Genomic DNA, 249,600 nt, shown 5'->3' on the forward strand with positions numbered 1-249,600 from the left:
TAGCAATCTCTTGAATTTGACCAATGTACCTGCCTCCACCACCGCCCCAGGCAGCGCATTCCACGCCCCAACCACTGTCTGGGTAAAATACCTTCCTCTGATATCTCCCTTGAACTTCCCACCCATTACTTTAAAGCCATGCCCTCTTGTATTGAGCATTGGTGCCCTGGGAAAGAGGCGCTGGCTGTCCAATCTATCTATTCCTCTCAATATTTTGTACACCTCTATCATGTCTCCTCTCATCCTCCTTCTCTCCAAAGAGTAAAGCCCTAGCTCCCTTAGTCTCTCCTCATAATGTATACTCTCTAAACCAGGCAGCATCCTGGTAAATCTGCTCTGCACCCTTTCCAACGCTTCCACATCCTTCCTATAATGAGATGGCCAGAACTGGACACTGTACTCTAAGTGTGGTCTAACCAGAGTTTTGTAGAGCTGCATCATTACCTCTCAGCTCTTAAACTCGATCCCACGGCTTATGAAAGCTAACATCCCATAAGCTTTCTTAACTACCCTATCCACCTATGAGGCAACTTTCAGGGATCTGTGGATATGAATCCCCAGATCCCTCTGTTCCTCCACATTACCCAGAATCCTGCTTTGTACTCTGCCTTGGAGTTTGTCCTTCCAAAGTGTACCACCTCACACTTCTCCGGACTGAACTCCATCTGCCACTTCTCAGCCCAGCTCTGCATCCTATCAATGTCCCTCTGCAATCTTCGGCAGTCCTCCACACTATCCACAACACCACCGACCTTTGTGTCGTCTGGAAACTTGCCAACCCACCCTTCTACCCCCTCATCCAAGTCATTAATAAAAATCATGAAAATCAGAGGTCCCAAAACCAATCCTTTTGGCACACCACTAGTCACAGCCCTCCAATCTGAATGCACTCCCTCCACCACAACCCTCTGCTTTCTACAGGCAAGCCAATTCTGAATCCACACGGCCAAGCTTCCCTGGATCCCTGGATAGATCTTATTTATCATTTCATCTGTTAGTTGTGTACTCTCGGACGACTGACCATCCATGTATCAGTCACACAGCTCTACTTTTAACTCATTGACACAGAGGTAGAGTTGAAAACCAACTCCCAAAAAATTTCCAGATTCCCAGGATCCATGGCATTTTGTTTATGCCCCTGAACCTCTCCCAGGATCAAACATCTCTTGGAGTTGTCTGGTCACCTTTGGGCACCCTTCCTTGGAGCACATGCATGTAGCAACTTCCAACTTCATCATCAAGCTTCAAGACCTGGGTCTCTGTACCTTCACATTGGCAGACCTCAATCAGTGAGGATCGGTAACAATGTCTCCTCCTCGCTGATCATCAACACATGTGCACCTCAAGGCTGTGTGCTTAGCCCCTGCTCTGATCTCTGTACACACATGATTGTATGACTAAGCATAGCTCTAATGAACGGTTCCCTTACATGATGAGATGGACTCTGACCTCACAATCTACCTTGTTGTGACCTTGCACCTTATCATCTACCTGCACTGCACTTTCTCTGTAGCTGTGACACTTTATTCTGTACTGTTATTGTTTTAACCTGTACTACCTCAATGCACTCTGTACTAACTCAATGTAACTGCACTGTGTAATGAATTGACCTGTGTGAACGGTATGCAAGACAAGTTTTTCACTGTACCTCGGTACAAGTGGCAACAATAAACCAATACCAATACCAAATTTGCCAATGACACCACTGTTGTTTGATGAACCACAGGTGATGATGAGTCAGCGTTCTGGAGTGAGATAGGTCACCGGGTTGAGAGGAGCCACAACAACCACCTCTCGCTTAACATCAGTGAAAACAAAGAGCTGATTGTTGACTTCATGACAGGGGAGGAGGGCATAGATTGGTGCCTGACTTTGACCTTGTGATAAACTCTAAGGTAGTCTTCTTTCAATAATTATACAGGACAATTGGCGCAGTTATGACCCAACTCCTTTACTGCATAAGAGTGGTGGAATGCTGCCTTGTACTACTGTTGTGAGCTGTGTCCCCATGAAGAACACTTGCTTCTGAGGTTGTGGGTTCAAGTCTACTCCAGAGACTTGTGGACAAAAATCAGTGCTGACATGTGCCTGAACAGACAAGGCCTCAGTGTCTAAAAATTAAAATCCGACAGTGTTGTGAAGAAGGGTTCGTATCATCTCCTGATCAGCATTTATTGCTCAACTGAATGAAAGTCAACAAGAACTGCAGACGCTGGAAATCTAGAGTACAATCAGAAAATGCTGAACTACTCAGCAGGTCAGGCAGCAACTATGGGAAGAGAAACAGGGCTAATGTTTTGGGTTGGAGACTCTTCTTCAGAACTGGGAAGGAGAGAAAAGAAGCTCATTAAGCTGCAGGGAGGGTGAGGGAGAGGGGACGTCTCTGACAGGGGAAAACCAGGGTTACCAGGGGATAAGCTGTAAACAAGGTTATCCAAGTCAATGAGTGAATGGGAGGAGTCTTTCTGCACTGGATTACACAACCAAAGAACCTGCTTCTCTTCCCCCAGATGTGATCTGACCTGCTGAGTATTTCCAGCATTTCCTGTTATTTATCCCAATGATAATTATTTGGTTTGTTCCCAGCTTGTGTTTCCTATAACCCAACAGGGTGGTTATGTCACGGGACAAGCAACCAGAGTTCTGAACTGTTGATCCAGGGACAGTTTCCAATCCAACCATGACAGCTGGCGAATTGGTTTAATTAAATAAGTTTGGAACTTAAAAGCAAAACAATCTTAGTAAAGATAAACATAAAACTAATAGACTGTCATCACAAGGTCATCCGTCTACAATTCCTGCTACCTCGGGAAAGCAGCCAACATAAACAAGGACCCTTCCCACCCCGGGCATTCTCCCTTCTCCCCCTTCCCATCAGGTAGAAGATACAGTATAAAAGCCTGAAAGCACATTCCACCAGGCTCAAGGACAGCTTCTATCACACTATTATCAGACTCGTGAATAGACCTCTCATACGCTGAAAGACGAACTCTTGATCTCTCGATCTGCCTTGTTGTGGCGCTTGCACCTTATTTTCTACCTGTGCTGCACTTTCCCTGTAGCTACAACACAACATTCTGCATTCTGTTTTTCTTTTTACTCTCTCGATGGACTTATGTTTGGAATGATCTGTCTGGAACACAATCAAAAGCTTTTCACTGTATCTTGGTACACATGACAATAATAAACCAATACCAATACTATCTGGTTCACTGCTGTCCTTCAGGGAAGGAAGTCTGCCATCTATACCCATCTCACCTGGAGGTGACTCCACACCCACCAAGGTGGTTGATGCTTAGTTGCTTCTGGGCAATGGGTGATAAATGCTGACATTGCCAACATTGTCCTGAAAGTCGATTTATGAAAGCTCTTGCCTCTTAGTTGCTTGTGTCAGTTCCCTTTTCTGCTCTGTGGGAAAGCGGAGGGAAGATCCAAGTCTCTGGGGCAACATTGCAGGGCGATAGTTCTTTCCTTGGCTCACATTCTGATAGGTTATTGGCTGGCACTCAAAACCTTAACCAATAATCCCACATCATGATATCACACAAGATCTCCTGCCTGAAGAGATGAGACATTAAGCAGATACTCTACCTCCTCTGTAGAGCAGTTGCAATAGCTCCCATGGCAGTATTTCAATGTGGAGTAGGAGAGTTCTGCCTGGACAATTTAATTTCTTGACTAACTGGTCTACAATGTGCCTTGAGCTGTGTCCTTGCACAATACCATTATGCAGGGTGTGTTTATCTGTTGGAGATCTCGTAAGTGATAGATCCAAAGAGATGAATGTAATTCACTCACTGAATCAGAGTCAGGTTTATTATCACTGACATACGTCGTGAAATGTGTTGTCTTGCGGCAGCAGTACAGTGCAAGACATAAAATTACTATGAGTTACAAAAATAAATAAATAGTGCAAAAGAGGAATATCGAAGTCGTGTTCATGGGTTCATGGACCGTTCAGAAGTCTGATGGCGGAGGGGAAAAAGCTGTTCCTGAAATGTAGTGTGGGTCTTCAGGCTCCTGTACCTCCTCCCCGATGGTAATAACGAGAAGAGGGCATGTCCCAGGTGGTGAGGGTCCTTGGTGATGGATGCCGCCTTCTTGAGGCACCACCTCTTGAAGATGTCCTCGATGGTGGGAAGGGTTGTGCCCGTGATGGAGCTGGCTGAGCTTACAACCCTTTTCAGCCTCTTTTGATCCTGCGCATTGGAGCTTCTATACCAGGTGGTGATGCAACCAGTCAGAATGCTCTCTACAGTATATCTGTAGAAATTTGTAAGAGTCTTTGGTGACGTACTAAATCTCCTCAAACCCCTCATGAAGTAGAGCTGCTGGCGTGCCTTCTTCATGATTGCATCAATGTGTTGGGCCCAAAATAGATCCTCTGAGATTTTGACGCCCAGGAATGTGAAGCTGCTCACCCTTTCCACCGCTGACCCCTCAATGAAGACTGGTGTGTATTTTCCAGACTTCCCCTTCCTGAAGCTCACGATCAATTCCTTGGTCTTGCTGACATTGAGTGCAAGGTTGTTGTTGTGACATCACACAACCAGCTAATCTATCTCACTCCTGTATGCCTCCTCGTCACCATCTGAGATTCTGCCAACAACAGTGGTATCATCGGCAAATTCATAGATGGTGTTTGAGCTGTGCCTAGCCACACAGTCATGAGTGTAGAGAGAGTAGGGCAGTGGGCTAAGCACACATCCTCGAAGTGTGCCTGTGTTGATGGTCAGCGAGGGGAGATGATAAGCACTTTAGGATGTGTTGAAGTTGTGAACCAGTTGTAGAAATGCACGTCTCCCTTTTGTTAATCGTGTACCAATGACAAGCTGTCAGGCAGAGTTACAGCATTAGCAGTTTTGTTTCTGGGCAGAGATCCGGAGAAACGAGTTGCAATCTCATCATAGCAGCTGAGGGATCTCAATCCATTTAATTAGATAAAACCAGGAGTTCATCACACTCCCAGTGAAGAGATTTCTTTTCATTTCTGACCTTATTTTGACACTGTGAGTCCTGTTTCCAGCAAACACAGTCAGGGAGAAAAATCATCCCTGCATCTACCCTTTCAAGCTTCAGAAAAATCTTCATCATCCAGTTAGATCACCTACACTCTCGAGAGGGTTTTTCTGCTTAACCTCTCCTCATAAAGACAACACCTCCACCATCCCTGCTTCCTCCTGGTGAAGCCGGATTGCATTCCCTCTATCACAGGTAAATCCTCCTTAGGTGCAGAGGCCAGACCATCATTCTCAGTGGGGTGTCACCAGGGTCCCATCATGGTGAGGTCATGGAGACATTTCGGTAAGATGTCTTCACTCTTGTCCACAAATTCTCTTGCAGTAAAGACCAACATACCACTGGCCTTCCTCATTGCTCTGTATCCTTGGAATTGGTTTATTATTGTCACATGTACAGAGATATAGTGAAAAGATCCATACAGATCATTTCAAAACATATCGCCCGGTGGCTCTGATGTACTGATGTGATGAAATGTTCTGTATGGATGCATGCAAAACAAAGTGTTTCACTGTACCTCGGTACATGTGACAATAATGAAACAATTACCAATTACAAATTACATGTACCTGGAGGCATTGCAATGGAAAACAATAACAGAATGCAGAATAAAGTGTTCCAGTTACAGAGAAAGTGCAGTGCAGGCAGACAATAAAGTGCAAGGGCCATGATGAGGTAGGTCGTGAGGTCAAGAGTTAATGATTAACATACAAGAGATCCGTTCAAGCGTCTTATAACAGCAGGATAGAAGCTGTCCTTGAGCCTGGTGGTGTGTGTTTTCAAGCTTTTGTATATTCTGCCCAATGGGAGAGGGGAGAAGAGAGAATGATTGGGTTGTGAGAGGTCTTTGATTATGTTGGCTGCTTTCTGAGGTAGAAGGGGAGGGGAGGCTGGTTTCCGTGATGTGCTGAGCTGTGTCCACAACTCTCTGCAGTTTCTTGCGGTTACAGACAGAGTAGTTCCCATACCAAGTCGTGAGGCATCCGGGTAGGATGCTTTCTATGGTGCACCTCTGGTGGTGGTCAACGGGGACATGCCAAATTTCGTTAGCCTCCTGAGGAAGTAGAGGAGCTGGTGAGCTTTCTTGGATATAGCGTCTACATGGTTGGACCAGGATAGGCTATTGGTGATAGTTACCTGGGAACTTGAAGCTCTCAACCATCTCCACCTCAGCACCATTGATACAGACAGGGGCGTGTACTCCACTCCGCTTCCTGAAGTCAATGACCAGCTCTTTGGTTTTGTTGACATTGAGGGAGAGGTTGTTGTCTTAACACCAATCCACTTGGTTTTCAAAGTTACACATACAATGAGACCATTCAGCCCACTTTGTACATGCTGGTCAATAACAGAGCTATTTCAGTTTCTCTCACTTCCCGGCCCTCAATCTGTAACCTTGTCGTTAACAGCACTTTAAATGCTCATCTGGGTACCCTTGTATTTAGGAGTGGGTGTCTGCCATCACTATCCAGTCAGGCCGTGAGATCCAAACCCCCACTAATCTTTGAGCAAATGTTTTCTCCTCACCTGCTGGATAAACGTTGCTGCTCAAATAGTGTCCTGGAATCGTTTGCTTCTGTTTTGAGTGTAGTCTGTTTAATGACTCACATTTAAGGCAGCAGAAGAAATTATCAGCTGATGACGTTGTATCCTTCATTCAGATTTTGAGTGTGAGTCCAGAACCTTTCAGAAAGTGAGACCACAAAGTCAAAGTCAAAAACATCAGTTGAGTTTATTGTCAAGTGCACAAGTCCATGTGTGCACAGGTGCAATGAAAAACTTACCTGCAGCAGCATCACAGGCACAGAGCATCAGATAAGCAGCGTTCACAAGAGAAACATAAACTAAACGTAAATTATACCCAACTTTACAAGAAATAACACAACTGGAACAAAACAAATTTCATTGTAGTGCAGAGTGGTCCCAGTGTTGCTCTATTGAGGCAGTGATTAGGGTTGTGCCGGTTGGTTCAGGAACTGAATGGTTGAAGGGAAGTAGCTGTTCCTGAACCTGGTGGTGTGGGAATTCAGGCTTCTGTACCTCCTGCCCGATGGGAGCTGCGAGAAGATGGCACAGCCCGGATGGTGGGGATCTTTGATGATGGATGTTGCCTTCTTGAGGCAGCACCTCCTGTAGATACTACCGATTGAGGGGAGGGATGTGCCCATGATGTCCTGGGCAAAGTCCACTGCTCTCTACAGCTTCTTACGTTCCTGTGCATTCAAATTACCATACCAGACCATGATGCAACCAGTCAGGATACCTTTAACAGTGCATCTGTAAAGGTGTGGTAGAGTGTTCAGTGACAAGCCTTAATCTCCTAAGAAATCAAAGAAGCTGGCACGCCTTCCTTGTGATTGCATCTGTGTACTGGGCCCAGGACAGGACATCCGATGTGTTAACGCCCAGGAATTTAAAGCTGCTGACCCACCCCACGGCTGATCCACCAACGTAGACTGGCACATGTTCACCCTCCTTCCCCCTCCTGAAGTCACCAATCAGCTCTTTAGTTTTGCTGATGCTGAGCGAGGGGTTGTTGTTGTGACACCACTCAACCAGGTGTCCTACCTCGCTCCTGTACGCTGACTCATCACCACCAGAGATTCATTCAACCACAGTGGTGTCGTCGGCAAATTTGAAAATGACATTGGAGCTGTGCTTAGCCACACAGTCATGTGTGTATGGAGAAGGGAGCAGGGGGCTTAGCACACAGCCTTGAGGTGCACCTGTGTTGATGGTCAGCGAGGAGGAGATGTTGTTACTAATCCTCACTGACTGAGGTCTGCCGATGAGGAAGCTGAGTATCCAGTTGCAGAGGGAGGCAGAGGCCCAGGTCCTGAAGCTTGATGATGAATTTGGATAGGATGATTGTGTTGAAAGCTGAGCTGTAGTCGATGAACAGCAGCCTGATGTACAAGTTCCTGTTGTCCAGATGATCCAGAGCGGAGTGAAATCGCATCTGCTGTTGACCTGTTGTGGCAGTGGGCAAACTAGAGCAGATCCAGGTCATCTCTGTGGCAGGAGTTGATGCGCGCCACAACCGACCTCTCAAAGCACTTCGTTATGTGGCCTCTACTGCCAAGTTGAGGCTAAAGGCAGATTAGAGGAACAACACCTCATATTCTGTCTTGGTAGTCTCCAACCTAATGACATCAACATTGAATTCTCTAACTTCTGGTACCCCTCCCCCCCTTTGTTTTCCCTTATCCCTCTGGCCCCCTTTGCCCCTTCTCTTTCCCTTCCCCCACCCTCTCGACCTGCCCCTCACCCACACCTTCCTCCCTCTGGTTCCCCACCTCCGTCCCTTTATCCCATGGTCCACTGTCCTCTCCTACCAGATTCCACCTTCATCAGCCCTTTGCCTCTTCCACCCATCACCTCCCAGCTTCTCACCTCATTCCCACTTCCCTCCTCCCTCACCTACCTACCTTCCCCCCCCTCACCTTGACTCCCCTATCACCCACCAGCTCGTGCTCCTCCCCCTCCCCCCACCCTTTTATTCTGGCTTCTGCCTTCTTTCTTTCCAATCCAGATGAAGGGTCTCGACCTGAAACATTGACTGTCCATTTCCCTCCATAGATGCTGCCTGACCCTCTGAGTTCCTCCAGTATTTCGTGTGTGTTGCTCCAGATTCATTACGGGTGATGTAAATGCTACCGGACGGTAGTCATTGAGGCAGGTCACCACGCTCTTCCTGGGCACCGGTAGAACAGATGCTTTCTGAAGCAGGTGAGAACCTCAGACCACAGAAGTGAGTGGTTGAATATATCTGTAAATGCTCCAGCCAGTTGGTCTGCACAGATCTTCAGTACTAGGCCAGGTACGCTGTCCAGACCACCTGCCTTTTTTGGATTCAAGGATGCCTGGTCGTCGGCTTCAGAGACTGAGATTACAGGGTCATCCAGAGATGAGGGGGCTCATGTGGGTGTGTCATAGTTCTCCCTACCACAGTGTGGATAAAAGGCATTGATCTCACCTGGGAGTGATGGGTCGTTGCCACATATGCTACCCGATATCTCACTTGTAGGAAGTTATGTTGTGCAAGCCCTGCCACAGCTGTCGAGCGTCTATCTGTGATTCCAGTTTAGTCTGAAATTGCCTCTTTGCGCTCACAATGGCCGACCGGAGGTTGTACCTGGACTTTCTGTATGACTCTGGTCACCCCCTAAACCCACAGATCTGGCCCTCAGCAGATTACCAACCTTCTGGTTCAGCCAGGGCTTCTGGTTGGGGAAGACCCAGAATGTTTTGGTCGGTACACACTCGTCCACACATGAAGTCGGTGACCACCGTGGCATATTCATGTAGGTCCGCTGACAAATCCCTGAACGTGGTCCAGTCCGCTGGCTCGAAGCAATCCCGAATCCGCTGCTCTGCCTCTGCCGCCCAGCTCTTCATCGTCCTCTTCACTGGTGCCGCGCTCCGCAGTCTCTGTCTGTACGCAGGCAGAAGCAGCACAGCTTAGGTGGTCGGATTTACCAAAGCGCGGGCGAGGGGTGGAGTGGTCAGTGTTCTTGATGGTGGTTTAGCAGTGGTCAGGTGTGTTGCATCCTCTAGTGTTGCAGGTGATGTGTTGACAGTAGTTACGCAGGGACTTAATGACTATCAATCAGACAAGGGAAGTGGCTCAAGCAAGTCAGAGGCAGGGGCCTTGAAGTACCTGACTTGGGAGTTTCAGTACTCCTGGTGAAGGAATACTTGATTGGTAAGCCACGATGGAAGTGCTGTCTGCTTCCATTTCAATGAGCTAAAAGTGACCTGTAGCACTGTACCGTGAGCAAAACTAACTTTTTCTTTTGTTATAGATGGTAGTGTTGTGTAGGGATGTCTAATGATACACTGTGTTATCGCAGAAGACATTTGGAGTCATGGTCTCCATCTCTGAAGGTGGTAGGGCAAGACAGAACATAGAACACAGAACAGTACAGCACAGAAGCAGGCCCTTCGGCCCACAGCGTCTGTGCTGAACATGATGCTGAATTAAACTAAATCCCTTCTGCCTGCACATGACCCACATCCCTCCATTCCCTACACATTCATGTGTCTGTCTAACAGCCTCTTAAACACCACTATCGTATCTGCCTCCACCACTGCCCCTGGTAGCCCATTCCAGGCACCCACCACTCTCTGTGTAAAAAACTGCCTCGCACATCTCCTTTAAACTTTCCCCTTCTCACCGTAAATACGTGTTTTCTAGGATTTGACATTTCTACCCTGGGAAAAAGACCCTGACTGTCTACCCGATCTGTGCTTCTGATAATTTTATAAACTGCTATCGGGTCTCCCCTCAGCCTCTGACACTCCAGAGTAAACAACCCAAATCTGTCCAACCTCTCCTTATAGCTCATGCCCTCCAACCTAGGCAGCATGATAGTAAACTTCTTCTGCACCCTCTCCAAAGCCTCCACATCCTTCCTGTAATGGAGCGACCAGAATTGCACGCAATACTCCCAAGTGCGACCTAACCAAAGTTTTATACAGCTGCAACATGACTTCCTGACTCTGATACTCAGTGCCCCAACCAATGAAAGCAAGCATGCCGGATGCCTTGTTTACCACCCTATTTACTTGTGCAGCCACTTTCAGTTAGCTGTGGATTGGACCCCAAGGTCCCATCGTATATCAATGCTGTTAAGGGTCCTGCTATTAAAGATCAAAGAGTAGTTAGCATAGCATATGAGATCCTGAGAATCTCAAATAGAAGGATTGTGTATGAAAGCCAGGAAGTTGTGTTGAACCTGTATTAATCACGGGCTCAACCACAGATGGAGTATTGCATCTAATTCTGATCACCTGACTTTTGGAAAGATGGGAGTGTCCCAGAGAGGGCATGGGAAACACTGGAAAATCAAAAAAACTGCAGATGCTGGAAATCTGAAATAAAAGCAGAAAATGCTGGATTTATGTTGGAAATTGCTGGAAACTGTTCCGACAAAGGGTCCCAGACCTGAAAGGTTAACTCTGTTTCTCTCTCCACTGATGCTGCCTGACCTGCTGAGTGTTTCCAGCATTTTCTGTTTTATCGTGGGAAACATTTAACCAGAATGATTGCAGTTATGTGAGATTTCAGCTGCGAGGTTAGAGTGGGCAACCTGGACTCATGACCATGGAGCAAAGAAAGCTGAAGGGAGATTTGAGTCATGCAGTCATACAGCACACAAACAGGTCCTTCACCCACAATGTCCGTGATGACCATCAACCACCCATCCGTACTAATCCCATTTTCCAACACTTGGTCTGTGGTCTTCTATTCCCTGGCAATTCAAGTGCTTGGATACTTCTGAAATGTGAGAATCTCTGCTTTCACCACCTCCCCAGGCAGTGAGCTGCAGGTTCCAATCACCACCTGAATGAAATAAGTCTTCCTTAGATCCACCATAATCCTTTACCTTAAATTTATGCCCTCAGGTTTTAGATATGCCTGTCATAGGGGAAAGATTTTTACTATCTGCTCTATCTATACCTCTGAGGAGGGACCTCATCTTATCAGGCACTGGGAATTCATCTACCTTTTACCTTGCTAAAACATCTAATAGCTCTCCTTTCAAATTTCACTGTCCCCCTCTCTGAGTTCGCCAACAAATTTATCCTTCTCCTTAGTGAATACAAATGAGAAGTATTGATTTAAAACCTTGCCCATGTCCTCTGGCTTCTTGCACAGGTTGCCCCGTTGGTCCTGAATGGGCACCTCTATTCCCTTGGTTACACTCTTGCCCTGAGTATATTTATAAAATGCTTTGGGATTTTCTTTAACCTTGTCTGCCAGAGGTATTGTGCGCCCTCTCATTGCCTGCCAAATTCCTTTTTAAGTACCCCTTTATACTCTCCCTACTCCTGAGAGGCCACCCCTGTTCTCAGTTCTCTGCACATGCCGTATGCTTCCATCTTCTCCAGCCCTCCATATCTCCTGACATCCAGGTTTCCATTCCCTTGCTGTCCTTCCCTTTTATTCGTACAGGAATACGATGGCCTTGAACTCTCACAATTTCAGTTTTGAATACCTCCCACTTGTTGGATGTGGACTTACCTGCAAATAGCCTCTCCCAGTTGTATGATGTTGAAAATGGCCTTCCCCCAGTTGGACCTTTATGGTCTATGTTTTTTCCCCTTCCATGACTATCTTGAAGCTTAGAGTTATTGGTATTGGTATTGGTATTGGTTTATTTTTGTCACTTGTACCGAGGTACAGTGAGAAACTTGTCTTGCGTACTGTTCACCCAGGTCAGTTCATTACACAGTGCAGTTACATTGAGTTAGTACCGAGTGCATTGAGGTAGTGCAGGTAAAAACAATAACAGTACAGAGTAAAGCATCACAGCTACAGAGGAAGTGCAGTGCAGGTAGACAATAAGGTGCAAGGTCACAAGGTAGATTGTAAGGTCAGAGTCCATCTCATCATATAAGGGAACTGTTCAATAGTCTTATCACAGTGGGATAGAAGCTGTCCTTGAGCCTGGTGGGACGTGCCCTCAGGCTCCTGTATCTTCTACCTGATGGAAGAGAAGAGAAGAGAGAATGACCTGGGTGGGTGGGTCTTTGATTATGTCGGCTGCTTCACTGAGGCAGTGAGAAGTAAAGACAGAGTCCAAGGAGGGGAGGCTTGTTTCCGTGATACGCTGGGCTGTGTCCACAACTCTCTGCAGTTTCTTGCAGTCCTGGGCAGAGCAGTTGCTCTGATCATTATCTGGGAAATGCTCTCCCATTGAAAGGTGTCAGGAGGTGAGTCACTCTACACGGGATACCCACCCTCTGACCTGCTCTTGTATCCACACCACCACCTGCAGATTCCCTCCCAGTTGCACACCAGCCTGACTTGGAAATATATAACCATTCCTTCATCGTGGCTGGGTCTAAATCCTGGAGCTCCCTCCACAAGCGCCGTGGGAACCCTCTCTCCACAACGACTGTGGCAGCTCTCCACTACCTTCTCATGGGTAGCCAATAAGTGCCAGACTTGCCAACACCACTCATATCACATAAACTACCCCATTCGTTGTGCAGGAACAGGCCAGAGGACAGCTGGTGCTATGGAATTTCTGGTCAATTGTTCCTACTTGGATGTTGGTTGTGAGGGACTGCCGTTGGCAATGCCGTTGTATATGAGGGGCGGGTTGTTAGAATCTCTCTTCTCGGAAACAGTCATTGTCTGGTAACTTTGTGGTGTGAACGTTACTTGCCAATCATCTGCCCATGTTACAATGTTGCTGGGGTCGTGTTGCATCTAGGATTACCTGCTTCATTTATTGAGTTGCAAATGGATTTGAACATTGTGCAATCATCAACAAACATTTCCACTTCTGACCTTATGAAGGAAGGAAGATCACTGGTGAAGAAGCTGAAGCTGCCCTGAGGAGCTCCTGTCCTGGGCCTGGGTTGGTGGACCTCCAACAGTCACAACTATCTTCCATTACGTGAGTTATGAATCCAACCACTGGAGCATGTTCCCTTTGATTCCCATTGACTTCAGGTTTACTGGGGCTCAGTCAAATACTGTCCTGATGTTGAGGGCATTCACTCTCACTCTCACCTTACCTCTGGAGTCCAGCTCTTTGGTCCATGTTTGGACCCAAGCTGTGATGAGATCTGGAGGTGACTGGCCCTGGTGAAATGCAAACATGATATCAGTGGGTAAGTGTTGTCTGATAGCCCTGTCAGTGACTCCTTCCATCACTTCCTGATGATTCAGCATTCACTGATGAAGCATTAATCAGCTGGATTGGAAGTGTCCTGCGTTTTGTAAACAGGAAAACCTCAATAAATGTCCACACTTCCAGGTAGACATCAGTACTGCCATTGTACGGGAATGGTTTGGCTAGAGGCATGGCAAGATATGGAGGGCGAGTCTTCAGTACTACATCTGGGGTGTTGTCCAGTCCTAATGCCTTTGCTGTATCCAGTGCTCTCAGCCACTTTGAGATATCGCATGGAGTAAAATGAATTGGCTGAAGACCATCTCTGGTGACAGTGGAGATCTCAGGAGGGAGCCAGGTGGAACATCTGTTCAGCACTTCTGAAAGTAAATGGTTGCAAATGCTTCAACTTTCTTTAGCACTAATGTGCTGGGCCCTGTCATTGTGAAGAACAGGGATGTTCTTCTCCCGTTTGCTGTTCACTTGTCTTCCACCATTCATGACAAGCTGGGCAGGGCTGCAGAACCTCGATCAGTCCTGCTAGCTGTGAGAGTGCTTAGCTTTGTCCCTCAAACCCTGTTGTTGCTTCTCAGTGCCTGTGGCAGTTTCACCACATCAGGATCACATTTTTAGAAATGCCTGCTGCTGCTTCAATCACATCCTTCCTGCAGGAACCACAGGCTGGTCCCCTGAATGGGCTGTAACGGCAGAGTGAGGGAACTGCCTCATCATTGAGACAGTGGAAACTCCTGTCAGCCAATGATGTGGAAACATTCCTTAAGGGTTTGACTGCAAGCCCAGAATCCATCGGACTTTGTGACAACAAGTCAGTGGCTCTATGATTTTGCCTCATGGTTCTGGATTCCCACTCCATTTCCTATTGATGAGCCAAGGAGGGTGACTCAAGGAAGCCAAATGCAAGAGCCTTGGGTTGTCAGTTTTGGGAGTTTCATCAGAATGATGGCAATTAGTTGTAAACTGTGTGCTGTCAGAAATGAACGAGCTTCCACCCGAGTCAGACTCAGGTTTATTATCACAGACTTATCTGATGTGAATTTTGTTGTTCTGTAGCAGCAGTACAGTGCAAAGACCTATAGTTACTATAAATTACAAAAATAAATAAATAGTGCAAAAAAAGAGGAATGTCGAGGCAGTGTTCATGGGTGCATGGACCGTTCAGAAATCTGATGGCGGAGGGGAAGAAGCTGTTCCTAAATCATTGAGTGTGGGTCTTCAGGCTCCTGTACCTCCTCCCTGATGGTAGTAATGAGAAGAGGGCATGTCCTGGATGGTGAGGGTGCAACCAGTCAGAATGCACTCCACTGTACATCTATAGGGATTTGTAAGAGTCTTTGGTGATGTACCAAATCTCCTCAGACTCCTAACAAAGTGCCTTCTTCGTGAATGGACTAAGAGTGACCTGAAGCATACTATGAGTAGAATTTGTTGCCCTTTGTTGTTGTAGATGGTAAGGTTGGATAGGGGTCTGATGCTGTATTCTGATATTAAATTTGTAAAATGGTTTTAATTGTCTTTATTTTGCATGCGATCCATACAGATCATTTCATCACATCAGTGCACTGAGGTAGTACAAGGGAAAACAATAACAGAATGCAAAATACAGTGTTACAGTTACAGAGAAAGTGCAGTGCAGGCAGACAATAAGGCGCAAGGTCAAAACGGTGCAAATTGTGAGGTGAAGAGTCCATCTTATCGTACTAGGGGACTGTTCAATAGTCTCCTAACAGCAGGATAGAAGCTGTCCTTGAGCCTGGTGGTACGTGCTTTCAGGCTTTTATATCTTCTGCCTGATGGGGGGGGGGGGGAAGAGAATGTCCAGGGTGGGTGGGGTCTTTGATTATGTTGGCTGATTTACCAAGGCAGGGAGTAGACTAGAGTCCATGGAGGGGAGGGTGGTTTCCGTGATGTGCTGAGCTGTGTCCACAACTCTCTGCAGGATTCTAAGGGATAGGATCTATGAACACCTGGAGAATAATAGACTGATTAGGGACAGCCAGCATGGCTTTGTGAAGGGAAGATCTTGCCTCACAAGCCTGATAGAGTTCTTTGAGGAGGTGACGAGGAAGATTGATGAGGGTAGTGTGGTGGATGTGGTCTATATGGATTTTAGTAAGGCATTTGATAAGTTTCCTCATGGTAGGCTTCTTCAGAAGGTCAGAGGCCAAGGGATCCAGGGAAGCTTGGCTGTGTGGATTAGGAATTGGCTTGCATGTAGAAAGCAGAGGGTTGTGGTGGAGGGAGTGCCCTCGGATTGGAGGGCAGTGACTAGTGGTGTCCCGCAGGGATCGGTTCTGGGACCTCTACTTTTTGTGATATTTATAGATGACTTAGATGAGGGGGTGGAGGGCTGGGTTAGTAAGTTTGCGGACGGCACTAAGATCGGTGGTGTTGTGGATAGTGTGGAGGGCTGTCGGAGCTTACAGAGGGATATTGATAGGATGCAGAGCTGGGCTGACAAGTGGCAGATGGAGTTCAATCCAGAGAAGTGTGAGGTGGTACACTTTGGAAGGACAAACTCCAGGGCAGAGTACTGGGCAAATGACAAGGTACTTGGCAGTGTAGAGGAGCAGAGGGATCTGGGGGTTCATATTCACAGTTCACTGAAAGTTGCCTCACAGGTGGATAGAGCAGTTAAGAGGGCCTATGGGATGTTAGCTTTCATAAGTCGTGGGATTGAGTTTAAGAACTGCGAGGTGATGATGCAGCTTTACAAAACTCTAGTTAGACCACACTTAGAGTACTGTGTTCAGTTCTGGTCGCTGCATTATAGGAAGGATGTGGAGGCGTTGGAGAGGGTGCAGAGGGGATTTACCAGGATGCTGCCTGGATTAGGGCGTATGGAATATGAGGAGAGGCTTAAGGTGCTAGGGCTTTATTCACTAGAAAGGAGGAGGATGAGAGGAGACATGATAGAGGTATATAAAATATTGAGAGGAATAGATAGAGTAGACAGCCAGCGCCTCCTTCCCAGGGCACCAATGCTCAAGACAAGAGGGCATGGCTTTAAGGTTATGGGTGGGAGGTTCAGAGGAGATGTCAGGGGGAGGTTTTTCACCCGTGGAATGCACTACCTGGGGTGGCGGTGGAGGCAGATACATTGAACAGGTTCAAGAGTTTGTTGGATAGGCAAATGGAGGAATGTGAGATAGAGGGGTATGCGGGAGGAAAGGGTTAGATAGTGTAAGGGTGGTTTGATGGACGGCACAACATGGTGGGCCGAAGGGCCTGTTTTGTGCTGTATGGTTCTATGGTTCTATTGTTCTATGGTTCTTGCCATCATGGCCAGAGCAGTTGCAGTACCAAAACATGATCCATCCAGGTAGGATACTTCCTATGGTGCATCGATAAAAATTAGTGAGGGTCATTGGGGACATGCTGAATTTCTTTAGCCTTCTGAGGACGTAGAGGCACTGGTGAGCTTTCTTGGCTGAGGCTTCTACGTGGTTGGACCAGGACAGGCTATTGGTGATGTTTACTCCTTGGAACTTGAAGCTCTCAACTGTCTCGACCTCAGCGTCATTGATATGGACAGGAGCATGTGCACCGCCCCTTTCCTGTTGTCAAAGACCAGCTCTTTTATTACAGAAGACTTTTGAATTAATGGTCTTGATCTTTGAAAGGATTACCTTAACAATGTTAAAAGTTCTCATTAGCTGAGGTGGAGAACTTGTTCTCCAATGTATTACCAGCTACAACAAAACAGCACATGAGGTTACAGGTGGTTGAGCACAGAAGGGCAGTGGCGCAGTGGCACAGCGGGTAGAGCCACCGCCCCACAGCTCCAGAGACCCAGGTTCAATCCTGACCTCCGGTGCTGTCTGTGTGGAGTTTGTACGTTCTCCCTGTGACCGCGTGGGTTTCCCCTGGGAGCTCCGGTTTCCTCCCACATCCCAAAGACTTGTGGGTTGGTGGGTTAACTAGCTGCTGTAAATTTCCCCCAGTGTGTAGGTGAGTGGTAGAATCTGGGGAGAGTAGAGCGAAATGTAGAGAGAACAAAAAAGAGGGATTAATGTAGGATTAGTGTAAGTGTCCAGTATGGACACAGTGGGCGAAGGCCTATTTCTGTTCGGTATCTCTCTGTGGGCCATACATTGCATCAAGTCTTTCCACAAAGTCTTTCCAGTTGGTTATTGAGTGATCTGCTCATGGGAGTGGTTTCTCCCTACTTACCCAATCTAAACAAATCAACATCTTGTACACTTCAAAGTCAAAGTCGAATTTGTTGCTATATGCACAAGTCCATGTGTGCAGAGGTGCAATGAAAAACTTCCTTGCAGCAGCATCACAGGCACAGAGCATCAGATAAGCAGCATGCACGAGAAAAACATAAACATAAATTGAACACTATTTTTACAAGCAAGAACACAATTTGAACAAAAAAAAGTCAATTTTAGTGCAAGTGATCAAAGTGGTCACAGTGTTGCTATACTGAGGTAATGATTAGGGTTGTTCTGGTTGGTTCAAGAACCGAATGGTTGAAGGGAAGTAGCTGTTCATGAACTTGGTGGTGTGGGACTTCAGTGAAATGGTGCCAAGGTCACGGATGTTACAGAATGGGAGCTGGGTATTTTAAACTGAGGTAGTGGTTCACATTGATTCTAATGACATAAGTAAAAAGAGTCAGGACATCCTGCAACATGAATGTAGGGAGCTCAGCAGCAGTGAGGCTCTTGAAGTTTCTTTCTAGAACTGAAGGATAAATCAGATGAATGTGTGGCTAGAGGAACGCTGTGGAAGGGAGGGTGTTACATTTCTGGGTCACTGGGATGGTTTCTGCAAAGGTGGAACCTGTACAAGAGGAATGGCTGCATCTCAACCAGAACAGGTCCAACAGGTTTGTGGGGAGGTTGGCTGGTGCTGTTGTGGAGGATTTGAACTAATTTGGCACAGAGCAGGTCCATCAGCAGATGGAGGACCATCAGTGTATTCACTTTCTTAGGCGTCCAAAGAGATTTGGCTCGTCCACTAGGATTCTCTCGAACCCCTACAGATGTGCTGCAGAATGTATTCTGCCGGGTTGCATCTCAGCCTGGTATGGCAACTGCTCTGCTCTGAACCAAAAGAACCAGCCAAAAGCAGTAAAAAGAGCCATACATAAGACATAGGAGCAGAATTAGGCCATTCAGCCCATCGAGTCTGCTCTGCCATTTGATCACGGCTGATTTATTTTTCCCTTTCAACCCCATTCTCCTGCCTTCTCCCTGTAACCTTTGACACCCTTACTAATCAAGAACATATCAACCTCTGCTTTAAATATCCCCAGTGACTTGGCCTCCACAGCCACCTGTGGCAGTGAATTCCACAAATTCACCGCCCTCTAGCTAAAGAAATCTCTCCTCATCTCTGTTCTAAAGGGATGTCCTTCTATTCTGATAGAGTGATTGAAAATCTTCTCGACATCCACTCCATCCAGACCTCTCAATATTCGGTAGGTTTCAATGAGATCCCCCCTCATGCTTCTAAACTCCAGTGAGTACAGGCCCAGAGCCATCAAACATCCCTCATACATTAACCCTTTCATTCCCGGGATCATTCTCGTAAACCTCCTCTGGACTCTCTCCAATGCCAGCACATCCTTCCTTAGATATGGGGCCCAACACTGCTCACAATACTCCAAATATGGTCTGACCAATGCCTTACAAAGCCTCAGCATTACATCCTTGCTTTTATATTCTAGTCTTCTAGAAATGAATGCTAACGTTGCATTTGCCTTCCTTACTACTGACTCAACCTGCAAGTTAACCTTTAGGGAATCCTGCACTAGGGCTCCCAAGTCCCTTGCACTTCCGATTTCTGAATTCTCTCCCCATTTAGAAAATAGTCTACACCTTTATTCCTTCTACCAAAGTGCATGACCGTTCACTTCCCTACGCTGTGTTCCATCTGTCATTTCTTTGCCCATTCTCCCAACCTGTCCAAGTCCTTCTGCAGATTCCCTGCTTCCTCAACACTACCTGCCCCTCCACCTATCTTTGTACATCTGCAAACTAGGCCACAAAGCCCTCAATTCTGTCATCCAGATCATTAACATGTAACGTGAAAAGTAACGGACCCAACACTGACCCCTGCGGAACACCACCGGTCACCGGCAGCCAACCAGAAAAGGCCCCTTTTATTCCCACTCTTTGCCTTCTGCCAGTCAGCCAATCTTCTATCCATGCTCATACCTTTCCTGTAACACCATGGGCTCTGATCTTGTTTAGCAGCCTCATGTGCGGCACCTCGTCAAAGGCCTTCTGAAAATCCAAGTAAACAACATCCACTGACTCTCCTTTGTCTATCCTACCTGTTACTTCCTCAAAGAATTCCAACAGATTTGTCAGGCAAGATCTCCCCTTAAAGAAACCATGTTAACTTCAGCCTATTTTGTCATGAGCTTCCAAATACCCCGAAACCTCAACCTTAACAATGGATTCTAACATCTTACCAACCACCAAAGTCAGGCGAACCGGCCTATAATCTCCTGTCTTTTGCCTCCCTCCCTTCTTAAAAAGTGGAGTGACATTTGCAATTTTCCAGTCCTCTGGAACCATTCCTGAATCTAGTGATTCTTGAAGGATCACTACTAATGCCTCCACAGTGTCTTCAGCTACTTCTTTCAGAACCCTGGGATGTAGTCCATCCGGTCCAGGTGACATCCACCTTCAGACCTTTCCCAAGTACCTTCTCCTTAGTAATAGCGACTACTCTCACTTCTGCCCCCTGACTCTCTTGAATAAGCTCAGCCCATCACAGCCTCATCACTTCCTTCCATCCAGTCCAGCTTCACCGTGCGTTGCCTCAGGAAGGCCGACGGTACCGTCACAGATGTCTGCCACCCTGGCCATTCCCCTTTCTCTCTTCTACTTTCTGGGAGAAGGTACAGGAACTTGAAAGCCAGGACTTCCAGACTCAAGAACAGCTTCTTCCCCACTGCTGTCAGACTCCTGAACCGATCACCTCTTCACATCCCCTTCCCGGTGCTGCCACGTTCTCGGTCTCTGAACTCCTCCTCTCCCGGTTATTCCATTATTGTCACTTTAGCATTTCTGTCTACACTGCTTCAGACTGCACTACCATCTGCTGTTTTCTTGAATGGTACAATCTCAGCACCATCCTGCTGTTTTGTGATCAACACTGCTTTTTGTGTTTATTTTTACCACATACACTGTTTACTCTGTGAGTTTCATGCAAGCAAGAAATTTCACCACACCCTGGTGTATATGACAATGAACTAATCTAATCTAATGTGAATCTGAACCTGACTAACCTACTCAGGAGGGAAAACTATCGGTCTTGCAGACAGAGCAGATATGGTTGTGATAAAGCACATGGGAGGAATACAATCTATTTTAATGCCACCGGTCAGACTAATCAGACATGAAATACTGTTGCCATCACAAGGACATCGCTGAAAGAAAGGCAGGACTGGCAACTCAATATCCAGGGTATAGAATCTTCCGGTACCTCGGGGAGATGTCAAAGAGTAGGTGGCATTCAATATTAATGAAGGAGCCTATTGCTGCAGAAACGAGGGGGAATATTCTAGAAGTATCTTTAAATGTGGCCGTATGGGTTAGAAAGAAAAAGGAATCAGCTTAGACAGGAAACTATAGGCTGGTTAGCCTGACTTCGGTGGTTGGTAAAATGTTAGAGTCCATTATTAAGGATGAGGTTTCGGGGTACTTGGAAGCTCATGATAAAAAAATGGGTTAGAAAGAAATGTTACTTTTCTAGGGATGGACCACAGTCCTTTTTACAATCAGAGAGAGATAGAGGAACAAATCTGAGGGCAAGTCTCAGAGAGATGTAGTGTTAATGGTGTAATATTTGGAGACTTCAACTTCCTCAATATAACTGCAATTACCTTAGGTGAAAGACTTAGGAGTAATGGAGTTTTTAAAATGTATTCAGGGGAGCTTTTTGAACCAGTACATATATCGTCCAATTAGGGGAGGGGAGGAATTATAAATAAATAATAAATGAAATCAATTGGTTTATTATTGTCACACGTACTGAGGTACAGTGAACAACTTTGTTTTGCATGCCGTCCATACAGATCATTCCAAACATAAGTACATTGAGGTAGTACAGAAGGGAAAACAATAACAGAGTGCAGAATAAAGTGTTACAGTTACAGAGAAAGTGCAGTGCAGGCAGAAAATAAGGTGCAAGGCCATAATGAGGTAGATTGTGAGGTCAAGAGTCCATCTTATTGTACTTGGGGACCGTTCAATAGTCTTATAACAGCGGGATAGAAACTGTCCTTGAACCTGGTGGTACGTGCTCTCAGGCTTTTGTATCTTCTGCCTGATGGGAGGGGGGAGAAGAGGGAATGTCCAGGGTGGGTGGGGTCTTTGATTATGCTGGCTGCTTTACTGAGGCAGCAAGAAGTGTAGACAGAGTTCGTGGAGGGGAGGCTGATTTCTGTGATGTGCTGAGCTGTGTCCACAACTCTCTGGAGACACAAGAGAGACTACAGATGTGGATCTGGAGCAACACACAAAGTGCTGAAGGAACTCAGCGGGCCAGGCAGCATCTGTGGAGGGAAATGGACAGTCGATGTTTCAGTCCTGATGAAGGGCCTCGACCCGAAACATCAACTGTCCATTGCCCTCCATGAATGCTGCCTGACCCGCTGAGTTCCTCCAGCATTTTGTGCGTGTTGCTCCACAACTCTCCATAGTTTCTTGCGGTCTCTGGCAGAACAGTTGCCATACCAAGCTGTGCCATGTCAGACTTAACCTTAGAAAATGCAGCTGGGAAGTGGTTGGACAGTGGTACAACAGAACACTCTCCACCTGTTCAGATAAGTGCTGAGCCAACAGATCTTGGGAAGCTTGACACCATCCAGGACAAAGCAGCCCAGGTGATTGACACCATGTCAACTTCCCTAAACATTCAATCACTCCATCACTGGTTCTCACAGGTACAGCTCTCCCCACCATCGAGGACACCTACAGGAGGTGATGTCTCAGGAAGGTGACATCCATCATCAGAGACCCCCACCATCCGGGCCATGCCCTCTTCTCAATGCTGCCCCACACCTCAAGGTTCAACAGCAGCTTCTTCCCCACTGCCGTCAGGTACTTGAACCCACCTGAGAAACCCCAACTCTATCTCGGACTGTGTTTCTTTTTCTCTCTCTCAACTTGCACAGGTGTCATTGTGTTTATTCTGTTGTGTGAATTATGTTCATTAAAGTTTATGTTAATATGTTTGTCCTCGTCATGTAACGTACTGTGCTGCTGCTGCAAAAAGCTAATTTTCGTGGCACTTATACCCTGGGTAAGTATGCCTACGACAATAAACCTGAACTTGAGTGTTGTGTCTGCAGTGTGGATCATATACAAAATGCACCAGGCTACTCTGACATCACCTCCCAATCCCCTGGTCTCTAATGGACAGCAGGCACATGGGAACACCACCACCTGCAGGTTCCCCTCCCAGTTGTGCTCCAGCCTTCCTTGGAAATGCATCTTCATTCCTTTATCGTGGCTGGGTCCAAATCCTGGTGCTCTCTCCCCAGTAGCACAGTGGGAGCGCCTCACCACAAGGACTGTGGAGGCTTCCCACCATCTTCTCAAGGGTGGCCAACAAATATCTGACTTGCCAGCAACATTCACGTCCCCGAAATACCCCACTGGGCAAACAATGCCACTGGTGTATCTTCCAGAATGGAACAGTAGCCCTGTTTTCAGGAAGGGGGAGTCAGAACAACCACAGTTCATACATTATCATCAGACACAGGTACTAGTATTGGTAGATCTGTAGAGAGCAGCTTGCAACTTGTCGCCACGCTCCGGCGCCATCTGATACTGGAAATATATCCTCTGCAACAATAACTGTGATAATCTGGCACCCTCGCCGCGCTGACTGGCACAGATTTTCCAGACGACTGGATGTTATTCCTTTTAACCCACAAACACACACTATTTCACTGTTTTTTACATGTTACACAGTAACATAATAAATTTTCCAGTGGACCCGGTGAACTTAAAGGGATCAGGAAGTATACAAGGGCTTTGGACCCTGGTTCCGGCAGCAAACCCATCCCTGTTCCCGACCCCCGGTGTTCCGGACACCAGTCTCAGCTTCGTGCGCATTCCTTGCCCACAGTCCAGTCCCTGGATCCAGCCACACTCCGCTTGCACACTGGACCCCCAGCTCACATTCCAGACTAAGGAGTGAGCTGGATATCGGACCATCAGGATTCCCAAACAATTGGATGCTGGATTATCGGAGTTTTACTCTAGTCTGAAATATCTTGTGCTAATATCTGCTAAAAGAAATCATCAACATTGGTACTACCTCACTGACACCAGTTGACATTGTAGCGGATCTCCTCAGGAGGAAGGCTATGGCAAACAAGAAGGGAATGGGGAAGAGGAACTCCTTGGAAGAGACTCTAAAACTTTGATCAGCCCTCCTAATGCACGGCGTTATTTTCCCGGTCCCAGTAAGAAATGCATTTTACTCCCAGTGGAATTATTACCATAGACCTTCCAAGGTCTTTGTGCACCTGTCCCTTGTAGGTGGTGCACAGTCGGTGTAATTTTGCATCAGAACACGAAGGGCTGGAGCAACACAGTGAGGTCAGCTGTTAAATAAAGTCATAGCTGATCTGTATTTTTATTTGATCGACCTGCCTGCTTCCATAATCCTTATTATTTATTATTTTTACCTAAGGAAAATCAACCAGTATTTCATGTAATTAATTGTCCTCCAGCTTTAACATGCTTGAGTGGGAGATTTCCAGATTTCTCCAAAGTGATTCCCACCATCAGCCTGGGTGGCATGACGCTAATTAGGTGGTAAAGCATCCTTGTTCTAGTCAGTTCCCCTGTACCTCGCTCTGCCCCTTCACCCCACCGGATGTAGTTCTTTCTCTGTCAATGCCTTTGATTGTCTTAAACACAACAAATCGAACATAGAACAGGACAGCACAGGTCAGGCCCTTCAACCCACAATATTGTGCTGAGTAGATCAACATCTTATTCTCCTGGGCAAGTGGGAATACAAGCCTAGCATGCAACCCAATCTCAAAACTTATAGCCCACGAGCATCGCCGAGACATTGGAACCTACGGACCGAATGCTGGCGTGGGATTAGTGTAGATGGATACTCGATAGTTAGCATGGACATGGTGGGCCGAAGGGCCTGATTCTTTGCTGTGTGACCTTATAAGCAGTTTGTAATTGCACCATTTGTGCCAGGGCTCCAGGTTTTCCTGTGTCTCTCATGTAGAAAATAAATATGGGAATTCCCCTCAGGACACGGCAGAGCTCTTTTCTTCCTAAGAATCCAAGAGGCGTGTTGATTACAAACTGGGTATGAAGTTGGTGCTGGGGTCACTAGGGGTGGCCATCTAAAACTGAAGTGCACAGGAACAAGTTCAAAGTCAAAGTCGAGTTTATTGTCAGATGCACAAGTCCATGTGCGCACGGGTGCAATGAAAAGCTTACTTGCAGCAGCATCACAGGCACACAGCATCAGATAAGAGGCATTCACATAAATTATACCCAATTTTTACAAGAAAGAACACAATTAGAACAAAAAAACATTAACTTTTGTGAAAAGTAATCAAAGTGGTCACACAGTGTTGCTATAACTGCAGTGATTGAAGTTGTGCCGATTGGTTCAAGAAAGAATCTGTGGAATTCTCAATCCTAAGGCTTGTGGAGGGTGGATCAATTTAAAGAGGATAATTTTTAAAATATCAGGGAATTGAGGGCTCTGGGGAACTGGCACAGAAGGGGAGCTGAGGCCTGGGGCACAGCAGCCGTGACCATATAGAATGGTGGTACAGGTTTGAGGGGCCGAGTGGCCTACTCCCGCTGCTATTTTCTTATGTCCTTACATCAGTAATCCCGAGGCCTAAACTATGGTACCTGTGGAACTAAAATTCAGTCAATAATCTGGATTTTTTAAAATAACTTTTCGTTATTTATGATAACCAAAACAACTGGATTGTTGTAAAAGCAATGTCCTCCAGGCATGTTGTCGAATGTCCTGCAGGGATCGAAGCCTCCCATCCTTACCTGGTCTCCAGACCCTGCAATGTGGTTGACTTTTAACTGCCCTCTGAAATGGCCAAGGAATTTCAAGGGCAGTTAGGGATGTGCAATAAATGTTGGTCTTGCTGATAAATGTCCGGATCCTGCAACACAAGAAGCAAATTATTGCTGGAAAGTAAATAGTCCGGGGAATTCCCAGGGCTGTTTTCTGATTTGGGCGGTACTATCTACAAGTTAAGGCACCCTATTCTCCCCTCTTTGTTGATGCCTTCCAGGATGAGGAAACCACTTTCATTTCCAAAAGGATGTGTCATTCCAAGATTCAAAGAGAAATTCAGGGTTTGGTTTGGCCTGAGGAAGCCTCCCAAAACTCAGGCACTTACATGAACAAGACACTTACAGAAGCACAATTAACCTGCACTTACTTCATTAGTGGGATCAGCTTTCAAAGTTCAGATGTGTAAAGGAATTTGCCAAAGGCATAAGCACTTTGATTAAATACAGGTTTCCTCAGTATCCAAGGAATGCTTAACTCAGCCATTGGAAATAAAGAAACAGCCATTTTGTCTTGGCAGATAAAATACTCCCCTTTGGCTTGCAAAGCTTGAGCTCCAGTCTTAATGCTTCACTCTCTTCGAAAATGGAATGCCTTCCTCCCCACTATTGTTACAGAGATCAGCCTGAATCAGGTCAAACCATAGACAGAGAAGCAGGAAGTTTCAAGGGTCAGAAAAGGCCATCACATTTCCTAATCTTGCAGCAATGTGTTCTTGCCTAATGTGCTTCAGGTCAAGGCTTCTAGGCTCTATGAACACCTATCGGAAAATGTCCAAAGCTCTTCCATTCTCTCAGTGTTTACTTTTGTCTTATGTACCATCTGTATCTCCCCACTGTACTCGTCCCTGCATTCTGCTGTCCTTTTAAATGAAGCATCACAAAAGCCCCATCTTCTCTCAAGTGGACGTAAATGATCTCCTGGCACAATTTCAAAGGTGCTTGGGAGATTTAGAGTCATAGAGTCACAGAGCAATACAGCACAGATACAGGCCACAGGGAGATACAGCATAGAAGCAGTCCCCTTTGCCCACTGAGTCCGCACCGACATCAAGTAGCCATCTATACCAGTCCTGCACAGATTCTACCCCTCACCCACACACTAAGGGCAACTTACAGTGGCCAATTAACCCACCGACCGGCACGTCTTTGGGATGTGGGAGGAAACCGGAGCACCTGGAAGAAACCTACATGGTTAAAGGGAGGACTTGCAAACTGCACACAAACAGTACCCAAGCTCAGGATTGAACCCAGGTGGCTGGAACTGTGAGGCAGCTGTTTACTACCTATGCCACTGTGCCGGCCATTTCTCTCTGTTGTCCTCTCCGATGTCTATCCCTCCCTGAACATTGGAATTTAATGTGGAAACGTGTGAGCTCTCTCACCTCAGTGCACAGAAACCCAAACAACTTTGTAAATGGTGACAGAATGGGAAATGTTGATCTTCAAAGAACCTGAAAACCCTAGAAATTTACCTTACAGGTACAGCAAGCAATTAGGAAGCCGAGCTGTACGCTGCCCTTTATTGCAGATGTGTAGAGATCTCACTGACATTATGTCAGGCAGTGGTGAGACCACATCTGGAGTGTTGCGTACAGTATCAGTCTACTTACCCTAGAAGCAGTGGAGGGAAGGTTCACCAGACTGGTGAAAATCATAAAAACTGCATGCGCCGGAAAACTGAAATAAAATCAGATAATGCTGGAAATACTCAGCAGGTCAGACAGCATCTGTGGGAAGAGAAACAGAGTTAATGGTTCAGGTCCCTTTGTCAGAACTGGCAAGAGAGATGGAGGGAAATCCTGCTGGAGAGCAGAGTAGAGCTTCTTCAGGTTATGGAAAAGGGTCTTCCCAGGGCGACAATGGCTAACACGAGGGGACATAATTTTAAGGTGATTGGAGGAAGGTATAAGGGGGATGTCAGGCGTAAGTTTTTTACACAGAGAGTGGTGGGTGTGTGGAACGCACTGCCGGCAGAGGTTGTGGGGGCAGAAACATTAGGGACATTTAAGAGACTCTTAGATAGCCACATGAATGATAGAAAAATAGGGGGCTATGTGGGAGAGAAGGGTTAGATAGATCTTAGAGCAGGATAAAATGTCGGCACAACATTGTGGGCCGAAGGGCCTGTACTGTGCTGTAGTGTTCTATGTTCTATGTCTTCAACATGAAATGTTGACTGTTTCTCCTCCCACAGGTGCTGCCTGACCTGCTGAGTGTTTCTAGTGTTTTCTGTTTTTATTTCACTGGACTGGTTCCTGAGATGACAGGTTTGCCAGGGAGTTGACGAGACTCATAGAGTTTATAAGATTGAAGGGGGCTCTTAATGAAACTTATCAAATTCTTACAGGACTCGACAGGGTGGCTAAAGGGAGGGTGTTTCTCTTGGCTGAAGGGTCTTGAACCAGGGGGCACAGTTGGCTTGACCATTTCAGACTGAAATGAGGAGGTTTTGGAGGGCATGGAATCTTTGGAATTCTCTATCCCAGAGGATTGAGGAGGCTCAGACATTCAGAACAGAGATGGGTAGATTTCTGGACATTAAGGGATGTGGGGACAGTGCAGGGAAATGGTGCTGCAGTTGAAGATCAGCCAGGCATGACAGAGCAGCCACAAAGGGCTACGTGGCCTACTCCTGCTCTTTAGTCTTCTGTCTTACACCTTAGCACTGAAAGATTATCTGGCTTTCAACTGTGAGCTCAACTTTACCCTTCAAAAGTATCTTGTGGGCTGTAAAGGGATGTGAAAGATGCTATAGAAATGCAAGTTCATCTCCTTCCCATTATCTTTTTTTCCTTCCCCCTTTTATTAGTTTGAGTACCCGTACCCACATCATCATAGAATCCTGAGGTGGAACCCAGTTGGGACCCTGTTCTTGAATTAGAATCAGAATCAGAATCAGGTTTATTATCACTGACTTATATGACATGAAATTTGTTGTTTTGTGGAAGCAGTACGGTACAAAGACATAAAATTACTGTAAATTACAAAATAAATAAATAGTGAAAACAAGAGGAATAACGAGGTAGTGTTCATGGGTTTTTGGACCATTCAAAAACTTGATGGCGGAGGAGAAGAAGCTGTTCCTGAATCATTGAGTGTGCGTCTTCAGGCTCCTGTATATCCTCCCTGATGGTAGTAATGAGAAGAGGGCATGTCCCAGGTGGTAAGGGTCCTTAGTGATGGATGCCGCCTTCTTGAGGTACCATCTCTTGAAGATGTCCTCGATGGTGGGGAGGGATGTCCCTGTGATGGAACTGGCTGAGTCTACAGCCCTCTGCAGCTTCTTGGGATCCTGTGCATTGGAGCCTCCGTACCAGGCAGTGATGCTACCAGTCAGAATGCTCTCCACTGTACATCTGTAGAAACTTGTAAGAGTTTTTGGTGTATATTGAATCTCCTCAAACTCCTCATGAAGTAGAGGTGCTGTGGTGCCTTCTTCATGATTGCATTGATGTGTTGGGCCCAGGACAGATCCTCTGAGATGCTGGTGCCCAGAAACTTGAAGCTGCTCACACTTTCCACCATAGACCCCTCAATGATGATTTGTGCGGTTAATTCTCCATTCCTCAAAGGACAAACCTGGAAACAGGGGATGGGAGCTTGAACAGAAGAGCCCACGCTTCAAGGAACCCATGGCCGGAGTGTGACGTGCTTGCAAATGTCTGTTTGGCTGTTCCTTGCTATGAGATTCACAGAAGGCTCTTGGCAGAAAACAGGAATTCTATTCATCAAAGATTAACTTCAGCTGCAACATTCTTCTGATGAAACATAGATAATTACCCCCATCCAAGGAACTGTAGCAGCAATATTCCTCAGCTGGTACAACTCAGAGTGCAGGTTTTATCATATTGTTGTCTGATCTGCAAGGTATTTTCATTGAAATGGTGCTTTTGGAACTCTAGGATGCTGCAAAACATTTCATAGCAATGAAGTTAAAGAGCTCACAGCAATACTACTTTGAAGAAGAACAGAGGTTTATCCAAATGTCCTGGACAAAGTTCATCCCCAATCAAAATTATGAAATAAAAGCCAGAAACTGCAGTTCTGCATTACAGGAAGGATGTGGAGGCTTTGGAGAGGGTTCAGAAGAGGTTCACAAGAATATTGCCTGGATTAAAGACTATGAGCTATAAGGAGATTTCAGACAAACTTGGATTGATTTCTCTGGGGCTTCAGAGACTTGATCGAAGTTTATAAAATTATGAGAGGCATAGATGGGGTAGACAGAATCTTTTTCCCAGGGTAGAAATGTCAAACATTAGAGAATATGAATTTAAGGTGAGAGGTGAGAGTTTAAAGGAGATGTGCAGGGCAAATTTTTTACACAGAGTGGTGGGTGCCTGGAACAGGCTGCCAGAGGAGGTGGTGGATGATAGTGGTGTTTAAGAGGCTTTTGTGGGGAGTGGAGGGATGTGGATCCTGTGCAGGCAGAAGAGATTTAGTTTAATTTGGCATCGTGTTCGGCACAGATGTCGTGGAACGGAAGGTCTCTTCCTGTTCTGTACTGTTCTATGTTCTATGTTTTAACTCTGATCAGTGCTGGGGGCTTACTGTGTACAAATTGTCTGCCATATTTCCCACATTATATCCGTAAATACACTTCAGAGAGCTTTTCATTGGTTGTGGAATGCTCGGTGACAGATACTGAATGAAGACACAAGAGAAACTGCAGATGCTGGAAATCTGGAACATCACACAGAATGCTGGAGGAACTCAACGGATCAGGCAGCAGCTGTGGAGGGAAATGAACAGTCAGCGTTTTGGGCCTAGACCCTTCATCAGGACTGATGATATAGGACATCAGTGTAAATGAAGGTTTTTCTTTAGCGGCATGCAGAGGGTGTAGTGTCACAGTAGTTAGTGGCACGGTTGCCTCACAGCATCAGGGGTCCAGGTCTGATCCTAGACTCATGTGTGTGGAGTTTGCATGTTCCCTGGTGAACACACTGGTTTCACACGGGTGCTCCAGTTTCCTCACGCATCCCAAAGGCATGCTGGCAGGTTAATTGGGAAAAGAACTGCCGGGCACTTGATGGGCATGTGAAAGTGAATAGGTTGCAGACCATTTGGGGATAAGGGAAGGGGAATGGGACCGATGGAATTGCCAGCATAGACCTAGTGGCCTGAATGGCCTCCTGGGTCAGATCCCAAACAATGCTGAAATGGAGTACAGGAAGGAGATAGAAAGCCTAGTGGCCTCAAGACAACAACCTTCCCCTCAGTGTCAGCAAACAGAAGAGCTGGTCATTGACTTCAGGAAGGGGGGTGGAGTACATGCCCCTGTCTGTATCAATGGTGCTGAGGTGGAGATGGTTGAGAGCTTCAAGTTCCTGGGTATAAGCATCACCAACAACTTGTCCTGGTCCAGCCACATAGATGCTATGGCCAAGAAAGCTCACCAGCACCTCTCCACCCTCAGAAGGAGAAGGAAATTCAGCATGTCCCCGATGACCCTCACCAATTTTTATAGATACATCGTAGAAAGCATCCTATCCGGACACATCACGGCTTGGTACTGCAACTGCTCTACCCAGGACCACAAGAAACTGCAGAGAGTTGTGGACACAGCCCAGTCCATCATACAAACCAGCCTCCCCTCCATGGACTCTGTCTGTACTTCCTGCTACCTGAGAAAAGCAGTCAACAGAATCAAAGACCCCACCCACTCCAGACATTCTCTCTTCTCCCCCCTCCCATCAGACAGAAGATACAAAAGGTTGGGAGCACGTACCACCAGGTTCAAGGACAGCTTCTATCCCACTGTTATAAGACTCTTGAATGAACCTCTTACACAATAAAAATCTACCTCGTCATGGCCCTTGCACTTTATTTGTCTGCCTGCACTGCACTTTCTCTGTAACTGTAACACTGTATTCTGTATTCTGTTTTCCTTTTGTACTACCTCAATATATTTATGGATGGAATGATCTGTCCAGATGGCATGCAGACAAAAGCTTTTCACTGTATCTCGTTACATGTGACAATAATAAACCAGTTATCAATTTCTGTGCCACTAAATAAGCGTAAGGAATTAAATTTAATTTGACTCGTCCTTATTTTGTGCAAAAGTGTGTAACACAAAATGGTGGTTATAAGACAAAATGGTGTCCTCTTGGAATGTGGGAATGTTTTGAGAACCACTTGAGTACTGGTACCCAGCCTTGAGAGTAGGTAATGGTGAAAAACATGTTTTTCTGCAAAACCTGCTGTCTCTGTCTTTTAGTTATGTGCCTAGGTCAAAGGTCATGAGAGACTAGACGGCACAGCACCAGATACCATGGAAAAGTACTCAGGTGAGAGGTTTTGAGCAAATTTGTGCAAATTGGAATCTCGCTTTCAGGCTGGAGTCATGACCAGTGCTAAGAGACAGATTGATACAAGGCAGAGAGAGAATGAGAGAGAGAGAGAGAGAGAGAGAGAGAGAGAGAGAGAGAACTCTAGAGGAAGCTGTCGGACACTTGGGGTTCCCTCTGGCATTGTATTAGATCAATTCAGATTATTTGATGTATTCTTTCCTCTGTATTTTAGTGAAGTGTTAATAAGTAGTCTTTATGTAATCCTAATATAGTAGTTTTTTTTATAACCTTCAGTGCCTCTTTCGTTTGTGAATACCTTTTGCTGCTGAATCGGAAAAGAACAAGGAGCACTTTTTAAAATATTTCATACAATAAGTACAATAATATCAAAAGTACACTCTGAAGGATATTGTTGGTGGGTTGAATCTAGAATGAGGTAAAAGGTTGCAGGTGAAGAGGTATTTCTTCTCTCAGAAGCTGGTGACTCTTTGGGTTTCTCCATCCTGGACAGCTTTGGAGACAGAGTCAGTGGATATATCCAGAGCTGAGCCATTCCAGTCCTGGACCAAAGGAGAATTGAGAGTTGTGGGGACTGGGCAGAAAGGTGGAGCTGAGGCCCAGGTCAGATCAGCGTGACAGGGCGGGCTCCAGGAGCCCAATGGCTGAGCCTTGCTCCGGTTTTTTATTCTCTTGTGCAGTCCCTCATTTGGTGGCCGAGGTTGTACTTCAGCAGTTTCACTGCAGTTATTGGCTGCATCCCAATCCATTTATTGGCCAAGCCTTATTTATTTTGTGTCCAAACACCTGGGAATGAGCAAGTCAAACAGATCTTGGACTCCAAACCTTATGCATCACTCTTCCTTCCACACTTGTGAAAATAAAATCTGTGAACAGGGGTGTAACTTGGCTGGGGTTTGAATACTTCAGAAAATCTACCTTCCCTTGACTCTGTTCCTTTGCTTGGCACCTGGGTTATTGTGCCTGCAGTTCATCATACATATCAACAATTACTTTATATCTTATCTATTGTCTGAAAATTAATCTTGAAAACCATATAAAGCAGAAGCAGAAACAACCTTTAGTTTATCTGTAAACATTACACATCTCTTAGAAATGTTCTCTAAGTCTCATATATAGAAGAGATAAGCTATGTAGTGTTAGAAAGGCATTCTGACAGACTCTAAAGGGAAATGTGAAGACTCTTCTTAGCTGGAGTTCATCTGTAAAGTGCACGTGGCAAATCATCCTACAGAGTATTCCCTCTTTTACAGACCCAGTAGGTTGCAATCATGACTCCTTAGAAGGAGAGCAACATGATTGACTGAGATATAAAATGACTTTATTCACCCTTTCAAGATGGACGTGGTGATCCCAGAGAGAAGAGTAGATGTGTCCATAACCATTCTGCTGCCAATGACACTTGGAAGGTACAAGCTACCTGGCCGAGTATAGGATCATCCTTCGTGGGATTTTGCATAAGTTGACAGCCATCTTCTTTGTACTTTAACACTGCCAACACTTTTAGATATTACCGAGGTGGCACCGTGGCACAGCTGCTGCCTCACATCTCCAGTGATGCAGGTTCAATCCCAACCTTGGGCGCGTGTCTGTCTGTGAAGTTTGCACTTTCTCCCTGTGACCCCCGCCCCCCCCCCAGGCTTTCCCCGGGTGCTCTGGTTCCCAAAGATGTGCGGCTTGGTAGGTTAATTGGTCGCTGTAAACTGCCCCTAGTATGTGGGTGGGTGGTAGAATCTGGGGGGGCGGGGGTAGGGGGGTTGATAGGAATGAAGACAGAATGAGAAATGGGATTAGTGTGGGATCACGTAAATGAGTGGCTGATGGTTGGCACGGACTCGATGGGCCAAAGGGCCTCTTTCTGTGCTGTATCTCTCCATGACTCTGCACCTGTGAGATCACTTGCAATACCCTGAGGAAGGAAGAAGGGCCAGCATTCTTCAGTGAAGAGATTGAAGGCTGAGGCTGACAGATACTCGGGCACTGAGGGACTCAGAGGACTCGGGAATCGGACGGAAAAGTGGGTGAAGCACAGAATTGGCTGTGACCTGATTGTAAGGTGATCGGCTTAAAGATCCGTAATGCCCACTTCTGCTGGTATTTCTTATGTCCGTATCTCCCACTACCTGCTATATGATGGAGCATTTGGCTTGATCAGTTGGAAACACTGTTGGGCGACTTTTCTCTTATCTTTCACCTTTGCTTTCCCTTGTGCCTGGATATTCGTGTGCATATGAGGTAAAAATCTGGGATCAAACCCAAAATGTTATGTCATTGCAGTTCCTGCAACACTGGCCAAATCGTAAGAAATAAATGCCTTGAAGTTTCCAAGTGCCAGTAATGATTAACAAGCTGGGTCAATATTTCACTACCTGACATTTTATACATAGACACTTGTAATACCTTGAATTACAGGAAGACAATAATAAACCTTAATTGAATGGGTCTACAATTGTGAAAGGAATTTCAATGGGATATATTTCATGTAAGGAAAATAAGGAGATCACATGCTGCAGGAAAAATAGGAATGTAAGTGGTTTGGAGAATCTAAGGGATATTAATTATAACTTTACAGATGAATAAAATCAGTGATGTAAGTTCATGTGATCATGTCAAGATAATTTAGTTTTATACAAGTAGAATGACGTTTATTCATCTTTGGTAGAGCCAGATGAGGAATACGATAATACTGTGGGTGCTTTAGACTGCGAGTGAGATAGCGGAGTGGTTAAGTTAGGAACACAGGAGGCTGCAGACACTGGAATCTGGAGCAACACACAAAACGCTGCAGGAACTCAGCGGATCAGGCAGCATCTGTGGAGGGAAATGGACAGTTGACGTTTTAGGTTGAGACCCTTCACCTGGACTCATCTGGGAGTTCAGATGAGGGGTCTCGACCTAAAACATCAACTGTCCATTTCTCTCCGTAGATGCTGCCTGATCCGCTGAGTTCCTGCAGCCCCTTGTGTGTTGCTCCTGGTTATGCCGGTAGGTTATGATCCAGTACAGAGCACGGAGCCAGACCTTTCAGCTCACTGAGTCTGCACCCACGGACACCAATCCAACATTAATCCCATTCTATTCTCCCCACATTCCTGTCACACACACCCCCCCCCAACCAATTCTACCGCTCATATAAACAGTGGGGGAAATTTACAGTGACAAATTAACCTGTCAACCCGCACATCTTTGGGATGTGGGAGGAAACGGGAGCACCCGGGGGAACCTACGCGGCCACAGAGAGGATGTGCAAACTCCACACAGACAGCGCCGGAGGTCAGGATTGAACCTGGGTCTCTGGAGCTGTGAGGCAGCAGCTCTACTTGTTGCCCCACCATGTCCAATGCCCTGCGGCATATTCCAACAGGCACCAAGTAAGAGAAACAGTGCAGCTGGTTATTTAAACTGAACCAATTAATTATATCCGGATTAAAAGCATTTCTCTTTCACTGTTGATGGAAATGAAGGTTCTGGGTTCTCATTAAATCCCATCTGCTTCACCAATGTCCACCAGGGAAAGAAGCTGGTTATCTTTACCCTGCTGTGTGTGAGTTGGGGTTCACCGACGTGACTGAGTTTTAATTCTCTCCTCAGTTCAGGGGTAACTAGGGATGGGCAATTAGTGCAGCATCACCAGTGGAGGTCACATAGCTCGGACAAATAAATGTTGAAGGACTTCTGTGGAAACATCTTTAAGTGTTCATCACTAATCTCAGCGCTGCATGATGGTTTAATTCTAAAAATAAAACCTAAGTAGGTTATATAAACCCATCTGAACGCCGGTTCCTTTCTGGGGATGATTGGGGGTGAGGAGGAAAATTCCAAGTGCATCATCTTTTGCAATTGACCTATTCTAAGTATCTTTGGTGGACTGTGGTCGGTAGTGGGGACATGAGACAGTTATTCCCCTTCACAGCAAGTAAACCCTCCTTTGATCATTTCTGCACGGAAGCTTTTGCAGGGTGGGTGGGTTGAATGAGAAGGCAAAAGTAGGGCGTTTAATGCACAAGTGTGCTTTGCATTTCCTATTTGCTGGTATTTTTGGCAGGTCCATCTTGTGTTCATGCAAGGCTTTGGATGCATAGGTTTGTAAGCGTGCTTAGGTGCATGCCTTTATGCACTCATGTCCTTGGGCACGTGTATCTTGGTACATGTTTCTCTCCATTTTTACATGAATGCATGTATGCATTGTTGAGCTTCATTACAGCTGTTTCTTTAAATGTGTTTGTGTATAAATGTGCATGTTTTTAAATATGTGTGTGTGTGCATTTTGTGTGCTTGAGTGTGTGCATGTGTTTCTGTGCATGTTCTTGGGCAAACGTATGTAGATGCATGTGTGTGTGAAAGAGTGTTTGCATTCTTAAGACAGTTGTGCGTTTGGTCAAAAGTATGTTTGTCAATGCATGAACGTGTCATTGGTTGCATATGTTCATATGTGCATGTACTTATGTATGTGTGTGCATGTGCTTCTCTGGGGGTTTATATGTGTATTTGTGTGTGAGACGTTTCTCTGAAAGGTGTGTGTGTGTGAGAGAGAGATGTTTGTGTTTCTCTCTGTGCATGTGTGTGTTTCTGTGTGAATACATGTAACTAAGTGTGTGTTTCCGTGTATGTATAACTACATGTGTGTTCCTGTGTGGGTTTGCACAATTGATCAAATGCAGTAAGAATCTCTCCACACCTTTCTCCTGGCACCCAGTTTTCCTCTTCATTTCACTGACGTTGCCCCTTTGCCAAGTTTCACAGGGCAGAGAACCAGCTGGCAGAGCTCCCAGTCTGAAGACGACTTAGTGCAAGTGTGAGCTCCTGCGCAGTTCACAAAGGGTTTATCAGTGTGGCAGAGGGCAGCCAGGAGCATGAAGGAAGTTGCCGCTTCTGCCTGTGCCAGTACTGTAAACTCAGAGACACATGAACAAGCGTGTGTAGGTGCCAGCCTAGGCACTGGGCTCAGGGAAGGTTTGGCTCAGTAAAGTGTCAGTCATGGTAGTGTAGCAGTTAGCTTAACACTATTACAGCGCCAGTGACCTGGGTTCAATTCCGGCCACTGTCTGTAAGGAGTTTGTACATTTTCCCCACGTCTGCGTGGGCTTCCTCCGGGTGCTCTGGTTTCCTCCCACATTCCAAAGACGTACAGGTTAGGAAGTTGTGGGCATGCTATGTTGGCGCCAGAAGCATGGCGACACTTGTGGGCTGTCCCCAGAACACTCTACGCAAAAGATGCATTTCACTGTGTGTTTCGATGTACATGTGACTAATAAAGAAATCTTAAATGTCCCTCAGGACCTCTCCACCTTGTAGCACTCTCCTGTTTGACTTCCTCCTTTAATCCTGACCTGTTGCTTCTCCGCAAATCTCAATGCTATAGGCAGCTATGCTGGCGCCCTTAGTTCTGAGAATTCTCTCTCTAAACCTCTCTACCTCTCTTTCATCCTTTAAGATACTCCTAAATATTTATCACTCCAACATCGCTCCCATAACATCTCCTCATGTGCTTCAATGTCAGTGCTAGTTTGATGACACTCGATTTAGCAACTTTGGATATTTTGCTCCATTAAAGACGCTCTATAAATAGAGAGTCATACAGCACGGAAATAGGCCCTTTGGCCTTCTGGGTTCATGCTGGCCCATTTACACTAATCCTACTTTAAATCCTATTTTATTCTCCCCACATTCCCATCAAACGCCCTGATCTACCACTCACCCACAACCTAGGGACAATTAACCCAGCAATCCTCGTGACTTTGGGATGTGAGAGGAAACCGGAACACCCGGAGGAAACCCATGCACTGGAGGTCGCTGGAACTGTGAGGCAGCGGCTCTGCCCGCTGTACCAGTGTGCCGTGTGTGGTGATGTGAATGGTAAAGAAGAGGCAACAGAGTTCAGGAGAGTGAGGAGGTAGTTTGAAGGGTGAAAAGGCAACGGGAACACAGATACAGTCACAAAAACTGAAGAAGCTCAACAGATGTGAAACTAAAGACAGAAAATGTGGACAAGACAGAGTGTTCCTTCTGAGTAGATCCTTGATGAGATGACACAAAGTGAGTTGTGCCCTTTACACCAGGGAAAACCCACACAATCCCATGGAGAACGTACAAACTCCGCACAGACAACACCGGAGGTCGGGTCGCTGGAGCTGTGAGGCAGTGGATCTACCAGCTGTGCCCCTGTGTTGCCCAGAGGTAAGTGTTGCTGTCGACATTTTTCATTGAGAAGAATCCTCCTGGGGATCTGATGTCCATGTCCTGATTGAAACTGGAGGCTTGGTTTAACGTAAAATCTCCTCACTACAGACCTAGATTTCTCTTCCTATTCTGACCAAGGGTCTGACACTCAAAGCATTAACTCTGTTTCTCTTTCCACAGACACTCCCTGACTCGCTGAGTGTTTTGAACATATTCCCTGGTTTGTAGTCAGGTGTCCTGAAGAAGAAGCAGTAATCAGTCAACTGTCACAGAGAAGGAATTTGGAGGCGTAGCAAAGGGAATTTTCTGAACCAGTATGTTTACAGGCAAGCAAGGATGGAGGCATCAATGAACTCAGTGCTGGGGAATAAGATAGGCCAGCTGCAACATGAATCAGTGGAATGGTGGAGACCAATGCCATCACTGTATCGTGTTTAGAATCATTATGGAAGAGGATGTGGTGCACTCTAGGTTAAAAATAACTCAACGCACCTAGAGTATTGTGTTCATATCTGGCCACCCTGTTATAGGAAAGACATCATAAGCTGGACAGAGTGCAGATAAGATTTACAAGAATGTTGCCAGGACTCGATGGGTTGGGCAGGTTAGGACTTTATTCCTTGGACAATGAGGGGTGATCTTATAGACGTGTATAAAATCATGAGGGGCATAGATAGGGTGAATGCGCGGTCTTATTCCCAGGGAAAGCAAATCAAAAACCAGAGGGCATAGAGTTAAGGTGAGAGGGGAAAGGCTTAAAAGTGACCTGAGGGGCAACTTCTTCACACAGAGGGTGATGGGTGTGTGGAACGAGCTGCCAGAGGAAGTGGTTGAAGCAGGTACAAGAACAACATTCAAAAGACATTTGGATAAGTACATGGATAGGAGAGGTTTAGAAGGATATGGGCCAAATGTGGACAATGGGACTGGCTTGGTGGGCCTGTATGAGTTGGGCCAAGGGGCCTGTTTCCGTGCTGAAGTTATCGCTTACCTCTAATCAATGAGGCAAGCGATAACTTCAGTGGGATTAGTACAGATCTGGACCAGGAAAGGTTCATAAAGATGTCGCTGGGAGTTACAAGGAGAGACTGGTTATGCTGAGACTGTTTTCCCTGGAGTGAAGGAGGCTGAGGGGTGACCTTACTGAGGTTTATGAAATCATGAGGGGCAGAGATAAGGTGGGTGGTCACAGTCTGTTTATCAGGGTGGGGGAGTCTAAAACTAGAGGCATAGGTTTAAGGTGAGAGGGGAAAGATCTAAAGGGGACCTGAGGGGCAACTTTTTCACACAGAGGGTGGTGGGTGTATGGAACGAGCTGCCAGAGGAATGGTTGAGACAGGTACAATTACAACATTTAAAAGACACTTGGACAGGTACATGGATAGGAAACATTTAGAGGGATAGGGGCTAAGCGTGGGCAAATGGGACCACCTCAGGTAAGCACCTTGGTCAACACGGACAAGTTGGGCTGAAGGGCCTGCTTCCATGATGTATCAGCAGACAAACCTGAAATGGAACAATGACCGGCTTTCCAGTCAGTGTGACATTTGATGCATTCTTGCCTCTTCCGTTTTATTCAATCGCTAGGATCTGGCCTTAGTGTCATCTCCAGCTAACTCCAGCTTTGAGTTAGAAAGTTGGGGCTACAGAAACCTGAGCACCAAAGTATAGACTGCAGCTCTGGTGTTGTACTGCAGGAGGCACTGGCTTCCATGTAAGACATTAAACCAAACCCCACTGACTCTGTTGTAAATAAAAAAGAGCTGGTGCTTACACAACCATAATAGACAAGTCCTTATCGTATTGAATAAGACTGAAGGGTTAGGGTACATCAAATGGCAGCAGCACAAGAGAAGGCAGATGCTCGAATCTGGAGCAAAAAACGAGCTGCTGGAAATGGACCCAAAACGTCGACAGTCCATCTCCCTCCACAGATGCTGCCTGACCCGCTGAGTTCCTCCAGCAGCTCATTTTTTGCTTCATATCAGATGCACAGCTGCTGACATACAGTATTGTTCTGCCTGGATATTGTGCTGCGTACATAATAGATCCTTTACTCAAAGACTGACTAAAACGTAGTTCACGTTGTTCCTCTGGAGGTGGGACTTTGCTTCAGAGGACAAAAGCTGATAAAGCTCATTGCGCTAAATGAGAAAAACAATACCAGGTGAAGGCCTTTCACAGTGAACGGCAGACCATGAGGAGTGTTGTAGAACAGAGGGAGTGTAGCAGAGCAAGGACATAGTTCCCTGAAAGTGCATCACAGTGAGACAGGGTGGTGAAGAAGATGTTTGGTACAGTGGCCTTCATCAGTCAGCCACTGAGTACAGAAGTCGGGACGTTATGTTGCTGCTGTACAACACATTGGTGAGGCCCAACATTCCTGCCGACCAAGATGCCCATCTAAGCTAATTCCATTTGCTCGTGTCTGGCCCAGATCCCTCTAAACCTTTCCGATCCATTTACCTGTCCAAGGTGTCCTTTAAATCTTGTTATTGTACCTGCCTCAACCACTTCCTCTGGCACCACCTTTCCATGTACGGACCACCCTCTATGTGCCGAAGTAGCCCCTCAGACAGAACCACAGCAGGTTGTTGGAGTGAAGGAGACCATTCAGTGCATCGAGTCCATGCTGGCCCTTGTCAAGCACTGGTCACTCTGGCCCCACCACCCTTTACCTTTCAAGTCCATCTGTTCCCATTGATCAGGTCCTCGACATGAAACATTGCCTTTGTTTCTCTCCCCACCACACCACTGTCCCAACTGTGAGATCAGAAGGCTCCACACTGAGGGCAGAATACAGTAAGCGTCCCTCTTTACTGCAGCAATGGCCTTTTAAGCAGGTTTACAAACTGCAAGGAACCATTAACCTCAGCATTAAGATGGGCACCTCCTTTATGGGGAGACAGGGTGGTGGGGAGGGGGCTGTTAAACTGTAATTCTACTCCAATGAGCCAGACATTTCTTAGGTGGAGTCAGTTGGGAGGGGGTGACTTTTTTTTTACAACATGACCTTGAAGCTCTCTGTCCAGGATTAGGGACCTGCCACCTATGAAATAACAGATCTTTACCATCCTGACACCAACCAATAAACACCTTCCCTTCCAAATGCTTACGTATTAAGTCAGTAGATGGACATTTTAAATTTATTTCATTGACGTTAACTACTAGGCTCATGTTTACAGGTTTTCAAAGACACCAGGTGAAAATATCCTTTGTAAAGTTCTCCATTGTGTCCTCTTGTTTGTGTAATTCACCAACCCTGGGACATTCCCCAGGAAAGCCACCAGGTTAATAAATTAGCCATTAACAATATAGATCTTAACGCATGCATGATCATACCCTTCCTTTCTATTTTTGGCTTGTAGTGACTTTTATTCCTTATCTTGCAAAGCCTCTCACACCTACCTAGCTTGTAGTGAGACTTGCAAGGTCTCCAGGTCCTAGTCACAGAGTCAAACAGCATGGAAATAGGCCACCATGTCCATGCCATATTCATCCCATCTTCCAGCCTTTAATACCCGGATTACAGGGCATGAGCTATGAAGCGAGGTTGGAGAAACTTGGGTTGTTTTCTCTGGAGCATCGGAGGCTGAGGGGAGACCTGATAGAATTTTTTAAGATTATAAGAGGCATAGATATAGACAGCGGTTTCTTTTTCCCAGGGTTGAAATGTCTAATACCAGAGGGAATGTATTTAAGGTGAGAGGGGGAAAGTTCAAAGGAGATGTGCGGGCAAGTTTTTTACACAGAGAGTGGTGGGAGCCTGGAATGTGCTGCCAGGGGTGGGGGGTGGATACAATAGAAGGGTTTAAGACTTTCTTAGATAGGCACATGAATGCGCAGAGAATGGAGGGATGTGGACATTGTGTAGGCAGAAGGGATGAGATTAGCTGGGCATTTGATTACTAATTTAAGTAGTTTGACACAACATTATGGGCCAAAGGGCCTGTTCCTGTGCTGTACTTTTCTATGTCTGTGTAAGTACCTGGGCAATTCATGTGCTCATCTAGGCTGTGACCGCTGTCAGTGACTCTGCTTCTACCAGTGTCTCCGGTGGAGCATTCCAGGTACTCACCACTCTCTGGGTGAGAAGGGCCCTTTTCAGATCCCCACTAAATCTCTTGCCCCTTTCTCTAAATCTATGTCCACTAGTTTTATTCACCTCTGATATGGGGGAATATTTCCTGCAGTCTGCACTATCTATACCCCTCATATACCTCAGTCATGTCCCCTCTTAATCCCCTCTGCTCCAGGGGGGACAGACATAGGACATAGAACAGTACAGCACAATACAGGCCCTTTGGCCCACAATGTTGTGCCGACCTTTAAACCTTGCCTAAGACTATCTAACCCCTTCCTCCCACATATCCCTCTATTTTAAATTCCTCCATATGCCTATCTAGCAATCTCTTGAATTTGACCAATGTACCTGCCTCCACCACCGCCCCAGGCAGCTCAGTCCATGCCCCAACCATTCTCTGGGTAAAAAACCTTCCTCTGATATCTTCCTTGAACTTCCCACCCATTACTTTAAAGCCATGCCCTCTTGTATTGAGCATTGGTGCCCTGAGAAAGAGCTGCTGACTGTCCACTCTATCTATTCCTCTTAATATTTTGTACACCTCTATCATGTCTCCTCTCATCCTCCTCCTCTCCAAAGAGTAAAGCCCCAGCTCCCTTAGTCTCTCCTCATAAATGCATACTCTCTAAACCAGGCAGCATCCTGGTGAATCTCCTTTGCACCCTTTCCAACGCCTCCACATCCTTCCTATAATGAGGCGACCAGAACTGGACACAGTACTCCAAGTGTGGTCTAACCAGAGTTTTATAGAGCTGCATCATTACCTCGCGGATCTTAAACTCGATCCCACGACTTATGACCCAGCCCTTCATCATTGAAGTGTTCCACCCCAGGCAACCGCCTCTGTACCCTCTGCACCAGCACTATCACCTTCCTGTAGTGTGGGTGAAGGAACCGTAGATGGGAGGTAGATTGTAGATCCTCCCTCAAACCCTGGCACAAACACCTTTAACGGTCATGTTTTGAAAAAAAAATTGTCTGCTGCCACCTAAGAACTGTGTGGCTCATTGGAATGGCATTGCAAACTGACTCGACTCCCCTCCTCTGTCTTCCCATGGAGGGCAGGGGCCCAATTTAATGCTGAGGTTAATGGTCCCTCCTGTATTCAAGTCACTGGAGTGGTTCTTGATCCCACAGCCTTCCTCTTCAAAGGTGAGAGTGTTATCCACAGATCCAAGTGAGAATGGGGAAGAAAGACATTGTCTTCACAATATTGAACATCGAATAGTACAGCACAGGACAGGCCCTTCAGCCCACAATGTTGTGCCAAACTAATGAAACCAATGTATCCTAATTAATTGAATCCCTCTTCCCCGTACATTGACCATATCCCTCATATACCACATTTACGTGCCTATCTAAGAGTCTATTAAACACTCCTATGCTATCTTCCTCCACCCCCACCCCTGGCAGTGCATTCCAGGCACCCACCGCTCTCTGTGTGGGGAAAAAAACTTGCCTCGTACATCGCCTTTGTACTTTCCATCTCTCATCGTAAATATATGCCCTCTAGTGCTAGACATTTCAATCCTGCGGAAGAGATACTGACTGTCCACTCTATCTATGCCTCACATAATTTTATAAACTTCTGCCAAATCTCCCATCAGCCTCCGCTGCTCTAGAGAAGACACTCCAGCTTGTCCAACCTCTCCTCATAGCACATGTCCTCCAAACCAGGCAGCATCCTGGTAAACCTCCTCTGCACCCTCTCCAAATCCTCCACATCCTTCCTATAATCAGAGGACCAGAACAGAATGCAATAGTCTTAATGTGGCTTAACCAGAGTTTTATAAAGCTGTAACATAACTTCCTGGCTGTGAATCAATGCCTTGACGAATGAGGGCAAACATGCCGCATGCCTTCTTTACCACCCTGTCAACCTGTGTGGCCACTCTTAGGGAGCCACATACTCCAACCCCAAGATTAGGTTCCAGGAAACCATCCTGTCGTCAGAAATCAATGGGAGCTTGCATTGCACAACAAGAATTTAGTCTCAGATGACATTTGAACATTAGTTTTACAGAAGATTGGAAAAAATGATTAATGTGAAGAATCATGTTGCTTTTGGAAATATCTCTCATACTTTGCTGCCCACAGAAGACACACTTATATGCACACACACCAAGGGGAAAATGCATAGAACATGCTAGCACAAAGGCTAGATATTGATCATCATATTGATATTCATCATCATATTCATATCAGATATTGATGTTTGGAAAATAATTTTCAATCTTCTCAACCATCCCTATGGTTAATCAACACTTCAACGTTTCCTGTGTGTGAGTGTATTCACATAGTGTACAGTATGTCATTCTAGTTAATGATGTGGAAACTTCATTCTATGAATAGATGGTAGGAGGTGCTTCCTTATCTGTTTTCCCACTGTGGATTTAACATCAACAGAAATAACTGTTCGAACATGTTCCTGTCTCGTCTCCAGTTAGCCCTGGTACCCAATTCATGCCAAGTTCCATTGACTTATCAGAGTCCGCACTCACTCATTTATATTGACATCTGGTCAATTGACAGTCCGGAACTTAAACTTGGCACCCATGAGTTGCAACCTCTCACTGACACCTCTAGTCAACTCTGTAAACTTTTCTAACCCTAAACCCTCCAAGATATCTGCACCCCTCACAACTCTGGACTTTTTGAATTTCACCCACCCTACCCTCCCATCTATGGTTCCTTCACCCACACACCAGTGGAGCTAGCTTCTGTAATTCCCCTCCCCTGATCCCACCAAATCTCTCACCTTCCTTTCTCAGTTAAATCCTTGCTTAAACCAAATCTCTTTCATCAAGCTTTGGATCTCCTCTTCCTGGGCTTTATCGTTTTGTGTCAATTTTTATCTAATTCCATTTTGGATATTTTACTGTGTTAAAGGGACTAGCTACAAGATCATGTACCAAGGGCGAGCAGTCGGCTCTTGTTTCCAGTCTTGACGTTTTAATCTGGCCCGCGTGTCCAGGAATGGATTAAACTCACCAGAATCTGATCACATGATAATTCTGATTACCAGCCGCTGGTCGTTGCATGACTTGCCTGTAGTCTTTCTGGCAGATTTTGTAAACGGAGAGAATTGCTTACCTTTGACAAGGTCCCGCATGGAAGGCTAGTCTGGAAAGTTAGATCACATGAGATCCAAGGAGAGCTGGCTTACTGGATACAGAGCTGGCTGGATGGCAGGGATCAGAGGGTGAAGTGGAAGGTTGTTTATCTGACTGGAGGCTGTGACTAGTGGTGTTCCCCAGGGGTCAGTGCCCCTGTGACTAGTGGTGTTCCCCAGGGGTCAGTGCCCCTGTGACTAGTGGTGTTCCCCAGGAGTTGGTGCCCCTGTGACTAGTGGTGTTCCCCAGGAGTTGGTGCCCCTGTGACTAGTGGTGTTCCCCAGGGGTCAGTGCCCCTGTGACTAGTGGTGTTCCCCAGGAGTTGGTGCCCCTGTGACTAGTGGTGTTCCCCAGGAGTCGGTGCTGGGCCCATTGTAGTTTGTCATTTATATAAATGATTTGGATGAATATGTACAAGGCCTGGTTAGTAAGTTTGCAGATGACACTAACATAGGTGCTTTAATAGACAGTGCAGAAGATTATCAAAAATTACAGAGGGATCTAGATAAGTGGGCCAAGGAATTGCAAATGGAATTTAATTCAGATAAGTGTGAGGTGTTGCATTTTGGGAAGACAAGCCAGTGTAGGACTTTCACAGTGAACAGTGGGGCAAATAATTAAGGCAAAGAGGATGGAACGTAAAGGTAAGGGAGTCAGTTCAGAGAAGGTTCAGTACGTTCACTCCTAGAGCGCAGGGATTGCCTTATGAGCAGCAATCGAGTAGGTTGGTCTGTACTTTGGAGCTTAGAAGGGTGGAGGGGGATTCCTTATTGAAGCATACACGATTCTGAAGGGCATTGTTGGGGGGGGGGGGCGGGTTGTTTCCCCTGGTGAGGGATTCTGGAATTAAGTGCATTGTTTTGGAATAAGAGATCTCCCATCTCAGCTGGGGGATGAGGAGGACTTTCTTCTCTCAGTTGGACATGAGCCTTTGGAAATCTCCACCCCTGCCAACAAATCTATTCAAGGCTAGGTTTGGACTATGGTGGAGTCAAGGGTGTGGATACAAGCAGGAATGTTCAGAGGTCAAACTCAGCTCAGCCATGAAAGGTGAACCTTTCACCTGAACCTACTGAAAGGTGAACAGGTTGCATGGACTGAATGATATTCCCTTCTTCCTAATTCCTAGGTTTAGTGTCCTAAATATTGAAAAATTATTCAGTGATTTTAGAGGCCAGCTCAGAGTAAATCATATAACCCATGAGTCATAGCAGACAGTATTCTATCCAAAAGGGTATTAGTCTAATCACTGCCTGATTCTAGCATTTTTATTAGAGTTTTAATTAATTAACATCAAATTCGACAATGGTGGATTTGATCCCCAGATCAATAGTTCAGCTATCAGAGATATCAATCCAGTGACAATACTTCCATCATTAGGTAAACACAGTATTCAGACAGCCTGGAAGATTAAAACATGTTCATTAATTTCAAGCTGTAGAGAGGTTTACAATCAATTTCAGTTTACTTTCAACTACTGGAGATGTGGAACGAGATATGGAAGTTTTGACGTAGCAAGACAGTGAGGTACATGAGTAATGTTCTGCAAACCAGTGCAAATTTCTTGGCTTAACCACTATCCTGTCAGAGTCCCTTAAGACGATATCTCTGACTAAACAAAACAATATTCAGTATTGATTTCCTTTGGAACCTTATTTCGAATGCATGAGAAATGATAAAAGAATTTTAAATTGTTTAATTGGCTTGGTTTCTGCTTTATTTTTATTCGAGGAATTTCTGCAATTTTTATTAGTGTCCAAGAGTAAAATTCATCATAATAGAGTAACTGTTTTGAAGGCTTTGCATTGTAATATATATATTGTATGACATTTCCTCATGCGGTAATTCTAAAATAACACAGGGTAATAAATAATTCTTGCAATTATACTATATTGTTTATTTCTGAGTGTTGCAAGGATTTTACAACTTGTGATTCACTTTATGCCTATTCTTATAATTTCACTCTCTAGAATCTGCTATTATTCTGGTAAATCTGTACTGTACCATTTACAAATTTGCCCTCCAAACCTGGATGGTTTTATTTAAAAGTTGCTTTGAGGATATTGCTGTTTTTGGCAAAGCTGCTATTTATTCCACAACAGTAGTCTCCCGTAGCATTTCCTAATCCAGCAGGGCAGAGAATTGGAATTGGTTTATTATCGTCACATGTACTGAGGTACAGTGAAAGACTTGTCTTGCCTACCGATCCTACAGATCAATTCATTACACAGTGCATTGAAGTAGTACAGGGTAAAACAATACAGAATGCAGAATAAAATGTCACAGCTACAGAGGAAGTGCAGTGCAGGTAGACAATAAGGTGCAAGATCACAATAAGGTAGACTGTGAGATTAATAGTCCATTTTATCGTACTAGGGAACCATTCAATAGTCATAACAGCAGGATAGAAGCTGTCCTTAAGCCTGGTGGTACGTGTTTTCAGGCTTTTGTATCTTCTGCCCAATGGGAGAGGGGAGAAGAGAGAATGTCCAGGAAGGGTAGGGTCTTTGATAATGTTGGCTGCTTTACCGAGGCAGCGAGAGGTATAGACAGAGTCCATGGAGGGGAGGCTGGTTTCTGTGATGTGCTGTGTCCACAACTCTCTGCAGTTTCTTGCAGTCTCAGACAGAGCAGTCGCCATACCAAGCCATGATGCATCCGGTTAGGATGCTTTCTATCCAGAATACAGAAATGCTCAGCAGGTCAGGCAGCATCTGTGGAGAGAAAAGAACAGGGTTGATGCTGCAGGTTGATGATCTGGGCAGCTCTGATGCAAACTGGACAGGGTGGTTATTCAGTGAGTGTGAGGAAGATGAATGGATACTCAGCCCTGAGGGCTGGAACATGCTGAGATAAAACTTGAGATGCAACTGCCTAAAGGTAGGTTGGTTTTCAGTGAAAGAATGTAGAAGGCAGAAGACGGAGAGGTGGTGGGGAGGAGGATTATACTGACAGGCAAGTGTTAGTGTGCTCAGCTTCACACCTTTGATGCACAAACCAACCCATCCTCTCCAGGAATCCCGACCAGAAACAGAAAATGAGGGAGGCCCCCGGCAGCATCCTCGGGGTCAGCGTTTGCGCTCAAGAATCCTTCAACAGTGGAAAAGAGAGAATACAAGAGTCACGGAGAGGGGCAGGGACGGGAATCCTTCATCACTTCCACCTCCAGCAGGGTTCCATCAGCAGGTCCACCTTCTCGCTCTGCGGCTCACCGCTCCACCTCCTCCCGACCCTCCGTCCAGGGGCCGCAGCCCCTTCTCCGCATTCCCGTCACCCGTCCCCTCCACAATGCGGAGAGAAACCCCGATGGTGCGGCCGCTGCAGGACCACAAGTTACCTGATTTTCCACCTCACTCCCACTCTGACCTCTCACAATGAATCACTGACCTCCCTCTCACTGAGTCACACAGCCCGGAAACAGGCCCTTCGGCCCACTGAGTCCATGCTAACCGCAGGCACCCGTCTACACTAATGCACTCCTCCCCATCAACTGCTCCCAGATTCCAGCCCTCACCCACACACCAGAGGCATTTACAGCGGCCAATCAACCCACCAACCTGCACCTCTTTGGGATGTGGAGGGAAACCAGGGGGATCCCACGCGTTCACAGGGAGAACGTGCAAACTCCACACAGACAGCGCCGGGGGTCAGGATCGAACCCGGGTCCCTGGGGTAGTGAGGCAGCGACCCTTCCAGCTGTGCCGCCCTCTCTCCAGTGCTGGCCAGGATAAGTCCAAGCAACAGCTGTCGTCCAATGGTGAACCACCTCCTCTTTCTCTCCCCAGGTGTGGTTCCTTCCATCTCCGGCTGCTGCTGTAGAAGGGGTTTACTGGTGAGGTTGATCCACGCCCTTCCTCTGGCCTCGCCCGCACTGCCTCCACCCAGCTCAACGCTCTGCACTCCCCCGTTCCAGGAAGCGGTCGGCGGCACATGCAGAGCGAAGGATACCCGCCCACCGAGGCGGATTGGCACACGGCGAGCCGAGCGTCCCCGTACACCCCTCAGCCGCTCCTCCCCGCCGCTTTATGGTCAATAAAAGGGAAGGACTGTTCTCTCAGGCTGTGGAGATATTAGTTTCTGTCATTTGAGTCTGGGTCGAGAAACTGTCTTCTGCTTTTGTCGTCTGATTGTTTAAACTTTACTCAAGGTAAGAGAACCCTGCGTGAAAGTTTTAATGAAGGTTTACTTTTTTTTAAAGCGCAGATTCCTCTGAAGAGAAACCATACACCACGTTGTTAAGGATCTTTTGGTCAGTTTTCAAATCTAAGCTATCAATCACTTTCTGTGAGATCTGGGCCATTACCGTGCGGAATATCAGTAGGGATCGCTAGGGGAGTCCTGTATTCCTTTAAGGGCGTTTTCGAACAGTAAAGTGCGATGAAATGTAATCACTGCTGAAATATTGGAAGCCAGTTTGTGTCCAGCGTGCTTCTAAAGCAGCAATATTAGAATGACCCGATAATCTGTCCACCTGCATTACAGGCAGTACCCCTTTGGAGTGCGGCCTGGATGCCCACGTTTATGCACCAGTCTGGGACACGGCACACCTATCACATGGCATCTTGGCTCAGTATTTTACAACTGACCTTTTATCAAAAGATCGTACTCACACATTTAGTCATTTTATCTCTGTCAATTTCAACGACTTTCCCTTTTTAGTGTGTGTGTACCTCTGCCTTTCTGCCTGCAGCTGAGCGGGACTTCCACAGCATCCTTCATCACCCATTGAATTACTTTTGGACTGTAAGAAATGTGGCAGCTGATCAGCACACAGCAAGATCCCACAAACAGCAGCTTGTGACCATATCAGTTTTATTTTGTTGTAAGGGTTGCTAATTGGGGGTAAACCCCAGGGTAGTACCGGAGGCACCTCGCCTGCTCTTCATGTTTATTTGAGAGGGAATAACATATAGTCATTTTCCCAGGGAGGGGGTGCTAAAAGCAAGAGGGCATAGGTTTGTGAGCAGAGGCGAGAGATTTAAAAGGGACATCAGGGGCAGCTTCTTCACACAAAGGGTGGTGCATATTTGGAATGAGCTGCCAGAATTAGTCATTGAGGTGGACACATGAGTGACATTTAAAAGCCATCTAGATAAGTCCATGGATAGGAGAGGGCTCTGGGCCAAATGCAGGCAAATGGGACTAGCTCATTGGGCAGCATGGATGAGATGGGCTGAAGGGCCTGTTTCCCTGCTGTATGGCTCTAGGGCAGGATTCACTTGAGCAAAATAATTCACATGGCATCTTGTGGTTATTCCTGAACTTTTAATAATAGTAGAGCTTTGGCTACATGTTGTACTTTGTCACTATCTAAATCTATCCAGTTTTGCTTTCCTTAATGAGTCTCAGTGCTTAAAGGACCAGGAGAGAGTCAGACAGCACAGAAGCAGGCCCTTTGGCCCACCACACCCATGCTGACCATTTACGTTTGTCCCCTCTTTCAGCAGTTGCTCCGTACCTGCCTGTGCCTCGGTGATTCAGGGGCCTGTCCTGATATTTGTTAAATGTTGTGAAAGTCTCTGCCTCTGTCACCCCTACAGGCAGGGTGTTCCAGATTCCAACCACCCTCTGAGTGGGAAAATAATTCCTCAGACCCCCCCCCCCCCCCCTTAACCTTTCAGTCCGATCCCCTCTGGTTACAAACACCTCCACTGTGGGGAAAAGTTTCCTATTCCCTACCCTATCTAATACCCCTCATAATTTTGTACACCTCTATCAGGACCCCCTCACCTCCTCTGCTCCAAGGAAAACAAATCCAGCCTGTGCAGTCCCCCTGCATACCTGAATAGATAATAATGTTACTCGGTCATTACATAAAGCAGTTCCATCCACTGAGTCTGGTTGAGTTCAATAGCAAGTACTTTATTCCAGAGGCAATGATCTGCAGATGTGACACAGAGAGCAGTAAAAGGCAGTGATATTCAGCAATGGATGAACCATGGAAGATTTATAAGATAAGATTTCTTTATTAGTCATATGTACATCAAAACACACGGTGAAATACATCTTTGCGTAGAGTGTTCTGGGGGCAGCCCGCAAGTGTCGCCAGGCTTCCGGCGCCGACATAGCACGCCCACAACTTCCTAACCCGTACGTCTTTGGAATGTGGGAGGAAACCAGAGCACCTGGAGGAAACCCACGCAGACACACGGGGAGAACGTACAAACTCCTTATAGACAGTGGCCGGAATTGAACCTGGGTCACTGGCACTGTAATAGTGTTACACTAACCACTACACTACTGTTCCTTGTATTCCAGATAAGGAGGTTATTTGGTTTATCATGCCCATGTCAGTCAACAAAGAGCCACCCAGCCTCATCCCAGTTTCCAGCACTGGGTCTGTAGTCCTGCAGGACACTGCTCTTCAAGGATACATTCAAGTGCTGGTTAAATGTTGAGGATTTATGCCTCCCCCAGCACTCTGGGCAAAAAACTCTTCCCTCTTCTCCCCTTCAGTCCCTCTACCAGTTACTATAAACCTGATGCCCCCTATCTCCAAGGTCCTTCTCTGCCCTATCAAGGGAAATAGGTCATAATTAACTGTCATAATTTTATATGCTTCAGCTAAGTGGTGGGGTAGGTGTGTGCGGCAGGTATCTTATTCCTCCTATTTTCTTAGCTGGGAGATAATTAGTGTTAGTGGGCACAGTGGCAATGGGAAAATGAGCTTTGGGTTTGTGGAGCAGAATATTTGATCATTGGCCCTTAATATCTTTTAGATTATAGAACAGTACAGCACAGGAACAGGCCCTTCAGCCCATGATGTCTGTGCTGAACATGATGACACATTAAACTAATCCCTTCAGCCTGCACATGGTCCGTATCCCTCCACTCCCTGCATGTTCATGTGCCCATCTAAAAGACTCTTAAATGCCATGATCACGTCTGCTTCCACCACCACCCCTGGCTGTCTGTTCCAGGCACCCACCACTGTGTAGGGGAGAAAAATTGCCCCGCACATCCCCTTTAAATATTCCCCCCTCACCTTAAATGCATGCCCCCTATTATTTGACATTTCTATCCTGGGAAAGAGATTCTGACTGTCTACTCCATGCCTCTCATAATTTTAGAAACTTTATCAGTCCTCCCCTCAGTCTCCGATGCTCCAGAATAGTTGAGTCTAGAAGTATGGATGAAGGTTTCTGAGGTGGATGGAGCTGAGGCAGGCTGCACGGGTGAAAGGGGTGTTGGGTGTTGCTGAGTAAGATGGCGGGTCTAACTCCACAAAGGACAGCGACGGGGGGGTACAATTGTTGGCCTGTTGTCCGAAGACAAGAGTCCACGATGAAACTGGAGACCAGATGTCATTGGTTCAATCCTCAAGGGATGAATTGGCCCCCATAATGGAGACCTCTGGAGGAATGGGACAGGGCGTTGTGGTAAAATCATCCAGCCTTGTCTGCTTTTTGTAGTTGACCTGGCACTGGGAAATGGCGAGTCCCAGGAGAGTCAATGGACCATATTGGGACTTTTCCCCCTTTGTTTCTTATTCTTCAGGCACCGTCAGTCAGAGACCTTCACAAAAGGTACCTATGTGGTTTGTTAATTCCTCCTTGGCCCTCAGCCTGTGTAAACATTGCCTATTACACAACCCTCCCACATTGAACTTTTCCCAAATCCTGGCCTCTCACATATCCCTTTTCCTTTCACTGCTGTGCTTTCTGAGCTATCTATTTCCTAACATCAGGAATCTCCTCCAAAAACCTCTCTGTTCTTTCTTAAGATGCTCCTTAAACCCTTCCTTTCCAACACATTTCCATTGGTCCTCTCCTGCTATCTGTCCCAAGGTGGCTCAATGTCATTATTTGTGTGATAATTCTTCAGGGCCACACCCTCTGGTGCAGAAAATGACCCATCGAGGCTGTGCCCACTCACAGAACAATCCCATTTCCCCTCCGCAACCTGTGCTCCCCATATTCCTGTCACTTCTACAGCTCTCCTGAACTCTAGGGGAAACTTACAGTGGCCAATTAACCCATCAACCTGCATGTCCTTGGGATGTGGCACCCAGGGGAATGCCTCACAATCACAGAGAGAATGTGCAAACTCCACACAGACAGCACCTGAGGTCAGAATTGAACCTGGATCTCTGGAGCTGGGAGGTAGCGGCTCTACCAGCTGCACCCCAATGCTGTCCAACTCCTTGGGCTATTAAAGGCACTATATAAATGACCCTGTCTCTTTTTCAAACCCGCACACATACATTCCTCTGAAATGTGTAGGTGATAGGCTTCTGTTCCAACATTTCTCTCCTAATCTTCTCTGGATAAATATTGTCATTTTCCAAGAAATGACAGAAGAGTCCACTGTTCCCCAAGCCCACAAGCTCAGTGCAGTGACTTGACTTTCAGGCTCTGCCCAGTGATGCATCACATTGAGCTGCTGCCTAACAGCTCCAGAGAAGTGGGTTCAATCCTCGCGCCTGCTCCTGTCTGTGTGGAGATTGCACATTCTCCCTGCCACTGCATGGGCTTCCTCCTGCACATCGCAAGGAGTGAGGGTTGGTAGGTAGTCCGCCACTGTATATTAGCCCTGATGTAGCTGGGAGGCAGGACAATCAGGGGAGCTGATGGGCGTGTGAGGGAGAATAGGTTAAAGGGGAATCAGGGTGGAGTGGGACTGCTGGAAGTGAGCATGAACTCGAGGGGCCGACTGGCTTCCTTCCATCTCGTCAGAGGACATGAGAAAGTTCTGTGTGAGACACTGGTTTACCCCAGAACTAACCATTAAATAGCCAGCAAGTCAGACTTGGCGAACAATTTGGTGTTGGAGCTGAGCTGGTGACCGTGTGCCCTGTGGGCTCCAGAGGGCTCACTGGACAAGACTCAGTGTCACATAGAGACTGACCGCTTGTGTGTGGTGCTGGGCGGTGCTCCTGTGTCAGGAGCAAGGAACACCCAGGGGGTATTGTTAGCAGGTAAATGAATGGAAGCCTGTGAACCACTGGTGCCACGGGACATGAAGGGAGAGGCACGATGGCTGGGGGAACTGGGTTATCGTGTTCCCACTTTAACAAGGAGGCAGTTGCTAGAATGAGTGTGCCTTTGTAAGCCTGCACGTTTGCTTGTTTTCAGTCACAGGTTCATAGATAGATGCAGCACAGAACAGACCCTTCAGCCCATCAAGTCCGCACTGAGCATAGAGTGCCTATTTACGCCCACCCTACACTAATCCCCACTTTCCCATCAACTTCCCCCAGATTCTACCCCTCACCCACACACGGGGTAATTTACAGTGGTCAATTAACCCACCAACAAACACCTTTGCGATGTGGGAAGAAACCAGAGCACTCGGGGGAAACCGATGCGGTCACAGGGAGAACGTGCAAACTCCACACAGACAGCGTCGGCGGTCAGGATTGAACCGGGGCTGCTGGAGCTGTGAGGCAGCGGCTCTGCCCGCTGTGCCACCTGGCGCGCTTGGGTAACAGATATTCGCCCTTACAAAATTCACAAATCATTATCCAAAAATTTGAATTATGGAACAGAATTTGCTCTCAAGGAGCTTGTGTGGGGGGAAAAAATACAAATAAGCACAAATATTATTTTTTAGAATTATTTTAAACGCAGAATTTATCTTTTCAATTCGCATTTCTTGATGCATGCATAGATGACATGGAAAATCACAGTAAGGGCTGTTTCCTAGGAACATAACCTTCCTGTAACACGGGGATCTACTGCGCCCATTCCAGTTCGCTGTGTAGCACCCTCTCCTTTGTGGTTTGAGTCTTAAGTGCACAATATCCCCTCCATTTCAGCACTGTAGGAGAGCCACGTTGTTGAAAGTGTGTCCTTTCAGGTAAAACATTGAACTCGGGCCGCATTTATGGGCATAGAACCTGTATCAAAGAGCAGTGGGAAATCTCTCCAGTTTGTTCATCAGTATCTATCACGTTATTACTGGTCGTTATCTTTATTCTGCATAGATAGAGTGTCAGGATTCATGGTGTAGCAATCAAGCATTCCAAGATTGTGTGATGGGTGGATGGGTTTTACACTTGAGCTGTTTTTGTTGATTAAAAAAGACAATTGTCATTTTTTTCCCCGTTAACTGCCTGCAGCCAGTTGTAAAGAGACTGTAAATTGAAGATGTATGTGGCAAAGTAATATTTACCAAGAATGTAATTAAGAGGGAGTATTGTGAAATATCTGATTATATCTTGTCAAGTAATGTGACATCCAGGCTGTGATTTTTTTGTAACGTTCCTAATGCAATATGGGCTGCATTCACATTCCTCACTGGGCTGGCATCCCAGTGCTGAGGGAGTGCTGCTGTGTGGCAGGTGCGGTCTCTTGCTTGAGACATCGAACAGAGTCTCCTTCTGTTCTCTCCGGAAGTTGTAAAAGATCCCAGAACACTTCCAAAGAAGAAAGTTGAGTTCTCCTAGCTAAAGTTTGTTCCTTGACCAATGTCAATAAAATAGACATCATCTTGCTATTAGTGAGAATGTACATTGGTTGCTGCATCTTTACACAATGGTTCCACAAGAAAGTAGCTGGAGTAGACTACTGAGCCTGCTCTTCTGATCTTCTCATCTCCACTTCTGTGCCAATTGCCCATAGCTTCAATTCCCCAATCTTTCAAAAAAATGACCTACTGCCTCTTTAAACAACTCCAATGATCTAACCTCCACAACCCTCTGGGGTGACAAATTCCATAAATTCGCCACCTTTTGACTTCAGTTAACAACTGATGGTTGACTAGTCTTCTTCTGTGTGACGTTAGAAGTAGGAACTGGCTTCACTAGTCCCATGCTCTCCGAGGGAACAAGTGTAATTCCGGTCCTGAATCTTGGGGTAAAATGTTACTACATTCCTCATGGTCTGATCTGGGTGTCTGCATTTACAACCAGGAGAAGTTTTAGGGTTTCGACCTGAAACATCGACGATTCTTTCCCCCCACAGATTCTGCTCAACCCACTGAGTTCCTTCAGCAGATTGTTTGTTGCTCCAGGTTCCAGCATCTATAGTCTATCGTATCATGAAATTTTAGCATGTCACTTGTGCATCAGGATGGCCACCTATGATCCCAAGTTGGTTGAAGTCTGATCTTATTGAGTCAGATACAAGGTGTTTGTTTGCAGAGGTGTTTCCTGCTCAAACTTTCCTCCAAGATTCCTCAGTGTTGTGAACAGGAGGTGTCTGGTTCATGTTATGTTTGTGTCTGGCCACAGTGGTGCATCTGGTAGAGCCACTGCCTCACAGCTCCAGAGACCCAGGTTCAATCCTGACCTCCAGCACTGTCTGTGTGGAGTCTGCACATTCTCCTTGTAACTGTGAGTGTTTCCCCCCTGTGCTCCAGTTTCCTCCCACGTCCCAAAGATGCATCAGTTTGTAAGTTAACTGTGTACTATAAGTGCTCCTACTGTGTAGGTGAGGGATAGAATCTGGGGGAATTGATGGGAAAGTGTGGAGAATAAGGTAGGATTATTGTAAATGGGTGCTTGATGATCAGCATAGGCTGAATGGCCTGTTTCTGTGCTGTATGATTCTATTGTAAAAGGGAATTCAGAAGATCATGCAACAGGTTTGAGGGTCTCTGTAAATGGGACAGTGTGGGTTCCTTCTCTGTGTGTCTCCATAACCCCTCTGTTGAAAGACAGGCAGATGTTTGAAACCTTTGGGATGTCATTTAGTTATGAGAGACACTAAAGAAATTGAAGCTCTTCTGAAGTAGACCAAAGTATTAATACATGTCATGTTGACTTTAAAACTATTCTCCCTAGAATAATCCAAAGTAAGGGAGTGTCATTTTAAAATTTGAATATAGCTGTGTAGAAATTTGTATCCCTTCGGTAAAGAAACTGTGTCAATGAATTGTACTCTGTCCATAAAATTAGTTGCCTTGACTTAAATGGAATGAATTTCAGACACCTCGCGCTGACACAGCATTTACTAACCAGAGGTCAGTTTCTGACTAGTTTTCTTCTAGAGTTAAATCAGGAAGCACCTTCCAATGTGTAGTTACAATATAAACTCCTAAATGGCTGTGAATGTTGGGGACAATTAAATCCGTGCTGTGATTGAACCAAAGCTAAATGTGTCAATGTAGGTCTCAGGTTACGCATGATCTACTCAAATGTTGAGACAGAATCGAGTGGCTGATCACCTCTACCTCTGGGCTCCCCTCTTGTAAAAGGTGGTTGGGGTCTCCTTTAGCCCTACTTGTGCCATCTGAGAACGGATGGGGAAGCCCTAGATCTGTGCGGGAGATCATTGGCACTCACTTAGTGATGGAAGACAGTGGATGAATGGATGTGGCACCAGAAGAGCACTGATCAAAGGAAATACTGCTCAAGGGGACATTGAGGACCAATGGTGCACTCCAGGTTGTGTCTTACAGGTATAGAGACACAGAGCACGGAAACAAGCCCCTCAGCCCACCAAGTCCTCACCAACCATCCAGCACCTAATCACACCAATCCCACACTAATCCCATTTTGTTCTCCTCACATTCACATCAATTGCCCCCAGATTCTACCACTCACACTAGGGGAAATTTACACCGGCCCACATGTCTTTGGGATGTGGGAGGAAACCAGAGCACCTGGAGGAAACCCACGCAGACACAAGGAGAACGTAAAAACTCCTTGCAGACAGCGGCGGGAATTGAACCCAGGTCACTGGTGCTGTAATAGCGTTACGCTAACTGCTGCACTACTGTGCTAGCAAACCTGGGTCTTTGGAGCTGTGAGGCAGCGGCTCGACCTGCTGCACCACCAGACCATCTCATGAATTCAGCTGAGCCTGGGGTCAGGTTTTTGTGCCATTTAGTTTGTCCCGTTGGTGTGAAGTCACTGCAGCTCTGCTTCCAACTGCTACTGCATGGTGTATGAATCTGATTTTAGATTTTTTTTGAAGATAAGTATTGTAGTGGCTGTATGGAGACACCAGGGACTGCAGACGCTGCAATCTGGAATGACAGACAATTTGCTGGAGGAGCTCAGCGGGTCGAGCAGCATCTGTGGGGGGGGGGGGGGGGGTGGTGGGGGGGGGAGAGAATTGCCGACGTTTTGGGTCAAAACCCTGCATCAGTCTCTGTCTGCTTGACCTTTTGAGTTCCTCCAGCAGATTGTTTGTTGTAGAGCCCATTAGGTGGCTCTGAGGAACCCTGGACAAATCCTCACTCATGAACAATTATTTGTGATTATGTGAAAACAATTCCAGCTACACAAGTGTCCTTCAGGGTACCACAGAGTATTCTACAGCCAATAAAGTTCTTTGAAAGTGTAGACACTAGTTGGGGAAGATGTTGATCCAGAAAATTCACTTCTGTCTTGTTGTCTAAAGCTGGTCCATCTCCTGAGCAAAGTGATCATTTGGCAGTATTCAGGGGTGGAGAGTGTGCCTTCTCTTTTGGTTTACAATCTGCACTCAATGGATTTGATTTAAAAAGTAATCTTGCATCATTAGGTCTTTAGTGTAACGCTTTACAGCGCCAGTGACCAGGGTTCAATTTGAGACGCTGTCCGTAAGGAGTTTGTACATTCTCCCTGTGTCTGTGTGGGTTTCCTCTGGGTGCTCTGGTTTCCTCCCACATTCCAAAGATGTACGGGTTAGGAAGTTGTGGGCGTGCTATGTTGGTGCCGGAAGCGTGGTGACACTTGCAGGCTGTCCCCAGAACACACTACGCAAAAAGATGCATTTCACTGTGTGTTTCGATGTACATGTGACCAATAAAGATACCTTATCTTATAGCCCTTTACAGTCAATGTTGTATTTTTGGAATGTATTGCATCTCATCTGCTCACTGTGAACAGCAGGCTCCCCCTGAACTTCAGGGTGCCGCTGACAAACTTTTGTTTAATGATGTTTGCTGAGGATAAATATTGGCCAGAACACAACAGAGGTCTTTTAAAGTGGAAGCGCGGGATCTTTTGCCTTCACCTGAGGGGTTCTCTGGGAATAAAAGCAGGAAACACTCAGCAGGTCAGGCAGCATCTGTGGGAAGAGAAACTGAGTTAATGCTTTATGCTGACAGCCCTTTGTGAACTGGGAAAGTGAGGAAAAAGTTTTAATTTGCAGAGTGGGGGCTGAGGGTTGAATGAAGCAAAGGGAACATCTCTGAGGTCCAGGGTTGCTGAGATGTCAGTGTTTATTGAACCATTGAATTAATGGGTTAATGAGGGAAGTCACAGAGAAATAAAACATATTCCAGGTCGTGTTAAAGCTCTGGGATTCAGGTCAGAGGAAAGGTTCAGCAAATTAGGCAAAGTCTGTGGAGAGAAGCTTGAGGTTCCACCACCCACAAACCTCTCCCCCACAGCATTTTAAAGGCTCCCTGGTCTGTTCTCCTATCTGCACCGGTGACTTCCCTTCTCACGGCAAAAGCTGTTGAATTCTTTGGGAATGAGGCTAACGATTGATGTGGGAGGGGAGGTCGTGATCTGCTAACCAGGCATAGATTCCATACGGAACAGGCTGAGGAGCAATGGACTGACTGCCCAGAAGGGACCTATCTACAGATACTAAAGCTGGTGCAAGCTGTGGCTGACCCCAGCATGGCCATTCTAGTCCCAATCTAACCCGACAATCTGGTCTTCTCTATCTTTCTCTCTGTTACTCCTTTTCCCTCTTAAACGCCCAACGGCTCTGCTCCCTCCTCCCCATTTCATTCCCACCTCTCTTCGTCTGTCTGTCTTAACCTCTCCACACACACACACACACACACACACACACACACACACACACACACACACACACACACTGCCTTTCCCACCCTGTCAGCTTGTTTCTTCCTCTTTCTCATTCTCTTCCTGCAGAGTACAGTCGGACTCAAACCCCAGATCGTTCAGGAGTACGTACACCACATCTGTACCTGACAAGTAGCAGATCCTGCAACCTCAGGTTGTGTTACCAGCCAGTCCACATTCCTAGAATGGCCACTGTATTGGACTGGAGCATTCTTGGTTCTTTCTGCAAAACTGTGTGGGTGTGATGTCAGATAAAGGTACAAACATTGTCTCCAAGAAAAACTCAGCAAGTGAAGGCAACTTGGTTCCTTTCCAGTGTGTTCAAATTCAATGCCTGCACTTGTTTACTCCACTTTCAGATTATTGCAAAGCTTATCAATCTTTTGAGTTCATCTGAGGTTAGTTTCTAATTTGATACTAAACTTCTGTCATTCATTCTGATATGCCTGAGAGTGTAGATTACCTGCTCTTCCTTGGAATTAACCACATAGGCTGCCTTTAACTGAAGCATAATGTTTACTTTACTAGGATTTGTTTAGTTTTATTTTCTTGGTCCCTGCCCTTTTTTCTTTTTCTCCCTTGTTCCTCTTTCTTTCTCACTTTCTGTCTCTCCTTTATTCCCTTTGTCTTGTTCTTCTTTTCTTGATTATACTCTTTACCTTCCCTCTTATCTTCCTCTCTCTCTGTCAGCACTCTCAATGTTTCTGTGTGACTGCTGAGCTGTAATTCGTAAAGCCCCAATATACACGCCTCACCAGCAGCTGCTCTCTCCAACTTGTCCCTCAAGGGGGCAAGAGATTCTTCGGCAGCTGAGGCCAAGGCTGTGGACCTTGCCAAGTGAGTGACCAGCTCTTTCCTTTTGTTTTAAGGGGATGAACAATCTTTAGTTGTGGAGTGTAAACCTGCGGGAATGTTGAGATGAAATTTTATCATGTACGTCAGAAGAGCTCACCAAAGGAACAGCAAGTGACAGTGAAGGAGCTGTTTGTAAGTATATTGTTCTTCTCTCTTAACCCTTCTCTCCTCCCACAGTATCGCAGCAGCCGGAGACTCTGCCTCACAGCTCCGGAGACCTGGGTTCAATCCCAAACTGTCCGTGTGGAGTTTGCACATTCACCCTGTGACCGCGTGGGTTTCCCCCGGGTGCTCCAGTTTCCTCCCACATCCCAACGACATGCGGGTCGGTGGGTTAATTTGCTGCTGTAAATTATCTCTTAATGTAGGTTAGTGGCAAAAATAATCAAAGGGGAGATGATGGGTGTGTGTGAGAGAGTAAATGAGCGGCAGGGTAGAGGGAAAGGAGCTGGGACGTGAGAGAGTAAATGAGCGGCAGGGTAGAGGGAAAGGAGCTGGGAGAGTGGGACTATGGGATTGTTTCCCTGGCAGCCAGCATGGGCCCGATGGACTGAATGGTCTCCTATGTCATTGTAGTTTTAACCTCCCCCTACTCCGGGAGGTCGGTGTGAATGCTGCTGAAGTGAATGGGATAGTAGCAGGTGTGCTGCTCTTGGTGCCGGGGTGAGAGAGGATGGATAAAACTCCTGAGGAGGGGGGGGATGAAGTCCCGTTGAGTTCATTGTCATAGGCACTCGTGTGGTGAAGTAGAGTGCAATGAAAGACCCGCTTGCAGCAGCATCACAGGCACATAGGTACTGACAACACACACAACACAAATTACACCACACAGTGAACACAAAGATGACTAGGGGATTTGTCACACTCTCCACTGGTGGATGAGGTATCCCCGTGAGCTGGAGAGAGAGAGAACATTCTGTCATGTTCTGTCAGCTACTTTTTAAAAAGTTTATTTTCTCTTCCCAGGCAACTTTCTTTGCATTTATATTTTTAACGGGAAGCGGCGACACCTGTGACTTTGAAGGCCATGACCCTATTGCGAATTACTTTGAGAGCATTGAGAAACTGGTGAGTTGGCTGTGGGGGTGATGTTGGATGTTGGGGGAGAAGGTTAAATGGCTCGGAAAGTGAAACAACAGAGACACGTGCCAAGTCTGTGCTGACTCGGTGACCCTGTGTGATACGACTCAGGTAATTGGTCCTGACTCCCTCTGACCATTTGGTGAAGTTAATATTTACTCAGCTCCCTTCTGCCAGTTCCTTCAAACAACTGCTTCCTTGTTATTGACCTCCTGAAGGAAAAGTGCTCTTGCTGCCCACTGTTTTTAAAACGTATAACCACACAACCTGGATGTTACTGGCATGGACGTATATCACCTGTTCCATTTATTTTGAAGAGAGGCAGGCTACCATATTCCCCAAAAAACAAACTGATGGAGGAACTCAGAGGGTCAGGCAGCATCTGTGGAGGCAAAGATCTGGTTGATGTCTCAGCTTGAGACCCTGCATCGGGACTGGCTGTCATTGTGTTGTGTCTGAAGTCTTGGGGTTTAACCTCCCTACGTGATCCTACAAGTGGTCTTGGAGGTTTAGTCCCACAGGGGAGTAGCTATGTCATCTAACTCAGACAGGCGGGGTGTATGTGAGGGAACCACCCTCTGTGACTGAGCTGTGGGTGAAGGACACACACCTACACACACCTACCTGGCCAACCAGTTACGCCTCAGCGATCAATGGGGTGACATCACAGCTGGAACAGCCTGGCTTCCCCACGCACACCCTTCAGAAAGCAATAAAGAATCACCTGGCCAATCAGCATCTGTGGAGGCCTCGAAATTGTTGTGAACACAGCCCAGGCCATCATGCAAACCAGCCTCCCCTCCAATGACTCCTCTTCACTTTCCACTGCCTCAGGAAAGTACCCAACATAATCAAGGATCCCTCCCACCTTGGTCATTCTCTCTTCTCCCCCCTCCCATAAGGCAGAAGATACAAAAGCTTGAGAACACGCACCACCAGGCTCAAGGACACCTTCTATCCCGCTGTTATCAGACTCTTGAATGAACCTCTCATCCAGTAAAAGATGAACTCTGTGACCTCTCAATCTACCTCATTGTGGCCCTTGCACTTTGTGTCTACCTGCTCTGCATTTTCTCTGTGACTGTGACACTGTATTCTGCATTCTGTTTCCCTTTTGAACTACTGTGATGTACTTGTGTATGGAATGATCTGCCTGGGTGGCACACAGACAAAAGCTTTTCACTGTAGCTGGATACCTGTGATAATAATAAGCCAATACCAATACCAAAAGGTGTACGTCAATGTTCCAGTCAAGGTCCTGCATCCATTCATCCAACATACATCTTGATCCACTGATTCCAGCATCTGAAGTCTCCTTTGTCTTCAAGAATCAATCATGTTGGTTAGGAGTCACAAACAGTCCATGCAGGGTAGAGACAGGCAGATCTTTCTCACAGTGAACTGAATAACTATATAGTAGAGACATGGTCACTATTACATATCTCAACTTTAATACCAGCCATGTTTAATTACTTGGATTTAAAACCTTCAGCTTCTTCCAAATGGTTAGCCCAATTCTCTGGGTCTAGGCCCAGTAATTTAGCTTCATTGCTGCTGTATGCCAGTGAGTTGAATTATTTGAAAATTCAAAGAGCAGATGATGGAAATCTGAAATAAGAACAGAAAATGCTGGAAACACTCAAAGTTGGGCAGCATCTGTGGAGAGAGAAACCGTGTTAACGTTTGTAGGTTTCTGAAAAGTTCAAGTTGAGTTTCTTGTCCTGTATACAAGTTTGGTGAGGTACAGGTACAATGAAAAACTTGCTTGCAGCAGCATCACAGGCATGTAGGTACAGACAACACACAGAACATGAATTATATATAAATTATACAAGACAGTGAAGAAAACAAAAGACTGTGCAAAACAAGACCTTAGTGCAAAAAAAAACACAATCAGAGACAATCCACGGCAGTGCAAGAGGTGGTGCGTAGTGTTCCATTGCTGAGGTAGGGTTAGGGTTGTGCAGGTCAGTTCAAGAACCGAATGGTTGTAGGAAAGTAGCTGTTCCTGAACCTGGTGGTGTGGGACTTCAGGCTTCTGTACCTCCTGCCTGACGGTAGCAGCGAGAAGAGGGCACAGCCTGGATGGCAGGGATCCTTGATGATAGATGCTGCCTTCTTGAGGCAGCGCCTCCTGTCGATGCTGTCGGTGGTGGGGAGGGCTGTGCCCGTGACAGACCAGGCTGTATTCACTGCTCTCTGCAGCCTCTTGCGTTCCTGTGCCTTGGAATTGCCGCACCAGGCTGTGATGTAACCAGTGGGCTGCTTTTATTTCAGTTGGTTAAAGATGGGAAGTGAAAGGGGTTGAAATATGGAACGCAGTGACTGCAGGAATGTGTGTGTCTGTCATTAACATTCAAACACTTTTTTTTCTCTTTTTACTTGCAGAGAATCAACCTTCCCACCGACTACAATCTGACAGTACTCTTGCAGGACACTGCTGGAATGGTAGGTTACGATTAATCACAATTCACTCGGGTACGTTGGAAGGACAATCGGTAAAGAGCTGATTTTCTTTTTACAGCGAGGAGACTCTCTCCCTGTCCCAGGGAGGTATTTGACACAGTCTTTGGATTCTTTCATTACGTTTGGTCCATAACAACATTTGAAGGAGATTTGGATAAGTGCATGGAGAGGAAAGGCTGAGAGAGGTAGAGGCCAAACACAGGCAAATGGGACTAGCTTAGTGGGCACCATGGTTGGCATGGATGAGTTGGGCTGAATGGCCTGTTTCCGTGCTGTATTACCAGGTGGGTGGTGGAAATGGGGACTCTCATAACATTTAAGGTGCACACTTGAATTAGAACATAGAACAGTACAGCACAGAACAGACCCTTCAGCCCACAATGTTGTGCCGACATAGCTATTCCCTCCTACCTACAGAATGCCCACATCCCTCCATTTTCCTCTCATTCATGTGCCCATCCAAGCCCCTCTTAAAAGCCCCCAATGAATTTGCCTCCACCACCCTGTTAGACATTCCAGGCATCCACCACTCTCTCAGTAAAAAACATACCCCTCACATCTGCTCTGAACCTACCCCCTCTAACCTTAAATGCATGCCCTCTGGTATTGGATTGCTCAATAATTGCCAAGGCACAGATGAATTGGTGTGGATGGGAAATGGTTAGCATGGACATGGTGGGCCAAAGGGCCTGATTCTAACACTCTGTAACATTTCTTCTAAAACACAGCTCTGTAGCAGCACAGTGCTCCCTCACTGTACTGGACTATTGACTTAGTTTTAGGCTTGGTCTCCAACCTTTGACCATACTGTGTCAAGGGATATGGGGTTAGTGCAAGAAAATAGGGCTGTGATAAAATGTGGTTGAGGAAAAAGATCTCCCCTGGGATTATTGAATGTCACAGCAGGTGTAGGGGGTTGAATGTTCAGAGTCATACAGCACGGAAACAGGCCCATCGGCCCAACTGGTCCATGCTGACCAAGATGTCCATCTAGGCTAGTCCCATTTGCCTGTGTTTGGCCCATATCCCTATAGACCTTTCATATCCATGTACCTGTCCAAATGTCCTTTAAGTGTTGTTGATGTACCTGCCTCACACACTTCCTCTGGCAGCTCGTTCCATATACTCACCACCCTCTGGGTGAAGAAGTTGCCCCTCAGGTTCCTATTAAATCTCTCCCCTTTCACCTTAAACCTATGCCCTCCAGTGCTTGATTCCCCAACCCTGGGGAAAAAAACAGTGTGAAGTCAACTTTTGATTCTATTTCTTATGTTCCTACACCTGCCTAGTGTTAGATGAGGGCACCACAGAGACACCTGTGCGACTACTTGAGACAGAATCACTGAAAAATTCATCTGAGGTGTGGGTATGCTGCTGAGGCCCCTACGTAGTTCTCCACCACTTTTCCAAGGGAAATATATGTTTCAGCTACTGCAGTTCTTCTGGTGAAGGTGCTCCTGTAGTGTTGTGGGGGAGGGAGTTCCAGGAGTAGGAGCCAGCTATGACGAAGGAACAGCAATATATTTCCAAGTCAGGGTGGTGTGTGACTTGGAGGGGAACTTCCAAGTGGTTGGTGCTCTCCAGCACCTTCTGCCCTTGTCCTTCTCAGCAACTGAGGCCACAAGTTTGGGAGATGCTGTTGGAGACTCCTTGGCCAGGTGTTGCAATACATCGTGTGGATGGTCAGGGATAACTCCAGTGGTGAAGGAAAATCAGAATCAGGTTTATTATTGCTGATTTGTATGACATGAAGTTTGTTGTCTTGTGGCAGCAGTACAGTGCAAAGACATAAAATTACAAAATAAATAAATAGTGCAAAACAAAAGAAATACCAAGGTAGTGTTCATGGGTTCATGGACCGTTCAGAAATCTGATTGCAGAGGGGAAGCATCTATTCCTGAATCGTTGAGTGTGGGTCTTCATGCTCCTGTACCTCCTCCCCAATGGTAGTAACAAGAAGAGGGCATGTCCCGGGTGGTGATGGTACTTACTGATAGATGCCACCTTCTTGAGGCACCGCCTCTTGAAGATGTCCTCAATGGTGGGGAGGGTTGTGCCTTTGGAGTTGGCGGAGTCTACAACCCTCTGCAGCCTCTTGGGGTCCTGCGCATTGGAGCCTCCATACCAGGCGGTGATGCAACCAGTCAGAATGCTCTCCACCGTACATCTGTAGAGATTTGTAAGAGTCTTTGATGACGTACCAAATCTCCTAAAACTCCTAACGAAGTAGAGCCGCTGGTGTGCCTTCTTCGTGAATGGACTAAGAGTGACCTGAAGCATACTATGAGCAGAATTTCTTACCCTTTTGGTTGTAAATGGTAAGGTTGGATAGGGGACTTGTCTGATGCTGTATTCTGGTATTAAATTGGTTTATTATTGTCACATGTACCGGAGTGAAAAACTTTGTTTTGCATGCCATCCATACATATCATTTCATCACATCAGTGCACTGAGATAGTAAAAGGGAAAACAATAACAGAATGCAGAATAAAGTGTGACAGTTACAGAGAAAGTGCAGTGCAGGCAGACAATAAAGTGCGAGGCCATAAAAAGGTAAACTGTGAGGTCAAGAGTCCATCTTATCGTACTGGGGGACTGTTCCACAGTCTTATAACAGTAGGATAGAAGCTGTCCTTGAGTCTGGTGGTATGTGCTTTCAGGCTTTTGTATCTTCTGCCCGATAGGAGGGGGGAGAAGAGAGAATGTCTGGGGTGGGTGGGTGGGGACTTTGACTATGCTGGCTGCTTCACCCTCCGATCTGGAACCTAACTGCCAAAGTGTAAGTATTGTCGTTGGTTCTCTTGGCAACACATCAGTGTAAGAATGCCTGTTGGAAACAGGGTATGAGAAGTTCTGTTGCCCAAAACATTGTTTACTTGGCATGAAGAGAAGTATGTTTTTCCTCACGTGAGGCCTATTCCCGGCAAGATCATTTCCAGCAAAAAAAATTTCCACTCTTATCCAATTCTTTGGGGTAACTGTGGGTTGGCCAAGGCAGCTTTTTATTGTTCTGGGAGGCACAAAGTGATTTACTGACATGAGTTCACAATGAACTGCATAAATCTGACATGTAACCACAATTAAATATTACATGGGACTAGCTAAATATCAAATTGCAGGTTTGTGAGTCAGATAGCACAGAAGCAGATTCTTCAACCCACCCGGTCTATGCCAACCATCTGGACTTGTCACGTTTACCACCACTTGGTCCCTATGCCTTGGTGATAAGTCCTCGCTCAGATACTACTTCAATGTTATGTTGCCACCACTCTCTCAGGTTCCGAGCTCCAGCCATCCTCTGGATGAAAACAAATTCTTCCTTCCACTCCCTCTAAAGCTCCTACTCCTGACCTTAAACCTCTGGTTTCAGAGGTTGGGACAACAGCTGGGAGGAATCAGGAGCAATCTCTTTGTCCGCTGGTGTGAGTGACAGGGAGCATCTCGCATTTTTAAAGCGTTTGCTCCTTCTGCTCCCTGCCCATCTTCCACTGAGATACTCCTGCTGATTCAATCTAGAGGCAGCTTGTAAAAATGTCCCTCCCATCTCATCCCGCCTCCTGGATTCACCAACAACTACCTTGTACTAATGTTCTTCTAGCTCTGAACTCCACCTCGTCTGCACAAGGTGGAAGTATCTCCTTATCCATTCCATTGCAACAAGAGCTTTCAGTTATATAGCACCCTTTACTGAGGCCAGAGCATTTCACAGGAGTGTTATCAAACAGAAGTTTGTCACTGCACCATAGATTAGGGCAGATGACCAAAAGCTTGGTCAATGAGGTGATTTTTTTTCAAAGGAGCATCTTAAAGGGGGAAATAGAGGAAGGACACAGCTACCAGTGAAAGAGGAATTAAATCTGTTGATGAGCAAAAGAGGCAGGAAGCAGAGGATTCAGGAGGGAATGGGACTGACTCGATGGCTCCACTGGGAGCTGGCATAGACCTGATGGGCTGAATGGCCTCCTTTGTGATCTATGATTCTAAGGGTTATTGGGCTAGAAGGGATCGCAGTGGTGCCGGGGTCAAGAATATTAAAATTGTGGCATTGCATAACTGAAGCTAATGTTGATTGCAAGCACAGAGGAGCTGGGTGAGCAGATTTAGTGTTCCAGGTGCAGTGAGAAGGATCATGAGGCCCCACTTTCACAGTCCATATCCGGGATGGACAATGGTGCAGCTGGTAGAGCCACTGCCTCACAGTGCCAGAGACCCAGGTTCAATCCTGACCTCCAGTGCTGTCTGTGTGGAGTTTGCATGTTCTCCTTGAAGAACATTGAACACAGAACAGTACAGCACAGGAACAGGCCCTTTGGCCCACGATGTCTGTGCCGAACACGATGCCAAATTAAACTAAATCCCTTCTGCCTGCACAGGATCCACATCCCTCCACTCCCTGCACATTCATGTGTCCGTCTCCACCACCACCCCTGGCAGCTTGTTCCAGGCACCCACTACTCTGTGTAATAAAAAAACTTGCCCCACACATCCCCTTTAAATTTTTCCCCCTCACCTTAAGTGTTTGACATTTCTACCCTGGGAGAAAGATTCTGACTGTCCAACTTATCAATACCTCTCATAATTTTGTAAAATTTCCCCCAATGCTCCGGTTCTCTCCCACATCCCAAAGACACAAGTCAGAGGGTTGTGGCTGCTATGAATTGCTCCTGGTGTGGGATGAGTAGTAGAATCTGAGGGGAGTTGATGGGAATGTGGGGAGAATAAAATCGGGATTAGTGGATTGGTGTAGATGGGCGGTTGTTGGCCGGTGTGCGCTCTGGGTTGGCCTGTTTCTGTTCTGTATCTCTGACTCTGAGGATGTACCTCCAGTGTTTGCCTACAGCCCACCATGTATTTAGCTGGGAATGTGGGCTGATAACCTTCCCCTCCGAACTGAGCTTAGCCTCTTGACACTTCCTTGTTCCACAGGACAGCTGTTGTTCGGATCTGCAGGCCATATTATCACTGAATCGATCAATAGGACACATCCACCGGAACTCTGTCGGCCCACTCCAAGATATAGTGACTATGGTCATAATGGAGCTGGAATTCCTAACCGATTGCACTGTCAAGGTAAGTGCTCCGGGTTGGGACCGGGAGTTGCTTGTATATTCCTCCACTCACCTTTCTCCTCTGCCTTGCATCCTGCCCATGTACGGACTTTCAATATCAGCTGTAGCGGAGGTGGTAACTGGTGTATTAAAGTGGAGGATGTAACTGGTGTATTAAAGTGGAGGGGAAGTTTGAGAACGGCTTGGATGTACCTCTCTGGTCCCACATCTGCAAACTGCTGTCTGGCAGCAGATTGAGTCATTGTCTAATCTGTGGCCAGGAAAGACCAATGGGAAATGAGTCCACTCCTGAGTGACCGTAGTTTGGAGCTGTTCCCAACTGTTGCCAAAGGTGCAAAGGCCAGGGTAAAGGAATATTGTGGGTGGGAAAGGAACATGCAGTTAATATTCTCACAAACGAGGTTGTAGTTCACCCTTCCTGAGAAATAGTAAAACTCCAGTAACACAGCGTCTGATGGCTCATGAGTCCTGAGACACGCATTAGTTCAGAATCTGAGCCAGGGTCTGGGACTGTGGGCCTGCAATGTAGGTCAGATGCTGGATTGTGGGTCAGATCCTGGACTGTGGGTTGAGAGTGTGGGTCAGATCCTGGACTGTGGGTCGGGAGTGTGGGTCGGCAGTGTGGCTGGAGCCAGGGTCTGGTATGTGGGCCTGGACTGTGGGCAGGGCGTGTGGTCAGGGCCAGGGTTGAGGTCAGGAACATAGGTGAGTTTACAATTGGAACCGGGCTCAGAGTGTTTGTCTATTTCCCGCTCCCTTTAATGTCACTGGGTTCACTGGAACATGTATTATATCACTGTGTAACCAGTGTAAAATAATGTGATATAAAGTGTGTTGGGATATCAGTGGAAGTGACATCCAATGGTCCAGATAATCTGCTGGACCAGGCCCCACCAGAGCCCCTTGGACTAATGGTGCTTTACTGTGTATCACCATTGCTTCATCATCAGTGACTTGCAGTCCCTGGCTGGTGGCACAGTGGAGACCTGACTGTAACTGGCCACAGCAGATCATGCAAGTGGCTCCCTACTGCTGTCACATCACACATGTAAATCAGTTTAGAACCTGTCACTTCTATGACTATGATGTCCCAAGTTGACAAATAACCTGTTGAGCAACATGATTGTCCTGTTCTGAAGGAAACTCTGCAGATAATTTGCACACAGCAAATTCCCACAAACAGCAGTGTGCGAATGACCTAAGGCATCTGTGTTTTTTTAAAAAGTGACGTTGGTTAAGCAATAAAACTTAACCACAAAATTAGGGAAAGCCACCATGTTCCTTGACTCACTACATGACTGCCTTCCTACTTTTATAGAGCAGACAGTCCACTTAATTACCATCTCATTTCAAGTTTAAGTTCATTGTCATGGGTACACATACCCAGGATATAAATGTCATGAAAATCAGCTTTTTGCAGCAGCAGCTCAGTACATTATAAATGTAAGTTAACAAACTTAAATTAACATAAACTATACATAACTTGAACAATGACACCAGTGCAAATTGACAGAGAAAAAGAAACACAGTCTGAGGTAGAATTAGAGCTTTTCAGGTGGGTTCAAGAACCTGGCGGCAGTGGGGAAGAAGCTGTTGTTGAACCTTGAGGTGTGGGTCTTCAGGCTCCTGTACCTCCTTGAGAAGAGGGCATGGCCTGGATGTAGGGTCCCTGATGATGGATGTCACCTTCCTGAGACGATGTCCTTAATGGTGGGGAGAGCTATACCGGTGATGGAAGTGACATTTGAAAGACAGTGCAGCCCTCTCTTGGAGCTACGTTGGGAGTCCTGGCTTTAACTGTGCGTTCAGACCTTTGGAGCAGTAACCTGTGTGAGGGGTCGTAGCATTAGCCACTGCATCACTTGCTTACCTTTGTGTCTTCTCCTGTATGGAACCCATAGGAATCCTTCAACTGCGAAGTCACGCGATGGAATTCTACACATCTTCTCCAGAACTTGTTAGAGAACCTGCATTCTTTTAAAGCTCTCGTTAAGAGTAGGAAGTGCCGTTTTAATGAATGCATTTTGTACACCTGTACACCAGGTAAGTGTGGCCTTGCTTATTGTGATTTTGGGTGAGTGGTCACTGTACAGTCTTGCAGGAAGCAGTAATCGCACCATCTTGGTCTTGTCTTTCACCATTTGGGAAATCAGCTGTTTGTGGGTTTTATGACAAGCTCAGAAGAAGTCCATTCAGCCCTATTGTGCCTGTGCTGGCTCATTGACTCAACTGTCCAATTAGTCACCTTCCTCACAACTTCCTTTCCAAGGATATCTCCAATTCCCACACTGGAAATTACTGTTGAATCTGCCTCCACTGAGGAGCTAGTAGAGGCACAATGAGTGAAATGTCCTGCAGCTGTGGCATTTATCTACAAGTACCTGATGTGTTTTGGGATGCCTACGGTTGCCTAGAGTTTAAGCATTAGTGCAGTGCAGAAGCGATCGGCACTTGACTAGTGTGAAAGTCACCAGGCCAGAGGGAGGTTATTCCAGACTTTGCTCAATGTCACCAGGTGCAATCAGTGCCTGCGATTTCTGTGTTTCCTCCTAGTGTGGGGCTGACTTCCTGGGCAGGGATCTTGCTCTGAGACACTGCCTGTTTCAGAGTGCTACACAGACCCTATAGACAGCACACATCTACAACTGGAAGTCCAGTCTACATCATTTTGGGCAAGGATAGAGCAGATGTCCTTTACCCATAAGGTGACCCAGTGAACAGCAGGTAGAGCTGCTAACTCACCACTCCAGGGACCTGAGTTTTATCCTGACCTTGGACATTGTCCGTGTGGAGTTTACACGTTCTCCCTGAGACCGCGTGGGTTTCCCCAGAGTGCTCCGATTCCCTCCCACATCCCAAAGAAGTGCGGGTTGGTGGGTTAATTGGCCGCTGTAAATTGTCCCTAGTTTGGAGGTGAGAGGTAGAATCAGGGGGCCTGGAGGGAATGTGGGGAGAATGGGTTACAGGGAAAATTACTGGAGGAATGGGATTACTCTGTGAGCCCGCAGAGATTCGATGGGCTGAAAGACCTCCCATGCCATAATGAAATGGGAGCATTTTGAAACAGATGTTCTCTTTGCATCTCCAGATGAGGAGATTTTACCTCGTAGGGGGCCCCTCCCATTGTTACTCTTCCTTCAATCATTTCCGGTGGAGGGGCCAAAACTTATTCCCCAATGTGCCAACATCATCTGCAGGCTGCAAACCAGACTTGGAGGGTGCCGATGTTGGAAGAACCTGCAAGTGCTCCTTGTCATGCCCACTGCGTTCGGCACATTAGTATTGTGGTTATGGCACAGACTAGTGTCCAGACGGACTAAGGTGCAAAGGGTGGACTATTGATCAGGAGACATGAATTCAAATCCCACCATCCCCAACCAGAAAACTTGCAAATTGGTTAATTAATTACATGTTGGAATTAAAAAGCTAATAATGATCATAAGACGACTGCATTGTTGCAGAATCCCATCTGGTTCACTAATGCTCATCAGGGAAGGAAATTTGCTGTTTTATCAGATCTGTTCTATAAGTGACTCCAGATTCACAATGATGTTGTTTACTTTTAACTGTCCTCTCAAATGGTCAAGCAAGCTATTCAGTACGGGGAGTTGGGGAGGTGGTCACTTCAGGCTGAGTGATGGATGTCAGGCTTACTGTGGGTAAAGAAAGTTGGAACAAGAGCCAGTGGGAAGTGTATTCTGCTTCTCTACCTGACTGTAGATAAATTACTTGCGTTCCTGTTTCCAAACTGGCTTCCTTTTAAATCCCTTGTGTTCTAGGGCACATTATGGGAACGTTGTCAACAGCAACGTCCTTCACACTGACTTCAACAGAACAATTGGGTATTCCTGCCAGTGGAGCTGATCATATCCCAATGGCCACTGAAGTGCCAACATCTCTGAGCAATGAAACAAACCTGCAATCACCATTGGTCAGTGCACCTCCAACCAACCAAACCAATCGAAGCGATACATTGCCATCCTTGAACAGTGGTAACTTAGCCAATGGAAGTAAGCTGTATCCATCAACAGCCAATGGCAGTGTGACCACCTTAACCAATACATCTCTAGCCTTGACCAGTGATGCCTTAAACAATGAAAGTCATCTGCTTTCATCAGCAGCCAATACCAGCCTAATCAATGGAACCAACAGCCGTCCAGTCAACGTCAGCCAATCAACCGTAGATGACCAAAGCAATGCCAACCCAACGTCTCTGACCATCAGTAATGAAGGCTATGTCTTAGCCACAAGGGAATGCAGAAGTCAGGTGACCTCTCTGATGTCGCGGATAGTGGCTGTCGTCCTGGTGTTCAGCGTGTTTGCCAATGCGATTCTCCTCAGCTGTTTAGTGAGAAAGAAACGGCAGGTGAGTGGAGAGCTTGGCGAGAGGGGTGAGGGAAATGATTGCCGCTTGGCCCTGCTAATCCCGAGTCCATCTTGTTGCAGTTCCAGCTTGCATTTTATAAAGCAGCTCCTAAAGCTCTTCTGCTTCAGTCACCTCAGGCAATCAGACAAGTGAATTATCAAAGGGTTGTGATCTGTAAAGCCCTACTTCCAACCACTGTATTTAGGACAGTCTGGTACCATGGTCCCTGTGCCTCATAGGTTGGCTCTGGAGATAATCTCTGCATCAGTCTCTCAGCTAGAGAGAATGGCAGCATTGACCACAGCTGGTTCACTGGCTCCTGTTCAAGGTTTGACCCAACATCTCTAATGCTGGACCTCCTTCAATCAGGGATTGATTTGTTATAGTTCTAACAGTTCTAGCACCATTGGCCATCAAAGGTCGCTGATGGAACTCTACCACAGACAAAAAAATGACACATTGGTTTTGACCAAGGTTGGCTGAATCAACCAGACAGACTTAATCTAATTGTATTCTCTGGTGTCTGCAATGGACAAATCATTTTGCAGAAGATGAGAGGGCTTCTCTGCCACACCCTAATAGTACGAATATTCCGCACAGACTCCAGATACCAGGGGACCTGATCCACACAGACACATGCTGGAAAGGGGTCTCTCTGCTGTGAACAAATCACCGCCACCCTCCCTCTCTGGTGAATGTGGATCCCCAGGACACATTTCGGCACAGACATTGTGGGCCGAAGGGCCTGTTCCTGTGCTGTACTGTTTTGTCTATGACATTGAGTCTAGGACTGTAATATAGCACTGTGTGCCCATCCGATGTCAAGCAGAGGGGAGAAGGATCTATTATTCCCCACCCCCCCCCACCAGTTTTGTTAGAATATTTGTTAGAATAATTAATGGATTTGTCAGAAAGGAATTAATTCCTGCAGGGTCAAACCTGCCCCTTTCTGATTTTGGGGGGGAAATCTTCAAATTAGAAGAAGGTCAGTCAAGGGGAGTAAATCTCTCCCCAGAAAGCTGATAGAATCATAGTCACACAGCACCGAAACAGGCCCCTTGGCCCAATTGGTCCAAGCCGAGCAAGATGTCCATCAAACCATTGTCCTCGTTTGGCCCATATCCCCCTAAACCTTTCCTATCCATGGACCTGTCCAAGTGTCTTTTAACTGTTGTCGTTGTACCTGCCTCAACCACTTTGGCAGCTTGTTCCATATACGGACCACCCCCTGTGAGGAAAATTGGCCCTCAGGTCCTTTCTAAATCTCTCCCCTCCCACCTTAAACCCATGCCCTCTAGTTTTTGGTTCCCTTTCCCTGGGAAGAACTGTGCATTCACCCTATCTCTGCCCATCATGACCTCACAACCTACCTCATCGTTGACCTTGCACCTTATTGTCTGCCTGCACTTTCTCTGTAACTGTGACACTTTATTCTGCATTCTGTTATTGTTTTCCCTTGTGCTACCTCAATGCACTGATGCGATAAATGATCTGTATGGATGGCATGCAGAACAAAGTTTTTCACCGTACCTCAGTACATGTGACAATTTACCAATTTATACACCTCTGATGCTGGGATCAATAAAAAATTCTAAAACTGAAATTGATTTTGGATTAATAAAGTTAAATTCAAATAATTAAATAAATCAGGAATTAAATGAAATTAATCTCAGTGACATGAAACTACTGGATTATTGTAAAAACCTATCTGGTTCAGTAATGGATGGAAATCCTTCGTGTCTCCAAACCCACCAACGTGGTTAACTCTTAACTGCCTCCATAGTTCAGGGGCAACTAGGGATGGCCCATATGTTGGCATTACCTGTGATGTCTACATCCTGTGAGAAACTAAGGAAAAACAAAAGTGAAGTAGGAACCAAGGTTGTAAGTGGAATAGAGATATGGGTAACCAAGAATTAATTGACTGGTGGGGTAGGCTTGGACTGAATGGACTCCCTATTTCTACCTGCTAGTATCTGATGTCCCCTGCCCTCCTGGATTAGGAGCATCTCCTGCTCTTAATTCTATTTAAAGAAAGCGCTTTCTTTGTTTGTCTGTCGATTAGGCCCCTGAACAAATAACTGAAATGGAGCCATTGTCGTCAATCAGGGTGGAGCATCAGGAGCTGTGGTCACAGAAGCAAAGGAGGAGAAGTTGACATGAAGTGAAGAGGTGAGTTGGATTCAAGGCGCAACCTGCTGAAGGTTTTCAGCTTGCATGGCATCTGTGGGAGGAGGAGAGGAGTTGGAGAATGAGACGATAAAAGTTTTAAGATGTCAGGCAGAGGAGGAGGGATCTTAAGGGGGAGGGGGCTGCATTAGGTTGGAGGACAGGGGGCGTTAAATGACTAAGGTGGTGATGGTGCAAGGCAAAAGGGTACAGCAATGGGGCAAACAACAAAAGATGCTGGAATCTGGAGCAACACACAATCTGCTGGAGGAACTCAGTGGGTCGAGCAGCGTTCCGATGCAGGCTTTCAACCCGAAATGTTGACAATTCCTTTGTGCTCAACCTGCTGAGTTCTTCCACCAGATTGTTTGTTGTTGAACTGCAGTGTATCCAGTTAAAGACATGAGATCCTTATTCCTAAGCTCCACTGCAGCAATGTAGGCAGCAGAGTAAGGTGGATACTGTGTGTTTTGTTTATTTTGGCTATGGTGATTTTATCAAACAAGGGAAGGTTTTGTGTAAAGCATCAAGGGATTCACCAAAAATTTCCACTCCCTTACCGCTGGTGACCCTTGGTAACTAGGATTTAGTCTACATTAGGCTTCTGCTTGTGATTGTCACAACTAGATCTTGGTGGGGCCAAAATAGTGGCCATACATTATATATAATGTATATATATAAAAATCGATAATACTGAATTACTTATTGATTAAAATGCTGCAAGGTCTCAAAAGGTAAGGTTCAGTGTCAGCTTCTGACATCTGGATCACAATGATGCCACACCTAGCCTTATTGAAACACCCTGCCGTGGAAACTTTAACCATTGTACACTCTTCATAGTTTGTGCAGTTTTATTTCTCTATCGTCCCCTCAAGGTGTTGACTCTCACTGGGCAAAGGAGCAGTGTGATGAGCACAAGACTCCCAGTGACTCCCCCCACCACTGCCACACCAAACTCCAAACCTCGGCTGCCCATCGGAGACTTGGTTGGGCTGGATTAGTGCACCAAAGGATGTTATGTTCCACTGGCTAGCCTTCCTCTGATGTAATTGCTTGTCTTGTAATTGTAAAACGAGGTAGTTCTGTCCCAGCAGAGAAGACTCTGTGTGTGTGGCCACATGTGCCCTTTAAACAGGGAATGCAAAGAGACTTTGTTAAGGGCTGAGATCAGAAGCCAGATATTTATGCAGATGGAATCAGTATTATTTAACACTCACAATGGCACAGGAGGCTGCCATTTGGCCCATCAATTCATACTGCTCCCCTGGCGAGCAATCCCATCAGTCCCATTCCCTCTCTCCTTATTTCTGTGCCCTCTCACGTGCCCATCAACTTCCCTTTGATTCTTTTTACTATTAGGGGTAAGTTACAGCAGCCCATTAATCCACCAGCCCACGTCTTTGGGAAGAAACCAGAGCACCTGGAAGGAACCCAGATGGCCACACACAGAACGTGCAAACACCACACAGCTCCCGAGGTCAGGATCAAACCTGGGTCCTTGGAGTTAAGGGCTGGATAGACACTTGAGGGAAATATTTTGCAGGGCTGTGGGGAAAGAGAATGAGACAGAATGCACTGCTCTTATTTTCAAAAAGTGAGTTGATGATGGACTTGATGTTCTGAACAGACTTCTTTGGTGTGGTAACCTTTTGATGGTTGTGGTGATTGCAAAGATGAGGTGAGAGAATTCACACAGCGATTGGTTAGGATTTAGAATGCACTGCTTGATATTAAAGTGGAAAGTTTCAAAAAGGGAATACTTGAAGGAGAACAGGTTGCAGAGTGGAGAGAGTTTGGGAGATTGGGACCAACTCTCTGATGGGCCAAGTGGCCTCCTATACTGTAATGTTGACTGGGCACTTTTTGTTGCAGAGTGTAAGATGACTTAAAGGCTTCCTTTGAACGAGTCCTGCTTCATGCTGCATTCCACGTTTCCAGCGTGCATCACCCAGGCTTTATTTTACATGTGCTGCTGCCAACTCTCCTTGTCGTTGACCATCCCCTCACCCCAGAACTGAGAAATGGACTCGCCACCCACAGTCTGAGCTGCTGGAAGCTGCTCTCCATCTGTGGATTGGAAGGAATGCTGATGGAGGGTTATTGCTTCCCTGTGGAACCTGCCAACCAGCAGAAGCCTCCTTCACAACCCACAAATGGTCAACCTTTGCCACAAGGACTGACACCTTGATATTGTGGCCAATTGAAGGTTGCTCAAATGTTTACCCGAGAGACAATCCACACACCCCACCAGGGGAACAGCCAAAGACAACCTATTGGAAATGAGGTATGCAAGAACTCTTCTCCACACCCTGTCCACCACTGACTGGGGGATGGTACTGCTCTGAGGGCCAGCATACGCGAGTTGGGCCAAATGATCTTCTTGTATCTTGTTATGAAAAACAATGTGAAATATAACTAAGGGAAGGAGTTCCACTGTCTGCACTGTGAGGTCCAGGGAAGTGATCAATGCTTTGCGTAGAATATTCCGAATGCTGAAGCAGACCCTTCAGTCCATCAGGAAACATTCTAGTGAAGTTAGGAAAGCAGCTTTGACTGAAGTGACCTGTTGCTTCTGGGCTGCTTTGCGCAGCATTGCTACCTTGCTGGCGATGGATTGATTCAACCTGAAGAATTGCACTGAAGATATCTTAACCATTGACTTTGTTTGGCTGAACTGTTCTGATTGTTTTGTTCTTGTATCTGCTGTGTTTGCCTGGCTTGCCAATGACGACCTTTCCTGCTGAGCAGGCTCTGTGGGGGGGACCTGTTTTCCGATGCTTCCCATTCTGGTGTGAGGGAGCCTGTTAAGGAAGAAGAGCTGGGTTAGGAAAATTCTTGCTAGAGGGGACCAAATGGCTGAGTTTGGGGATGGTCCACGTGGCTGGTGGGAGACATCAGGATATGACGCAAAGTGAAGCCATAAATGGCTTTGGAGCAAGAGATTGGGAAAAGCAGGAGGGGGAATGTTCTCCACCATGTCTTGGCATGGGAGCTCTTTCTAGAGGTTGGAAGATGCACACTTAAAAAAAAAGTAAATAAATTGGATGCATCCTGGCCTTTGCCATATGTGCCAGAGGTGGGACGTGAAGCAAACTCTGGCCCCATCACCCCTCTCCCACCATCCCATATTTCCACTTGGGACCCTCAAAGTATTGACCTTAACCCATTTCTCCCCATCACACAGCCAAGGATCTTGCTAATTGCAGGGTTACCATAAGTTGCATGGAGCATGCACTAAGTGGCAAATGTGAACAGCTCTCCCCACTAACTGGTGTCTCTGCCACACATTGGTTTGAAAGCAATGTGCTCTCATGCAATGATGTGTAATAGTTTGGGTACTGTGTACTTATTGGGGCCATACTTTGTTTTATGGCTGCATAGTCTCATATCCAGATAATGTGAGCTTGGAAAACATATTTATTATTCTTTAAAATAAAAGCAAACTTTTAATAATGGTGGATTTTTTGTGTAAGTGGTAAACGTGCAAGTATTGGAACAGGTGTAGGCCATACTTGAGAATCAGCACTATAGAACATAGAACACTGCAGCACTCTACAGGCCCTTCAGCCCACAATGTTGTGTCAACATTTTATCCTGCTCTAAGATCTATCTAACCCCTCCAGTTCAGGTGTAACCCGTCCTTTTTGTACAGGTTGTACGCTCCCCAGAAGAGATCCCAATGATCAATAAATCTGAAACCCTGCCCCCTGCACCAATTTCTCAGCCACGCATTCATCTGTCAAATCATCCTATTCTTACCCTCACTGGCACGTGGCACAGGCAGCAATCCAGAGATTACTGCCCTTGAGGTCCTGCTTTTCAGCTTCCTACCTAGCTCCCCATATTCCCTCTTCTGGACCTCATCTCTTTTCTTACCTAGGTCATTGGTATCAATATGTATCACAGCCTCTGGCTGTTCACCCTCCCCCTTCAGAATGCTGTGGACCCGATCCAAGATGTACCTGACCCTGGCACTGGGGAGGCAACATACCATCTGGGAGTGTCTTTCACATCCACAGAATCTCCTGTCTGCCCCACTTACTACGGAATCCCCTATCACAATCGCCCTCCTCTTCTCCTCCCTTCCCTTCTGCACCACACAACCAGGCTCAGTGCCAGAGACCTGGTCACTGCAGCTTTCCCCTGGTAGCTCGACCCCCAACAGTATCCAAAGTGCTATATCTGTTATTGAGGGGAATGGCCACAGGGGTTCTCTGCACTACCTGCCTATTCTCCGTCCTTCTCCTGACGGTCACCCAGCTACCTGCCTCCTGCAGCTTTGAAGTGACTGCCTCCCTGTAGCTCTTATCTATGAACTCCTCGTTATCCCATAGGAGCCGAAGGTCATCCAGCTGCATCTCCAGTTCCCTAACACAGTCTGTAAGGAGCTGCAGCTGGATGCACCTCGTGCAGATGTAGTTATCAGGGAGACTGGATGTCTCCCAGAACTCCCACATCTCACAAGCTGAACACACCACTGACCGCAGAGCCATTCTCACTACTTGACTTTCTGACCAACAGACCACAATCAGTGAGGATAGGCAGCAATACCTCCAGCACGATTATTCTCAGCACTGGTGCCCCACAAGGCTGCATCCTCAGCCCTCTACTCCCTATACACTCATGACTGTGTGGCCCGATTCTGCTCTAACTCCATCTACAAGTTTGCAGATTATACCACCGTTGTAGGCCGTATCTCAAACAACGATGAGTTGGAGTACAGGAAGGAGATAGAGAACTTAGTGGAATGGCGTCATGACAACAACCTTTCCCTCAATGTCAACAAAACAAGAGATGGTCATTGACTTCAGGAAAGGGGGCGGTGTGCATGCACCTGTCTACATCAATGTGCTGAGGTCGAGAGCTTCAAGTTCCTAGGTGTGAACATCACCAATAGCCTGTCCTGGTCAAATCACATAGATGCCACGGTCAAGAAAGCTCACCAGTGCCTCTACTTTCTCAGGAGGCTAAAGAAATTCAGTTTGTCCCCTTTGACTCTCACCAACTTTTATCAATGCACCATAGAAAGCATCTTATCTGGATGCATCACAACTTGGTATGGCAACTGCTCTGCCCAGGTCCACAAGAAACTGCAGAGAGTTGTGGACACAGCCCAGCACGTCACAGAAACCAGACTCCCCTCCTTGGACTCTGTCTTTACCTTTCACGGCCTTGGCGAAGCAGCCAGCATAATCAAAGACCCCACCCACCCAGGTCATTCTCTCCTCTTCCATCAGGTAGAAGATACAGGAGTCTGAGGGCACATACCACCAGGCTTAAGGACAGCTTCTATCCCACGGTGATAAGACTATTGAATGGTTCCCTGATACAAAGAGATGGACTCTGACCTCACAATCTACCTTGTTGTAACTTTGCACCTTATTGCACTGCACTTTCTACATAGCTGTGACACTTTACTCTGTACTGTTATTGTTTTTACCTGTATTACCTCAATGCACTCTGTACTAAATGTATCTGCACTGTGTAATGAATTGACCTGTACAAACAGTATGCAACTCTAATTTTTCACTGTACCTCAGTACAACTGACAATGATAAACCAATACCAATAAAGGGAACATCACAGCAAAGAAAGAAAAGCACAAGCCAGAGCCAGAGCCAGGACTGCCATTCTTCTGTGGAAGGAGCATCAGAAACAGAAGCAGGGGCAGGTCAGGTGGACCCTCGTATCTGCTCTTTCGTTCAATAAGATCAGCCACTTTCCTGCAGTAACCTCATAAAGCTTGGTTGCTTTCATATTTAAAATATCCATCAATCTCTACCTTCAATATACTCAACTACTGAGATTCCATAGAACCATAGAACCATACAGCACAAAACAGGCCCTTCGGCCCACCATGTTGTGCTGTCCATCAAACCACCCTCACACTATCTAACCCTTTCCTCCCACATATCTCTCTATCTCAGATTCCTCCATTTGCCTATCCAACAAACACTTGAACCTGTCCAATGTATCTGCCTTCACCACCACCCCAGGCAGTGCATTCCATGCACCAACCACTCTCTGGGTGAAAAACCTCCCCCTGACATCTCCTCTGAACCTCCCACCCATAACCTTAAAGCCATGCCCTCTCGTCTTGAGCATTGGTGCCCTGGGAAGGAGGCGCTGACTGTCTACTCTATCTATTCCTCTCAATATTTTATATACCTCTATCATGTCTCCTCTCATCCTCCTCCTTTCTAGTGAATAAAGCCCTAGCACCTTAAGCCTTGCCTCATATTCCATACGCCCTAATCCAGGCAGCATCCTGGTAAATCTCCTCTGCACCCTCTCCAACGCCTCCACATCCTTCCTATAATGCAGCGACCAGAACTGAACACAGTACTCTAAGTGTGGTCTAACTAGAGTTTTGTAAAGCTGCATCATCACTTCGCGGCTCTTAAACTCAATCCCACGATTTATGAAAGCTAACATCCCATAGGCCCTCTTAACTGCTCTATCCACCTGTGAGGCAACTTTCAGTGAACTGTGAATATGAACCCCCAGATCCCTCTGCTCCTCTACACTGCCAAGTACCTTGCCATTAACCCAGTACTCTGCCCTGGAGTTTGTCCTTCCAAAGTGTACCACCTCACACTTCTCCGGATTGAACTCCATCTGCCACTTGTCAGCCCAGCTCTGCATCCTATCAATATCCCTCTGTAAGCTCCGACATCCCTCCACACTATCCACAACACCGCCGATCTTAGTGCCGTCCGCAAACTTACTAACCCAGCCCTCCACCCCCTCATCTAAGTCATCTATAAATATCACAAAAAGTAGAGGTCCCAGAACCGATCCCTGCGGGACACCACTAGTCACTGCCCTCCAATCCGAGGGCACTCCCTCCACCACAACCCTCTGCTTTGTACAGGCAAGCCAATTCCTAATCCACACAGCCAAGCTTCCCTGGATCCCTTGGCCTCTGACCTTCTGAAGAAGCCTACCATGAGGAACCTTATCAAATGCCTTACTAAAATCCATATAGAAGATATCCACTACACTACCCTCATCAATCCTCCTCGTCACCTCCTCAAAGAACTCTATCAGGCTTGTGAGGCAAGATCTTCCCTTCACAGAGCCATGCTGGCTGTCCCTAATCAGTCCATGATTCTCTAGGTGTTCATAGATCCTATCCCTTAGAATCCTTTCTAACAGCTTACCCACCACAGACGTGAGACTCACCGGTCTGTAATTCCCTGGACTATCCCTACTACCTTTTTTGAACAAGCAAACAACATTCGCCACCCTCCAATCCTCCGGCACCATCCCCGTGGACAACGAGGACTCAAAGATCCTTACCAGTGGTTCAACAATCTCTTCCCTTGCCTCTCGAAGCAGCCTGGGGAAAATCCCATCAGGCCCCAGAGATTTATCTGTCTTGATATTATTTAACAACTTCAACACATCCTCTCTCTTGATATCTACAACCTCGAGAACATTACCCTTACCAGCACTCCCTTCCGCGTCATCAAGACCCCTCTCCTTGGTGAATACCGAAGAGAAGTACTCATTGAGAACTTCTCCCACTTCCGCCGCCTCCAGGCATATTCTCCCATCTTTGTCTTTAATCGGACCTACCTTTACCCTAGCCATCCTCCTACCCTTCACATACGTGAAAAAGGCCTTGGGATTTTCCTTAACCCTACTAGCCAACGCCTTTTCATGTCCCCTTCTAGCTCTCCTCAGCCCTTTCTTAAGTTCCTTCCTCGTTACTCTATATTCCTTATGGGCCCTGTCTGAACCTTACTGCTTATACCTTATGTACGCTACCTTCTTCTCCCTAACTAGTTGTTCCACCTCTCTCGTCACCCACGGTTCCTTCACCCTGCCATTCCTTCTCTGCCTCACCAGGACATATTTATCCCTAACATCCTGCATAAAATCCCTGAACATCGACCACATCTCCATGGTACATTCCCCTTCAAAAAGGACATCCCACTTTACACTCCCAAGTTCTCTCCTTATAGCCTCATAGTTCACCCTTCCCCAATTAAATATCTTCTTGTCCTCTCTACACCTGTCCCTGTCCATGACAATTTTAAAGGTTATGGAGCAATGGTCACTGTCCCCCAAATGCTCACCCACCAATAGATCCTTCACCTGTCCTGGTTCATTTCCTAAAACTAGATCTAGCATGGCATTCCCTCTAGTCAGCCTGTCGACATACTGCGTCAGGAATCCCTCCTGGACACATTTAACAAATTCCATCCCCTCTAAACCTTTGGCACTAAGCAGGTTCCAGTCTATATTTGGGAAGTTGAAGTCTCCCATTATAACAACCCTGTTATTTTTGCTTCTCTCCAAACACTGCCTGCCAATCTGTTCCTCTATATCTCTACCGCTACCGGGAGGCCTATAGAATACTCCTAGTAGAGTAACTGCTCCTTTCTTGTTCCTTAATTCCACCCATATGGACTCTAGAAATGATCCTTCTACAACATCCATCTTTTCCGCAGCCATAACAGTGTCCCTGACCAGTATCGCCACCCCTCCTCTCCCCTTCCCTATCCCTCTTAAAACACCGAAAACCAGGAATATTCAATATCCACTCCTGCCCTGACTTCAGCCACGTCTCAGTAATAGCCACAATATCATAGTCCCCCATACTTATCCAAGCCCTCAGTTCATCTCCTGACATTTCTTGCATTTAAGTAAACACTCTTCAGTCCATCTACCTTACTACTTTTATAGCCTGTATTCTGCTTCTCCTTCCCCAAAGCCTCTCTACCTGTTTGACCTAACTTTTCCCCACCCTCTTCTTCCTCTGACCTACTCCTCCGGTTCCCTTCCCCCTCACAAACTAGTTTAAAACCTCCCGAACCACCCTAGCAAACCTAGCCGCAAGGATATTGGCCACCTTCTGGTTTGGGTGTAACCCGTCCTCTCTGTACAGGTCCCACCTTCCCGAGAAGAGATCCCAATGATCCAGAAATCTAAAACCCTCCCTCCTGCACCAACCTCTCAGCCACGCATTTATCTGCCACCTCCTCCTGTTCCTGCCTTCACTATCGCGTGGCACCGGCAGCAATCCCGAGATTGCTACCCTTGAGGTCCTGTTCCTCAGTCTTTTGCTTAGCTTCCTGAACTTGCTCTTCAGGACCTCATCCCCCTTCCTACCTATGTCGTTGGTGCCTACATGGACCACAACTTCTGGCTGCTCTCCCTCCCGCAGCCTTCTTAGGTTAAGAATTCCAAAGATTACAACCCAGTGAAGAAATTTCTCCTTCATTTCAGACTTGTATGGCTGATCTGTCAGTTTGAGACTGAAGTTTGGTTCTAGACACCCCAGACAGCAGCCAAGGTCAGCTGCTCCACTAACTGTGCCACTGAGACATGCTATTTATCTCCCCTTCATCCCTTTGCCAGTTATTTCATATCTATTGCCCTTGGCTTCTGATCCCTCATCTAACAAAAATGACTGTGTCTGGATGTCCCAAATTTTATACACCTCACTTAAGTGTCCCCTGTTCCAAAGAAATCAACCCAGGCTTCCCCAAGTGTTCCTCATAGCTACAACTTTCCAACTTGGCAACATCTTTATAAATTTCCTCTCTGATGCAAGCTGTGGCCTAACTGTTGTTATACACATATGGACTAGGATTGGTCCTGATTCTTTCGAGTTCAGGAGAGATGAAATCATCCAAATATCAAGTTTCTGAGAGGGATCTCCAGCAAAGATGTTCCGCTGGCTAGAGCATTTACAACTAAGTGGTATGTTCTCAGATGAGTCAATACTTAACCACCCAGATGTGGAGAAATCTAGTCAAAGCTTTGGAATGAGTTAATGTTCCCCACACCCAGGGTGCCTAGAACCAAACTTTAGTCTCAAAATAAGGGTGTGCCCAGGAGTCTGTATCCCCAGTGAATCTCTCTATGTGTCAATGACCCATGTGTGGTGGTCTGGAACATATTGCCCGATGTTGAAACAGTCATCACACTAAAAATGTACCAGATATAGAACACAGAACATAGAACATTACAGCACAATACAGGCCCTTCGGCCCACAATGTTGTGCCGATAGTTTATCCTGCTCTAAGAGCTATCTAACCCTTCCCTCCCACATCGCCCCCCATCTCTCTATCATGTGTCTGTCTAAGAGTCTCTTAAATGTCCCTAATATATCTTCCCCCACAACCGCTGCCGGCAGTGCGTTCCACGCACCCACCACTCTCTCTGTAAAAGACTTACCCCTGACATCCCCCTTATACCTTCCTCCAATCACCTTATTATGTCCCCTCGTGTTAGCCATTGTCACCCTGGGAAAAAGTGTTCCTGAGATGTGACCTGCAGGGCTAAGGACCCAGTGCTGGAAGGTGGGATTAGGCTCAGTAGCTCTTTTACAATAGGCATAGACATGATGGGCCAAATGGCCTCCTTCTGTGTCAGTAATGTTTTGATAGCATCTCCTCATAGCCCTGTAAACCTCAGAATCACAGTGAATCTACACTGCACCTCCTACACACATGGTTTTCTTCTCTCCATAACAAAACTAACAGAGTGCCCAGTACTGCTGCTATGGTTCCTCCCATGAGATCAACAGTTGCTCAAGACTTCCTTATGGTTGTTAAGTTGAATAAAATGCAATAAAGGCCCAGGTACCTACTGTATTTTACATGAACTAGGTCCACCTATCCTCGTCCAATTATTCTGTTGAACATAATTATGCTCAGAGTTTGCTTTCCTGGTTCCAAATAGATTCAATAATTTATCTGCGTAATGCCCTTGAAAAGCTGCAAGTTACAACTGCAGCTACTTGTATAACTAACTCAACAAATTATCATTTATGGTTATTTTAAATTGTGGCTTTGATCGGTCCTGATCGAAGAGAGTTAAAAAGTCTTGGTTAAAAAAACTTCACATGTCAGGCAGCATCTGTGGGGAGAGAAACAGTCCACGTTACCGGTCCTTCATCAGAACTCAGGAAGATAGACACAAGTTAGTCGAGGTAGTGGAGAAGGTGGGGATGGGGATGGATGGAAGTTCCACCCTCCAGCCTCTGTCTCCACCTTCACACTCCCCCCACCTGGCTCCACCTGTCTCCCTCCATCCACCATCCACCTAGTTCTGTCTCCCAACTCCACCCCTTCCCCTCCCCTACTTGGCTCGAACTGCACATCATCCTTCACCCCTCCTCCGTCTATCAATCACCCCCTGGCCCCTGTCTCCACTGCTTCCTCCACCTTTATACCAGCCATCTCCCCTCTCCACTCAGTCCTGATGCAGGGTTACAACCTGAAATGTCGACAGTTCCTCTCCCCCCACCAGATGCTGCTCGACCCGTTGTGTTCCTCCAGCAGATTGGATGTTGTTTGAAAATCCAAGTGTTGCTTATGCAGGGCGTGTAACGGTTGAACAGGATGGTATAAGCTGGGAGTTATAACCAGGATAGCACTCTAGTAATCCCTTCCAAACCTTCTCCAAGGCTTTGATATCCTGGTTTAGATGCAAAGCTCCATTTAAACCCTAACTATAGACTTGAGTAGGTGGAGATTACTTTCTCCAAGAAGTCAGTGACTGCTTTAATGCTGCTGCCTGTTCATACAGAACTTGGAAACTTTACCACATTTTCACCCTGCTCTCCCCCTTCACGTGGTCCATCTCTGACTCTTCCCTTTCTGAGTCTCTCTGTCTCTGTTTCAGGGGATAGGCTAGTGACAAACACCATTACAATCTTCCAAACTCCATTCAGACGACTCTGTAAGTCTCCATTCGTCCTCCTGTAAGGACTCCATTCCGTTCCCCCACTTCCTCCCCCTCCATCATATTTGCTCCAATAATGAGACTTTCCACACAGGTGCCCCCAGTGTCTTCCATCTTCCTGAACCATGGCTTCTCCTCTACCATCGCTGATGGAGCCCCTGTCTGTACCTTATCCATTTCCACATCTCTGCTCTTACTCCCTCTCCTCCTGGACACAGCAAGGACAGAGTTGCCCTGGTCCTCATCTTCCACCCCACGGTGGATCATCCTCCACAATTCCTACCAGCTTCAACAAGATTCCACCACTGGAAACAGCTTCCCCTTTCACCATTCCCTTCACGACTCCTTGGTCCACTTTTTGTCCCCATCAACCACTCCCATTCTCATGGAACCTTCCCGCACAACCACAGGAGATGCAACAGCTGCCCTTTCACCTCTTCCCTTCCCACTATCCAGGGACCCACTCAGTCCTTCCAGGTGAAACAGCGATGGACTTGCATCTCTTCCAGTCAGGTGAACTGTATTCGGTGTTCACTAGATCACAAGATCACAAGACAAGGGAGCAGAAGTAGGCCATTCGGCCCATCGAGTCTGCTCCAAAGAAAAGGGAAAAAAGAAAAAGGAATGTGAAATTTGAGGGGGAGGGGCGGGGGGGACAAAAAAAATTCTAACCCCAATTTCTGGCCTTATCCCTATATCCCTTGATACCCCGACTATTTAGATATCTATCTATCTCTTCCTTAAATGCCTCCAATGATCTGGTCTCCACTGTTGTACGTGGCAAGGAATTCCACAAATTCACCACCCTCTGGCTAAAGAAATTTCTCCTCATCTCTGTTTTAAACCTGTACCCTCTAATTCTAAGATTGTGCCCTCTGGTCCTGGACTCACCCACCAAGGGAAACAGCTTGACCACATCTTCTCTGTCCAGTCCTTTCAACATTTTAAATGTCTCTATGAGGTCCCCTCTCACTCTTCTGTACTCCAGTGAGTACAGTCCAAGAGCTGACAAACACTCATCATACATAAGCTCTTTCATTCCGGGAATCATCCTCGTAAATCTCCTCTGAACCCTCTCCAACATCAGCACATCCTTCCTAAGATATGGGGCCCAAAACTGTGCACAGTATTCCAAATGAGGCCTCACTAGTGCCCCGTAGAGCCTCATCATCACTTCCTTACTTTTATACACTATACCTCTCAAAATGAATGCCAACATAGCATTCGCTTTCTTTACCACCGATCTGACCTGGTGGTTAACCTTTAAGGTATCCTGCACGAGTACCCCCAAGTCCCTTTGTACTTCTGTACTTTGAATTTTCTCTCCTACTAGATAATAATCTGCCCGGTTATTTCTGTTTCCAAAGTGTACAACTGCACATTTCTCAACATTGAATCTCATCTGCCATTTCCTTGCCCATTCTCCTAAACTGTCTAGGTCTCTCTGCAACCTTCCTATCTCCTCAATGCTCTCTACTCCTCCACCTATCTTGGTGTCATCCGCAAACTTAGCCACAAAACCATTTACTCCATCATCCAAATCGTTAATGTACAAGGTAAAAAAAAGCGGCCCCAACACCAACCCCTGCGGAACACCACCAGTAACTGGTAGCTATCCAGAACAAGATCCTTTTATTCCCACCCTTTGCTTCCTGCCAACCAGCCAATGCTCCACCCATTCTGTTATCCTACCTGTAATTCCATGATCTCTCATCTTATTAATCAATCTCTTATGCAGCACCTTGTCGAAGGCCTTTTGAAAGTCTAAATACACAACATCTACCGCCTCTCCCTTATCCACCCTACCTGTGATTTCTTCAAAAATCTCCAATAGATTGGTCAGGCAGGATCATCCCTTCACAAAACCATGTTGGCTAGGACCTATCTTGCCTTGCACCTCTAGGCATTCCATAACCTCATCCTTGAGGATAGATTCCAATAACTTTCCCACCACTGACGTCAGACTAATAGGTCTGTAATTTCCTTTATGCTGCCTCCCACCTTTCTTATACAGCGGAACTACATTTACGACCCTCCAGTCCTCTGAAACCATGCCAGAGTCTATCGATTCCTGGAAAATTATTGCCAATGCCTCCACTATCTCTAAAGCCACCTCCTTCAGAACCCGGGGATGCACCTCATTCGGTCCGGGAGACTTATCAGTCTTTAGCCCATTTCTCCTCTGCACTGGAGACACCAAACACAGATCCCTTTGTGGAGCACTTGCCCTCAGTCCACAGGGCCACCCTGAGCTTCCCGTTGTCTGACATTTTAGTTCTGTGACCTCCTGTACTGTTACACTGAGGTCCAATGCAAGTTAGAGGAACAGCACCTCATCTGTCTGGGAGTCTTCTGGACTCCATAAGACTGTAAGATACAGGAGCATAATTCGGCCATTTGGCCCATCGAGTTTGATTTCAATCATGGCTGATTTCTTTTTCTTAATCCCATTCTCTACCTTCTCCCTGTAACCCTTAACCTCCTCGCCAGTTAAGAACCTATCAATCTCTGCCTTAAATACACCCAATGACTTGGCCTCCATGGCCCTCTGTGGCAATGAATTTCACAGATTCACCACCCTCTGGCTGAAGAAATTCCTCCTCATCTCAGTTCTAAAGGGATGTTCTTTTATTCTGAGGCTGTGCGCTCAGATCCTAGATGCTCCTACTGATGGAAATGTCGATATCTTTAACTTCAGGTAACTCACTTTCTCTGTCAGTATCGGAACAGGCCATTAGTCAGCTGTCTGTGATATTGCCTCAGTCTCTCTCTCTGAAACCACAGTCTGACCCACTGAACATATCCCAAAACACTGCATTTTGCAACATTTTCTGTTCCTTTCTATTCTCACTCTCTAACTGCGCTCATCTCTCTGGTGCCCACATAAAGGCAGCACAGTGGCACAGCTGCTGCCTCACGGCTCCAGGGACCCGGGTTCATCCCAACCTCCGGTGCCGTCTATGTGGAGTTTGCACATTCTCCCTGTGACCGCGTGGGTTTCCTCCGGGTGCTCCGGTTTCCTCCCACATCCCAAAGAAGTGCGGGTTGGTGGGTTAATTGGCTGCTGTAAATTGTCCCCAGTGTGTGGGTGAGGGGTAGAATCTGGGGGGAGTTGATGGGAATGTGGGGAGAATAAAATAGTTGGGATAAGATTAGTCTCGCTGGCTGTTTGATGGTTGGTGCAGACCCAGTGGAGTAAGGGACTTTTTCTATGACGTCTGACTCTACGGCTCCAGCAGTCCATGAAGTGATAAATAGCTTCTCTTTGTTAGTGAAATATTTGGAGTTTCCTGCCTTTGCATGGAATAGAGCGGGGGAGACATCTGTTCTTTTACTTTCTGTGACAGCGCACTGATGTGACTGAAGTTAAACTCACAGCCTTTCCATCCATGACGTTTTAAGTGCTTCTTTTTTGAGGAGAAGGTGAAGGTGAAGATCTGATAAGAGATAGAATGTGTGAGAGAGAGAATGTGAGGAAAATTGTGTGAGAGGAAAAATGTATAAGTGTGTGACAGGGTGTGTGTGAACGTGAGAGTGAGTGTGAGAGCATGTGTGAGTGTGTGTGAGATGGTGTGCATGCTTGAGAGAGGGAATGTGGGTGTGGGCAAGTGTATGTGTGAGTACATGAGTGTGTGAGAGAGAGTGTGTGAGAGAGAGAGAATGTGCAAGAGGGTGTGTGAGAGAGAGAGAGAGAGAGAGAGAGAGAGAGAAAATCAGTGGGAGTTTTCTGCTAATCAAAGGTGTCAGTGAGAAGTGACAATTGGAACCAAAGGCAGGAGATGGGCTTCCTGTTGATGAGTCCACTTCAGGCAACACAGAGAAACCTCTGGCAGGATGTTGTCTGTGGCTGATATTCAATTGTGACGCTGTTGGGGTTTTCCAGAACACAATTCCAGTGTAGTACAACTCATGATTAATGTTGGCATTTATTTTCATTCCTAGTCACAATTATATGGATTTTATATGAAGATAAGCATCTTGTATTCTTCCCCATAGAATACTCTCTCTCACACACACAAAAATGTATTCTCTCTCACACACCCTCACACACACACTCGCACACACTCACACACACCCTCACACACACACTCACACACACACCCTCACACACACACTCACACACACACTCACACACACACTCACACACACCCTCACACACACACTCACACACCCTCACACACACACTCACACACATTCTCTCTCACACAGACTCTCACACACACACCATCACACACCCCCTCACACACACACCCTCACACACACTCACACTCACCCTCACACACACACACACACACTCACACACACTCACACACACACCCTCACACACACACTCACACACACACACCCTCACACACACACTCACACACACCCTCACACACACCCTCACACACACACCCTCACACACACACTCACACACACACACACACATTCTCTCTCACACAGACTCTCACACACACACACACCATCACACACACCCTCACACACACACACACCCTCACACACACACTCACACACACATTCTCACACACACTCACACACACATTCTGAGTCCCATCTGTCTCCTTCTGATGTTCATAGACACATCAGTGGCCTATGCAGCGAGCTGTTGGATTGAAGTCAATCTTGACATTTAGTGCTGAAACTATAGATCCTCTGAATGTGTTTATACTCTGGACAGTGGAACTGATAAGTAACAGAAGGATTCTGGGAGTGTTCAGAGAGAGATCTGGGTCAGAGAGTGTTACAGGCTAAGGTTGTTAAAGGAACGGACTTGGGTTTCATTTGGATATTTCAGGACATCTCAAACATCAGAGCTGTAAAATTCTTCTCAAACTTAGTCAATGTTGAAAAGGAAGAAACAGAGGCACGTGGCACAGCAATTAGTGCTGCTGCCTCCCAGCACCAGTGACCTGGGTTCAATTCCAGCCTCGGGCGCAGTCCGTGTGCAGTTTGTACGCTCTCCCTGTGACCACGTGGGTTTCCTCCCACATCCTGAAGATGTGTGGGTTACATGTTAATTGTCCCCCTTTAATTGCCCCCTAGTGTGTAAGTGAGCAGTAGAATCTGGGTGATATTTGATGGGAATGTGGAGAGAATAAAATGGGTTCGGGTATGATTTGCGTAAACACTGATAGCTGATGATCAGCATAGACTCGCTGGGCTGAAGGGCCTGTTTCCGTGCTATATGACTTTGTAACACTATAAACCTTTTGTGATATGAGCAACTAACATTGTAAAGTCCACTGGGTAAGGGTTATCATGACAAAAATGTGGCAAACAACTTGGTTAAAGCTGATCACAATAGTAAACTGTCATATGACAGTAAGTACTTGTTGTGTGACAGGATATTGTTTGCTCTTGTGTATAAAGAAAGTATATTTTCCATTGATTGAGTGGAGTTTTCCTTTCGTCTGGAGTTGTGAGAACTGACAGGGGTGTCACAGAGAAGATGCGCTTATGTTTGCTGACGCCATGGGTCACTGATGGTAGAAGGTATGTGAGAAACACTGCTTGCTTGTTTTTGAGAACTGTTTGCTTCTTGGATTAGTTGAGCAGACTTTCCCTTTGAACCGTGGTTATGAGTGGTATCAAGGCGTATCGAAAACTCTTATCTTACATTTGCCAGGTTTCCCCAACAGCAGAAGGGATGTGAGAGCTCTTTAATGGTGCAAATTGTATTTTGTTGCTAATTGCAAAATAAAACTTTCTTGGACATGGGATCTGAGCCATATCGTAATAAACCAAGGCTTTGTGACATTGTTTGGCAGGATCCAACCAATATGTGGAATAAAAGGTAATGACTTCCAAGAAAATCAGAGAGAATATAGAATATTAGACTGGATGCCATCTGACGAATTTGGTCTTTTTGCTCAATTATTGAATAAATTACATTTTCTGGAGTTTAGAATAAGGATATAGAGGCTACCCTATGCTTGCACGGTCCTGATGCAGGGTTTTGTACCAAAATGTTAACAGTTCCTTTCTCCTCCCACAGATGCTGCTCGACCTGCTGTTCTTCCAGAAGGTTGTTAGTTTCTGCGCCTTTCAGATAATCCAGAGCAAAGTGTAAATCAAATTGGGTGGATATTACTTACTGGGTTGAAGATCGGGAAAAGGTGCGGAAGTTGAAATATTGAAAGGAGAGGTTATTCAGTTGCTGAGGTCCAATGCTGCACTTAGTAGAGGTGGTGCCAACTGTTCAAGGAAGTTAAAAATAGGGAATAATCCTGTGGGGTGGGGCAGTGGGTAGAGCTGCTGCCTCATTGCCAGAGACCCGGGTTCGATCCCGACCTCCGGCACTGTCTGTGTGGAGTTTGCACGTTCTCCCTGTGACTGCGTGGGTTTCCCCCGGGTGCTCCGATTTTCTCCCACATCCCAAACACCCGTTGGTTGGTGGGTTAAATGGCCGCTGTGAATTGTCCCCAGTGTGTAGTGACTGGTAGAACCTGGGGGGTGCTGATGGGAAGGTGAGATTTAAAAAAAATGGGAATGGTATAAATGGGTGTTTAGTTGGTGTGGACTTGTTGGGTTAAGTGCCTGTACTGTACTGTGTCTCTGTCTCTGTCCAGTCTAGACGTTCAACGAAACTACAGTAATGGTTTTAATAATAAAATAACACCAGCTAGGGGAAGGAAGGGGGACATTAAATCCAGCCAAAGTCAGGAGTTAGTCATAGAAGATTGAGGTCCTGACATATGGTCCTCAACTTGGGAAGAGCAGAAAGGGAGGAGGAAGGGAAGGTTGATTCTCAACAACAAAACTAAAGGAGCGGCAGGGGAACAGCCACAGTGACCTTGGGTAGTGTGTGAGTGAAACTACAGCAGCCACAACCAGGAGAACCACTGGGGATGTGGTTAACAGGGATCCACATTCTGGGGTGGATTGCGTTTGGTGTTCTAATCCGTGTCACAGCTGGGCCAAACACCCTGGGACAAGGCAAAGTCTCTCCAACAATGCAGCACTCCCCTGGTTTTGTGTCTTGAATATTTGTTCTCTAGAGTAAATTTCAAACCTTCCCTCATTGAAAACTGCAGCATTTAAGCAGTAAACATTGGACGGCATGGTGGAGCAGGGAGCTGTTCTGCTGCTTCACAGCTCCAGTGAGCTGGGTTTCCTCTGGGTGCTCAGGATTCCTCCCACATCCCAAAGATGCAAATTAATTGGCTACTGAATATTATCCCTCATGTCAGTGGATGGGAGAACTGGATGTTAATGGGCGTGAGAGAATAAGTTACAGGAAAATGTGGGGGAGTAGTAATGATGGGATTGATCTGAGAGCTAGCATAGACTCGATGGCTAAATGGTCTACATCTATGTCATAAGGAAAATGGGGAAACTTTTGATTGGAGTGGTGAAAATCTGGATGTGATTGCAAGAGGCAGAATGTAATTGCTAAGAATGAGTGAGGTTGGGATGATAATGTATACTAGGACAGAAGGGCTGGAGAAACATCCCTTTATGGGTTCGGGGGGTGGTGGGAGTTGTTCAATCCAATTGGAGAATGAGTGGCTGAGGCCAGAATCCAAGCAAAATTAGTCTGGATTGGGAGTGACGTGGGAGGGATATAGAACAGGTGGGGGGGTGGGGGGGGATGTGTCTGATGGAGCTTCCTATTTACCTTAACAAAAATAAAAGGTTTCTTGGCATCCGAGTCAACAGCAAGCATTGGCCAAAGCACTTTATTGGTGCTGGGGTTTTGGATTTTGCTGTGCAAAAGCCCTCCACCATTGCTTGTGGAGGAGCTAATGGAAACTCCAGAGTCTGTATCTATCAAGAGATGCTGTTGACCAGCTGGGCAGTGAACTGTGTTCAGTCACATTGGAAGGAAGCTGGATTGTCTTAGGAGGAGCGATGGTTAGGTTGCTTGCATCTCCAGGGCCTGGCTCAGACATGAAGGGGCAGGTGTGTGGGGAAAGACAACAGCGTGGGAATGAATGAGAATCAAACAAAAGTGCAGGTGCTGAAAGCCTAGAATGAGAGCAATGCCAGAAATCCTCGGCAGGTCCGGACACATCTGTGGGAAGAGTAACAGAGTCAACATCTCAGGCTGAAGACCCTTCAGCCTGAAACACTAACCCACAGGCATAGACACTGGCACAGCCAGCAACCACTGTGGCAAAATATGGAGACATAAGATGCAGATTGGAGTGGACCCCTTAGCCCAGTGAGTCAACATCAACCATCCATTTACACTGATCCTACATTAATCCCACTTTTCATTCTCATCAGTTCTCTCCAGATTCTACCTACACACCAGGGGCACTTTACAGGCCAGCTAACTTACAACTTGCACATCTTTGGGATGTGGGAGGAAACCGGAGCTCCTTGAGGAAACTCCCACGGTCACAGGGAGAACATGAAAACTCCACACAGACAGCACCGGAGGTCAGGATTGAACCCGGGTCTCTGGCACTGAGGAAGCAGTTCTACTAAATTGGTTTATTATTGCCACGTGTACAGTGAAAAACATTATTTTGCATACCATCCAGACAGATAATTTCACCACATCAGTACCACGAGGTAGTACAAGGGAAAACAATAACGGAATGCAGAATATAGAGAAAGTGCCGTGTAGGCACGCAATAAGGTGCGAAGCCATGATGAGGTAAATTGTGAGGTCATGAATCCATCTTATTGTACAAGACATCTATTCAATAGTCTTATAACAGTTGTCCTTGAGCCTGGTGTCTTTGAGTCTAGCTGTACCACTGTGCCACCAGTTGGGGTGGTGTTTAAGGAGAATTTGTAGGTTACTGCATTCCCTTTTGCCTTGTCAGGGTGGGGGTGAAGCTGTAGGTCCGGGTGCTCAAGGTGACCAGAAGGAGAGGGGCTGAGTGGGTGGGTGACTTTCCCCAAATCTTAAGCATTGCCAATGGAAATACAAACAACTTGGGACTTTAATGTGGGGGAAAACTGTGGCTAGACCTGAGGGCAAAATACAATGGATGCTAAAGAGAGAGGGTCTGGATGGAGCAACTGAGATCTGCAGCAAAGAGACGGGTTGAGGGGGGGAGACGAGGCAGAGGGGATTTTCAGGAGGCCAGGGCACAGCTGGGCTCTGGCGAAGGCCTTAATCAGCAGACGTGTGTGGTTTTTAAGACTTCCTCCCAAATGAGTTGGTGGGCGCGACAGAAAGACGTATACACATCAGCCTTGGTCTGGGAACCGGATGCGAAAGGCTGGCAGTGTCATGAGTTCCCCCTTTCTGTGCTGACTGTGCTGAAACTCTCTCTGGCTTGTACCAAGTGCAGGGTTCCCATCTGTTTCCCCAGGGGCTGTAACTAATGCAACAGGTTGTTGGTCATCTTGACGTAGCAAGATCCATGCAAATGGTGAATGTAAAATTTTTGAATCTCGATATGTGGGAGGCCATTTGGCCCATCAGGTGCAGGCTTGCTGGAATCCCAGTGTTTGATTTGTTCGGTGGAAGATCTGACAAACCATAGCTGGTGAAATTCACGGCCTTCACAGCTCAAAAGCTTTGGAAAAGCACCCAATACCAGTTAGGTCAAGGCATCTGTTGAGGCTCCCCTGATAAGGGAGTATTTGGTTTATTATTGTCACATGTACCGAGATACAGTGAAAAGTTTTTGTTTGCGTGCCGTCCACACAGATCATTCCATAAATACATTGAGGATACAAAAGGCAAACATCAGCAGAATGCAGAATATAGTGTTACAGGTACAGAGACAGTGCAGTGCAGGTAGACAATCAGATGCAAAGGCCACGACGAGGGAGATTGTGAGGTCAAGAGTTCATATTGATCATATAATAGGTCGCATCACTGCCCGGTATGGAGGCTCCAATGCACAGGATCGCAAGAGGCTGCAAAGGGTTGTAGACTCAGCCAGATCCATCACAGGCACAATCCTCCCTGCCATCGAACACATCTTCAAGAGGTAGTGCCTCAAGGTGGCGGCATCCATCACTGAGGACCCTCACCACCCGGGACATACCCCCTTCTCGTTACCACCATCGGGGAGGAGGTACAGGAGCCTGAAGACCCACACTCGATGATTCAGGAACAGCTTCTTCCCCTCCGCCATCAGATTTCTGGGCGGTCCATGTACCCATGAACACCACCTCGTTGTTACTTTTCCTTGCACTATTTATTTATTTTGTAATTTCTAGTTCTTTATGTTTTGCACTGCACTGCTGCCGCAAAACAACACATTTCACGTCATGTAAGGCAGTGATAATAAACCTGATTCAGATTCTGCTCCGTTCAAGTAGGGTCCTTGAACATGCAACATGTTCAGGGCCTGGAAGTGATAAGCTGATGGTTACCAAAGCTACCTGTGGTCTATCCAGTGACCCAGAGGGCCCACAACCAGGTACACATGTTCTCCTAATGTGGGATGCAGGAACTTGTTAAGCTGCTAACATCTGTCAGACCATTGCTGGCCCTGGGGATCTGCATTTCCCACCCAACAGTGGACGCTGTCTAGCTCGCCTCTCCTCATGTTGTTGGCTTCTTGCTGTGTCTGTCCTGGGGCAGTGGGACAGACTGGTCCAGTCCACCCACTGGGCTCAGTAGTGTTTTACAAGTTGTGTGTCTATTGCTTCTTGTGATTTCAGGATGTCCCAGAGTATTTCACAACCTCCTTGGCTACATGAAGAGAGACCAGGTAGGCTGGTTATGTTTCTCTGGAGGCTGAGAGGGACTCCTGGCTGAGAGCAAGATGTTTTTCCCCCTAGCAGGGGTGTCTGTGGCCAGAAGTTCAAAGTAAGGGTGAGGAAATTTTAAGGAGAGAATTTTTTCTCCAGAGGAGGTGTGAAATCTGAAACTTACCAGCACATTACCTGAGGGGATGGTGCAGGCGGAGACTTTCTGAACATTTACAAAATATTTGGCTGTGCACTTGAATCACCGTGGGAAAGTGCTCCCAGTCCTCATGCTTAATCCGTTCTCCAGCAGCTGCAGACCTCTTCCTTGGATTTAATGCTGTCGTCTCACATCAGCCCTCCTTTTGTTTGGATTTTTGCAACTTGCGTGTTCTATCTTTCAATGCTGACTATAGCCTGCCCACTGTTGTACCATTTTGATGTATTTTCCCAAACAGCCATAGCAACTCTCCACTGGACTCAGTAGTTTGCTTTCTAAGACCCTAGTTTTGCATTGAACAACATCACTACAGATAAGTGTGAGGGGATACATTTTGGAAAGTCAAACCAGCATTGTACTGTGAATGGTAGGGCACTAGGGAGTGTAATGGAACAGAGGGACCGAGGAGTACAAGTGCATAGTTCATTGAAAGCGGCGTTACAGGTAGACAGGGTGGTGAAAAAGGCATTTAGCACGCTGGCCTTCATCACGCAGGGCACTGAGTTGACACATTATGTTGCATTTGTATAAATCGTAGTGAGGTCTCACTTGGAGCACTGTGTATAGTTTTGGTCGCCCTGTTACAGGAAAGACGTGGTTAAACTGGAAAGAGTACAGAGAAGTTTTACGAGGATATTGCCAGGACTCGAGGGTCTGAGATATAGGGAGAGGTTGGCCAGGCTGGGTCTTTATTCCTTGGAATGTAGGAGAATGAGGGGGGACTTTATAGAAGTGTTTAAAGTTATGAGACGCAGAGATAAGGTGAACGGTAACGGTCTTTTCCCCAGGGTAGGAGAGTCCAGAACTAGGGGGCATAGGTTTAGGGTGAGAGGGGAAAGATTTAAAAGGGACCTGAGGGGCAACTTTTTCACGCAGAGGGCGGTGAGTGTGTGGAACAAGCTGCCAGAGGAAGTGGGTGAGGCAGGTACAACAGTGTCATTTAAGAAGCACTTGGATAGGTACATGGAGGGGCGGGGCTTGGAGGGATATGGGCCGAATGCAGGAAATTGGGACTAGCTGGGTGGGCACCGTGGTCGGCATGGACTAGTTGGGCTGAAGGGCCTGTATCCGTGCTGTATTGCTCTGTGATTCTATGACTTTCAAGCTCGATGTCAGATTCTATCAATGTGGTTACTCTTTCCTGAAAGGTTCTTTGATAACAAAATTATTAATTAACCATTTCTCGTTGCACAAAATGAGATCCAAAATGCCCTTTTCCCTATTGCTCCTCAATATTGTTCTTGAAAAGATTTTTTATATACAGTATCCCATCTTCCTATTGAAACTTGGTTTATTCAGTCTGAGTAGGCCTCTAATATTATCCTATTACCCCATCGCACACCATTACCTTTCTGACTTGTGCTGTACGGTGATGTTACAATCACAGTTCAGTGCCCTGTAAATAACTCCCACCAATAAGTTACTATTTTGCTACTTCTTGGCTCAGTCTGAAGTGATTCTAGTCCCACACCACCATCGGTCAGGCCCAGACTATTTCTCACAGTGGGAGTGATCTCTTCCACACCACCCCTTTGCTTTTCACTTGTCCTTTCAAAATGGTGGATATCCTGGAACACAGAACGGTACAGCACAGGAACAGGCCCTTCAGCCCACCTTGTCTATGCTGAACATGATGCCAAATTAATCTAAATCTCTTCTGCCTGCACATGGTCCACATCCCTCCATTCCCTGCATATTCATGTGTCCGTCTAACAGCCTCTTAAATGCCACTATTGTATCTGCCTCCACCACCGCCCCTGGCAGCCCGTTCCAGGCACCCACCACTCTCTGTGTAAAAAACTTACCCCGCACATCTCCTTTAAACTTTCCCCCTCTTGCCTTAAATGCATGTCCTCTTGTATTTGACATTTCCATGCTGGGGATGGGGGGAAAAACCTCTGACTGTTTACCCTATCTGTGCCTCTCATAATTTTATGAACCTCTATCAGGTCTCCTCTCAGCCTCCGCTGCTTCAGAGAAAACAACCCAAGTTTGTCCAACCTCTCCTTATAACTCATACCCTCTAATCCAGGCAGCATCCTGGTGAACCTCTTCTGCACCCTCTCCAAAGCCTCCACATCCATCCTGTAATGGGGCGACCAGAACTGCTCACTATCCTCCAAGTGTGGCCTGACCAAAGTTTTATACAGCTGCAACATGACTTCCTGACTCTTATACTCAATGCCCCGACCAATGAAGACAAGCACGCCGTACGCCTTCTTTACCACCCTATCTACCTGTGTTGCCACCTTCATGAAACAATGAACTTTCAGGATCCCTCTGCACATCACTGCTGTTCAGGGTCCTGCCATTAACTGGATACTTTCCCCTTACGTCTGATGGACCTGGACAACGATGTTGTGGACTTATGGCGTACACTGCCAAATTGTAGTATTTTATAAGGATAACATCTGCTCCTGAGGCCTTGTTTCTTAGTTGACATGTGGTCTTTTTTGACTTGTCAGTCAAGAGTGGCAGTGAGGTTGTGGGTTAGAATTAGGATGCTGAGGGCAAGGACTGTGTCATGGGTGAGGAGGGATTTGAAGTGCTCCTTCTAGCACCTTCACTGCCTCTGACTGGCCTTCTTTGCTCTCAGTCAGGCGGGACCTTGAGTGCTGAAGGACCTGCCTATGTCGTGGCTGTCGGCAGGTAACAAAGACTCCTCTTTCCATCCACTCTCTGTTCCTTTGGTCCTGGGTTTTCTGCTGGACCTCGGCTTCAGGTGCGTGCAGAATTTTTCCCTTGTGGAATGGTAGAGTTTCCAATCCAGGAATGCCTTGTATCTGCAGTCAATGAGCTTCTTGGCCATCTGGTTATTCTTATCAAATCGGCCCTAGTAAAGGTGCCAAGAGTGTCCATGAGGGTTCCAGCTCTGGAGTCAAAAGTCAAAGTCAAAGTCAAGTTTATTGTCATCTGCACAAGTCCATGTGTGCACAGGGCAATGAAAAACTTACCTGCAGCAGCATCACAGGCACAGATAAGCAGCATTCACAAGAAAAACATAAATGAAACATAAATTATACAAAATTTTTACAAGAAAACACAATTGGAAAAAGAAATAAAGTCCATTTTAATGCAAAGTCCATGCATTGTGGACCCTTTGTCTCTTCTTGGCTGGGAGGACACATTGTCTGTCGGACACTGTCTGCAAGGAACTACTTCTGAGGTCATTGAGAGCTCTGACATGTCCTGGACCATCAGGTGAGGACTTTCCGGTCGATGCTGATCCTGCTGGTGGTGAATTTGATGATGGCAATGCAATTGAAAGTCAAGAGCAAGTGGTTAGACTCTTGCTTGTTGGATATGGCCATTGTCAACAGTTCGTTTAGTGTGAATGTGCACTGTTTCAGTCTATGCCTGAATATAACCCCGATCATACAGTATGCAGCCATGCACAGTGCCCTTGGAATGTTTCGTTGGACTGTGCAGAGGGAGTCATCCCTTCGTATCTAACCCCTGCTGTTCCAGCCCTGGGATCTTTGGAAGGCAGAGTGTAGGAGGAATTTCAGATGTTCTGAGATACTGTTGTTTTATCGAGAACAGTAAGTTCAAGGTCTAATGAGGAAACCACATGGTTACAGGGAGTACATTCAAACTGAACACAGACAGCAGCAGAGTTTGGGATTGAACTGAACTCGAGCTGTAAGGTGGCTGGGTATTGGGGATAGCAAAATGTCAAATAGTCGGACCCAATTTCTGCAAGTAACACTCAACACAACAGAGCCAGGAGATTGGCCCTTCGCTGCCATTGCCCTGGGTGGAGTTGACCTGATCATTAATTTAGTTAGATTAAAACACCAGGAACATAACTCATTGACACCTGTTTACACAGGGTGTTGGGCGCAATGTGAAAAAAAGATTATAACTCAAAAATCACGGCACAACTCTGACTTAACAGCAAATCTTAAACAGAAAAGCAAACATAGTCTTCCAAAGGAGGAAGTGGTACTTAAGGAGAGAAAAAAAATAGAAACTAGTGATGTCATTCCAAGTGTTGCAATGTTATCTCCTCGGGGGATGGGGGGAGGGAGGTGCATTATTACAGCACTGGGCTGTAATAGGTGCAGGTGGACTGTAATAGGTTGGGAATCTGGTCGGGGCACAAGTGAGGTCAATGCTGGAGTTCCCAACCCCTTGGAATGGACAAAGAAATGTGCTTAAGGGACATTTTTAGAAAGGGGCAGAGATTTAACAAGGAAGGTGCTTGTTTACCCTTCAGGATGCTGCCTGGATTGGAGGGTATTGAATATGAGGAGAGGCTTAAGGTGCTAGGGCTTTATTCACTGGAAAGGAGGAGGATGAGAGGAGACATGATAGAGGTATATAAAATATTGAGAGGAATAGATAGAGTAGACAGTCAGCGCCTCCTTCCCAGGGCACCAATGCTCAAGACGAGAGGGCATGGCTTTAAGGTTATGGGTGGGAGGTTCAGGGGAGATGTCAGAGGGAGGTTTTTCACCCAGAGAGTGGTTGGTGCATGGAATGCACTGCCTGGGGTGGTGGTGGAGGCAGATACATTGAACAGGTTCAAGAGCTTGTTGGATAGGCATATGGAGGAATGTGAGATAGAGGGATATGCGGGAGGAAGGGGTTAGGTAGTGTGAGGGTGGTCTGATGGACGGCACGACACGGTGGGCCGAAGGGCCTGTTTTGTGCTGTATGGTTCTATGGTTTCTATGGTTTCAACCCACACCTCAATGTCTAAGCAGAATATACTTGCTGCCTGCACTTCCCTCTGTTAACCCTTCAACTTACACCTCTGAGATCAAATATCCCCTCAAATCCATTCCCTCCATGTATCCCTGCAATCCATCCACTCTCACAACTCTCTTCTGCCTCCCATTTTGCAAACTCACACATCTTTGGGATGTGGGAGTAAACCCCCACTCCACACAGACGGCACCTGAGGTCAGGATTGAACCAAGGTCTCTGGAGCTGTGAGATGGTGGCACTTGTAAACTTTGCAGTTTCCTTGTTAATGTCCTCATTTGTGCCAGAACCCTTAACTATCTTACCCCTGCACCCCAGAGCTTCGGATCTAAACCCCTGCCCTTTGCTCTATCTCCTTAAATCTCAGCTTTGTCTTGGAAAGCATTATAGGAAACTGGAAGCAAGACTGAGGGCTTTCTGTCCTTTGGACCTGTTCCACTGAGTTAAATCACAGCTGCTGAGCAAATTAACTTCCTCCCTGTCTCAGTACTATAACAGTTCCATCTTTGCCCAGTGCTGAACCTTGCAATTGGCCCCAGTGTTAGCAGATGTTGGCGGTGGTGGAGGGGCTCAGTTCTCCTCTCCCTTGCCTGACGGCCTGCACCATCCAATACAAAGCACCCCATCAACAGGCACCCCATCCACCACACTGAACACTCCCTCCCTCCGCCACTGGCGCACAGTGGCTGCAGTGTGCACCGTCTACAAAATGTACCACAGTCACTTGCCCAGACTACGCCAACTGCACTTCCCAAACCTGCCCCCTCTACCACCAAGAAGGATGCCAGCAATAGGTACACGGGAACGCCACCACCGACAGGTTCCCCTCCAAGTTGGAAATAATCTGCCGACACGAGCACACGATCCAGAGGCATCAGGAACCCCCTGACCATCTGTCCGCCACTCCCATCCAACTCTCCGCCTCTGTGCAGCGACTGCACGCCAGTCAACCTCCTCCCTCTGAGCCTCGGATTCCCATTCCCGAACGCTCCTGATCTCCAACTGTATGCCACAACTTCCTGTCCCACTGCACCTTACACTTTGAGCTCCAGCTGTCTGTATTCTACAGACCGGGGCAATATCGCCTTACTCATCCCTCCCCCGACTGGGCAAGCTCCGACCTGGATCATTGCTAACTGGGACAATAAGGTCACCATCTGCAACAAATGTGAGGGTTTTACCACTGAGCTGCGGTGGGTTTTTGACCATCCGGGACGTGGAAGGGGAGCAGTGGATCTGTTACTTCACCTGCGTCAAGGCTCGTGCTCTGTGCGGGATTAAACCGTGGAATTCAGGACCCTCGCGGCTAGAATGTGGAAGTGCTCTGGACCATTACTATCATGGCCTCTCGGAGCACTTGAAGGATGAGCTGTCCACCTGGGAGATGCCTACCGACTTCAAAAGCCTCCTCACTCTGACTCTCCATATTGACAAGCGTCTTATGAACAACCCTCCAGATCATCACCAACGCCTCCATAACCCATGCAGTTAGGGAGAGCTCCCTTAACCCCTCTTGTGCACGAGCATTGGTGGAGCAACAACTTGTGCACCTGCTGCGGAGCAGCCGACCGCCAACTCGCCAAATGCCCACTGTGTCCGGGAAACAGTGCGTCCAGGTAGGGGTGAGGGAGTTCCGCCTGGTAAGCTCTCCCCAGCCCCCTTGTTCTGGTACCAGAGATCGTCCTTCACACAAGAAATTCTGCAGATGCTGGAATCTGGATCAACGCACAAAATGCAGGAGGAACTCAGCAGGTCAGGCAGCATCCATGGAGGGAAGGCAACAGTCAATGTTTTGGGCTGAGACCCTTCAATCAGGACTGGAAAGGAAGAGGGCAGAAGCCAGAATAAGAAGGTGGGGGGAGGGGCCACGCTGAGGCCAGTTGCAGGTTGGAGGAACAACACCTCATATTCCGCCTTGGGAATCTCCAACCTGATGGCCTGAACATCGATTTCTCTAACTTCTGCTCGTCCAACACCTGGGCTGGTGGAAGGTGATCCAGTGGACACGGTGTGCCGGATGCTGGATTCAGTGGATGGTGTCTGCAGTGTCTGGTCGAGTGGCAAAGGTACAGCCCGGAGGAGAGGTCCTGGGTGCCGTGCAGCTACATCTTGGATCCATCGCTCATCGATGTTCCACTGGACCCATCTGGATTGTCGGCCGTGGGGGGGGGTGGTGGGGGAGGGTCCTGTCAGACCACCTCCCACGGACACCTCCTGGCCTGCACACGCAGGCGTCTCCCAGTCTCCACCCAGCTAATACCTGCTGCTTGTGCCAGACCCATCGTCTGCAGCCTATTTACCCCCAGTTCTCATCCACAGTCCTTGTTCATTCATCCAACCAGCCGGTCCCAGCTTTACTCTCCCTGCCCAAGGTTACCTCGTTGCTGGCGTGTTTAGTTTCTGTTCTCTCCCCCTTGTGGCTTGTTATTTTGTGGTCTATTATTAAAGTCGTCATTCACTGCTGAATCGTCTCCACTGCTCTGCTTTTGGGTCAAGCCTTCTCTCCAGCCGTGACACTCCCTCCCCAACAGGACTGCAGTGCCTCCCTCCTACCTTCCCCAGAGCAGTGAAGGATGTGCAGTCAATGCTCACATCCAAGAAGTGGATAACATTTAAAAAAAACTTTTGATTTGAAGTTGGCACACTTTTTTTGAAGTCCTAAACTTCAGCAAACGTTTAGAATTTAAGTTGCTTTGTTAGTTATTTCCCTCTCCACATCCAGCTCCATTTTGTCTTGAAACCAAAATTTACTGTGTGTGATAAAGTTGTGGTGCAACTGGTAGAGCCAGTGCCTCACAGTGCGAGAAACCCAGGTTCAATCCCGACCCCCGGTGCTGTCTGTGTGGAGTTTGCACGTTCTCCCTGTGAACGCGTGGGTTTCCCCCGGGTGCTCCGGTTTCCTCCCAAATCCCAAAGACGTGCAGGTTGGTGGGTTAGATTGTCACTCATATGTAGGTGGGTGGTAGACTCCCTCATGCCCCCCCCCAAAGGAGGCAAGCACTAGTCATAAACCAGCTGACTTCCATGCTGTGGTACTGATTGGTCAGTGACCTTGCACCTTATTATCTACATGCACATTCTCTGTAACACTTCATCCTGCACTCTGTTTTTTTTTACCTTGTACTCCCTCAATACACGGTTGTAATGAACTGATCTGTACGACCGGTATGCAAGACAAGTTTTTCACGGTACCTCAGCACATGTGGCAATAATAAACCAATTTACCAAAGAATCCAGAAGAACCGTGTCAATTTCAAGTTCAAGTTTATTGTCATAGGCACACATACACAGGGTAGAATCACTATGAAAACTCACTCTTTGCAGCAGCAGCACAGTACATTGCAAACTAAGTTAACATGAACTTAAATTAATATAACTTATACATAACTTACATGACAAAATAAATATAACAACATTAGTGCAAGTTGGGGAGGGACAGAGAAATAATGTGTTTGGGTTTTCCAGGTGGGATCAAGAACCTGAAGGCAGTGGGGAAGGAGCTGCTGTTGGACCTTGAGGTGTGGGTCTTCAGGCTCCTGTACCTCCTGTCTGATGGCAGCATCAAGAAGAGGGCGTGGCCCGGATGGTGGGGGTCCCCGATGATGGATGTCACCTTCCTGAGATATTGTCTCCTGTAGACGTCCTCGACTGTGGGGAGAGCTGTACCTGTGATGGAACTGGCTTTGTCCCACCACCCTCTGTAGCCTCTTGCGTTCTTGTGCATTGGACTTCCCAAAGCAGGCTGTGATACAGCCAGTCAGTGGTGGTGAGTTGGTCAGGGGACCTCCTCGTCGCTCTGCTCCCGGGCCTGCTCAAACTGACCATTCACAGGTCCAGGAGTGGGCTGTCAGGGGTCCGTCTAAGCTAACTCTCTGCCCCTCTTCCCAGGGTGTGTTGGTGTTCCTGGAGAGAGTGTCTGTTGGCTTGCAGGGAGTGGAGGACACCTTAGGCTGGACTGTGTCCTGGACAGTGAAGATTTTAATTCTTTATTATAAATGTATTTTAAAACAAAACAAGAGCTTGGGGATAAAGGCAAAAAAATGGGTTGGGCACCGTCAAGGTCTGATTTAGGAGCATATGTCCTGTGGTTAGATATGAGAATTCTCTGAATTTTCCCATTAACCACTCCCAGGATTGTGTTACAGTCAACCAGCAATAGTCCAGAGAAATAGACAATGGTTCTCAAATTGACAGCATTTGTACTTTATTAAATGCAAAGTAAAAGTTTCACAACTTTTGACAGCATAGTTTCAGCCAAGTTATCCTTCCTTCAACATACTGATGGCTTTGAATTTCAATCAACAGGTTCCAAAAGAGACCAATTATGTAAACTCTAATATTTAACTTGAAAAACAAAACTGCACAATGGAGAGAAACAGGAGGAGGGTCTTTGACCTGAATTGTTAACTGTTTCTCTCTCCATAGATGCTGCCTGACCTGAGCATTTTCTGATATTATTTAACCCCTTCCTTTCCTGTCCTGGCCAGGCATGGCCATCTGAAACTAATTCATTGACCCTTCCCAGTGTGTACCAAGGTAATGTGCTAACAAAATATCTTTTCATTAAAGCAAATGTTGCTATATTTCTCACTCCTTTTATCAGCAAATGTAATGGCTCATGTTTTAGGAACAGGTGCTCTATGAGTGAAAAAACATAGCAAAAATATTCCTGATATTCTGCTTGGAGTCCCCAGTGACTTGAGGTTACGGTAAAACTTCGATGACTCAGCACACTCAGGATTTTGGTGATGCCAGACATAGACTTTTCTGGACTTATGAATAGGGTCATAGAGTCGTACAGCACGGAAACAGGCCCTTCGGCCCAGCTGGTCCATGCTGAGCCAGATGCCCCATCCAAGCTCATCCCATTTGCCAGCGTTTGGCCCATAGCCTTCTAAACCTTTCCTATCCATGTACCTATCCATTTGTCTTTTAAAAGTTGTTATTGTACCTGCCTCACCCACTTCCTATGACAGCTCATTCCGCATAGATACCAACCTTTGTGTTTTAAAAAAAAGTTGCCCCTCAAGTTCCTCTTAAATCTCTCCCCTCTCACCTTAAACCTGTGCCCTCTAGTCCTTGGCTCCCCATCTCTTGGGAAAAAGCCTGAGGGCATTCACCCTATCGATGCCCCTCTTGGATGTTCCAATTAATATTCCAGCATACTTTTAATTCCTAGCAAACCAGGTGAATTTCAAGGGATCCCAGGAAATGGAAGCAGGCGAGTTTCAGGAAGTTCTGGAACCGGGGTCACAGACTGGGTGTGCAGGACCCAGTATCCAGGGAGCCAGGTGCCAAACCATCAGGATTTCCAAACAGCAAGGATAGCAGATTATGGGAGGTTAATGCAGAAACTGTGACATGGTAAAACATCCCAAGGAAGTGTTATCAAACAATGTGATGTGGAGCCAATAATGGTGCTTTAAGGAACAGTTGAAAGGATGGGAACAAGATAGAGGCTGGTTTAAGGAGGGGATCCCAGAGTTTGGTAGCTGGAGGGACAGCCAATGGTGTTGGAATGTTTTAAGTCAGCAAGTTCCAAGGTCCAGTACTGGACGAGTTCAGCTGTCTTGGAGGGCTGTGGGACCAGTACAACAAGGGATCCGACAGCAAGGACGAGAGCATCAAACTTAGGGAGTCAGTGTAGTTCAGTCAGTCTGGAGCGAGGATTAACTTGTCTGCTCCCTCAACTGAGTACCAGAGTGGTTTAAAATTGTTCATGTGGGACATCTAGAGGCCACTCCAGGTACTGACAGTCCTTTAGAAACAGACCCTTCAGCCCAACTAGTTCATGCCAACCAAGGTGCTCACCTAAGCTGGTCCCATTTGTCTGCATTTGGCCCATATCCCTCTAAACCTTTCCTACCCATGTATTTGCCCAAGCATCATCAACCACTTTGGGGAGTAGTTTGGGTCTACCTATGGACACCCTTACCTCTGCCACCTCACACCAACCATTCCCCCACCCTGGTCCTGAATCTCTTCTCCCACATTCCCCTCACCTCCCAGCCTCCCTCAGATACCCTCTTCTTCCAACCCTGCCCTTGCACTGGGACTGGGTATCTCTGTTCCCTGCCCTTGTCTCCCCACACCCTGAATCCCCTGCCGCCCCCCCCCCCCCCCCCCAGTACTGAAAGAAACTCTGAGCAGCCTTCCCTGGATGGCAGGTCAGGGTACAGAAGGATCAATGATGGTAGGTGTGAGTCAGTGGGGAGTGAGCCTGTGATGGGGGCACTCCCTCTTGGCTCCTTCCCTCTTGCACCCTCCTTGGTTCCCTCCCCTTGCCCCTCCCCTACTCATCAGCCACCGGTTCCCCATCTTTAGCCAGCCCAGATTCCTGGAGAACCCTCCAGAGGAAGAAGAGGAGGGTTGCCTGGGACCAGCAGATTCCCATCTCCCAGTGCCCCATGGGAGCTGGCGAAGGCAGATTCCTCCTCCCGCTGGAACATGCTTCGACATGCCCACTGAGACTGAGGGTTTATTCACAGCCAGAAGTTTGGTCCCTTAGGACCCAGTCAATGGATTGAGACCTTGCCCTGCTAAGCCAGTGTGTTGATTGGTCTGCACAGAGATCTCGCAGGGGCAGCTTCCATTTCACAACATACAGCAGGACTTGGAACATCAGGATCCTCACCAGCATATCCATCAGCGACAGACCAGACACCACTCCACCATCATACGTCAGGAGCCTGATGTTGACATCACCATCCTGAGGGACACATGGTGGTCAGGAGATGGCCAGCTCAGAGGATTCCTTCTGGAAGGTCAAACTGGGCAGAAGAGTTATCTTTGTGGGGTGGGCTGACCTAGTCTGGCATCTGTCCCCTGTGGGGTGAGAGCATGTTTTGACCAGCCAGCTCCCTCTACAGTCATCAGTACATGGGCCCCAGCCTTGGATGAGTCCAATTCTTCTGATCTGGGTGGGTGGTGGGGGGACGGGATGGTGGAAATACCAGTGCAGCATCCCAGAAGGTCACCACCTCCGGCCTCAAACATCTTTGATTAGTTATCAATTGAGAAGGACAGCAGCTTCCTTCTCAAATTTTTCTGCCAAAGAAATTTGTCTTTTATCTGCTACATAATGGCGTGCAATTCATGACCTTGACCAACAAGTCCACAACAAATGGTCTCAGAGAAGGATCGAGTAAGACTGCTATTGTCCATAATCCTCTCTCAATCTTTCCCATTGTAGTGCTGTCCCTTGCCTCCACTGACCTTCCCATTGGAGTGGGACCAATCTCCAGGAAAAATGGGAAACTTCAATCTTCGTCACTTCCACTCCAGAACCAAGGTCACCCCAACTTTGGTCGTAGAGCTGCAGTACGTAGATGATGCTTGCATTTGCTGAGCTCCCGTCACCATTCACTGAAATATCCAAGAGAATGGGCCCTGTACTCAACATCCATACAGAAAGTCCTCTCCCAATCTGTCCCTGATGTACAACACCAACAGGGAAAGAGAAAAGGAGAGATGTAGAAGGATACTCGAGTCTCTGTATACACCAGTCACTGCCAGCAAGAGCACTGGTGCAGAAAGCAGTTAATAGAAAGCAAATGGTATGTTGGCCTTCAATGCAAGAAGATTGGTATACAGGAGCAAGGATGCCTTGTTGCACGTATACAGGGTCTTGGTCAGACCACACCTAGAGTTGTGTGTGTGTGTGTGTGTGTGTGTGTGTGTGTGTGTGTGTGTGTGTGTGTGTGTGTGTGTGTGTGTGCGCGCGCGCACGTGTGTGTGTGTGCGCGCGCGTGCATGCTGTTTTGGTCTCCTTATCTAAGAAAGGACATACTTGCTGTGGAAGGAGTCCCATGACGGTTCACCAGACAAGTTCCTGGGATGGTTGGACTGAGGAGAGATCAGATCAATTTGGATTTTTATTCACTGGAGTTGAGAGGATCTAATTGCCCCTTGCAGAATTCTGACAGGGTCAGATAGACTGGATCAAGGGGAGGATGTTTCTCTGGCTGGGGATCTGGAACCAGCGATCACCGTCATGAGTGACAGGGCAGGAGATTTGGGAGTGAGCTGAGAAACAACTTCTTCCTGTGTAGTGAAGCTCTGGAATTCTCCACTTCAGAAGACACAGAGTATTGGGAGAGGGCAGGAATATGGCACTGAGATCGAGGACTGAGGGGTGGAGCTGGCTTGAAGGGCTCTTGTTCTCTTATAAGCAGGTGACTGAACCTACGGTTGTGTGATAATCTTTGGTTTGTCCTCCAAGCACCAGAGGGTGTTAATACGGTAGAATCTCTCCCAACAATGGAACCTCTCCTAACAAATAGTCTGCCCCTGTGGCCATTACCTTTTCTACCTCATGGGAGAAGATACAGGAGCTTGAAAGCCCAGATATCCAGACTCAGGAACAGCTTCTTCCCCACTGCTGTCAGACTCCTGAACCGATCTCCCACATATCCCTCTATTCTAAATTCCTCCATATGCCTATCTAGTAATGTCTTGAATTTGACCAATGTATCAGCCTCCACCACCGCCCCAGGCAGCGCATTCCACGCCCCAACCACTCTCTGGGTAAAAAAGCTCCCTCTGATATCTCCCTTGAACTTCCCACCCATTACTTTAAAGCCATTCCCTCCTGTATGGAGCATTGGTGCCCTGGGAAAGAGGCGCTGGCTGTCCACTCTATCTATTCCTCTTAATATTTTGTACACCTCAGTTCCCATTAAGCCCTACAGTTCCATCCATCCCTATCTCTACCACCCCCTCACATCAAAACACACAGTGAAATGCATCTTTGCATAGTGTGTTCTGGGGGCAGCCCGCAAGTGTCGCCACGCTAACGGCACCAACATAGCATGCTCGCAACTTCCTAACCTGTACGTCTTTGGAATGTGGGAGGAAACCGGAGCACCCAGAGGAAACCCACGCAGACACGGGGAGAACGTACAAACTCCTTACAGGCAGCGGACAGAATTGAACCCGGGTCACTGGTGCTGTATTAGCGTTACACTGACCGCTTCACTACCATGGTTAGGATATTTCATTGTGATAGAGGTGCTATATAAATGGAGGATATTATTGCTGCTGCATTGCATAGTTTCCTTATTAATCTACTTTCGGGGCTTTAATCTTTCCATCTAATCCCCTGTTCATTAACCCCATCCATCTGCCCACCTCAGCCAGTACCTCTTTCCCTTCCCTTTGCTTGTTTATTTCTCTCTCTGTCTCTGTCTCTCTCTCTTTCTCGCTCTCTCTCTCTCCAGGTCCCTTCCACGTTCTAGCTCCCTCTTATGCACACAACCATGGGACCGGCAGCTCCTGATTAAATTGTCCTTTGCTCCTGATTCTCTGCGGGCAATTGGTGATTAAACTGAGCTGCCCACGGACCAATAAGATCCACACATTCTCCCCGAAGCCTCTCCATTGAAGCGACAGTCGCGACTTCATATATAAAAAAAAACAACTCTCGGCCCCTTTCCAAGTTGGTTTGGATTAATTTAGTTGAACATGTGTGTTTATTGACGCAACAACCAACAGTTATTTGATGCTGAGTGAGTGCCGTCCTGTCCCTCACATCTGGGATGTACTGTTTCTGCAGCCAGCTCTCAGCATCTGAAGAGGTGAGCTTATATAACTACTTTTGTCAAGAGGGATGGTTTGGACCGAGGGAAAGATACTTTACTTTTAACCCTTTGAGCTTTGCTTTGAAGTGGTTATAATGTTATGGGAAAGTGTAGTGCTTTTGTGCCTGAGCACAAAGTGTTCACGTCCAGGTGAGTGGGTTTGGAGAGCTGAGGGTGTAAACAGTGGATCGTACACCGTCTGCAAATATAAACGACAGAGAATGCTTGGAGTTCAGAGTGGATTAACCAGGAGTTGGAAGGAAAAATATAGGTGGATCTGGGGAGAGAGAGCGAGAGAGAGAGAGAGCGAGAGAGAGAGAGAGAGAGAGAGAGAGAGAGAGATAACAAAAAAGGGGAGGGTGGGGATAAAGTGAAAGAAGGGGAGATGGAGGGAGGAAAAGAGCGAAAGGGAGTGGCAAGGGGTAGGGAGAAAGGGAAAGAGAAGAGAGATGGAGAGCAAGAGAAAAAGGGAATGCTGAAAGAGAGAGAAGGGAAGATAAAGAAGTGGATGGAGGGGAGGGGAGGGAAGTTCAGGAGCTGAGGTGTTACCCTGTGTGAAGGGCTGCGTTGTTTTGGTTCCGCACATCTACTAGGTGATCATATTTTTCTGATTCTTCTTTTTATAACAATGAATATTGCACAGTTACAGCTGAGAAGGGGGTGAAACCACGAAAGGATTATCAGGTTCCATGGTAAGTGAGGCGTAACATCGAGGTTTGGATTTTTTTAATCAGTTGAGGGATTTTGTCTTTAAGACACCAATGATGCCAGATTAAATCGGGTGCTGTGGCTCAGTGGTAGCTTACTAAGGATATTGGGATTCATGTCCCAGAAACTTGGAAGTTTAGGGAACTGTGAAGGTAGAAATACTGATGGAGATATTGACAGGGTGAGTACAGTGGAACCTGATACGGAAAAGTGCCGAATGTTACGTTTCGGTGAAGGAGCGAGGAGAGAGTTGGAGACCACGGGTCTAAACAGGGTGCAGGAGGAGTAAAAACTGGGGCATCCGTTCCGTGGTTGTTCAAGGGGGAAGATCAGGATGAGGCAGTGGGGAGATTCCTGTGCTTTATTAAAGTACTGTGGAGCACCAGACCGAGTCTTGATGAACCTTTACAAAAGTGGTTCAGGCATAGCTGTAGTACTGCAGCTGGTTCTGAATGCTGCACTTTAGGAAGGATGTGAAGGTTTTGGAGAAATTTACCAAAAGGTTTCCAGGACAAGGGACTTTGGTTCTGTAGTCAGACTGGAGAAGCTGGGGCTGTTCTCCCTGGGGCAGAGGGGCTGCAAGGGCATTAGACAGAGTAGAGAGGAGGAGAGTGCTGCCAGTGGTGGAAGGGTCAGGAACAAAGAGACACAGAGTGAGAGCGATTGGTAAATTGACATGAGGAGAGATGCCTGTACAACAGCACGCTTGCCTTATTAGTCAAGGCACTGAGTTCAAGAGTCAGGAGGTTATGCTGCAGCTTTATAAAGCTCTGGTTAGGCCGCATCTGGAGTATTGCACTCAGTTCTGGTCGCCACATTACAGGAAGGATGTGGAGGCTTTGGAGAGGGTGCAGAAGAGGTTCACCAGGATGCTGCCTGGATTCGAGGGCTGAAGAGCCTGTTCCTGTGCTGTACTGTTGTATGTTCTATGATGGTCAGGGTCTGCTCTGTATGGCCAGAGGGAGTATTTGAGGCAGGTTCAACAAGCCGTTCCAAAGAGAGTAGATAACTACTGAAAGGAAAGAATTTTCAGGGCTGTGGGGAGGAGCCGGGGGACCGTGATGAACTCGCTCCTCCTGCATGGATTAGATGGACCAAGAACCTCTTCCATGCTGTCACCTTTCCCTGATTCCTGCCGGGTCCCATCCAGAATGTACACATGAGCATAGATACTGAGTCTCTCAGTGCCATGGTGAGGGAGTGCCACCCTGTCAGCAGTGCTGTCTTCTGGATGAGTTGAGCTGAGGCCCCCACTGTTGTCAGAAATCGATGCAAAGGCTCTAAATTATTTGAAGAGCTGCTTGTTTATCCTTTCTGATCTTCCCAATGTTTATCCCTCAACCAAGACCAAGAAATCCCCTGGGAAACCAGTCACCATCACGGTGCTGCTTATAGGATCTTGCTGTGCACAAGTTGGCCACTATGCTCCCTAGAATCCATCAGTAACAATATACAATACTTCATTGGCTGCCAAGTACAAGGGTACATCCTGAGGTCAAGGCCTGCGAATCTTCCTTCTGCAAAGACTTGGGAATACTCTGACACCCCAACACCCCTGCAGGTGATACTCTGGCACACCCCACACCCCTCACTGTAATGTACATAGCAGAGAACATCATTGAAGATATGAATTGAGAGTTTTTTTCTCAGGATGGAAATGTCAAATATTAGAGGACATGGGTTTAAGCTGAGAGGGAGGAAGTACAAAGGAGATGTACAGGGCAAGTTTTTTACACAGAGAGTGGTGGGTGCCTGGGATGGACTGCCAGGGGTGAGGGTGGAGGCAGGTACAGTGGTGGTGGTTAAGATGGGCAATTAGACACATGAACAGGCAGAGAGTGGAGGGATATGGATTAGTCTAATTCATGTTTAGCACAGACATCGTGGGCTGAAGGGCCTGTTCCTGTGCTGTACCGTTCTATGTTCTGTGTTCTGTGTTCTGTGTTCTATGGTCTATGACTTAACATGAATGAGGGAGTTTAAAATGCAATTAAGTATGAATGTGGGAGTTTTCATTATGCCTCAGTGTGATCATAGCAACTACCCCACGAGATGGCTTAACAAGGAATGGGGAATGTTGTTCAGGAAAAAGCAGGATTTCAATTTCCAACCAATGGTCTCCGAGACCTTTGCCGGCTAGTAGCCTGCGAATGTGTCCAGGATTGGATAAAATAATGCACTTCCCATGGGATAAATAACATCGCTATTCAACATCTTGGGAATTACAGTTGGGAATACAATAAGAGTTCAGGATTAATGTGTTCATATTTAAGTCCCCTCTGACATTGCAGAAAGGCTTTGCATTTCCCTTTGGATCAAAGAGTAGTAACTTTGATGGAACAACAGTTTGCCTTTCTGGAGCCTGGTTCAAGACATCCCAAACCACTTCACAGCCAAGGAGGAACATTTGCTCCAATCTGTGCACAGCAAGATCCCACAAAAAAAAAAAAAACAATGTCTCCAGAGAATCTGTTTTGGTTTGGTGATGTTGACTTGGGATAAATGTTGGTCAGGACACTTGGAAGGACTGCCAGTTTGACCTCAGAATAATGTCATAGGCTCTTTTGAGTTTGCCTGAGAGGGTAGGCAAGGTGGCACCTCCAACAGTGTGACATTCCCCCTTCTCCGCCCCAGGCACCAAGTGGTCCTATCTACAATGTGTGGCAGGTCAGCAGCTAATGGTGTAGGGGTCTCTTCCTCGTCCCTCTTTGAATTGGGCCAGCCAACCACAGCTCACTGGCAATAAATGGTGACCTTGCCAGCCATCCCCAGCTCCCTTGGGTGAATAAGTATAGCTGGTGGAGGCATATTTCCTGCCTCTGTCTCATGGCACTCCTCAGCTCTCACCTCCCCAATCAGCAATAGTTCTTATCAAGCCCGTTCAACTCTTTTAATCACCAGTCAGCTAATTCCTCAATCATCCAGTCTCGGGTGAATCCACACCAAGTCAATGTAACTCAGAATTTAACCCTTAAACCTGGAAAGGTACAGTGTTGTCCAGCACCTTGACCACTGTGTCCATGCCAGCTTTCAAGCACCCAGCTGCTCCAGCCCATTTCCCAGCGCTTGTTCTGTACCCTTCGCTACTTTGGCATTTCAGGTGCTTGCCAGATGCTCTTTAAATGTTGGGAGGGTCTCTGCCTCCACCTCCCCCTCAGGCAGTGCGTTCCAGAGTCCAACCAGCCTCTGAGGGAGAAACATTCCATCAAACCCCTCACTCCTCACCTTAAACCAATGCTCTCTGGTGCTAGACATCTCTGTTACAGGGAAACGTTTCTCACTATCCCCACTTGAGATTTTGTATACGTCTGTCAGACCTCCTCTCACACTCATGAAGACGTACAGCACGGAAACAGGCCTTTCGGTCCACCAAGTCGATGCTGACTATCTACCACCCACTTACGCTATTCATGCAATAATCCCATTTTTTATTCCTCCACATTCTCATCAACTAGAGTGACCCCACCACTCACCTACACACCAGAAACAACTTGCAGCGGCCGATTCACCTATGAGCCGTGTCTTTGGGATGTGGGAGGAAACCAGAGTACCCGGGAGAAACCCACGCAGTGACAGGGAGTGCGTGCAAACTCCGCACAGGCAGCGCCGGAGGTCGGGATTGAACCCGGGTCTCTGGCGCTGTGAGGTAGCGGCTCTCCCCTCCGCACCACTGTCCACTCCATGGAAAAGCAAACCCCGTCTCTATCAGTTGAAATCTTTCAAACGCGGGCAAATGGGAGTAACGTAGGTGGGCATCTTGGTCAGCATGGATGAGTTGGGCCGAAGGGCCTGTTTCTGTGCCGTATGACTCTACATCTGGGTTTTCTCTGATCGTCCCTTTAAGAAATGCAGCATCCAGGATTAGTTTGCAGATTAGTTAGAATGAATGTTAAGAGGGTAAAAAAAAGCATTCTTAATAAGGATCAGACCCATGGTACAGGTCCCAGATGCTACCCTTGATCTTATGCGTGTGTTACTAATCCTGTTCAGAGTCTGAGTAGACCAGTCCCAATTCCTGATGCCACGGCTATACAAAGGATATCTCCCTGCTCGTAGATCAGTAGATTAGTCTTGTGAGCTAAATTTAACCTCTTTTATTTCAATGGAGAGGGACTCTGTTTTTGAAACCTTGTTTATATTTTCCTCTTCGAGGAAGTATTACAAGTATTGGGGCAGCTCAGTGGTGAAGCTCGTACATCTCTGGTGACCGAGGTTCAATCACAAGATCACAAGACAAAGGAGGAGAAGTAGGCCATTCGGCCCATCGAGTCTGCTCCGCCATTGCACCATGAGCTAAACTATTCTCACATCTAGCCCCAATTCCCGGCCTTTTCCCCACATCCTTTGATACCCCGACTAATTAGATGCCTATTAATCTCTGCCTTAAACACCCCCAATGATCGGGCCTCCACAGATGTATGTGGCAACAAATTCCATAAATCCATGACCCTCTGGCCAAAGAAATTTCTCTGCATCTCTGTTCTAAACGGGTACCCTCTAATTCTAAGACTGTGCCCTCTAGTCCTGGACTCACCCACCATGGGAAACAACTTAGCCACATCTACTCTGTCCAGTCCTTTCAACATTCAAAATGTTTCTATGCGGTCCCCTCTCATTCTTCTGGTTTCTGACGCTGAGACTGAAGGGAGAATAAAATAGGATGAGCGTAAATGGGTGGTTGGTGGTCAGGGTGGACTCAATGGGCCGAAGGGCCTGACACTGTGTTGTGAGATTCAATGATTAAAATTATAGAGGGCCCAGATGAAGCCACACCTGGAATATTATGTACAGGTCTGGCCCTCTAGGTAAGGAAGGATAGACTTGTGATAGAGGGAGTTCACCAGACTGATATCTGGAGTGTGAGAATACTGCTAGAGATTGCACAGATTAGCCGTATGCTCACTAGAGTTAAGAAGAAAGAAAGGTCCATTGAAGAAAATAGAATTCTTATGGGAGATAATGTCTCCCTGCAACACACAACCTGCTGGAGGAACTCAGCGGGTCAGGCAGCACTTGGGAAGGAAAGGAATTGTCAATGTTTTGGGTTGAAACCCTGCATCGAGACTGCAGGTTCCAGCATCAGCAGTCCCTTGTATCTCCAGGGTGAGGTGTCCAGAACTAGGGTCCACAGTCCCAAGATGAGGGGTCAGTCATTCAGGACTGAGTTGAGAAGCAACTTCTTCAGCCGGTGGGTGGTGGATCTTCTGAATTCTCTACCCAAGAGGGCTGCTGAGACTCAGCCGCTGAGTCTAATGAAGACCCAGGTGGATAGAGCTTCGGATATTAAGGCATGTGGGGTTAGTGCAGGAAAGTGAAGCTGAGGTAAAAGGTCAGGTATATTGAACGGTGGAGTTGGTGAGAAGGTTGGATGGATCCTCTTGCTTCCATTTCTGTGGACGTTTTGTAGTGCCTTCCATAACCAAAGGACTTCCCAGTTCCCTACCACCATTGAAGTGGGTGTACTCTCTGTGTTGGGGTAAGGAAGGCAGGTACAGATCGACCAGAACATGAACACACTTTAACTCAAAGAAGTACCGGTGTTTCTCTCTGAGTCACAGGGAATGAAGATTGGAAAGGCACAGCATACTGCAACAAACAGCACACTGATAATGAGCAGCTAATATGTTCCTTTAAAGAAGAATGGGCCAAGGTACATTGGGGAGCCCTTCCTCAAGACAGTGGCACTGGAGGACTGTGCTTCTGCCTGAGGGTGAGAGCAGTCGGGGGCTTGGGTTAAGGTCCCCTACTCTCTGGAGATATGCAGCCCATTTTACACCATTGCTTGTGAGTAATTTTTTTTGTTAGTGTTTGATCTCAGGCAACTACCTCACGTTCTTAAAAGACAGGCCTCTGTGTTGCCACAGCAGCAAGGGTGGGAGGGGAAGGGAAGGGAGTCCGTCCCCATCCGTTAGTGGAAAACGTGGTGGCTGGGATCTTCTGCACTTCACGCCCTGAAGTTGGAGTGTGGAAGACCCTGCCCACCTGGCACAATGGCTGCTCCTGAATGGTTGAAATGTCAGAACTGTAAAGTAGAAGTGAATCACAAACAGGGAGATTGGTTTGCATAGCACCCTTCATAACCAAAGGCTCTTGGAACTTAATGCAGAGGAGCAGAAATCTGAAGCAATAATGATTGAAGTTGTTCATCCATCCTTAATTAAGCAGTTTCCCACCTCCACAAGGGGAAGCTTGCATTTTTAGATCACCTTTCATAACTGCAGAATGTCCTAAAGTAAGTACTTTTGAAGGTGTGCCCACCATTGCTGTTCAGGAAATGTAATCTCCAGTGTGCACACAGAAAGGTCTCTGATGTGGCAGTGATAACCAGGTCCTCTGTGTCTGTGTAGAAGTGTTTGTGGATGGGTAGATCTGTCCTAGGTCCTGGGGCTAATTTCTTTGCTTTTTGCCAGCATAGAGCCGAGTCTATCGTGGCTTTAAGGAATGACAGATATAGAACATAGAACATAGAACATTACAGTACAGTACAGGCCCTTCGGCCCACAATGTTGTGCCAATATTTTATCCTGCTCTAAGATCTGTTTAACCCTTCCTTCCCACATAGCCCCCCATCTCTCTATCATTCATGTGGCTGAAGAAAGCCAATTCACTGACATTACTCCTCTATTTGGTTTTGTACAAATGGCACAGTATTACTGGGCTTAAGGGGTACTGAGGTGTACAACATATTAAGAGGAATAGATAGAGTGGACAGCCAGCGCTTCTTTCCCAGGGCACCAATGCTCCATACAGGAGGGCATGGCTTTAGAGTAATGGGTGGGAAGTTCAAGGGAGATATCAGAGGGAGGTTTTTACCTAGAGAGTGGTTGGGGCATGGAACGTGCTGCCTGGGGCGGTGGTGGAGGCAGGTACATTGGTCAAATTCAAGAGATTACTAGACAAGCATATGGAGGAATTTAAAATAGAGGGATATGTGGGAGGAAGGGGTTAGATAGTATTAGGTGAGGTTTCAAGGTTGGCACAACATTGTGGGCCGAAGGGCCTGTATTGTGCTGTACTGTTCTATGTTCTATGATCTATGTTAACAGTAAACTCTTCACAGAATATTGGAGCTGGAACTTAACAGCGCAAGTATCATTTTAATAAGCTGTTATGCAATACCAAACACTTCTCTGGATCAGGAAGTTGATAAAAGTAAATGTCCAGTGTTATTCTTGTGTGGAGTAAATCATTAGATTTCAAAAATCCAAAATATTACATTTTTTTTTGCTTTTTCCCAATTCTATCAATCTGATCTTTCTTTCCACTTTTTATATCTAACTTGACTAATTTACTTTCCTCCTGCATCTTCGTCAGTTAAGGAGAATGTGTTGATGGCCCCAACCTTTGTAGCCCAGCTGCTTTATTGCCTTTGTTCCCCTATTATCAACTTGCAGCTCCAGGTTGTTAAGCAAAACCCCTTTCGGCTGAAGAAGTTCATATAATGGCTATTGTGTGATGCCCCAGACCAACAAAATCCAGCTCAATGTGTAGGATCAAGAACTGACCACTTGACCTCCCAAACCTGATCTGACCGAGCCAGTTCCACTTTACTGCCACATCCCTCTGACCACTAGTTCCTCTGTAGCCAATGTCATTCTATTTCCGGGTGGTGCAGCGGGTAGAGACCTGGGTTCAATCCCGACCTCCAGCGCTGTTTGTGTGGAGTTTGCATGTTCTCCCTGTGACCCTGTGAGTTTCCCCGGGTACTCCGGTTTCCTCCCACATCCCAAAGGTGTGCGGGTCGGTGAGTTAATTGCTGTTAATTGCCCCCAGTGTGTGGGTGATGAGTAGAATCTGGGAAGAGTTGATGGAAGTGTGAGATGAATGTCGGATTGGTGTAAGCGGGTGGTTGATAGTGCAGGCTTGGTGGGCCTGTGCTGCATCCCTCAAAATAATAAGTTGTTTTTTCAGCTGGGAGCAGAGGGGAGGAGCTCGCAGTGTTTTAAAGTTGTGTGATTTGGCTAAGTGTGTGGCAACTCAGCCAATAAAAGGAAGGTAGGGTAAAGTGAAGTGGCCATTGTGAGAGTGGGCCAGTGTAGGAGTGGGAATCTGAGGCTTTGGTTCAAGAGGCTTGGGTGAGGAGGCACAGGTGAGTAGCAGGTAAGAACAGGTAAGGTTCTTATAGTAGTTAAAAGAAAAGACATCAAGCTACAACTCATGAAGTAAAGTAGATATGCAGGATCAGGTGATGTGTTGTAGCTGCAGGATGTGGGAGCTGGTGGACCCCACTGTGGTTCCTGGTGACCACATCTGCAGCAAGTGTTGGTTGCTTGAGGAACTCAGGCTCAAAGTTGATGACCTGGAATCTGAGTTTCAAACACTGCGACGCATCAGGGAGAGGGAGAGTGACCTGGACGCTGTGTTTCAGGGGGCAGTCACACCTATCAGATTAACTACTTCAAATTTGGTCTGTGGTCAGGGACAAGAGGGTGTGACTGCGAATGAGGCAGGTAAGGGGAGCCAAGAGGTAGTGCTGGAGGAGCCTCAGCCCTTGAGCTTGTCCAACAGGTCTGAGATTCTTGCTCCCTGTGCGGATGAGAGTGGTTTCTGTAGGAAGGATGAGCAACTGAACCGTGGAACTGTCGTTCAGGGAGACATACAAGAGGGGCCAGAGAAGAGAAATGTAGTTGTGATTGGAGATAGTATAGCCAGGAGAATAAGCACAATTCTCTGTCACAGGGATTGAGAGACCTGAAGGCTGTGTTGCCTGCCTGGTGCCCGGGTTCAGGACATCTCATCTAACCTGCAGAGGAATTTGGAGTGGGAGGGGAAAGATCCAGTTGTCGTGGTCCATGTGCGTACCAATGACGTTGGTAGAATAAGGAAAGATGTTCTGCTGAGGGAATTTGAGCAGCCAGGGACTAAATTAAAAAGCAGAACCAAAAAGGTAATAATCTCTGGATTTCTACCTGAGCCATCTGCAAATTGGCACAGGGTCAGTAAGATCAGAGAGCTAAATGTGAGGCTCAAAGATTGGTGTGGGAGAAGTGGGTTTGAATTTGTGGGACATTGGCACCAGTATTGAGAGAGGAGGGAGCTGTTCTGATGGGATGAGCTCCACCTGAACCACGCTGGGACCAGGGTCCTGGTGAATCCCATAACTAGGGCTGTAGATCGCGCTTTAAACAAAGTAGTAGGGGGGTGGGTTGAACAGATTGGAAAAGTATGGTTAAAGTAAGAGGGAAGGAGGGTGCAGGAGAGGTGATGAAGTCTCCAGAATAAAGAATAAGACAGAAAGTTTAGAAAGGGATAAGAATTTAACTTCAGGCAACATGGAGACAAATTTGAGAAGAGGGGTGGTGAATACAGGACTGAAGGTGCTATATTTGAATGCACGCGGTGTGCGAAACAAGGTAGATGAGCTCATAGCGCAGTTAGAAATTGGCAGGTACGACGTTGTGGGCATCACAGAGTTGAGCTGTGGCTGAAAGAAGATCACGGCTGGGAGCTAAACCAAGGATACACATCCTATGGAAAAGACAGGCAGGTGGGCAGAGGGGGTGGGGTGGCTCCGTTAGTAAAAAATGAAGTCAAATCCACAGCAAGAATTGACATTGGATCAGAAGATGTAGATTCCTTGTGGGATGAGTTAAGAAACTGCAAGGTTAAAAATTCCCTGTTGGGAGTTACATACCGGCCTCTGAAAGTAGCCAGGATGTGAGGTACAAATTACAACAGGAGATAGAAGAGGAATGTAAGAGATGCAATGTTACAGTGGTCATGGGGGACTTCAACATGCAGGTAGACTGGAAAAATCAGGTTGGTACTGGATCCCAGGAGAAAGAATTTGCCTATGAAATGGCTTTTTAGAGCAGCCTGTGGTCAAGCCCACTAGGGAAAAGGCAATTCTGGATTTGGTGTTATGCAATGAACCAGATTTGATTAGGGAGCTTAAGGTAAAGGAACCCTCAGGAGGCAGTGATCATAATCTGATGAAATTCACCCTGCAGTTTGAGAGGGAGAAGCTGAAATCAGATGTATCGGTGTTACAGTTGAGTAAAGTTAACTACAGAGGCATGAGAGAGGAGCTGGCCAAAGTTGATTGGAAGGGACCCCGGCAGGGATGACGGTAGAGCAGCAACAGCAGGAGTTTCTGGGAGTAATTTGGAAGATGCAGGATCAGTTCATCCCAAAGAAGAATAAGCATTCTAAACAGAGGATGAGGCAACTGTGGCTGACGAGGGAAGTCAAAGACAGCATAAAAGCAAAAGAGAGGGCATGCAACATTGTAAAAATTAGCGGGAAGCTAGAGGATTGGGAAGTTTTTAAAAACCAACAGAAGGCAACTAAAACAGCAAACAGGGGAGAAAAGATGAAATCTGAAGGTAAGCTAGCCAATAATATAAGAGTTTTTCAGATGTATGAAGAGTAAAAGAGAGGCAAGAGTGGACATCGGACCACTGGAAAATGCTGCTGGAGAGGCAATAATGGGGAACAAAGAAATGGCGGACGAAGTGAATAAGTATTTTGCATCAGTCTTCACTGTAGAAGACACCAGCAACATGCCAGAAATTCGAGAGAGTCAGGGGGCAGAAGTGAGTGTAGTCACTATTACTGAGGAGAAGGTGCTTGGGAAGCTGAAAGGTCTGAAGGTGGATGAGTCACCTGGACCGGATGGACCACACCCCAGGGTTCTGAAGGCGATAGCTGAAGAGATTGTGGAGGCATTAGTGGATGATTATTCAAGTACTTGTATTGCTACATCACTAGATTCGGTAATCGTTCCAGAGGACTGGAAAATCTCAAATGTCACTCCACTCTTTAAGAAGGGATGGAGGCAAAAGTCAGGAAATTATAGGCCAGTTAACCTGACTTCAGTGGTTGGAGAGAATTCAGAAATCGGCGGCGCAAAGGGACTCGGGAGTCCTAGTGCAGGATTCCCTAAAGGTTAACTTGCAGGTTGAGTCGGTAGTAAGGAAGGCAAATGCAATGTTAGCATTCATTTCGAGAGGACTAGAATATAAAAGCAAGGATGTAATGCTGAGGCTTTATAAGGTATTAGTCAGACCACATTTGGAGTATGCAGTTTTGGGCCCCATACCTAAGGAAGGATGTGCTGGCATTGGAGAGGGTCCAGAGGAAGTTTATAAGAATGATCCTGGGAATGGAAGAGTCAACATATGAGAGCATTTGATAGCTCTGGGCCTGTACTCACTGGAGTTTAGAAGTATGAGGGGGGAATCTCATTGAAACCTACTGAATATTGAAAGGCCTGGATAGAGTGGATGTGGAGAGGATGTTTCCAGTAGTGGGAGGGTCTAGGACCAGAGGGCACAGCCTCAGAATAGAAGGACGTCCCTTTAGAGTAGAGATGAGGAGGAATTTCTTTAGCCAGAGGGCAGTGAATCTGTGGAATTCATTGCCACAGATGGCTGTGGAGGCCACGTCACTGGGGATATTTAAAGCGGAGGTTGATAGGTTCTTGAGGGTGTCAAAAGTTACGGCGAGAAGGCAGAAGAATAGGGTTGAGAGGGAAAATAGATCAGCCGTGACTGAATGGCGGAGCAGACTCGATGGGCCAAATGGCCTATCTTATGTTTTATGGTCTTATGGACTCTAGAACTTCAGCTTTGAATGGCTGAATGACTTGATCTCCACAACCCTCTGGGGTAAGTGCTCCAAAGGTTCACAACCCTCAGAGGAGCATATCCTCATCTCAGTTTTGTGGTTGACCCCATTACGATAGACACTTGATGGTCAGCATGGAAATGTTGGGTCGAAGGGCCAGTTTGCTCTGTGATTCTATCTATCCTGAGTGTAAGCCTCCAGTTAGAAACTCCTCACATCACCAACTTTGTCAAAGCCACCCAAGAATCTGCTCACCTCAATCTGCTTAAGACATAGGAGCAGAATTAGGCCATTCGGCCCGAGTCTACTCTGCCATTTGATCATATTTTCCCTCTCAACCCCATTCTCCTGCCTTCTTCCTGTAACCTTTGATGTCCTTACTCATCAAGAACCTATCAACCTCCGCTTTAAATGGTACCTCCTGTTATTCTTCTAAACTCCAGAACTTGCACCCATTGTTCCTGATCTTTCCTCTTGTAACACCACACATCCCAAGAACTAACCTGGTGAACCTTCCCCAGACTGCCCCTCAAGGCAAGTAAACCCGGGCTGAAATAAGGGAATCCAGACCACGTGCAGTCCCCGAGCTTTTCAATCTCTGCTGTTGTAAAACCTGCTTATTCCATTCTTCCTGCAATAAAGTCCAACATGCCACTTACCTTCTGACATACTTGCTGTACTTGCATGCTAACTTTGTTTTTTATTGGGCAAGGACATCCAGGTCTTTATGACCACTGATATTTAATTGTCAAATGGCATTTGAGTAGTACTTGGCTTTATTTTTCCTGAGAGATCTCCCCTTGTTATATTTTACCTGTGGACTTTTGACCACACACTAATCCACTCCATGTCCCCGTACACAGTCATACAGCATGGACACAGGCCCTTCAGCCAACCGATCCATGCTGACCAAGATGCCCATCTAAGCTAATGCCATTTGCCGTGTTTGGCCCAAATCCCTCGAGTTATGTGGACTTGTAACTTATTTTTCCACCTGCTTTTTTATCAGGGATAGAGGAATGTTACTGAGCATTACACAGGGATGGTGTGCTGCCACTTATTGTCTTACTGTGAGGGTGGGGATGTCACCAAGCATTTCACAAGATGTTGTGGGATGTCACTGAGTTAAACCTGGGGTGAAGTATTGTCGCTACGTGTTACACTGTTAATAAGGTTAGGTGGCTGAGTGTTACCCTGGGTGTGAGCAACAACAGTGTTATACTATGAAGGTGGGGATGTCACTAAGCATTACCCGGGGGGTGTGGGGAATATCAGTGTTAATCTGTTCTGTAGACATCATTGAGTGTTACCCTGTGTGTGGGGCATGTCACTGTCTGTTGCACATGATGCGCGGGCTTACATGATGTAACATTCAGAGACATTCCCAATAACGTTCCCACAATCCGACTGTAACACTCAGTGACACGATCCTCGGTGTGTTGAACTGTCACTGCAAGACCTGTCTCTGAGTGCTTTCCTCAAGGTATGTGGAGTGTCACTGAGTGTTGTGCTGAGGGTAAATGATTGTCATTAAATGTTAGACTCTGTATGCAGGCAATCTCACTGAGTGATGTACTGAGTGGGAGGGATGTCACTCACTAACAGAAGTGTGGGAATGTCTGTGTTACACTGGGGGTACAGGTGTGTCTGTGTTACACTGGGGGTACAGGTGTGTGTCTGTGTTACACTGAGAGAACAGGTGTGTCTCTGTGTTACACTGGGGGTACAGGTGTATCTGTGTGTTACAGTGGGGGTACAGGTGTGTGTCTATGTTACACTAAGAGAACAGGTGTGTCTGTGAGCTACACTGAGGGTACAGGTGTGTCTGTGTTACACGGGGGGTACAGGTGTGTGTCTGTGTGTTACACTGGGGGTACAGGTGTGCCTGTGTTACACTGGTGGTACAGGTGCATCTGTGTATTACACTGGGGGTACAGGTGTGTGTCTGTGTTACACTGAGAGAACAGGTGTGTCTGTGAGCTGCACTGAGGGTACAGGTGTGTCTGTGTTACACTGGGGGTACAGGTGTTTCTGTGTGTTACACTGGGGGTACAGGTGTATCTGTGTGTTACACTGGGGGTACAGGTGTGTCTCTGTGTTACACTGGGGGTACAGGTGTATCTGTGTGTTACAGTGGGGGTACAGGTGTGTGTCTATGTTACACTAAGAGAACAGGTGTGTCTGTGTTACACTGAGGGTACAGGTGTGTCTCTGGGAGTCACACTATGGATGAGGGATTGTTTCCCAGTGGGGTCAGATTTGGGGATGTCACTGGAGGTGTGGGAATGTCACCCAGTGTTATACTGCAGGTGCGGATGTCGGTGTTACACTGAGTCGGGGGAGTCACTGGACCTGGGAGAACATCTCTGAAGACTCCACTGGGGCTGTGAGAACATCGGACAGTACAGCACAGGAACAGGCCCTTTGGCCCACGTACAGCACAGGAACAGGCCTTTTGGCCCACTGTGTTGTGCTGAACTAATTAAACCAAATTCAGTCCTGAAGAAAGGTCCTGACCCGAAATGTTTACTGCCTGTTTTTCTCCACGGATGCTGCCTGACCTGTTGAGTTCCTCCTGCATTATAGTGTTTTTCATCTAGATTCCAGCATCTGCAGTCCTTTGTTTCTCTAATTAAACTAGCAATTAAATGCCTAACTAAACTAATCCCTTCTGCCTACACAATGTCCATGTCCCTCCAGTCTCTGCACATCCACATGCAGAAAAAGAGTTTAAGAGCCTCTTAAACACTTCTATCGTATCTGCCTTCACCCCCACCCCGGCAGCACATTCCAGACACACATCACTCTGTGCTCATATATTTAAAAAAAAACTTGCCCTGCACATAACCTTTGAACTTGCTCCCTCTCACCTTAAATGCATACCCTCTAGTATTAGACATTTTGATCCTAGGGAAAAGATACTGGCTGTCTGTCTATGCCTCTCATAATCTTGTATACTTATATCAGGCCTCTCCTCAACCTCTGCTGCTCCAGAGGAAACTACCCAAATTTGTCCAACCTCTCCTTTTAGCTCATACTCTCTAATTCACGCAGCATCCTGGTAAACCTCTACTGCACCCTCTCCAAAGCCTCCACATCCTTCCTATAATGGGGTGACCAGAATTGAATGTGGCCTAACCAGAGTTTTATAAAGCTGCAACATAACTTCCCGACTCTTGCCTCGACTAATAAAGGCGGGCATGCCATGGCTTCTTTACCACCATATTAACCTGTGCAGCCACTTTCAGGGAGCTATGGCCATGGACCTTAAGGTCCCTCTGTACATCAACACTGTTAAGGGTTCTACCATTAACGGTGTACTGTCCCTTTATGTTTGATCTCCCAAAGTGCAACACCTTACATTTGGCTGGATTAAACTCCATCTGCCATTTCTTCGCCCATATCTGCATCTGATCTATATCCGTCGAATCCTTTGGCAATCTTCTACACTATCCACAACACCACCAATCTTCGTATTGTCTGCTCACTTGTGGTCACTGTTCCTTAAATGTTCTCCCACTGAGACGTCAGTCACTTGCCTAGGCTCATTTCCCAACCAGGTCTAGTACGGCCCCTCCGCTTGTTGGACTATCTACAAACTGATTCAAGAAACCCTCCTGGGTGCACCTAACAAATTCTGGTCCATCTAAAGCTCTTGCACTAAGGAGGTCCCAGTCTATATTGGGGAAGTTGAAGTCCCCCATGACAACCTTTTCCCTAATCTGCCTGCATATCTGTTCCTCAATATCCCAGTGGCTAATGGGGGGTCTGTAGTTTAATCCCATCAGAGTGGTTGCACATATTTTTGAGTTCTACCCCTACAGATTCAGTGGATGAGCCTCCATTATGTCCCCTCTGAGTGCTGCTGTGATATTGTCCCCGATTAATAGTGCAACTCCCCCCACCTCTTTTTACCCCCCCTCTCTATCTTTTCTAAAAGATCAAAACCCTGGAACATTAAGCACCCATTCCTGTCCCTCTCTCAACCGGGCCTCTGTAATGGCCACAATATCATAGTTCCATGTGCTGATCCGTGCTCTAAGTTCATTGCCCTTACCCATAATACACCCAGCACTCCAATACACACACTTCAACCCACCCGTCCCATCGTGTCTGTTACTTTGCCCCTGCCTGTTCTCACCGGCCCTGACGTCTCCCTCCCTCTCAATCCCACCACTTTCTGACCCGGTGCTCTGGTTCCCATCCCCCTGTCAAACCAGTCTAAACCCTCCCAGCGCTGAAGGTCACAGCGTGTTAGACGGGGGTTAGGTAACATGTCCCTGTGACAGAGAGGGGGAATGTCACTGTACCACACTGGGGCTGGGGGTACGTCAGAGGATCACAGAGGGGTTGGGGAAAGCCACTGAGCTTGACAGTAACACGACTGAGGCTTATACTGGAGGAGAAAGGGTACAGAGTTACTGGGGCCCCATTGTACTCAGTGTGGGGAATGTCACTCTACCTTGTACTGGGATAGGGGGACGTGACCACTGGGACTGGGGAAATGTACCCAACGCTTCCTCTGGAATGTCACTGAACATTACACTGTTGGTGTAGGGCTGTCTGTACCACTGGGGCTGCGGATATTACTGTGTTATACTGGGCCTGAGGGATTATCATGGACTGGTAAATAAAATGTGTGGGGAATGTCTCTGTTTTCCATTGAGGTGTGAGAGCATTGCTGAGGGTTAAACTGGGAATTGCTAATGTCACTGAGTGGTACACAGGGGAATGTCACTGGGTGTAGCACTGGGGGTTACAGAGGGTGTGGGGGGTGTCACTGGGCATGGGGGCTATCACTGGGTGCAGCAGAGAGTGCCGGGGATGTCACTGGTGTTACACTGGGTGTCGGGGGTGTCACTGGGTGCAGAGGTGTCACTGGGTGCGGGGAATACTGCTCCATGTTACACTGGGAGTGACAAATGTCTGACTGTCTCACTGGGAGTGACAATGTCACTGCATGGTGCACTGGGGTTGTGGGTACGCGCTGTTGGTGTGTACTGCGGGTACGCGCTGTTGGGGTGTACCGCGGGTATACTTTGTGGAACGTTACTGTGATGTCAGAAATCCTGAGTATATGGTCATTATTCCAAACTATTGCACTGTATGTGATGTTGCTGCTGATGTGAGAAGCCCCACTACATTGTTGTGTTCCTTTGTGTCCAGTTTCCAGTGCGTTTATAGAGATGACAAACCAATCAGATATTCCCATTCCAGACCGTAAACTGAGCCTGGCCGAGCTGCCCAAACCCTGCTGTTCCAAACACTGTCACTGGCTGGAAAGGAACCTGCTGCTGTTGCTGACTGTTCTTGGTAAGTTTCACCATGTTGTCACTGGGTACAGTGTGAGGGGTGTGGGTGCGCGCACGGGGTGTGTGCGTGTTTGCCTGTATAACGTACCGTGCCTGTATTACATGAGGGAAGCAGGTGAACTCTGCCTCACACTCTCCCTCTATCACAGGGGAGGAGAAGTTCCTTTGTATCACACCGTCCACTCCCCAGTCCTGTCTCACTATCAAAGCCAATGAGATCCACATTCTAACTGGGCTACTCGTGTTAATAAGATTGGTTCAGTAATATATATTGGCCAGGGCTAACACCACTGCTCTTCCTTGAAACAGCACCACAGGATCTATCACATCCAGATGGAGATAAAACCCGTAATCTCCTACACGTACATTGTCTCTCACATTGCAGCACACCCAGTGGTACACTGAAGCATCTTCTGACCTTGTGTCTGCAGTGGGGCTTGAACCTATGAACCTCTGAGCAAGGCACCCACTGAGCTACATGTGACACCTCAATGGGAGAGACCAGAAGGAACCTAGCAGATTAAAACTCCCTGTAGATTAAAGTTGTCCAATGCTCACCAGTGAGGAGGGAGAAGACATTCTGAGGCCCAACACACCAAACAACCAAACCTTATTTCTCATTGTTCCAGTTTTGTGCAGAGAACGTTGGGCACTGAATTCAGGACCGAATGAACTATGCATGCAGAAGTAGTCACTGCACAGACAAGTCCCTGAGAAAGGATGAAGGATAACAGTGTACAGATCTCCCCCGGAGGGAGAGGGACTGAGAGACGTCAGTCAGTGTACAGATCTCCCCCTAAGGACTGTGACTAAACCAGTCTTTATACTTCCCACTCAGAGAGGGCAGAGGGAGATACCAGTGAGCGTACAGATACTTCCATCAATCGGGCCCTAATGTTAACAGAAGTATTGCTGCAAGAAGACTACTGTTGAAGCTCCTGGAGACCCCACAGGCAGCTCTTCCCAGATTGCACGACAGCTTGTTACCTCTCACCACACAGGAGACACGGTGCCCACAAATTACGGGCTACCTTCATCCTCTGTAATTGGCACCTGTGAAGGAAATCTCTTGGCTTCTCGAACAAGAGGAACCAGGGTGGATTTGATGTGAAAGGCCAGGGGATGGAGGACCTGCTTAACCACAAATGCAAGGTTCTCCTGAATCAGAAACTCCATTTTTCTTCAAGGGACAGGAAGTATCTCCTGTTGTGTCTGAGGACCAAGGTCCTGCAGAAAACTGGGGAGATAACCACGAGGTGGTAGATAGAAGGAGGGCAGAAGGTTCAGCAGATCTGACAGCCATGCCGTACGTTGTGTTCTAAAACCAAACTATCATCCCAACACCCAGGACCCCACCCCAGTGAGAGCCCAAGGGGACGTGAGATCATCAAGGACTCTTCGAAGACTTCCTCACCTGTGACTATCCTTAACCTGAGCACATTCAACACTGTCCCATGGCACCCTGTCCTGGTCAACCTTGCTGCTACTCCTGACTAACACGTCACAAAGGCTATGTCCCAAAGCAAAGATAATGGGCCTTGAGAGCAGAAAGGATCCTCGCTGAAATCCTCAAACTCAGCAGTGAAGAGTTTTAGTCACAAATCCACATCTGGGGAGAAGAGGAGATTCTAGGGGGTCTAGGAGATAGTGACCATGGTCATCTTCAAGAAAGCCAACATCCTGCTGTGGTGACCACCGAGGGATTTCCCTGCCATGTTTCACGGGGAACATCATTGCCAGGGCCCCTCCTCACCCACCTCTTCTCACTGGATGAGGACTGCTCCCTGAATCCCCGTGTGGATTCAATCCGTCCAGAGCCACAGTGACCGTGATCTTCATCAATCAACAGCTCAAAATGCAGGGAGAGCGGCAACATGGCCTCTCTCGACCTTGTACTCCATCGACCGAGAGGGACTACTGAACACCCTCCAAGTACAGTTGCCCACTGAAATTCATCTCCCTCTTGCTCTTGTTCCATGACAGCATTGTAGCCGATGGGTCCACATCTGAAACATTCTCAGTGAAGACCGGTGTCACAAGAACGCAAGAAAACAGGAGCAGAAATAGGCCACTCGGCCCCTCAAACCTGCCCGTCTATTTAATATGATCATGACTGGTCTATGCTGACCTCAACCCCTCTTCTGTGCCATTTCTCCACACCCCTTTATCCCTCATCGATCACACATTTATCCACCTCCCCTTTAATACCTCTAATTCACACCCCACCCCCTCACCACCCCCCCCCCCCCCGCCCATGAGAAGAAATTCCTACATGTCTCAGTTTTTAAATGACAGGCCCCTTATCTTGTAATTGTTTCCCCTCGTTTGAGACTCTCCCACTAATGAAAGTGTCCTTTGGCCCAACTTGTCTGTGCCAAACCTGTCGAGCCCCCTTTGAATACGTTTGCTCCTCCTGAGTGATAAACGTGGCTGAGTCCTTCCCCAAATCTATCTTGCTGGAATGTTGATCTCGCCTCTGTTAAACGTCCCATGGGAGTGGAGCTAACCTTCAGAACCAATAGGAACTGTTTAACCTATAGTGTCTACACTTCAGAACCAGGGCCACACTCACCTCAGGAGCTAAGCTGTAGAATGCAGCAGACTCTTGTGTTTGCACATGCTCAGGAGCTAACCATTGATATTTTCAATGAAGCAGATGAGGTGACGGACCTTGCACAACACTGCAAGGCCAAGGTGCTCTACCAACCTGCTTGCACTACACCACCCTGCCCTCTGACAATGAAGGCTCGTGGGGAGACCCTTGAAGACATGGTCCACACTCCATACCTTGGGAGCCACCTCTCCGTCTCTGCAAAATCTTCCGTCCACTGGGAGGGCAAGTGATAAGTATCCTCTCCCAGGTGAACATCTCCAGCACAGAGGCCCCGGTCACATCCTCTGGAATGGCCACACCATTCACTTCCTGTCAGCAGGATCACAAGATAGGAACTATTCTGAGCTCTGTCATGGGAAGAGCCGATGGAAGAAAATAGTCGAGGATGTTCTCACTGCTTCCTTGAAGAAATGCAACATCCCCACTGACTCTGTGGAACATCCAGCCCATGACCAGGGTGGTACTGGAAACCTCGAGGCCTTGTATTGGGAGTGCACAGAGATCTGTAGAAGTGATGGAAGGAGCGTGTCACATAACAACCCACCCACCCACTCGGCCCATCCTGCTCTGTCTGTGGAAGGGTCTGCTGTTTCCACAACCGTCTCATCAGCCCCCTCAGAACCCACAACACTGGAGTGGAAGCAGGATGTCCTTGATGCTGATGGACTGCCTAAGAAGGAACAAATCTCCCTGTGAAAGAGGGACTGAGAGACTGTGTGCTGATATGACCCTGAGATTGGGAGAAAGAGACAATGTACAGATATTTCCCTGAGATGGACTGAGCAACCCCTGTCGGTGTACACATAATTCCCTGGCTGAGGAGGATTAAATCAGTATATAACTCTCCCCCAGAAAGATAGGGGACTGAGAGACACCAGTCGATGCATAAGTGTCTCCCTGAAGGAGGGAGAGGAGCGCTAATGTATGTATGGGTCACACAGTGAGCTCTGAACTGAGAGGCGTCAGTCACCGGGAAAGCATCTCCCATTTTAATGTCAAGGATTATGTGGCAATTTTCAAGGTAACTGCTGTTGTTTAAAAGAAGATTATGGAACTCAGCACCAGCATCACATGATTTGGAGCACACTCCGTTAATTCATGTTTGCTTTGACCTCTTTGACGGTCAACTAATTGCTTCTCGATCAGAAGGGATTTGAATTTCATTAGGCCCTCAATGTTCCTGCGTCAATCCGAGGTAAATGAGAAATTAAAGAGGGAACAAATCCCTGGAACGGCTGTTATCTTTCTTTTAATCAGCCTCTTGTTGGTATTTGAAGAAAGTAAAAGACTGTTGTGGCAAAGCCATTCAGTGTCACAAACAAACCAACACGTGTCCAACGATTCATTGAGGAATTAATCACCACCCTATTCATTAACCAGCTTTAAAAATTAAATACCATTCTTAGGTCTTGGAAAATCTATTCTATTCTAAGCCTGGGTTGTCAGGATATTTTTAGTTGCAAAGTTAATGGTATCAGTAGGAGTCCAAAGCTTGTGGCTTTGTTCCACTCTAGTACAAAAGCACGGCTGATGTGGCAGCCCAGTACTGAGAGAGTGCTGCACTGTCAAAGGCACTGCCCAGATATTTTGAAGATTTAGTTCTGACATTGCAGCTCAATAAAATGAAACCAACATCCTTTACTGATTCTTTGTGGTTCAGACCAGCCGCAGTCTGTGTTCCAACATACACCCAGGGGTCTTAAAAGGGAGATAGATGATGTTCCAAACGTATCAGAGTGAAACAGCAAGGAAACCAACCATTTGGCTCAACTCAGACATGCTGACCAAGTTGTCTACCTGAGCTAGTCTCATTTGGCCCATATCCCATTAACCTTTCCTATCCATGAACCGGTTCAAATGTCTTTTAAACACTGTCATTGTACCTGCCTCAACCACTTCCTCTGGCAGCTCGTTCCACACACCCACCACCCTCTGTGCGGAGAAGTTGCCCCTTAGGTCCCTTTTAAATCTTTCCCCTTTCACCTTAAACCTATTCCCTCTGGTTTTAGGCTCCCCTGCCCTGGGGAAAAGACTGTGGCCATTCACTTTATCTACCTCCCCTCCCCAGGATTTTACAAACCTCTATAAGGTCAGCCCTCAGCCTCCTACGCTCCAGGGATGAAAATGCCAGCCTATCAGGTCTCCCCCTGTAACTCGTCCTCCAGTCCCAGTGATAACCTGGTGAATCTTTCCTGCACCGTCTCCAGCTTCATCACATCCTTCCTGTAGCCGGGCGACCAGAACTGCGCACAGTGCTCCAAGTGTGGTCTCACCAACGACTTCTACAGCTGTAACATGACGTCCCAACTCCTGTACTCAGTGCCCTGACCGATGGAGTCAAGTCTGCCAAACACTTTCTTCACCACCCTGTATACCTGTATGTCCACTTTCAGGGAACTAGTTACCTGTACCCTTTGGTGTCTCTGACCTACAATACTCCCTGGGCCCCTGCCATTCACTGTGTGAACACAACAACATAACCAGTGTTACACTGTCTGTTAGGTGAGATGTCCTCAGTTTTCAGGACAATAACTAACCCTCAATTAACATCACAAAAGGCAGCTGTCACATCACTTGCTGCCGGAAGATTTGAATGCCTTGTTACTTCCAGTACCACTGTGTCTCCACTGTAGGATGCCCTGAGATAGCAAAGGGTGCTATATAAATGCAGATCTTTCCTTCTTGTATTTGTGTACTTTGTCTGTCTGGGTCTAACTCTTGGCTTCACTCCTTTGTGCTCCAGGTGTGATCCTGGGTGCTGTCTTTGGATGTCTCCTGCGCCTGGTGCCTGACCTGGGCCCCAACGTTCTACTGCTGGTGTCCTTTCCCGGCGACATCCTCATGCGGATGCTGAAGATGCTTATTCTTCCGCTCATCATCTCCAGTCTCATCACAGGTGGGACGCCGTCATCCCTTCGCCCTTCTCCTCATGCTGCACTGCAGCTATTGGTTCAAAGGGAAGGTGGTCAGTGTGTGGAAACAACATCCGGCAGATAAAGACCTGGATTGTTATAGCACCTTTCCTGTTTGTTTTAATGCATCCCAAAGCACTTTACAGGCAATGAAGTGGGGCTGACAATTTATGCAAAGGAAGATCCCACAAGCAACAATGAGCTATTGAGGAGAAAAGTAAAAGTCAAGTTTATTGTCATCTGCAGAAGTCCATGTGTGCACAGGTGTGATGACAAACGTACTTGCAGCAGCATCACAGGCACAGAGCATCAGATAAGCAGTATTCACAAGAAAAACATAAATTGTGTATTACTTGTGGTTAATTTTTTACAAGAAAGAACACAATTAGAACAAAAGAAACCCAAGGCCATTTTAGTGCAAAGTGATCAGTGCAATTTAGTGCAAGGTGTTGATAAACTGTAGTGATTCGTGTTGTGCTGGTTGGTTCAAGAACCGAATGGCTGAAGGGAAGTCGCTGTTCCTGAACCTGGTGGTGTGGGACCTCAGGCTTCTGTACCTCCTGCCCGATGGTAGCTGTGAGAAGATGGCACGGCCCAGATGGTGGGGATCTTTGATGACGGACATTGCCTTCTTGAGGCAGCGCCTCCTGTGGATACTCCCGATGGTGGGGAGGGATGTGTTGTTTAAAATAGTTTTATGGAACATTTACACCCACCAGAGTTGACAGGGTCCCCTCAATTTAATGCCTTTGAAAGACTGCAACTTCAGTAATGCGACTTTCCCCCAATACACCGAGAGCATCAGCCTAGATTTTACATTCACTTCTCCAGAGTGGGACTTGAACTCACAACCTTCTGAGTCAGAATGCTACCCATTGACCCACAGGCTGTGTCACTCCACACCTCCCTCCACTACTGCACGCTGTTCCCTCCACTGGAAAAGCAGGGCACTTAGAGAAATTCAAAGTAATGGGGCAAAGTCAATGTGTTAGTGAAAGGGAGTTTGCATCGGAGCAGTTGATTGCAGTTCTCTGATAAAGGGGAACCGGCAGAAGTGTTACACTGAGATCTCCAGAAGGCGCCACAACAAACTGGTGCAGAAAATAAAAGCTCCCAGTGTAGGAGTCATAGTCATACGTGGAAAGAGGCCATTTGGCCCATTGTGTCCACACTGACCAGTGGGTACCCTTCCCTATTAATCTCATCACCCAGCACTTGGTCCATACCTTTCCATGCCTGGGTGCTTCAAGTACTCGTGCAGACACTTAAATGTTGTCAGCGACTCTGCTTCCACCATCCCTCAGGCAGCGTGTTCCAGGTACTCCCCACTCTCTGGGTGAAGAAGATCCCCCTCAGATCCCCACTAAATCTCTTCCCCCTTCCTATAGCTCCATGTCCTATAGTTTTATCTACCTCTGATAGGGGGAAAAGTTTCCTGCGGTCTACCCTATCTATACCCCTCCTCATTTTATATACCTCAGTCATGTCCTCTCTTAACTCCATCCGCTCCCAGGAGAACAGACCCAGCCTCTCCAGTCTCTCCTCATCACTGAACCATTCCATCCCAGGCAACACCCTGGGGAATCTCCTCTGCACCCTGTCCAGTGCTACTGTAGCTCTCCAGTGTCACGAAGGACAGGAGGTTGGATGGAGGAAACAGGGAGTACAAATAAATGGGTCCATAGGTGATCTTTAAACATTCTGGCATTGAGCTCATCTCCCTTGATTAACAATTTCTTTTCAGGAGAAGCTGGAGAAACACTGGAGGGAGGTAATACTGGTACTGGAGGCCATCCCAGAGAGACTGACTGGGCTCATTCTGGGATGAGAGGGTTGTCCAATCACAAGTGGGTAGTGAAATACTACCCATACTACTGGCGGGGACTGGGGCCCTGGTGTGTCAGAGGGAGTGTGGGAACAGGTCTGGTGTGTCAGAGGGAGTGTGGGAACTGGGGCCTGGTGCGTCAGTGGGAGTGTGGGAACTGGGGTCTGGTGTGTCAGAGGGAGTGTGGGAACTGGGGTCTGGTGTGTCAGAGGGAGTGTGGGAACAGGTCTGGTGTATCAGTGGGTGTGTGAGAACTAGGGTCTGGTGTGTCGATGAGAGTGTGGGAACAGGTCTGGTGTGTCAGAGGGAGTGTGGGAACTGGGGTCCCCATGTGTTGGTGGGAGTGTGGGAACTGGGGCCTGGTGTGTTGGTGGGAGTGTGGGAACTGGGGCCTGGTGTGTTGGTGGGAGTGTCGGAACTGGGGCCTGGTGTGTTGGTGGGAGTGTGGGAACTGTGGCCCTGTGCGTCAGTGGGGGTCTGGGAACAAGGTCCCCGTGTGTCGGTGGGAGTGTGGGAATCAGTAGCTGATGAGACTGATACCAATGCCTTTGGGAGTTTGGGACAGCAGGTTATCAGGGGTTTACTGGGTTACATAGTTCAGTTTTACCCCTCATTCCCTGATGACCAAGAAGTTGGCAGTCTGCCTTAGGTAAAACTTTCTTTACTGAACTCAGGGACAATCTGTAAATCTTCAAGGGTTATCTGATCAACCCAGACTGGGAGAGTATTCCCTCAGTCCCATCCCAGAGCAGAATGTAATTGAATGTTAACGAAGGCCCAAGCTGAGATGGGATCTGACTGGAAATTAATGCAACTAAAATTGCAAGTTTTGTGACTTTAAAGGAATATGACCAGGGAGTTTTTTTCCTAAGAGGTGAATCCTTTAGTACTGATGGAAAATGGTGCGATATATGTGGTGGGGAAGTTGTACTTGAACTGGTTTACTCAGGGTTCACCAATCCCACCTGACGCAGTATGGCCCTGATCTGTGCACCCGTGCCTCCTCAGGTCTAGCTGGCCTTGACGCTAAATCAAGTGGGCGGATGGGGACGCGGGCCTTGGCTTACTACATGACCACGACAATTATTGCGGCTGCTCTTGGCGTGATTCTGGTCATCATCATCCACCCTGGCAACCCCAAGCTCAAGAGCACAACCAGCATGAGATCTAAGAACCAAGAAGTGTCGAGTCTGGATGCCTTCATGGACCTCATTCGGAATCTGTTCCCAGAAAACCTCGTGCAGGCGTGTTTCCAACAGGTGATGCTTAAAGTTCCCGGCCACATTTTGTTGCCAGTGGCAGCTTTATGTAAGATGAGGGAGTTTTATTTACATTCATTCACGACAATGCCAGCATTTATTGTCCATCCCTAACATGTCCTGGCCAATGAAGGCAAACATCGCAAATTCCTTCTCCACCACCTTATCTACCTGTGCTGCCACCTTCAAGGATCCTCTGTCCCTCAGTACTCCCTGGGGCCTGACTATTGTGTCAGAGTCAGCTCACTTAGCCCCCCTATCTGGGAATGGTTCATGTGGTGGGCTGTCGCCACAGGCCGTGAGTTCGGGTAGCCGGTCGAGTGTAACACAATCCCATGTGGAATAGAAGTGGAAGGGAGGTCCATTCCACCACTCGTTAGTTGAAACTCACAAAATCTATGGTCCATTTACATGACTTCTTACAAAAAAAACAGTCAATTAAATTACCCTCCTTCAAATTGTTGCGAAAACTCTGTTTTAACAAATGGAAAATATTTAATATTGGTTAATTATTGACACATATACCGAGTTACAATGAAAAACTTTTGTTTGTGTGCCATGCAGACAGATCATTCCATGCATAATTACACCGAGGTAGTGAAAAGAAAACAGAATGCAGAATATAGTGTTGCAGTTGCAGAGGAAGTGCAGCGCAGGTGGACGATAAGGTACAAGGGCCATGACGAGGTAGATCGGGAGATCAAGAGTTCATCTTTTAGTGGATGAGAGGTCTGTTCAAGAGTCTGATAACAGCGGGACAGAAGCTGTCCTTGGTTCTGGTGGCTTGTGCTCTCAAGCTTTTGTATCCTCTGCCTGACAGGAGAGGGGAGAAGAGAGAATGACTGGGGTGGGAGGGGTCCTTGTTGGCTGCTTTACCAAGGCAGTGGGAAGTGTAGACAGAGTCAATGGAAGGGAGTCAATGGATTGCATGACGGACTGGGCTGTGTTCACAACTCTGCACTTCCTTGCAAAATATTTCAATGATGCATTTATCTTGCTAACCCTTCTGATTTGGCTCATCAACTAGGTACAAACGGTATTGAAGAAAGTTCCAATCTCCCTACCTGAAGAGGTTAAATCTGACAATCTAACCCAAGCCCTCGTGGCGAATATCTCCATCCAGAATGGAACACCTCCTGCCCTCAACACCCGGCAAGCTTTCGTCACGAAGAAGCAGTTGGAACTGAAGTGGGGAATGAATGTTCTAGGTAGGACTGATCCTCGCACCATTTCACGGCAGGGGTCACGGGAAAGGTGGCATCGTGCTGGAAGGTCTCTCAGTTAGAGACTCAGCCAACGACTAATATAGACACTAGTCAGGTAGAGAAACACAACCACCTTAGGCACTCCCTCGAGGTCTTATATTTTATATTTTACCACGTTTTCATCATGTTTACAAGCAAGGTAGGAGGAAGCCATTCAACCCATCAAGTCTATGCCACCTCTCAGTGCATTCCCCTGTCCCATTTCTCTCTCCCATGCCTGTCATATCCTGATTATCTCTTGATCTCTAGGGTCTCTGGAGCTGTAACCGTAGCTTTGGCAGGTACTGATAACACATCAGATCAGTCAGACCAGAGAGGATCTCATTGAATGGTGTGGCAGACTCAAGGGGCCGAGTGGCCTTCTCCTGTTCCTTGGCCCAGGTCGGGTTGGTCTGGCTCAGAACTTTGCCAAGAGTTGTGTTGCTGTGTAGGCACTGGGAGGCGATCACCCTGGGCAAGGGGTTACTCTCAGAGTGCCTCTATCCAGCCAGGGGCTGGGACAAGGGCGGAGAGATCCAAAGGGGCATGACTCCAGCTCAGGGGGGCTTGAGTGAGGTTTGGATTGGCTGGGATTGGATCAGGTTTGAACTTTATACCCGAGCAGTCCACCTCTTCTAGGTGGGATGGGCCATAGCTGTGGGAACTGTTGTCACTGAAGTCTCGGCAAGATCCTTGATTGCTTCTTGTAAGTGGACCACAGTGGATTGCTTTGTGCCAGTGCTGGGTTCCTTCAGTGTAGGACTTGCACCCATTAATGTTTGCACCTCTTTGGCCTAAAGGATGACACACAGAAACAATTCCAGGGACAGTTCTCTCTGAGGGAGATTCCCCATTTTGGTGACCATGGTAGAACACACACAGTGAATGTAGGGCCTGGGGGAATTTTTAGTAAATAGTTTGCCGAAAGTGATGTCACAGGTCAGACAGGGTGGTGAAGAAAGCGTTTGGCACACTGGTCTTCATCAGTCAGGGCACTGAGTACAGGAGTTGGGAAGTTATGTTGCCGTTACTGTATAAAAAAAATTGGTGAGGTCTTACTTGGAATACTGTGTACAGTTTTGGTCACCCCGTTATAGAAAAGATTTACTAAACTAGAAAGAGTGAGAAAAGATTTACCAGGATGTTGCCTGGACTTGGGGGCCCGAGTTACAAGGAGACGTTGTGTAGACTAGGACTTTATTCCCTGGAACGTAGGAGATTGAGGGGTGACCTGATGGAGGTGTATAAGATCATGAGGGACATAGACAGGGTGAAAGCACACAGTATTTTTCCCAAGAGGGCATAGGTTTAAGATCAGAGGTGAGAGATTTAAAAGGGACATCAGGGGCAGCTTCTTCACACAAAGGGTGGTGCGTATTTGGAATGAGCTGCCAGAAATAGTGGTTGAGGCGGGCACATTAGCAACATTTAAAGTTATCTAGATAAGTGCATGGATAGGAGAGGTTTAGAGGGCTATGGGCCAAATGTGGGCAGATGGGACCAGCTCACTGGGCAACATAGTCGGTATGGACTAGTTGAGCCAAGGGGCTTGTTTCTGTGCTGAAAGACTCTATGACTCTATCCATCAGACCTGGCAGCTATCAGGGTCACTGTTGGCTTATCAGGGGTTGAACACCAAACCAGCCCTTACTGCCTAGGATCGCAGATAAAGAATAGTCACTCGACTGTGAGACTGGAGCTTGGCTGAGGGAACAATATCCCAGCCAACTCCTTCACCATACCCTCTGGGCTCTGACCCTTAAGGAGATCAGGGGAGAAAAGTACAGAGAAGCTCAAACATTTGGGTGTCATATTATTGATGCTGAGCACCGCGTTCTGTATTTGTACCTTACAAGACCATCTTACACTACGTCTGACTGGTGGTGTTTGATTCTCTTTCGATGCCATTTGTCCTCTAGGTCTGATTGGGTTCTTCATTGCCTTTGGGATTTCCATGGGGAAGATGGGAGAAAGGGCTCAGGTCATGATCGACTTCTTCAACGTGCTGAACGAGATCATCATGAAGCTGGTCTCGATGATCATGTGGTAAGGCACAGAATGTCAGCCAAGCAGCACCCCACCGTGGGGTCTCCCAATGTCCTTTTGTGTTTGTAAGGCTTTGTAATCTACATCCTGAAAGGGACACCTGAATGGGCCCAGTCAGGGGTTAGTGGAGATCTGGGAATTTCTGTGGCAAAGTCAAATACAGCAACAAAATTCTGGTTATTAACTTCCATCCCCAGTTATTCCAAGAAAGGATTTTGTATTTTTATATTGTTCTTTGAGATGTGGCCATTATCCGTAAGGGCAACATTTGTTGACATTACAGTTAAGAGGAGCAAAAGGTGTGCATTTCTATGGTGCCTTGGGTGACCTTAGCATGCATCAGAGCACTTTACAGCCAATGAACACATTGAAGCATTGTGAGGTAGGGGATGCAGCAGCCAATGTGCACAGTAAGATCCAGAAAAAATCTCAAGGGCCAGATCATCTGATTTTCGTTGACACAGAACAAAGTGGTGACCTCCTATTTTCCTTATTCATTCACTCTGGGCTGCGGACATCAGCAGCGATGCCAGCGTTTATCGCCCATCCCTACTTACCTCCAAAGTGGGGAGGTAATGAAGAGCCAACCACATTGGTGGCTCTGGAGTCAAGTGTAGGTCGGCAGATTTCCCTCCATAAAGAGGATGTTAGAATCACAAAGCAGGAAAGTAGGCCCTTTGGCCCATCAAGTCCATTACTTTAATTCCAATTTATTCCACCCACATTCCCATCAACTCCCCTCCCCCACCCCAGATTCTATCCCCCACCCATATACCAGGGGTAACTTATAGCATCCAATTAACCTAACAACCCACATGTTTGGGATGTGGGATGAAACAGGAGCACCTGGGGGGGGGGGGGGGGGGGGAACCACACAGTCACAGGGAGAACGTGCAAACTTCACACAGACAGCTCCCGAGGTCAGGATTGAACCTGGGTCTCTGGAGCTGTGAGGCAGTGGCTCTACCCACTGTGCCCCTGTGCTGCCATAAAGTGAATGGGTTTTTACAACCATCTGGTGGGTTCATAGTCACTGTTATTGAAATTAACTTTTGATTCAATTGTTTTTTTCAATTTAATTTAAATTCTCTGTGATCATCCTGGAATGCAAGCTTGATCCTCTGGAACAGTGGTCCAAAACCCTGGCTGCTAGTTCAGTAACTAAGACATTGCACCACCTAATGGCACAATGGATTCATTTATATCCTCTGAATGTTGGTAGACAAGGCAGCACATAACATCTGTCAGCAGTGCAGCTTCCTCTTGGCATTGCATCACAGAGGAACAGCCCAGACCGTGAGCTCGAGTGTCTGGGTTAGGACTTGAACCCATGAACCTAAGATTCAGCAGAACAATTGTGACTGACTCGAGGTTGCCATTGTGAAAATGTTGATAGGGTTTCCGTGAGGTTTAATGAATCAGTGATAGGCTGGTGAAGAAGGCGTTTGGCACACTGGCCTTCATCAGTAAGGGCATCGAGTATAGGAATTGGGAAGGTGTTGCAGTTGTATAAGATGCTGGTGAGGTTGCACCTGGAGTATTGTGCACAGTTTTGGTCTCCCTGTTACAGGAAAGATGTTATTAAACTATAAAGAGAGCAGGAAAGATTTAATAGGATGTGGCCCGGACTTGGGGGCCCGAGTTACAAGGAGAGGTTGTGTAGACTAGGACTTTATCCCCTGGAATTTAGGAGAGTGAGGGGTGACCTGATAGAGGTGGATAAGATCATGAGGGGCAGAGACAGGGTGAAAGCACATCGTCATTTTCCCAGGGAAGGGGTGCTAAAAACAAGAGGGTAGAGGTTTAAGATCAGAGGCGAGAGGTTTAAAAGGGACATCAGTGGCAGCTTCTTCACACAAAGGGTGGTGCGTATTTGGAATGAGCTGCCAGAAATAGTGGTTGAGGCGGGCACATTAGCAACGTTTAAAAGCCATCTATATAAGTCCATGGATAGGAGAGGTTTAGAGGGCTTTGGGCCAAACGCGGGCAGATGGGACCAGCTCACTGGACAACACAGTCGGCATGGACGAGTTGGGTCGAAGGGCCTGTTTCCATTCTGTATGACTCAATTGGAGAATGACATTAGGATCTTCCAAGGAAAATGAGTAACTATGTTCTTTTCCCAGGTACTCTCCTCTGGGAATTGCCTCCCTGATCTGTGGGAAGATTGCAGCCATCAAGAACCTGGAGGCTGTTGCTAGGCAGCTGGGGATGTACATGGTGACGGTGGTAGTCGGTCTCATCATCCACGGGGGAGTCATCCTCCCTTCTATTTATTTGATGATTACAAGAAAAAGCCCACTGACATTTTGTGGGGGAATATTCCAAGCCTGGATCACAGCTCTCGGAACAGCATCCAGGTAGGACCACCACCCACGTCTGCAGCTCTGAGCAAAAGGAAGCAGTTGTTGGAATCGATTCCAAGCAACAGCTGGCTGCCCTGGCAACATGCGATGGGACAGGGTAGAGGGAGCCTTACTCTGAGTCTAACCTGTGCTGTCTCTGATGTGACAGTAGAGAGGGAGCTTTCCTTTCTGCTGTCTCTGACCTGGGTGTGTGTGGTAGGAGGGTGCAGAGGGAGATTTATAGTGTGTCTAAGCTGTTTTTGTTCCAGTGTGCCCTTCTTCCTCTTGTACATCTCCCACCGGGCCGAGTCCTAGGTGGGTACCTCCCTCTCCATGGGACCTCGCCATGTGGTCAACCCCTTCTTGTACTCCCTACCTAAGACACAATTGTGAGTCTTGGCCACATCCCACCATCGCCTCAGGGAGGGGAAGCCCTCCTGCTCCCTCCTCCAATTGGTTCAGAACTGACGGAAAGAATCGCCGGCGGCTAAAGTGTGAGTGTGTGGATCCTCCACCTGCCTCTCTCAACAGGCCAAGCACAATGTCGTCAGTGCTGACTCCCACATCACAAAGCAGCCTCTAGTTCTACCGCAGGTACCTCTTTGCCTGGTCTGTACAGTTGTGCTTCTCTCTCTTCTCTGGGAGCTACCAAACCCGGGCCACCCACTGATAACACAGTACCTTATGGTTCGGAGACCCTGATGGGTCAGTGTCTGGCCCAACACATACAAAGTGCTGGAGGAACTCAGCGGGTCAGGCAGCATCTGTGGATGGAAATAAACAGTTGATATTTCGGGCCAAGACCCTTCATCAGGACTGGAAAGGAAGAGGGCAGAAGGCAGAATAAGAAGGTGGGGGGAAGGGGAAGAGCCCACGCAGGCAGGTGAGAGGTGAGTCCAGGTGATAGGCACCTGATAGGGTTACTCACCTATCCCCAGCCTGTGTGTACTCCTCCCTCTCGCCCCCACCACCTTCTTATTCTGGCTTCTGCCCTCTTCCTTTTTAGTCCTGATGAAGGGTCTCGGCCTGAAACGTCGACTGTTTATTCCCCTCCACGGATGCTGCCTGACCTGCTGAGTTCCTCCAGCATTTTGTTGCTCCAGATTCCAGCGTCTACAGAATCTCCTGCGCTTCAGTATCTGGCCCACTGTCTTCATTACCAATGGACCTACTAGCCAGGGGTCCACGTACCCACGAGGTTGACCATGAGAGTGTGGGCTGGTGTTCAGCAGGAGCCAGGTCCAGGGCTCTGGGTGTTGGGAGTGTGGGTAGGTTTGTGGGGAGAGCTGGGGCCCAGAGTGTTTGCATGCAAACTGTCACAGACAGCGTACTGAGTTCTGTTCCCTGCGAGCCTTTAAACTCACCTGCTTCACTGGTAAATGTGTAACCCCACTGTGTAATATGTAAAGTGAAACAAATGTGTCTGAGGGAATACAAATCCATCCAATGGTCCAGAACAATGGCCTGACCAGCAACGTCCAAGTCCTGAGGGTGCCGGCTGATCGGAGTTTGACTGTGGTGGGTCAGGGCTGTGGCTGAACCTCCAGCCTGTCACCAACCACAGTGCTGCCCCTGCCCCTGCTCCTGCCCCGGGAGTGTGGGATGGGGCAGGTGGGTGGGTCACAACAGCCACAAAAGCCTGAAAGCACATACCACCAGGTCAAGGACAGCTTCTGTCCCACAGTTATAGGACTATTGAATGGTCTTCTTGTACAATAAGATGGACTCTTAAACTCACAATCTACCTCATTATGACCTTGCACCTCATTGTCTGCCTGTACTGCACTTTCTCTGTAGCTGTGACACTTTATTCCACATTCTGTTATTGTTTTCCCGTGTACTACCTCAATGCACTGATGTGATGAAATGATCTGCATGGATAGCCTGCAAAACAAAGTTTTTCACTGTACCCCAGTACACGTGACAATAATAAACCAGTTACCAGTTACCAGCCTTCCTGTCCGAAGCTTCACTTGTTCACACAAAACGCAGCCTTTCCTTCACCAAATTCCTGATATAACAAGGAGTTGGGGCTGTCTCAGGAGGTCCCAGCACTGAGAGTTCAGGCAAGTGCTGAGTTCTTTCTTTACTGACATTTTAAAGAACTTTTAAGTTAAGTCACCTGAAGGTTGTTCAAGTTATTCAGATCCCACCCCCTGACCTCCTGATCCGACAGACTTTTCTCTGCGCCTGATCGAAGGCCTCTGCTTTTTCACTGACTCCCTCTTCCTTCTCTCTCACCCAGTGCGGGCACCTTGCCTGTGACCTTCCGCTGCCTTGAAGAGAACCTGCACATCGACAGACGGGTGACCCGGTTCGTGCTGCCCATCGGTGCCACCATTAACATGGATGGCACGGCTCTGTACGAGGCAGTAGCGGCTATCTTTATCGCTCAAATGAATGGGATCATACTGGACCCAGGGCAGGTAGTTACAGTGAGGTGAGTGACCCTTCCTTTCCCACTGACGCTGCATTCTACTGTCAGGGAGGTCTACATGGAAGGCCCAAGGCCCCAACTTCCATGCTGAGTTTTCTCTCCTCTCCGTCCCCTCTGGAACAGACATGACCTCCACCTTGGACGTTTGACTTATACCTCCACAGAAGGGTCTGACCCTGCATCTGGCGACTGCCTCAGTTCCAGGCGATAGGGAGATGAATGTGCGTTTACTTCAGATACCGCAGGTGTCTCAGAGCCCAATCTCAGACCAGAGGATAAAAAGGTAGGAGAAGCAGGAGGCCACTTGGCCCATCGAGCCTGCTCCATCAGGAGCGTGACTGATCTTCTACCTCGGCACCATCACCCTGCACCATCCTGTGCCCTTGAGTTGTTTAATATCCAGAAATCTTTTGATCTCTGTTTGGAATGACTCAGTGACAGCCTCTACAGCCCTGCAGGAGGGAGAATTCCAAGGATTCACCACGCTTCCAGTGAAGACATTCCTCCACGTCCCAATCCTAAATGGACCACCCCTTGTTCTGACCCATGGCTCTGGACTCCTCGACTGGGGCAACACCCTCCCTGAGTTCACCCTGTCAAGCCCTGGGAGAATTCTGTAAATTTCAATGAGATCCCCCCTCATTCTTTCAACCTCCAGAGAACGCAGGTCCAGTCTACCCAGTCTCTCCTGGTACATTAAACCTGCCGTCCCTGGAACCAGTCTGGTGAACCTTCACCACACTCCCTCTTCTTATCTTCGGAAAGGGGACCCAACACTGCAGGAGCAGTCTCACCAGAACACAGTACAACTGCAGTAGGTTGGCCCCATTTGATGGAGATGGGGAGGGGATAGGTCGATTAACGTTCTGGGGGCTTCCTGAACTGATTCCTTGTTTTTTGTCTCTCATCAGCCTAACGGCCACCTTGGCAAGTGTTGGCGCCGCCAGTATTCCCAGTGCAGGGCTGGTCACCATGCTTTTGATTTTGACAGCAGTGGGTCTCCCAACCCAGGACATCAGCCTCCTGATCGCTGTTGACTGGCTGCTGTGAGTAGATCCAAGTAGGGCAACTCAGGGACTGGAGCTAGGTGGTAAATGTGGGTCTGGGGGGGTATTAGAGGGTTAAGGTGGGAGGTAGGGGCATAGGGAGGAACATGGGAAGGGACTTCCTCTCAACCCTTCACATCTGATCAATGCGACCTGAGCTGACATGGATGCCATAGACAAATTCAGTGATGAGGAGTCTGAAACCTGAGAATGAATGAGGAGATACCAGTGCGGATCCCCAAGAGCAGGCCTGGGGGGTGAATGGATGGTGTTGTGGCAATACATTGACCAACAGTGAGAGAGGGCCGCGCTGACCAACAGTGAGAGAAGCCAATAGTGAGTTAGAGTGGTACAGCACGGAAACAGGCCCTTCAGCCCTACTCATCCATGCTGACCAAGGTGCCCACCTGAGCTACTCCCATTCGCCTGTATTTGGCCCATATCCCTCTGTACCTTTCCTAACCTGTACCTGTCTAAGTGCCTTTTAAACATTGTAACTGTACCCACCTCTACCACTTCCTCTGGCGGCTCGTTCCACACACCCACCACCCTCTGCGTGGAAAAACTTTCCCCTCATGTCCCCTTTAAATCTTTCCCCCTCACCTTAAACCTATGCCCTCTAGTTGTAGGCTCCCCTACCCTGAGAAAAAGACTCTGATCATTCTTGCTATCTGTGTCCCTCATGATTTTATAGACCTCTATAAGGTCACCGCTCAGCCTCTCAGTCTCTTACATTCCAGGGATAAAATTCCAAGCCTATCCAACCCTCCTTCTCTCTAACTCAAGCCCTCCAGTCCCAGTAACATCCTCATGAATCTGCCCCCTCTCCAGCTTAAGAACATCCTCCCTATGACAGGGTGGCCAGAACTGCACACAATACCCCAGGTGTAGTCTCACCAACATCTTGTACAACTGCAATACAACGTCCCAGCTCTTGTACTCAATGCCATGACTGATGAAGGCCAGCGTGTCAAACGCCTTCTTCACTGCTCTGTCTACCTGTATCACCACTTTCAGGGAACTATGTAACCCTTGGTCCCTCTGTTCTACAACACTCCCAAGGGCCCTGCCATTTACTGTGTAAGTCCTGCCCTGGTTTAACTTCCTAAAATGCAACTGAGGGCACTGTGAGTAACAGAGAAACACATTGACCAATAGTGAGAGATGGTCCTGTGACCAATGACAGAGAGCCATACTGACCAATAGTGAGAGGGGAGCCCTGTGACCAATAGTGAGAGAGCCATACTGACCAATAGTGAGAGGGGACCCCTGTGACCAATAGTGCGAGACAGGTCCCTATCATGTGCCAGCAACACTTCACGCCAGCGTCATCTAGTGCTCTGGGCATACATCCTTACAGTCCAAAGTGGGGGGTGGCAACAGATCAGCGATACTGCTCTATGGTACAAAGGTGGTAACCCTCCACGGGCGAGGACACTCAGGATCAGACCTGGTCTCTGACGATTTCCAGCATCACTGATTTTACTTCTGATTTCCAGCATTGCAAGGATTTGGCTTCTGTGTTGGGGAGCATTTATTCAGCAGTTCAAGTTCAAGTTTATTGTCATATACCCAGGGTATAAGCATCATGAAACGGGCTTTTTTGCAGCAGCAGCACAGTACAAACAGGACAAACCAGGACAAACATAAGCTAACATAAATTGTACATAACTTACACAACAAGGTAAACGTAATGCCACTGTTGCAAGTTGAGAGAGAGAAAGAAATATAGTCCGGGGTAGTGATGGGGTTTTTCAGGTCGGTTTCAGTAACCTGGCGGCAGTGGGGAAGAAGCTGTTGGTGGACCTTGAGGTGGGGGTCTTCAGGCTCCTGGACCCTCCTGCCTGAGGGCAGTTGTGCTGTCTTCCATCTCCCAGAGGCATCAATGCCAGAGTAATGCCCTCCATCACCAGGCTGTCTGACACTCACCAGGCACTTCAATGGCAGGTCTTTGTATTTGCAGGGATCGGATGAGAACGTCGGTGAACGTGATCGGTGATTCCTTTGGTGCTGGGATAGTCCACCATCTCTCCAGACATGAACTGGCAGCCATTGACGCCCAACACACAAACCAAAATGACTTGGAAATGATTAAAATCCGACCCTCGCTTGACGACGAAAAGATTTACAAGATGGAGATCAAAGCTCCACTTCCCTATGCCGGATATAACTCAATCCCAACGGATGATTATGAAGTAACGTTCCTGGTTTGATCAACTTTCTAACAAGTGTAGAATTAGACATCCCATGTGTGTCCTGTAGAGGTACCGGGAATAGTCTCTCAATGTCCAAAGATGCTTTAAAACAATGAAGTACTTTTTGTAATTACAGGAACAGCTAGGTCTCACAGTCAGCAGTGAGATAAAGAATATCTTTTTTAATGATTTTGCCTGAGGTTCAAACCTTGGCCAGGGGAAGCGGCTCTCTTCCGTCGATAGTTTCATGAGTTTTTTTACATCGATATGAAAGGGCTCTGTTTAACTAAAGACTGCACCTCTGGCAGTAAGGCAACCTCCATTAACTCTGCTCAGGAGGGTGACTTACTCAATGACATTGTCATAGAGTAATACAGCATTGATATAGGCCCTTTGGCCCAACTGGTCCATGCCGACCAAGATGCCCATTTGAGAGAGTCCCATTTGGCCCACATTTGGCCCATGTCAATCTAAACCTCTCCTACCCATGTACCTGCCCAAGTGTCTTCTAAATATTGTCAATATACCTGCCTCAACCTCTTCCTCTGGCAGCTCGTTCCATGTACTGACCACCCTCTGCATGAAGAAGTTGCCCCTCAGGTCCCTATTGAATCTCTCCCCTCTCACCTTAAGCCTATGCCCTCTAGTTTTTGGTTCCCCTTCCCTGGGAAAAAGACTGTGTACATTCACCCTATCTGTGCCCCTCATGATTTTATACACCTCTATAAGATCACCCCTCTGTCTCTGATGCTCCAAGGAATAAAGTCCCAGCCTGCCCAACCTCTCAACCTCTCTATATAACTCAGGCAACTTCCACTTGATCAGTTGGTAGTGACAGGGCTAATTAGTTCTGCCATCTTGCTCCGTGGAGACACACCTGATCCACTGACCCCGTATAACTGCGATAACATCTCCCCACAGCTCACAGACACCAAGAATGAAGGGACAGAGGAAGATGAGAACGAGCTGGAGGGAATGGAGGAACCAGAGGAACTGAAGAACAGCGATGAAACTCTGCCCAACTGTGACAGGGAGAAGGGCGAAGCTGTGAATGCAGAGGATGAATAGTACAGCCTGGTTCTGTGAGGTTGTTCTGAGCCTTTTTCCTTCCTTAGACAGCAGCAGAAGTAAATCCATAGTCATAGATAGAGTTCCAACACTCCATTACAGTCAACTGCATGTTAGATGGTTAACCCATATCGATGGTACGGTTTGTCAGATGGTTTTCCTCTTACCTTAAGACTTAGCTAAACCACTTCAGGGTAGTTTAGAATCGCCAGCCTGTCAGGATGGTCTTGGAATCTCCAGTGATTAATGGTTAATTTCCCGGATCCTGCTCAAGCAACAGGAGTGAAAGATTAGCGCCATTACAAAATTCTGTTTCTTTTTAAAGAGTTATCCCAAGAACCCCACTCAGCACATTACCAGTAAGCTGATGGATAAAGGCCATAGAGTAGGGATCATCTGACTGGATATTCAGGAGTCTAGAAGCTTTTCGATTGGCTGTGGCAAGGCAGGGTGCTGTGTGACTGGGCGATTCACGTAACCAATGGAGAAAGTATGAGGGTGGGGTGAGGAGGTGGAGGTTGTGAGACCACCTCGCAGCACGGGCAACCCTTAGAGTAGTCACTTCAATTTTGTAGAGTGACTGAGATTTCAGGCGAGAGTGGAGGGTGTGGCAGAACGGGTAGGGGAGCTGAACTTGTCTGAAGCTTTCATCACATCCAGGAAAAGACCACATGGTTTGAAATAAAAGGAGTTATCAAGAAATAGTGTATATATACATGTTACCAATTGTGTCATGTGTTTGATGTAAAGTGGAGGTGTTTATGTACATATTTTGTTCAATATGGTTTTGAAGTGAATTGTGTTTTAGAAGATTTCTTTCTTCCAAATTTGCCCAAATGGTCTGTAAATTCTGGGTAGTCCTGTCCAATGGTTCAATTCTGTGACCCTATCCTCCCACAGACAATGGTGAGTGTTCCTTCGGTCACTGGTCAACACCACTGCATCTTTCCAAGCCACTGAATCATGGACACTGTGGACATGGGTTCTGGAGTTGTGGGTTCTCAATGTTTCCAGTAATAAAAACAGAAAATGCTGGTGATACCCAGCAGGTCAGGCAGCATCTGTGGAGAGAGAAGTTAACTATTTCTCTCTGAGAACTGTTGAGATGAAACCAGGTGGGTTTGGTTTGAGATGAACTGGGAAAATTTAGAGATGAGCCCAGGTACAGATGTAGCAGCCGGGACAATGACAAGGAAGGTTCATGATAGCATAGAGGCAGGAAAGATTTAATGACAGAAGAGGTGACGGAATGTCAATTAAAACAAGCAAAAGAATGGGTTAAGGGGAGATGTAAATACCACAACAGAATCATTACCTGATGATGTTGAACTCGAGAGTTGTATTGGGAAGGCTGGAATGAGAGAGAAATACATAAGGATATTCAGCAAGGTACCACTGATGGAAAGTACAATGAATTCGAAGGTATATTCTGGTGAGACATTGCAAACCCAGCTCATGTGCAATAGTATCTGACCACACATGTAGACTTGGAAAAGATTGGCTCAAAGAATTAAAGTGGATTGGAAGAATGTGCTTGGTATGATCACAAACACACCTACATAAACAACAGGCAAAGCAGTCTGTATACTGCCTCACACAAATTAAGCCAAGTATAAGCCAATCAACTGCACAACTGAAGGATCATGTGGAGGTAGGTTTCAACAAACTCGAATGACATGGTGTGTCGGACAAACTGTAGAGGGGTTGGACAACACCTTTCGCTGTGGTGCCCAAAGTCAGCAAACTCTCCAGCTCTGTGGCAGTGACAAGATGACCCGCAACCAAGGAATGAACGATGTGGTGCTGTTCCTTGAGTTTACACTGACCCCTTTTCCCTGCAACTTTAAACTTATTTTATCTCTGTAAATGTAAATAAGTGTAACGTCACGTGTGATGTATTTGATCATGTGTGTATTGTGCACGTGTGCATAGTCGAAGAATTACCATGAATAAACCAGACATACCTTTTAGAGCTCTGTGTCTCTGGCATGTAATTCTTACGCTGCAGATTACTGCACTTAGATCTCTCACTCTGAACTGGCAATAAGGCCAGATGAGGGGAAAATAATCAAAGCTGTCTAAAGTAGCAAAGTTATTGAATATATTAAGTTGCTGAAACAATGGGATTTAAGTTTAGACTCTAAGGGAAGAGAATTAGATGCTAGTGTAAGGGAATGTTGAGTATAACCTTGCAACTATCAAATTACAACCAATTCAAAACTCTGATAAAACATCGGAGGCCTTTGGTTCTTGGATAGAGATATTTCTTAGAGCAAACAATCATTTGGGTGAAACGTCACCTGCTCAAAACAAAGCCACAAGACAATGTAGGAACACAACCTCACTGTCAGACGGCAGGCTCAATGAGTACATATGGGGCAATAGAGAGTCCAACACCCCTGGGGATTGTGTAAAGTTTTGGCTACATTAGTGATCACATGGACCGTGCTGGTAATTGGTTTATTATTGTCACGTGTACCAAGATACAGTGAAAAACTTTGCGTGGCAACCAGACAGATCATTCCATACTTATCATTCATACAGTACATTGAGGTAGTAGAAAAGCAAGGCAGCAACGGAATGCAGAATAAAGTGCTACAGTTCCAGAGAAAGTGCAGTGCAGGCAGACAATAAGGTGCAAGGGTCACGACGAGGTAGATTGAGAGATCAAGAGTTCATTTTTAGTGTATGAGAGGTCCGGTCAAGAGTCTTATAAAAGCAGGATAAACGTGTTGTTGTGATTTTGGCTCCAAAACTGAGCCACGTGGGACAAGTGACCTAACAGATGAGCAAATGCAATCTAAGTGCTTGGATGTGCGAGGTTTAATGGTTGACTATGTTTGTGAAGTAGCCACACGGACAGAAACGGCTTTGTGGGTGTTACCAGCAAAGCTACATTTAATGCCCATCGCCAACCGCCTTTGAGCTAGGAGACGGCCGGCTGGGCCACTTCAGTTAGGAGTCTGCCATTAGTGTGTTATTTTTCATTCTGTTACGGCTATAGCTTTTGTGAGGAAGATTAATCAGTTGCATAAAGAACAGCTGCAGTTGTATAAGTCATTGGTGAGGCCTCACTTGGAGCACTGTGTACAGTTTTGGTCCCCTGTTACAGGAAAGATGTGGTTAAACTGGAAAAAGTGCAGAAAAGATTTATGAGGATGTTGCCAGGACTCTAGGGCCTGAGTCATAGGGAGAGGTTGGCCAGGCTGGGTCTTTATTCCTTGGAACGTAGGAGAATGAGGGGCAACCTTATAAATGTGTTTAAGATTATGAGAAGCATAGATAAGGTGGACAGTAACAGTCTTTTCCCCAGGGTAGGGGAGTCCAAAACCAGTGGTCATAGGTTTAGGGTGAGAGGGGAAAGATTTAAAAGGTACCTGAGGGGCAACTTTTTCACACAGAGGGTGGTGAGTATATGGAACAAGCTGCCAGAGGGAGTGGGTGAGGCAGGTACAACAGTGTCATTTAAGAAGCACTTGGATAGGTACATGGAGAGGCGGGACTTGGAGGGATATCGGCTGAACGCAGGAAATTGGGACTAGCTGGGTGGGCACTGTGGTGGGCATGGACTGCTTGGGCCAAAGGGCCTGTATCCGTGCTGTATTGCTCGATGACTCTATGGAGTCTCATATAAGCCGGGCTACATAATCACAGAAATCTTCCCTCCCTGTGGGAACTAGAAGCCTTGACAATATTAGCTCTTAAAATTGTAGAATTATTTGAATTCATTTGCCCAGCTACCACAGATGGAACTTGAACCTGCATTCCACTATGAACTGGTTAGCTTCCACCGTGGAAGAGCAGGGAAGGGAACGGTGTGTTAATGACTTCAGCTCCGTTCACTCACAGACCATAATCCGGAGACAATACATTTCATCTGTTTGTTTCACTCCACAACTGCTTCACACCTGTTCTCTGGGATCCTCTTGCCCCCAACTCGCCAACTCCATTTAGGTTCTTCTTCCAAACCAATGACCACCTCCTGCTCACCTCTGATTCCCCCACAGGGTCCATTGGGTTCCCCTTGAACAAAGATCTACACTTAATCCTGGTGCAAGGTTCTGGCCCGAGACATTGAAAATTCTTCTCCCCCCACAGATGCTGCTCAACCCGCTGAGTTCCTCCAGTGTTTGTTACTGCACTTAACCCTCACTTTCCATGAGGGATGGGAGCACAGACCTCCTGTGGTGAATAAAGAATGTGGATACCACTCTCCTTTGTACTCCATATACCCCCCCCCAACAAACATGAATATACCCTATAATGTTCTAACAGTGTTAACAAACATTTAGACACCTAAAAGGAAATTATATCAGCTAACAAACTACTTCCATTGAATCAGCGATTGGTTTTGAAATCACAAGGTATAAGTGAAAAACATTCTTTATAAGAACTGTGTGGTGTGGGGAGCCACTTAACATAAGTGGTCTGGAAACTCATTACCATGTTTATACAGACAATGATTAGTCCCTCGATGTATACATGAATGTGGATGCAGTTTTTTAGGGAATAAAATTAAATTGGGTACTGGATCTGACCTCTTGAGTCCACGGATTCTTGGATAGAAATCAGCGGATACTGAGGACGGAGTGGGCTCCATGTGGAATGTGAACAACAGATTGGGGGTGGGCCAGAGAGTTGAATTTTGCTCCAATGCTTGTAATATCTTAACATATAAAAGGGTGGAGACCAAGTTCTGTCCTTCAGGAGGTTTATTTATTAATTTTCTTCAAGCCTGTTGAATGCACATGTCTGCAAATGCAAATCTTACAGAGATCAACCAAAATGCCATCTGCCAAAGAACAAGACGCTGTCAGAAGATAAGACCCGTTACTCCTGCTGGCTCGGAGGAGAACATCCATATGCATTCAGTTTTACACAATATATATAACTGGATATTTTATATACATTACTACAATATTGTTTCATTGCCCAGAGAAGGAAAGCAAATGAATGACAGGATATCCATTAGAGTGATGTAAAACTAAAGGCAGCACACTTTGATGGCTGGAGGTTTATTGACATTACACAGAAGGGTGCACATTGCCCAGAACGACTTTACTAATTCTAAAGTGAAAACATAAATAGCAGCATTTGGATAAACTAATGGCGATCTGTTCATCGTCACTCAGGGTGACCCTGGGCTTCAGTGGTGAAGGGTCAAAGCCATGTCATAAAGCAGCAAGCAAAGAGACTTCATCTTACAGCAAGTGACTATCACCACTGCATTCTAATGTTCTAATTGTGAGCTTATTAATAAATATGGAAAATAAAATATCTCAGTAACACAGGAGCTGGAGAAGAATGTGGCCGCCTCCTACCTGCCCCATTCAGCAGTATGATTAGATCTGATTTCGTCTCCCTTTCCATCCCTAAATTCCCACGTTTCCACCTAACTCTGTCCGTGCCTTCTCTAGTGCTGTGAATGCTCACATCCGTCCTTCGGGACAGATCCCACGCCTGGATGTGTGGTCCTTGTGCCCTCCCTGCAGTCAGTGGGGAGGGTTGGAAGCCCCAGTGAGCCTCTGCCAAAGGCGAGGAGCGGGAGGGTCTGCTGGAGGACAACCTACTGGTTGACCACTCCCCACTTCCATGGAGGTGTAATTGGTATCCATTGTGAGATGACCCTCTCCCCCATTTTTTATGGTTCACTTTTGGTGAGTCCAGGATACCAACAGGTTACGTGGTGATGGGCCCACAGTGCTGACCAGGAACATCTGTCCATATCCGACTTAACTCCTTGGTGTCAAGCAGTCGGGGATATCATTGCTGCTTGGACCAGAGACCATCGTTTCCTAACACCACCTCATCAACTCCTTGACGATGCGGATCACTGTGGCTAAAGGATTGCAAGGGGCAGGCGATTCATGTCGCCTTGCCATACGCCAGACAAAATGCGAAGGGAGGGGCGGGGGTTGGTGGGCGAGGGGTGCTCACACTGATGCACTGGAGAAGTGACGGGCTTCATCGTCAGGGGAGACATGGAAGGCGAAACTTAACTACTGACAGGACTGCACACACACAGCCCCAAGCTCGGCACAGGGGTTAGTTCTCTGGGCCTGCATGAGAGTAAAAACTGGTCACTTTTGTAGGGAGACATTTCTCACCTACCCACAACCTGAGCATATGTAATGGTAACGGGGCGGAGGCAGTCTGTGCTCCTGTGAACAGCCCTTCCTCACAACCATGCACAGTCCTGTTCCCCTTGGTTGGAAAGACTTTGGTTGTTTACAACAGGAATCAGCAGAAACCCACATCAACCCTACCTTGCTTCAAAGCTTTGGGCAAGACTAACAGAGCCGTTGTGTATACAGGCAGCATGCAAGTATCCATGTAACTAACTGAAGAAAATATCCAAACCTTATCAAAAAGCTGTTACAATGGCCCATAAATTATTCCCCTGGTTTCCTCCTTGCCATTCTTTGAAAAGTTGCCGCACATACCTCCCTATCTTCTCTCTTTGTCAACCCTCCAGTGGGTCTAAGGTCTCCATTTGGATATTTATGAGCTCTCATAGGACAATGAGGATGAAGTGGTCCAACCCCAAAGGAAAGCTTGTGAGAAATATTAGTTCCTTTTGTTCAAAACTGCTGACTGGGTCCACCTTCCCCACGCCCCAGATCTTCAACCTTTCGTTGCAATAGAGAGGTGGCCATCTTCTACTTGCAATGACGTCAATTTCAAATCTGTACAACTTCATCCCTAAAATGGCTTTTTCTTATCAAAGACGATAAATATGGAACTGGAAGTCATTCTACATCCTATGTACAATCTCTCCGGGTAATATGGAGCCTATAGTACTAATATGGCACTTTTGCATGCCTACTTGTGGTGTCCAAAGAGTTGCCTGAAGAAATAAAGTCTCTGTTGTCCTCTCCTCACAAAGTGGACATTTTTATTTCAGAATCCACTTTTTTCTTCTGTTTCTCCATAATGGCTTCCAACTCTGTTATACTCCGATTTTCCTGTAAGAGATTTGTCAACAGGGCCATTTATCAGAATTGGAAAAACCTTCGAGAAGTTGACTAGTTAGATAAAGAAAGATAAAGAGCAGCTTAGGCGTATACTTATGGGTGTTTAGAAGACTAAGAGATCTTATTGGAACAGAGGGGCTGTGAGGGGGTGGATGGTGAGACAGTGTTTTCCCTGGTGGGGGTATCTAGAACCAGGATCACAATCTCTTGAGGCAGAAATGAGGAGGAATTTCTTCTCTTGGAGGGGCGGTGAACCTTTAGAACATTTTACCCCACACACTTGGAGTACAGGATCCACTATGAAGTTATTGAACAGCAGAGCTCAAGGGGCTGAATGGCCCATCCCTTTGAGTCCTTTTGCACTCGTACAACTGAATCCTTCAGCACAATGGAGACCAGCTCTGCCAATTCCAAAGTGAGCAACGGACGGAGAACATTTTCCCCTCGTTCTCTCAGGGCAGACCAACCAGCAGTGTGGCAGCACCTTTGGGTGCAGGACCTCAGCACCCTTAATGAGAAGGCCAGTAAACTCTTGCCCACCTTCCAGTCGAACTGAAAGATGTTTAACTTCAATGGGTGAAGGAGCATTATTAGTTCCTCTGGGGACTGACAAGGTTTGCCCGTTCCAGCAGACCCTTGCTGTAACTCCCCAAGAGGCAGAGACTTGACTCGAACCAGAGAAGGGGCACGGGTCCTAATGTTACTCTCCAGGTCTGGAAGTTCTTTGGATGTCTGCTGCCTTCTCCAAACAAGGGGAAGGGGCTAGAATTAGGGGCCAGGGCTCAGACCCCATCCCAGCCATGGTGTCCCTGTTGCGATGGGGATGGCCATGAGCTGGGGTTGGGAGGGGGAGCTTGGAGGCAAAAATTAGTTTGAGTTTTTGCTCCCCATTATGGACCAATGGTTTCCCAGTGTGGGAGATCCTGACCAATGACTTCTTCCATCATTTGCAAACACAGGCATGAATTCCTTTATTCTAACCATCTCTGTTACTTCTGGCAGCTTTTGCTACAACGTGCACTTCCTTATAGTGTTTGACTAACCAGAGGACGAGTTTACCTCAAGCAGTGACCTGTGAACCATGATCTGACTGTAGACCCTGGCCCCTTCTTCTGGACTCACTGATCTCAACTCTTCCTTCTGAAGTGAGAAAAGCTGAGCTCCGGTCAGGATCCCGAGTGACTTCACCGTCCTGCGGAGAGAAAGGTGGTCATTAACCTCCTAACATGTCTGCTGAAGCTCTCCGCTCTCCCCCACACTGTGCACCTTGACCCAAGTAACACTATGGTGGGGTGGCCACTGACTGGACAGTTCCCATGTCCTCTATACCCCCTCCACCCCCGACTTCCCCAGTTAGAATCTCCATCTTGTACCTGGATCATAAAAGGCAACAAAAAGCTGAAATACCATAGTTGCTGGAAATCTGAAATAAAGACAGAGATTGCTGGGGACACGGCTGATCAGGCAGCAGGAGTGGAGGAACAAATCAAGTCGACGCTTCAGGATGATGACTCTTCACTGGGACAAGACCCTCCCTGGTACATTCCCCTGAGGGACACAGGAATCAGGGTCTAAGCCTAGTGTCCAGACCACGCGGATGGTGTGTGGGTCCATCCCTGATGATATGCTGGGCCATTATTACAGGGCAGTCAGGTGTCATTGGGTGGGTCTGGAGTTACATTTGTGCCAGACCAGGTGGGGGTGGCAGCCTTGAAGGGGTGATGCACTTGAGATGCATCTGGATGAGCACTTGAATATCCAAGGCATGGAGGACTACGGAGCAAGTGTTGGGAAGGGGGATTGGTGTAGATGGATAAAAGTCAGACTGGTTAAGGATGGCAGATGTCCTCTCCTGAAGAACATCAGTGAACCAGGTGGGGATTTATGATGGTTTGGTCATCTTTTCTGTCATTGTTAGTTGTCATTTTTTCCAAATTCTAGATCACTAACTGAACTTAAGTTCCACAGCTGCCATGGTGGGGATTTGAACTTGGCTCTCTGCAGTGGAATCCCAGGTTCTGGAGGCATTGGGTGTGGAGCTCACAGGGTGACACCAGAACTGGGAGATAACTCCTGTCAAGAAGGATGGAAGTGACTGGCTTCCGCCTGAGAAACAACGATAAAGTTTGTTCATATTAAAGAGGGTTCAACAACAGATCTAAAAATGCCTCCTCTTGCAGGCAAGGGTGTAACTATGAGATGGTCAATAAATCTGGCCGGCAGTTCAGAAGAAATGCCTTTCCCCACAGATCAGTGAGAATGTGGCAGTGGCTCTCGCAGGGAGCCAGGGAAACAGGAGAATGGGATGGAGGGTCATCGGGAGAAGATGAGCAGAGGCTCTCATGGGGCATAAACACCAGCATGGAGCAGATGGGCTGAATGGCCATCTTCCTTCACTGTATGATGTTTATGACAAGCCCCACCCCAGCCCTCTGCAGTACAAACTACCCCTCAAAGGGCAGGGATGGGATTGCAGAGTTCTTTCCAAGGTCAGTGAGACTGGGGTGGATCAGCGAGGTCCCCATTGGTTCAGTGACAGCCAACAGCACTAACTGGAGTGGGTGGCATGGCCTTCACAGTGGCTGTTGTGACACTGGAGGACTTAGAGCCCAGGGTTCTCACACCAGTCCATTTGGCCCATTGGTCCATGCCAGATCAAAGTATTCCCATTCACCCCCCGACTTCCCTGTAGCCCTGCATGATCCTCGCTCTCAGGATTATCACTGCCCCTTTGATTGGTTCTTGCCCCTCGCCCACACCAGGGGTAATTTACAGCGGACAATTATCCTACCAGCTCATCTTCGAGATGAGGGAGGAAAGCGAAGCACCCGGGGGAACCACAACCACAGCGAGAACGTGCAAACTCCACACAGACAGTGCCCAAGGTCAGGATTGAACCCAGGTCACTGGGGCTGTGAAGCAGCAGCCCTACCTTCTGTACCACCGTGCTAGGTGCAGTTACCAAGGCTGCAGCGGAAGACCTGGGTATAGATTCTCCCCCTTGGTTAGCCCTGGGTTCCATGACCTTCCTCCTGCAGAGTTGCCAACAGATCCAAGCAGGCTTCATCACATGACCAGGTGTCACCAACTGCCCCACCCCTTTATTCTCACTATTGGCTGCTTAACATGTCAATCCTTCCAGACCCCTTTATTACCCAATGGAAGTTTCTTGATTTGAGGCAAACCTTTTTGTTCACAGTGATTGCTTGAATCTATTCACGAATTAATATCCTGGGTAAGAGTGTTCTGGAGAGAAGGTTTTCATCCCTGGAGAAATCCTGGTGCATTGGGCACCAACTACTCGCCTCTGATGCTACTTACATTTGGTTAAAACCCTTGGCCTCCAACCAAGTCCTGACTTCACTTGGGGAGGAACTGTAATCCAGGGGTACAGAGGTGTCCAGCGTCTTCTGTACATGGAAGGTCTTGGGTTGTGCTGTCCGCCCATTTGCTATTCTCAACAGCAGCTCCTCGTTCATTATGTTAATCTGGGAATTACGCTCTGAGGAAATAACGCACAGTGTGGGTTACGACCATCTCCGACGGTGCATGCTAGCTATCCTGCAGAAGAAGGGAGGCCTGGTCCCTGACACAACCAGTGGGTCCTCCTGATAGGCTGCCTCCAACAGATGCTCATGTAGACTCTAGCCTTTCATGCCAGGTGGGCACGTTCTCCATATGACCACCGAACTCTCTCAGTGCTGCACTGTGGGACTGTGGAAACCCTGACCTGTACAACCACCCATCCACTTTGGCCAATGTTCAGCATCCTCCTGTTATCATGTGATAAGTGCAGGATAGGGCTACCAGCCCCCTCAACTCCACCCGTACTAATTTCCCACTCTCAAGTCCTCGATCTTTCAAACATTGATCCACCTCCACTTACCAAATATCCAGTGATTTGGCCTCCACCACCCTTGGGGGCAGAGAATTCCAGAGATTCACCTCCCTCTGTGAGAAGAATTTCCGACACACCTCAGTTTTAAATGACCGACCCTTTGTTTGTGACTCTCCCACTGGTGAAAACATCTCAGCATCTTCCCTGTCATCCATCTTAGGATCTTGTATGTTTGAATAAGGTCACCCCTCATTCTTCTAAACTCCAAGGAACACTGTCTCTCCTCTCTTGATAGGACAGCCCTCTCATCCCAGGAATTACCCTGCTGAATCACCTTGGGACTGTCTCCAATGTTACTGTATCTTTGAAAACCTCCCTATTCTTAAACTCCAACCCCTCTGCAATGCAGGACAGCAAACCATTTGCCTTCTTAACTACTTGTTGGACTTGCCTGTTAACTTTGTGACTCATGCACTAGAACACCTCGATCCCTAGGACTCTGTCCACACTTCTCGCTACCTTGGTAAAGCAGCCAACATAATCAAAGACCCTACCCACTCCAGACATTCTCTCTTCTCCCCCCACCCCCCCAATCAGGCAGAAGATACAAAAGCCTGAAAGCACGTACCACCAGGCTCAAGGACAGCTTCTATCCCGCTGTTGTAAGACTATTGAATGGTTCCCTAGTACGATAAGATGGACTCTTGACCTCACAATATACCTCATTATGGCCTTGCACTTCATTGTCCACCTGCACTGCACTTTCTCTGTAGCTGTAACACTTTATTCTGTATTCTGTTTTTTACACTGTACTACCTCAATGCACTGTGTAATGAAATAATCTGTATGAACATTATGCAGGACAAGTTTTTCACTGTACCTCGGTACAAGTGACGATAATAAATCAATTTACCAGTTGACCAATTTACTTGCAGTCTCTCTCCATTTAGATAATAATCCGCCTTGTGATTCCCTCTTACCAAAGGGCATGATCTCAAACCTCCCCACATAAACTCCCATTTGTCAGGTTTTTACCCAATCTCACTATCTATCTGCAGAATCACAACACGCCCTTCCACCTATTTTCATATCATCAGCAAACTTGGAAACCTTACATTCCCCCCTCCCCCCCCCCACCGCCTCTGGGTCATTAACGTAAACAGTGAACAGTTGGGGGCCAGCAATCAACCCCTGGGGTACTCCACTCATTACTTCACGAAAATCATAGAAAATTTATAACAGGAGGCCATTTGGCCCATCATGTCTGTGCCGGTCAAAAAAGAACCACCCAGGCTAATCCCAGTTTCCAGCTCTTCAAGTACACATCCAAGTCCTGTGTAAATGCAGTCAGGGTCCTAGCCTTTCACTGTCTTTTCAGGCAGCGAGTTCTCGACTCCTGCCAAACTCTGGATGAAGACATTTTTCCCAATCTTCCTTTTAACCCCTCCACCAATTACTCTAAATCTCTGAAAATGCTGGAAGTACTCAGCAGGTCAGGCAGCAACTGTGGAGAGAGAAACAGATCTAACCCTGAAACATGGTGGCTGTCTCTCTCCACAGATGCTGCCTGACCTGCTGAGTATTTCCAGCATTTTCTGTTTTATTTTAGATCTGTTTTTATGAATTTCACTCTAAACCTCTGCCTTGATCGATAACTTCTCCGGAAAGAGAAATAGATCCTTCCTATTTACTGTATCTGGGCCCCCGTAATTTTCTGCGCTTCAGTTGTTGCCCCTCATTTTCAGTGAGTGGGAGCTGGGACTCAGAACGAGAGGCAGGAGTTTTCAAAAGCAGAGAATCTATGTGCTTGGTGTTCTTCAGTGAGCAGGACCCTTAAAGAGGCACACTTGTATATTGTCAGTAATAATTGGCTAATCAGCAGCAGCCAATAAAAAGAAGCTAGGATTAAGCAGAATGGCCATTGTTGCAGTGGTCAGTGTTAGAGTGGGGACTGAGGCTTTGGTGAGAAGATGCTGAGTAAGTGACCTTGATGAGGGGAGCGTGAGCAGCTCTTTTAAAAAAGGTTTCAGTAAGAAGGCCCAGGTAAGAACAGGTAAGGTATTTATTTTGTTGTCTGTAAATCCTTAGTCCTTGATTCACTGTAGGCAGGAAGGCAGTTAGGGCAGTGGAATGCTCCTCCTGTAAGATGTGGGATGTCAGGGAACCTCACCATCTCCCTGGTGACTACATCTGCAGGAAGTGCACCAGCTGCAGCTCCTGACTGACTAAGTTAAGGAAATGGAGCTGGATGTAATCCAGACCATCTGGGAAGCTGAAAACCATCACAGATGTGATTTCTACTGAGGTGGTCACACCCAGGGTACAGGCTTCAGATAGATGAATGACCACCAGGAGAAGTGAGGGGAGTAAGTAGTCAGTGCAGGTTTCCCCTGTGGCCATACCCCTCAGCAACAAGTCTACCCTTCTGGATACTGCTGTGGGGGGGGGAATGACCTATCAGGGTGCAGCGGCACTGTGGCTGGCTCTGTAGCTCAGCAGGGGAGGGTAATGTCAGGCAAAGCAATAGTGATAGGAGACTCGATAATTAGGGGGGCAGACAGGAGATTCTGTCTCTGAAAGAGATACCAGGATGGTGTGTTGCCTCCCAGGTGCTAGGGTCAAGGATGTTTCAGAGCAGCTGCAGAATATCCTCAAGGGGGAGGGTGAGCAGCCAGAGGTCGTGGTGCACATTGGCACCAATGACATGAGTAGAAAGGGGGAAGAGGTCCTGTGCAGTGAGTATAGGGAGTTAGGAAAGATGCTGAAGAGCAGGACCTCCAAGATAATAATCTCTGGATTACACCCGGTGCCATGTGCTAATCAGGGCAAGAATAGGATGACAGAACAGATGACTGAGTGGCTGAGGAACTGGTGCAGGGGGAAGAGTTTCAGGTTCTTGGATCATTGGAACCTCTTCTGGAGCAGGGGTGACCTGTACAAGAGGGACAGGTTGCACCTCAACTGGAGGGGAAGCAATATCTTGGCTGGGAGGTTTGCTGGTGCCACTCAGGAGGATTTAAACTAGTTTGGCAGGGGGATGGGAACCAGAGCACTGGGTCAGAAAGTGGAGAGATTGAGAGGAAGGGACATGTCAGGGCCAGTAAATACAGGCAGGAGCAAAGTAATAGACACAAAGGGATGGACAATTTGAAGTGTTTGTACTTAAATGCTGGGAGTATTGTGGGTAGGGTGATTAACCTAGAGAATGGATCAGTACATGGAACTATGATGTGGTGACCATTACAGAGACTTGGTTCAGAGAAGGACAGGAATGGATGCTTAATGTTCCAGGGTTTTGATGTTTTAGAAAAGATGGGGGGCGGGGGGGGGAGTTGCACTACTGATCGAGGACAATATCACAGCTGCACTCGGAGGGGACACAATGGAGGCTTGTCCACTGAGTCTGTATGGGTAGAACTCAAAAATCAGAAAGGTGCACTCACTCTGATGGGATTATACTACAGACCCTCCAACAGTGACCGGGACATTGAGGAACAGATATGGAGGCAGATTAGGGAAAGGTGTAAAACTGATAGGGTTGTTGTCGTGGGGGACTTCAACTTCCCCAATATAAACTGTAAGAGGTTTAGATGGGCAGAATTTGTTGGGTGCATCCAGGAGGGTTTCTTAAATCATTATGTAGATAGTCCAACGAGAGGAGGGGCCGTACTGGACCTGGTGTTGGGTAACGAGCCTGGCCAGGTGGCTGACCTTTCAGTGGGAGAACAGTTAGGGAACAGTGACCACAGCTCCTTAAGTTAAGATAGCTATAGATAAGGATAAGTATGGACCTTGTAGGAGAATATTAAATTGGAGCTGGGGAAATTATGAGAGCATTATGCAGGAACTAGGGAGAGTTAATTGGAACAGCTGTTTTTGGGCAAGTCCACATCTGGCGTGTGGAGGGTGTTTAAAGGCCAACTGCACAGAATACAGGACAGGAATGTTCCAGCAAGAAGGAAGGACAAGGATGACAGGATAAGGGAACCTTGGATGTCAAGAGGTGGTGAATTTAGTAAAGAAGTAAAAAGGAAGTTATGCAAAGCTGGGATCAAACAAAGCACTTGAGGATTATAAAGAAGCCAGAAATGAATTCAAGAAAGGAATTAGGAAAGCCAGGAGGGGCCATGAAATGTCCTTGGCAAGTAGGATTGAAGAAAATCCCAAGGCATTCTATACATTCCTCAAGAATAAGAGGATGACGAGGGAGAGGGTAGGACCACTCAAGGATAAAGGAGGGAACATCCCCTTGGAAGCGGAGGATGTGGGTGAGGTCCTTAATGAGTACTTTATATCAGTATTTACCAAGGAAAATGATGAGGATAGGGAGATCAGGAGCATGCTAATATGCTAGGGCACTTTGAGATAAAGGAGGAGGTAGTGTTGGGTCTCTTAAAGAACATTCAGATGGATAAGTCCCCGGGACCTGAAGGGATATACCCCAGGTTATTGTGAGAGGCAAGAGATGAGATTGCTGGGGCCTTGACCAACATCTTCGTGTCCCCTCTAGCCACAGGTGAGGTCCTGGAGGACTGGCGAGTAGCTAATGTCCTTCCTTTATTCAAAAAAGGAAACGGATATTCCTGGTGAGTCTCACATCAGTGGTGGGGAAGTTACTGGAGAGGATTCTTTGGGATAGGATTTATGAGCATTTGGAAAACTAGCCTAATTAGGGACAGTCAGTGTGGCTTTGTGCAGGGCAAGTCGTGCATTACTAATGTGATTGAGTTCTTTGACGAGGGTGGTTGATGAAGGTAGAGCAGTGGATGTTGTCTACATGGATTTCAGTAAGGTGTTTGACGAGGTCCTTCCTGGGAGGCTCACCCAGAAGATTAAGATGCATGGGATCCACGGTGAATTGGCCGTTTGGATTCAGAATTGGCTTGCCCATGGAAGATGGGAGTGGTCAATGGGACTTATTCTAGTTGGAGGTCTGTGACTAGTGGTGTTCCTCGGGTCTGTACTGGGACCTCTGCTGTTTGTCACGTATATAAATGACCTGGATGAAAATGTAGATGGGTGGGTTAGCCAGTTTGCAGATGATATGAAGATTGGTGGATAGCACAGAAGACTGACAAAAGATACAGCAGGATACAGATCAGTTGCAGATATGGGCAGAGAAATGGCAGATGGAGTTCAACCCGGCCAAATGTGAAGTGTTGCACCTTGGGAGATCAGATGCAAAGAGACAGTACACTGTTAATGACAACAATGTTGATGAACTGAGGGATCTTGGGGTCCAAGTTCATAGCTCCCTGACAGTAGCTACACAGGTTGATAGGGTGGCAAAGAAGGCATATGGCATGCTTGCCTTTATTAGTCGAGGCACTGAGTTCAAGAGTCAGGAAGCTATGTTGCAGCTTTTTAAAATCTTAGTTACTCCACATCTGGAGTATTGCATTCAGTTCTGGTCGCCCCATTACAGGAAGGATGTAGAGGCTTTGGAGAGGGTGCAGAATAGGTTCACCAGGATGCTGCCTGGATTAGAGGGCATGGGCTATGAGAAGAGGTTGGATAAACTTGGGTTGCTTTCTCTGGAGTGGCTGACCTGATAGAGGTTTTAAAGATGATGAGATGCATAGATTGAGTGGACAGCTGGTATCTTCCCCAGGATTGAAATGTCTAATACCAGAGGACATGCATTTAAGGTGAGAGAGGGTAAATTCAAAGGATGTGTGGGGCAAGTTCTCTTCAGTGGTGGGTGCCTGAAATGTGCTGCCAGGGATGGTGGTAGAGGCAGATACAATAGGGGCATTCAAGAAGCTCTTGGGCACATGAATGTGAGGGAAATGGTAGGCATACACTTCGTGTAGGCAGAAGGGATTAATTTAGTTGGACATTTTATTACTAATGTAATTGGTTCAGCACAACATTGTGGGCTGAAGGGCCTTTTCCTGTGCTGTACTGTACTGTTCTATTTCCCTTGTTCCAAACACAACTTCCCTCAGAGCTGCAACTTTCCAGTCCTGGCAACATGATCATAAACCTCCTGCACCCTCTTCAGTGCACTCGTCTTTCCTGAGGTGTCCAGAACTGTACACAGTACTTGAGCAGTGGTTTCATTAGCCTTTAATACAGTTCCTCATAACCTCCCAGTTCTTATATTCTGTACCTTTCCTAATACAGGAAAGCATCTTCAATGTCTTGTTAACCACCTCACCTCTTGCTACCTTGAAGGATCTGTGGACATGACCTTGCAAGGTCCCTCTGTTCCTCCACACTGCACAACACTGAGCGATGGGGAGGACCATTGGCTGGTTTCTGACATTACACTTATTGTGACTAGTGTGCATTAAAATGGGTGTGTACATCAGTGTGTATATAGATGCTGCTATGGTAGAGGTGTGTGAGTGGGTGTGTCTGTTCTTGTGTATGTTTGTGTTTGTGCATGTTTGTATGTACATGTTTGTGCATGTCTGTGTTTACATGTGTGCACATGTGAGAGTATGGTCCATTACACAGTGACAGTGGCGTGTTGGATAATGTTCACTCCAACCAATGCAGTAGGACACATTATTTACCAGAGGTGTTGCTCAGTGCTGGGGGCAGAAAGACCCCAATGCTCAGTCCTAGACCTTCACCCTGGGGGGGAGGGGGGGGTCACACTCACCTTTCTCCTTCTGTGTCACCCCGAGGGCATCAGGGTCCCAGGACGTTGGGGTGTTGATGGGTGGCAGCATCATCTTCTTCTGGGGTGTCGGCGGGGGGGTGCCCTTGGCCTTCTGTCGACCCTCCTGTAAAACACAAAGTACATTCACAGCCTTGTCCAGCAGGGAAACGGGCCCATCAAGTCTGTACCTACCAACCAACCAGCCAGACAGATCATTCCATACACAAGTACAAAGGAAAACAGAATGCAGAATATAATGTTACAGTTGCAGAGAGTGCAGTGCCAGTAGATAGATAAAGTGCAAGGGCTGTATCAAGGTAGATTAGATCAAGAGTTCACCTTCAGCGTTTGAGAGGTCCATTCAGGAGCTTGATAACAGTGGGATAGAAGCTGTTCTTGAGCCTGGTGGAACATGCTTTTCAGCTTTTGTATCTTCTGCCCATTGATCAATCCCATTCTATTCTCCCCACATTCCCGTCAACTCCCTCAGATTTTCCCCCAACTCACCCACACAATGGGGGCAGTTTTCAGTGGCCAATTAACCCACTGACCTGCACGTCTTTGGGATGCGGGAGGAAACTGGAGTACCTGGGGGAAATGCATTCACAGGGAGAACGTGCAAACTCCACACAGACAGCGCCCAAGGTCAGGATCAAACCTGGGTCACTGGAGCTGTGAGGCAGCGGCTCTTCCCGCTGTGCCACTCCAAGTAAAGCCTGATGTCCTGGTTCCTTCCATTGCAAAATTCTTAGAAACTTAAAACTACAATTCCCTAACCAAAGAAGGGCAGCTGAATCCCAGGCTTCGCTCCCCACCTTGGAGCATGGCCCACTTCCCCACTGTGCTCTCGAGGGAAAGAAAGCGAGGGCCACATTTCTAACTGTCAAAACCACTTTTGTGACGTCTGTCAGAAGCCATGTGGGCACAGCAGGATCCCATAGAGAGCAAAGTGGCTCGTGGACTCCTTTGGTTGAGAAATGGTTCATTGGTCAGGACAATGGGGTGATCTTCCCTGCTCTTCTGCAAAGCAGCAAGAAGGATTTTGCACTGCACTGCTGGATGTTCTGGAGGGTCATTGTTCCAAGATGAGAGGGCAGCTGTTTAAAACTGAGGTACATAGAAACAACTTCTCACAGAAGGTGGTGACTCTCTGGATTTCTTTTCCCTACAACATTGTGGAGGCTGGATCACCACAAGTAGTTAAAGTGGAGTGGATAGTTTTGTGAAAGATTGGGGAACTGGCACTAAGGAATAGTTAAGGCCTGGGGCAGATCAGCCATGATCACATTGAGTGGTGGGGCAGGCATGAGGGGCTGAGTGGCCTCCTCCTGCTCACATTTTCTTGTGTAAGGCAGAACTGTAACAGGATATTTACTGAGGAAATGTGGCGAAGAATAAAGATTTAAGAACACAGATCGAGCCAGGTGAAGGTTAGGAACACAGTGCAGTCCATCACAAAAACTTCCATGGGCTCAGTCTCCATGGACTCCCCTCCCCACCATTGACTCTGTCTACGCTTCCCGCTGCCTTGAAAGCAGTTGACATAATCAGGGACCCCTCCCACCCTGGTCATTCCCTCTTTCTACCATCAAGCAGAAGATACAGAAGCTTAAAACCATGTTCCACCAGGCTCAAGGACAGATTCTACCCCACTGTTGTCAGACTCTTGAACAGACCTCTCATACGCTAAAGGTGAACTCTTGATCTAATCTACCTCATTGTGACCCTTACACTTTATCTGTCTGCCAGCACTGTACTTTCTCTGTAACTGTGACACTACATTCTGTTTTCTTTTGTACTACCCCAATGTACTTGTGTACAGAATGATCTGTCTGGATGGCACGTAAGCAAAACCTTTCTCTGTATCTCGGTGCATGTACCAACAATAAACCAATTCCAATACCAGAATTCCAGGAACAGGCACCAAGAAACTATTTGTCATCCACTGTTTCTCACGAGTAGGACATAGGCTGGGGTTGGTCAGTGTGGTGTGGGTTACCTTGGGAACTACCTGTGCATACAGGCTGGAGTTATCTACGACATCTTGCATGGGGAGAGGCTCCAGGATGTTGAAGGGGATGTATCCGATCTGGCCACTCTGGTTCATCACCTTCCACCACCGCTTGGAGTCGTCCAACACCTGGAGAGGGCACATGTCAGACACGGTGAGATACTGCAGTCAGCTCCTGTAGTCAATGGCCAAATAACTGGTTGTCTGCAGATGGTGAATTGGCCACAGTTAGTGGGGAGGTGAATGAACCCGATCCCAACCATTGCTGGAACAAGGGAGGCTGTTGGGCCTTCTGTCAGACCTGGCGACCTCCACTGCAACTGATTCCAGTAACTCCAGAAGGTAAGAAAACCTTGCATTCCCACTGAGAACATCACATGGCACTTTACAGTCTGATGTGTAGCCAGGAAGAAGGCAGCTGATCTGTGCACAGCAAGTTCCCCAAACAAAAGTGCGCTGACAACCAGATTATCTGTTTCAGCTTTGACTAATTCATTCAATGCTGGGGATCTGGAGACACAAGACTGCAGATGCTGGAATCTGGAGCAACACAAAGTACTGGGAGGAACTCAGCAGGTCAGGCAGTACCTGTGGGGGGGAACAGATAGTTGACATTCTGGGTTGAGACCCTTCATCAGAACCAGTCCAGATGAAGGGTCTTGACCCAAAACACTGACTGTCCATTCCCCCCACAGACGCTGCCTCACCTGCTGAGTTTCTCCAGCATTTGTGTGTTCTTCAGGATCTGGCCATCGCTGGCAAGGAGCAGCAGTTGTCCATCCCAATTTCCTCTGAACATCATGGCTAACAAGGCCTTTCTAAAGGACACTTCTGGCACACTGTGTCTGGAGTCAGATCTAGACCAGACCAGGTCAGGACAGCAGACTTCCTTCCCCAAATCGCTGAGTGAACCCAGTGGAGTTTTCAAACACAATCCAGCAGGTTCATGAACATCTTTGCTAAAACTGCCTAGGATTTCTTTTCAAAATTCAAATTGTTAATCCAAATTTAAGTTCTGTTGGTTGGAACTTGGGAACCTGGATTATTAGCTGCCACTGTAACCTACCAAATAAATGTTAACCAGAACCCTGGGGACAACTCCCCACACATTTACAATCATCTTGTGACACAGACAGCACCTTCCTCAGTACCCCGCCCACAGTGTGACCATCCCTCAGTACTGCCCCTCCCTCTACAATGCCAGAACACCACCCTGGAATTCTTGGACCAGATTCCTGGGACCTGTTCCTCCAGTTGACCGTTCCCATGAGGAAAGATCCTTGCGCACTCTGCAGTGAGGCCCTGCACCATCTCAACCTGACCCAGGCTGTCCTGTGCAAACCTCCCTCACCCACAACCCCCATGACCTCACCTGTCAGACTATTGAGGCTAATGGTCCAGCAAGGGGGGAGATAGGGACGGGCCATCACAGAATCATCAGACCCTACAGGGCAGGAACATGCCCTTCAGCCCATCTTGTCTGTGCTGACTGCTAATCCCATTTGCTTAAAGTAGGCCCGTATCCCTCCACACCTTTCCTATCCCAGTACCTGGCCAAACACCTTAATGTTGTATCTGCCCCTGCCCCTCCTCTGACAGCTCATTCCATCCAATCACCACCCCCGTGTGGGAAAACTTGCCCCTCAGGCCCTCTAAGTTTCTCCCCTCTCCCTTTATCCCTCTGCCCGAGTTCTAGACCACCCCCCCCTCTATCCTTTCCACACCCCCATCCCCCCTCACAACTTTAAGCAGGGTCACCCCACAGCTTCCTACCTTTCAGTGGGAAGGAAATGTCCAACTTGTCAGCGACACCCAGGGATAAGTAAAACTAGGGTGCAGTGAGGGAAGGAATCACCAAAGTGTGGCTCACAGTCCTAGCGTCAGAGCCAGACCATCAGCAGTAAAGTTAAGAAGCAGTCCTTCATGTGAAGGGTTCAGGGCAGCAGAACCTCTGCCCCACCCCACTCCCATCAGTCAATAAACTCCGGTTGGGTTAGGGCGAGGAGCTGGGGTTGAACTGCTGACTAGTACAATCTTGTTGAATGGCTGGTCAGACCCCAAGGGGCAGAATGACCTCTTTTCCTCCTCTAAGCCAGCTGAAGGGAACAGTGAGGGGACTCACCTCCACCACTTCCCCACTTAACACCGAGAGTTCACTGCTGTTTCGAGCCACAAAGTCATAGCTGCACCTCCTCTTCTTCACTGGATCCTCGTGATTCCTGAGGGAATGAGATTGGCTGTTACCGGCAGGCATGTGAGGAATTCGTCTGACGTCAAGGGAGGGGTGGTGGTCATCGGGCAGTTCCATTCTGAAGTGTGTGGTGAGTTGTGTGTGCCAGGGGTACTCAGCACACTTCACCTTCCTGAGTCGTGGGCTGTGACATAATGGTGTGAAACCTGAAGCAACGGGAGACTCTTTATGGATGTCAATCTCCTCACTGGAGTGGCAGTCCCCAGAGTCAGTGGGTTCTGGAGGATGTGGAGGATATCAGGAGATAGGGGAGAACATCTGGGGAGGGTCAATGGATTCTGAAGCATGTGGAGATACTAGGAGATAGGAGTCACTCAACACCTAGGGAGTGAGGGAAATAGGTTCTGCAGGAGATTGAAGTTATACTTAGGCTGGTGTCTCCCACTGTTCCAGAAAGGAGTTGAATAATGGACCACTAAACCACCTAAGAGAGGGAGCCCATTGGGTGTTGCTGGCTGATGTACTGGTCTGGAATGGTACTTACCCATTGGTCTGTTTAATGGGGACTGTCTGAGGGCCAGATTGCTGGAAGAGAAGAGACAAGTCAGTCAGATGCAGGTCAACGTATGATTCAAGGTGACTATGGCTGACAATTTCAGGGAACCTCTGATGTTCTGCTGCTCCCAAACAAGACAGGACCAGAGTCCTCGTAAGTCCAAGAGTTTTAGATGCTCTCTGCTCCATTTGGAGCCTGATTGGCTGGGAATCCTCAGCCAGAACCTCCAAACCAAGGGAAGGAACTGGACCCCAATCACTTAAACGTGGTTGTCCAACCTGGAGAGTCGCAGGTAAAAGATCAGTCCAGTGACTTCTATTACTGATTTTACATGATTTTAAATCATTTGATGCTTTAATTTATTTACTCTCTATTTTTGTTTAATTATTTACAGGATTTCAGATATTTAAAAACACCTCTGGGCTTTGACAGGAGATGAAAGCTCCTCATTTTTTGCTTCGTCAAAGGTCGTCAGGATATTCTGCGGGTGGGTCATCCTCAAGAGAAAGGGGTCTAGTCTGTTTATTTTTTCCTGATACCTACGCCCCCACATTTCAGGAATCACCCTCTCCTTCACTGACCTAAAACATTAGATCTACTTCTCTCTCCACAGATGCTGCCTGACTGGTTCAGTATTTCCAGGACTTTTTTTATTTCTGATGTCTTCAGTATCTAGTTTTAAATTCTGATGGATAGCACCCTCCTTGTAATAATATTACCCACTGTAGTCTGACTGCTGGTTATTGTGGAGAAGTCTCTGTATATCTTGTTCCAATAATGTAATGGCGCTGCACTACCACTCACTCCTCCAGGTGGCAGCGCTGAGCTTGGAGGGAGCATAAGTGACTCAGTACCGCCACCCAGAGGGAATTAATGGAATGGGAACTCTCAGTCGCCAAATATATTTACAACAAAAACATCAACTTGCATTTATATAACCAAGCCAAATGGACAAGGCCATCTCTCTTGAGCATAATTAAACAGCATTTGATGATGTCACGTTAAGACAGGTGAGCCCAAGTCCATGCAGGCCACCAAGCGCCCGTTCACACTCATGAGGGGTGAAGTCTGGGGGGAGCTGATGGGAATGTGGGGAGAATAAAATCGAATCAGTGCGAATGGGTGCTTGGTGGTCAGTGTAGACTCGATGGGCTGAAGGGCCTGATTTTGTGCTTTATGACCCCATGAAGGTTTGGACAAAGAGGTTGGGTTTGAGGAGGAGAGAGGGTGGAGGAGCTCAGAGGGGGGAACGCAGAGCTCGAGGCCGCTGACAGCAGGGTAATAACTCGGAGATGATCAGTACTGGGGCAGTGCAGAGCAAGTCCAGTCAGATCACTGGGCCTACACTGGCGGAAGGAGACACAGTGGGTACCTGGTGGTCAGCGTGGACTTGGTGTGCCAAAGGACTTTATCGGTGGGTAGGACTCTGGCGCAGAGAGGAAAGGCTGGGGGAGGTGGGAAAGGGGAGACCAGAGGGAGATCTGGGGATGGGGATGATAATTTTCAGGTGGAGGTGGTGTGTTACTGGGAGCCGATGGGGGTGAGTGGACATAGGAGGGCAGCGAGAGTGCTTGATGACCTTGTGTTTACCGAGACACACCAGGCAGGGATGAAGTCTCCAACAGGAGATGACCTGATGGTGGTCAATGGCATAGAGACGGAACTATGCCTTGGGATCTCGAGAGTAGAAGAGGCCTCGGGTGAGGCCACATCTGAAGTTCTGGCAGCCTTCTCTGCTGTCCAACCTCAGCCCATCCTGGCAGAGAAACCAGCAGCCCCTCCCACCTCCTCCAGGGATCAGAGGCCAGGACCTCCTGAGGGACCCCAGTAGGAACTGCCGCCCTATTCCTTACCTGCATCCGGAGAAACTCGTGCTTGTGCTGTAGCTCCACAGGATCCTCCCACGGGACTCCGTTGGGGTCGATGTCATCGGGGATCCAGCCTGACCTGAACTGGATGTTGTAGGGACTACCCCAGTGATCGGGAGGCCATTCCAACCTGCAGCAGGAAACAGATGGTGCGATCAGCGCCACACGGTGGACAGTGCATAAGGAGTGGGGCAGAACCACACCAAGCCCAGGAGGTGCAGAAAGCCCAACCTTCTCTTCCCTAGGAAGGCAGCAGCAGGTACTTTGGGCTTGAGTTCCCTCCAATGTCCGTTGTGTTCTACTGGGAATGGAAATCCTGCCCCCTGCTCCGGCAGAGTGTGTAAGTGAGGGAAGAACGAGCTGGCCATCAGCTTGTGCCCGAGAGGTTGGAACTGCTGCCGATGCCACATTCAGGCAGATGTCATCGGGTGAGGAGGTCTGGTCGCTGTCCTGAGCTTTCCCTTGATGTCTGCATTCCTAGGGGCACCTAGACCCACGGGAGGGTCTGCATCAAGGAATCCTGACCCCTGAGGAAAGGTTGTACCACAGGCGGCAAGGTTTGATGGGCTAACGATTCGGTCCGCTCTTTGAAACTGCTCTCCTATCTGTCCCCTTCTCCCTTTTCCCTTTGGAAGTTCCTGTTGAACCTGCTTACAACTCTGACAATTACCTGTTCCTCTCCCCTCTGGTTCCATTACTGCTGAGATCACTGCCCTCTGGTTCCACCCCAGCAGGGTACGGAGATGACACAGTAGTTAAATTACTAGACAATTAATCCTGAGGTCTGGACTAACGATCTAGAGATTTGAGTTTCAAGTTCCTGGGCCCCAACATCTCAGAGGATCTATCCTGGGCCCAACACATTGATGCACTCATGAAGAAGGCACTCCAGCGGCTCTACTGTTTTAGGAATGAGGAGATTTGGTACGTCACCAAAGACACTTGCAAACTTCTGCAGATGTAAGGTGGAGAGCATTCTGACTGGGTGCATCACTGCCTGGTATGGAGGCTCCAATGCACAGGATCGCAAGAGGCTGCAGAGGGTTGTAGACTCAGCCAGCTCCATCATGGGTACAACCCTCCCCACCACTGAGGACATCTTCAAGAGGTGATGCCTCAAGAAGGTGACATCTGTCACCAAGGACCCTCGCCATCCAGGACATGCCCTCTTCTCATTACTACCATCAGGGAGTGGGTACAGGAGCCTGAAGACCCACACTCAACAACTCAGGAACAGCTTCTTCCCCTCTGCAATCAGATTTCTGAACGGTCCATAACCACCACCTCGTTATCCATCTATCTAAATTTCACGATGTATGTCAGTGATAATAAACCTTATTCTAATTGAGTTCAAAACCTACCACAGCAACTGTGGAATTTAAACTCACATCAATAATCTGATTAGTTTTAGTAAAGATGAACAGGAAACTGATGGATTGTCATAAACACCCATCACAATAGCCATCAGCAAATCCCCCATCCTTACCCAAGTCTGGGCTTTATGTGACTCCACATCCAATATGGTTGACTCAAAATGTCCCCTGGATGGCCCAGCAAGAGAGGGGCCATAAAAGAAGTAAAACTGAACTCAATCATCAAAGTACTTCAGCAAAGCCCCCTCATTATTCAGGGCTGCTGGGTTAGGTCTCCCTGGGTTGCAGGGACCTTCCCCAGATGAGGGTAGAGTCAGTGGTGGGAACACAGGGAACCAGCAGACAGGTTTGTATTTTCCCCAGTTCAGGAAATTCTTGGAGAGGGAGGTGTTTCACCAGTAGCACCGAAACCTGGTGACGCCACTGGATTCATTCACAGTGTGGGAATAAAGACCCTCTGCCGGTGATGTCCACACTGGACACACCCCTCACACCCTGCCATCTCTCCTCACTCCCATCTCCCTGTCTCTCATCCAACCTTCCCTTCTGCATCTCTGCCCCTCCCCTGGCCACTCCCTGTGGGCTCCATTTTCTCCCAGTACAGTACTCCTGAACTGGACCTATCCCTGACTATCCTACTTCCATGGAGCCCAGAAATCACAGTCAGAACAAATTCACGGTGGAGGAGGAGGTGATTCTGCCCATCGTGTGTGTGCTGGTCGGTGACACCAACCTTCCAACACTGAGTCGGCAGCTCTGAACCTGTCTGTGATTATGAAGATGTCTGTTGTTCCCTGGCCTCTCCAACCCTTGGTGAGGTCCTTACCTCGCCTTCCTTTCAGCCTCCTTACTGGGAATGCAGAGACCAGACGTGTGGTTCGAGGGCAATGGCTGAATGGTGGCTCCTACCTTGGCTTGGTCCAGTATTCACCCAGCGACTCCCACTGTGCCTTCTCTGCCTCGTTCAGGGTGTCACTCAGCAGGTGGATGGCGTCGTTGGTCAGGAACGGGACGGCCACCGACCTGGCAACCTCCAAACCTGCCGTCTGGATCATCTGCGGCAGGACCAGACCAGGGTCAGCAACACCGGCAGGAATCCCTGCACCCTGTCCCCACGGTTTATGGCGCCAGACATCTCGACTGTGCTGGGGGGGGAGGGGAGAAGAGAGCGAGGTTCTCCGCTTATGTTCCCTGGGTGACAGAACCAAGAGCTAGAGGGCATAGGTTGAAGGTGAGAGGGCAGAGATTTAACAGGAACCTGAGGGGGTAGAGGGTGGTGCATATATGGAATGAGCTGCCAGAGGGAGTGGTTAGGACAGCCAAGTGGTTCAAATATTTAAAAGACATGTGGACAGCTAAATGGATAGGGAAGGTTTAGAGGGACTTGGGCCAAACACAGGCAAATGGGACTGGATTAGATGGGCACCTTGGTCAGCGTGGACCAGTTGGGCCGAAGGGCCTGTTTCTGTGCTGTGTGACTCTACGTGCAGTAAAGCTCTGATAGGCTGGCATGCTCCGGACTTTAGTGCTGCTGGACTGGCAGATATTCCAAACTATTGGATGTTACTCCCATTAAAGCTCAAACACCCCTTTATTTCAGCCCTTCCACACATTACACGGACGTTTGGTACATTTCCCAGTCAACATGTTGAGTTGAAAGGGAGCAGGAAGGAGCCAAGACCTTTGAGTCCTGGTCCTAGACACAAGACCACCCACGGTCCTGACCCCAGTCCTGGCTCCAGCTGCACTTCTGGCCCACGATCTAGACCAATGAGTGAGCAGGTCTGGACCATCAGGACTTTCAAACAACCGGATCCTGAATTATCAGAGTTTTCCCGGCAGTAAGCGCCACCTGAAGAACAAATTACTTCCAAGGGCTCCTCCAGTCTCACCTCCCAAACCAGCAAACTCCACTACCTGGGAGGGCAGCAGAAACACGGGTCATCATACATGAAACACGGGCGATAGTACACAGGTGCAACAGGTAATTAGGAAAGCAAATGAGATGTGTTACGTTGTAAAGGGGATGGAGTGTCGAAGCAGGGAAGTCCTGGTCATGGCTGAGATTGTGCACGGTGTACTTGGTGCAGTCTGGTCTCCTTACTGAAGGAGGGATCTACTTGCATTGGGGACAATCAGAGAGGGTTCACCAGACTGACTCTTTGGATGAAAGAGTTAACATTTTTTTGCAGGGTGTGGCATTGCTGTTGACTACTCATTGGTGCCCGTCCCTCACTCCCTCTGGAGCAGGTAGTGGTGAGTCACCTCCACCAGTGGCTTGCTGGGGCCCTTGTGGAGGGCAGTAATTCCAAGGGGCAATTAAGAGGCAGCTACACTGGTGTGTCAGGTGGTCCTGTGGGGAACGATTGAACAAGTTGTTCCTGTACACATTGGGGTTCAGGAGAACGAGGGGGGAGCTTACTGAAATCTGTAGGTTTCTGAGGGGGTTTGACAGGGTAGAGGCTTTCTCCTGGTGGTGGGATCTAGATCTGAGGGACAAATTTTGGGAGAAACTGTCACCCGTTTAGTCAGAGATGAGGAGGAATTGTGCTCATCTGAAGTTTTCTGTCCCAGAAAACCAGAGGCTGAGTCACTGTGTACAACTCAGCTTGATTTAGATAGATTTTTAGACTCTGGGAGAGTCAAGGGTGATGGGGAGCAGGCAGGAGAATGGTGCTGAGGCTGAGCCATGAACTTATTGAATGATGGAGCACGCCTGAGGGGCAGAATGGCCTTGTCCAGCTCCCACTGTTTGTCTGGAGTCACACAGCCTGGAATCATCCATCCGTTTATACTAATCCTGTGTTAATCCCACTTTATTCTCCTCACCTTCCACTCCCCCCAGATTCTACCACCCGGCAGTGCACCTTCGTACCTCCCCCACAGCCTCAACACCACCAGCAAGCTCTCCAAAGGACCCAGCTCCATCCTCTGGTGGCCAGACCCTCCGGCCGGTTTCCCGGGAGTGAGGGGGTGGTGGAAGATTGTGGGTAGGGCTAAGGTAGGTTTGCTAACCTGAGAGCCACACTGCCTGGTTAGCTCAGCCCCAGGTAACCACCAGAGGGGTCTGCAGACCAGCGTTGAGCCCCTTCCCAAACCTTCTCGATCTCCCAATGCAACACTTCATTCTCATTGGTTCACCACCCGCTCACTGGACGGTGAACTCTGGGGAATTGGTGTTTCCCCCAGAAATCCATGGAGGCTTCGTACAAAATGGAAGGCTGGCACAAAATGGGAGCCGAGTACAAAATGCAGACTGAGTGCAGGATGAGTCGGGAGCAACTCTGTCCCACAGGTGAAGGAACGACTGGAGATTGGCGCCCACTTACCGTGTCCAGGGGTCCAAACAGGAAGTGGATGAGTTCGGTGGCGCTGGGGTTGACAATGTGGTTCTTCACTCGTGCCTTAAGTAAAGAGAACACTTCAGTCAGATCGAACCTCCCTGATTGACGAGTCTGATGGCCCCTCCCTGGAGTCCACGGGCAAGGTCACACCCCTTCCCCTACGTTATAATCACTCAGTACCCACTCTCCTTTTCGTCTCTGCTACCTTGTTTGTGCTCAGTGTGGTCGAGATCAGTGCTGGTGGGGATGGAACATGTCATGACCCCACACTCACTCACGGGGCAGGGAGGGTAAGGGGTTAGATAAAAATCTCCTCTGTACCTTCCCTTCAAACACTCCCAAGCCAGGGGCAGCATAGCGGTAAGATGGAGCTCAGCGCCAACACCATCTCCCAAACCTGCCGCCTCTACCACCAGGAAGAACAAGGGCAGCAGGTTCAGTGAAGTGCCACCGCATACAGGTTCCCTCCAAGTCACACACTGTCCTGACTCGGAAATATATCACCGTTCCTTCACCATCACTGTGTTGAAGTCCTGGAACTCCCACCCCAACAGCACCTTCACCAGAAGCTCACCATCAGCTTCCTGTGGGAACCAGGGATAGGCAATAAATGCTGGCACTGGCCAGATTTGAAAAAAATGAATAAAAAGTCTCCCTGTCGACTCCCACATCATGTTACTGTAACCAAGGCACAGAAGTCTTTGCATCTGAGACTAGGTATCATGTCCACTTGTCACGTTAGTCATTGGGTACTCTCTCCGAGGAAGAATTCAATCTTACTCCCAATGAATTATGGACAGTTTTGACCTGACAGTTTATCTGCACTGACAACTTCGATGAGACTGACTTACACACAGTGCACTGTTTTCCTTGGGCCCAATCCACAGGGAGGGAGAGAGAGACAGACAGACAGAGAGAGTGAGGAAGAGAGTGAAAGACAGAGAGAGCTAGATGGACAGAGACAAAGAGAGGTAGAGAAAGACAGAGAGATAGGGTGAGAAACAAAAAGAGAGACAGACAGACAGATGGGGAGAGAAAGAGAGAGACAGAGTGACAGACAGACAAGCATCGGAGATGAGTTGAACTCAATTTCCAGGTGAGAATTGCACAGAATATCCCCCAATCCTGTTGCTCCAGACTGGTTGCTCAGGGTTACTGGTTGAGCAATGAGACGGATGAAGGGACGAGGAACTCTGTGAAGTCTTGAGTAAAGATATTGGAGTTCACCCTAATTTCAGAGCTACACTTAGCACCAACTGCTCGTTGAAATCCCCCCACAAATCACAAAACTCGGGAAAATGTATCCTTAGGAAATGGATAAGGAAGGGGTTGCCCTGAATGTTGCACAGTCCCCAGCTGCAGAAACCTGGAGCAGTTGAATCTTTGCTGCTAGGAATCTTGGGAAGCAGGTCCCTGCCTTAAAGACCTCTCCCCGTGGCAACCACAGGACAGCAGCATGAAAGGCAGCCACGAAGGGAAGGGAAAACGTGGCGGACGGGGGGTAAAAGTGACCTCAGTCAGTGCGGCCACAGCAGCCAACCCCCCTGCAACCATTGACACAGAGCACGTCAGTCTGCATGGACTGCAGTGTGTCTCTCTGATGCACAGGACTGCAGATGGAGGCACAGCAACGACATGTGAAATATGCAGAGCATTAAAAATTTAAGAAGTAGACAGCAACACATCAGGGAAGTTTAACTGACCGCTCCTTGCTGATTGGCTCGGGGGTTTACTCCCTCACTGTGAGGTAAAAACGCAGATCGTAGGTTGCACACTTTTGCCTCAGTTTCTGTCGGAAGGGCAGAGATGAGCAAAGCACAATTAAGAGTGTGAGAAAGGTGCAGCAGGTCACAGCTCCAGTGACCCTGGTGCAACCCTGTCTGTGTGGAGTTTGTACGTTCTCCCTGTGACTGTGTGGGTTTCCCCTGGATGCTCCGGTTTCCTCCCACATCCCAAAGACGAGCGGGTTGGTGAGTTAATTAGCAATTGTAAATTACCCCTGATGTGGGTGGGTGGGTGCTAGAAGTATTGGGGAGGAGTTGAAGGAATTTGAGAATGTTGGAAATTAAGGACTGAATGACCTGGGAGCAGTCACATTAGCATGGCCGATGGTCAGAAGTTCCTAGTCCAGTTTTCTGATGGACGGCCCTTCCTTTGGAAATGGTCACTGAGGGACTGGGTCCGTGTAACAGCCTCTCAAACACTTCACGAGTGTGTTGGTCAACGAGAAACATGGGTGGTGTTGTCACATTGTAAGAGAATGTATTGAATTGGTACATAGAACATCGAACACTACAGCACAGTACAGGCCCTTCAGCCCACAATGTTGTGCCGACATTTTATCCTGCTCTAAGATCTATCTAACCCTTTCCTCCCACATAGTCCTCCATTTCTCTGTCATTGGTAGTTCAATGAATGCAGAGGAAGAGGTGTACCTGTTGTATTTCCTGTTTATCTTTTCATGAATAAAGTATATATTTGAAGTAAATAGAGGCTCCAGCCCAATTACATTTGAACACACAAGTTACCAGCAGGAGTTGGTCCCTGGGTCAATGGAATCTCCTCCACCATCTCATGATTACAGCTGATCTGTTTGTAACCTCGGCTCTACATTCTTGTCGGTCCCTGGTACCTTTCACCCCCTTGTTTAACAAGAATTGATCTCCCCCTGCCTTCAAAAATACTCAGAGGGTCTGCGTCCACCGCCCTTTGGGGAGAGCATTCCAAAGACCCACCTCCCTCTGAGAGAAAACAAGGTGCCCTCCGGGGTTGGAAGTGGGGAATCCCTCACTTTTAACCCCTTGCCCTGGATTCACTCGAGGAAGCATCCTCTTCACATCCCCTCTCAGGGCACGTCAGGATCTTACATTTCACAAATCAGTTGTGTCCCCCTCATCCTTCTAAACTCCAGTGGCTACAAGTCCTACCCGTCCAACCTGTCCTCATGAGACAATCCCCCCACCCCAGGTATCCGTCCAGTGAACCTTCTCCGAACAGCTTCCAACCCATTAACATTTGCCCCTAAGTAAGAACCAGTACACTGGAAACACTCAGCAGGTCAGGCAGCGCCTGTGGAGGGAGAATCAGGGTAAACATTTCAGGTTGAAGACCCTTAATTAGATGAAGGATCTCCAATCTGTTGTTTCTCCCTCCACAGATGCTGCCTGACCTGCTGAGTGTTTTCAGTATTTTCTGTCAATATTTCAGATTTCCAGTCTCTGTGGTTTTATTTTAGTTTACTGTACACTTAACATCCTTCCTTAAATAAGGAGACCGACACTGTTCGCTGACTTCAAGTCCCTGCAGGCTACAAGAACTGAGATGGCTTTCAGGAGGCTACACTTTCCAGACTGACACCCTGGGGAGGATTCAGCATTCCCAGCAGTTAAAAGGTTCAAGAGATGATCGGAGGTACAGACTGAAATAAAGGTCACAGACATCAGCGCTCGATACTGTCAATCTGAGCCCTTTTGAGGAGCTTGGAGCCTCCCCGCTGGACGTCATGCTTACCAGGAGACTAAAGGAGTACTTGTACTTCTGAAAGGCTTCGACAAATTCCTCTTGGCTTGGAGGTCGAGCCCGCAAGGTCAGGAGACCCTCTGAAAGCAGGAAGGAATTTAGGTTAGTAAGGGTTTTGAACAAAGACAGAGGAAGTGCAGGCAGAGAGGATTGGTGGGTTTACTCTACAGAGAGCTGGCATAGACTCAATGGGCCAAATGGGCTCACTCTGTGAAATAATGCTTTTGTGACACTAGGGCTCACCTCCTTTAGAGCACACAGAACACAGAATATGGAACATGGAACATACAATGTGGGACATGGAACATAGAACATGGAAGGGTACAGCCGGGGAACGGACCCTTCAACCCACAATGTTTGTGCCAACCATGATGCCAATTTAAACCAATCCCGTCACCCTGCACATGGTCTATACCCCTGGTGCAAGGTGTCGAGTTTAATGGGGACCTTATAGAAGGAAAAGGGAAAGGAATGTCAGAGCCTGGGTCTGTCTGGCTGGGTGATCTGAGACAAGGATGCCCACGGTGAAGCCTCCAACATTGGAAACCTGAAAAGGAATTGGGTCGGGTAATTTGTTGCACTTCTGTCGGACGTCTCCCCACCAACCAGTGTGCCCAGGGGCTCGGGGGAGTCGGCCTCAGCTCACGTACCCCCACTTTCCTTTGGGGTCTTCTTCCTGCCCATTCTGCTCTTCTTCCTCTGGTCCAGAACCTTGAAAGCCTCCGCTGTTTTCTGGAGCCTTGCCATAAAACCTTCGATGTCGTCGAAAGTGTGGTTCAGGATTGCCTGAAGAGGCAGGAAACACGGGGCTCGGTTACAGTCCACTGTAGAAGCCTCAACATCTTCCACAGCCTTCCTGCCCCTCCCCTCTCCCAATTGTCCAGATCCAAACCCAGTTGTTGCTTCCCCATCACCAGCCCAGCCGTTATACTTCCCCCAGTTCCCCTCTACCCACTCAGGGCTTCACCAGTTCTTCTCCACAGCCCCTGCCATCCCAACTGTTCCTGGTCCTGTAGGACAGCCCATTGCACATGATGATTCTTCCTCTGAATTCCAGAGTTCCTACGTTACCCAGGAGCTGTTAAAGTACTTTTGGAGTGTGGTGATAGAGGATTTGCTAATTCACGCACAGCAAGCTCCCACAGATTGGACAACCCTTCTTCCTTACCCACCTTTCTGCCACACAACTTGGTCCCATCTCCCACCTGCTCACCAACCTCAGATCCCTCATAAAACCCCAGTGTAAACCAATGGGTTGAGAGCTGTGACAAGCATCACGGGTGCCCAGGATGGCACTGGGAGGGAGAGGATTAAGTTATGGGGTAAGGTTGCACGGACTGGGCTTGTGTTCCCACCGGTTTGGAAGTACAAGGGGTGATCGGATGGAAGTGTTGGCTGATGGAGAGACAATGTTGCCACTGGCAGGGCGGACAGGATGGAGCATAGTCCAGGGGAAGGGGCAGAACCTTCAACTTCGGGCCCCACGTGCACTGTGGCTGTTGAGAACCACTTCATATAGACATGGGGAAACAAACTATCTCTCCCCACAAAATCCATGGCGGCTGGGGGGGGGCCAGGGGCGTGGGCGTCAACTAAAATCATTGCACCTTTGGGAGGCAAAGATTGTAAAGTTTAAGGAGCCAAAATGGGAGATAACTGAGACACAATCAGTTCTGATCCAACTGAACGGTAGGTCAGGCTTGATGAGCCAAAGGGCCTCTTGCCGTGGAGACAACTCATCTGGGAATAGGGGAGCAGTTCAAGAATCTGTGCCCCGGCTTATCAGCACCTGAGCAGCCGAAGAAAGAACTCACCACGTCACGCGCTGTCCTCTGCTCCACCGTGTCCACGATGGTCCTACCAGTTCCGTTAGATTCTGCAACAAGAAGGAGACATTGACAGCAACCCAAGCGAGGCAGGAGAATGGTGTCTGATTAAACAAAAGGACATTGCTTTGTTTGCAACCTTAATGCCACATCAATCTGAAAGTCCTCAGGGTTCCATGGAATGTGACTGAGACAGATTTAGTGTTGAGGGATCCCATGAGGGCTCCCTTGAGCCAACAACCACAGCATGGTAATGGGTCTGCCCACAGGGTGCTGGCATGCAGCTACTTGCCTTGCAAGTTATGGCCAGTGATGGGTTTGGAAGGGAAGTGGAAGGTTCTGGAATGGGCCAGGATCTCAGGGGTGAACGGGACTTGGCGAAGGTGTGGCCATCAAGCTTGAATGATCTGCTTACAGAGAATGAAGGATCGGAAGCCTGGCCAGGAGAAACGAAAATAACTGAGTTCCTTACCGACGACACCCGATGTCATTGGCAGCGATTGTGGAGCAGGTGAGAGGCCTTGAGCCTTGCTCATGGGGTTGTAGGTTACTGGAGCTTTGGGAGCCATCTTTGGGGGAGGAGAGGGGGGCAAGTTGTTTTGTTCATTCATCTTCTCCTGGTTCAGTCTAGAAAGAAGAGTAACATGAAAGGATCACATTCTGCTATCAGAGGGAGACCCTTTGGCCCATTGTCCCTGTGCTGGCTTCTATCCAATCAGTGATCCTTTTCATCAGAGCCCTGTAATTACTTACCTTGTCAGGGGTTATTCCAGCTCCCTTCTGAACACTGTGAATGGATCTACCTCCACTGCCTGATCATGGAACACATTCCAGATCACAACAAGTTGCTGGGTACCAGTGACCTCACCCCTCTCTCCTCATCAATGGCATTATTCTATGTTTTTTTGGTTACCAACTCCAGCCAATGAAATAGTTTCTTCTTCTTTACTTTTCTGAAACCCTTTAGAATTCTGAACATCTCCGATAGACCTCCCACAGAAAGCTTCCATAACACCATAAGCCATAGGAGCAGAATTAGGCCTTTTGGCCCATCAGGCCTACTCCACCATTCGATCATCGCTGATTTATTTTTCCTTCTCAACTCCTTTCTCCTGCCTTCTCCCTGTAACCTTTGACACCCTTACTAATCAAGAACCTATCAACCTCCGCCTTAAATACACCCAATGACTTGGCCTCCACAGCCGTCTGTGGCAATGAATTCCACAGATCCACCACCCTCTGGCTAAAGAAATTCTTCCTCATCTCTGTTCTAAAGGGACGTCCTTCTATTCTGAGGCTGTGCCCTCTGGTCCTGGACTCTCCCACTACTGGAAACATCCTCTCCACATCCACTCTGTCCAGGCTTTTCAATATTTGATAGGTTTCAATGAGATCCCCCCTCATCCTTCTAAACTCCAGTGAGTACAGGCCCAGAGCCATCAAACGTTCCTCATACATTAATCCTTTCATTCCCAGGATCATTCTTGTAAACCTCCTCTGGACCCTCTCCAATGCCAGCACATCCTTCCTTAGACATGGGGCTCTGCTCTCACTACTCCAAATGTGGTCTTACCAATACCTTATAAAGCCTCAGCATTACATCCTTATAGAAAGCATCCTATCCAGATGGTTCACAGCTTGGTACTGCAACAGCTCTGCCCATGACCGCAAGAAACTGCAGAGAGTTGTGGACACAGCCCAATTTATCAGAAAAACCATCCTCCCCTCCATTGACTCCGTCTACACTTCTCGCTGCCTCGGGAAAGCAGCCGACATAATCAAGGACCCCTCCCAACCCAGTCATTCTCTCTTCTCCCCCCTCCCATTGGGCAGAAGATACAAAAGCCTGAAAGCACGTACCACCAGGCTCAAGGACAGCTTCTATCCAGCTGTTATCCGAGTCTTGAATGGACTTCCTGTACGATAAAGATGAACTCTTGATCTCAGTCTAACTCAACGTGGCCCTTGCATTTTGTTTGTCTTCCTGCACTGCACTTTCTTTGTACCTGTGACGCTATTTTCTGTATTGTTTTCCTTTTTACTCCCTCAATGTACTTACGTATGGAATGATCTGTCGGGATGGCACACAAAACAAAGCTTTTTCACTGTATCTCAGTACATGTGACAATAATAAACCAATTACCAATTACCCCTTAACGTTCCATGTGAGTTGACTGCTTCATGGAGTCACAGGGAGATACAGCACAGAAACAGGCCCTTCAGCCCACTGAGTATCTGCTAGCCAGTATGCCCACCCCAAAACTCAGACTATGGAGCCACGTTTGCAGATACCTCCGCCACTGCCTCACAGCTCCAGAGACCCAGGTTCAATCCTGACCTCAGGTGCTGTCTGTGTGGAGGTTGCACGTTCTCCCTGTGACTGCGTGGGTTTCCTCCGGGTGCTCCGGTTTCCTCCCACATCCCAAGGTAATTTGGCTGGTGTAAATTAGCCCACAGTGTAGGTTAATGGCAAAAAGAATCAAAGGGGAGTTGATAGGTGTGTGTGTGTGAGAAAGAGTGAGTTGTAGGGGAGAAAAATCAAAAAACTGCAGCTGCTGGAAATCTGAAACAAAACCAGAAACTGCTGGAAACACTCAGCAGGTCAGGCAGCGTCTGTGGGGAGTGGAACAGAGTTAATGTTTCAGGTCTGGAACCCTTCGTCAGTACCAAGGATGTCAGACCTGAAACATTAACTCTGTTTCTCTCTCCACGGACACTGCCTGACCTGCTGAGTGTTTCCAGCATTGTCTGGTTTTACTTATTTTGAAGGGACGGGGGTGGGGTGTAGGGGGGAACTCCTGGGGAGTCAGATGACCTCTTCCCCAACATCCTGCAGCAACTCACCTGAGGGCGTTCGGTCTCTCAGCCCTTCCACTCTTCATGTCTGTGATCGCACTGTTGATGTCGGACTTAATCAGGTCAGCCTGCAGAGATACAACGGGTCAGGTGAATGCTGCAGCAGTAATTGTGTGATGCCAGGCAAGGTCTCTATTTAACTCTCCCTTCATTCCCATTGTGTAAACCTTGGCCTTCCAGCATCACTCCGCGGGAACTGATGGCTGAAGAGGGAAGGACTTGTTCCTCTCGGCAGGACAAATTACTTTGCTCTTTGGTACCTGCCTGTTTGCCTCAGTGTCAGCCTGTGGGATCTTCTGAGGTGGGCTGGATTGAGAACAATTGCTCTTGTTTTGGATTTTCTCCCTGACATGTGCCTCATAACATCAGTGCAAGGTGAAAAGTCCACTGTCCGTTTCCCTCCACAGATATTGCCTCACCCACTGAGTTCCTCAATACACCCAAACATCAATACACTCATTTAATCCTTGGAATATGATGTCAAGGATACCTGCCACCCTGGCTGTTCCCTTTTCTCTCTTCTACCTTCTGGGAGAAGATCCAGGAGCTTGAAAGCCTGGATGATCAGGCCAAGGAACAGCTTCTTCCCCACTGCTGTCAGACTCCTTAAGGGTAGCTACTCCATAATCCCAAAAGGTACTTGAACAGGTGCAGGGATAGGAAAGGTTCAGAGGGATATGGGCCAAACGCAGGCAAATGGGACTGGTTTAGATGGGAGTCTTGGTTGGCATGGACCAGCTGGGCCAAAGGGCCTGTTTCTGTGCTGTGTGACTCTATGACTCCAGAACCAGTCACCTCTCTCACATCCCCTTCCCGGAGGTGCTGCCACATTCTCCAACCCTTAATTCTACCTCTTCCGTTATTGTCACTTTCGTATTTCTTTTTGCACTACCTCAGTTTGCACGGCAGCCTCTGCACCGTTCTGCCGTTTTGTGCTCGTTGTTGTTGTTATCGTCGTATTTATTATTACCGTGTACACTGTTTACTCTGTGGGCTTCCCGTGAACAAGGAACTTCACTGCACCCTGGAGTATTTGACAATAAATTGATCTGAATCTGAATCTCAATGCACTTCGAGGCAGGAATTCCGTGTGGAGCTGCCCACATTTCAATGGGTGGGGAATGGGGTGAGTGGGAGACTCAGGAACCAGGAAACTTGTTTTAAGATAACTGGCAAAAGAACCAGGGAGGAGAGGAGGAAATTTTTGCGACAGGTTCTGACCTGGAGTCTGCAGCTTCAGGGCAGTGGGAGACGATAGGGCAGGAACTTCCAGAGGGAACTGAATAAATACTTGAACAGGAAGAAGTTTGGAAAGAAGCTTCTCCTTTCCATTTACAGGAGAAAAACAAGCAGAACTAATTACATAGCTCTATTGTGATTGGCTCATGGATCTCCTTTGGTCACAGAGTCATACAGCACAGAAACAGGCCCTTCAGCCCAGCTGGTCTATGCCAACCAAAATGCCCCATCCAACCTAGTCCCATTTGCCAGCATTTGGCCCATATCCCTCTAAACCTTTCCCATCCATGTACCGGTCCAACTGTCTTTTAAAAGTTGTTATTGTACGTGCTTCAACCACTTCCTCGGGCAGCTCGTTCCACATGGATACCACCCTTTGTGTCTCAAGTTCCCATAAAATCTTTCCCCTCTCACATTGACGACCTCCACATAATTTAATGGGAGCTCAGCACAGACTCAGTTTGAGGTAATTTTGTTGAAAATTGATGTCCAGTGATTGAAAGACCATCAAATGTTTTATCCTTTGTGTATCTCTCTCCTGGTGAGTACTGGGCCACCATGTCCAACACCTCCCACCGGTTGGACTGTCTGTTCTACCTTCATAGTTGCTCTCAGAAGATGAGGAAGGGTCTCAGGTTGGAGCCCACCCTTGTTTCCCTTTGTACAGTTGGTTGTGATCAAACCTATCCCTTCCCTGGGTAAGGACTGATGCGCATTTCTGTCGTACCTTTCAGGCCTCTCACAGGATGTGCCAAAGTGTTCTACAGCCAATAGGTAATTGTGAAATGTAGTCAGTCTTGTAATTTGCAAATATGGCAGTCAATTTGTGCATAGGAAGCTCCCACAAACTGCCGTCTGATAATTCATTGTTAGACAGTTTACCGGGCTAATTCTTGGGGTGAGAGGGTTCTCCTATCACGAGCTGCTAAAGAAATTAGATCTGTGTCCTCTGGAGTTTTGAAGAAGGAGGGGGGGGTTCTTATTGAAACATAAAAGGTCCAGAGGGTCTGGGCAGGGTACATGTAGAGATGTTTCCACTTGTGGGAGAGTCTCAAACAAGGGGACGAAAGTACAAAATAAGGCAGTGGTCATTTAAAGTTGAGGTGGCAGGAATTCCTTCACAGGGTGGTGATTCTCTGGAATTCATTAACCCAGAAGCTTGTGGAGGCCAGATCACTGGGGGCATTTAAAGAGTGGTGAATTTTTGAAAGATGGGGGAGTTGAGGGCTCTGGGGAACTGGCACAGAAGAGGAGTTGAGTTCTGGGGTGGATCAGCCGAGGCCACACTGAATGGTGGGGCAGGCCTGGGGGACTCCTACTCTTGTGTTCTAGAGTGAGTGATAAGTATTGACCTGAACAGGAAGGAAAACTCTTCTTCTCCTTTATAATAACTAATTATTAATTATCTCTGTAAATTTGCTTTAATGCCCACCTGAGAGAGGAGATGGGGTCTCCATTTAATATCTCGTTTGAAACAATGAGGTAGTCCCTCAGCACACCTGGACTTTGACCCTCACGTCTCTGGAGTGGGACATGAACTCTGGTTCTCCAGAAATGAGAGGGTTACCTTCTGGTGAAGGACAGCACTGGAAGACTGCGTCATTAAAACCACCGTCCACAACCGTCCACTCCACTCACTCCATCCCGCTGAGGGAGAAGCATGACTGGTGTTTCCTCGCCAACGCGCTGAGACTTACCCCAACCTCGGAGCACTGGAAGAAGTGGATGTCGGGTTTAGCTTGGTCAGCCTCCTTACAGACTAGGATCAGAATGGAGTTATACCGCCAGCTGTTCAGCAGTGAGTCGCAATGCTCAATGGCTGTTAGAGGGTAGTTCTCCAACTCATCCTAAGCAAAACCCAAAGAAAAAATGGTTTGTCAATGAATCACTGATGGTCTGCTGTAAACCCCATCCTGCCCCATCCCCAAAGGCCAGTGTGGCCTCACCAATTGGACCAACTTCAAAGCTACCTCTGGATTCACAGCCTACCTTGGACTCGATGTCCACCAGACTGACGGCCGAGCTGTTGACTTGTAGCAACATTTCCTGTGTCCAGATCCTTCCCTTGCTGTCCAAGCTCTTCAGCTTCCTAATAGACTCCTCCACAGTCTGGGTCTCCTCGCCAGGACCCAGAGGGAAGGTGGTCAGATGCTGTTGGCAGGAAGCAAAGCAGAGGATGAAAGTTCAAAGTCAGAAATGTTGGGACAGCAAACAGAACATCGGGAGCGGCAGATATTGAGAATGAGGATGGATTGATCAAGGAGGGAACATGAACGGTGTAGACACATTGTAAGTGGATGTATTGAACTAATGGTACAATGGAACTTTGGTTAGGCCACAATTGGAGTATTGTGTGTAATTCTGGTCGCCCCATTGCAGAAGGGATGTGTAGGCTTTGGAGAGGGTGCAGAAGAGGTTCACCAGGAATCTGCCTGGATTAGAGGGTATGAGTTATAAGGAGAGGTCGGACAAACTTGGGTTGTTTTCTCTGGAGCGGCAGAGGCTGAGGGGAGACCTGATAGAAGTTTATAAGATTATGAGAGGCATAGATAGAGTAGACACCCAGTATCTTTTTCCCAGGGTCAAAATGTCTAGGGCATGCATTTAATGTGAGAGAGGGGAACGTTTAAGGGGGATGTGCAGGGCAAGTTTTTTTACACAGAAAGTGGCGGGTGCCTGGAACGGGCTGCCAGGGGTGGTGGCGGAAGCAGATATGATAGAGGTGTTTAAGAGGCTGTTAGACAGACAGGGAATGGAGGGATGTGGATCACGAGCAGGCAGAAGGGATTTAGTTTAATTTGGCATCGTGTTTGGCACAGACATTGTGGGCTGAAGGGCCTGTTCCGGTGCTGTACTGTTCTGTGAATGTAGAGGAACACATGCACCAATTGTATTTTCTGCATATGTCACAAGGAAATATGGTAAAAGATATCCAAATTCAAAAAAAGAACCTTCTAGTCGGCTCAGTTTTAGTGTGAAGGTGGTGGTGAGGGGTAGTTGACTCACATTCACGTAGTACTGGGACTGATCATCCATTATAAAATTGGTGTTGGAATATTTCTTCCTCTGTTCTGCAAATCAAAATGAAAGTAGTTAGTAAAAGTCCTGGTGAGAGGAACGTCATCTGATGCTTGGAAAGGGAGTGGCTGTTACAACTGCAGGTGAGGCAACTGAAACCAGAGTCCTCGTCACTGCTAATCCTGCTGCTTTCTGTACATGCCCGCTTGCACTTCACAATATGTGGTTGCTGTTTCCTTCAATGTGCCCCGCTCTCCCCTCTCTCTCTATCACTGAAGGACAGAGTGGAGTAAATCACTGCAAAAACTACCTTTACAACCTCAAGGGGAGTTGCAAGGGTTCCAGTTTCAAAGCTGTTAAACCAAACCACCTGGTTCCTCTCTCTGGAAAGGGCAGTGTCTGTTATCACAGGGACATCTCGGAGTTCAACCTTTGCTTTCTCTTTACAGACAATGCCTTTACCTCTTGGAGCAATGCCAAATACCAGCCGATTTCTCCTCTTTCTCTCTGTCTAGCAGTTACTGGAAGTTGGAGAATTCACGATGCCGGGTTGTAGGCTTCCCGGGCGGAATATGAGGTCCTGTTCTTTCAGTCCCATAACTGTTCCCCTCTGTCCCTTTCTCCTTGTCGCCTCCTCCTGACCCACCGGCCCCCATCACCGTCTCTTTCCCCTCCTCCACCCACTCCATCTGCCTGCCACCCACACACTCCCCCCACTGGATGCCCCCCCCCCCACTGTTCCCATCTGCTCTTCCCACCTCCCTCCCCTGATTCCAGGGTCCACCTTCCTCTCCTATCGGACTCCACCATTGGCCCTTTGTCACCTCCACCTATCACCTCTCATCTTCCAACGCCATTCCCACTCCCCCTCCCCCATCTGCCTATCACCCCCCCCCCTCATCTGGATCCACCTATCACCTGCCAGCTCTTGCTCCACCCCTTCCCTCCACTGGCTGCCCCCCCCCCCTCCATCTTGCAGTCCAGATGAAGGGTCTTGACCCGAAACGTTGACTGTCCATCTCCCCCCATAGATGCTGCCCGACCCGCTGAGCTCCTCCAGCGGTTTGTGTGTTGCTCCAGATTCCAGTGTCTGAAGTCTCCTGTGTCTCCGTCTGCTGGAGGAACTCAGCGGGTCGAGCAACGACTGTGAGGGGAGAGGAACTGTCAATGTATCGGGTTGAGCCCCTGCGTCAGGACTGAGAGCGGGGAGGGGAGGCGGCGGTGTGAAGAGGAGGAGGGGAGCGGTGAGACAGGAGTCCGAGACGATTGGTGGGCTGAGGAGGGGTGTAAGGTGACAGGCAGGTTTCTCCATCTTACACTCAATCAGATCATGGCTCATCCTTTGCCTCATCATCACTTTCCTGAACCATCCTCATGTCCCTTGATCCCGAAATGTCCAAAAATCTATCACAAGAAAACAGGAGCAGGAGTAGGCCACTCGCTCCGTCAAACCTGTCCCATCATTCAATATGATCGTGGCTGATCCACCCCAGGCTTCATGTCCTCTTCTGTGCCAATTCCCCACTGCTCTCAATTCCCTGCATCTACCTCCACCTTAAATCCTTGCAGTGACCCATCCTCCACAATCCACTGGGGCAGGGTATTCCAGAGATCCTACCATCGCTGAATAATAAATCCCTGCACACCTCAGTTTTAAATGACTGGCCCTTTAACTATTTCCCCTCATTCGAGCCTCTTCCACAAGTGAAAACATGTCTAGTCCCAACTAGATTCAGCCACTGAGTCTCCACAGACCTCTTCTGCAGAGAATCCCCAAAATTCAGCCCCTCTGAGTGAAGACATTTCTCTTCATCTCCACCTGATGGCCGACCTCTGAGTGAGCGCCCATGAGCTTTGGTCTGAGACATCCCAGCCTGGAGAAACATCCTGTCCCAATCTGCTCAACATCTTCTCCTAAATCAATCCCTTCAGCCCCAAATCATCTTCTAGGGCAGTCCCTCTAGGGATGCCCTGCTTCCAGCCCGGTTCCGTGGGCTCTGATGTGGCTAATGAGGACAATGTGGGAACTGTAGACTCTCCCACAACTGAGGCAGCAGTAGTTTGTGAGGTGGTGCACCCCTACCAACGTATGGACTCGAGGTTCCCACTAGCATCCCGAATACTCCTTCTCCACTTTGGCCACGGGCTAGGGATTCCCAGGAGTCAGTGAAGATGTTACAGGTCTACAACAAGGCTTTGAGCACATCCTTGAATCTTTTCCTGTGTCCACCTGGTGACCTCTCCCCACAACCTCCTTCCGTCTACCCTGTAAGTATTTTGTTCTGACAAAGAACCTTCAACCTGTTTCTCTCTCCACAGATGCTGCCTGACCTGCTAAGTGTTTCCAGCATTTTCTGTTTATATTCCCCTAAGAAATGTTTATATTTCAATGAGGTCAACTCTCACTTCTCTAAACTCTTCTAAATTCTATAACAGGTACAACAGTAGCTTCGAACTCTGCAGCAAATGACAGGACCTTGCAACTCAGGGTCATCAGAGGCTCAGGGGTAACGGTCAGTGTTGACAACGTTAAATGAAAGATCCTGACGGTTCCCTCGTGAGGCAGAGCGAAAGGAGCAGGAGATCTCTCCCTGGACATTGGTCATCACTTGAGCAAGATCTGATCACCTTCTGCTCTGCAGTTATTGGGATCCTGCTGTGTTCACACTGACTTTCAACATTTCTTTCAAAATCCCTGTGTCCAGATCAAAGTCAAAGTAGAGTTTATTGACATCTGCACAAGTACATGTGTGCACAGGTGCAATGGAAAACTTACTTTACAGATGTAAAGACATGTATTTAATTGGCCATGAATGGCTTTAGGATGTGGAAGGTGGTTAGATAAATGCAAGGTTTCCTTCCTGTTAGGCTGGATTCCCTTCTTTACTCAGGGATATGACAAGTTACCCAACCAAACTACGGGAACCAGGTTTGTGAAGGAACAAAATCTCTGCTCCCGGTTCCAGTTTCTCCGGGATCGTCCGGGTCAGCAGTGGGCTGCCTCAGGCACCAGTCTGTCTCCACAACCCCACCTCCCCCTGCCTAAGGCTGGTACAGGGTTAGGGTACAGGATTCATCAGATCAGGAGCCAACACCCTGAGGGAAGAACAGGTTCCAGGAAACAACTGCAGACACAGGAACAGATTTCTGTTCCTTTGAGAGAGCAGTGGATACAGCCCAGTCCATCACGGGCACAGCCCTCCCCACCACCAACAGCATCTACAGGAAGCGCTGCCTCAAGAAGGTGGCATCTCTCATCAAGGATCCCCACCATCCAGACCGTGCCCCCTTCTCACAGCTCCCATCGGGCAGGAGGTACAGAAGCCTGAAGTCCCACACCACCAGGTTCAGGAACAGCTACTTCCCTTCAACCATTCGGTTCTTGAACCGACCTGCACAACCCTAACCCTACCTCAGCAACGGAACGCTATGGACCACCTCTTGCACTACCATGAACTTGTCTCTGATTGTGTCTTTTTTTTTGCACTAATGCACAGTCTTTTTTCTTCACTGCCTTGTGTAATTTATGTGCAGTTTATGTTCTGTGTGTTGTCTGTACCTGCATGCCTGTGATGCTGCTGTAAGCAAGTTTTTCACTGTACCTGTACCTCACTGAACTTGTGCACAGGACAAGCAACTCGACTTGACCTGGCTGTCTGACTGTGCTGCCTGGGCTGACGGGAGGGCTTTGATTCCAGACACCATTCTTCACTGTGAAACTCACACCACACAGTACCAGTGCCAGATCAAAGAGAATCAATTTGCTGTCACTCACCATGCCTCTTGTTCTGCACAGGGGTGCATCTAAGCAGCTGGTCTGAGTGGAACTCAATACCTTCCTGATTGTACTACCCAGTCACTACCCCACAAAGCAAGAGGTCTTGTCCTTATCCCAACCACACTCCTTCCCACAGCTGCAGAGGCTACAGAGAGCGGTGGACTCGGCCAGTTCCATCACGAGTACAGCTCTCCCCACCATCGAGGACATCTACAAGAGGCGATGTCTCAGGAAGGCGACATCCACCATCAGGGACCCCCACTATCCAGTCCATGCCCTCTTCTCGATGCTGCCACCAGGCAGGAGGTCCAGGAGCCTGAAGACTCACGCCTCACAGTTCAACAACAGCTTCTTCTCCACTGCCGTCAGGTTCTTGAACCCACCTGAAAAACCCTAACACTACCTTGGACTGTGTTTCTTTCTCGCTCCCTCAACTTACACTGGTGTCATTGTGTTCATTAAGCACATGAGCAAGTTATGTATAATTTAAGTTAATTTAAGTGTACGTTAACTTATGTTTGTCCTCGTCTTGTAATGTACTGTGCTGCTGCTGCTGCAAATAGCTAATTTTCATGGCATTTCTACCCTGGGTTTGTGTGCCCAGATTCCAGCATCTGCAGTCTCTTGTGTCTCTGTAAGTGAACTGGTTGGGTTTTACAGCAGGTTCTTGAGACTGGTTTCTTTTTAAACCTCCAGATTTTTATTTTAGTTAGTATTCAGAGTCACGTCAGAGGGTCAATAGTCCCAGACTTTGACTTTGGTGAGGTGAGAGATAATGTTACAGGGAAATGAATTGCTCTCAGGGCCATCATGGACTCAATAGGCTGAATGGCCTCTTCTATGTCATATAAAAAAATGAGGCTCTGTCCACCCTCCGAGGTAGAAGGTGCCGTGGCCATGAGTGAGAGGAAAACTGAGGGAACCTCCCTGGGACCAATATTCACCCCTCCCCCCACATCAAGCATCGTCACCTGTGTGATCTTGTTGTGCTGCTTTGATTGGCTGCCGTGTGTTTACTGCCCAACAGTGACTGCACTTTGCAAGTCCTTTACTGGCTGGAAGGTATTTTGAAACATCTTGGGGTTGTGAAAGGTGCTACAGAAATGCAAGGCGCTACGGAAATGCAAGGCCTAAACACACCCACTGAAACTTTGATGTAATCTCGGAGATACGTGAGACTGCAGGTTTTTCCCCCAACGATGTAATCTACGTTGCCTTCCACTGCACCACATGCCTGTTTGTTCCCTGTGTCCAGAGAAGTCTGCTGCCCCTCACTACACCTGCCGAAAGTGTCATTGACCCGGGACATTAACTTGGGAACTTTTCCTCCGACAGATCATGTGCTCCTGCTGGTTTCTCAACCAGGGGTGTGCTGCATTGATCTTGGGAGTGAATGTTTGAACAGAGGTTTTGCTCCTTCTTGCTGTGGTGAACAGTTTTCTGTCTGCTGAGTGTAATTACCAGGAAGGAGGTGTGGTGACGGAGCAGTCTCCCACGTGCCACTGCCCCGGTTGTGCCAAGAATTCCCACCATCTCTCCCTAAAGCAACTGGTTTCCCAGCTGCCTGATCCCCTCGTCCGATAGTGAGATTAGTCAGTGGAATGCCTGAGGGGCTGTTCAATCCTTCAACTCTGCAATGGCTCTTCCAAAGAATTAGTCCCTCTCGCCCCACTTCCCTGCAGTTTTCTCCAGGCACTTATGCATTTTAAAGGCTGCACCTGCATCGAGCTTATCTCCAAATCCTATCGTACAGCGTTTATAATAAAAGGCAGCAGCTCCACATTGGTGGGTCTGGAGTCACATAAAGGCCAAGCTGGATAAGAACAGTTGATTACTTTCCCTTACGGGAGATTAGTAAACCAGGTGGGTTTTTACAACAATTCAACAGTTTCAGGGTCACTGTTACCAACACCAGCTTTCTTTAAACTCCAGATTTATTTAATTACTTGAATTTAAATTCACCAGCTGCTATGGTGAGATTTGAACTCAGTTCCCAGGTCAGAGGTCCAGAAGTCTGCCTGCTAAAATGGTACCTTAATCATTAAATGCTGCGCCCATGGGAAGTACACACCTTCCCCATATACCAGCTGATGTGTGTGGCCCTTCCATCAGCTGCACTGCATGAAATAACTTAGGAACACACACACATGTGTACGTTTTCAGAATGGTCTGTGAGTGGGTGTTTGTGGTTATGTGTGTATGTGTATACTTGTGTGTACATGTGTGTACACATGTTTGTATGTGTGAGTGTGTGTGTATGTGTGTACGTGTGTGTATGTACGTGTGCATGTGTGTGTGTGCATGTGTATGTGTACATGGGTGTGTGTATGTCCATGTGTGTGTGTGCACGTTTGTGCACATGTGTGTGTGCATCTGTGTGCACGCGTGTATACTCGTGTATTCTTTCCAATTGGGAAACCTGGCTTCAGTCAGGATTGTGGTAGGTTCCACCTCACCCACCTCCCTAAAAGCACAGAGCTGAATGAAGAAAAGTGAGGAACAACCAGAGAGCACCCACCAACCAGGTCTTGCTGACACTCTCCCTCACTGCTGATGAGTGGACTTGTAGAGGCCTGGAATTTTCTCGATCTTAGTAAGCAGGAAAAGACTCTCACAACGGGAGAGTCAATCCTGACCCCACCTAGTATATACTGAACAGGACAAAGTTTCGAGCAAAGCAAATTTGGCAAGTCCCCGTTGACCCTCACCAATTTTTACAGATGCAGTCTCCTAAAACTCTCATCTCCCTCAGATCACCCTCAAGCACTGAGCGACCACATATCCAGACAGATTTTAATCCTTACCCATTGACGAGAGATGGAACGTTTAACGAGTCGGGCAACCTCCTCTCACAGCAGCCATTTAATCTGAGGCATGTTCCTGCAAGCAGGGAGATTTTGCACTGCCTCTAATAGGAAGCTCCTCAGCAGATAACAGGTGAACGATTTCAACACCTGCTACTTCATAATTTTTTTTACTGGGTGGGGCTATAGTCAGGGATTAACCCTGTGAGTGCTTTCCCTGTTGTGTGTGAAGCTGTTGTCCGTGACACAGTCCTCTCAGGCAGACCAGGGCATCACAGAGAAGCATTTCTGTCTGCCATCCTCTAAAGCACACCAGTGCCTCTACTTCCTCGGAAGGCTAAGGAAATTCAGAATGACCCATTGACCCTCACTGATGTTTACAGATGCACCATAGAAAGCATCCTATCCGGATGCATCACAGCTTGGTACAGCAACTGCTCTGCCCAAGACTGCAAGAAAGTGCAGAGAGTTGTGAACACAGCCCAGTCCATCACACAAACCAGCCTCCATTCACTCTGTCTACACTTTCTGCTGCCTTGGGAAAGCAGCCGGTGCAATCTAAGACTCCTTCCATCCTGCTCATTCTCTCTTCTTCCCCCTTCCAATGAATGGAAGGTACAAAAGCTTGAGAACACGTACCACTAGGATCAAGGACAGGTTCTATCCCAGTTATCAGTCTCTTACACACGCTAAAAGATGAACTCTTGATCTCTCAATCTACCTCGTCATGGCCCTTGCACCTTATAGTCTGCCTGCACTGCACTTTCTCTGTAGCTATAACACTATATTCTCCATTCTGTTGTTGTTTTCCTTTTGTACTTCGATGTACTTACGTATAGAATGATCTGTCTAGATGGCATGCAAACAAAAGTTTTTCACTGTATCTTGGTATGTGAGACAATAATAAACCAATTACCAATCCTCCTCTGTGTGTATAGTCTCGCCTGCTGGGCATGTCCCTGTATGCCAGAGCCACATCACCAAAACTACGCAGCCAATAGCAGTTCAGTCTGATCCCACCTGCCACAGACGTTCCCTCCATTCAACCCATCGCCCTCCCCCACCATCTCTGCTACCTGAACTAGCTCTCTCTTGGAGTATTGCGCTCAGTTTTGGTCATCCTGATGGAGGAAAGATGCCATTAAGCTGGGAAGATTTACGAGGTTGTTGCTGGGACTCAAGGGACTGAATTATGGAGAGAGGTTGAGCAGGCTAGGACATTATTCCTTGGAGCACAAGAGACTGAGGGGTGACCTTATAGAGGTGTATAAAATCATGAGAGGCATAGATAAGCACACCATGGTTTTTTCACCAGGGTTGGGGATTCAAGAACTAGAGGGCATAGGTTTTAAGATAAAGGGGAGAGATTTAATCAGATAAAATGAAGACCATAGAATCTAGAACAGTACAGCACAGGAACAGACCCTTCAGCTCACAATGTCTGTGCCAACCATGATGCCAAAATAAATTGATCCCACCTGCCTGCACGTGGTCTGTATCCCTCCATTCCCTACCTGTTCTTGTTGATGTTGTATCTGCCTCCACCACTTCCCCTGGCCACACATTACAGGCACCCACCGCTCTCTGTGTAAAAAACTTACCCCGCACATCTCCTTTAAATGTCCCCCCTCACCTTAAAGCTGTGCCCTCGAGTATTTGACATTTCTGCCCTGGGACAAAGATTCTGACTGTCTACTCTATCTACGCCTCTCATAATTTTGTAAACTTCTATCAGGTCTCCCCTCAGCCTCTGCCACTCCAGAGTAAACAACCCAAGCTTGTCCAACCTCTCCTTATAGCTCATACTCTCTAATCCAGACAACATCCTGGTGAACCTCCTCTGCATCTTCTCCAAAGCCTCCACAGCCTTCCTGTGATGGAGTGACCAGAACTGCTCACAACACTCCAAATGTGGCCTGACCAAAACTTTACACAGGTACAACATGACTTCCTTGCTCTTATGCTCAGTGCCCCGACTGATGAAGGCAAGCGTGCCGTATTCTCCTTTACCACCCTATCTACTTGCGTGGTCACTTTCAGGGAACGATGGACTTGCACCCCAAGATCCCTCTGTACAACAGTGCTGAGGACATTCACCGTAACTTCATCGCCACCAGCAATGACATCACCACCACTGACAATGATGTCATCACCATCAACAGTGACATCATCACCACCTGTAGTTACATATTGTTCCTCCAAATGACATCATCTCCATCAATGACATCACCACCACCCACCTTGACATCTTCAGCACCGACTTCAAGGTGAAAAAATCTCACAATGTTTCTTTTTGCTGAATAAAGAACAGTTGCCCCCAATAACTCGGTACCTGATGCAAGTGGTACTTGTTTTTCTGGTTCCACCTTGGAATTACCCCGGTGTACCTACATATTCCCATTTATTTTAACGTGCCTTTCACTCTTTGCAAAACTTGGTTTTCACCATGGAACCCTGATGGTCCCCGCTGGGTGCCCATGATCCATCCTGCTCTTAGCCCTGTATCAGTGTACAGCTGAAACAGGAGATGTATCCCTGGAACGTGCATGGTTAAGGCTGCATCTCACCTGATGTGGTCTAGCAGGTAAACACTTGACTCTGAAATTATGCAGGATTTCAAACAGCAATTGTTACTGACTTTTATTGCACACAATCAGTCTGATGATATGCTTGGACAAAATCCCTGGCAACCATGCAAAACAAACAGGTTTGTTTGTGCAAAATGTGCAAAAACGACTGAGCGACTTGCAAAAATAAAGCCTGGCGTCACGCAAGGTCACAGCTATGCAAAATCCAACCAGTAACTGTGCAAAAGCAAAACTGTGCACAGTCCAATCTAGCAAAGTGCAAATGCACAACTATGCAAAGTGCAACGAATTGCTCTGCAGAGACGTAACTATGCAAAGACCAACCATTAACCACACAAAAACAACTCCACAAAGTCCAACCAGGAACCATGAGAAAACACAGCTGACTGCCACCACCTCTCCCACTGCCTTCAACCCCAGCCGAGCTCTGAGCTCCAGGTCTCGAGCCTCACTTGAGATTCTCTTGTTTAAGCAGTCCCACTGACGACCTGGTGATGGAAGATCGAGATGTCACTCACCGTAAATGGACCTGCCACTGGGTTTAGAAATCTTCTCGCTGCATAGTGAAACACAAAATAAGATTATTTAAGACTTTGACTGGGTGTAATTGCGAACTTTCCATCCCATCACATGCTTCTTGCTTTGCCTGGCACCCTTCCAATCGTAACTTCCTCTCCAGAGCAATTCCAGTTTACAGACTCATCTCCTGCAATCCCTCTGTTGACCCAACGGGACCAGGTCAGCTCGATGCAAATTACTGCACCTTCTGCCATTGTTATGTGTGGAATGTTGCAGGAGGAAGCGATACCTGAATTAGTTTCTCCTTCATCCCCACACAGAACCGGTGACACAGCCTGAGAGTGAGGAGGTCTCTGGGGCATCGACTGCTCACTCTACATAGAAGGACAAGAACGTTGACGGGCCCTGCTGTATGCTACATGCACAGAAACACAAGTCTGCATTTGACACATAGGCATACACGTACAAACACAGGCAGCAACATGCGCACAGGCCAACGTGCACACATCCCCACCCAGTTGCACAAGTACGCCATCTGGTGCACACACCCAGACACCACCATGCACACTCACACATCAGGCACAGTTAACATTGTACACCTGCACTACAGTGCACACAGCCACACATACTCTGACCCACACAGAGCAGTGTGTGTGAACACAAATGAATGTGTGCTCACATGCACACATGCAGAAATACATGCACGCACATACAAACACACACACACACCAGATCATGTATCCACGCTTGCACACACACACACACACTCCTCAGATGCACACAAGGTTCATACACAAAGATTGACTCATTTCTACTTTCCACTCCCTGACCCAGGACCACCTTGCTGAACATGACCGTGGGTTTCATTGTTACTGGTTATCTCAGTCAACAATTGGTCTAAAATAAGACTCATTATCAAACTAACAAGAGCCATGAACAGAACATAAAGTCCTCCAAGGGAAGCAGCCAATGTGCGTGGGTTGTTTAAACAATTATGACTGTGGCTAAATGGTGCTAATTAACTCAATAAGGAGGAAATGAAACCCTTAACCAATTAACCACCTTTTTTTTAGTTATCCACCTCTCTGGTGTGATGCTGAGGCTGACTTAGACAGACAGTGAAGGATGGTGTAACAGAGCCTGGCTAAACAACCCGAGCCCAGTAGGGCACAACTTGATGAGTCTGATGGGTTCAGAACAAGTTAACGTACATTCTGATGAAACGTTTGTGTCTGGGTCAGCTCAGATCAGGCGAGCATTCAGATAAGACGTTCAGCTTGGGTCGGGCTGGTGTACATTCTATAAAAGATTCGGGTTTGGGGTCAGTTTGGGAATGTGTTGGGAAGCACTGTGGTGAACCGGGAGAGGGGAATTTATCTAGAATTCTTCAATTACTTTCCAGGGCAGGGAAGAATTTACCGGAAGTCTCCTAAAGAAAGCTCCCCTGCATGTTTATGACGATCGATCTGGCAGTCCTGCCACTCAAACCCCTACAGGAATGAAGACTGGTTTTCCAGTTGTCAAGGGATCAAGGGGTGTGGTGCATGGATGGGGGTGCGGACACTGATCTACCCTCTGGGTGTGCACCAGGGTGAGGGAGCAAAGCAGCTGGAGGCGAGATGGAACTGCCAGTCGCCTGTTCATAGACTTGACAAGAGGCTACCTCAATCTCTTCAAAACTCCTGCTACATCACAGGAAATTTCCCGTGTTACCTTAAGGTTTTGGGGGAGGACTTTCAAAGCCTTTCATCCCACTGAGACGATGCTGATTCCGTCAAACCCACTCGCCCAATTATCTTCCCTGCAGCCCTTTCCCTCTCTCACGTGCGCATCAACTCCCCCCATTCTACCACCCACCTACACTACAGGTAATTACCTACAACGACCAAGTAACTTACCCGCACGTCTTTGGGATATGGGAGGAAACCGGAGCACCCGGGGGAAACCCACGCGGTCACAGGGAGAACGTGCAAACTCCACACAGATAGCGCCGGAGGTCGGGACATTGGAGCTGTGAGGCAGCGGCTCGACCACTACACCACTGACTGCACTTTTCACTTTAATTCATTCACAGAACCTGGGTGTCACTGACAAGATTGGCACTTAGTCCCCACCCATTGTTGCCCTTGAACCGTCTTGTCTTAGGAACCCTTCCAGGGACAGTTAACCATGTGGCATTGGGTTGGCAATCACATAGAACCATACAGCACAGCAACAGGCCCTTCAGCCCACCAAGTCTGTGCTGACCACCAAGCACCCATTTACACTGATCCTACACTAATCCCGTTTTTTTATTCTCCTGACGTTCCCATAACTTTCCCCAGCCCACTCCAGGTTTTTACAACACACAAGATGCTGGAGGAACTGAGTGGGTCAGGCAGCATCTGTGGAGAGAGATGGACAGTTGAAGCTTCACCTATCCAGATGAAGGGTCTCGACCCGAAACGTCGACCACCTCCCTCCACAGATGCTGCCTGACCCGCTGAGTTCCTCCAGCATCTTGTGTGTTGCTCCAGGTTCCAGCATCCGCAGCCTCTGGTGTCCCCACATTTTTACAGCCAATTCCCTTCAATAAAGTTCAATTGTGATCCAGTTGAAATTTACCAGTTAGTTTGCTGGTCCCCAATCCCTTACTGTACGAGCTCTTTGATTTCAGATTTATCAGATTAACAATTTAAACTCCCCAGATGCTATGCTGGAATTCAAACACACATTTCAATATCATCAGATTAAACCTGTGGATTATCAAACCAGCAAAAACAGCTGACTCCCCCATGAAGGACTCTATAAACGCTAAACTGAGATTCATTATGTGGTGATACAATTACAGCAAGTCGCAGATCCATGAAGATCTAAACAGGTTTATTTCTGTCGGTTGCCTCCGGCCTTGAAACTGGGCCCTGGGCCAGCCTCCAGTGACAGCAGAGCTTTGGTATTTGCTCACGGATTAACAAAGCTAGGGTTTAATTTGGACTGGTAGCTGATGGCTGTTTGTGTGGGCCAACAGATCCTCAAGTATAACTACCCTGGCAGAGCCAAGTGTGGCTGCTAGTCCCTGAACACAATGCTTGGCTTTGTGGGGCTGTGTGTGTGTGTGTGTGTGCGTGCGTGCGTGTGTGTGTGTGTGTGTGTGTGTGTGTGTGTGTGTGTGTGTGTGTGTGCGGAAACCAAAAACTCAAAAACTATTTTGCCAAAAGAGAGGCCTTGATGTAAACCAGGAACGCCTCAGAACGCTTCACTTCACGCTCCAATACTCTCAAAATGCTGTGACTCGTTACATAAGTAAAGGCGATGGCCATCTTGTGGGGCAGAGCAGGATCCCACAAACAAGTAGATCGAAGGCCGAGGAGTGGAGCGGGAAGTCAGTAAACTGACAGGATTGTTGTTAGTAAGGAGCAGAGTCTGGAGAAGGGGAAGGCTCAGTGGACTGGAGGCTGGAGATGACAGGGACTAATGGAGTGATACACCATGGACACAGGCCCTTCGGCCCACGAGTCCGTGCCAGCCATCAAGCACCCATTTATACTAATCTACACTAATCCAGTTTTATTCTCCCCACATTCCCATCAATCTCTCTAAATTCTACCCCTCATCTTCAGATTAGGAAGTTAACCAACAAATTAACCCACTGACCCGCACGTCTTTGGGATGTGGGAGAAAACGGAGCACCCGGGGGAAACCCACACGGCCACAGAGAGAACGTGCAAACTCCACACAGACAGTGCCAGAGGTCGGGGTCTCTGGCACTGTGAGGCAGCAACTCTACCGTTGTAGTGTCATGCTGCCCTCTGAGAATGGTTCCAGTTTACAAGGGTTTTGTTGAAGTAAGTGGGGAGGAACCATTCCCACTGGTAGCAGAGCCTCAGGGAGGACAAAGGTTTAAAATAATTGGCAAAACCTCAAGCAGAGGTGAGGAAATCTATTAACACACAAAATGCTGGAGGAACTCAGCAGGTCAGGCAGCATCCATGGAGGGAAATCAACAGTCGACGTTTCGGGCCGAGACCCTTCATCAGGACTGGAAAGGAAGAGGGAAGAAGCCAGAAGAAGAAGGTGGGGGGAGGTGGAGGAGCACAGGCTGGCAGGGGATCGGTGAGTCCAGGTGAGAGGGGGAGGGTAAGTTGGTGGGGAAGAGAGGGAGAAGTAAGAAGCTGGGAGGTGATGGGTGGAAGGGGCAAAGGGCTGAAGAAGAAGGAATCCAGTAGGAGAGGGCAGTGGACCATGCAATACCCCTCCCCTCTTACCCCTACTTCCCCCTCTTTTCCTTCCCATTTGTTTCCCCTCACTCCTGTGGCCCCCTCAGCCCTTCTCTTTCCCCTCCCCTGCCCTCATGACCTGCCCACCTATTCCCCCACCTCCTTCCCTTTATTCCATGGTCCACTGGCCTCTCCCACCAGATTCCTTCTTCTTCAGCCCTTTGCCTCCTCCACCCATCACCTCCCAGCTTCTTACATCTCCCGCCTCCCCCACCCACCTACCTTCCCCCTCTCACCTGCCAGCCTGTGCTCCTCCCCCTCCCCCCACCTTCTTATTCTGGCTCCTGCCCTCTTCCTTTCCAGTCCTGATGAAGGGTCTCGGCCCGAAACATCAACTGATTATCTCCCTCCATGGATGCTGCCTGACCCGCTGAGTTCCTCCAGCACTTTGTGTGTGCTGCTCCAGATTCCAGCATCTGTGGAATCTCTTGTGTCTCTGAAGAAATCTATTGTTGACATGGCAGTGTGTTGAGATCTGACACGTGCTGTCTGAAAGCAGATTCAAGAGGAACTTTCTGGAGGGACTGATGCAAACACAGGGAAGGAAGTACGAGCCTATGGGTGAAGTCAGAGGACAGGGATGGGTGACACTGTTCCATTCTTTCAGAAAACTGGGACAGATAAGATGACAGCCAGCAGAGTCGCTGCCCCGCAGCGCCAGAGGGCTGGGTTCAACCCTGACCTCTGGTGCTGTCTGTGTGGAGTTTGCATGTTCTCTTGTGATTGGGTAGCTTTCTTCCAGGTGCTCCAGTTTCCTCCCACATCCCAACGACGTGCGGGTCGATAGGCTACTTGGTCTAGCAAATTGACCCTAGTGTGTAGGTGGGGGGTAGAATCTGGGGGCAGTTGTTGGGAATGTGGGGAGAATATAAAATAGGCAACATAGACCAGTACAGCACAGGAAAAGGCCCTTCAGACCACCCTGTGATGAACATGATACCAATTTAAACTGCCCATCTGCCTGCACATGATCCACATCCCTCCATTCCTGCCTGTTCATGTGTCTGACTAAAAGCCTCTTAAAGCCCTCTATTGTATCTGCCTCCACCACCACCCCTGGCAGCCTGTTCCAGGCACCCACCACTCTGTGTAAAAAGACTTGCCCCACACATCTCCTTTAAACTTTCCCCCTCTCACTTTAACCGCATGCCCTCTTGTATTCGACACGTCTACCCTGGGAAAAAGACTGACTCTCTACCCTATTTGTGCCTCTCAGAATTTTACAAACTTCTATCAGGTCTCCCCTCAGCCTCCACCGTTCCAAAGAAGACAGCCCAAGTTTGTCCGACCTCTCCTCATAGCACAGGCCCTCTAATCCAAGCAACATCCAGAAAACCTCTTCTGCACCCTCCCCAGAGCCTCCACATCCTTCCTGTAATGGGGCGACCAGAAGTGCACACAGTACTCCAAATGTGGCCTGACCAAAGGTTTATACAGCAGCAACATGCCCCTTCCCCAACCTTTCTACTCAATGCTCCAACCGATGAAGGCAAGTGTACTGCATGCCTTCTTTACCACCTTATCCACTTGTGTTGCCACTTTCAGGAAACTTTGGACTTGGACCCCATGATCCCTCTGTACATCGATGCTCCTGAGGGTCCTGCCATTTACTGTCATACTTCGCCTTTTCCATTTGAGCTCCCAAAGTGCAACACCTCACACTTGTGCGGTTTAAACTCCACCAACCATTTCTCTGCCCACATTTACAACTGGTCTGTATCCTGCTAAGTCCTTTGGTTAATGCAGAATCAGTGTGAATAGGTGGCTGATAGTCAGTGCAGACTCAGTGGGCCTCTCTATGACTCTAATTACACATGGGAAGTATTAAAGGAGGAATGAAATTTCTCTGTGAGCTGGCACAGAGTAGATGGCCTGAGTGGCCACCTAAGTCATATGGAAATATGGTCCCCTGTGCTGTAAGTTTCTAGCACTGAGGTGGGACGTCAAAAACATGCTCTCCGTGTCGTAAAAGGGTTTAAAGGACACACAGTCATCAGAAGGCAGATTTGCACCGATTTTGCTCCATTTGCTCTAAGGGATGGAGCCGGGTCCTCCTTGGACCCCAAAGGACACTGATTCTGACGGACGCCAGAAGCCTCCAATGACTCGTTGCCCATAACTGGTACATTAACAAGCACTCAGCGTCTGCCAGGCTTCTGGTTGAAAACTGACAGCATCATGCCATCCCTTGCCTGCACCCCTCGCTCTCTCTCTCTCACTCTCTCTCACCATACCAACACATAGGAGGGGTCATACATGAAGTAACCCGAAGATGGCCTTAAGCATGGAGCAGTAACCTACCCTGGCTGGAGGATGCCTCCTCGCTCTTGTGACCTGTAGCTCATTGCAGATCTGATTCTTGGTGAGTGTCCAACAACTGAAAGAAAACAACGAACAAATTTGTTAAAATGAAGAAAAGAATGAAAAGTTCCATAGCAACCACTGTCCCTCGGTCCGTTCAGCCACCTCAGCACCTCTGCCCAGACAAGCTGCTGTGATTTATCTAGCCCGTAAGGTTCCTGACATTAGGGTACCTTCACCTTGAAAGGAGGATGTAAAGAGGACTACCTCTGAATTGTGCACTCGGAGGTGTTTTAGCCCCTGCACGGTTGTGAGGTTTAATGCTAAGAATGCACCTGAGAACGTTATAGAGTCATTGAGAGAAACAGCACAGAAACAGGCCCTTTGGCCCATCAAATCCTTACCAACCATCAACCACCCATTTACACTAATCCTACATTAATCCCACAATCCCATCAATTTCCCTGCCAGATTTTACCACTCACCTACACACTAGACCTGAAAAGTTAAGATATAGAGTCATACAGCACAGAAACAGGCCCTTTGGCCCACCAACTCTGCGCCAACCATCAAACACCTACTTCCAGCTGTCCTGCACTGATCTCATTTTATTCTCCCCACTTTCCCGCCAACTCCCCGCAGATTCTAGCACTCAGCCACACACTAGCAGCAATTAACAGTGGCCAATTAATCGGCCAACCCACATGTCCATGGGATGTGGCAGAAACCGGAGCACCCGGGGGAAACCCACGTAGTCACAGGGAGAACATGCAAACTCCACACAGTCAGCACCCGAGGTCAGGATCGAACCCAGATCTCTGGTGCTGTGAGACACTGGCTCCAGTGTACCGCCCTAAATCTTTGATGGTTTGGCACAGAGAGGCGCTTACTGTATCCAACCCATGCCTCGCCTGCCAGGGTAGAGTTTGATTGGATGGTGGGGAGCAGAGCTTTGAAATAATTTTTTTTAGTATTTTTGTTCAGTGGTAGAAATGATGGGGGAAGATTAAATTATAACAGTGGGACATGTGAGAAGTGATCAATAGAAACATCCAGCATGTTAATGATCCAAAAGCAGATCACAATGTTGCAACGCTGATTGATGAAAACAACAATGCTAAAAAAGTTACGTTTCAATTAAATCATAATGAATAGAAAACATTGCGATAGTTTTAATATATAAATGGAACATCTCATGAAAATACACTGAACCATATCAATGCTATCAAGCTGCGCACCTCTTTGTTATGTGCTGAATAGTCTGTGAATCAGTAAGTTGGTTTATTGTTGTCATGTGTACTAAGGTACAGTGAAAAACCTTTTTTTGCATGCCATCCATACAGATCATTTCATCACATCAATGTATTGAGGTAGTACAAGGGAAAACCAATAACAGAATGCAGAATAAAGTATTACAGAGAAAGTACAGTACTGGTAGACAATAAGGTGCAAGGCCATGACGAGGTAGATTGTAAGGTCAAGGATCAAACAATTGGAAAGAGCACAGAAAAGATTTACGAGGATGTTGCCGGGACTCGAGGGCCTGAGTTATAGGGAGAGGTTGGTCAGGCTAGGACTTTATTCCTTGGAACGTAGGAGAATGAGGGGCGACCTTAGAGAAATGTTTAATATTATGAGAAGCACAGATAAGGTGGTTGGTAAGTCTTTTCCCCAGGGTAGGGGAGTCCAAATCATAGACTTAGGGTGAGTGGGGTATGATTTAAAAGGGAGCTGAGGGGCAACATTTTCACACAGAGGGTAGTGAACATATGCCAGAGGAAGTGGGTGAGGCAGGTACAACAGTATCATTTAAAAAGCACTTGGATAGGTACATGGAGGGGGGGGGGGCTTGGAGGGGTATGGGTCGAACACTGGAACTTGGTGGGCACCGTGGTCGGCATGGACTGGTTGGGCCGAAGGGCCTGTGTCCCTGCTGTGTTGCTGTATGGCTCCATGACTCTAAAGAAAAGTGTAAATTCTTGTCACAATAAAGTTATAGAGTCACAGAAACAGGCCCTTTGGCCCATCTAGTCAATGCCGACCTGATCTTCTGCCCAGTCCCAATTACCTGCACCCGGACCATATCCCTCCAAACCCCTCCCATCCACGGACCTATCCAAACTTGTCTTAAATGTTACAACTGAACCCGCATCGACCACTTCTGTTGGCAGCTTGTTCCACACTCGCACCACCCTCTGAGTGAAGAAGTTTCCCCTCAGATTCCCCTTAAATATTTCACCTTTCACCCTAAACCTATGACCTCTAGTTCTAGTCTCACCCAACCTGAGGGGAAAAAGCCTGCATGCATTCACCCTATCTATACCCCTCCTAATTTTGTATACCTCCATAAGATCTCCCCTCATTCTCCTGCTCCAGGGAATAGTCCTAACCTATTCAACCTTTCCCTATCACTCAGGTCCTCAAGTCCCGGCAACATCCGTGTAAATTTTCTCTGCACTCTTTCAAGCTTATTGATATCTTTCCTGTAGGTAGGTGACCAGAACTGCACACAACACCCTAAATTCAGCCTCACCAACATCTTGTACAACTTCAACATAACATTCCAGCTCCTGGACTCAATGCCCTGATTTATGAAAGTGCCAAAAGCTCTTTTTATGACCCTACGTTTGGGAAGAGCATTTTAGTCAGTGGTTTTTTCTTCTGAAGTCTGAACTAAACTACAGTCCAGCTTTCATCAAATTTTTAAGCTGTACTCTTTAGAATTTGGGACAATCCAGTCTCTGGGAAAAAGATGACTTGAATATTCCATTTTCCAATTAAAATAATGCATGCACAAGAAATTTGCAACAGTCCTGTTGCACAGGGCAGGAGCATTTTCTTTCTGAACAATTTTAGTGAATGAATTGAAGGTTACAACAATGTCATTGGAACTGTGTGCAGTTCCATAAATGTAGTTTTCTATTTGACAATGTTATTCATGTACTGTGTGCTATACAATAAATGATGAAATCCTTTGCATTCATACTCAAACTATTCCCTCAAAGTTTCTGAAAACTTCAACGGCAATTTACAGCCCTTTTGGGTTGGAGAAAATTAATCCCAGACGGTATAGCTGATGAAAATAATATTGCATTCTTCACAGCCCATGAGAGACTACAGAACCAATTACCGTAACCTCTTGAGCTGAATTTAGCTGTTGTATAGCTCAAAGACAAAACAGGAAATTGGAATGAAAGTTTTTGTGAATAATTCTCTGTGTACTTGCTTCTTACATTTCACAAGTAATGGAGCACCTTTAAAGGTGAGGGGAAGTTTAATTTGCCTGCTTAGTTGGAAAATGGGCCTGTAAGGACATCTATTTGCCTGAAAACACTAATACTTTCTCTCCTTCCGGCCAGTCCACTGTTTCTTTTTTTTGATTAAGTGGGAGCAAAGCTGTGAAAAGACAGAAAGAGAAAGGAATAGGGTCTATTTTTAGAAACACACATAGACAGATTTCAGTTTTTAAAAGATTAGCAATTCCCCACCCTCCCCAGCCAAGATAAAGAACACATTCAACATTAGAAAGCTCAGATAATAAATAATTAAATGTTCTTTTTTCACATAAAAATCTGTTTCATTTGTAGTTTAATCAATATCCTTAAAGCCCATTGTTGACTTTCTTCACTGGTCCTTGGTTCTTTATATTTTTATTTCTAATCATCCGTTAGTTTATCCTTGGCAAAATCCACATCAAATGCTGTTGTTGGGAAACCACTGCTGTTATTGTCAAAATTTGGTAACCCCTCTCCTTTCTTCCACAGTTTTGTACCTGGGTTTGGAATCTCATCTCTAACTACATGAACCTTGTGTCCATCCAAATGGGACACATCCATTTCAAAGCCTAGCAATGCTTCTGCTGATGAAAGTGAGATATTAGTTCAGAGGTCACCTGCCTCCTTTCAAACTCTGGGTGCTTTAAAGCCATTATTTTGAATTCCAGATCCTGAGACTCTCCATCCACATGCAGTTCAATTTCTCCAAACTCTACAGCTAATGCTAGTTCTATCTCCACCTTAAGTGTCCTCTCCTCCTTAACACTCATCACATTTCATCTCCTGGGCCATTTGAGCCCTTCCAGGACCCAACTGTTTCATTCTCACTTCATCGTTCCTGGAGCCCGTTTTGTCACTGGCATTTCGTAAGACTTCTACACAATGGTCTGAATTCACTTCTTCAAGTGTAACTTCAGGGTCCACTCTGTCACCTCCTCGAGGAATGTTCCAGTTTTGATGTCATGTACTTCCTTTAAACATAGATTTAAAATGAGAGGGGGAACGTTTAAAGGAGATTTGCGAAGCAAATTTTTACACAGAGAGTGGTGGGTGCCTGGAATGTGCTGCCAGGGTTAGTGGTGGAAGCTGATACAATAGCAATGTTTAAGAGGCATTTAGACAGACACATGAACAGGCTGGGAATGGGACGTGGACCATGTGCAGAGAGGTGGGATCAGCTTAAACAGGCATCATGATCAGCATGGACATGTTAGCTGATGGGCCTGTTCCTACACTGCACTGATCTATAACTGTCTCTGCCCTGGGACCTCTTGATGGGCCAATGTAAAGAGAACTTCATTCTGTATCTAACCTGTGCTGTTCCTACCTTGAGAGAGTTTGACAGGACAATGTAAAGGGAACTTAACTCTCTCTCTCTGTCCCACACTATCCATGCCCTGGGAATGTTTGACAAGACGATGTAGAGGGAACTTTACTCTCTGCTTATTCTCCACTAGACACAGAACTGTGTGAGTAGATTTCGACAGCCTCTAACCTGTGGGAGGGACTGTCTTGATTTTGGAAGAATAGTTACTGGGAACTATTTACATATTCAGTGGGAGCAAGTATCCTAAATGATTAAATCCATATATCAGCCATAGAGTTCAATGCCGAGCTGGGGTGTAGAGGACAGTGATGGAGCAATGTCAAACACGAGACAGAACAGGTAAATCTGAACTAAGTTCAGAAACAGCTACTTCCCTTCAACCATTCGGTTCCTGAACCAACTGACACAACCCTAATCACTACACTTTGGCAACACTGGGACCACTTTGCACTAAAATGAATTTTTCTTTGTTCTAATTGTGTTCTTTCATGTAAAAAATTGTGTATAATCTATGTTTAGTTTATGTTTTTCTTGTGATTGCTGCTTATCTGATACTATGTGCCTGTGATGCTGCTGCTGCAGGTAAGTTTTTCATTGCACCTGTGCACACATGGACTTGTGCATCTGACAATAAACTCGTCTTTGATTCAATATGGTGTCTATCATGAAGATGAAACCTAGCAGCCCCCTGGTAAACACAATATTCATCCCTCTAGATTGTGCCTATTCCATTGCTCTCTCTCTGTCTATCTATCTCTCACTCTCTATCTCTCGCTGTCTGTCTATTTCTTTGTCTGTGTCTCTCTCTCTCGGTTTCATATCTCCAGTGATCCCCACTCACCCTCCCATGTGTATTAATCAATAACTGGAAGGAATATCATATCTTGGAATTACAGCACTCGTTTCAAAAGCTTTTAAATTCTTCTCCAGTTTTAACTGTTCACAACCTCTCTCTAAGTGCACCCTTCCACTTAATAATCTGTCAAACACCTTATTAAAATTTCCACTGACACCATCCCATGTTGTGTGGGATTGGTGGGGGGAGCGTTGTGTCACGATGTTCAGCTGAGGTGGGTTATGCTGGGGATTTCTGGCCGTTGTCCTCAACATCTGGCATATTTAAATAAAAATGTTAAAAATTCCAATGAAGTCCCACTTTAAACACTTGGTGTGAACAGCAACACCCCAAAGTTGAGGATGCAGAGAAGACCTTCACTAAAATTAAGGTGTGAATTAACAGTGGTGGGACCCAAACTTGACTTCAGGGGAAACTCCAGACTACTGGGAGGAGAGAAATGGAGAAGGAATGCTGTGGTGTGAAGCTTCTCAGAAAGGAGTAAGAATTGGAAAATTTGCAATAACTTGGAAACAATTTATTACCTAGAAATATCATCAATGATTTATTTGGCTAGACAGTGTTTAATTTTGTTAACTGCTGTCACCCTGACTTATTTTAATTCCACTTTGAAAACAGTTGAGGACACAGCTCAGCACATCACAGAAACCAGCCTCCCCTCCATGGACTCTCTCTACACCTCCCACTGCCTCAGTAAAGCAGCCAGCACAATCAAAGACCCCACCCACCCCAGACATTCTCTCTTCTCCCTCCTTCCATCGGGCAGAAGATACAAAAACCTGAGAACACGTACCATCAGGCTCAAGGACAGCTTCTATCCCACTGTTATAAAACTCTTTAACGGTTCCCTAGTATAAGATGGACACCTGACCTCACAGCCTACCTCCTTGTGGCCTTGCACCTTATTGTCTGCCTGCACTGCACTTTCTCTGTAACTGTAACACTTTATTCTGCATTCTGTTATTGTTTTCTCTTGTACTACCTCAATGCACTGTGTAATGAAATGATCTGTTTGGATGGCATCCTGTTTTTCACTGTACCTTGGTACATGTGACAATAATAAACCAATTTACCAAATATTCAAATTTCCAAGAAAGGCTGCAGGAAGAATTTCACTTCATGAACATTGGAAAAGTTAACACCTGAAGGAAAAGGTTATATGGAATTTTAAATGGAGAGTTCATTGTACATAAAAACAGAAATTGCTGGAAACATTCAGCAGGTCAGGGAGCATCAATGGAGAGAGAGTTCAGGAGTTTCAGGTAAAAGGCCTTTTGTCAGAACTAGGAAAGAAAGAAAACAACTTTGATCTGAAATGTTCACCCTGTTTCTCTTCCCACAGACGCTGCCTGCCCTGCTGAGTGTTTCCAGCATTTTCTGTTTTATTTCAGTTATCCAGCATCTGCAGTGTTTTGACTTTCAGTTCAATATACTTCCTGGGATAATCCATAATTTGGGATGTGATGTATGAACTGAATGATCTTTTTGCAACGTTCAAACTGGAAGTTCACAGTTAGCATAAACAGCAAGAAATGAAAGGATGAGTGGGCCATCGTTGCCAGAAGTTTGAAGTTTAGAAACTGGAAGTGTTGTTACAATTGATCCATTGTTGGTGAAGCCACACTTGGAGACTGGTCCTGCCCATTACTGGATATGCTGGTATTGGAGGCATTCCAACAGAGATTGACTTGGCTAATTCCTGGGACGAGAGGGTTGTCCCATCACCAGCACAAAAGAAGTCAGACCTGCATTCTTTTATGTTTAGGAGGAGGAGGGATGATCATTGAAATTGAGGGGGCAGGACAGGGTAGGTGTGGAGATATTTTAACCAGTGGGAGAACCTCAAACAGGGGAACATAGTTACAGGGTAATGGGGGGTGGGGGGGGTGCATTTAAACTGAGGTCCACAGGAATGTCCTGTCACAGAGAAGAATGAATCTCTGGAATTATCTACCTCAGGAGAGGGGAGACGGCCAGTGTAAAGAGGAGGAGGGGAGAGAGGAGTCCGAGGTGATTGGTGGACTAAGGTGTCAGGCAGGTAGTGCCGGGGAGGGGAGTGGAGCAGGGGTGGGTGAAGGATAGATGGAGACAGACAGAGAGAGAGAGGAAAGTGGGGGGAAAAATCAGATGGAGTGAGGTGGGGGAGAGGGGAGGGCGGAGGTGAGGGGAGGGGAGGGTGGAGGTGGAGACGGCTGCGGGAGGGAGAAAGGCAGGAACACGAAGCGCTCCCAGTGCTGGACCCTGATAAGTGAACGAGGTGAGAATGGGAACCATGAGGGGAGAGGGATATGGCGGATGGAACCAGATTTGGGGAGGGGGTGGGATTCTGTGTGTGCAGTGGGTGGATGGAACCAGGAGGGGGAGGGAGACAAAGATGGGTGAAGGGGGGCTGGGGGAGCCGTTTCACCCACCGAGTCAGCCCCATTTTCCTGCAGCCCTGTGTTATTTTCCCTTTGACATGATTATTGCCTCCAGGTCCCCTCGATCAACATCCCTGCAACAGTGTGGCACAGTGCTGTCCTGGGATCTTGCTGTGCACTGTCTAGATGATGCTTTTCCAGCACTACAACAGTAGCTATTTTGCATATTATATTTCATATTTTCTTATGTGATGGAAAGATAAGATATTTATTCATTAGTCATATGTACATCAAAACACGCAGTAAAATACATCTTTTTGCGTTACTGAGAATGTTCTGGGGGCAGCCCACAAGTGTCGCCACGCTCCCAGCACCAACATAGCATGCCGACAACTTCCTAACCCGTACGTCTTTGGAACGTGGGAGGAAACCGGAGCACCCGGAGGAAACCCATGTGGACACAGGGAGAACGTACAAACTCCTTACAGACAGCGGCCGGAATTGAACCCAGGTCACTGGCGCTGTAACAGCGTTACACTAACCACTACACTACCATGCCACCACTCAGACACATAGGTAGGTGGATGAATTTGCCACTGTATCTTGCCACGTGTGTGCAGGAGAAAGAGACCACTCGGCCCCTTGAGTCGATGCTAGCTCTCAGAGCACTCCCATTAATCCCATGCCCCCGCTGACTTCCGTGTAACCTCTGTCACCCGTCCATCGACTCCTCCCAGATTCTCCTGCACACACGCCCCACCCCTCTACACTCAGGGGCGGGGAGGGGGCAACTTAGAGTGGTGAATCCGTCTATCAACCAAAGTGTCTGAGGGGCTTGGGAGGAAACCCCCGCCGTCACAGGGAGAACATGCAAACTCTGTACAGACAGCGTCTGAGGTCAGGGTTCGAGGCAGCGGTGTTACTGTCTCGCCGGTGTCCACATCCCCTTAATGGTCAATCCTCCCTGCCACATAATGACACTGTAGGCCATTCCGCCCATCAAACCCATGCCATCTCCCAGGGAGGGAATCTGATCAGTCGCATTGCCCCTTTCCTTATGTACCCCGTAGGCCACTTGCAACTCATTCTCTCGTACATGACCATCACCTTCCATTGTCGACCATTTTTGCCGCTTACCTACACCTAGGGGTAATTTACAGCAGACCGTTGTCCTCCAATTCTTTGGGAAGTGGGAGGAAAACTGGAGCATCCGGGGTGAAACCCACGTGGGAGAGGGTACAGACTGCACCTGAGATCAGGTTGCTGGAACCATGAGGCAGCAGTACTAACTGTGACACCACCACGCTGCCTAAACAAGACAGGTGCTACAAGCAATGAACACCTTGCAGTCTGGGCAAAAAACAAGAGTGCTGGAGGAAGTCAGCTGGTCGGGCAGCAATCTGTGGAGGGAAATGGATGGTCAATGTTTTGGGTCCGAGACCCTTCATCTGGACTGAAAGACAGAAGGGAAATAGCCCGTCAAGAGGTGAGGGGGGGGGGTGGAGCAAGAGCTGGCAGGTGATGGGTGGATCAGGTGAGGGGGGGGTGATAGGCAGATGGGGAGGGGAGGGTGGAACAGCGACAGAGGGCCGGGAGGTGAGAGGTGAGGTGACAGAGGGCATGCACATGGTGGAACCTGATGGGAGATGGAGGTGGAGCTTGGAACCAGGGGAGGGAGGTGGGGAGGGAGGCGGGAAACAGTGGGGGAGGGGATCCAGTGGGAGGGGTGGTGTGGGTGACGGGCAGATGGACTGGGTGGAGGGGGGGGAAAGAAACAGGGTGACGGGGGCTGGGGTGGGTGCGGGAGGGACTGGGTAGATCAGGAGGGGAGAGAAAAGGGACAGAGGGGGAGCAGGTTACCGGAAGTTGGAGAATTCAATGTTCATGCCGCTGGGTTGTAGACTCCCCAGGGGGAACACGAGGTGCTGTTCCTCTAGTTTGATTATATAGAACATAGAACAGCACAGGAACAGGCCCTTCAGCCCACGATGTTGTGCCAAACTAATTAAACTAGTAATTAAATGCCAAACTGTACTAATCCCTTCTGCCTACAGAAGTCCATATCCCTCCATTCTCTGCACATTCATGAGCCTATCTAAGAGCCTCTCGAACGCTTCATCTTGGCAGTGGAGGGAGCCGAGGACAGACATGCCAGTGTGGGAATAATTCCCCATGCATAGACCCACAACCTCTTGCCGCCTTCTCCCACCATATGTTACCCAACATAATGCTTCGAGAGTGGGTAACTTTCAATCTATCCTGCAGGAACCAGGACATTGCAGAAAGCCAGTCACATCTCTTTATTGAGAGCAGCGTGTGCTTTGATTTTGATGCACAGCCTGATTAAGTTCCATTATCAAATTGCCATTTCTTTGCCTTGCAGTTTTGCTCTGTGGCAGAGGGCAGTGTGTAGAATGAGAAGATATACGGTTGCAATGATGATGAAAGTGAAACTGTCATCCTTCATTAAATTAGGAATGATTTGTGTTTGCTTCTCTGCCTCTTGATGCCTGGATGAAGAGCCTTAGTTAAGGAGACAGTTCTTTGTTTCCGTTAATGCAAAATTCAAACTGGTAAACAGAATCAAGCTATTGATAAATAAGCATGTCAGATTAATTAATCAAATAATTATTCACCAGATCTGGTAATCAAGTAGATAAGAGGACACAGTTCAAGAGTTAACTATGGAGCCTTGAAGATGGGTGTTGACAGCCTCTAGTTCTGCAATTCCTGGTATAATATCTCAGAACAATAGAGTCACCGAGTTATAGAGCATGGAAACAGGCCCTGTCGGCCCAATCAGTCTTGTGCTGACTCTCAGCCAGTCATTTGGATTTAATTTTAATTCTCCCCACATTCCATCAATTCCTCCAAATTCCACCCCTCACCCACACACTAGGGGCAATTTACAACAGCTAATTAACCCACCAACCCCTATGTCTTTGGCACCCGGGGGAAACCCACGCAGTCACAGGGAGAACGTGCAAACTCCACACAGATAGCGCCAGAGGTCGGGATTGAACCCAGGTCGCTGGAGCTGTGAAGCAGCAGCTCTACCCCCTGTGCTGTGCTGTGCCACCTTGACAACCAAATGATTTCAAGTAGATTAGGACGAGGGTGTTTCTCCAAAAAGGTCAGTTTTCATTATGTTTATTAGTTCACGAGTTGCGGACGTCACTGGCAAAGCCAGCACTTATTGCCCCCAGACTGAGTCTGAAATCACACCCTGGATAAGGATGGCTGATTTCCTTCCATGAAGGGCATTAGTGAGCACGATGGCTTTTTTTTAAACAACATTCCAGTGGTTTCATGGTTTCCATTACCGAGATGAGCATCTATTTACGCATTCTGGATTTATTTAATTGGGCCGCAGTGGTGAGATTTGAACTCATGTCTCAGGATCAACAGTCAACGACGTGGCCGTTACACTAGTGTACCCCAAATAATTGCCCAGTACCCTGCAGAGTTAAGAGGAATGAGAAATAATCAGATTGAAACATATCAGTGTGAAGGAGGCTGGTCAGGAAGATGTCTAGAGGCAGGTTCGGTCCAGAGAGCCTGTAACAAGGGGACGTGTCTCCAGGATAAGCAGTTGGCCGCTGATCTGAATTCTCCACCACACAGGGCTCTGAATGCTGCCATTGCATCAAGGCTGAAACTGATTGGTTTTTGGATACTCAAGGCTTGTGGTGATTGGATAGGATCTCTGATTGACAGAAGGACAGAGCCTGCTCTTGCTCCGGTTTCTCATGTTGCTGGGGGAATATCATCTCTGTCAGCAGGGGGGACAATCTGGGTCAATGCCGCAAGACTGACCCACACCTCTGGTCTGGATCATTGGACGTTTAATCTCAGTGAATCCCATCATTCATTCCAAAGTGCAAGTTTTAGTTAAAATATACCAGCTACATTTTATTGCTTGTATCAGTATTATCCAAATATTTATATTATTAGCATTAGAATCATAATTTCACAGAAGTGATACAGCACAAGAGAGGCCATTTGGCCCATCAAGTGTATGCCAGCTTCCAGAAGATAAATCCCATCAGTCCCATTCCCCACTCTTTCCCTGAAGTAAATTATCCTCTCTCAAGGTGGGATTTAAACTCATCTCACTTGAATATCATTCACAATTCTGTGATGTTAGTTCTATAACGCTGATCATAACAACTCCTTTACAACACAGGAGGCCATTCAACCCATTGAGTCTATGCTGGCTCTTAGAACAATCACATCAGCCTCTCTCATATTCCCACAAACTCCCGCTAGATTCTGCCACCCACTCACACACTGGGAGCAATTTACAGCGACCCATCAACCCGCACATCCTTGGGAATGTGGGAGGAAACCAGAGCACCCAGGAGAAACCCACGTGGTCACCGGGAGAACGTGTAAACTCCACCTGTATGGAGGCTCCAAATGTGCAGGATCGAAAGAGGGTTGTAGACCTCAGCCATCTCCGTCACGGGCACAACCCTCCCCACCATCGAGGACATCTTCAAGAGGCGGTGACTCAAGAAGGTGCCATCCATCATTAAGGACCCTCACCATCCAGGACATGCCCTCTTCTCGTTATTACCATCGGGGAGGAGGTACAGGAGCCTGAAGACCCACACTCAATGACTCAGGAACAGCTTCTTCCCCTCCTCCATCAGATCTCTGAACGGTCCATGAACACCACCTTGTTATTCCTCTTTTGACCTATTTTAGTTATTTATTTATTGGTAACTTATAATAATTTTTATGTCTTGCACTGTACTGCTGCCAGAAAACAACACATTTCACACACATGTCAGTGATAATAAACCTGACTCTGACAGTACCAGAGGTTGGGATCAAACCCAGGTCTCTGGAGCTGTGAGGCGGCAGCTCTGCCCGCTGCATCACGGTGTCACCAGCCTGCTGGCAGTGAGTTTCAGACCTAGCTACTTTCTGTGCAGAAGATGCTTCACATCCTCCTTGTATCTTTTGACAAAAAACCTGTAATCTGAGGCTCTTGGACCATTGACCAATGGGAACAGCTCCTTCCTTCTCCCCTAAATCAGTCCATACTGTTCGCCACCCCCATCAAGTCTCTTCTGAACCTTCTTTGTTCCTAGAAAACAACCCCAGTATCTCCAGTCTGACCTCAAACGCAAATCCCTCATCACAGAAACCCCTCTATCCCCTCACCAGGACCTTCACTGAGTGGGGCGAGCAGAATCGGATGCAATATCCCAGCTTCAGCCTGGTTCAATATATAAAAGATTACACTGCGGTTTTTATCTCTTAACGGCACTATTCCATGAGACAATAAATGCAACCAGTAGCTCCAGCCACAATACAAAAAGGCACAGCAGTGTAGTGGTTAGGTAACGCTATTACAGCGCCAGCAATCTGGGTTCACTTCTGGCTACTGTCTGTAAGGAGTTTGTACGTTCTCCCCGTGTCTGCATGGGTTTCCTCCGGGTGCTCCGGTTTCCTCCCACATTCCAAAGACATATGGGTTAGGAAGTCATGGGCATGCTGTGTTGGTGCTGGAAGCGTGGCGACACTTGCAGGCTGCCCCCAGAACACTCTGTGCAGAAGATGCATTTCACTGTGTGTTTTGATGTACATGTGACTAATAAAGAAATCTTATTGTGGAGTAGATGAGTGAGCATCCTCAGAGATGGCTCGCTGGTCACTGATGCTTTACGGGAGAATGTCAACAATTGATGAGACCTTTAGGTCTTGCTCACACTGCTGAAACCTTACCTCAGTGGAAGACACAGCAACATGCTTTCAATGCTCCAGAAGGAGCATAAATATTTACACTCAATTCTCAAGCTTCCCTTGTGCTTCCAACACAACATTCCCAGCACCACAAAGTGAGGGATTATGTTGGGAACACCAGGCGGCGTTTTTGGGACCTGCAGTGTAATCAGCAGCTACGTGGGGTTGTCACAAAGCAGTGTAAGTGTGTCAGTGCATGACAGCAGTGGCAGTTAGTGGTGATCTGGTATGGCAGAGATTGTGTGTGAGAGTGACAGTGTGGCAGAGAGATTATGTCAGTAATTCGTTGTGAAATGCCTCAGTGTAACAGTGGCACTGTGTGTCAGCGCTCTGGTGGAGCAGTGGAGTGATGAGGATACAGTGTGACAGTGAGACAGTCATACAGCAGTGCAGTGAGACAGTAACAGTGAGACTGAGACACAGTGACACAGTTTGACAGTAACACCGTGAGACAGTGACTGTGCTGAGAAAGATCAGTGTCAACGTCACGGTGTGCCTCTGCCGCACTGCAGGTGTGTCAATAAACAATTAACACCAGCTAGGTCACCACCAGCTGATAGAACACAAGAAATGGGAGTAGCCCCTCAAACACCTGCCCCTCCAATACGATCAAGACCCGAACTGCCCCAGGCCTCATCTCTATCAAACCAGTTCGCTATCGCACTCATTTTCTGATCTCTCAAGAATTTATCTCCTTTATTTAATTCTCCTTGGCTCCACCAACCTCCGGGGTACAAAGTTCCAGAGATTCTCCACCATCTGTGGAAGTTGTTCCAAATGACTGGCTCCTGATCATGTAACTACTTCCCCTTGTCCAAGACTCTCTCACTGGTAGAAACATCTCCAAATTTCCACTCAAGCCCTCTCAGGATCTTTTACGTTTTGATAAGAATCTTCTAGTTTAAAGGTTCTTCTAAACTCTGAAGCAGATCTAATTTCTTTAACTCTTTGTGAGAGGTAATTGTCTCTTCTGGTGTGAAGGCTGGAAAGTACCCAGTTTACGAAGGCCCGTTAATAACTGTGGGGTAATAATTAGTTCCCCTTTAGGCAGCAGGATCTAACACACCACATCAAACAGTAGTGAACAATGAACAGTGAGAGGCTCAGGGATCAGATCCCACACAGAAGAGCGGGGGGAAGTGATAGAGTGGATAGTGGGGGAAGTAATCCTGAATCAGAGAAAACGTTGGTCAGTTTCATTACGTCTGTAAAAGTTCACATTTTGCAATTGAATTATGCAACCTCTTCGGCAAACAGAGCTCTTGCTTGAAACGTTTCCAGCTGGGATTAGCTCCTCCCGACACATTAAGGTGTGTGACAAACCATCAGCTTGCCTTTATGACCTTACTGCTCACAGGCAGTTCAATACTCAGTTCTCCCAACAAAGCTCAGAAGCGTTGGACAGTGAGTCACTACCTGCCGTCATTCCCTTAACTTCAGTGTTTTCAGTTTCCCATCTCGTTGCCATGGTCACCACTCAACTATCCTGTTTGATCTTCCAACAGAAGTTGCAGTGATAAAAACATGGCGCAACCAAGTAATTTTTCGACGTGTAGTCACTTGTGACGTGGGAAATGCAGCAGCTAGCTGGCGCACAGCATGCTCCCACAAGGACGGATGCGGAAATGATTGGATCAGCGATTCCCAAAAGCTGGGGAAGATCCCTGTATTTTCTTATGACATTTGGCCCATCACACCTATGCCCGCTCTCAGGGCAATCCTATGTCCCTGCTTACTTCGCTGTAAGCTTTTCTCTTTCAAATACCCATCAATTGCCTCTTGATGCTCCTACCACTCACCTACACACTAGGGGCAATTAACAGTGGCCAATTGACCTTCCAACCTGCTCGATGTGGGAGGAAACCAGAGCACCCGGAGGAAACCCACGCGGTCACAGCGAGAATGTGCAAACTCCACACAGACAGCGCCGGACGTCAGGATCAAACCTGTGTCTTTGGAGCTGCGAGTCAGTGATTCCACCTGTTGCACTGTTGTGCTGTCACGTTCTTTCAAGGTGGTTTTGAGAATGTTCTGGAAGTGTTTTCTCTGCCCTCGGTTATCCCCGGCTGTGGTGGATCTCGGAGAAGAGTTGCCTCCTTTGGGAGTCAGATGTCAAAAGCTGAGAGAAAACCTGGGAAGAGGGGCTGCACCCTCCAAACTATCCCCCTTCCCACCAAGCACCTGTGGCAGTTGACATGGGCCGCACTGGCCTCATCAGCCATCTCACAACCTACAGAATTGGAGTGGAAGCAAGTTATCCTCGAAGAACTGCCTAATGTAAGAAATAGGAGGAGGAGGAGGCCATGTGGCCTATTGAGCCTACTCTCCCATTCATCAAGACCAAGGTTGATCTACTACCTCAGCACCACTTCCTGCACTATCCCTATGTTCCTTGATTCCCTTAATATCCAGAAATCTATCGGTGAACTCAGGAGCCTCCACAGCCACCAGGGGTAGACAATCCCAAAGATTCACCACCCACCAAGTGGAGAAATTCCTCCTTATCTCTGTGACTTGCTGAACTCCCCAAATGTCAAGCACATCCTTGGCAAAAGTTGTGCAAAATATTGCAGGGGCAGTCTCACCAATGTGCTACGTAAGTGCAGTAAGAGAAGAAACTTGTACCTTGAGTAGGATTTGAACCCTCAACCTTCTGATCACCCCGAGACAAGGCTATCGACTTTGCAAGTCTTGAGACCCCTGGATCAGCAAAAGTTGTTACACAGAACAAGCCCACACTCCCTCAGCTGTGTGTGTCCTCTTAAATTTGCCAAATAAAATCTGGCACAAGTGATTTCTGATAAAGGGTGTCTGACCTGAAACACTAACACGCTTTCTCTCTCTGCATATGCTGCCCAACCTGCTGAATGTTTTCAGCATATCCTGGTTTTAGTTCGGATTCCCAGCATCTTTAATTATTTTATTTTCAATTGCAAGATCTAATTGAGTGGAGGAAAGGGAGAGCAAACTCACCTGTTGACACGAAGCACCTGGGTTGGCTACACAACAGCCAGAAGTAATGACCTCTCTCACCCAGACATATGCCTAAGACCCAAACACAGAAGATTGCTCCCCCTCCCTCCACGCAACCCCAGCCCACATCCAGACAACAACTTCCTCTTTCTTACATAAGACAACTTAGAAATATTACTGCTCAGGGCAACAATACCCGTACATCAAAGGCTTGATTGAATAACCCAAGTTAATACTCCAATAACACACCATCTTGCGCTGTACCAAGCAGAAATGAGCCTCTTTGATGAAACCATATAGTCCTGATAGTCTTGGGTGGCACAGTGGTACGACCAGTAGAGCTGCTGCCTCATAGCTCCAGTGATCCAGGGTTCAATCCTGACCTTGGGTGTTGTCTGTGTGGAGTTTGCACGCTCTCCCTGTGAGTGAATGAGGTTATCCCAAATACTTTGGTTCCCTCCACAATCCCAAATGGGTTGATCAGTTAATTGGCCACAGTACTGTGTAGGTGAGTGGTAGAATTTTGGGTGGGGGGGGGGGTGTGGTTGGGGGGAGATTTGGTGGAAATGTCAGGAGAATAAAATGGGATTTTTGTAGGATTGGTGTAAAGGGGTGTTGACAATTGACATGGTTGCCTAAAGGATCTGTTTCCTTGTATGACTCTGTGACATTACCATTCCCCTGAGAATCTTTCCTTCCTGAACCAACACCACTAGGATCAGTGGAGAACAGGTCACTAATGTTATTGCTGTCTGTGCGGTCCTGTGCTCTCTTTGTCTACACAACAGTGACTTCATTTAAATAGTAATTCAAGGCACACCAACACATCAGTGAATGGGGTGAGGTTATTGTACAAGTGAAAGCTCCCTGTAATCCTTGCTCAGCGCCCACATGCACATACCTTACAGATAAGGCCTGACCCAAAGTGCATGGTGTGTTTTCAAAAAATTGATGCTGAGTTGCAGAGGAGATGGTCGAATGAGCTGAAAATTAACACTGACTTTTATTAATTGCAGTAATTTACAGAAGTCAATAGGCATGTTCCTATCTGCTGGGATTAACAGCTTAAACTACTTAAATACTTTTTATATATTTTAAAATATTTAAATCTTGCCATTAAATCCTGTGTGCTGAGTGCTTGAGTTCAGTGACTGCTTTCATCTCCTTTGGGGTAACGCAGCTCATTGCTTCAATCCAGGGATGGGATTGGTTCGGTCCGTGAGGTCTGGGATCGGGTTGCCAAGTGGGGACACAGGAAGAAACTGAGTGGGACATTGGTGACCCCTGGGGAGGGGCTGATAGGGATGCTGGTGACCCCAAGCATGGCCAAAATAAAAGGTCAAAGGGAAGGGAAGCCAGAGAGCTGGGGGGGGGGGGGGGGGGGGGGGGGGGCGGTAGGTCTGAGAGCAAGGCCAGAGATGGAGTGGTTTGGACCATCCTGCCCATTGATGTCGCCGTCTAGTGACTCCAGATTCATAGAGAGAAGACTGATGCTTAAATTCCCTCTGCAAGGTTTCACAGGGACAATTAGTTATTGGCAAACAATGAACTATAAAAATAAAGTTAAATCCCTCTCCAAGCTCAAAAGAGTGATGCCCAGAAATGGAATGTCCTAACCTGTGAAGGGCAGTAACTACCAGTAACACCAACCCCAGCACCAAGGGTTTACAATGAGATAGGATCTTTGAGACTTACACCAGAGGAAAGGCCATTCAGCCCATTGTACTCATGCTGGGCCTTTGAAGTATGCTATGTCCCATCCTCTGCTCTTCAACCTATAATCTTATCTATCATTTAAAGTTTTTGATGAAATAACTTTTGCTAGTAGACAACTCACTGAGAGAAAATATTTCTCTCCACCAAGCCTTTGTGCACTCCTTTAACTCTGGGACCTCAACTGTTGGTCCCAGGAGCCAGAGAGCAAGGAGCCAACACTGCCTGAACTCTCCGAAACACTCAACCTCAAGCACTGGGAAGGTGAAACATCTGGTCCTGAGGGGGATTTGCAGGGTGAGGGCTCTTCTCTCAGGGTGGAGAGGCTGGAGTCAGGAGTCACCATCCCTGGTTGACTGCTTAAGACTGAGATGAGGAGATATTTCCTCACAGAGGATTGTGAATCTTTGCAGTTCTCTCCCTCAGATGCTGAGGTGCTCTACTGATTATGTTCAAGGCTGGCAGTGATAGATTTTTGGGAATCAATAGCTGTGGGGACAGGATTGGAAAGTGGCAAGGTACAAGGTCAGCAATAATCTATGGAAAAGTAGAGCAGGCTAACTACAAGTCCCACTCCTGTATCTCTTCCCTATGTTCCAAGGCGATGCATAGGAATGCTGATTCCTCCAAGCTGCACACCATCCTGACTCAGAAGTATGTCACTGGTCTTTCATTGTCACTGGGTCTAAATCCTGGGACTCCCTCCCCAAAAGTATCAGAAAATACTTCATCAGTTCAAAAAGGTGTCTCTCCACCACTTCCTTCAGGGTCAGTCAGCACTGGGCAAGAAAACCAGCAACACTCATATCAAGCGTCAACCCCACGTTGGTGGGTCTGGAGTCACACAAAGGCCAGACTGGCAAGAACAAAGACAGTAGATTTCCTTCCCTGGAGAACACCAGTGAACCAGATAAGTTTTTACAACAATCCATTAGCTTGATGGTACTGACACAAACTCTTTGTTCATATTCCCGATTTGTTTAATCACTTGAATTTCAATTCACATGGTGAGACTTGAACTCATTTCACTGGTCCAGAATGCTGGTTACTGATCAGAAATGCAACCATTACACTGTTTCATCCAGTGATATTCTTCTTACATTCAAAGAAGAGGCAGGCAATGCAGATTAATTCCATCACGTTCCTGAAGACATCACTTGCATCTGACATTAACTAGTACAAGGACTTTAAAACTGGCCTGGCCTCTCAGATGTTTCACAGACCCAGTCAAGCACTGTGGCCTGACACAGAGGGAGAGAGTATGTCTCCAGAACCATCAGTTCTCCCCAAAAACAACACCGGTTTTGTTCCATGTTAGAGGGAAAATTAATTAGTTCAGCATTGAATACATTGCACCTGAGAGCAGTGGAAAGTTACTTAAAAAAAATGTAAAACTCACCGTATTGTTCTCAGAATCCCAGTCAGTTCAGTAAAGCCTACAAGCAACAATGAAGAATCCCGGGGGCTTCACTGACAGCCTTCCTCCGTCTCCCTCAGCATGCTGTGTGCCTGCTCACCTTTTTTTTCTCAGTTAAACCTGTGTAGGAGGGTGTGGATGCAAAGAACTGACCTCATGACTCAAGACAATAACACAAAGCAGAGTGCCAGAGACCCGCCCCGGTTGGGTTATTCTACCTGTCATTCCATTTGTCTTAAAATCCAACTCGGCCACATTCCAGCGCTGAGATTTTCCTACCTACTAATCCACTGGGTTTAAGAATAAATCGCAAAGCCAGCCTAGTTTATTATTAACCCACAGTCTGAACGTAAGTTTGCTAAGGACATCTTGTCCTCAGCTGTGGGCCTGAGGGTTGCTACAGGACAGACTGAAGCCACAACACACAACAAAACCTTGTGATACAACACTGTTTACATAGTTTTATCTTGCCAGCATGCTGGTCATTAACAGTGCTGAAGAATAATATCTGCTGACCCAATATCTCACAGCATTCCCCACTGTGGTTTATGAACCCCAAGGACTGCGAAGTATTATTGACATTGCCCGAAACTTCAGTGCAATCCGTTGGTTAGGATATCCCAGTTGAGATCCCTGGCTTCTTATTTCTTCCTTTTCCAAAGGAGGTTTATTCAGTGATTATACAACCACATGAATACAACATTACAGTGCTCCACCATTCACACTATCTGCAGTTTCACTTTACAACACGGTCATCTCTCTCCAGACCACACTCGAGCCCCTGAGGAGCTCACTAATCCTAGAAATCCCAGTGTACCAGTGGATACTGTGTGCTCCTTCTCCAGGGACAAACGGGCATGGACGTAACCTGGAAGAGGGGCAGGCACCTTGGCCAGGCCCAGGGGCAAACCGACCAGGAGATCCCCCGAGCGACCCATCCCCTTTGCACCAGGTGACTGTAGATCAGGTGTGTGGGGCTGAAGAGCAGCCTAAACTTGAGGAGCAGCCCCTTCAGCTACAACCTCTTACACTCCATATATACATGGTCCACCCTCTTCTCCCAGCCGCAGGAGTGGCAGGTGGCTGGGGAGTCCGTAAACCAACTTAACAGTCTGTTACACAGTCCTGCTCTATGCAGCTCTCTGCACCCCAGGTCCCCGAATCCCTGGCCTCTGTGTGATTTTTGACATTCCCCAACCACCAACATCTGGGGACTCACCATGTAAACAAAGTAGCCACAAGAGCAGGTTACAGGCTGTCTATCCCGTCGTGAGTGATACCTCAAGGCCTTTCCACCATCTACAAGACACAGGTCAGGATTGTGCTGGAACATTCCCTCTTACCTAGATAAGGGCAGCCCCAACAACTCTGGAAAAACTCGACTCCATCCAGCCCCTCCAAGGGCACAGACTGAAGGCATTCTCTCTGTGCTCTGGGCGATTTCTTAACCCTCAATCAACATCACCAAATAGATTCTCAGATTATGATCATGCTGCTGTTTGTGGGAGCTTGCTGTGCACGATTTAACCCCCATGTTTTCCACGTTACTACGTTTCCAAATCTTTCACCAGCTTATAGAGTCGTAGAGTTGTACAGCACGGAAACAGGCCTTTCAGTCCATCGAGTCCATGCTATCACCAGCCGCACATCTACACCAACCCCATCTTTTTATTCTCTTCAAATTCCCATCAACCCCCCCCCCCCCCACCCCTGCAAATTCTACCCCTCACCCACACACTGGGGGCAATTGACAGTGGCCAATTGACCCACCGACCTGCATGTCCTTAGGATGTGGGAGGAAACCGGAGCACCCGGGGAAAACTCACGCGGCCACGAGGAGAATGTGCAAACTCCACACAGAGCCAGAGGTCAGATATAAACCTGGGACACTGGAGCTGTGAGGCAGTGGCTCTACCCACTGCACTGTGGCATTTTGGGACTTTGAGTCTGTGCAAGGCGCTACACAAACGCAAGGCCCGCTTGCTCTTTGCAGACCATGACGTGTTTTTGCTTTAATCCTGACCCCCCACTCTCCCCCATGCCACCTCCCTGTGACCAAGTGCTTGCATCCAGGGGCACAGGTCTTGTCCCAGAAGACCTGACACCTCCCAAAGCCAACTGGATGATTTATCCCAGGATGTTCCTGATCCTTTTGGTTCAGTATCCTATATGGGGACACCTTGGTCCGGTTCATGTAGCCGGTTCATCCAGCCCAGCAACAGAGGGGTTAAGGGCAGCGTGTAAACACAACGTTGTGCTTGTATTGCCAGTGTTTACAGTAATCAGGAGCACTGGGCAACTGTGGGTGTGTCCTGTGCCTGCCAATGTACACCTGTGGGATGGAACGTTTCAGCACAGCTAAATTTCGGTGGTCTCTCAGGCAGGGTGGGGTGGCGTAGCAAGGTAGTACAGGGGTGCAGCTAGTAGAACCACTGCCTCACAGCTCCAGAGACCCAAGTTCGATCCCAACCTCCAGCGCTGTCTGTGTGCAGTTTGCACGTTCTCCCTGTGACCACGTGGGTTTCCCCCGGGTGCTCCGGTTTCCCCCCACATCCCAAAGCCATGCAGATCAGTGATCATTAAAATTGGTCACTAGAATGTGGAGGGGGTGGGGGAAGAATTGATGGGAATGTGGGGAGAATAAAAAATGGGATTGGTGAAGGATTGGTGTAAGGTTGTGGTCAGCATGGACTCTGGGCCAAAGGGTCTGTGTTCATGCTGTCCCTCTAGGACTCGAAGGAAGCCAATCCTTTTATGGAAACACAGTCTCTGGCTTAGACTGCCCTATCAAACCTGCCATTTACATCCTCCACCGCTGGCACTCAGTGACTGCAGTGTGCATCGTCTGCAGAACACACAGCAGATACTTGCCCAGGCTACTCCAACAGCACCTCCCAAACCCACCTCCTCTACCGCCAAGGGAGCACCACCACCTGCAGGTTCCCCTCTGTCACACACCACCCCGACCTGGAAATATATTGTTGTTCCTTCATCGTTGCTGCGTCTAAATCTTGGAAACCCCTCCCCAACAGCGCCGTGGGGTCACCTTCACCATGGACTGCGGTTGTTCAACAAGGTGGCTTATCAGCACCTTCTCAAGGACAATTAGACATGGGCAGTAATTGCTCTTCCAAATATATACTTTATCCATAAAATATTTCTCTTCTTTTTCTGCACCATGAATATCCTTATATTTACTTACACTGTTTACATAAAGTCAACACTGCGTTGACTTTTCATTCCAAAACAGTGTTAGGTTTGAGATGCTGTTACCCAACCCTTCGGTGCCCAGTGACAGCAGGCCCCTAAACTGAGGCCCTTCCCCACAGAGCCTTTGCATTGGCTACACAAAGCTTCAGTGCGTCCTTCAGCATGGACTCCTGCAGCCTGGACTGTGCTGGTCTGCAGCATTCCCCTATGGATGCATCCTTATACTGTGAAACCAAGTTTCGGGCAGAACAGTGTGTCTTTTACTGAGTGGATGATCCTCCTTCAGCACTTGATGTCTGCCTCAGTGTGCGCCCCTGGAGCACCCTGGAGATCAGAGTCCTGTGTTCACCTTCCAAAGACACATTGTGTTCACGTTCCAAAGACATACAGATTAGGAAGTTGTGGGCATGCTATGTTGGCGCCAGAAGTGTGGAGACACTTGCGGGCTACCCCCAGAACACTCTATGCAAAGGATGCATTTCACTGTGACTAATAAAGATATCTATCTCATCTTACACAGCTGCTTGGGGAAAACCTCAACAAAGACCCCTTCATCTTTTCCCAGACCTTCTTGGCAAACATACATTCCAGAAGGACGGTGGTGTCAGTCACATCAGAGGGCAGAGTAGGTGGGACTGAGACAGTAACTGTGTACAAAGGTCTGGCAGGGTGGGTACCTCTCCCCACCAGCCGAGCAAAACCTTGGTGCTTGTTTGAAAGTTCTGGTAATGATACATTCTGCCTAATGACTTTGACAATCTACGAGGGGAATTGGCCAAAGGATGTGTCGTGGTTTTCTGCTCGTGTTGTTCCTGCTCCTATGGCCAGTCGTCTGAAATCTATTGGTCTGGCCACTCAGACAAATTGGACCATCTTAACATTAGTGTTTTCTTGGTTCTTCAGCTCTCCCTGAGGTATCTGCACACTCCCTTACTCCTCAAGTCACTGCTAATAGCTCCACTGATCTCAACACTCCCCCCTCAGCAAAGCATAGAGTTATACGGCACAGAAACCGGCCCTTCGGCCCCACCGGTCCATGCTGACCAAGATGCCCATCTAAGTTAGTCCCATTTGCCCGTATCCCTCTAAACCTTTCCTATCCATGTACCTGTCCAAAGTACGTATCTCTTGCCTTGAAGCCGTCAGCATCGGCGGTGGTTAAGGTTGCTGTTAGCAGCATGCAGACCATGGAAGAATGGATCACCCTCCCAGGCTTCTCTGGACCTTTGCACATAACGAGCTCCTCATCCCTGCACTGCTCTGATCAACCAGCCTCCACATTACAATTGGGCTCAGTACCACTGGGGATTGGGTCACAGTTCCCATTCCTGCAAAAGGAAGCACAGCAGTTAGACCCGGGTTTGATCCCGACCTCCGGTGCTGTCCACATGGAGTTTGCTCGTTCTCCCTGTGACCGCATGGGTTTCCCCCAGGTGCTCCCGTTTCCTCCCACATCACAATCAGCCGCTGGAAACCCTTAACTTAGGTTAATGACAAAAAGAGTGAATTAATGGGCATCTGTGAGAGGGAATAAGTTGCAGAGGTACCAGGAAGGAGGGGGGAATGGGACTGATGGGCTTGCTTCAACCTGATGGGCTGAATGTGTTGTTATAAGAGTAAGAAACCCCAATGGAGTCTGTAGGTGCTCATTGGCTGAGAAATGGTTGGGGCAGAGAGGCAGGACAGGGTAGGTGACCCTGTTACCTTCCATGGTTGAATAGTCATTTACATTAACGATCAGCTATCCACCATGAGGTACAAAATTACGAGCAGGATAGATAGGGTAGATTGCAGGAAACCTTTCCCCATATCAGAGGGAGATAAAACTAGATTATGCAGATTTAGGGGAAAGGGGAAGAGATTTGGAGGGGATCTGAGGTGGGGGTGAGACCAGGAGTACCTGGAACACACTGTGGAGTGAGCGGTGGGAGCAGAGTCACTGACAGCAATTAAGAAGTGTTTGGATGACCACCTGAATCACTTGGGCACAGGGGGTGATGGACCAAGGGTTGGGCGATGGGAGTAAGGCAGAACGGTGTAGAGGTTGGGCCAAATGGCCTGTTTCCATGTTACACAATTCTACCATCCTATCACAGATAAGATAAATGATTATATGGGAATGCGGTCTGTGTTACCCAACCCTTTGTTGGAAGGAGGGTGACTGGGAAAGTGAGGTGGTGCCTAACATGTTAGAGTGACTCTGGATTAACACAGAAACCCAACACGAATGGACACAGTGAGCATTTTACATGCCAACTAAATGTGTGTTGGATAAAGAGGGTGTGGGTCACAGAACTGGCTAGAACATTCTTTGTGTATGAGATAATATGGATATCAAGATCTCCCTGAAGGGTGTGAGGTTCCAAAATATTTACTTCTGTGTGCAAGTCAGAAAAAAAATATGGACAATGAATCAGCTGTGAGATAGATTCTGTCAGAGAAGAGAGAGAGACAGCCAGAGACAGAGACAGACGGGGGGAAGATGGTTTATAGGAACTGATTCAGTGTCGAGAGAGCATGGTGGGCAAGAAAGGTGAAACAGGGTGGGCCTTTCCCCTGGAGAAGGGAACCTCTGTCCATCGCGTCTCTCAGTCCTAACCTCTGCCTCTCTCACCTCTCCATCCCAATACAGGGTTTCAACCTCAAATATCGACAATTCCTCCCTCCCAACAAGTTGGAGGTTGCTCCAGATTCTAGCACTTGCAGTCTCTTGTTAGGGTTATGAAAGGGTAAACAGGGAAGAGAGGAGAACTTTTCTTTTAAAAAAAACAGGGGGGTGGGGGGGGGGGGTGCGCTTGGGGAATATTCTGAGGATGGTCCATCAATTGTTAATCATGGCTTACTGCTGAGTATTTCCAACTTCAACAGGAGAAATAAGAACCTTGCATTTATGTGGCACCCAAGGACCCCTGCAATGGATGCAAGGCCAACATTTACTGCTCATCCCCAATTGCCTTTGAGGTGGTGGTGACCCCTTCCTGACAAGAGGCCACTTCACGATGTTGGTAGGGAGCTTCAGAAGTTAGACCCAGGAACAACATACTTTCAAGCTGGGATGGTGAGAGACTTGGGGGTTAAACTCTAGGGCCCTGATTGGCTCTGGATCCACCACCTCTACAGGCAGTGACCTCTGCACACAAAAACCTTTTCCTTACATCCTCCGTGTCCTCTGCTCAGCAGTTTGAATCAACAGACCTTGCTCCTTGAACCACAATAGGAGCAGACTCCCACAACTTCAATGGAAGTCAATAAATTGTAGGTGCTGGAAATCAGAAATAAAAACAGAAAATGATGGAAGCCAGTCAGCATCTGTGGAGATAAACAGATGAAAGTTTCAAATCTGAGACATTTTGCCAGTTCCAGACAAAGGGTCTTTGACATGTATCATGAACCATTTCCCTTCCCACAGAAGCTGCCTGACAGAACAGCACAGGAACAGGCTCTTTGACCCACAATGTTGTGCCAAACTAATTAAACACCTAGCTAAACTAAATCCTTCTAAGTCTAAGCCATAAACTAAAACTAAGTCCATATTCCCTCTATTCTCTGCACATCCATGTGTGTAAGAGCCTCTTAAACACCTACTACATCTGCCTCCACCACCACCCCAGGCAGCACATTCCAGGCACCCACCACTGTGTTAAAAAACGTGCCCAGCACATTTCTTTTGAACTTACCCTCTCTCACCTTAAATGCCTGCTGACCTGTTGAGAGTGCCCACTGTTGTTATTCCCAATACTTACCCTGCTTCAAATGTCAAATCAGACCTCCCCCCATCACAATGTCACACAAAGAGCAAGATCATGGAGAACCCAAATGCAGAACACCAGAATGAGACTGGAGTCAGAATGCTTTCTCAATACCAAACACAGAACAGCAAACAGAAGGAATCTTGCCTCAGGACTCTGAGACAGAGTCCCAACATGGAAAAAACAAGGTTTTCCGGGAGGACTAGCAAAACCAGGACTGCTCTAGCATTAGCAGCTCTAAACAACCAAGTATACCCAGAGATAGACCAATAATCTGGCAACCAGGGTTCTTATACTAGTCTCCTGATGGAACTCAGGTGTGTGTCATTGGGCAAATAGTAGTGCATGGAAACCATGTGCTGCACAACAAGGTCCCATCAGTGGGGAGAAGGAGCAGAACCAAGAACCAGCACTCAGAACCATAACACCCTCTCCCCTTGTTTCCTGGACCATTCACCAATGGGAACAGCTCCCCCCTGTCTAAACCAGTTATAGGCTCATTCACCACTATCATGTTGCCTCTGAAGCTTTGCCCCAAACCCCGGTTTCTCTAGTCTAACCTCAGCTCAACTCCCTTAGCCCTGGAACACCATCGACCTCTCTCTCCTCCTCCAGCACCCCTCCCCGACCCCCCTCACATTCTGGGAGACTCCATCCCCTTGGTTCAGAGTCTGAGAGAAAGTCACAACACGAGGCGTTAGGAAAGAAGGGTGAGGTGAAGTTGGGATGGAACTGACAGAGTGCAGCGAAGGAGCTGTCGCTCGAGATCTGACGGGAGCTGGGGGTGGGGCAGGTCCTTCACAAAATATTTAGAGGGTGTGTGTGACACAAGATGATGCATGATTGCTGGCTTCAGGCTTCTCACTGACATCAATGCTTCATTTGCACCATCATAATACTACAATCTATTAATAGACCAGACGTCAAATGTTGCCTTATTTTATATAAAATTTCCTGGTCACAAATATTTCTGATTTGCTTTGTCACAGAATCCTAGAACCTTACAGCACAGAAGGAAGCCATTCGATCCATTGTAACACTGTCGTCCCAAATGAAAATAAACAAATGGTGAAGGGTCTCAACCCGAAACGTCGACTGTCCATCTCCCCCCACAGATGCTGCCTGACTCATTGAGTTCCTCCAGCATCATGTGTGTTGCTCCAGATTCCGGCATCTGCAGTCTCTGGTGTCTGCAGATTTTGGGATTCTGCACCAGGGCAGTGAAGGCTGAGGACCAGTGGGGTTGGTTGTTGGGATCAGTACAGGTGGACATGGTGGTCAGAATCAGAATCAGGTTTATTATCACTGACCAATGTTGTGAAATGTGTTGTTTAGCGGCAGCAGTACAGTGCAAGACATAAAGACATAAACGTTACTATAAGTCACAAAAATAAATAAATAGTGCAAAAGAGGAATAATGAGGTAGTGTTCATGGGCTCATGGACTGTTCAGAAATGTGATGACGGAGGGGAAGAAGCTGTTCCTGAATCGTTGAGTGTGGGTCTTCAGGCTCCTGTACCTCCTCCCTGATGGTGATAATGTGAAGAGAGCATGTCCCAGGTGGTGAGGGTCCTTAGCGATGGATGCTGCTGCGTCGAAGGTCCTGTTCCTGCACTGCATGACTCTGTGAAATAAAAGCGGAAGATACCGGCAGGTATCTCTCCCCACGCATGTCAGGCAGCATCTGTGGGGAGAGAAACAGAGTCAATGTTTCTCTGATGGAGAACCAAGGGTCCACCTCCATCAAGTCTCCTGTGAATATTCTTTGCTCCAAGGAGAACAACCCCTGCTCCTCCTGTCTAACCTTGTAGCTGAAGTCCCTCATCCTGGGGCCTGCCCCAGTAAAGCTCTTCCACCGATCACTACCCCAACCCCCTCATATCCCCGTGGATTCCATCCAATAGGATCAGAGTCCAAGGAAAAGTCATAAGCTGAGCAATCAGGAAACAAGGGTGTAAATAAAAGATATAGAGTCATACAGCACAGAAACAGGCCCTTCAGCCTATCGAGTCTGGCCTGACCATCCCACACCCACTTACACCAATCCTACACTGATCCCATTTTATTCCCCCCACATTCCCATCAATTCCCCCCAGATTCTACCCCTCACCCCACACACTGGGGGCAATTTACAGCGGACAATTAACCCACCAACCTGAATGTCTTTGGGATGTGGGAGGAAACCAGAGCACCCGGGTGAAACCCCCGCGGTCACAGGGAGAAGGTGCAAACTCCACACAGTCAGCACCTGAGGTCGGGATTGAACCTGGGTCTCTGGAGCCGTCAGGCAGGAGCATTACCAGCTGCACCACTGCATCACCCACTCTGTTTCCACGGATGCCGCCTGACCTTTTAACTGTTCCCAGCAATTTTGTTTAGACATGAGGCACAGTAGCGTAGTAGTTAGTGCGACGCTATTACAGCGCCAGCAATCGGGGTTCAATTCCCGTCGCTGTCTGTAAGGCGTTTGTACATTCTCCCTGTGACTGCATGGGTTTCCTCCGGGTGCTCCGGTTTCCTCCCACATTCCAAAGACGTACGGGTAAGTTAACGTGGGTTTAAATGGGTGGCGCGGACTTGTTGGGCCAGAAGGGCCTGTTACCGTTCTGTATAAATAAAGTTTCTAAAGTTTTAATCCTATTTCCCAGCTCATGGTCAGTATCAGTAGGTTATAGATTTTAAAGTGTTTGAGTTCCCTCCAAATAATGAACTCCTCGATCCATTGGGTATTGGAACGTAGACCATAGAACACAGAACAGTACAGCACAGGAACAGGCCCTTCAGCCTATGATGTTGTACCGAACAAATTAAACTAATTCCCTTCTGCCTGCACATGATCCACATCCCTCCTCTCCCTGCATATTCACATGTCTGTCTTACAACCTCTTAAACACCACTATCGTACCTGCCCCCACCACCACCCCCAGCAGCCCGTTCCAGGCACCCACCACTCTCTGTGTGATTCAGATACTCATGACAGGGTAGTGATGTAACCAAAGTCACTCAGGGACTAACTGTCAGTAAGCAGCTGCTTATAAATTCCACAGGTTCAACCATCCATTTACACCAGTCTCTGTAAAAAACTTGCCACACACATCTCCATTAAACATTCCCCCTCTCACCTTAAAGCTAGGCCCTCTTATAGTCGACATTTCTACCCTGGAAAAAAGGTTCTGACTGTCTACCCTATCTATGCCTCTCATAATTTTATAAACTTCTATCAGTTCTTCCCTCAGCCTCCAAAGAAAACACTCCACTTTTGTCCAACCTCTCCTTATAGCTAATACTCTCTAATCCAGGCAGCATCCTGGTGAACCTCTTCTGCACCCTCTCCAAAGCCTCCACATCCTTCCTGTAATGGGGCAACCAGAACTGCGCACAATACTCCAAGTGTGGCCTGACCAAAGGTTTATACAGCTGCAGTGCGGAGCAATGAAGAGGGCTGGTGAATGGGCAGGGAAGGGATTACCTCCCCAGGATGCACGAAGAACAGAGAAAGAAACACTCAGCTGCTCAGGCAGCTTCTGTGGGGAGGGAAACAGAGTTAACGTTTCAGATCTACAACACCTCATTGCCCATCTACAGTATTTTTCCCCCAGAATGCAAGGTCGTTGACCTGAAACATCAACTCTGTCTCTCTCTCCACGGATGCTGCCTGACCCTCTGATTGTTTCCAGCGTTTTTTGTTTTTGCTTTAGATTTCAGCATCTGCAGCGTTTTGCTTCTCGGATGCAGTTTTCCCAGGACAAGCACAGCAGATCCAATGGAGATGAGCTCCCAATGCCCTCTCCCATAACGCCAGCGAATGGCCTGAGAGGGAGACTGCAGGAAAGGTGAAGGGAACGTCGTGGCCGTACTTCAAGCGGTTTATACCACTGGAGAGGAAGCATCTTCAAAGTGTTAACTGGTGATCCAATCTTTGTTTTTTCCAGATCTTATTGCCCTTCATTTGATAACCTGCCTCCTCCAACCCCACATCCCACTGCCGTCCTCAAGGCTAGGGAAGTGTTTCACCATTTCTCCGCTCCCCCCCAACACAGACGTTTAACACTCACTTCTCAGCTCTGCTAGAGCCTACTGCACACTTGGCTTTCTTTCTCTGGTTTGCATAGAGGTTTCTGGTGTCCCCTGTGCAGATTGCATCACGCTGGGGTGCAGCCATCATCACCAGGCAGCAGAAAAGAGGCAGTGAAGCAGGTTTGTCCAGTTGCCGCCAGAGTCACTGACACATTCCAGCCTTTAACCCTTTGTTAACCCACTGCCTTCCTGAACACTAACCAGAGCTGGACAACTTCAGAAAATGTGCTGTCTCTGTATCGGGACTGAGCAGCACTGCTGTAAAGTTTTCCATCTGTGTCATTCACTCAGTCCTTCTCTCCCCACAGACGCTTCCTGGTGTGGTGGGCATATCCAATACACTCATTTTGCTGCTGGAGGAATGCGACCCGAAACATCGACTGTCCATCTCCCTCCACAGATGCTGCCTGACTGCTGGGTTCCTCCAGGAGACTGCTTGTTGCTCCAGATTCCAGAACCCGCAGTCTCGTGTGTCCCCTCTCCTGGGAAGTTTGACCCCTGCTTTCCTGCCCCATATTTATCCCCTAATCAAAATCACAGCTTTGCTTGTGTGTTTGTGCATCCTCTCTCCCTCTGTCGTTCCTCTCATCTTATCCCACAGCACCATACACACCTTTTGTTGCTGCCACCTTGACATTTTACCTGTCAGGACTCCTCCCTGTCACTGACCTTTTTATCCATTCTTCCTCCTTTCTGTCTCTTATTTCTAACTATCCTCAGTCTGGACGAAGGGTCACCCTCATTAACTCTGCTTCTCTCTCCACAGATGCTACCTGACCTGCCGAGAATTTCTAGCATTTTCCCTTATATTTTGCTCTCCAAGCATCAGCAGTGTATTGCTATTGAACCTGGAACACCCATCTTGCTATCTGTGGCAGGCTGCCACGCCATCCCAGGATCACAGCAGTGATGCTCTTCCCACAGCCACCTCAGGGCCCATGGGAGCAGATTAGAAGCACCAGGGACTACCTAAGCAGTGACCAGGCTATCAAAGGATTTCAAGGGCTGTGATGCACTTTGGACATTGTGAGGGTGAAAAAAAAGACAAATCTTTTTTTTGTTTACGTGGGGTCGTGCAGCACAATGGTGTCAGCCATGATCATGATGAATGCAGAGCAGGTTTGAGTGCCTGAGTTGCCAACTCCTGCTCCAATTTCGTAAGTCCTTACACTCTGAACCATCAGAGTTAGCCAATCTTTTCTCAACTCCAGATCCATCAGTTATTCCCTCACTCCGCAACATCAGCACTAACCCGTCCACTTGTTGCTTCCTCCCTTATTCACAAGGCCTGGTATCTCCCACAAGAGGAGTAGGCGTTTCCACATGCATGAAAAGTATGCACGTTTGTTAATAAGTTCCAGGCTGAAGTCCCCACCCAGGTATTTGCCGGCCGATATATCACAGGATGACTCACTGAATTCCATTTCAACGTCCACTGAAAGTTCTGCAGTATCTTTCTCTGTGGCAGACCTCGTTTAGCTGCAGTACCAGTTTTACCAGGAGGGGGTGCAGTGTGAAGGGTGGGACAGAGGTGAGTTTTTCAGTCAATGGTAATGAAACATCAGCCTGGCACCTTCCCTGTTAGATGCCAACACAGGCGACGTCATCAGGAGGGGTGTAGGGAGTCCAACTGTGTCACAGTTAAAACAGTGCATGGTCGATAGTTTCATTCCAGGGAGCCGAGTGTCTCAGATGTGGCGGCAAACTCCCAATCTTCCCTCCACTCCCTCTCCTCTCCCCTCCCTTCTCCCCCTCACCTCCAAATACTCCCTCTCCTCCCCCTCCCTACTCACCTAACCCCTCTCTTCCCCTCCCCCTCACCTCCTCCTCACCCTCTCCACTCTCACCCCTCCCCTTCATCTCTCACCTCCTTTCCCTCTCATCCCTCCCCTCCTCTCACCCCTCCCCTCCTCCTCCCCCTCACGGTGACATAGAGGTAGACAGCACACTCAGCTGTGTGGAGAGTGAAAAGGGATATTATTGAAGTCCATCTGCCACAAATGGGCTTCAACACTGGAACATGAACCCATTGATGTTGGATCTGAGGAGGATAGAATGGAATATTTTCCAAATGGTGAAGCACTGTGGGCAGTAGAGACCCAAGGAGATGTTGTACAGAGATCAGTAAAGTGCCATAAACTGGGGTTTGGTTGGGTATAAAATTAAAACCCAGCACAACCGTGGACAACCCAAATCCAGTGCCAACACAGCCAATCTGTTTCCCTCTGTAGACGCCGCCTGACCCACCGAGTTTCTCCAGCCTTTTGTGTGTTGCTCCAGATTCCAGCATCTGCAGTCTCCTGTGTCTCGACAGAGAGCTCAGAGTGGGGGTGGGACGGGGAAATAAAGTGACAAGGAACTGGAAGCTCACGGTCAACTGTGTCGACTGAATGGAGGTGTTCTGCAAATCTGTGTTTGGTTTCTCCATTGTAAAAGAGCCCTCATTCTAAGTACAGAATGTATAACATTAAAGTAAATCACTGCCACACAGGAGTGTTTGGATCTTGGAAGTATGGAAAGGAAGGAGGTAAAAGGGTAGGTGCGGAATAGGAAAGACTTAATTAAGCTGGAAAGAATGCAGAGGAAATTTACAAGAATGTTTTCAGGACTCAAGGGCCTGAGTTACAGGGAGAGGTTTGGACAGGCTAGGACTCTACTCCTTGGAGCATACGAGACTGAGGTGACCTTATAGAGGTGTATAAAATCATGAGGGGCATAGATAGGGTGAATGCACTCAGTCTTTTTCCCAGGGTTGGGGAATCAAAAGCTAGAGGACAGAGGTTTAAGGTGAGAGGGGAGAGATTTAATAGGAACCTGAGGGGCAACTTTTTCACCCAGAGGGTGGTCCGTATATGGAACAAACTGCCAGAGGAGGTCATTGAGGCAGGTATATTAACCACATTTAAAAGACATTTGAACGGGTCCATGGATAGGAAAAGTTTAGAGGGATACGGGCCAAACACAAGCAAATGGGACTAGCTTAAGTGGGCATCTTGGTCGGCATGGATGAATTAGGCCGAAGGGCCTGTTTCCATGGTGTATGACTCTCTGACTCTGACTAATCCAAACCCAACCTGACCATGACCAATCCAAACCCAATCCCAGCTATGACCAATTCAAAGCCGACAAGAATTAATCCTTTGAGGACTTAAAATTCTTTTCAAAGCCAATTCAACCCAATTTTGAGACATGTGTTCAGATTCTAATGGGCTTTGGCCAAGTATCCAGGGTATAGGCCTTTATATCTAGAGAAAGAGATTGGTTAAACTAGAGCTGAACAACATTGATGGTGGACCATACCTGGAGTGCTGTGAACCTTAGAGACAATATGTTGAAGTGGATTTACAAGAAGGATACCCAGACCCCAAGGGCAACAAGAGATCACACAGACTAGAACCTCGTTGTATGGAACTTAGCAGGTTAAGAGGAGATGTGTTCAAAGTGTTCTAGAGATTCAGTTAAACTGATGGAATTGTCCGTCAAAGATGTAAGTCGTTCTCCTGAGAACACAGATACTAATCAATAGAGTGTCTGATGGTCTCAAGTGTGATGTCTAGTCACTGGCTGCCTCATTGATCAAACTCAGCTTGACAATGGGTCAATAATTTATGGACCTTTCCTTCTTAAAACAGGCTGCCTGGAAATGATTTCCCCATATGGACCAGGCCCGTGATTAGTCATTGCTGGTGGAAAGGTCACCTGCAGATGGGAGTTGATCCTGACTTAAGCATTTTTAATGTTCAGAGTAAACTGTGGTCCACAACAATGGAAGAGGAGGCTGGCTGGGTCTGGCACTATCGCAACACCTTCCCCCACAGCATGTAATAAATATTCCGTGCTCTCTGCCTTCTCCACTGCCTTCTTCTCCTTGTATTCAGTATCTTCTATCACCAGGATGTCAGATAGAGCATCATGCAGTGACGTTAACTCCCATAGACAGCCTCGAGATTGAACTGATGATGGATGCTCACCCCTCTCCTGTGGATCTGGAGGTCAGTCAGAGGTTAACCACTCCTCTGTGGCTTGAGGAATGCCTTTAAATCTGGGCTCCTTCCCCAAAGTCAGGGAAGGCTGATTGAGTTCATTACAATGCCAATCTAAAGCTTTCCAGTAATAAGACCCAAGAGTGTGATGGACTGTGCGTTAACACATTTATGTGTGTGTGCGAATGTGTGTATGTGTATAAGTGCGTGTGTGCGTGGTGTGTGCGTGTGTGCGTGTGTGCGTGTGTGTGTGGTGTGTGCGTGTGTGTGTGCTTGTGTGTGTGAATGTGTAATAGTGTCTGAATATGTGTGTTTATGTGTGTGCATTTGTGTGTGCATTTGTGTGTTAATGTGCATGTGTGTATGTGTGGTGTGCGCACATGTGCATGTGAATGTATGCATGTGCAATGTGTATGTGAGTGCGTGCGTATGCGTGCATGTGCGTGCATGCGTGTGCGTGCATGGATTTCTTTACCAAAGATGAACCATCCTTTTCCAATGGGTACGGAACTGTGCATGGAGGGACACACCAGGTATTCCCCCGCTGCTACCACATCTCTCTGCGCCAACATGACTGCAGAATATTATGGTTCTGTTCCCTTGGAACAAAAACTCTGGAAATAATTACATTCAAAAGCCACCAGCAGTTTGTTTGGTGAGGGAGACCTTGGTCCCAATTGTAATTCTGGGCCTGGTTGTGGTGAGTGGGTTGTGTGAGGAGCTGGTGCCTCTCCTGTAATGCACCCAATTCTCAATGTCACCCTGACAGGTTCAACCCCCAGCATCTTGTTTGGAACTTATGCTGGTGGAAGGGACATTTACAGATGAGGGCCACACAGTGGTATAGTGGTAAATGCTGCCTCACTGCTCTAATAACCCAGGTTCAAGGACCTTGGGCGCTGTCTGAGTGGAATTTGCATGTTCTCCCTGTGACTGCATGGTTTCCCCCAGGTTCTCCGGTTTCCTCCCACATCCCAGAGGCATGCGGGTTATAGAGTCATACAGAATTGAAACAGGCCCTTTGGCCCAACTCATCCATGCCGACTGTGTTGTCCGGCGAGCTACTCCCATCTGCCCGCGTTTGGCCCATAGCCCTCTCAACCTCTCCTCTCCATGTACTTATCTAGATGGGTTTTAAATGTTGCTAATGTGCCCGCCTCAACCACTATTTCTGGCAGCTCATTCCAAATACGCACCACCCTTTGTGTGAAGAAGCTGCCCCTGATGTCCCTTTTAAACCTCTTGCCTCAGATCTTAAACCTATGCCCTCTTGTTTTTAGCACCCCTTCCCTGGGAAAATGACGATGCGTTTTCACCCTGTCTCTGTCCCCCATGATCTTATACACCTCTATCAGATCACCCCTCAATCTCCTACATTCCAGGGAATAAAGTCCTAGTCTACACAACCTCTCCTTGTAACTCAGGCCCTCAAGTCCAGGCAACATCCTGGTAAATCTTTTCTGCACTCTTTCTAGTTTAATAACTTCTCTCCTTTAACAGGGTGACCAAATACTCCCAGCAAAGCCTCACTTGTACAACTGCAACATAACGTCCCAACTCCTGTACTCCTGACTGATGAAGGCCAGCGTGCCGAACGCCTTCTTCGCCACCCTGTCTACCTGTGACACCAGTTTCAGGACTGGTGGGCTAATTGGCCTATTAACACTCTGACAATGACAGCGTTTATTGTCCATCCCCAGTTGCTCCTGAACTGTGGAGGCAGTTGTGAAACAACCTCATTGATAGGAGTCTGCAGTCACACATGGGCCGAACCAGATCAGAATGGGTTTGACAACCATCCAGGCTTCATTATTTGGCTTTTGTTTGAACTCCAGATTTATTTAATTAATTACTTGAACTTAGTTTTGCCAGTAGTTGGTTTAGAACATCATCTCTGGTCCCAAAATCCTGGTTCCTACTAAGGTAGACAGTCAGAATCTTTTTTCCAGGGTAGAAATGTCAGGTACTAGAGGACATGCATTTAAGGTGAGAGGGGTAAGCTTAAAGGAGACGTACAGGGCAAATATTTACACAGAGAGTGGTGGGTGCCTGGAACAGGCTGCGAGGGGCGGTGGTGGAGGCAGATACAATAGTGGTGTTTAAGAGGCTGTTAGACAGACACATGAATGTGCAGGGAGTGGAGGGACGTGGATCATGTGCAGGCAGAAGGGATTTAGTTTAATTCGGCATCGTGTTCGGCACAGACATTGTGGGCTGAAGGGCCTGTTCCTGTGCTGTACCGTTCTGTGTTCCAATAACTTAATTTCTATACCAAAGCTCATTTACATCTTTCTGCAGACAATCAGTCAGTCTCCCAGCAGGGGAGGAGACAGGCTACCTAATTAACTCTGTCGCAGACTGACAGTAGGTCAATAACTGATGGGACTTCTCCTCTCAACAGCAGCCCACTGAGAAATGATTTCCCTTACTGGATCAGTCCTATAACCAGTGCTGGTGGACTGGATGTCTACAGATGAGGGCAACACAGTGGCAAATGTTGCCTCACACCTCCAGTGGTCCAGGTTCAATCCTGACCTCAGGTGCTGCCTCTGTGGAGTTTGTATGTTCTCCCTGTGGCCATGTGGGTTTCCAACCATGCACCAGTTACGGTGCCTGAAGTAAGCATTGCAAAGGCATGAAGTGAGAGTGAGACGGTTTAGCGAGAATCTTTTCCACACAGAGTGGTTAGAGTCTGGAATGTGCTGTCTGAAGAGGTGGTGGAGGCATTTAAGAAACATCCAGACAAGTACTTGAATCATTAAGGCATAGAAAGCTAGGAGCCAGATGCAGGTAAATAGGACTAACATAGATAGGTACAAAGGTCAGCATAAACATGGTGGGCCGAAGGGCCTGTTTCTGTGCTGTAGGACTCTAAGACTCTATGAGCAGGTTGTCGGGTTAATTGGCCGCGTTAAATTGGCCCTGGTGTGTAGGTGAGGGGTAGGAGCTGGGGGGAGGTGATGGGAATTTAGGGAGTATAAAATGATATACTGTAGGATTAGTGTAAATGCGTGGGTGATGGTCAGTACAGACTCGGTGGGCTGAAGGGTCTGTTTCCCTGCTGTATGAATCTGAGATGAGATTAATCCTGATTTAATTATATTGAGTATTCTCTGGGAATGTGAGAAGATGAGGTGAGCAAGGAGGGGGCTCAGGTTGAGGGACACCCCATCTTCTTCATGAAGCAGTGAGTTCCTGACGGAGTGCTGTGGCAACAGAGAATCGAATTTTGGATGCAACATTAAACTAGAACTCACTTGGGCAGACAAAATCCCAAGGCATCATTTCAAAGGAGAGGATAGATCTTATTCCTGGATTCCTCACTAAGACTTTGTTAATATTTCCCAAAGCAGTTTCAACTAATGTGAGATGACCTTACTGAACCATATAAGATTCTGAGGAGAACTGATGGGGTGGATGTTGAGAAGATGCTGCCCCTGGCCCCTGTTGGTGAGATGCACAGGTTGCTACCATAGAGAGGGTGCAGAAAACATTTGCAAGGATGTTACCAGGACTGGAGGGCTCAAGTTATAAGGAGAGGTTGGACAGGTTGGGACTATTTTCCCTGGAGTGAAGGAGGCTGAGGGGTGACCTTACGGAGGTTTATAAAATCATGAGGGGCAGAGATAAGGTGAATGGTCACAGTCTGTTTTCCAGGGTAGGAGAATCCGAAACTAGAGGGCACAGGTTTACAGTGAGAGGGGAAAGATTTAAAAGGGACCTGAGGGGCAAATTCTTCACACAGAGGGTGGTGGGTGTGTGGCCAGAGGAAATGGTGGAAGTGGGTAAAATTACAACGTTTAAAAGACATTTGGACAAGTACATGGATAGGAAGGACGTAGAGGGATCTGGGCATAATACGGGCAAATGGGATTACCGTGGATAGACATGTTGGTCGGCACGGATGGGTTGGGCCAAAGGGCCTGTTTCTGTGCTGTATAACTCTATAACTCTGTAGTTTCGGAATAAGGGAGGTAGGGAGGAGGAGGAATTTCTCCTCACAGAGGATCACGAATCTTTGGAAGAAGGAAGCTGTGGAGGATGAGTTATTGAACATATTGAAGGCCGGCATAGACTTTGGGCTGCAGCGGAGTTGAGGGAACAGGTAGGAAAGTGGAGCTGAGGAAAGACCAGAGCAGCCGTAACCTTGGAGAACGGTGGAGCAGGCCCGAGTGACTGAATCACCAAATCCCACTCCTCTTTCTTCTGAGGTTCTTTAGGGCACATTATTCGGTCATTACTGTGCAAATTAGTGACCGTGTTTCTGACATCACAAGACCGACTGCACTGCAAAAACACTTTAGTAGCTGCAAAACAGCCTTAGAGATGTCCTGATAGGGGCTATGTAAATGCCTCTTTAATGCTCCAGGAATGAGATTTTGCTGAACAATCTTTGCCTTGGTTTTTATGTGGGATGGTTTGCTCTCTGGATGTCCCCGAAAGACAGGCGTTTCATCAAATCTTACAGCCTGTCAGCAGCCTGTTTATGATAATGCTGTAATTACGAACACCTCCAGCTAACCCATGTGAATGAGGGAAATTAGCCCTCTGTTGCTGTGTGTTTTGGTTGGGGGGGGGCGGACTAATTAAAAAACAAAATTACAATTTGTAGGAGAGAGAATGAACATGGAACTGTCAGTGTCCGTGAGCTCAGGATTCCTGCTTCCCTCTGACCAGGAGTAGGAATCACAGAAATTATCCTTCAGCAAAGGAATTGTGCCATCCTTGCCTGGTCTCACCTACATGCGACTCCAGGCTCCCCCTTTCTCAACAGCCTCCCCTTTTCAAGGGCACTTACACTTGGCAATAAATGTGACACTCACCCAACAAATGTCTCTGGGCCTGACGGAGTTCAGAAGGATGAGGGGGGAACATCATTGAAACCTACCGGATACTGAAAGGCCTGGATAGAGTGGATGTGGAGAGGATGTTCCCATCAGTGGGAGAGTCCAGGATCCGAGGGCACAGCCTCAGAATAAAGGGATGTCCCTTTAGAACTGAGATGAGGAGGAATTCCTTCAGCCAGAGGGTGGTGAATCTGTGGAATTCATTGCCAGGGCTGTGGAGGCCACGTCATTGGGTGTATTTAAGGCAGAGATTGCTAGGTTCTTGACTGGTGAGGGGGTTAGGGGTTACGGAGAGAAGGCGGGAGAATGGGGTTAAGAAAATAAAAGTCAGCCATGATCAAATGGTGGAGCAAGACTCGACAGGCCGAATGGCCTAATTCTGCTCCTATGATCTTATGGTCACCCACCCAAAGACAGTTTCTCCCCATCTTCCATATCACTCACTTGCAATGCTTCTTAATTCCTGAAAGCTAATATTTAGCACCCAGACCCATGCTCCCAGCCAGTGGGAATTATCTCTGACCATTTACCTTATCAGCTCCCCTTGAAAGATTGGATCAATTCATTCCTTAACGAGCTGCCATCTGACGTGGTAAATGCAGGCTCACTCTCAAGTTAAATTGGATAGATACATGGACAGGAGAGGTCTGGAGGGTTATGGACTGGGTGCAGGTCAATGGGACTAGTGGAATAAAGTTTCAGCACAGACTAGAAGGGCCGAATGGCCTGTTTTCTGTGCTGTAGTGTTCTATGGTTCTATGGTTCTAACCTTCAAAATCAGCGAAGATGTAGATGAGGTTAGGTGTTGAAATCTTGAGGAGGGAAGGAAGGAAAGAAGCAGTTCCAGGGTGCTGAAGTAAACAGAAAGGGTGAGAGCAGGAAGACATTCCGGTACGTGAGGGATTGAGGATCATCCCTGTGGAATGTCCCTCTGTGATTACAAGTTATCTCTTTTACCAGAGGAGACAGTCATCTCAGAACCAAAAGGTCACGGGTCCAAGAAGGAGGAGCAGGTAATCATAGCTGACTGTTGTGGTGCAGTGCGGAGGCAGTGCTGCACTGATGGAGATACCACTTCCTATG

The 249,600-nt window shown here is 47.5% G+C and overlaps 3 protein-coding genes, 1 long non-coding RNA gene and 1 pseudogene across 9 annotated transcripts; 2 read left to right on the forward strand and 3 right to left on the reverse strand.

Annotated features, from left to right (window-relative positions):
- Positions 1-47,551: 47,551 nt before the first annotated feature.
- On the reverse strand, positions 47,552-49,284 carry LOC127585621 (uncharacterized). Its single transcript, XR_007958541.1, has 2 exons — positions 48,972-49,284; positions 47,552-48,128 (listed from the first exon to the last, which is right to left on the reverse strand). It is a non-coding gene; the product is annotated as an uncharacterized LOC127585621 (long non-coding RNA).
- Positions 49,285-49,397: 113 nt separating this feature from the next.
- LOC127585603 (uncharacterized) lies at positions 49,398-79,567 on the forward strand. Of its 4 annotated transcripts, none has more exons than XM_052043196.1 (9): positions 49,398-49,561; positions 60,976-61,093; positions 61,928-62,029; positions 64,430-64,489; positions 69,434-69,577; positions 71,478-71,619; positions 73,356-73,942; positions 76,008-76,114; positions 77,984-79,567. In XM_052043196.1, exons 2-8 carry the CDS (start codon positions 61,025-61,027, stop codon positions 76,098-76,100), a joined length of 1,197 nt encoding a protein of 398 aa, XP_051899156.1. In that variant the 5' UTR covers positions 49,398-49,561; positions 60,976-61,024; the 3' UTR covers positions 76,101-76,114; positions 77,984-79,567. The 4 variants fall into 4 exon arrangements, with proteins under 4 accessions (XP_051899156.1, XP_051899157.1, XP_051899158.1 ...); XM_052043197.1 differs by having other exon boundaries at positions 76,052-76,114; positions 77,984-79,560; XM_052043198.1 differs by having other exon boundaries at positions 73,695-73,942; positions 77,984-79,508.
- A 50,823-nt stretch (positions 79,568-130,390) lies between these two features.
- On the forward strand, positions 130,391-151,507 carry LOC127585404 (excitatory amino acid transporter 2-like). Its single transcript, XM_052042829.1, has 10 exons — positions 130,391-130,517; positions 135,874-136,026; positions 138,876-139,126; positions 140,154-140,334; positions 142,290-142,416; positions 144,543-144,776; positions 147,007-147,201; positions 148,110-148,244; positions 150,208-150,439; positions 151,361-151,507. Exons 1-10 carry the CDS (start codon positions 130,391-130,393, stop codon positions 151,505-151,507), a joined length of 1,782 nt encoding a protein of 593 aa, XP_051898789.1.
- A 4,716-nt stretch (positions 151,508-156,223) lies between these two features.
- Positions 156,224-228,927, reverse strand: LOC127585660 (epidermal growth factor receptor kinase substrate 8-like protein 1). 3 transcript variants are annotated; one of them, XM_052043294.1, is made up of 22 exons: positions 228,870-228,927; positions 228,634-228,771; positions 208,977-209,052; positions 202,419-202,456; positions 192,719-192,783; positions 191,702-191,863; positions 191,410-191,559; positions 188,462-188,541; positions 186,090-186,244; positions 185,606-185,667; positions 184,442-184,577; positions 183,783-183,871; positions 180,258-180,332; positions 177,838-177,983; positions 175,541-175,685; positions 173,676-173,716; positions 173,063-173,159; positions 170,929-171,069; positions 168,930-169,053; positions 161,803-161,983; positions 159,541-159,673; positions 156,224-158,472 (listed from the first exon to the last, which is right to left on the reverse strand). In XM_052043294.1, exons 3-22 carry the CDS (start codon positions 209,018-209,020, stop codon positions 158,386-158,388), a joined length of 2,151 nt encoding a protein of 716 aa, XP_051899254.1. In that variant the 5' UTR covers positions 209,021-209,052; positions 228,634-228,771; positions 228,870-228,927; the 3' UTR covers positions 156,224-158,385. The 3 variants fall into 3 exon arrangements, with proteins under 3 accessions (XP_051899254.1, XP_051899255.1, XP_051899256.1); XM_052043295.1 differs by lacking the exon at positions 228,870-228,927 and having other exon boundaries at positions 228,634-228,790; XM_052043296.1 differs by lacking the exons at positions 202,419-202,456; positions 208,977-209,052; positions 228,634-228,771; positions 228,870-228,927 and adding an exon at positions 199,313-199,410.
- On the reverse strand, positions 212,633-213,202 carry LOC127585661 (dnaJ homolog subfamily B member 11-like; annotated as a pseudogene).
- Positions 228,928-249,600: the final 20,673 nt, after the last annotated feature.

Source organism: Pristis pectinata, chromosome 33 (genome assembly GCF_009764475.1).
Source record: "Pristis pectinata isolate sPriPec2 chromosome 33, sPriPec2.1.pri, whole genome shotgun sequence".
NCBI classification, from domain to species: Eukaryota; Metazoa; Chordata; class Chondrichthyes; order Rhinopristiformes; family Pristidae; genus Pristis; species Pristis pectinata.

What these genes read in the sequence shown, in the direction of transcription:
- LOC127585603 (XM_052043196.1), top strand. Translation starts at nt 61,025, where the DNA reads ATGAAATTTTATCATGTACGTCAGAAGAGCTCACCAAAGGAACAGCAA. An exon ending in TTGAGAGCATTGAGAAACTG is followed by an intron (nt 62,030 to 64,429) that starts GTGAGTTGGCTG and finishes TTTTACTTGCAG; the next exon opens with AGAATCAACCTTCCCACCGA. An exon ending in TAGTGAGAAAGAAACGGCAG is followed by an intron (nt 73,943 to 76,007) that starts GTGAGTGGAGAG and finishes TCTGTCGATTAG; the next exon opens with GCCCCTGAACAAATAACTGA.
- LOC127585660 (XM_052043294.1), bottom strand. Translation starts at nt 209,020, where the DNA reads ATGAGCTACAGGTCACAAGAGCGAGGAGGCATCCTCCAGCCAGG. An exon ending in TGGTGGACATCGAGTCCAAG is followed by an intron (nt 191,560 to 191,701) that starts GTAGGCTGTGAA and finishes GGTTTTGCTTAG; the next exon opens with GATGAGTTGGAGAACTACCC. An exon ending in ATGCACAGGTAGTTCCCAAG is followed by an intron (nt 169,054 to 170,928) that starts GTAACCCACACC and finishes TGTGTTTTACAG; the next exon opens with GAGGGTCGACAGAAGGCCAA.
- LOC127585404 (XM_052042829.1), top strand. Translation starts at nt 130,391, where the DNA reads ATGACAAACCAATCAGATATTCCCATTCCAGACCGTAAACTGAGCCTG. An exon ending in CATCTCCAGTCTCATCACAG is followed by an intron (nt 136,027 to 138,875) that starts GTGGGACGCCGT and finishes GTGCCTCCTCAG; the next exon opens with GTCTAGCTGGCCTTGACGCT. An exon ending in ATCGCTGTTGACTGGCTGCT is followed by an intron (nt 148,245 to 150,207) that starts GTGAGTAGATCC and finishes TTGTATTTGCAG; the next exon opens with GGATCGGATGAGAACGTCGG.